At 47.6% G+C, this 256,007-nt stretch overlaps 88 protein-coding genes across 88 annotated transcripts; 48 read left to right on the forward strand and 40 right to left on the reverse strand.

Annotated features, from left to right (window-relative positions):
* Positions 1–506: 506 nt before the first annotated feature.
* Positions 507–2,750, reverse strand: V8C40DRAFT_164245 (uncharacterized protein). The gene is made up of 5 exons (XM_083211514.1): positions 2,124–2,750; positions 1,965–2,060; positions 1,226–1,873; positions 1,033–1,153; positions 507–970 (listed from the first exon to the last, which is right to left on the reverse strand). Exons 1-5 carry the CDS (start codon positions 2,460–2,462, stop codon positions 774–776), a joined length of 1,401 nt encoding a protein of 466 aa, XP_083076504.1. The 5' UTR covers positions 2,463–2,750; the 3' UTR covers positions 507–773.
* A 1,864-nt stretch (positions 2,751–4,614) lies between these two features.
* V8C40DRAFT_237978 (uncharacterized protein) lies at positions 4,615–6,668 on the forward strand. The gene is made up of 3 exons (XM_083214350.1): positions 4,615–5,115; positions 5,188–5,331; positions 5,468–6,668. The coding sequence occupies exons 1-3, from the start codon at positions 5,044–5,046 to the stop codon at positions 6,317–6,319; spliced, it is 1,068 nt and encodes a 355-aa protein (XP_083076505.1). The 5' UTR covers positions 4,615–5,043; the 3' UTR covers positions 6,320–6,668.
* Positions 6,669–6,671: 3 nt separating this feature from the next.
* On the reverse strand, positions 6,672–8,739 carry V8C40DRAFT_164278 (PH domain-containing protein). The gene is made up of 2 exons (XM_083211515.1): positions 8,328–8,739; positions 6,672–8,256 (listed from the first exon to the last, which is right to left on the reverse strand). The coding sequence occupies exons 1-2, from the start codon at positions 8,538–8,540 to the stop codon at positions 7,234–7,236; spliced, it is 1,236 nt and encodes a 411-aa protein (XP_083076506.1). The 5' UTR covers positions 8,541–8,739; the 3' UTR covers positions 6,672–7,233.
* A 1,462-nt stretch (positions 8,740–10,201) lies between these two features.
* On the forward strand, positions 10,202–11,830 carry V8C40DRAFT_237984 (uncharacterized protein). The gene is made up of 2 exons (XM_083214351.1): positions 10,202–10,526; positions 10,576–11,830. The coding sequence occupies exons 1-2, from the start codon at positions 10,438–10,440 to the stop codon at positions 11,663–11,665; spliced, it is 1,179 nt and encodes a 392-aa protein (XP_083076507.1). The 5' UTR covers positions 10,202–10,437; the 3' UTR covers positions 11,666–11,830.
* V8C40DRAFT_237986 (mitochondrial carrier domain-containing protein) lies at positions 11,774–13,914 on the reverse strand. The gene is made up of 3 exons (XM_083214352.1): positions 13,268–13,914; positions 12,496–13,172; positions 11,774–12,413 (listed from the first exon to the last, which is right to left on the reverse strand). The coding sequence occupies exons 1-3, from the start codon at positions 13,282–13,284 to the stop codon at positions 12,166–12,168; spliced, it is 942 nt and encodes a 313-aa protein (XP_083076508.1). The 5' UTR covers positions 13,285–13,914; the 3' UTR covers positions 11,774–12,165.
* A 772-nt stretch (positions 13,915–14,686) lies between these two features.
* V8C40DRAFT_164297 (Alpha/Beta hydrolase protein) lies at positions 14,687–17,048 on the reverse strand. Its single transcript, XM_083211516.1, has 5 exons — positions 16,797–17,048; positions 16,479–16,723; positions 16,092–16,414; positions 15,711–16,028; positions 14,687–15,649 (listed from the first exon to the last, which is right to left on the reverse strand). The coding sequence occupies exons 1-5, from the start codon at positions 16,946–16,948 to the stop codon at positions 14,876–14,878; spliced, it is 1,812 nt and encodes a 603-aa protein (XP_083076509.1). The 5' UTR covers positions 16,949–17,048; the 3' UTR covers positions 14,687–14,875.
* A 2,597-nt stretch (positions 17,049–19,645) lies between these two features.
* Positions 19,646–23,218, forward strand: V8C40DRAFT_273522 (WD-repeat containing protein SWD2; the record flags this gene model as incomplete). The annotated part of the gene is made up of 6 exons (XM_083220491.1): positions 19,646–19,831; positions 20,130–20,565; positions 20,654–21,036; positions 21,816–22,070; positions 22,132–22,366; positions 22,422–23,218. The coding sequence occupies 6 exons, from the start codon at positions 19,646–19,648 to the stop codon at positions 23,216–23,218; spliced, it is 2,292 nt and encodes a 763-aa protein (XP_083076510.1).
* Positions 23,219–23,527: 309 nt separating this feature from the next.
* V8C40DRAFT_273523 (Carboxylesterase) lies at positions 23,528–25,400 on the reverse strand (the record flags this gene model as incomplete). The annotated part of the gene is made up of 4 exons (XM_083220492.1): positions 23,528–24,192; positions 24,264–24,422; positions 24,540–25,024; positions 25,084–25,400. The coding sequence occupies 4 exons, from the start codon at positions 25,398–25,400 to the stop codon at positions 23,528–23,530; spliced, it is 1,626 nt and encodes a 541-aa protein (XP_083076511.1).
* A 1,106-nt stretch (positions 25,401–26,506) lies between these two features.
* V8C40DRAFT_273524 (heterokaryon incompatibility domain-containing protein) lies at positions 26,507–28,447 on the reverse strand (the record flags this gene model as incomplete). Its single annotated transcript, XM_083220493.1, has 3 exons — positions 26,507–26,883; positions 27,316–27,838; positions 27,872–28,447. 3 exons carry the CDS (start codon positions 28,445–28,447, stop codon positions 26,507–26,509), a joined length of 1,476 nt encoding a protein of 491 aa, XP_083076512.1.
* Positions 28,448–28,918: 471 nt separating this feature from the next.
* Positions 28,919–29,983, forward strand: V8C40DRAFT_263420 (5'-methylthioadenosine/S-adenosylhomocysteine nucleosidase family protein; the record flags this gene model as incomplete). The annotated part of the gene is made up of 2 exons (XM_083219463.1): positions 28,919–29,852; positions 29,925–29,983. The coding sequence occupies 2 exons, from the start codon at positions 28,919–28,921 to the stop codon at positions 29,981–29,983; spliced, it is 993 nt and encodes a 330-aa protein (XP_083076513.1).
* A 214-nt stretch (positions 29,984–30,197) lies between these two features.
* Positions 30,198–31,340, reverse strand: V8C40DRAFT_263421 (Alpha/Beta hydrolase protein; the record flags this gene model as incomplete). Its single annotated transcript, XM_083219464.1, has 2 exons — positions 30,198–30,361; positions 30,449–31,340. 2 exons carry the CDS (start codon positions 31,338–31,340, stop codon positions 30,198–30,200), a joined length of 1,056 nt encoding a protein of 351 aa, XP_083076514.1.
* Positions 31,341–31,835: 495 nt separating this feature from the next.
* V8C40DRAFT_285576 (uncharacterized protein) lies at positions 31,836–33,389 on the forward strand (the record flags this gene model as incomplete). The annotated part of the gene is made up of 3 exons (XM_083222394.1): positions 31,836–31,863; positions 31,972–32,441; positions 32,504–33,389. The coding sequence occupies 3 exons, from the start codon at positions 31,836–31,838 to the stop codon at positions 33,386–33,388; spliced, it is 1,383 nt and encodes a 460-aa protein (XP_083076515.1).
* Positions 33,390–34,102: 713 nt separating this feature from the next.
* Positions 34,103–37,390, forward strand: V8C40DRAFT_164367 (uncharacterized protein). Its single transcript, XM_083211517.1, has 2 exons — positions 34,103–37,178; positions 37,245–37,390. The coding sequence occupies exons 1-2, from the start codon at positions 34,337–34,339 to the stop codon at positions 37,289–37,291; spliced, it is 2,889 nt and encodes a 962-aa protein (XP_083076516.1). The 5' UTR covers positions 34,103–34,336; the 3' UTR covers positions 37,292–37,390.
* A 1,045-nt stretch (positions 37,391–38,435) lies between these two features.
* On the forward strand, positions 38,436–40,106 carry V8C40DRAFT_285578 (uncharacterized protein; the record flags this gene model as incomplete). Its single annotated transcript, XM_083222395.1, has 1 exon — positions 38,436–40,106. The coding sequence occupies one exon, from the start codon at positions 38,436–38,438 to the stop codon at positions 40,104–40,106; it is 1,671 nt and encodes a 556-aa protein (XP_083076517.1).
* An 804-nt stretch (positions 40,107–40,910) lies between these two features.
* Positions 40,911–41,776, forward strand: V8C40DRAFT_285579 (uncharacterized protein; the record flags this gene model as incomplete). Its single annotated transcript, XM_083222396.1, has 1 exon — positions 40,911–41,776. Exon 1 carries the CDS (start codon positions 40,991–40,993, stop codon positions 41,774–41,776), a length of 786 nt encoding a protein of 261 aa, XP_083076518.1. The 5' UTR covers positions 40,911–40,990.
* Positions 41,777–42,654: 878 nt separating this feature from the next.
* V8C40DRAFT_263426 (S8 family peptidase) lies at positions 42,655–46,483 on the reverse strand (the record flags this gene model as incomplete). Its single annotated transcript, XM_083219465.1, has 5 exons — positions 42,655–43,637; positions 43,725–44,004; positions 44,086–44,269; positions 44,345–44,768; positions 44,920–46,483. The coding sequence occupies 5 exons, from the start codon at positions 46,481–46,483 to the stop codon at positions 42,655–42,657; spliced, it is 3,435 nt and encodes a 1,144-aa protein (XP_083076519.1).
* Positions 46,484–46,718: 235 nt separating this feature from the next.
* On the reverse strand, positions 46,719–48,670 carry V8C40DRAFT_238009 (uncharacterized protein). The gene is made up of 2 exons (XM_083214353.1): positions 47,968–48,670; positions 46,719–47,908 (listed from the first exon to the last, which is right to left on the reverse strand). Exons 1-2 carry the CDS (start codon positions 48,086–48,088, stop codon positions 47,067–47,069), a joined length of 963 nt encoding a protein of 320 aa, XP_083076520.1. The 5' UTR covers positions 48,089–48,670; the 3' UTR covers positions 46,719–47,066.
* V8C40DRAFT_164501 (uncharacterized protein) lies at positions 48,634–49,733 on the forward strand. The gene is made up of 5 exons (XM_083211519.1): positions 48,634–48,658; positions 48,729–48,959; positions 49,037–49,247; positions 49,318–49,503; positions 49,649–49,733. The coding sequence occupies exons 2-4, from the start codon at positions 48,826–48,828 to the stop codon at positions 49,399–49,401; spliced, it is 429 nt and encodes a 142-aa protein (XP_083076521.1). The 5' UTR covers positions 48,634–48,658; positions 48,729–48,825; the 3' UTR covers positions 49,402–49,503; positions 49,649–49,733.
* On the forward strand, positions 49,027–54,967 carry V8C40DRAFT_238014 (ankyrin repeat-containing domain protein). The gene is made up of 6 exons (XM_083214354.1): positions 49,027–49,377; positions 49,438–49,503; positions 49,649–49,891; positions 49,947–50,067; positions 50,114–54,372; positions 54,431–54,967. Exons 3-6 carry the CDS (start codon positions 49,718–49,720, stop codon positions 54,785–54,787), a joined length of 4,911 nt encoding a protein of 1,636 aa, XP_083076522.1. The 5' UTR covers positions 49,027–49,377; positions 49,438–49,503; positions 49,649–49,717; the 3' UTR covers positions 54,788–54,967.
* A 134-nt stretch (positions 54,968–55,101) lies between these two features.
* On the forward strand, positions 55,102–56,109 carry V8C40DRAFT_238015 (signal recognition particle 9 kDa protein-domain-containing protein). The gene is made up of 2 exons (XM_083214355.1): positions 55,102–55,310; positions 55,424–56,109. Exons 1-2 carry the CDS (start codon positions 55,239–55,241, stop codon positions 55,802–55,804), a joined length of 453 nt encoding a protein of 150 aa, XP_083076523.1. The 5' UTR covers positions 55,102–55,238; the 3' UTR covers positions 55,805–56,109.
* V8C40DRAFT_238017 (ribonucleotide-diphosphate reductase subunit RNR2) lies at positions 55,972–58,041 on the reverse strand. Its single transcript, XM_083214356.1, has 3 exons — positions 57,899–58,041; positions 57,538–57,807; positions 55,972–57,423 (listed from the first exon to the last, which is right to left on the reverse strand). The coding sequence occupies exons 1-3, from the start codon at positions 57,926–57,928 to the stop codon at positions 56,476–56,478; spliced, it is 1,248 nt and encodes a 415-aa protein (XP_083076524.1). The 5' UTR covers positions 57,929–58,041; the 3' UTR covers positions 55,972–56,475.
* A 1,265-nt stretch (positions 58,042–59,306) lies between these two features.
* Positions 59,307–61,274, reverse strand: V8C40DRAFT_238020 (DUF4112 domain-containing protein). Its single transcript, XM_083214357.1, has 3 exons — positions 60,757–61,274; positions 60,452–60,666; positions 59,307–60,375 (listed from the first exon to the last, which is right to left on the reverse strand). The coding sequence occupies exons 1-3, from the start codon at positions 60,829–60,831 to the stop codon at positions 59,841–59,843; spliced, it is 825 nt and encodes a 274-aa protein (XP_083076525.1). The 5' UTR covers positions 60,832–61,274; the 3' UTR covers positions 59,307–59,840.
* Positions 61,275–61,692: 418 nt separating this feature from the next.
* Positions 61,693–64,552, forward strand: V8C40DRAFT_238021 (decapping enzyme complex catalytic subunit). Its single transcript, XM_083214358.1, has 2 exons — positions 61,693–62,132; positions 62,206–64,552. The coding sequence occupies exons 1-2, from the start codon at positions 62,102–62,104 to the stop codon at positions 64,146–64,148; spliced, it is 1,974 nt and encodes a 657-aa protein (XP_083076526.1). The 5' UTR covers positions 61,693–62,101; the 3' UTR covers positions 64,149–64,552.
* A 163-nt stretch (positions 64,553–64,715) lies between these two features.
* On the reverse strand, positions 64,716–66,367 carry V8C40DRAFT_263432 (RNA-binding protein; the record flags this gene model as incomplete). Its single annotated transcript, XM_083219466.1, has 7 exons — positions 64,716–64,878; positions 64,950–65,203; positions 65,280–65,840; positions 65,895–65,950; positions 66,017–66,104; positions 66,163–66,181; positions 66,354–66,367. 7 exons carry the CDS (start codon positions 66,365–66,367, stop codon positions 64,716–64,718), a joined length of 1,155 nt encoding a protein of 384 aa, XP_083076527.1.
* A 970-nt stretch (positions 66,368–67,337) lies between these two features.
* V8C40DRAFT_238024 (Zn(II)2Cys6 transcription factor domain-containing protein) lies at positions 67,338–69,003 on the forward strand. Its single transcript, XM_083214359.1, has 3 exons — positions 67,338–67,571; positions 67,652–67,675; positions 67,750–69,003. The coding sequence occupies exons 1-3, from the start codon at positions 67,503–67,505 to the stop codon at positions 68,905–68,907; spliced, it is 1,251 nt and encodes a 416-aa protein (XP_083076528.1). The 5' UTR covers positions 67,338–67,502; the 3' UTR covers positions 68,908–69,003.
* An 846-nt stretch (positions 69,004–69,849) lies between these two features.
* Positions 69,850–70,745, forward strand: V8C40DRAFT_263434 (uncharacterized protein; the record flags this gene model as incomplete). The annotated part of the gene is made up of 3 exons (XM_083219467.1): positions 69,850–70,088; positions 70,142–70,427; positions 70,485–70,745. 3 exons carry the CDS (start codon positions 69,850–69,852, stop codon positions 70,743–70,745), a joined length of 786 nt encoding a protein of 261 aa, XP_083076529.1.
* An 855-nt stretch (positions 70,746–71,600) lies between these two features.
* V8C40DRAFT_238027 (class I adenylate-forming enzyme family protein) lies at positions 71,601–73,857 on the forward strand. The gene is made up of 5 exons (XM_083214360.1): positions 71,601–72,061; positions 72,116–72,858; positions 72,914–73,008; positions 73,071–73,192; positions 73,257–73,857. The coding sequence occupies exons 1-5, from the start codon at positions 71,644–71,646 to the stop codon at positions 73,691–73,693; spliced, it is 1,815 nt and encodes a 604-aa protein (XP_083076530.1). The 5' UTR covers positions 71,601–71,643; the 3' UTR covers positions 73,694–73,857.
* Positions 73,858–73,916: 59 nt separating this feature from the next.
* Positions 73,917–77,213, reverse strand: V8C40DRAFT_238029 (S8/S53 family peptidase). The gene is made up of 6 exons (XM_083214361.1): positions 76,823–77,213; positions 76,242–76,729; positions 75,148–76,176; positions 75,046–75,099; positions 74,664–74,988; positions 73,917–74,612 (listed from the first exon to the last, which is right to left on the reverse strand). The coding sequence occupies exons 1-6, from the start codon at positions 77,057–77,059 to the stop codon at positions 73,977–73,979; spliced, it is 2,769 nt and encodes a 922-aa protein (XP_083076531.1). The 5' UTR covers positions 77,060–77,213; the 3' UTR covers positions 73,917–73,976.
* A 58-nt stretch (positions 77,214–77,271) lies between these two features.
* V8C40DRAFT_238033 (uncharacterized protein) lies at positions 77,272–80,368 on the forward strand. Its single transcript, XM_083214362.1, has 4 exons — positions 77,272–77,794; positions 77,846–78,689; positions 78,747–79,775; positions 79,826–80,368. The coding sequence occupies exons 1-3, from the start codon at positions 77,536–77,538 to the stop codon at positions 79,690–79,692; spliced, it is 2,049 nt and encodes a 682-aa protein (XP_083076532.1). The 5' UTR covers positions 77,272–77,535; the 3' UTR covers positions 79,693–79,775; positions 79,826–80,368.
* V8C40DRAFT_238034 (uncharacterized protein) lies at positions 80,353–81,407 on the forward strand. The gene is made up of 2 exons (XM_083214363.1): positions 80,353–80,873; positions 80,922–81,407. Exons 1-2 carry the CDS (start codon positions 80,450–80,452, stop codon positions 81,218–81,220), a joined length of 723 nt encoding a protein of 240 aa, XP_083076533.1. The 5' UTR covers positions 80,353–80,449; the 3' UTR covers positions 81,221–81,407.
* A 189-nt stretch (positions 81,408–81,596) lies between these two features.
* Positions 81,597–82,965, reverse strand: V8C40DRAFT_238036 (uncharacterized protein). Its single transcript, XM_083214364.1, has 2 exons — positions 82,270–82,965; positions 81,597–82,163 (listed from the first exon to the last, which is right to left on the reverse strand). The coding sequence occupies exons 1-2, from the start codon at positions 82,824–82,826 to the stop codon at positions 81,845–81,847; spliced, it is 876 nt and encodes a 291-aa protein (XP_083076534.1). The 5' UTR covers positions 82,827–82,965; the 3' UTR covers positions 81,597–81,844.
* A 1,200-nt stretch (positions 82,966–84,165) lies between these two features.
* V8C40DRAFT_263439 (uncharacterized protein) lies at positions 84,166–85,281 on the forward strand (the record flags this gene model as incomplete). Its single annotated transcript, XM_083219468.1, has 2 exons — positions 84,166–84,528; positions 84,583–85,281. The coding sequence occupies 2 exons, from the start codon at positions 84,166–84,168 to the stop codon at positions 85,279–85,281; spliced, it is 1,062 nt and encodes a 353-aa protein (XP_083076535.1).
* Positions 85,282–85,305: 24 nt separating this feature from the next.
* Positions 85,306–86,199, reverse strand: V8C40DRAFT_238039 (uncharacterized protein). Its single transcript, XM_083214365.1, has 2 exons — positions 85,938–86,199; positions 85,306–85,854 (listed from the first exon to the last, which is right to left on the reverse strand). Exons 1-2 carry the CDS (start codon positions 86,097–86,099, stop codon positions 85,531–85,533), a joined length of 486 nt encoding a protein of 161 aa, XP_083076536.1. The 5' UTR covers positions 86,100–86,199; the 3' UTR covers positions 85,306–85,530.
* A 489-nt stretch (positions 86,200–86,688) lies between these two features.
* On the forward strand, positions 86,689–90,448 carry V8C40DRAFT_164810 (uncharacterized protein). Its single transcript, XM_083211520.1, has 3 exons — positions 86,689–86,752; positions 86,907–87,103; positions 87,162–90,448. Exons 2-3 carry the CDS (start codon positions 87,007–87,009, stop codon positions 90,365–90,367), a joined length of 3,303 nt encoding a protein of 1,100 aa, XP_083076537.1. The 5' UTR covers positions 86,689–86,752; positions 86,907–87,006; the 3' UTR covers positions 90,368–90,448.
* Positions 90,449–90,611: 163 nt separating this feature from the next.
* V8C40DRAFT_238046 (pyridoxine/pyridoxamine 5'-phosphate oxidase) lies at positions 90,612–91,594 on the forward strand. Its single transcript, XM_083214366.1, has one exon. It carries the CDS (start codon positions 90,651–90,653, stop codon positions 91,323–91,325), a length of 675 nt encoding a protein of 224 aa, XP_083076538.1. The 5' UTR covers positions 90,612–90,650; the 3' UTR covers positions 91,326–91,594.
* A 192-nt stretch (positions 91,595–91,786) lies between these two features.
* V8C40DRAFT_273539 (HET domain-containing protein) lies at positions 91,787–94,038 on the reverse strand (the record flags this gene model as incomplete). Its single annotated transcript, XM_083220494.1, has 3 exons — positions 91,787–91,958; positions 92,058–93,387; positions 93,447–94,038. 3 exons carry the CDS (start codon positions 94,036–94,038, stop codon positions 91,787–91,789), a joined length of 2,094 nt encoding a protein of 697 aa, XP_083076539.1.
* Positions 94,039–95,353: 1,315 nt separating this feature from the next.
* Positions 95,354–96,902, forward strand: V8C40DRAFT_273540 (uncharacterized protein; the record flags this gene model as incomplete). Its single annotated transcript, XM_083220495.1, has 4 exons — positions 95,354–95,654; positions 95,710–95,975; positions 96,026–96,141; positions 96,197–96,902. The coding sequence occupies 4 exons, from the start codon at positions 95,354–95,356 to the stop codon at positions 96,900–96,902; spliced, it is 1,389 nt and encodes a 462-aa protein (XP_083076540.1).
* A 120-nt stretch (positions 96,903–97,022) lies between these two features.
* V8C40DRAFT_285588 (ABC transporter substrate-binding protein) lies at positions 97,023–98,262 on the reverse strand (the record flags this gene model as incomplete). Its single annotated transcript, XM_083222397.1, has 3 exons — positions 98,058–98,262; positions 97,720–98,001; positions 97,023–97,663 (listed from the first exon to the last, which is right to left on the reverse strand). The coding sequence occupies exons 1-3, from the start codon at positions 98,212–98,214 to the stop codon at positions 97,023–97,025; spliced, it is 1,080 nt and encodes a 359-aa protein (XP_083076541.1). The 5' UTR covers positions 98,215–98,262.
* Positions 98,263–100,688: 2,426 nt separating this feature from the next.
* V8C40DRAFT_238053 (HET domain-containing protein) lies at positions 100,689–103,057 on the forward strand. The gene is made up of 2 exons (XM_083214367.1): positions 100,689–101,227; positions 101,280–103,057. The coding sequence occupies exons 1-2, from the start codon at positions 100,777–100,779 to the stop codon at positions 102,986–102,988; spliced, it is 2,160 nt and encodes a 719-aa protein (XP_083076542.1). The 5' UTR covers positions 100,689–100,776; the 3' UTR covers positions 102,989–103,057.
* On the reverse strand, positions 103,016–107,010 carry V8C40DRAFT_285592 (Pfs, NACHT and WD domain protein). Its single transcript, XM_083222398.1, has 2 exons — positions 105,335–107,010; positions 103,016–105,270 (listed from the first exon to the last, which is right to left on the reverse strand). Exons 1-2 carry the CDS (start codon positions 106,952–106,954, stop codon positions 103,042–103,044), a joined length of 3,849 nt encoding a protein of 1,282 aa, XP_083076543.1. The 5' UTR covers positions 106,955–107,010; the 3' UTR covers positions 103,016–103,041.
* A 416-nt stretch (positions 107,011–107,426) lies between these two features.
* V8C40DRAFT_238057 (Zn(II)2Cys6 transcription factor) lies at positions 107,427–109,622 on the reverse strand. Its single transcript, XM_083214368.1, has 4 exons — positions 109,085–109,622; positions 108,892–108,981; positions 108,345–108,825; positions 107,427–108,284 (listed from the first exon to the last, which is right to left on the reverse strand). The coding sequence occupies exons 1-4, from the start codon at positions 109,374–109,376 to the stop codon at positions 107,579–107,581; spliced, it is 1,569 nt and encodes a 522-aa protein (XP_083076544.1). The 5' UTR covers positions 109,377–109,622; the 3' UTR covers positions 107,427–107,578.
* A 318-nt stretch (positions 109,623–109,940) lies between these two features.
* Positions 109,941–111,137, forward strand: V8C40DRAFT_238059 (GPR1/FUN34/yaaH family domain-containing protein). Its single transcript, XM_083214369.1, has 6 exons — positions 109,941–109,984; positions 110,057–110,173; positions 110,249–110,444; positions 110,505–110,615; positions 110,673–110,718; positions 110,770–111,137. Exons 2-6 carry the CDS (start codon positions 110,099–110,101, stop codon positions 111,032–111,034), a joined length of 693 nt encoding a protein of 230 aa, XP_083076545.1. The 5' UTR covers positions 109,941–109,984; positions 110,057–110,098; the 3' UTR covers positions 111,035–111,137.
* Positions 111,138–111,660: 523 nt separating this feature from the next.
* On the forward strand, positions 111,661–112,730 carry V8C40DRAFT_238063 (cyanamide hydratase). Its single transcript, XM_083214370.1, has 2 exons — positions 111,661–111,946; positions 112,014–112,730. The coding sequence occupies exons 1-2, from the start codon at positions 111,727–111,729 to the stop codon at positions 112,529–112,531; spliced, it is 738 nt and encodes a 245-aa protein (XP_083076546.1). The 5' UTR covers positions 111,661–111,726; the 3' UTR covers positions 112,532–112,730.
* V8C40DRAFT_238065 (uncharacterized protein) lies at positions 112,558–113,731 on the reverse strand. Its single transcript, XM_083214371.1, has 2 exons — positions 113,460–113,731; positions 112,558–113,408 (listed from the first exon to the last, which is right to left on the reverse strand). Exon 2 carries the CDS (start codon positions 113,398–113,400, stop codon positions 112,708–112,710), a length of 693 nt encoding a protein of 230 aa, XP_083076547.1. The 5' UTR covers positions 113,401–113,408; positions 113,460–113,731; the 3' UTR covers positions 112,558–112,707.
* Positions 113,732–117,107: 3,376 nt separating this feature from the next.
* V8C40DRAFT_285597 (A4/G1 family peptidase) lies at positions 117,108–118,168 on the forward strand. The gene has a single exon (XM_083222399.1). The coding sequence runs from the start codon at positions 117,224–117,226 to the stop codon at positions 118,016–118,018; it is 795 nt and encodes a 264-aa protein (XP_083076548.1). The 5' UTR covers positions 117,108–117,223; the 3' UTR covers positions 118,019–118,168.
* A 35-nt stretch (positions 118,169–118,203) lies between these two features.
* On the reverse strand, positions 118,204–119,874 carry V8C40DRAFT_238069 (F-box protein). Its single transcript, XM_083214372.1, has one exon. It carries the CDS (start codon positions 119,846–119,848, stop codon positions 118,550–118,552), a length of 1,299 nt encoding a protein of 432 aa, XP_083076549.1. The 5' UTR covers positions 119,849–119,874; the 3' UTR covers positions 118,204–118,549.
* A 612-nt stretch (positions 119,875–120,486) lies between these two features.
* V8C40DRAFT_263451 (FAD-binding oxidoreductase) lies at positions 120,487–122,018 on the reverse strand (the record flags this gene model as incomplete). The annotated part of the gene is made up of 3 exons (XM_083219469.1): positions 120,487–120,608; positions 120,675–121,821; positions 121,881–122,018. The coding sequence occupies 3 exons, from the start codon at positions 122,016–122,018 to the stop codon at positions 120,487–120,489; spliced, it is 1,407 nt and encodes a 468-aa protein (XP_083076550.1).
* A 609-nt stretch (positions 122,019–122,627) lies between these two features.
* Positions 122,628–123,757, forward strand: V8C40DRAFT_273552 (alpha/beta hydrolase; the record flags this gene model as incomplete). Its single annotated transcript, XM_083220496.1, has 3 exons — positions 122,628–122,745; positions 122,800–123,086; positions 123,206–123,757. 3 exons carry the CDS (start codon positions 122,628–122,630, stop codon positions 123,755–123,757), a joined length of 957 nt encoding a protein of 318 aa, XP_083076551.1.
* Positions 123,758–124,132: 375 nt separating this feature from the next.
* On the forward strand, positions 124,133–127,114 carry V8C40DRAFT_164903 (transcription factor domain-containing protein). Its single transcript, XM_083211521.1, has 6 exons — positions 124,133–124,376; positions 124,448–124,525; positions 124,579–125,377; positions 125,455–125,616; positions 125,679–125,945; positions 126,014–127,114. The coding sequence occupies exons 1-6, from the start codon at positions 124,336–124,338 to the stop codon at positions 127,064–127,066; spliced, it is 2,400 nt and encodes a 799-aa protein (XP_083076552.1). The 5' UTR covers positions 124,133–124,335; the 3' UTR covers positions 127,067–127,114.
* A 708-nt stretch (positions 127,115–127,822) lies between these two features.
* V8C40DRAFT_263453 (chaperonin 10-like protein) lies at positions 127,823–128,482 on the reverse strand (the record flags this gene model as incomplete). The annotated part of the gene is made up of 2 exons (XM_083219470.1): positions 127,823–128,118; positions 128,218–128,482. 2 exons carry the CDS (start codon positions 128,480–128,482, stop codon positions 127,823–127,825), a joined length of 561 nt encoding a protein of 186 aa, XP_083076553.1.
* Positions 128,483–129,009: 527 nt separating this feature from the next.
* On the forward strand, positions 129,010–131,545 carry V8C40DRAFT_285605 (flavin-containing monooxygenase; the record flags this gene model as incomplete). The annotated part of the gene is made up of 10 exons (XM_083222400.1): positions 129,010–129,715; positions 129,788–129,808; positions 129,862–129,965; positions 130,033–130,203; positions 130,291–130,387; positions 130,437–130,505; positions 130,557–130,595; positions 130,659–130,909; positions 130,999–131,227; positions 131,297–131,545. The coding sequence occupies 10 exons, from the start codon at positions 129,010–129,012 to the stop codon at positions 131,413–131,415; spliced, it is 1,806 nt and encodes a 601-aa protein (XP_083076554.1). The 3' UTR covers positions 131,416–131,545.
* A 168-nt stretch (positions 131,546–131,713) lies between these two features.
* V8C40DRAFT_285607 (uncharacterized protein) lies at positions 131,714–133,207 on the forward strand (the record flags this gene model as incomplete). Its single annotated transcript, XM_083222401.1, has 4 exons — positions 131,714–132,576; positions 132,648–132,828; positions 132,888–133,004; positions 133,065–133,207. Exons 1-4 carry the CDS (start codon positions 132,034–132,036, stop codon positions 133,205–133,207), a joined length of 984 nt encoding a protein of 327 aa, XP_083076555.1. The 5' UTR covers positions 131,714–132,033.
* Positions 133,208–133,311: 104 nt separating this feature from the next.
* Positions 133,312–136,040, reverse strand: V8C40DRAFT_238075 (HET domain-containing protein). Its single transcript, XM_083214373.1, has one exon. It carries the CDS (start codon positions 135,999–136,001, stop codon positions 133,389–133,391), a length of 2,613 nt encoding a protein of 870 aa, XP_083076556.1. The 5' UTR covers positions 136,002–136,040; the 3' UTR covers positions 133,312–133,388.
* Positions 136,041–137,592: 1,552 nt separating this feature from the next.
* Positions 137,593–139,923, forward strand: V8C40DRAFT_238077 (DUF3176 domain-containing protein). The gene is made up of 2 exons (XM_083214374.1): positions 137,593–138,220; positions 138,292–139,923. The coding sequence occupies exons 1-2, from the start codon at positions 137,697–137,699 to the stop codon at positions 139,673–139,675; spliced, it is 1,908 nt and encodes a 635-aa protein (XP_083076557.1). The 5' UTR covers positions 137,593–137,696; the 3' UTR covers positions 139,676–139,923.
* An 849-nt stretch (positions 139,924–140,772) lies between these two features.
* V8C40DRAFT_285609 (dipeptidyl peptidase 3) lies at positions 140,773–143,213 on the forward strand (the record flags this gene model as incomplete). Its single annotated transcript, XM_083222402.1, has 6 exons — positions 140,773–141,096; positions 141,181–141,967; positions 142,063–142,112; positions 142,167–142,605; positions 142,673–142,770; positions 142,827–143,213. The coding sequence occupies 6 exons, from the start codon at positions 140,773–140,775 to the stop codon at positions 143,211–143,213; spliced, it is 2,085 nt and encodes a 694-aa protein (XP_083076558.1).
* Positions 143,214–143,306: 93 nt separating this feature from the next.
* V8C40DRAFT_285611 (tetratricopeptide repeat protein) lies at positions 143,307–145,899 on the reverse strand (the record flags this gene model as incomplete). Its single annotated transcript, XM_083222403.1, has 7 exons — positions 143,307–143,568; positions 143,713–143,898; positions 143,950–144,447; positions 144,499–144,843; positions 144,893–145,436; positions 145,492–145,589; positions 145,625–145,899. 7 exons carry the CDS (start codon positions 145,897–145,899, stop codon positions 143,307–143,309), a joined length of 2,208 nt encoding a protein of 735 aa, XP_083076559.1.
* Positions 145,900–147,162: 1,263 nt separating this feature from the next.
* V8C40DRAFT_285613 (tetratricopeptide repeat protein) lies at positions 147,163–153,700 on the reverse strand (the record flags this gene model as incomplete). The annotated part of the gene is made up of 1 exon (XM_083222404.1): positions 147,163–153,700. Exon 1 carries the CDS (start codon positions 153,679–153,681, stop codon positions 147,163–147,165), a length of 6,519 nt encoding a protein of 2,172 aa, XP_083076560.1. The 5' UTR covers positions 153,682–153,700.
* Positions 153,701–154,434: 734 nt separating this feature from the next.
* On the forward strand, positions 154,435–158,223 carry V8C40DRAFT_285616 (ankyrin repeat domain-containing protein; the record flags this gene model as incomplete). Its single annotated transcript, XM_083222405.1, has 2 exons — positions 154,435–154,570; positions 154,692–158,223. The coding sequence occupies 2 exons, from the start codon at positions 154,435–154,437 to the stop codon at positions 157,976–157,978; spliced, it is 3,423 nt and encodes a 1,140-aa protein (XP_083076561.1). The 3' UTR covers positions 157,979–158,223.
* A 375-nt stretch (positions 158,224–158,598) lies between these two features.
* V8C40DRAFT_285621 (5'-methylthioadenosine/S-adenosylhomocysteine nucleosidase family protein) lies at positions 158,599–159,910 on the reverse strand (the record flags this gene model as incomplete). The annotated part of the gene is made up of 2 exons (XM_083222406.1): positions 158,955–159,910; positions 158,599–158,897 (listed from the first exon to the last, which is right to left on the reverse strand). Exons 1-2 carry the CDS (start codon positions 159,775–159,777, stop codon positions 158,599–158,601), a joined length of 1,122 nt encoding a protein of 373 aa, XP_083076562.1. The 5' UTR covers positions 159,778–159,910.
* A 134-nt stretch (positions 159,911–160,044) lies between these two features.
* Positions 160,045–164,529, reverse strand: V8C40DRAFT_285623 (uncharacterized protein; the record flags this gene model as incomplete). Its single annotated transcript, XM_083222407.1, has 6 exons — positions 160,045–160,163; positions 160,215–161,393; positions 162,125–162,517; positions 162,623–164,215; positions 164,269–164,380; positions 164,428–164,529. The coding sequence occupies 6 exons, from the start codon at positions 164,527–164,529 to the stop codon at positions 160,045–160,047; spliced, it is 3,498 nt and encodes a 1,165-aa protein (XP_083076563.1).
* A 1,413-nt stretch (positions 164,530–165,942) lies between these two features.
* On the forward strand, positions 165,943–167,960 carry V8C40DRAFT_285627 (uncharacterized protein). The gene is made up of 4 exons (XM_083222408.1): positions 165,943–166,071; positions 166,556–166,675; positions 166,728–166,802; positions 166,861–167,960. Exons 1-4 carry the CDS (start codon positions 165,993–165,995, stop codon positions 167,826–167,828), a joined length of 1,242 nt encoding a protein of 413 aa, XP_083076564.1. The 5' UTR covers positions 165,943–165,992; the 3' UTR covers positions 167,829–167,960.
* Positions 167,961–171,684: 3,724 nt separating this feature from the next.
* Positions 171,685–173,754, reverse strand: V8C40DRAFT_164988 (serine hydrolase domain-containing protein). Its single transcript, XM_083211522.1, has 2 exons — positions 173,510–173,754; positions 171,685–173,438 (listed from the first exon to the last, which is right to left on the reverse strand). Coding segments are annotated over exons 1-2 (1,653 nt in total). The 5' UTR covers positions 173,512–173,754; the 3' UTR covers positions 171,685–171,787.
* A 932-nt stretch (positions 173,755–174,686) lies between these two features.
* V8C40DRAFT_273564 (tetratricopeptide repeat protein) lies at positions 174,687–178,104 on the forward strand (the record flags this gene model as incomplete). The annotated part of the gene is made up of 5 exons (XM_083220497.1): positions 174,687–174,977; positions 175,585–175,855; positions 175,918–176,488; positions 176,556–177,599; positions 177,657–178,104. 5 exons carry the CDS (start codon positions 174,687–174,689, stop codon positions 178,102–178,104), a joined length of 2,625 nt encoding a protein of 874 aa, XP_083076566.1.
* A 27-nt stretch (positions 178,105–178,131) lies between these two features.
* V8C40DRAFT_238091 (uncharacterized protein) lies at positions 178,132–179,208 on the reverse strand. The gene is made up of 2 exons (XM_083214375.1): positions 178,696–179,208; positions 178,132–178,635 (listed from the first exon to the last, which is right to left on the reverse strand). Exon 2 carries the CDS (start codon positions 178,595–178,597, stop codon positions 178,307–178,309), a length of 291 nt encoding a protein of 96 aa, XP_083076567.1. The 5' UTR covers positions 178,598–178,635; positions 178,696–179,208; the 3' UTR covers positions 178,132–178,306.
* V8C40DRAFT_238094 (uncharacterized protein) lies at positions 178,762–180,847 on the forward strand. Its single transcript, XM_083214376.1, has 5 exons — positions 178,762–179,711; positions 179,766–179,853; positions 179,915–180,011; positions 180,070–180,320; positions 180,406–180,847. The coding sequence occupies exons 1-5, from the start codon at positions 179,373–179,375 to the stop codon at positions 180,507–180,509; spliced, it is 879 nt and encodes a 292-aa protein (XP_083076568.1). The 5' UTR covers positions 178,762–179,372; the 3' UTR covers positions 180,510–180,847.
* A 66-nt stretch (positions 180,848–180,913) lies between these two features.
* V8C40DRAFT_165008 (S-adenosyl-L-methionine-dependent methyltransferase) lies at positions 180,914–183,024 on the forward strand. Its single transcript, XM_083211523.1, has 4 exons — positions 180,914–181,223; positions 181,331–181,969; positions 182,104–182,492; positions 182,550–183,024. Exons 1-4 carry the CDS (start codon positions 180,969–180,971, stop codon positions 182,830–182,832), a joined length of 1,566 nt encoding a protein of 521 aa, XP_083076569.1. The 5' UTR covers positions 180,914–180,968; the 3' UTR covers positions 182,833–183,024.
* Positions 183,025–183,484: 460 nt separating this feature from the next.
* Positions 183,485–185,158, reverse strand: V8C40DRAFT_273566 (alpha/beta-hydrolase; the record flags this gene model as incomplete). The annotated part of the gene is made up of 3 exons (XM_083220498.1): positions 183,485–184,626; positions 184,690–184,717; positions 184,757–185,158. 3 exons carry the CDS (start codon positions 185,156–185,158, stop codon positions 183,485–183,487), a joined length of 1,572 nt encoding a protein of 523 aa, XP_083076570.1.
* Positions 185,159–187,243: 2,085 nt separating this feature from the next.
* V8C40DRAFT_238097 (NAD(P)-dependent alcohol dehydrogenase) lies at positions 187,244–188,892 on the reverse strand. The gene is made up of 3 exons (XM_083214377.1): positions 188,220–188,892; positions 187,706–188,141; positions 187,244–187,640 (listed from the first exon to the last, which is right to left on the reverse strand). The coding sequence occupies exons 1-3, from the start codon at positions 188,518–188,520 to the stop codon at positions 187,361–187,363; spliced, it is 1,017 nt and encodes a 338-aa protein (XP_083076571.1). The 5' UTR covers positions 188,521–188,892; the 3' UTR covers positions 187,244–187,360.
* Positions 188,893–190,811: 1,919 nt separating this feature from the next.
* V8C40DRAFT_285630 (ankyrin repeat-containing domain protein) lies at positions 190,812–194,400 on the forward strand (the record flags this gene model as incomplete). Its single annotated transcript, XM_083222409.1, has 7 exons — positions 190,812–191,030; positions 191,086–191,154; positions 191,216–191,443; positions 191,503–191,656; positions 191,753–192,262; positions 192,482–193,894; positions 193,994–194,400. The coding sequence occupies 7 exons, from the start codon at positions 190,812–190,814 to the stop codon at positions 194,398–194,400; spliced, it is 3,000 nt and encodes a 999-aa protein (XP_083076572.1).
* A 969-nt stretch (positions 194,401–195,369) lies between these two features.
* Positions 195,370–198,428, forward strand: V8C40DRAFT_285635 (WD40-repeat-containing domain protein; the record flags this gene model as incomplete). Its single annotated transcript, XM_083222410.1, has 6 exons — positions 195,370–195,457; positions 195,519–195,553; positions 195,584–195,605; positions 195,642–195,835; positions 195,866–198,232; positions 198,282–198,428. 6 exons carry the CDS (start codon positions 195,370–195,372, stop codon positions 198,426–198,428), a joined length of 2,853 nt encoding a protein of 950 aa, XP_083076573.1.
* Positions 198,429–201,237: 2,809 nt separating this feature from the next.
* On the reverse strand, positions 201,238–201,632 carry V8C40DRAFT_263474 (DUF3237 domain-containing protein; the record flags this gene model as incomplete). The annotated part of the gene is made up of 2 exons (XM_083219471.1): positions 201,238–201,515; positions 201,584–201,632. The coding sequence occupies 2 exons, from the start codon at positions 201,630–201,632 to the stop codon at positions 201,238–201,240; spliced, it is 327 nt and encodes a 108-aa protein (XP_083076574.1).
* Positions 201,633–203,133: 1,501 nt separating this feature from the next.
* Positions 203,134–205,781, forward strand: V8C40DRAFT_263475 (major facilitator superfamily domain-containing protein; the record flags this gene model as incomplete). The annotated part of the gene is made up of 8 exons (XM_083219472.1): positions 203,134–203,542; positions 203,642–203,981; positions 204,098–204,110; positions 204,181–204,216; positions 204,283–204,679; positions 204,802–204,909; positions 204,983–205,644; positions 205,707–205,781. 8 exons carry the CDS (start codon positions 203,134–203,136, stop codon positions 205,779–205,781), a joined length of 2,040 nt encoding a protein of 679 aa, XP_083076575.1.
* Positions 205,782–207,196: 1,415 nt separating this feature from the next.
* On the forward strand, positions 207,197–209,114 carry V8C40DRAFT_238102 (fatty acid desaturase-domain-containing protein). Its single transcript, XM_083214378.1, has 4 exons — positions 207,197–207,394; positions 207,468–208,246; positions 208,308–208,476; positions 208,540–209,114. Exons 1-4 carry the CDS (start codon positions 207,345–207,347, stop codon positions 208,712–208,714), a joined length of 1,173 nt encoding a protein of 390 aa, XP_083076576.1. The 5' UTR covers positions 207,197–207,344; the 3' UTR covers positions 208,715–209,114.
* A 1,927-nt stretch (positions 209,115–211,041) lies between these two features.
* On the forward strand, positions 211,042–212,562 carry V8C40DRAFT_273572 (uncharacterized protein; the record flags this gene model as incomplete). The annotated part of the gene is made up of 2 exons (XM_083220499.1): positions 211,042–212,071; positions 212,102–212,562. 2 exons carry the CDS (start codon positions 211,042–211,044, stop codon positions 212,560–212,562), a joined length of 1,491 nt encoding a protein of 496 aa, XP_083076577.1.
* A 659-nt stretch (positions 212,563–213,221) lies between these two features.
* On the reverse strand, positions 213,222–214,878 carry V8C40DRAFT_273574 (major facilitator superfamily domain-containing protein; the record flags this gene model as incomplete). The annotated part of the gene is made up of 5 exons (XM_083220500.1): positions 213,222–213,818; positions 213,875–214,267; positions 214,330–214,513; positions 214,572–214,655; positions 214,712–214,878. 5 exons carry the CDS (start codon positions 214,876–214,878, stop codon positions 213,222–213,224), a joined length of 1,425 nt encoding a protein of 474 aa, XP_083076578.1.
* A 744-nt stretch (positions 214,879–215,622) lies between these two features.
* Positions 215,623–216,558, forward strand: V8C40DRAFT_273575 (Pyruvate/Phosphoenolpyruvate kinase-like domain-containing protein; the record flags this gene model as incomplete). The annotated part of the gene is made up of 2 exons (XM_083220501.1): positions 215,623–215,721; positions 215,794–216,558. 2 exons carry the CDS (start codon positions 215,623–215,625, stop codon positions 216,556–216,558), a joined length of 864 nt encoding a protein of 287 aa, XP_083076579.1.
* Positions 216,559–216,812: 254 nt separating this feature from the next.
* V8C40DRAFT_273576 (uncharacterized protein) lies at positions 216,813–219,053 on the reverse strand (the record flags this gene model as incomplete). Its single annotated transcript, XM_083220502.1, has 7 exons — positions 216,813–217,390; positions 217,442–217,710; positions 217,769–218,206; positions 218,262–218,478; positions 218,572–218,681; positions 218,760–218,872; positions 218,946–219,053. The coding sequence occupies 7 exons, from the start codon at positions 219,051–219,053 to the stop codon at positions 216,813–216,815; spliced, it is 1,833 nt and encodes a 610-aa protein (XP_083076580.1).
* A 332-nt stretch (positions 219,054–219,385) lies between these two features.
* V8C40DRAFT_165098 (maleylacetate reductase) lies at positions 219,386–220,942 on the forward strand. The gene is made up of 3 exons (XM_083211524.1): positions 219,386–219,486; positions 219,544–220,278; positions 220,335–220,942. The coding sequence occupies exons 2-3, from the start codon at positions 219,753–219,755 to the stop codon at positions 220,880–220,882; spliced, it is 1,074 nt and encodes a 357-aa protein (XP_083076581.1). The 5' UTR covers positions 219,386–219,486; positions 219,544–219,752; the 3' UTR covers positions 220,883–220,942.
* A 155-nt stretch (positions 220,943–221,097) lies between these two features.
* V8C40DRAFT_238109 (cyanamide hydratase) lies at positions 221,098–222,407 on the reverse strand (the record flags this gene model as incomplete). The annotated part of the gene is made up of 3 exons (XM_083214379.1): positions 222,261–222,407; positions 221,903–222,195; positions 221,098–221,844 (listed from the first exon to the last, which is right to left on the reverse strand). Coding segments are annotated over exons 2-3 (731 nt in total), but the record flags the coding sequence as incomplete, so codon positions are not given.
* A 1,338-nt stretch (positions 222,408–223,745) lies between these two features.
* Positions 223,746–227,244, forward strand: V8C40DRAFT_273579 (uncharacterized protein; the record flags this gene model as incomplete). Its single annotated transcript, XM_083220503.1, has 7 exons — positions 223,746–223,801; positions 223,900–224,224; positions 224,317–225,625; positions 226,099–226,227; positions 226,290–226,555; positions 226,616–226,894; positions 227,008–227,244. 7 exons carry the CDS (start codon positions 223,746–223,748, stop codon positions 227,242–227,244), a joined length of 2,601 nt encoding a protein of 866 aa, XP_083076583.1.
* A 603-nt stretch (positions 227,245–227,847) lies between these two features.
* On the forward strand, positions 227,848–230,424 carry V8C40DRAFT_238114 (general substrate transporter). The gene is made up of 9 exons (XM_083214380.1): positions 227,848–228,395; positions 228,456–228,613; positions 228,677–228,781; positions 228,852–229,211; positions 229,268–229,456; positions 229,513–229,822; positions 229,885–229,986; positions 230,042–230,206; positions 230,267–230,424. Exons 1-9 carry the CDS (start codon positions 228,295–228,297, stop codon positions 230,355–230,357), a joined length of 1,581 nt encoding a protein of 526 aa, XP_083076584.1. The 5' UTR covers positions 227,848–228,294; the 3' UTR covers positions 230,358–230,424.
* A 3,203-nt stretch (positions 230,425–233,627) lies between these two features.
* On the reverse strand, positions 233,628–234,461 carry V8C40DRAFT_238117 (uncharacterized protein). The gene is made up of 2 exons (XM_083214381.1): positions 234,000–234,461; positions 233,628–233,937 (listed from the first exon to the last, which is right to left on the reverse strand). The coding sequence occupies exons 1-2, from the start codon at positions 234,390–234,392 to the stop codon at positions 233,719–233,721; spliced, it is 612 nt and encodes a 203-aa protein (XP_083076585.1). The 5' UTR covers positions 234,393–234,461; the 3' UTR covers positions 233,628–233,718.
* Positions 234,462–237,758: 3,297 nt separating this feature from the next.
* V8C40DRAFT_273581 (glycoside hydrolase) lies at positions 237,759–239,142 on the reverse strand (the record flags this gene model as incomplete). Its single annotated transcript, XM_083220504.1, has 5 exons — positions 237,759–238,008; positions 238,064–238,148; positions 238,202–238,331; positions 238,392–238,814; positions 238,888–239,142. The coding sequence occupies 5 exons, from the start codon at positions 239,140–239,142 to the stop codon at positions 237,759–237,761; spliced, it is 1,143 nt and encodes a 380-aa protein (XP_083076586.1).
* Positions 239,143–244,461: 5,319 nt separating this feature from the next.
* Positions 244,462–245,221, forward strand: V8C40DRAFT_273582 (glycoside hydrolase family 11 protein; the record flags this gene model as incomplete). Its single annotated transcript, XM_083220505.1, has 2 exons — positions 244,462–244,754; positions 244,822–245,221. The coding sequence occupies 2 exons, from the start codon at positions 244,462–244,464 to the stop codon at positions 245,219–245,221; spliced, it is 693 nt and encodes a 230-aa protein (XP_083076587.1).
* A 375-nt stretch (positions 245,222–245,596) lies between these two features.
* On the reverse strand, positions 245,597–247,086 carry V8C40DRAFT_263488 (uncharacterized protein; the record flags this gene model as incomplete). The annotated part of the gene is made up of 2 exons (XM_083219473.1): positions 245,597–246,811; positions 246,874–247,086. 2 exons carry the CDS (start codon positions 247,084–247,086, stop codon positions 245,597–245,599), a joined length of 1,428 nt encoding a protein of 475 aa, XP_083076588.1.
* Positions 247,087–249,037: 1,951 nt separating this feature from the next.
* On the forward strand, positions 249,038–250,348 carry V8C40DRAFT_285648 (GPCR, PTH11-type; the record flags this gene model as incomplete). Its single annotated transcript, XM_083222411.1, has 3 exons — positions 249,038–249,283; positions 249,385–249,937; positions 249,993–250,348. The coding sequence occupies 3 exons, from the start codon at positions 249,038–249,040 to the stop codon at positions 250,346–250,348; spliced, it is 1,155 nt and encodes a 384-aa protein (XP_083076589.1).
* A 1,747-nt stretch (positions 250,349–252,095) lies between these two features.
* On the forward strand, positions 252,096–253,479 carry V8C40DRAFT_285649 (alpha/beta hydrolase; the record flags this gene model as incomplete). The annotated part of the gene is made up of 4 exons (XM_083222412.1): positions 252,096–252,283; positions 252,351–252,506; positions 252,572–253,202; positions 253,273–253,479. The coding sequence occupies 4 exons, from the start codon at positions 252,096–252,098 to the stop codon at positions 253,477–253,479; spliced, it is 1,182 nt and encodes a 393-aa protein (XP_083076590.1).
* A 566-nt stretch (positions 253,480–254,045) lies between these two features.
* On the reverse strand, positions 254,046–255,646 carry V8C40DRAFT_285650 (glycoside hydrolase family 39 protein; the record flags this gene model as incomplete). Its single annotated transcript, XM_083222413.1, has 4 exons — positions 255,300–255,646; positions 254,945–255,252; positions 254,633–254,885; positions 254,046–254,579 (listed from the first exon to the last, which is right to left on the reverse strand). Exons 1-4 carry the CDS (start codon positions 255,567–255,569, stop codon positions 254,046–254,048), a joined length of 1,365 nt encoding a protein of 454 aa, XP_083076591.1. The 5' UTR covers positions 255,570–255,646.
* Positions 255,647–256,007: the final 361 nt, after the last annotated feature.

Consider the following 256,007-nt stretch of genomic DNA (forward strand, 5'->3'; position numbering starts at 1 on the left):
TTGTGCTTGTTATTTTTCTTACACGCAATAAAAATCCACATCATCTTTTCTGACGTCGTACCGCGAAAGCCTCAGTCTCCTGTAGGAGGAAAAAAGAAAAATCTCAAAGGGGGGAAACAAAACCCCCTTAGCTGCAAATGCTCTTCTCAGGTTATCCAACCCTTCTTTGACACAATATGGTGATGCCACGCTCATTTCTTCAGATCGCGCAAGACAATAGAAATTCGTAATCATCATCATATGGGAACAGACAAAAACAAGTATGAAAGGGTGAGAGACAGAGAGAGAAAGAGACAGAAAGAGAGAAATTACCTGCTCCAAATGCTCCCATGTGGTATCCCAGCAGGCGGCGCTCGTTTTAAAAAGAAAGAAGAAGAAAGAGGAATAACAAGTAAAAAGTAAAATAAAAGCATTCCAAACTTTTCGTTTCTCTCGTGCATAAATGAAAAATTACACGGGCAAAGGAGCAATGAGAGGAAACCCCTGGAAGAAACAACCTTTGGAAAATCACACTGGGAAAGAAAAAACGATGGCTGGTACAAAATGAGAAGAGCCCATATGCTGAGAATGGCAGTAGATAAAAGGGAGTGAGGTGAGAGGAAGATGGCAACAAAGTTGGGCAAATCAACAAGAAATGGGGGAGACAAGGAAAGGAGTATGATACGTCAAATGGTAAAAGAAAATGAGTCCCCCCTCAACCGTGAAATTTTCTTCTTTCTCAGCTCCTCCACTCTTACAGCTTGCGATCCCATTCGCACTTCATTCCCCGATGACTACGATTGATAGCCGCCGAAACCGTTGTTGAAGTTTTGTCCCTGGTTTTGGTTCCATTGAGCGTTGGGACCCTGGTGGCCTCGGCCATATCCTCCGGCGCTCTGAGGGCCACCATATCCCATGGGGGAGCCGCTGTATCCCGCGGGAGATCCAGCTTGCGGGCCGCCAAAGTTGCCCTGTTGACCGTTGTATTGCGCTGCACATTGATTAGTGTCCAATGTTTGTATCCAACAGCCAAAATCAATTTTATCAACTTACCTCCATACTGAGGGTAGTACGTGGGAGTACCAGGGAAACCCGGAGCCTGGGAAGTCTGAGGGCTGTATGGCTGTTGCTGAGGGTCAAACGATCCGGAGTTGGGAGTCTTGTCCTTGCCCCACTGTTCACGATGTCAGTGATATGTCCCGCCGCCATTCATCACTCAATATGTTTGAAAGAGAGGTCTACTTACGCTGCACTTCAGTGGCCGGCCGTTGACATTGTATCCGTTCATCTGGCAAATGGCCATTGCCGCATTCTCGTGAGTGTCCATCTTGATAAAGGCAAAGCCGCGGTCCGCCTGGAATCGGGACTCGACGACAAAGCCAAAGTTTTGAAATAGGGGGACGACGTCGTTTGGAGTCGTGTAGGGGGTGAGGTTGCCCACGTAGCACGTAGTCTGCCAGTTGGGCGTCTGCGCAAGGATCATCTCGTAACTAGCGATTCCGTGGGCAGGGAACTGGTGGTGGCCAAAGGGAGTGGTGGGAGTCATGCCCATGGCCTGCATTGCCTGCTGCTGAGCCATTGAGGGCTGACCCTTCTGGTTGGCCCAGTTGCAGCGGATGGCGCGCGATCCGAGCCACTCTCCATCCATGGAGCTCAGCGCCTTTTCGGCATCGGGCCGATCGCGAAAGGCCACAAAGCCATAGCCTCGAGATCTACCCGTCTTCATGTCCCACATGACGCGAGCTTCCGAGACGGAGCCAAAAGCAGAAAAGGCCTGGAGGAGGATATCATCGTTGACTTCGTTTGAGAGATCGCCCACGAAGATGTGGAAGTGGTTTGACGTATCCTCTTTGCTGGTAGTGTTGGACTGGTAGGCCCAGTTGACCCGGATCTCCTATATTTTCACAAGAGCTGTGTCAGTGGAAGCTGGGAGGAAGATATCCCATTGGAGATAAGAGAAGAAGTAGCATATATGAAAGACATACGGATTGGTGGACTCGTCGACCATTCAGGGTCTGCATGGCCCTCTCTGCCGCACCAGGATCATCGTACTCGACAAAGCCATAGTTGTAGCCCTTGGCCTAAATCCCACGGTTAGCTAAATGTATAATCCAACACAACACCACAGAAATACATGTCCATACATTCTTGTCTGGGATAATCTTGACGTTCTGGACATGGCCCGTGGTCTCAAAGATCTGACGCAGCACGTCCTCGGTGACCCGCTGATCCAACCCGCCAACGTAGAGGGCCCGCTTGTTGGGCTCAGGCGCAGCTCGTCGGAAGCCGGTGGTTGGGGAGAGAATTCCACTGCCGTCGACGCCAGATCGGGGAGAGGTGATGGCCGTCGGGATTGGGTTCGTGTTCTGCGGAATATGGAGGGGAGGCGGGGGGAGGTGAGTTGGGTTGCCTTGGCCGTTTTGGGCGGCAGAGGCGCCCACGCCAGGCTGCGCAGAGGTCGGAACGGCGCCAGCGTCAGCCATTGTCGCGACTATGAGGATTCTTTGGAGAGGATCGTATCGGGCACGCGAAAGGGGTTGAGGAAGCGGAGGCGCGCAGGCGGTTGCGTGGGTGGCGATGGAGAGTAGTGAGGAGAAGTCGGTAGAGAGGAGGGGTGCTTTTTAGGGGGGAAGAATGCAACGAATAGACTCGGACGACGAGCTCGCTAAGTATCGATGACGAGGGAACAAAACAGACGGAAAACGCTGCCGGCGAGAAGGTTCGGAAAGATGCTTGGAGGAAATCGAGGCGAAACCGAGGAGATGCGTTGAAGGAGAACTGAGAACTGCCCGGCCGAGCTTGTGGGAAGCTTGCAGCGCTGGTGAGGCGGGACAAGATAGGAACAAGACAGGGGACAGAAAACTGAACAAGAGCTGCAAGGATGCCGATGCCGAGAGGGACTAGGAAAATAATCTTTGAAAAGAAATAAAAGAAGAAAACGCAGAAGAAAACGATAAAGGAAACGAGTCCCGCAAATCGCAACCAACCGCTCCGCTACTTTCGTGCTCACACAGCGAACTTTGTCTGAGGAAAAAAAGAGACAAAAAAACCCGGCATGTACTAAGTTGGACGGGATGTCAAGGTGAAGGTTTGTGCTGGGCAAGAGTGGAGAGCCGTCTTTGATGGATTTGCAACTAGAGCGGCTACCCTACAACGGGCAAGGTGCAGATTGGGATTTTTTTGTGCGTGTGTGCTTTCGAGTCTCTTCTGCCGAGAGAGCACGGGAGAGAACAAGGAGGGGTGGGCGCGGCTGAACCGTGGGCTTTTTAATTGTTCGATTCTGGGCGAAGCGATAAGGAGAATGAGGAGAATGATATGCATCTATGGATGTTTGTTGTGCGGTCTATTGTTGATAGTTGATGCTACTTCTACTATGCCTACTAAGGTGCTCTTTAGTAAGGTAGCAGGTCTGTGACATGGCCTCGCAGGGGGTTGAAGCTCTATCCGTCACATAATTTGGCTCTTAGACACCTATAGACTGGAGCGATGGAGTCGCCTGTGCCCGACACCTCGTATTGCTGTCAAGGCTGGGCGTTTTGGCCGTTATATACAGCTAGTAGAAGGAATAACACAGTTTAGTTCGGGTATCTTGGTATATCCAACATCTTCAACCAGCGGAATAGATCATGGAAACTATTCATTTGATTTGTTTTCGTCTTGTTGAAATTGAAACTCAAGGCACATTTGTTCTCCATCAGTGCATCACTGCGCCGACTCCTGCGCCTCGGAATGCGAAAGAAATGCTTGATACCCTGACCGGTGATAGTACGGAATACAGGTAGGTAGATCACGAGGCTGCCCTCTTGCTCAGCGCCACGCCAGTTTCGGCGGCCAACCTCTGCGCTGCTCTGCGGGAGTCCTAGCATTCATAGCATATCGATTGCTCACTTTGTAGACTTTAATGACATGGGTTGGTTGGTTTTGCAACCTGGAGTTGTGAGACATGCGGCCACATGGCTGATTCAGCTGTCGATGGAGCACGAGAGCTCTCTGATGGACTGATCTGATCCTGGCAACTTACAGTACCTTTGTACCTCATCTTGCACAGCAAGCAAAGCCCCGACCTCGCCTCAAAAGGTACGAAGCCGAGTTTCAATATACATTGAAAGTATATAGCGCCGTCGAATTTCACTATGGAGCTCCACAGGTCTCTTATACTTTTAACCCCTATCCATGGAAGGTTTTTCCCCTTCTTACAAGCTGTTTGGCTGTACATGTTTAGCCGTTCTTCAGGACGTGGCGGCATCTGCGGGGAATTTCCGAGCCCAGCGCAACCATCTGAGCCACAGTTTGCGGCGCTGGATCGCGGAATGCGGGATCGGCAACAAAGATACAAGTACATTCTACTTCTGCGATCGGGTTCTGGCGGCGCCGAGATCTAGAAATTTAGGTACTCTCCCCGTGAGATAGCGGCATGATTGCTAGAGCGGTTACGGAGTAATACCTCAGTAACGGGAGATGGCTTGTAATCTGTACTTGTTAAGCTCCATGGATAAAAAGTATCGAGTACCTCACTCAGCCACAGCCTCTCTCCCACCAGTGCAAGCCTGCAAGCCACAGCCACAGCAGAAAGTGCCCCTAGCACTAGCACTTCTCCGAATGCCAGCCCTTCCAAATGTTCCCAAGGGAACGAACGTCCAGTCTCACTCTTTGAGCTTTCACTTGCGCCACTACAAACCCTTCAACTGCTTTGTATCTTTTTGCGTCTCCTCTGCTGCTATTCTCTTCTCTTCTCCCTCTTCTCTACTCCTCCCGCTGTTCTCCTCTACTCTTGATCAACCATTAGAACTGCGCCAAAGTCCCAAGTGCAAACCCCATTGGGAGCTGCTCATCGATCCCAATCGAATCGAATCGCCACTTCGTCCTGCGCCTTCGCTTTTGGGTCCGCGCACCAAAACAGTCTCACTTGCGCTGCGAATGCGCCAACTGAGCGCCAACTGCTGATTCCCAATTCCGACTATCTTCATCTTCAATATTTGCGGGTTGGCTCTCTAAACCGGGCGCTCCAGCTCTCTCACTCACGCCCACGCTCACACTCACACACATTCTCGTATCGCCAGCGCAATGGCAACCTCAACCTCAACTTCGCCCAAAATGGAGCCGTTAGATGCCCTCCAATCGCTCATCAATGATGTGGTGAGTATTTGCCAATTACCTGCCCCCCTAATTTTTTACTCTATCGCCGACTAATTTCTTCTCCTTATTAAGCTCGTACAAACCGGCAAAGCTCTGCGGGCCTCTCGCAGAGACGCTCAGGGGAATCTGACGCATGCTTATGGGCCTACACAGTCAAAGCTGCCAGACACCATCGATCACTTTCACAATGCGCTCAACGAGCTGGAAAGTGAAATTGTAAGTGGCGGCTCAATCTCTGTTTCTCTCTCTTCATCGTCCCCCAAGCTCCTTTTTTAGGTTTTTTTTTTCTCAATTGATTCCTTGTTGCCCTCAATTTACTCACCACTGACTCTTTCTTTCCCCCATTGGCTAGATTATGGCCAAGTCAGTCTTGCTCAGAGATTACAATGAACTGCAAGAAAAGAAGAAGAAACTTTTGGCTCAGCCTACGCCTAAGCCCGTCGAGGCACAAGCAAAGCGACCTCCGAACATGGATCTGCCCTCACCGCCAGAGCCCATTTTCAAGGACGAACCCATGACAGAGGACACAGACGTGAAGCCTATGGCGCCATTCCCCAACATGAGCATCGATCTTGCGGAAGCCGAACCCATTGACATGTCCATCAAAGAGCCCAATGGCCAGCAGTCGCAGCAGCAGCCGCCTCCTCCAGGCGGCATGAACGGATTGAACGGAATAACTAGTCCAGGAGATAAAAAGCCAATTGCAGATATGCTGCCTGAACCTTCTGGATCAAACCAACCACCAGTATTACCGGAGGCTTCCGGGATGAATTTTACCGACATGGAGTTTACTCTTGCGCCGCCGTCGGGCAACGAGGTTTCAGGGCAACCCAGCGCCTCCAAGGAGCCATCCTTTGATCTGGCTACCTTTGCACCAGCCGATGGCGGCGACGACCTTTTGAATCTCAACCACCTTTTACCCACCGACCCCAGCGGTTCGGCCGCACAGGCCAACCCAGGCCAGGTAAAGATGGAGGATGTGAAGGTTGAAGTACCCGACGCAACGATGAACACCGACTTCTTTGGCCCGGAATCTGGGGCTGCCGACGGGATGGACTTTGACTTCAGCCTTGGCGGCTCGGGAGACGATACTTTTGACGACCTTATGAACAACCGCGACAGCAATTTTGAGCTGATGGATGCTGGTGGTGACTTTGACACGGCGTTTTTCGGCCTCGATAAGCCGGATGAGAATCTTGCGTGAGAGAAGGAGTGATTAAAATCTTTTTCTTTCTCTTTTCTCTAATTTCAAGGTTGGAAGCTATTGGTGTCGGATGTGGTGGTATAATTCCTTTTTCGACGGCCTAGGATGGCTCAACCCATTTTCTAACGTGTTTTTTTTTAAACATCTCTTCTCTCTTTTTCTTATTTTGCTTTTATTAATTTGAACATGACTGGTAACGTCACGGTGTCTTGGGAATGGGAATGGGGATCAAAAGAATATACCCACGCTTAATCTTCAATAGGGTCTCGTTATATTAGTTAGATGCGCTTACGCCTCAATATTACTATTATATGTTAAAAAAGCCTTTCTAAGCACAGGGAAATAAGATAGATGAGCAATAAGCTTCTCAGATTAATGAGCATACAGGTTATTAACACCCATTTATGCCTTTTAACTAACTACCTAAGCTAATAAGAGGATAGAACAAGCAAAGTGTTTGATATAAAATGTAACCAACACAAATGTCTTGAACGAAGAAATTAACTAATCAAAACGTCATCAACCATCCCAGCTATCAAAGCTTTCCGAGGAGTGCTGGAAACCATAAGAAGAAGAATTAAAGAAGTTCCACCAATTCGCCGTTATTATTTCACAAAACTTTCAAAGTTGTGATGTGATGCGCCACCGGGGAGAGGATTAAAGTAAGGTAATCGTGTAATTGTAATTGTTGACTGGAGTTGGTATATGAGAGAACCAGTCGGGGGTCATAAATTCGTAAACCAAGATTAGGTACGAAACAAAAGAAGGGGGTATTTATCATACGACAAAGGAAAATGTAAAAAACAGAGGACGTTCATCTAAGTGCTTGAGCAAGGAAAGGAGAAAAGGGAAATTTCGAGAGAGGGTATCCGGGTTCTGAATCAACAATTCTTGGATGAGACGTTGATCAAGCATTATGCGGGAGGAGGGTTGACAACGACTACTGCAGCTGCGGCGGCGGCTGCGCGAGCTTCCAGTCCTCGCCTCTTGGCCAGCAGGCTTTTAAAGGCACCGAGAAACTGCACCAGCGACTCCTCGTCGGGCGTGCAGAAACGATATGATTTCTCTGCCGTGATAATCTGGAGGCAGTGCGTCTTACTCCTGCTGACGGGGTCGGTCTCGACGACATTGACAACGTCGGACACCTCGAAGATGACTTCTGCAGCGTATTCCGATTCGTCCTTGTACAGAACCAACTGGCGGGCTCGCAACACTCCCCACATGTGCTTCCACTGGCGCACGCCGCGCTTGGTTCGCTGCATCCACAGGGAGCCCTGCCAGACGACGCGTTCAGACTCCTGCTCGGCGGTCACGGCGCTGACTTGGCTCGCTGAGCGGCCGCCTGTTTCGGGTCGCTGGCCTGGCATGACGGGTTGTCGAGGCTGCGTGGTAGGCGGTGGTTGGACGGCCAGGTTCTCAAAGGAGGCGCCCTGTGCCCGTGGGATTTCGGTGTCGGAGAAGTCAGAGTAAGAGAGCATTTCGTTGCCAGACAGGCCAGAGGATTCCAACGTGTAGGACAAGCGACGATTTGACCCCATGAACTTGGGCGCCGACGGATCGAGAATGCCAATGTTTTCGGGGGAGCTTGAAAATGCGTTGTAGATGTGGTGTCCCCAACCGTCAGGCGCCCCGGGGGACAAGATATGCGCGCCAGGACTGCCCATGTACATTTCCTCCTCCTCTTCGTCGAGCCTGGCGACTTTGCGAATCAAGTCGACCCATTCCTGCGCGTCCTGCGGCGTGGGGGCGGCGAAGTGAAAGTTTCTTGACGGAGAAAAGAGGCCAAACAGGTTCTTGCGCTTGTGTTTGGGGTCCTTGAGGATGGTCACCGCGGAGAGATCTGACAGGTATAGGTGGTGACGGAGCTTGGCCTCCTTGTCGTCCTTGTAGAGGGAGATGCCATTCGGTCGCAAGACAAGATACACCGTCTTCCAGTTCTATCGCGGCGCAAAAAGAAACGCGTTAGCACGAATGCTTTTGGGTCAAGAATCACGCGGCGCGAACGTACCTTTGTCTTTTGGGTGCGCTTCTGGACACATCCGCTCTTGATGACACGGTCAACTTCAAAGCAGCCGTTCTGGTGCACGGGAGCGACCGTCGTATCCAGGGGTAAGCGACTGCGTCGGTTAAGGGCATTGTTTTCGCTGGAGCCGCGGGCAGCAAAGGCCGCCTCTTGGGGCCTTGTTTCTCCCTGTCGAGGGGCAGTCATAGCCATAGCCATGCTTGGCAAGGATGTTTTGTTTTTTTTTCCTCCTCTGGCAGCAGATCAAAGTCAAAGCTTACAGTCGAGGTGGAAGTATGAAAGATGCGTCTTCGATGGGAGTCGGTGTGTGGAGCCGAGGGGCAGTGGGAATGTCGATCGGATTTGGTCGTTAGTCGTCGTAGGGGTAAACAAGCTTGACAAGCTGTTGCTGTGTATATATAAAAGACAAGCTGGGTCTAAGACAGACAGAGAAAGAGGGAGGCGAAGCACCAAAATAGAAAAAAGGTGGCCGCGGCCAGATGGAACCGCAAGGACAGGACAGGTGTTGTAGGGTCGGGTGATTCGAGCACCTGGAGATGCCGTATTCGTACTTGGTTGTAAGCCTTGCGATCAAATGGTGGGCAAAAAGAGGAAGCCTAGAAGTGAGGCTGACAGCGACGGTTACAGGAAATAACTAAGAGGTACGAGCACTGAGAGCGAAAGCGACGTCTTTCCCCGGGACCTAAGCGCGTGGGAGATGGAAATAGAAGCATTGATGCTTTAGGAACGCAATGCAGGCGTCTAGTGCTCAATGCAATGCTGAAGGAGGTTCGTTGCGGTTTCAGCTTCTGAGGCGCCATGTCGAGTCGAAGCGATGAATGACTCTCGCCTTGCCGCAAACGCACAGGGATCAGGGGGCCAGTGATTGGCTAATGCGGACGGGCGACGAGATCAGCGATTGAGGTAAAAGGGGATGGACGGATGAAACAAGAAACAGGGCCTGTGGCCTGGTTGGTGGGCGCCTTTTTTGTTTTAGTATGCAGACACTCGATGCGTTGGCGGTTGTTGTTTGGGAATTGATGTTGGTCCATTGGATTTCACTGTGATTCAATACTGTACGGGATTATGTGATATTGTAAGTTGGATTTATGATCAACAGCGCCACACGGTGGCCAAGGATAACGCGGCCTGTTTGACGTCACAGGGCTTCCAACAAGCGCTGTCTGCAACCACGGCGGCAGTTTTAGGCTCGAGAGCGCTGGAACGAGGCTCCCAACGGCTGCGCCTCTGGAAAGACACGCAACGCCGAAACTCTGTCCTCGATTGTGGCTGGATCGGATCGGAGCAAAAGGCAGACTGAAATGTTTCCGCTCCGATTCGAGTCTTGACTTATCTACAGTACAGTTATTAGAGTTGCTAGCCGCGATATGCAACATGCAACATGCAACATGGACATGGAACTTGAAATGTTGCGCCGGGTCAATGCATTGAATTGCAAAGCCCACAGAAACAAGGCATGGGGGCATCCAAGCGAGCGCTAGAATCAATGCGCTATGGGTGCATGATTCGTCTCGGTACATGGTTGGACAGGCAATTACCGACAGGGGGACTGAAATGAAGCGTGTAGCTGCTACCCGGCAACGCCATGCTGAGTTGGGAGTTTTCACAAGAGGTGAAACAAGAAGACGAATAAAGGGAGAAATGATTCAGGAAAAAGGGAAGGAAATGGTGAGATTTGAAAGAATAAATAGAATTGAATCGGTGATGGGGGATTGGGAGTTGAGAGTGCAGAAAGGAAAAAGAGCACTCATTAATTACCTATACAAGTATCAATCAATTCTGCTTACCTCAGTCGCTCTCAGGTTTAGTTAGTGACCCTCGCCTTGGCAGCGTTGGCTGCAAAAAAATTCTCGCCACATGTTACACTGTCTGCATGCAAAATTGGATATACTTGCAGTTCAACCCATTTTCTCTATACTAGAACCGCACACTATCCTTGTAGCTGCAACAACTTGGCCAGTCAACAACGAACCATCATTATTTTTCAGCAACGCTCTTCTCTTGTAACACTCTCTTGAACGACGAGCTTGCAACCCCCCACACAAACCCTCCGTACTGCCAGTCCTCATATATTTCACAACCCCCCAAACCCATAATGGCGGGATCACAAACCCCCAGCCGGCCATGCATGCGCTGCAAGAAGCCAGATGCCGCATTCGAACTGCGCAATGTTGCAACCTGCCAGTATGCATGACTCACCCCTCTCATGACAAAGTACTTACACGCAATGCAGGGATTGCTTCATCGACTATGTCGATTCCAAGGCCGTCAAGAGATTCACCGTTCTCCAGCGAGAAACCAGAACTTCTACAAAGCCCGAGCCTCGGAGATATGTCGCCGGCCTTTCCTTTGGACCCTCATCAACCGTTCTCACTCAGATCCTTGACAAGACCGCCCAGTATCATGCGTCAAGAAAGGGATCATCGCCCTTTGAGCCTCTCATTGTCCACATCGACACAGATCTCTCCGCCCGCACTGACTCCCAAGATACCCCTGCACAGAGACTCCTCGCCAAGTACCGCGAGAGATTCCCCAACGTCTCATTTGAGTGCGTGCATCTGAGCAAGGTTCTTAGTGTCAAGACGATTGACTGGACCACGATACCGGTTCCTGAGGGTGGAAACGACGCAGAGCGACTACAGCTCTTCTTTTCCTCGTTGCCGTCGGTGACTTCACGCGCTGACAGTCTGAGGCTGTTTATTCGCCATCTTCTCCTGGATGTTGCTATACAGAGGTCTTATTCTGCGTTGCTGTTTGGCCACAGTACCACGGCGCTGGCCGCTCTGACCTTGTCCGAGGTCGCAAACGGCAGAGGCTTCGCCGTACCCTGGCAGATCAACGACGGACTGTTCACCGTCTGCACCTACCGGCCGAGTGCAGATCCGGCTAGTAGTACCGGGGAAGCAAGCCAAGAAGATGCCAAGATCCAGTTCCCCATCTACTATCCCCTGCGAGAGATTCTCAAAGCCGAAGTCAGGACATATCTTGGCACGACGCCCGCTGTTCAAGAACTAGTTCCCTCTGCTGATGGAGCATCGTCCAGCGTCGTCTCTCACAAGGACCAGAGTATCGAGGAGGTCATGGCTCGGTATTTCGACGGCGTGGAGGGGCCCTACTCGGGCATTGTGACCAATGTCGTCCGCACGGCGGGTAAGCTGGACCGGCTTGTTAGTTCGCATTATTGTCGCTTATGCGGCATAACCCTGGACCAGGAGGGCGATTCGACGTGGGCTGGCGAGCTGGGGGATGACTTGACACAAGACGCCGTGAACCCTGATACGGGGAAGCTGTGCTACGGATGTAAGCGCTCCATGGGTGGATAGTAGGGGATTGACTTCGAAACAAAGGGGGTTAAAAAGAAGGAAAAGAATTGAATTCGAAGCAACGACAAATGAAACAAAACAAGACGAAGGAATCAAGTATAGACGAGGTTTAGAATAAAAAAAGAATATAAATTCCAGCAGCGTCGGTGCGCTCAGATCTATTCATGAAGACTACCAACTCCAGTGCAAAAATCATGCCGCCTTGAGCTTTTCCATTATTCCGCCCAATGCCTTATTGCCCCCCCTTCTCTTTCCAAGTTGTAGGAGACACCCTGAAAAATACTCCTTGTGATCTATAAACCAGAGCAGTCGCTCCTGAAAGATGTACAGCATACAAGTTATACTAGTAGTAAACAGTATAGTACATACTAGTGACTGTATGGTATGCGTGATGAAATAACAAGCCTGTTGTTAAAAAAATAAATAACAGGATCGGCAACAGTGGGGGAAACAAAAAGCAAACCCCCGGACTTTTTTGTGACGCCAGGGCCTCTCCGAATTTAGATGCGCTCTTCCTCGTCGTAGCCTAGCATAGGCAGGATGCGGTTCTCAACCTTTCGCACCAGCTTGGCGGTTTGCTCGGCCAGGGAGAGGGTCAGGATGGTGTGTGGCAGGATGCGGGCCAGATGGGGGATGAAGCCCTTGTAGATGGCGAAGATGCCCTCCGTTCGGATCGTCTTTCCGAGACAGTCGAAGATGCCGCTGTAGAGGTTGCCGTGCTGGTTGTACAGACGGGACATGATTGTGTCTGCATCGGGTAATGTTAGCTGCAAAAGACTTTGACAGACAAAGAGAAAGAGAGGAATGAGTAGGAATAAGGAAATGCTCACCAGGGGGGTGCATGACGCAGCAGACGACGAAGCCGCTGACGGAAGAGCTGGCCAGATGCAGCGCCGGGCCCTCCTCCATGCCGGCGTGCTTGACCAGCTGTCTCTTGGCCAAAAAGTACGTGGGCAGCTGGACGGAGCTGCCGAAACCAGTCCGCACCATGGCGGCGGTGATGCCCCGGTACAGGCCGAAGAAGCCCTCGCCTTTGTAGATCTGCCTCAGCCCATCCCAGGCATTGCGGTAGTTGTGCTGGGTGCCCACGGGCCGGACGGGAGAATAACTCTGCAGGCGGGTCTTTACGAGGAAGAAGGGGCTCCCCGCAGCGGCGCCGATGATGCCGGACGAGGCGCCGCAGAGGACGTTGATGGCAAGGTTCTGGGCGTTTTCGTCGCGGAGGAAGAGGCGCGACATGCCCTTGCGCATGGGCTCGTAGAAGCCGAGGCGGCAGCCGTTGAGCAGGACTTGGTAGATGTAGGCGGCGCCGAGACCGCGGTAGATGCCGCGGATGCCTTCGTTCTTGACGATGACGCTGATGCCGTGGATCGGGCCGCGGTAGTACTGGGGCTGGGCGCCCTTTGTCTGCAGCTCGCCTTGGAGTTGTTGGCGGATCTTGAGGACTTCGGCCGGGTGGGTGACGGTGACGGCGCCGCACGCCGCCAGAGCGCCTGCGGCGAAACCGCTGTGACAAAGAGAGAGTGTTAGTTGTGTGAGTTGAGGTGAGTCGCGTGGACGAGTTGTGTAAGTAAGAGTCAAGTCGCAAAAGATGTAACGTACCCGATTGTGGTGGACATTGGCGCTATCGCCTTTCGCACAGCTGCGAGGCCTCTGTTTCTTTCCTTCTTTTACCGCCTGTGCTACAGTATTACAAAAGAATAAAGGAACAGGAATAGTAATAGGTAGAAAGGAAAAAGATGTAGAGCCTAAACGATGCGGGTTAAAAGAAAAAAGAAGGGTGTTGGGGAGCTGCAGGAACGGATTTCGATTTTTGGTGCGAACGAGACCCGATGACGGCGGCCCGGCTAGCAATGGCAACAGCTTTGGCAACGCAACCCGACCGGGATCCCGCAGGTGGAGTAAAAACGAATAGTATCTCGCTGTACTTAAGTAAATGCTTAGTTTTTAACGAGGGGGCCGCAATTGAAGCCGTAAGCCTAATTGCGTCGTGGGAAGAGGAGGGTGTTAAGAAAAAAAAAAACAGGGTCCTGAGAGCCACAGTGGCCGAAGAACGGAGATTCGGAAGACCTGGGGAAAGTTGAGTTTGGCGCCGGTTGGGGAATCTAGGCGGTTCAGGGACCAATTGAGGAAAATGAAGAGGATGGAAGGATATCAAGTAAGCTGACGCCGAATAAGAAGCCGAGCGAAATATTACTGTACTGTTGCGACTGTTTTATTTTGACGATAGGAGGAGGATGAGATGAGACTGAGACTGAAATGCGGATGGCGGAGGACGGACTCCGAACTCTTCTTATTCATCATCTATCTTTTTTCTTTTTTATCTTTATCTTCAATTCCATCTCGTCGCCATTTTCCTATACGAGATAAAGGGCTTAAAAAGGCGCCACCGGTCTGACCGATGCCGTAACGCGGCCGAGTGCAAACACGCCCAAGATTGGCTTTTTTTGACAGGCTGGGATGCAGAGCGTTTTCCGCATGGGGGGCGAAGAAAGGCTTGAACAGTACGAGAATAGAGTAGAATAGTATCTTAGATTGGATCCTTGCGGCCCTCCACTCCCCGCAATCTCCCGCGATTATTCAGCGTCGCTTTGATTCGATGATAAGTTTCGTGGGGTTTTAAGGTGAATTATGTGTGCTAAGACATTGTTTCTTCCTGGTAGCGGACTTGACTTACGGTTGCGCCGATGAAAGCCGCTGGGCTGGATGGGGTAGCGGTTTATCGGTAAAGTTGCGTTTAGAGTATGCAAAATAAAGGGGAATATGCCGTCAGTCAGAGTACATATGTAGTTTTCATAGTATTGCTGCAGTGACAAAAAGCCGAACAACTGGACGTTGAAGCTGAGCGGATCTCGGTGGCCGATGGCTGTGTGTATTTACTGAGGGCATTCCCGAGTGCCGTGGGTAAACGAGAGACAACGTTAGGAGATCTAACGGCAGCTTATCTATAAGCTTGTCTTTTTTCATGAATTGTATTTTATGGAGAGCAAGGGTAAATAGTACCGAGTAATACGGTGTTACGAAGTCATCATCTTGCTATTACTCATCCCACCATGACGCCTCGTTGCTATGTAAGTACATGCAGCTTCGATGATATATACGGGCAAAATGATGCCGGCCAGATCCCGCAATTTAAGCTTATTGAAATCCCAACTCATGTTTTCAAGAGGAGGAGAAGAATGATACGGAAAAGAAATTCTAGTCGTCACTTTAGTTGGGCACTCTCGGCGCAACAGCCCGCCAGAATGCACATCTCTCACCCCGGCCTCCCTCCCAAGTTTTCGCATTAGCCAGGCGAAACGTATTGACAATGCCATCTCCATGGCGAATATTGTAGCTCAGCTCATCCGTCACATTCAGCAGCGTTACCTCTCCGCCCGTCGTATTGAGATTCATAAACGTCGGGTTCTGCTCGCTATACTGCGGCCACGAGATCATCCCCGGGTGCTTAGTGTCAACAGGCACCGTGGCATTCTCAGCTCCCGCAGTCGCGTCGTCTACAGAAATGACAGGACTGCCGCTGACAATGAAATTACCCCATATTCTCTGGAAGCTGTGCCGGAAGCTGGGATTGGGAAAGCCGCTGCTGGCAAAGTAAGCGCCGAGATCCGCGCCGTGGTACGCCGGGTCGAGCGAGTACTGATACTTATACGCGCGGCGGCCTGATGAGGTCGGCGAGCTGAAGGCCTCGGCGACCCACTGGGACGGGCACTGGAAGATGGATTCGGCGGCGACGTTGAAGGCCGTCTGCTGGATGCCCGTGGCCATGCCCGAGACGGTGTTTGCCGTAGGGCCGGCGTCGCCGCTTGTGTCGAAACGGGTTCCGTTGTCGCCTGGCTGGGCGGTGGCCGTGTTGTAGATGTGATTGAGGGATAGGACGTCGGAGGTGGTTAGGTGAGGGAGGGTGGAGGAGATGAAGGCGTCGAATTGCTGCTTGGTTGTGATGTTGGGATTCGTCAGGGGAACGCCTTCATCTGCATTGGTCTGTCGAACATTAGCATGGAAACGCGGCACCCAAGTATCATAGAAAAGGGTCTCATCGTACTCCGATCAAAGCACGCTTGCCGCTGACTTTGCCGCACTGAAGCTGTTCCGAGGGTCGTTGCCGGATCATGTCGCCGTCAATGACCGGGAGCCAGGCGAAGCTCCCAAAGTAGCCCTTGGAAGTCGATGCGAGGCCGCTGGCATTTTGCAGGGTATCTGTATCTGCGGCAACAAGACAGTGGAATATGCTTGAATGTATTTTCACAGCAGCCGAATCCTTTCCACAGCCAGCGGCTTCGGCAAAGTCGTTGTAGTGACTTGTGGAAATATCACTGTCGAAGGGGTAAATGGGAGGGACATAGTTGCTCGCCACGATGAGCTGGAACTCATCAGTCATGTGCTACCGTCATAAGTGAGAGTTGGGGGTTTTAGAAAAACGTACGTTGTTGAAGAGTCCAGATTCTTTACCTCCATACGCCAACGACTGATACATGACAGATCCCGCACCAGATGATTCGCCACCCAGCGTCACGCGTGTTGGATCGCCGCCAAACCTGGAGATGTGTTTTTGAACCCATTCGAGGGCGAAGCGCTGATCCAAGAGTCCGGCATTGAGCTTGCCGTGCTGGCGAACTTCATTTGAAGCCAGCTGGCCGAATGCGCCGAGGCGATACTGGATCTCGACGACGATGAAGCTGTTGTTGTTGGTGTTTAGCATGGAGCTGGGGTCGTAGGTGGCAGCGAAGACGGAGTAACCACCGCCATCTTTGTGGATTGTTCAGAGTCAGCTTCGCTCAATGTGTGCCTCTTGTGATGCTTTCGTGCTTACGGATCCAAACGAGGACGGGCAACTTCTCAGCTCGCGGCGGAGCGTAGACGTTGAGGTATAGACAATCTTCGTTGCCGGGGTTTGAGTTGAAGCCGTATACCAAAGGCACGCCAAAGGCCCCTGATTGAGGGCACCAGGGAGGCTGATCTATAGCTTGAACGACACGATTTGGGGTCGTTGCCTTTGGAGGCTCTTGGGGAGCTTGCCATCGCAGTTTGCCTACTGGCGGAGTAGCATACCGAATGCTGTGGAGTGGTGAGTCTCTTCGTCCCTGGTCTTCTCATGTGTAGAGAGAGAGAGAGAGAGAATGATCCGTACCTTTTCCAAATGTTTAAGTCGGTGGTGGCGTTGTAGAGACCCTCGTAGACGGCATATCCGAGATCAACTCGAGGGCGAGGCGCAGGTTTCGGCACTGCTTGGTCTGAGGTTGTGACCAAGGCGAGTAAGATGAAGCTGCTGATGGGCCTCATCGTGGTGATTTTTTTCTCGATAAATGGCTATTTACTCAAGAAATCAAGAATGAAGGGGAAGAAGAGATTTTCAAAAACATGCGGAATGAAAATTAAGAGAGATGAGGAGAAGCAATGTCAAGACTCAAACGGTTTTCATTGAGTGGTTCGCCAGCTGGCAGATGTGCTCAAACACATGTACTGAGTGAGCATTGAGTTTTGTTAAATTTGTATTATCTAACGGCACGGCACGTTGTAAACTCTAAACGATGCGCCCATAAATGCTGATACACTCACTACATGCACTGTAGCACCAAGTATCGCAGTATCAAGCTGTTTAACAATATGAAAACGAGTTGCGCGAAAGCAGCCGAAGATTAAATTGGACGCATAGAATAGGGGATGCCTGAGGCTTGCTGTTGGATGTTGTGTTGAATGTTGGACGCATCCATGTGTTTTATGCATGTGTTTCATTTCGGCACGGCATAGGTCGAGAAGGAAGCTGAAAATGCGGATGCTTGCGGCTACATGTGATGTGCTAGTTTTCGTGTTGTTACCGTGGGATTGGAAATGTCGATGCTAATCCCTGTGTCTCTGTTCCGATGGTGGAGTGGACAAGATTCTGGATCTCTAATCTCTGGACTCTGCAGGGGGCCGAGGCCTTAACACATTTAAATGGATGGCGGACACAAGACAGGGATTCAAGTTGGTGATTTTACCTGCTAGATTTAAGAGTGCAGATGATTGGGTCTCTTGCTAAGAGAAGCATGACTGATTCAAGGCGATGGAGAGAATCCAGTCAGCTGGTGAGCGCTTGAAAGGGCGACTGAGACACTCAGAAAATGGATGGCTGAGACTTGTTCATTTCCCCTCGGTCACAAATCGGATTCACGGGATATCGTCTCAGAAGACCAATAGCGGGATCTATTTGTACATGTAGGCATTCCGCAGCTGAACAACCTACCATGGACGCATGCACACAAACGTGCAAATAGCGTGGCGATTTATATGGGATCCTACATGTGCTTTGTGCGAGGCGAGGCGGAATCCGACCTTGTAAGGGCTTGTACTGGTACTCGCCCTACTCGATAACACTTTAATGAACTTGACGTCGTATTGTCGACTCTACTCTGTACATGTAGCTAGCCTAGCTTGGGAGTCGTCTTACATGCATGGACGCCCAGGATCTCTGCTTTGTCCCACACCTTTGGGGCATTCTGTAGTAATAGATGATACACATGCTTCTTACTGTACAAAGAGAGTGGCTTTCTGTCTTCTTATCGATCTGCTAGGTAGGATACGCGCTTGTCTGGTTATAGTTGGCTGCATATTTGTGGTGATTGCAGCTGGTTGTTGGGTTCACGAGATTGCCGACTGCGTGCTGAAGGAAATGTTATGGCGTGGCGAAAGACGATAATGCATCACGCCAGTATATGTATGCATGAATGAGTGGGTGTGTAGGACTGAGGAAGAGACATGCTTGATTCTTCTCTGTATCTTCTCTTTTGCTTCTTTTTTCGAGGTATACTCTGATACCAGCCAATTAGAAGAAGACCTAGACAAGGAGATGATGGAACAAATACGGAGAAGGGCCCAAGATATCGAGACTTGCTCTGCAATGCTCCATGCCGCATAATCGCCTGCATCCTTGTATCCTCACATCCATTTACGTAGCACGAACCTCCCGAGTCCAGTTATAACTCTGAACATTACTGTTTGCTTTAGCATATGTGGCTTAAATTCCAATCCATTATCGCCGTGGTCTCTGCAATTAAAATGAGGCGCATTGACGTTACAGATTGAGTAGGGAATCATATTGTGAGGAGCGGATCTTGTGACTATAGGCACACTTACTGTATGCAACTTGAGTGACGCTTAGTGGTGTTGGATCAATTACATGTATCCCCCACCTATCATACGGGTTTAGCAGCAAATCGCTGATTTGACGCGCCTCTTCTTTTGTCACTTCTCGAATTCTTCCATCGTCTTGCTCTGGCTTATGCTGCAGCAGAGCTTTGCCAAACTGGTAGTCGTTGGGCATCCTCCATTCCTGTCTGGCGGCATCTAAGTGGCCGGATCGGTCTATGAGGAGCAAAGAGGGTCCCCTTGGGTTGGTGGTACCGTTGAGTGGCGACGAGCATCATGTATGTATCTGTACGGGTTTATACAGAGCAGAGAGTGGTGGATTTCGATCTGGGAGGGTGATATCGCATGTGTGCTGCATATCAAGTCAGCCATACAATGATGCTCAACTACATGCCCGTTGATGTAAAGAGTGGCCTACTGCAGCCTTGCGCATCACCTTTGTTTTCTTTTCTTTTTCTTCCTTTCCATCCACATCTTTTCTGTCTCTTTTCGCTGGCGCATCTCTCGCTCCTTTTCACAGAGCTTTTCCATCAATATTATCATGTGCGCTTGAGTCTTTGTGAGCATGACATTGTGTCAGTGACGCAGCCAGCCGGCTGGTTGTTGCTGCTACTGTTACGAGCTGTCGACCAACCGATTAGATATCCCCCACGCAACCCGTATGGCGAGGATTTCCTTCAGATAGCAAGGCCTTTGAAGAATGCTGCTCTGAACATTTATATATATAACAGTATATATGTCACTGCGTGGGGCAGTGGCTGCTTATGCTCCCGAGCTGTCAACTCTTGAACGACGACACAGCGTCGAACAACGCAGGAACAAGAGAGAAGAAGAGAAAAATAAACGCTCAAGATGGCGACGAATTCGACGCTGAGTCCAGAATACTTGGCCGAGTCCAAGACGGGCTTGGTCACGACCATGTATGCGATTCCCATTGCGCTCGAGGCACTCAGCACTGGGTGGCGGCTATGGGCGTCAGCATCTGCACAGTCGGGATTTTGGTTTTCATTTGATGACTACCTCATGCTTTTTGCGACGGTATGACTTCAAGATGTTGTTTGAAGTGTGGAAAGAACTAACAAAGGCTTTGAAGCTGGTGGCGATGACTGTGTGCGTGCTTGGGATTGTATATGGTATGTTGAAAGTGATGCTATTGCCTGTTAGAGCAAGATGAGGACTGACTTTGCTATGTAGGACCGCCGAATGGACTTGGACGGCATATAGAGGCTCTATCAAAGCATCAAGTACAACAGTTTCTCAAGGTAAGACGTTTTGGCTATTTTGTGCTGATATAAAAAGAAAATTGCTACTGACAATCATCCCTCCCATCTAACAGGGAGACTACATCTTTAGCCACTTTTATGACATCGCCATCGCCTTCACAAAGCTCTCTATCTTGGCGTTATATTACCGTATCTTCGTCACACGCAAATTCAGACACATCGTCCTCGGCACTGCCTGCTTCGTGATCGTCTGGGTCATCGTCATGGAGGTGACGCTGGGCTTTGGATGCCGGCCCATCAAGGCATGGTGGGGTGAGGCAAAGGGGAAATGCATCAACAAGGAGGCCTTTACGTATTTCACCAATGTGACAAACATGATAATCGACCTGTGGGTGTTCTTGATGCCTATCCCGGTGATACTGGGGCTTCAGGCGGCCAAGGAAAAGAGGATCATTCTGTGCCTCATGTTTGGAGTTGGACTGGCAGTATGTGCGATTAGCGCGGCGAGGCTATCGTTTGTATTTGGGGTTGCATCTGCTGATTTTACATGTAAGTCTTGACCCCCATCCCTATTCATTGCCAACCAGCTGTGTAAGTGAAAAATGATGGCAAAGTCTAATCAACGATGTTACAATAGGGAACGAGGCGTCTCTGGGAATCCTATCGGCCTGGGAGCCCTGCTGTGCCATTCTATGCGCAAACTTCCCCCCAATATACCGGCATCTCGTCATCATCAGCGAATTTCTCCGAGCCGGTGTCCGGAACGTGACGCAGTGGACAGTGACGCAGTCCCGGAGCGCCGCAACGGGCGTCAGCTCCGATCGGCACGGGGGTTCTGGTTCCAAGGGCAAGGGCGAGGTGCAGCATCACGACTGGGCCAAGCTGAATCACAGCGATGCCTTTACGGGCGAGACGAACCGCACCGTTACGGAAGTTTCTGCGCAAGGGCCGCCGAGCGATGCGGTTGAGATGGATGGAGTGAAGGTGGGAGGGATCATGGTGGAGAGGGCGTTTACGCAGGTGAGCGCGCAGGATGTGGAGGCGGCATCTTCGTCGAGGGATATAGAAGAGGGCAAAGAATGAGGTTTTGAGTTTTTAAAAGGTTCACTTTGTTTTTTATTAGAATAGATATATGTATATATAGGTAGCGGCTACCACCAGTGCAGCGACTACGGTGGCGCTGTAGTAGATATAGCGGAAACAATTTCATCTACAGGTTCATACGTTTTACGTCTTTGTTACTATGACTATCTTTATCTGTAGACTGATGTTACTAAGAAAATATTCATGCTGAGTAATTTGTGCAGTTTTTCTTCTGAAAAGGCCATCGTATCTGTGTGAGTGTGAAGGACTTATACGGGGATGCTCCTCATTGGTGTTGAAGCATGATGCAGCCATGTACATGTATTTACTGTGCCAATGACCAACTAAACTATGATAAACACATTCATTCATATCAGTTATGTAATAATTACTTTAAAATAATGTTTAATGATAAGTAAAACTTACATGAACTCAACTGTCAGCATTCTGTATCTGTACTCGTATGTGCTTCTCCCTCACTGTTGAGCGGCACGTGCTTTGGCGTCGAAATCGGCCACGCGAAAAAAAAAATACCCCAGAAGCGTGACGTCGTTGCTCTAACAAAGGAAAAGCACCACCGCAATTTCGCACCTTCAACCTAAGCTCACCATCAACAGCTGCATCCAATCTTCTCCTCCACCCGCCACTCAATTCGTCACGGCCAAACCCCGAAATCGCACTTCATCACCGCAATTCTTCGTTCCGACCGCTAAAAGAGCACCTGCGACGCTACAGCGGCCTCTGTGGCCTCGGTCGGAAGACGCACCGCATCATCGCAGCGTGGCTTCAGCTTCAAAGCTCTGCTGATTCGGCGACACAACAAAAATGGCTTCCACGCCCATGGACCTCGACCTGCCCGCCAGCTCAAATGGCTCTCCAGCGCTCAGCATCTCGAGGAATCTGGCCGCCAGCGCGCCCGTGTCAAATCTCAGCGACGTCGTGTCCAGCTTTCGCCCGACAAAGGTCCGTTTGTTTTGCTGCCGCTGTATCGCCATACAGTCAGTGCTGACGCGAATTGGCTTCTCTTTTTAGCTTCTACGTCGTGATGATATCAAAGATGGAAGGCCTCAGCCTCGGGTACTCTCAATTGACTACGATGACGACGGCGAGCTGCTCATGACCTCTGCCAGCGACGAGACAATCCAGATCTACAACGTCCGAGAGGGACGGCATGATAAGAGCCTGCTCAGTAAGAAATATGGTGTCAAGCTGGCAAAATTTACACATACGAGGTCCAGCATAATATACGCCAGTACCAAACAGAACCGTAATAGCAATCCCTACCATCATCCTGGCGCTGTTCGCATCTAATCACTCTCTAGACGCCATCCGATACCTCGCTACTCACGACAACTCCTTCATTCGATACTTTGAAGGCCACGATGCCGCAGTCACAGCGCTTGCTGTACATCCCGGTAGCGACAATTTCATATCCTGTTCACAAGACAACACTGTCCGCCTTTGGGACACACAGACGAAACATTGGCAGGGTCAGCTCTTCCTCCGATCTCCGTACCTTGCAGCCTATGATCCTTCCGGGACAGTCTTTGCTGTTGCATGTCCCAGCAGCGGCTCTGTCCTATTGTATGACGTTAGAAACTACGACAAGGCGCCGTTTACCACCATTGATATCGTAGAGCAGTGCCGCGGAGTCGATTCTCAGTGTCTTGTCAAGGGGTGGACCAAGCTCGAATTTTCCAACGATGGCAAAACTATCCTTGTGGGAACAAAGGGCCGAGGACACTTCCTTCTCGATGCTTTCCAGGGGAATCTGAAAGCCTATCTTCGACGGCCTGCGGGTGGGACGCGTCGGCTTGCTCCGGGCGAGAACCTTGCCGCAAACGGCGCCGCCCCGGCTCCGACCGATCCTGGAGCATTCGAAAGCAGCGGCGAATGCTGTTTCGCACCGGATGGACGATATGTGCTCAGTGGTGGAGCTAAGCAGGACGTGCTGGTTTGGGATACACTGAAGCAGCCGGCAGAGAACAAGGTGCTGGATCCAACATGGACGCTGCCTGATAAGAGAGAGGCGGCGGTGCTCGCTTTCAACCCGCGGTTCAACTTTTTCGCGACTGCGGACCAAGATTTGGTTCTTTGGCTACCAGACCCTCACGCATAGAATGCGAGTGTTGCTGCTTTAAAGAAACGTGTGTAGAATCGGCGGCCTTTTTGTTTCGATTCTTGGATCGAAGTTCGATATAAGAGGAGAGAATATGAAAGGGACCATGTAGATACCCGACGTCATGTAGAGCGTCTCATTCGACAGGATCAGCTGCTTTACGACTGTCTTTTTAACATGTACATATATATATAGATGCGCTTCAATCACCAAGGACTGAGTAGGTTTTAAATACTTGCTCTATAATTATTAAGATTATCTGTCAAACTATTCATTTACTCTTGCATCTTGTAATCACCTTCTAAGAAATCATGCTACCGGGCCAAAGTTGACACCACCCATCGCCGCCCAAATTTGATCCCAAAACTCACACTCTGTAAAATCCAACTCGGCTGGCGCAATGCTGTCTTGAATGTACACTCCTCGGTTTGTGTGAGCATCAAAGCGAGGCCATTTCACACTCTTCGTCTCAGGATTCCCTCGTTCGGCCAAAGCCGTCCACGCCGCAATCATCGAAGCACTTATACTACGATCCTGCTTCGATGCGCTGCACATACCATTGCCAAAAGGCTGGTTATCCATGTTTCCAAAGACAAAGGGTAATTCAGCCGTATGCGTGCTTCCAAAGAAAGGTGCGAGATCTGCCGAGGGAAAAGGCTCGCCGTCTTCGTCGAGCCAGGGGCAAGAGAGGGTGCGGTTGAAGCGGTAGGCGTAGGCTGGTGCTTTGGCGGCGCGGAGGGCTTTGTAGCCCGGACAGATGAAGCTGGAGACGGTGGTGATGTGAGTGATTGCGGCGACGACGGCGAAGGAGGTTGAGCCTGTGGTGTTGAAGAGGGATAGGGGGTATGTTTTGGAGATGGAGGAGGAGGAGGGGCCCCATTGGGAGAGGAAGGCTGTGTAGTTTGATGAGGTGAGGACGTTGGATGAGGAGGAGAAGTAGACGGGGAGGGTGAGGAGGCTGCTGTCTAGTTCGTCTGTTTGGTGATGTTAGTCTTTTTGTGTTTTATGTGTTTTGTCTTGTTTAAGGGGTTGTCTGTTGACTTACTTTGGCCGATGATGATGGGTACTTGGGAGCCGACTGATAGAGGCTGATGTTTGATGATTTCGCCGTCGAGGACGGAGGAGTCGAGAGATGTGATGTTGGGAAGGTCGATGCCTAAGACGGTGGCGAGGAGGCCGCCGTTGGTGTTTGGATCGAGGAGGGCTGGCGTTTGAGAGTGAGCCTTGATAAGCTCTTTGACAGACTTGGATTGTAAACAGCACAGCTAAACGGGTGGCATTGTCAGTTTGAAGAGCTTCACATCGAGAGGAGGGTGTGAACTTACATCATCTGAACGGCAGTTGAGCGTCTTTGCGAAACTTTGGCCCGTATACGTGGCTGTCTTGTAAGGAGCTACATCTTGGCCTCCTCCAGATTCCATCACCGCAGCAGAGATTAGATGCTTTGCCTCGGGCAGTGTTGAGACTACAAAGGTATCATCTGCGCCAGCACTCTGACCGAAGAGCATCACTTTAGATGAGTCACCTCCGAAGGCTTTGATGTTGTGTTTCACCCAGGTGAGAGCAGCAAGATAGTCTTGGATGGCCATGTTGCCTCTGATGCCGGCATCTGGCAGTGCTAGGAAGCCGAGAGGGCCTAGTCGGTAGTTGAATTTGACTACGATGGCGTCTGTGGCTAGGTTGCAGGAGTCGTAGAGGGGGTATGTGATGGCTCCTCCGTCGTTGCCGCCGCCATAGGCGAAGACTTTGACGGGGAGAGATGATTTGGATGTTGCGTGCTGGGGGACGTAGACATCTAGATATAGACTAGAGGTATGAGATTAGTATTTACGTGGTATGTTCTATCAGGATTTATGATAGCTTACCAGTCTTCGGATAAGGGAGTGTCTGTCACGTCGAATGCGGATCCCCATTGGATACATGCGGGTGGTGGTTTTGTCGCGTCTAGGTGTCCGTTTGGGTATCGGCCGTTGAACAGCTCTGGGGGCATAAACCTTCGATGGCCGACGGGTGGATGAGCGTATGGAATGCCTTGAAATTGCTTGACTGGAGTGCGTTTGCATATGTTTCCTTGGATTGTGCCTGAGGAGAGATGAACGGTGGGGGGTTCTTGGGGGTGAGAAGCTGCAGAAATGAGATCTGCGAGTAGCAGTAGGCTTGCCAACGAGGTCGAATGAAGCATTTTGATGGTTTATGACCTGACACGGTCGTCTGAATGAATTAGAATGATGGGACAAGCAGCTCTCTTGTTCATCTATTGTTGAGATGTTGCGCGCTCTATATAGGAGTTGAGTAATTGCTCCTTGACCCCTGAATTACACCAGCCCATCTTCGGGCTGCCACGCAACCTCATTAGTTTGCATGAAAACTCCTTCTTTCAACCATGTTTACAACAACCAGACTACGTAACTAACCCTCAAAACCTCAGTGAAACGTAATTGAAGGGTGCATGATCAGCATCAGCCACTGAAGCTGACATTGACCGATCTGGAAACATTTCACGATGTGAGGTCCTAGCGTTTCCTAAAAGGGCTACCTATTGCGATATAGGGCTGTGTTTTGAAGGGGCAAAGGCGAGATGGAGACGCTAAGCTCTTTGACGACCAAATCAGTTGCTTGTTTGAGTAACTGGGGGTGGCTCGAGCTTAGACGAACTAGAGGATGATGGAGTTTGCAAATAGAGTCATGCATCACGATTAATTTCCAAGGCGTTGTCGAATCGAAAGGCTGTACGGGGATTAGGTCTGCTGGTTGTCTCTCAATGCGCTCATTTTGACATGTCATTTGATCAGTGGACAACGGCAATTACAGCAGCTGGTACGGTATTTGCTTTAGGAAATGCCATTCGAAGATTCCCGTTCCTATTTTCTTGCGGTTCTTGTTTAACAGGGGTCATACTGCAGGGGTTGTAGCGCTGATCTAGTTCATCTGGGAGCTGGCTAGTTGTGCATGCGTCTTATAATTCAAGGCAGGGTGATTTAACTGAGTTCGTGTGCCGAAACTTGTCGATAGTCGCCCAAAATGTCTGTAATTAGCTATCAGTTGAACTTTGGCTTCCAATAGCCCGGTTCTACAGTAAGATCACATCGAACCACTTCTTTTGCCGATTATCAATGTTCAAGTGGTTGTGACATATGTCATCTACCCACTAATATAATTGATATCGGTTCAAGGCTCAGTCAATGCTAAATTACTGTTGGATTTCCATACCCAACTGGTCGGTAAATGGGAACTTGTTTTCGATCTGCACCCGAAGTTTTAAAAAAAGACACAAAAGAAAAGTATCTTCTAGCCTAAAGTAACCCTTATGTTTTCCGGATTACTTTTCTCCCAAGCTTCCGCCAACACACGTCCGCAGCCAGCCCTATATGCCACATCATTATCCCCGCGTTGAACCCAGAGAACATTGTAGAACTGATACTCCTGATCATCTTCATAGTCCGGTAGCTCTAGGTTCTCCTCATACTGTCCTGTAGCAATAACTTGATAATGATAGCCAGTGCCCAGCATCTTATGACCAACCCATCGTCCAGCGCGATCATAGACAGCGTGAAACGGCCTTGGATCTGCGTATCTGCTCCTTCGTAGGACCTTCTCCTCGTAACAGTTCCGTAAACATTTGCCCTTTGCACTTCCCTGCGAGATGGCAATGAGCTCAATGGGCTCTGCTGGCCCACACGTCGCGTCTCCCGTAATACGAATCACGCCTCCAAATCTTCCCTCTGTATCTCGAAGAGCAACCACCTTGGACAAATTGGTTAGGGGGCTTTGAACTAGGACCGGGTTCGCGAACGCCAAGTAGAATGCTGCTTCTTTTATGGGAAGTGGCGAGTGTTGAATCTCCAAGGTCGCTGCAGGAAGAAAAGACGCACGAGTCACCGAAGCTGAGATGTGATTCGATATGGACAAAGATTCTTTTGGTGAGTCCACATGTTCCCAGGTGACGGTGTTTCGCAGTTTCCAGGAGTTCGTAATGCCTAGCTTCTTGTGGCCATGTTGGTCGACATTCAGAACTGATTGAAAGCTCTCAGGGTCAATATAACATTGCCATCCACACCAGGCCCAGGAAGGCAGCGTGGGCCGTCGGGTTGAGGGACCGTTTTCCCGGTCGGCCTTGTTTTCTCGGTCCCATGTATGCAGATAGGTGCCTTTCAATGGCTGCCAGAGTAGTGCATGGTCTAGATAGAGTCTGGGTAACCCGAATAAAAAGCCTTTTGGAAATGCAGGAGCCAGATAGTTCAAGACTCCTAGAAACGCAGAGAGACCGTCTTCTTTATAAGTCAACTGCCGTCCGTTATAGGGGCAAACCAGGTCAGCATAAATACTGAAGTCAGGCCATGTCGGTATTGAGAGCTGCCTCATGGGCGCTACTTCTGATAGAATCCCTGGTGAAGGTTTGTCATTTTGTTGCGGTCGGAGTTGACTTGAATCCCACACTGCGCACTCGCATTGCCAGAATATTTGAGTACCCAGAAAGAAGACTACCCGTTTGCTGAGAACGTATTCTTGGTACGTCCAAGCTCTTTCTGCCCACTCAGACGCACATACTGTCTCGTAGTAAGATCTAATACGATGTGCTCTGGCGACCTCGGCCGCCTTAGTGGGATTTTTCGAGTCCGACTCTGAGCACATAATATTCGATACATGCCTTACTTCTGGACTGTGAATAGTCGCCTCGGGAGTATGAAACATCCCATACTCGGCTGCGGCAATGATAGTCATGCAGGCGGCAGAATAGACATGATCCATTGATGAAAACTCGGATGCTTTCCCTGGATCATCTTGAACGATGCAGAGTCTATCCACCCATAGATACCTTTTCCCAATTGCGCTAGTTAACTCCATAGCATTGATTATAACTTTGGGTAGATTCGATTTATACTGTTCCAGTGCATTGACTTTCGTCAATAACTCGATGTTATTGCTGAGCAGCTGTAACTCAGCATCCTTGTTGGTCTGACTTGTCTTGTTCTGCCAAGTATAGCTGAGCGCCAAATATTCGTTCGAAGCAGCCCCTCGTACTATACAGCGATCCCTGACATCAATGAGCCAAGAAATTTTCTGCTGTATGCTAGATGACGAAGATGATATGATACAGGTACCACTATGGCGACTGTCGCAGTTTGATATCCAATATTTAATTGATTGGATGACAGGTGGGTTAAACTGTTCACTTTTGTCTAAACCACGCCCTCCCCGACGTTGTTTTCGTCTTCGAATTGGTTTCATGGCATAGAAACATCAGATTAGCCAAGTTGTGGAATGAATATGACGAGGAAAGAAAAATGGTGAAAAATGGTTTGGAGGGGAAGGCGTATATGCAAAGGAAAAGACAGACGCGTCTTGGTTGGGTATTAAAGTCCATCTTCGCCTTGTTTTCCCCCCATAGCCATGCACAGATTTGACTTTCATTGGAGGAACGGTGGATGAAGGATTGCATGTAATTAGGCAACAGAAATGTTGGCGGCGATGGACAGTTTGAGCCTAATTCATACCCATCCAATATGAGATCAGTTGGACCCCGCATGTCATTGATTTCCAAAGAATCAGGCTGGAGTTCTGCACGATAATGGATGTTACCTCATGAATTAGTCTGGTCCTGAACACCCCTCGAAAACTTCTTGATCACAGGACGCTCTATCATTCTCAATGGCATCATAGTAGCTAGACACGAATATGGCACAAGAAACGAGAGACAAAATGTCTTACGACAGCTACACTATTGCGGTGATATGCGCCATGAGCTTCGAAATGAGCGCCTTTCGTTACATGCTGGACCGGGAACACCCTCGCTTACAGAGAAAAGAAGGAGACTCGAACACCTACGTTTTGGGCGAATTATACGGAAACAACATTGTGCTTGCATGTCTCCCTGGGAATCAAGGGAAAGGATCTGCGGCAACTGTTGCAACCAATTTGGCGCGAACATTTCCTGCTATAAAGTTAAGATTTCTCGTGGGAATAGGCGGAGGAGTCCCGAGTAAGGAGCATGACATTCGTCTAGGCGATGTGGTTGTGAGCATGCCCAGTGGAGAGTATGGTGGCGTGGTGCAGTATGATCTGGGAAAGAAGACAGATTATGGCTTCATTCTCAAGGGGTTCCTGCAGCCCCCTCCACCATTGTTACGGAGTGCAGTAGAGACAATGCGCTCTGACCATCTTGTAAGCGACAACAAAATCGAAGAATACATCTCTCAGATGCTGCAGAAAGGGCCCCGTCTTTCCGCCTATCAACAACCATCCACTAAGACCGACCTCTTGTTCATAAAAGGATATTCTCATGAGTTTAACCAACCCAATTGTGACCGATGCGATCGTGAGAGAGTTGTTGGCAGAAATGTTCGCCAGTTTCCTGGACCTGAGATACACTACGGACTGATTGCCTCTGGAGACACGGTCATGCGGAGTAGCAGTACCAATGCTGCAAGCTATTTGGAGGATGTGCTCTGCTTCGAGATGGAGGCAGCAGGACTGATGACGGAGTATTCCTGTCTTGTCATCCGTGGCATCTCAGATTATGCGGATTCCCACAAGAATGATAAGTGGCAAAAGTACGCGGCTGCGACGGCGGCTGCTTGCACAAAGGAGCTGCTTTCATATCTCCAGCCCAATGAGAATGTGTCAGCGACGACAGGTTCGTCTTTTCCACTTTTGACAAGAGAAAATGAACCGGTACTAAATAAAACTTCTCATTTTTCTGGAACAGGTATTCAGCACACGGGAGCGGGAACTTTCTCAGTTGGAGGCAACGTGAATATTGGCTGAGCAGATGTATGTAGCCATTATATGACTATCTCGTCTCTATAATCGATTAAACTCTCTTGATGAAACAACTTCCATTACCACGTTTTGCATGGGCATGTTGCAATCAACAGACACTAATATTAGGTATAAGCAATATTTTGATGTGCTCAGGAGGTATCTAGATACATATATTACAGAATCTATCCCTTAATTTCCTCTCCTTGGAAACAAGAAATCACTCTTGAGAGCCAAGTGCAAGATTATGATAAGTTCCAAAATATCCTACCGAGAGCGTCACCTTATTTTCGAACCATGACAAGTCCGTGGCAGGCAACGGGCTAGAGCCTTCTGAGAAATACTTGTTGATTCTTGTCGCTAGCCATTTGGGATTCTCGTCGGCTAAATAACGATTAGTTTCACGAATACAAACAGGAGCCCGGGGGAGTCTAGGGGGAAAAGGGGGTTTAAGGTCCATGCAATACGCACCAATCCAGTGTCCTGCCTTGGGTACAACATCAACCTCCAGATTGTCAGATGCTGGGCTAAAGATCTGCTGAAGAACCGAGGGAATTCCAAAAGAAGCTTCCCCTCCCAAGGCTAGCAGAGGCATGCTGAGCTTCTTCTTCCCAAAGGAACTTTTGAAGAAGGCATTGTCCGCAGCCACTGTCTGGGAAGTGAAGGGTCCCAGCATAGCGCGCAAGAAACCAGGTTTGGCTATTGACGACGTGTATTGGTTCACAATATCCTCAGGAATGGACGACGCGCCAGAATAGCTCCCGTGGTAAAAGTACCACTCCAGAAACAGCTTTTCTTTGCCCGATATCAGAAACTCAGCAAGGTCCGGAACCTGGAAAAATGCCAGCTGAGAGTTTCCGTACAAGTCCCAGTAGGGCGCGGGATTGGCCGCGGTCTCGTATCCGTAGCCTGGATATGCATACTCGCTGACGCCGAGACGCTTCACGAGCGATGGATACTTGATGGCCAGGGCGGTGGCCGCGCCGACGCCCTTGTCGTGGGAGAAGACGTAGGCGGAGGTGATGTTGAGAGAATCCAGCACGCCCTTGAGGTCGTCTGCTGATACCGAAGAGCTGTAGTTGCCATCCGGGGGGATCGAAGAGTCTCCGGCGCCGCGATTATCAGGGGCAATGACGGTGAAGTTCTCAGCGAGCAACGGCCCAACCTCGCGCCAGGTGAGGCTGAACTGAGGATTTCCGTGGACCAGCAGTAATGGGGGACCTGATCCAGCATAGCGGAAATGGATGCTCACGTCCTGGAGGGCCACACGGCCGTGACTCCAGTCGTCCCAGCTCGTAAGAGCTGCTGCAACTGTGGCAAAGGCTAGGGAGACGAATGGTCTGCGAAACATTCTGGATCTCATGGTGTGGCGGTGGTGGGAGTTGGATTAAAACACTCTCTGGTTTTATCTGAGCTAATGAGTAAAGTAAATACCTTGAGAGTTGGCATTGATAGCACCAGACAGTCGGGAACTTTGATATATATATTCTCTTATATATATGCACGTAAAGTATACATGGATGACCTAGTCAGGATAGTCATCCCGTTTAGGAAAGTTTCGTCAAGGTGCAGGAGAACTAAAGTAGCGCTCTTCTTACTGATTGGTAATGCCTCAGCTAATAAGCCCCCTTACAGTTAGTTGCTCTGAGCTTAAATAACATTGAAGATGATGGATCGGAATTACAACTACATATTTGTACCGACATCCATATCAAGGTGCTTACCTAGTAAGGAGTAGATTAAAAGCCTCCAGCCGCCTCTCCACACGTCAGTTGTTCTTATTATTAATATACAGACCATCGTTTGGGAAAGTTCCCTCGAGTTGCATTGCTCTCATTTAGTTTCACCTCGGAGTATCATGGGAGCTCCACCGACCAGTGGCTACTGTCTGACATGTCGGAAGAGACGGGTCAAGTGTGGCAAGTCCCTCAACATCTTACGAAATAGTCTTCGTTGACCGGACACTTATTGACTCGAGATTTCGTTTACTATAGACAAAGGGACTCCGGCGTGCCAGAGATGCATCAAGGCCGGGTACAGATGCAAGGGTTACGACCTCCCCCTGCGGATGCAGAATATGAGCATCGTGGTGGAGGGGCCGGGAAGACATCGACTGGCCAGAATCTCGCACTCTACCCCGAATCCGTCAACCCAGCTGAGCCTTGTGGCCTTCAAGGACCACATATGTTTCACCTATCTCTTTGAGAACTGCAGCTGGGCTCATTGCTGGAGGCCGATGATCTCATTGACCAAACAAGATGCGCTAGGGCCGCTGGACTACACCTGCAGCTTGGCGCTTGCTTACGCGTATTTTGGTGTGAAGAAGCAGGAGAAGAAGTTGGAGACGGACGGGAGAATACTGTACGGGAAGAGCCTTCACGCAGTGAAGACGATCCTTGAGAGTGACGACAAACAAGAGATAGGAAGGACGACGAGCGCCGTCCTCATATTGGGCCTGATCGCGGTAAATAGGCAGAATCGCTACCTCTTTCAATATGGACTACATTGCTGACCCGCCTTCGCCAGACTGCACTCGATGATAACCCTTATATGAAGCATCACGATGGTGTCATACAGATTTTGAAGCGCTGTGGTCCAAAGCACTTTCAGCAGGAGCCGCTGCTGACCGCTTTTCGACGAAGCCGAGGGATTCTAGTCTGCAAGTCCTTTGCATTGCGGAGACGATGTTTTCTCGAAGAGCTTGAATGGAAGACGATACCATTTGAAATCTCTGGGAAAGACTCATCGGATGAGCTCTTGGATATCCTGTGCGATATACCAGGCCAAGCAGAAGATTGCTTCTCCTCTCCGCCAAACATAGTGTCCGACTCTCAACCTTCACCAATGTGCCAAATCGCCCGACTTTCCAATCAATTGCGCATCTGGCGCCGCAAGTGGGATAAAGCGAATCCTCATCTAGCTACCGGGAGTTCAGTCAACACGACGGGCTTGAAGAATGGCGTTGTAGAAACGCTGGCTTTCTACAACCTCAAGCAAGCAACCGAGATCTTCACATACAACGCCGCGCTTCTCTATCTGTCGCAACTTCGCGACGCGATACAAGACGGCAGACGCTGGACAGGGCCTCTTTCAATCGTCGAAATGGACTACATCATGAACATGACTAGAGCGAATCCCCAATCCCCCCTCCTCCAGCCTGATCCGGTTGTGTTCACGCTGCAGCCCGCGCTGGAAGCTGCCAATATCTTCCCTTATCTTTACCACTGCATGAGGACTGAAAAGCTCAGCGATGTTTTGGTTATTTTGGCGCCTTTGGGTATCGTGTATTGTGCGCTGCAGAGCCGTCCAAACCTGCTTAGTAAAGTTGCCGAGCAGTTCGAGATGCCGTTTATCAATGAGGTTGGATCAATGCTGCAAAGATACTCTTTCCCAAGTGCCCAAGCGGACTAGAAAGACTCTGGAGCATTTGGGATGCTAAAAAAGAACGGGAGAGAGTCTGCAGCTCTTCTAAACGCTCTACCATGAAGGAATGAGCGTGACCAAATTATACAACATTGAATGCGAAGGCCTATGATCTCCCTATTTTCGAGTTTCAAGTGTCGGAAAGTATTTCTCAGCATGTCACGGCGACGAGGCCGGGATGTATTGCGATAGTGGCGACGTTGGGAGTGACGAGGAGATACTGGGCCGGTATTAAATAATATTTCTCGTTTTTATGGAATAGGTATTCAGCATTCAGGATCGGGAAAATAGTCGGCTGGGGGCGATGTGAATATTGGCCGACGAGATGTATATCAGTGCGTAAATATATAGCTTTACATCAAGAAGTGGGCTATAGCAGTAATTACGGTATTCACCAGCAACTATATTCTACTAGATCTAGCAATTATATTATGAATAGCATTATAAACACACGTGGTGGCGATAGTAAGTACTATCAATGCAAACAAGGATCACGACGGTTATTTCAGGACAGCCAATGGCGCGAATGCCAAGCAGATGAACGGTGATACTTATGAACGGTGATACTACACACATACCATATATGTGTGTATGCGCATGTAGTAGGTAACTTTACCTACATTCCTCGCCAGAAACTGAGAATGATAATTAATGCTTAGTCGCCATTCAGCATTCTGTCCAGTCTTTTTTTTTTGGGGGGCACATGTACATAGACATCATATCATGTAGGCACCCATCTTTGTGCCAATCAAGACCCAGCATATACATAGCCTCATCAGAGACGGATTGGTGCCTGATAATCCAGTTGGGCACGCGCAAACAGGGCGCATAAAGTTAGCTACCCGACCTGGCTGTTTTCCCTGGCCAAAGATTCAAGGCATATTAGGATTTTTTGTAACGATATAATTCTGTGCATCTATATGCCGACTTAATTCAATGGATTCGGCAGACAGCGGGTCACAACTGGGCAGGGAACCTGTTCTGGAAAACAGGGAAAATGCCAACCTGCGACCATATACAGCCTTATCAGATACAATGGCTGCGGGTTATACCGCCACGGCGCTTGATTCTAACCAAGCTGTATTTCAGGGTTCGGGCATTCAGCACACTGGTAAAGGGCACTTCAACGTCCACGGAAATGTTAATATTGCGCCGAATCCGCCGCCTGATTCTAGAGAAGACGAAGAGTGCATGAAGGCACTCTTTGTGACTGATCCGTCGGAAGACAGAGCCATGTTGAAACGCAAAAAAGGAAACCGTGCAAGTGGAACTTGCGAATGGATTGCCCAGACAGAAAAGCTGAATACTTGGCTTCATTTTGAGGAGACAGGGCAGAAGTCTCAATCAAATAATATCCTGTGGCTACATGGAAATCCTGGAACGGGGAAATCTACCATGGCCATCTTTCTCACCGAAGAACTCTCAACTTCTTTTCATGGAAAAGAAAATATGACACTGGCCTACTTTTTCTGTGACGCCAGTTTCGAGAAACAAAAGACCGCCACGTCCATTGTTAGAGGTCTTCTCTATCTTCTTGTTCAGAAACATAAAAATCTCCTCTCGAGGTACATTTTGCCTAAATTTAAAGAGAGGGGAGACCAATTATTCACATCATTTGATGCTCTATGGAGGGTGTTTCTTGCTGCAGCTGCAGATCAGGATACTGGCCGAAAATATTGCATTATTGATGCACTAGACGAATGTGACAATGGCTCCAAAGAAATTCTGCTATGTCAACTCCATGAGACTTTTCACTGTCAAGAGAAGCCCCCGCCGAATCTCTCTATCTTAATCACAAGCCGACCATACCCTGAAATTCGTGAATACTTGCAAGATTTCACAAACGCGGACTTGGCTTCCTTTGACCAAACCAGACAAGATATCGACAGATGCATCAGGGAAAGAGTCGACGGCCTTGCCAAGAAAAAAAACTATACCGATAAAGTTAAAAGAGAAATTATCGATTTGCTGATGGATAAAGCTGAAGGGACCTTTTTGTGGGTTGGATTGGCATGTGAAGAATTAAGAGGAAAACTTTCTAAAGACGCTATTCAATTCCTACGAGATATGCCAAAAGGACTTATCTCGTTATATAAAAGTCTCCTCAAGACGGCTACCGAGGGCGAAACCAGCGAGTGCGTGGCGATTCGGCGCATTCTAAGCTTTGTTGCTATATCGTTTGAAGCGCTCAGCGTGAGAGCGCTCTCCGAAGCCTGTCAATTGCACCAAGGTGAACCAGATCTGGATACTCGTCTGCAGTACACTCGCGATCAGATTGCGTCCTGCCGTCTCTTGGTGGTGTTTTATGACCAGAAGGTGCAATTGCTTCACAAGTCCGTAAGGGATTTTCTAACCGGCTCCGGCTCCGATTTCTTCGTTGAGAGACTTGAAGCACACGCTAGCGCTGCCTCGTGCTGTATTGATAACTTGATTAAAAGGCTTCATGACGAAAATCCACCAGAAGGCCCTTTACTCGATTATGCGATAGATTACTGGACATACCATGTACGTGAGGCAAGGGAGAGGTTCAGAATCTGCGAGCCACAAATTCCGTTCTTTGAGGCAAATTCGACTTCTATGCGGGAATGGATGCAAACAATCTGCAGGTATCCATCCAAATTCACCTTTTTGCACGTTGCCCTGGACTTAGGACTGCCAATACTGGTTGAATATGCTTTAGGTACGCGCGAAGTGCATCCAATCATGGGGGGGCTGGCTTTCAATATCAAGAGAGACGTGAATCCTCTTTACGAGAGTGACGAATCACCCCTCAATACGGTTCTTTCGTCAGGAAAAATTGACCAGAAGACTGGAGCTAAAATGGTGAATATGCTGCTAAAGGCTGGTGCAATTGTAGCCATAGAGGATATAAAGCTCGCAGTTGACGGAAGTTGGGCCGACCAAGAGGTGGTGCTATCACTTCTTGACCACATGCATCCAGAGACACGAATACAATATATACAACAGCTTCTAAGAGGAAGTCGAGGGCGAGAAAATAAATTCACACTATCAATTCTAGCCAATTATGGAGATCAAATCAAAGTAGAAGAAGGATTTGTCTGGAGTGTAGTATCAAGTTTAACTGCAATGGGTATGAGATCAATACTGGAAAACCAGAGAAGAGGTCGAATAATCATCACAGAAGCTATCATGGAAAGAGCGGCGGCAAACGAAGAGCAAGGCAGCGAACTCGTCGAATTCCTTCTGAGATTTCAAGGAGAGCAAATTTTGATCACAGAGAAGCTAATGCTTTCTGCGATACATAACGCTCCACAAGGCAAAAGAATCATTAAGCTATTATGCCAACATCAAAGTGGCAAGGTCATAATCACAACAAAAATTTTGGAAGCTGCAGTAATCCGGGAGCAAGGCAGAGAATGCCTTGAACTTTTACTGCAGCACCGAGGATACCAACCCACGGTCACCATCAAAAATTACGCGTTATTATACGGCGGAGTAATAAATTTTGGTCAAATTAGAGAAAATATTTCCTTTGTTTTCCAAAAGCTAGGAAATTCGTTGAATTTTTTGGACCTGATGACAACTGCGATGAAATACTTCTACCATCACGAGGAGTTCATTGAATTCCTTGTTCAGGAGGGAGGAGCTCACATTGTAATCACAGATGAGATAATGGAGGCAGTGTCAGATGCCAATAGTCCTGGATACAAGCATCAGACTGCGTGCATGGAGCTCTTCTTCAAACGCCGACGGCAGCTCAGATTCACCGACAAAGCATTCGCTATCATTCGTGAGTTTGTTCAAAACCAACTTAGCGGTGAGTGGTGTATGTCTGATACCCAGTATTTTTGAGAGACAACTGATGAGAGCAACGAGTGCAAAGAAAGCGAATTATCCGAGGATGAGGAGGAACACAACCGGCGAACTTGAAGAGCTATTACTTGAGGAGTGATAGACTAAGTTCTCTACCTATTCTAGTATCTTATACATAATCACGGCTACAACACAGAATAGGATCAGTAAAGTAAGAATGAATTTTGTTCTTACAGAGGCAAGGGCGCAATTTGAGTTGTATATTATGCTGTGTATAAAAATGGGGAAGATGAATAACAAACCTCTCTTGTAGCCGCCTGGTCAGGAAAATAATATCGAGAGAGGACAATAGTCCACGAGTGTACAAACATGTTGGCCGTGACTCTACTATGACCGTTTGTGGCCAAACCCGTTCATGCTCCTGCCTGGTTCTTTGTATCAAACGTGGAATGCCCCAGCCTTGTCCATCCTTCTTTTTCTAACTAAAACTATGTCACTAGCATTCATTAAAAGTGAGGGCATCGTCACCTCGCTTAGGCGATACGAACACTTTGCCATTAAGGATCCTCCAGAAACTTATTTCTCAGATGTTATAAGAAGGGCTGTACCTACCCATCTACTGGAAACTTTTATTAAGACCGGTGCCTTATTTAAAGGAAGCTGCCGTTATGCATATAATCGGCCCGCATGTGATTAATGCACCCTCCACAGAGTTCCTTAAAGACGCGACCGAGAGTTTGTGAGCCTGAGATTTACTCTAAATTGATGACTTCCAGAGATATCCAACAATTGTGTAAATCGATCACGTTTTTGTAATTAAGTACTTCATCATTTTCGGTAACTTTCATATTTATTAACTGTATATCACCGGCATGTGTATTGTTTAATAGTTGAATAACATTCTCGTTGTATTTCCACATTTCCTATGATTTCATCAAATGATACCTTCTATTTTTATGCCTCTTGTGTAACCACCTGATGCCCAACGGGCCTTTTGGGACCAAATGTGGTCGAGTGTTACAAGCACTGACCAAGGGTAGCCACGCCATTTAAGAGGCTCACAATTCACAACAAGAGCTCTACCCAACATTTATTCCATTCCACTAATTTACTTTTGTAAAAAAACTGATCTTTACAAAACAAAAATTTCTTCAATACCCAAAGGGACTGTACGGCTATTCTACTTCTTCTGAGCGCCATCAGAGCTAATCAACTCTTACAGTTCCGTGCTATTACGAACCGTTGACCTCTCCCTCTCAATATGTCGACCGAATCTGAGGCTGTCTTTGAATCCCTTCGGGGCCAGTTCAAAGACAATGTTTTCCGCAACGTGGATGGATTCTTGGTCAAATATTTCAAGAACCAGGCTTGGCCCCCCGCGGTTCAAGATGCCATCCGCGACGCCAAATCGGCCAACATCATAAACGAGCTGTCCGCAAACCTCTTCAATGTTGCCGACTTGAACGCTCTGACGGACTGGCTCGCTGATTTCCAGTCGGTCTCCTTCACCGCTAAGCTCAACATCCGCCTCAGAAGCGAGTCCATTAGCACTCCGGAGTCGCGCTTCAGTGCCAGCATCTATCTCGAAACGGAAGATATCTCGACCGCCTCAGGTAGTACCCGCGTGTATGGTGAATACCATCACGGCGATGCTCCCGTGACGAGTGATGACGACGACTATCTACCCTTTGCTGCGCGTGCTGTGCAAGTGTTCAAGGCTCAACCAACTCGACACTTCTTACATGCCTTCATCCTTCATGGGACCACTCTGGAGCTTTGGGTGTTTGACCGCGCGGGTGCCTACAGCAGCAACTTGGTCGACCTGGCTCAGAACCCTCAAGACATGTTGCGTATTCTGGCGGGCTACGGTATGATGAATGACGAAGAATCCGGTATCAATACGTTTGTGAAGCGTCTCCGACCCGGGCCGGACAGTTATGTTTCATTTGATGAAGGGAGCAAGATGTATCTCCGGCCAGAGATGATTGCAGCGCCAGGCCACTTGGTCGGGCTCGGAACCACATGCTTCGCCGCCTCGGAATCTACTATCGCAAAGCCAAACTCTGTGGTCAAGTTTTCTTGGCGAGTCGATACTACAACTGCCGAGCTTCAGTTGCTTCAGCTGGCACACGAGCGCAAAGTCTGGGGTATCATCCAGCTCCTCGGCCACCAAAACCTGGTCAGCATTGCCGATCTTCGCCAGCCACTGCAGTTCCCTGAATCATTTGTCAATCGAACCTTGTCATGCGTCGCTACTAGTCCTCTTGGTCGTCCGATCAGGAAGTTTACATCTATCCGTGAACTTCTTGAGGTCTTGGGCGACCTCGTCAAGGCCCTCCGTTCTCTTTATCTGGATGGAAGAATGCTACACCGAGACATTGCCATCAAGAACTTGGTCATCAACCCGCAGCCCAGTGGTGACAGCTCCAAAGGTATCTTGATTGACTTTGACATGGCGCTGGATCTCGACAAGGGTCCCCCTCCTAGGCAGATTGTTGGGTCGGATGGATTCATGGCCATCGGCGTCCTCTTTGGACACGTACACTCGTATCGCCACGACCTAGAGTCTTTGTTCTATGTGTTTTTGTGGCTGGCCATCGCGAACGATAGCGAGCATGACCATGCTTGTGAGATTTTGGAGAGATTGCCAGAGAAATCTCGGCTCCAGAAATGGTACTCACCGGTCCTGAACTTCCCTGCTGTTGGTCAGGCAGTGATCAACGACATGAAGCCTGAGGCCATCGAGGGGATTCTGGGTGAATTCTCCGATGACTTTATTCCACTCAAAGGCTTAGCCAAGGAGCTACATGGACTGATTTTTCCAGTGCGTGACGGGGCGATTTTCATAGGGACTGACAAAGGACAGGAAGCTGCCAAACGGCTTTATACTGAGATGGAAGATGCCTTCAAACGAAGCGCCGTCTTATTCTAGGAATAGGAAACGTAGGTCACTACCATTTATAGTTGAGATTTACAGCCTGGTCTTGAGATTGCGTCCAAAAATATGATACCTACTAGACGGTTATACAAATGAATAGTGATCTCTATATTGTCCCATTTGACAGCCACGATACTCTACTTCCCAAAACCTTGGGCTATAAGACTACCCAACCTATATCATATAATATTTCAAGAGGAGTTTGATTCAGGTTACCATTGTACATTGCATTCATAACTGATTCAAGGCAGGGGAGCGGACTAGACGGCTGAGTGCAGTCCTAGACAAGTCTCAGTGATTCAAGTAGAACCAGGCGACTGCTACACAGCAAATGTCCCGTCGCGCATCTCTCTTTGTGGACACTATCTTACCCAATTTGAAAAAAATTTGGACGCCTGCCGGCCCACAAACCAAAGAACAGAGGAAATCAAGGAGGGCTCTCGGAGGTGATTTCGGGACACAAATGGTGTGTGCATTGGTGTGCCTCGGTTACCGACGATAGTGATGCCACAATACGGCAGAAGGTTGCACAAAGCATCACTCACGCAAGCTGTCTTGGCAATAATTTCGGGGATCTATCTACCGTACCTACCTTAGTAGTATCTACCTGTATATTTCCGTGATCGAGGAGGTAGTCCGTTCGTATTAGGGGTTCCATGCTTGTATTCATTTGTTCCCCGTGGTCAAATAGACATCCGACAGCTACTTAAGAAGACAGGAATGGTCCCTTCTCTCTTCTCAAGTTCACACGCAGATACAAGTCATTACTTTTCTTAGTATTCACAGACATTTGAACTATCTACTTCTACCAGCCCTCAGATAAGACTCTGTGCTCTTTCAACCTAGCCGAGTACCTAAGACAGCATCGCTCTGACATCATGGCTCTGATTAACGCTTACCCATCCACGTCTCTGTACAACGGAATCCCCTTCATCCATGACATGGGTGATGCCGCCCAGATCTATGCCGATGATCTCAATTACCTCAAGGGACTCTTGGACAAGCATGATATGCCGCCAAGCGTTTGTATCAAACTGATTCACATCCACTTCCATCTGAACGAAGGCGAGATTCTGGCTATTTCCGAAATCAGTGCCCCCCCTTACGGCCAAATCCCATTTCTTGCCCCCATGACGCCCGATGCGGAGACTAAGGTCTACGGTTGTCACTACATTGTCGATGATGCTGGCAACCTCCAGCCGTTCGAGTTCACAACTAACCAACGAGGCGTGGATCTGGCGGCGTACCCAGCCTTCGTTTCCGAGTTCTGTGCCGCCGTTGCCCAGCGCGGCCTGAAGCACAAATTTGGGCTATCCATAAAATCAGGGGCGGCCGAACACGGCTCTTGGATTGAACTCGACTACCCCGAAAAGCGTGCGACTTTTCTGATTCCAAGCCATGTGTCTCTGCCTCAGAGCGAGCACGTAGAGCAAAGAACCACCAAGACGCTATTCTCCAGCTCCAAAGGCGAGATTGAGAACCCCTCCAACCCCACCGGAACGCACATCCATACCGAACATTACCACGCTGGTCAGTTAATGGATGACGATAAGCCCATTGTAGAAGGTGTAACGACAGATGGCGGGCTGTTCCTGACGGGTATTCCGTTAGATCCTGCGTCCGCATTTTACACCGTGGTATCGGCCATCTCGGCAGCTGCTTGAAAGACTAGCAGCAAGAGAAGCCTGTCCAAGTACAGCACCACAGGCTCTATCGGATAATTCAGCAATATTTCCCGAGTAGTATATGACAAGATGTTGGATCTTAAGCAAATTGATGGGATCACCATTCAGCCCGCCAATGCCTCTGGATCCGGCTTGACTGATGGAGGGATTCAGGAGCTAGGACTTACTAACTCAAACGTACCTGGGTTTGCCAATATTTAGGACTGAATAAACCACCTTAAACCTAGGCTTTGGATTGATGAATTTAAGAACTAGTGTTTGCGAGAATCGCTGTTTTACTTGTGCTGATAATTTTGGCAGCCGCATTGATGTATGGTGATGATGGGCTTCCAGGGCGCAATCTGTTAGCTAACTACCACATAAACGCTACCTATGCTTATGCTGCTAGTGGTTAAAGATTTTACCTGTAGTTTAGTGTAGGTGCTACACGACAGGAGCATATCAAGGGGTAAGCCGCAGGTGAATCTTGGTGGAGGTGCTCCCCACCGCACAGGTATGTTTCTAATAGATTAAGCTATAAGGTTGCTTCCCATTGTCCGGAAGAATTTACCTATGTTGCCAATTTGACCATAGGTCAATTAGACAGTAAGAGAAATAACAAATAACAAATAACAATGCATCTGACCTTGGAGAGTGGAGTTGTGACTTCATCACAACAGCAGAAACTGTGAGGTTCATAAATATGTCGATAGAGTCACAGAGCCAGCACTCCAAGAGCGAGGAGGCGAAATTATCTTCAAAGAGGCTAGTTACTTTAGATATTCTACGAGAAACAATTATGCTTCAATATTCCAGGCTACATGTATACTCACTTGTTACATTATACGAGTGTGTTGTTGTAATCTTGCTCCCTTGCTTTACTCTGCTTCAAGTTTATGACAAAGAATTCTCACCAGATTCTCCAACTCCACAATCTTCTTCTTCTCCCCTTGAGCATTATTGATACGCTCTGTAGCATCTCCAAACGTCTTCCAAACAGGAAGAAATTTCTTGTCGTCATAATCCGGAGAATTTATGTTATCGAATGCGGTCCGCATGTTCTTGTGGTTCCGCAGTTTCAACGCCCAGTCAGTAAAGGGCCGCGAATCGTCGTAGTAGGTTTTTACGACATTCGTGCAGTAAATTATTAGTGATGCAAGTCCTGCGGCTAATGCAGTGGAAACGGAAGATCCGTCATGGTACTCGACGGGTTTTGATGACCGAGGGTTCCTTGCGTCTGCGACCTGGTTTCCGGGAAAGAAGTAGCTTATTGTGTTAAAATCTTCGGAAGTTGGATCTCTTTGGCCCTTGGGCAGCGCGGCACCAATGCGAAGAATACAGTCCGATGCTGCGCTGAAAGGAAGAGATTCCCTGCCGAGGAGTTGGATATCGTCGGCGGCGGAGCAGAACATGAGGATGTTGCGAGACTTGGCCTTTTCGATTGCCTTTTGAAGCGCATCCATGGCCACCTCCTCGGGGGATCTCTTGTGCTCTTCATCGGTCCCGACATCCAAGGCGTTCGGTACACTGCCTATCTTCTTTGCCAATTTCCGAATAGTCCACGACATTGATATGATGTCGGCCTTGCGGATGATAGCGCCTTCAATGGCTCTCGCAGCGCTCTCTGCGTATATGGTTCGGGTTTTACTTCCAGGACTGTGGCTAGTGCTTTCATGAATCTTCATGACGTCGAGTGACACCCAAGGATTGATGCGCACAATCATGTTGGCCATGACTGTGCCGTGGCCATTGGTGGACTGATGCCACGGCCGTTCTGTTTTCCCATCCGGAGGGCAATAGCTCAGACCAGTAGCCTGAACAATGTTATACGTATCCAAGTTTAGTAGGTCGACGCCATCGTCTATTAATGCAACCTATAGATAAATGTAAGCATTCATCTTCTATAGCACGTGATGGGAGTAGAAAGCTCAATATGACAGCTTTATACATGCCTTGACGGGTGGTATTTTAATCTTGCCGCCCAGAAGCCGGTGAACAGAGATCAAAGAGCTTCTGAAATCCTCCATTCTCTCAACCCAGACCTGCTGCGGAGGGCCGTCTGATGTTCCAATCTCTGACGGGTCTAGATCATCGTCCGACTTGATACTGGATGTAACCGTGCCAGAGTGTATCCTCTTCTCGATCTTGACCCTTCCTTTCGTGCGGTCATTGATCTCAGTTTCGAAGGTTTCTATCATTTTCATCATTCTATCGCGACTTTCGAAACCCTAAACTCATTGTTAGCTTATGTTCTGAGATTCGAAATCTGTCTCTGATAACATGGAGTAGATTTTGAACGTGGGGCATACCGGAAAGGCATGGAGCGTCACCCTCCTTAATTTGCCATTAGATGTTGCATCTCTTGCAATACCCTCTGGGTAGCCCCAACCCTTGAGAATCGTCTGGTTTCCACTCCAGTAGAGGTTGATGTGAGTAGCATCTGGTGCTGCGAATGAAATGACGTCCATGCTTAGGTCTGGCTTTCTCCAATCCCTGTTCCAACAGTCAGAATCACGTTTGTAACTAGAATGGGAGATAGATCGGAACCGCAAGGCAATGTTAGCATACCAGGATTCTATCTTAATTTCCTCTTTTCGGGTATTGCCAAGACCAAATGAATCCTGGCCTCGTATAGCTCGCTCGATTGCGGCATCAGTGTGAGGTAGACCTTCTCTGTCGTCTACCTGCAGCCGGAGTATGTGACGGATGTTGACTGACACCAGTTTGTCAAATACACTTATTAGAGCGCTGCGCCCTAATTTGGGATTTTCTTGGTGAGCGCCTCCGCGTTGTCTTTTCTCGTTCGAACTGTACCCTCTGTTGTCTGACTTGGATGCGCTTGACTTTTCGTGGATTGTCGTTAATATCGGCAAATTGACGTAGGATAGAGTATCTTCAAACCCGCCCGCTTTCGAAAGCTTTTCGATCAAGTCCACGACTTGATCTACAGTTTTTCCCGCGAGGTGAGATGCGTCGAAATAAAGGTTTTTGTCTAGTGTAGTAAGGACGTCAGCCATAGATCCAAAATCTCGTGGCCGCAATGTGTACAAGTCTCAGAAGCAACAGGACATCGCATTTTAAGATGGCCGAGTAAAATACGTATATGAGGATTCCCTTGGGAGGTCGAATTGTTGCAGACCTACCTGAAGCTACTTTACCATAAAGTAATTCCTTTGCTTCCATGTCTGTTCTGGTGCGTATGTAATGAACTTTGACAAACTCCCCGATTTTGCTTGCTGCTGTATCCGAGTCTAGAGAGGCTTTGCTTGGGTTGGATTTATCTTCCTCCAACTTGACGTTGGCTGGAGCTTTTGTCTGTCCGGAATCGCTAACCTGGTCGTAATTCTGTGTTCGAGTGCGCGTAAGGGACTTGGGAAGGGGGTTATCCAGGGACGTAGGAGTGGTCGGGGTTGCATGAACGGGTTGGTTCTCTGAAATATGCACAGAAGGACGACGAGACTGCTTTGGGTCATAATCTGAAGCCTCTGTTCCATCTTTAGCTTCCTGGGCTGTGGTATACAATGTCCGACCTTTGTCAAGCGGAGGTGGAGGCCCCATTTTCGTTCTTGATGGTTCAGTCGTTCCTGGTTTTGGCGGGAGCATTTTTTTCTGATACTCTCCTGTCGAATAATCATCTTTTGTCTCCTTTCTGGACTCATACAAGGCGCCTGTCCTAATAGGCGGTTTTTCTCTGCCGGTACGGTTGCCACCTCTTTCTGAAGAGGTAGTCGCTGGTCCTGTTGCGGCGGCTGCTCTCCTGTTTTGCTTTAACCATCTTTCTCGCGTCCTTAGATAATACAGATATGGAGACTCGTTGTTCAAGTTGAACTGCTGATCCGGGTTCCTCTTAAGTATCTTATCGCCTGTTAGAACCAGGTATTGAAGTATGTTGTTGTATTGCTTTACTTGGAGTCGACAGTTATTGTAATCCATGGCATAGTGTATGGGAGTGTTGCCGTAATTGTCTCTCGCGGCTATCGTCTCAGGTTTTGCCTCTTTGACAAAGCCATGGATTGTCTTGATCGTTACACGTAAATTCGGTCGTTCTGGTGCAACGGCCGAACTCTGTTTAATCCCTTGGTGAGTTCCTAGAGCCTTTGGTAGCTGTTCCTTGAAAGCGTAGTGAAGGCAATTCATCCCATCGTGATCCGTCGCATTAAGTAGTTCATCTAATTTTCCCGGAATCTCACTGGAACATTCGGTGACGGATTCGATGAATTTGGTGTTATTGAACTCCATCGCTACCCGCAGAATCGGGTCATCCTTTGGTTTGCTGAGACCGCTCTCTACCAAAGCACTGTCTTGAAACTCAAGAAGATACTTGATGATCTTTGACAGTGTATCGCCCGGCAGGTTTCCAAAGTCATCAGTATCTCGCCTCTTTGCCAAGATGTGAAGAAATGTGGGCGTTGTCCGCTCACGAGCGTCTCGGCTTGTCAGTGCCTTCTTCTTATATTCTTCAAGCAAGCGACCTTGTCCTGGCTCGGATGTATCCCACCGTGCCTCGCCAGACACAAGAGATCTGACAACTTCTTTCCACTGTTGTTCCCATGTTTGCTCTCTGAACTGGGCCTCTTCGCTCTTTTCCTCAAAGGGATGCCTGTCGATGTCCTCGGGGTCAAGGTCAAGTATCTCATCGTATTGTAAGTTGTCTAGGCTGGGAACAGAGCCCGCCTCCGAAATGTCATCATCATCATAGTTTGCCATGATGTGTAACAGGAAACTCGCGGCCCTGGTGCCACAGCTTGGCGCACGTTGGAAGCAGGAAACGCAGAGAAAAAGAGACAAAACTCCCCCCAATTGAAAGGTACCCTAAAAGACGACGGACTAGACTAAAATAGACCCCAAGAGATTAAAAGATTAGACGTATTATGCTCAAGAGGAATATTCGACATTGAGAAAACTATTGGGGGACACAAGAGACGGCAGCTGCCTAGTATTCTATCCTGAGTTGAGCTTGGTGTCTTTCCAGCCGGTGCTTGTGATTTATTTAGGTGCTTGAAAGCGGGGATTAATAAACTTGAGGCTGATAGATTGGCTGACAGGAGAGGGCTGCGTGATATAACAGGGATTAATTACATGTTATTAACACCCTGCTGCAGTGATCCCGGCAGAACTGCTGGGGGCTGAATACATCCCACCATAATACAGTGTCAAGAACATTTACTCACTCTTGGTGGTATGAGTAACTATGACAAGTTGAACAACATCAAGGAATCTTAAAGCTGGCAATAATAGAGACAGCGCTAGTCATCATTGTCCTTGTTATTCGATTGCTTTCTCCACTGTCCTATTCTTGAGTACGCTCAGCATTCTCCGGCCCAGATCGCTTGATAGATTGCCCGTACTCAGTGTATGTAGTGCAGTCCCACAACTGGTCCAAGTCAGTTGCTCCCAGGTTATCGACATCAATATCAACTCCTGTATCTAATTCATTGAGAGGAGGCTCGGCGACGCTAAATATGATTGGGTCGTCGGGCTCTCTGGAAGAGAACAAAGAGGTCACCATAGTCGTAAAGTTCGGTGTTACTTTCAGGTAGGGAACACACGTGAAGTCTTCGTCATCGTCTCGCTCCAGCAGAATGCAAGCACGAAGCTTGGAAGGGATGCCGCTGGCTTGTGACTTGTTCTCAGACAGAAAAAAGCGCGCCTGGAAGTAATTCCCCCAATCGTCTGACTGGGGGTTATCGCCACTCACCACGGTATGATGCTTTGTAACTTTCTCCACGCCCGCTTCGCCATAGAGTGTCAAACCTGAATCGATCGCCGGAATGTTTGGACCGACTGTGAGTTCTACTCCATGTTTTGAAGATTCAGATTGGCTTGTTTCTTCCATCTTATGGAGCCCATAAGGAGCAACTCGGTGAACCGATGGTCCGCCGGCCTTACCTTTCATGGCGTTGAACTCGAATAAGACGTCCGCTTCTTTGATGCGAGACCCTTTATATGAATTGAACTTGAACTCGTAAACAAGAAGAGTAGCATGTTTATCCGAAGAGGGTCCCATTTCGCCGTGGATGATGGCTTTCGCATTGCAACTGACGGTGAAAGCAGGTCTTCTCTTTGAGCCGCCACGAAACGCTGAAACTGCTTTCCTCTGCTTTTGTCCTGGGCGATTGCGGACATGGAAGCCTGTTAACGTACAAGCAGTTATTATCGATTTTCGTCAAGACTGAAGTAAATAATCTTACCTCCCTCCTGGCCTTGGTATGTAAGCCCGAGACTGAAAAATGTCGGATCCGAGGTTTCTTCATCGTCTTCGTCAAAGTCTCCCCCGTCTCCGTCACTCAACCAAATCTCACTTTCGTTCATGTTGCACAGGAATTTTGTGGTGTATTAATTAACGTGTGAGTTTCGATGGGAATAAAGTACACCTTTTGAAGGAGTGACTTATTTAGCTTAGATGAGGATATTGGTCGAATGAGTCAATGATCAAGAGCTTGACATCTGGCTGCTCAAGTGACAGCACAGTATGAGGATACGACGCACATCGGCAGCCAAACATGCACTACCGGTTGCCAATATTGGTGCTAAACCCAAGCTCGCAGGTTCGTCCGAAGGATTTTGTGACTTGTCGGAAGCGGGTTGAAGCGCCGCTTATTCTGCAGCTTGGATTCGCACAGATCCCTGTCGCTGTATTCTGGGCTGCATAGTGAGGCGAAGCTGTGTAATGGTGTCACCCCATAGTGAAAAAACAGAGGCCAAGGCACCAAAGGAGCTGAATGTCGCACCATAGAGAGACTGAGCCGGCACGAGTATATACCGGGGAGGCAACGAGGGGAATATATTGCCGCGATGAGTGGACGAAACCCCGCAGCTTGTTGAAGAAGCACGCTACATACACAGATGGTAGAGAACAGTTAGAGCAGTTGTGAAGCTCCAGTGAGTAAATCCTGGACCGTGCTGATCCTTCACCGGGCGACACTTCTCAAGATATATGTACTTTTAATAGACCTGCCTCTTACGACTCCATATGATCGATATCAATCATCGCGGCGGTTGACCTGGTCTGCACACAATCACGCCGACCGCATCACTTGTCCGCCATCATGGAGACCAGTGAAGATGATCAGCCATCTCCCATCGAGTTTTGGGAAGGCTACCATCTAGATGGCCTCACCTTAATGACTATTAAGGATTCTACACAACAGGAGTCTGACACAGACAAGTCTCCAGATATCGAGTAAGCCTTAGCATGGATGCTACAATTCTCTCGGTGCTATTATTCGATTAGGATTGACTGAAACTAGATGTTCGCAGCGTTGTCCATGTCATGCCGGTTGGTCAAGCGGATGAACGGATGAAGCTCGATACTCTTCTTCTAGAGTCAGTGGCTTCCAGACGAAGAGAATTTGTTTTCATGTACCATATAGAGAGTTTACTAGCTGGCGAATTCACGGGCCAGTCTATTGATGGCCTTGCGCGAAAATTGCTGCAAAGTCTCATATTTTTCCAGCAGAGAGATGAACAGGTCTGGTTACATGCCTCTGCCTTGGGATGATCGGATCTCATTTGCACAACAGAGCTAATACAGAGAGCAGACATCAAGAAGAGCGTTGGTGTTTGTTTCCTACGATTTGGGAGATTTAATTGTCAAAAAGGTATGGATGCGTATGGTATCCTGAGCTGATCATCTGTTAGAAGCGCTGATTGTGATATAGGCTATTTCTATTGCTGGCGCAAATGAGCAAGAATTCCCAGGAATTTTTAAGAGCGCTGCTCAGTTTGTACGTGTCGATTTTCTCTTTCGCAGTCTACGGTCTTTTTTTTTTTTTTTTCTTTTTTTAAACAAACCTTTCTGTCACCTTTTCCCTATCAATTACCCCCTTAATTAATACAATGCTACAAATGCTGACAAGCGAATGCGAGTAGATATTTGCAGGCAGCTTCCAAAGAGCAAATGACTCCCAATTGCTCTATTCCAAAGTATTCGACTTCCTCATGTCTCGAAAGAACACTTCATGGGAACGAGCTTTGGCACCTGAATCAATCAATAGTCTTACAAAGTGCACAGTGGAAATTACTGAAGCTTTCATCGCTTCCAAAATCACGCTTCGAAGCCAGGTTATCAGTCTTTATGCAAATGTGGAAGGGCAAGAGGACAAGATATCATATGTAAAGTATACATCTGGCGTTATGACGGAAAAGCTTTTACTCATATTTTGTGCAGATATTTGATCACGGCACCGCGACAATGGGGGTGCCAAACGAGATAGTAATTCGAGAACAAAAGCAGAAAGACAAAGAGCCGTTTCCGGATTTGCGCGACATAGTTTGTTCTAACATCAAATGTGAGCAAAATTCTCATATTCGTGGCCGTTTGACTGACATACCAAGCCTGGCTCCCTCACGAGTCTTGGATACCCTTTCAGCAATCCCTTTTGGCGGTAACTTCGGCACATCGTCCCTTGTCGTCAACATTTCTTGATGAATCACACCCGGTGTTTAAGAGCGCCGAACACGAAACATGGATGGCATCTGCCGGTGCGCGTATACTATATGTCTCTGGCGACGACCATAACGCGGTAACGGAAGCTGCTGAGCAGGTATTCCTCGACTGGAGGCGCAAACAGAGAAAGAGTCGGAAGGAAGGGGTAGTATTTTTACCCATCTCATTTGTTTTCTCTGGCCGTGACCCAACGCGCTGTTCAATGAAGGACATGATCAGCTTGCTCTTGGTTTCATATCTTTCTGGTATTGCAATTGCGAAAGGCGACCCATTGCCTGGAGCCATAAAAGATCAGTTGGTGCTTCAACACGCATGGACGGAGACGGATCTCTTCAAGCTTTTCGCAATATTTTCTCGGGAGTTTATGGGCTTCCATTTGGTTCTTCTACTCCAGAATATCGATGAATGTGACAAACATAGTCGAGATGCATTCTGGGCTGCGTTGAGCGCCTTTGCGACCAAGAGCGAAACGCGATTCAAGGTAGTGGTTACATGCGGGAAATCCCTCGATCTTCATGATGAACTACGCCATTGGGCAGATATCCCAATCGATACATGGATCCTCCCGGATAATAAGGATGCTGAGGATGATTACCCGGATGACCTGGTCTCTACCTTGTGTCCCGGTGGGCATGGCGAGACTGAAATTAGGCCGAAGCTTGAAGAGCTGAAGCCTATGAAGAAAGAAAAACGAGACATGATTCTAAAACTGATAGGGGAAATTACGAACTGGCCCCAAGAGCTCTCGACAAAGGCATTGCACGAGTTCTCTTCTCACCTCCGCGCCGTTACCTTAGCTTCTACACCGGCTGATGTTTTAAGAAAAGCCCTACGGAACGTTGCTGATCAGGAGGGCCTAAGCTGGATTTTGAAATGGCTCTTCCAGGGGCAGCGACTCCTAAGCTACCATGAACTGGCGATGATGCTGTACCACTACAAACGTGGAGAAGCTCAGAGTTTCCAAGCACCTTCTTCTATGGAGCTAGAAGACTTTCTATCACAAATTCGACTATGGCTTCGCGGCATCACAGAGTCTATCAGCGGGCAGGTCGGTATCAAGGAAGAATTACGGGATTACCTACAGAATGAGTTGAGCAGCATTTGGACAGAATCAACATCACCTGACACCATCACGACATTTTTACTCAATTACTTGAAAGCACCCGATATTCAGCAACGGCTAGAATCCATTAACAAAGAGTATCAGTCTCGAGTTGAGTCTTCTGGTGAAGCCCCTACGCCGCCGCTTACCTCGGATGGACAAGACATTATATTCTACGCTATTCAGGCTCTCCCTTACCATCTATCCGAGAATCCTGTCGTCTTAAAGAGTGTCAAAGATGAATTGATGGCTAGCGACGGCAAATTAGCGACATGGTCGAAAGCATACTGGGCTATGAGCAATCCATTCTCCCGTCCTGAATCTGGAGCGTTAAGTTCGCCATGTGAAACCCTTCTTGCACTGGGAGATCTGAAACCGGAAGCCGTTACCATTCTCAAAGAGATGCTTTCATCTACAACTGGTAGCCGCGAGAAGAATATCTCACCGAAATCACCAGATTTAGACTCTCTATCTAAGGCGATTAGAGAGGCAAATGAGGATGTCGCGGTGTCTATTGCAGAGGAGCTGATTTCCGCATCCAAAAAACAAGATCAAGACTACGAGCATATTGCCGCTTCAAAGCATAGCTCAAAAATCCCCTGGCCGTCGTGGTTCCTTTGGAGAGCAGTATATCTTAACATGGTCCGATTAGTTACGTTGCTCGTGAACGATGGCATGGACCTAGACCCAACAGATGGAGGTCCCGAGTTCTTTCCATCTCCGCTCTACATGGCCTCCCGTCTATGCCACGATCAAATAATAGACGTACTGATAGAGCATGGGGCTAATCTCCATGTAAAGAGACTGAACAAATACAAGCCGATACAGACTGCTACTTCCAATGGTAGTATGCATGGCGTCAAGCTTATGATAGCCAGAGATGCCTCGCTTTTGGAGAGTCAGGAACCGGAAACACCACTCTATTTCGCGGCCCTCGAGGGTGGCTGGGCCATGACAAAGATGCTATTAGATCTTGGAGCCGATCCAAACTCAGGATTAGGGGAGAGACCGAACTATAGATGGGCTCCTCTTGTCGTTGCAGTAGAGGGGAACCATCTTAAGACAGTGGAGATTCTACTCGAAAACAAAGCAGATCCCAACATTTGCGGACCAAACAATCTGGACACTCCACTCTGGTTTGCAGCTATCAAGGCAGCGAGTGCGGACATGGTTCGCCTCCTCCTCGATCACGGCGCAGATCCCAATCACGAACTGCTAAATCCGCCATTGCCTATAGAATTGGTAAGATCATCGGTATCAGTCAAGGATAAGCTTGCTATCTTCGAAGTTCTCGTCAAAAACTCACCCCCCGTTCGGATCAATGCAACCGATGGGGAGATGATGACGCCGCTCCTCTACGCCGCAGAGGCGGGAGAATTGTCTCTGGTGACATGGCTTCTAGAGCATGAGGCAGATGTCAATGCCACAGACAATCTTGGCCGCAGCGCCCTCTGGTATGCCATTAAAAATCTGCGTGTAGAGGTAGTCCGCGAGCTGCTGAACTGGAAGCCGCAGCTGAACAACTTGACCACAAGCGGACAGCCGCTTGTCGAAATTGCAATAGAGGACGTCGAAATCATGCGAATGCTTCTAGACGCCGGTATTGACATGGAGCAGCCAAATTACAACAATCACACTGTCCTCAATATCGCGGTTGACTGGAAGAAGACGGACGTTGTGAGGCTCTTGGTTGAGAGAAAGGCGAACATGTACCACCGCGGCAACGGCGGCTGGAATGCAATTATGATTTCAACCTGGAGTACAGCAGACCCCCAGATTCTGCGGATCTTGGCAGATGGTGGTGCAAATCTTGGTGACGTTCATCCGGATACTGGAAGCACTCCCCTGCACTTTGCCATGGCCTGGGACGAAGAGCTCGCCAAAATAATCCTGGAGTATCGCAAGAGCATTGATCTGGAGAAGCGCAACAATTACGGCAGAACGCCTCTTTTGTACGCTTGTGGAGAGGATAACGAAGACTGCATTGAGCTACTCGTCAAAGCTGGAGCCGATGTCAATGCGGAAGATCAATGGGGCTGGACAGTCCTATCACTTGTTGCGAGACGCGGGCTCAAGGCCCATGTCACTGACCTGCTCCTTGCCCAGCCAGATCTTGTAATAGACGCTACAGGAAAAACCAAAGGGACCGCGCTGATGGTGTCATGTCGCTCGCTGAACCGTGAAATGGTAACCAAACTCCTTGCCCACGGGGCTGATGCGAACATATCGGTCAAGGAGCTATCCTACAACAGCACGGCGATCAAATCTGCCTGCATACCCTGGAAGGAACTCTACGATACTAAAAAGGACGAGATGGATGGAATTATTACCGAGTTGATCGCCAATGGAGCTGATGTCAACGCCGTGGGAGGATGCAACATCTACAATGCCATTTGTGCAGCCTCTTTTGCAGGCTTCGCCAGTACCATCAACCTTCTTCTCGATAAAGGGGCTTCTGCGCAAGATCCTGATCCTCTGGGTCGTCTCCCGATCCACTATGCTGCTGCGAACGGTGTCAAGAATTTCGAGGCAATAGCCCTTGTCCACAAGGGAGACATTTTGGTATGCGACCGCGCCGGCAAGAATGCTCTACACTGGGCTGCCCAGTTCGGTAATGTGAAGACGATTGAAGCAATCTTGGAGCTTCTGGGTTCCTCACCAGAAAAGAGAAGGGAGTACATCAATCAAGCTGATATTGATGGCTGGACGCCGCTTTGCTGGGCCGTACGCCCTGTTACCGTACGCCTCGGCCCTGACTCGGAGTCTGAGCCCCGTGATTATATCAAAACTGTGAAGTATCTCATTGATCAAGGAGCCGATTGTTCAGTCAAATTTACCATGGGAACGGGCAAAAATGTCGAGACGTTTACTCCAGTGCAGATGGCCAGGCTCTGTGGCGCTGCCGTTGCCAGCGAGGTCATCGACATGTTGGATACCAGCCTGGATGACAGCTTGACGAACGATACAGAGAGGAAAAGCAGCGACGCCAATAAGCCGAGTAAAAGATATAAGTCAAAAACAGCGTATTGCGACATATGTCTAAATGTGAGTACACTCAAAGCAACCCAATTTGACACATCAATGCTGACAGGAACCTCGATAGACAATTTTTGGTCATTCATACCAGTGCCAGACATGTCCCGACTTTGATACCTGCAAGAAATGCTACGGAAGAATAGACTTTTATCACAATGATATTAGTTTTGATGACGACAAACAACATTCTTTTGCGTTTCGGAAAGATTACGAACAAGAATTTGAAGACCTTCCAGCTGAAGAGACACCTGACCCTGAAAATGGGAATCAAGAGGACTCGAGAGGAAAAGATGCGGAACGATCTGATGATGGGGAGTTGCAGAAGAATGAAGACGATGAGACGGATGACTTGGGTCTTGGGAGTTTGGATGACTTGGATGAGTTGGAGGTGGCGGAGGATGATGTACTTACTCCTCCTCCATGAAGTTATTCTATAGGGCATTTCAGCTATATCCAATGCAGGTACTCTTTTGTTGAGGCTCTACTACAATTCTGTACCAATGATTCTCAACTTTTACCTTCTTTGTAGGGTATTTCGTACATGTAGGTATATAGATTCACTTACACGCCGTATTCGTCTCACTGGCCGGAAGAGGCAATCGAGCGGCATGCCACTTTTGTCTTGTACCTTTGTACCTTCAGCCCCGCTACCCCACCAAAAATTCCCAACGCCACAGTACCAGCCACTACCTAATAACACCAAATCCATCAATCCAATATCATATGGCCATTCTTTATCACAAACCACAGCCTCGCCTCCAAACTCCCCCATCAAATCGCATCACAACCACAGCCTCACTCCCCTCTCTCTCCCTCTCGAAACATACACGATACAAGCGCACACATACATGGAGTCAAGCCAATCATAACGCCCAATGCCATACTTTAAAACGAGCCAAGAATGGCTCGACCTCTCCGTCGCTCTCCTTGAGGCTCGGCCCTCCCAGGCAAGTTTCCCTCTCTTCCTCTTCCTCTGCCTCCAATCTTCCCTCACCCCCAGCTACACCCTCAATGCACACTCCACAAAGCCTCAGCTAACAATATCTCCCCTGGAAAACAGACCCGCGTCACCGCAAAATACTCCATCAAGCCCGTCAAACCCCGCAAAGCAGCAGACCCCAGCTCTACCTCCGCCGACGAATCCTCCTCCCCCTCGGACCCGAAACCCCCCCGCGGCAGCCTCGTCCTCAAGACCTACGACCCCGTCAGCGGCGTCGCCCTAAAGTACCGCACCACAAAGGCCGCAGAGGTCACGCGCCTCATGTACGCCGCCATGGGACGTCTAGGCAGGGCGCAGGCCGGCGTGCAGGACGTTCCTGAGGAGACTATGCAGGATGCTGATGCGGTCGAGACACCCCAGGGAGAGCAGACGCCGACGCAGCAGCAGCCTGCGGCTGGAGGTGGTGGGGGTGGGAAGAAGAAGAAGAAGGGCAAGAAATGAATATCAAGCGGGATTGAATAGACAATGGATAGCTTTTGGTTTGATATGGTGGGCATGAATGCGGACACAGATTATACCTACTCTGCAATTTGCGTGTGGAATACACAAGCTGTGGATATCAAAGGCGCAAAAGCAAGAATCTAGAAATGGAAAATGTATATGCACCTCTCAAGACATGAGCAGGCTCCAAGTCTTCATTCACCCAGCCTTCTATGCCAGACTACATACCCATCTATATGCCAGAACTACGGAATATTACAAACTCCATACAATGTGCACATCACAAGCAGTGGGCAAACTCTGAGTAATCGTTCATCCAGATCTATTTGCTGGACTATTTATTCCATAACTACGTACCCCATGCAGTGTATCATGATCCAACGCATTCCGCAATTATCATCCCCTGTGGGAAGAACACATCGCATTCATAAGACAAAACCCAAGTGCATAACCTAAACTCCCGCAGTGTTTGTGTGAACCTCTGAACCAATATAGCGGGAGACCCTAGAATAGGCCCCCAGTTTCAACGCCATCTTCGCCGATCCAACCCGCGGATGGCTCTTTTTGCAAATATACAAGCTTCCAATTGTGAAGCAAGAAAAGTGAAGAGATGAGAGAGAAAATGCGAGAGAATAAAAAAGAGGGGGGAATTGAGACATGACGACCATGATTTAAAAGTCATCGTCAAAGGAGAAGTCACCGCCGTTGGCGTCTTTGGACTCAGCGCCGGCCTCCTCGACAACCTTCTTGGTGCTGTTCATGACACCAGCCTTCTGGTAGTCGGCGACGCGCTTCTCGAAGAAGTTGGTCTTGCCACCGAGAGAAATGTTCTCCATGAAGTCAAAGGGGTTGGCAGACTTGTAGATCTTCTCGTTGCCAAGAGCAACAAGCAGACGGTCGGCGACAAACTCGATGTACTGCTTCATCAGGTTGGAGTTCATGCCAAGCAGGGCGCAGGGGAGAGCCTCGGTCAAGAACTCCTGCTCAATTCGGACAGCATCAGTGATGATGTCACGGATCACCTCCTTGCTGGCACGGTTCTTGAGGTGAGAGTGCAGTAGGCAGGCAAAGTCGGTGTGCAGACCCTCGTCACGAGAGATGAGCTCGTTGGAAAAGGTCAGACCAGGCATGAGACCTCGCTTCTTGAGCCAGAAGATGGAGGCAAAGGCACCGCTGAAGAAGATACCCTCGACGGCGGCAAAGGCAACCAGGCGCTGGGCAAAGGAAGAGTTCTTGTCCTGGATCCACTTGATGGCCCAGTCGGCCTTCTTGCGAATGCAAGGAATGGTCTCAATGGCGTTGAAGAGGTAGCTGCGCTGGCTGTTCTCCTTGATATAGGTGTCGATGAGGAGGGAGTAGGTCTCGGAGTGGATGTTCTCCATCATGATCTGGAAGCCGTAGAAGCATCGAGCCTCGGGGATCTGGACCTCGCCACTGAAGCGCTCGACCAGGTTCTCGTTGACAATGCCATCAGAGGCGGCAAAGAAGGCCAGGATGTGAGAGATGAAGTACTTCTCGTCATCGTTCAGGCGGTTGTTCCAGTCGTGCAGATCCTTGGACAGATCAATCTCTTCGGCGGTCCAGAAGGAGGCCTCGGCCTTCTTGTACATTTGCCAGATCTGATTGACAAATTGTTAGCCAATTGGTGATTCCATTTTCGCTTCCCTGTGGTATAGTGGGGGTGCCACTTTACGCGTCGGCGCGAGACAGGGGAGGGGTGATTGCCCACATACCTCATGGTACTTGATGGGGAACAAGACGAAGCGCTGAGGGTTCTCTTGCAGGATGGGCTCGTCAATCTCCTCAGGCTTAATTGTAGGAGCCACGGTGGGCTTGGCCTCCTCCTTCTTGAGGGCCTCGGTGGGCTTGTGGTTGTCGTCCATCTGCTGGGCAAGGGTCTCGAGAGCGGACTCGTCGAGAGGCTGGTTCTCCTTGTTGGCAGCGTCGAAGTTGATCTTCTTGACGGGGGACTCAATCTTGAACGAGTCAATGGCAGAGGCAGCCTATTGAGAAAGCTGTTAGCATGTGTTTTAGATCTTGTAGATGCCGTGCTCTATCTAGATCACGGCGCCGGGTGAAACTGGATGTACTCACCTGCTTGGAGGGGGTGAGTTCGGTGGCCATTGGTTATGGTGGTGGACGAAGCGAGGCAAGACAAGACAGCAGGGCAGAGCGCGTAAAGTGAAATGAAGAAATCAAAAGCGAAATTAATTGCTCTGGGATGCTGTGCAGACGCGGTGGTTTGACAGAGAAGACAATTCCAGCATCGCGGGTGGCGCCAGAGGTTTTTGTAACGAGCAGAGCAGCGCTGTCACGTGCGGCGCGACGCGTTCAAGACGTGTTTCCAGCGGGTCGCTACAGCGGGTCTGGGCGGCCTGAATCGGGCAAGGCCTGCAGGGATGGCAGCTGGTCAACAGGTACCGAGCAGGTACTCGCCAGGGCTGCTCATCGCCATGGTGGGGTGCACAGCTGTGGTGCACCAGCCACTGCGCAGAGTGCGGCGGCGCTGGCAGACGCGTGAAGCAGCTTGGTCGCGTCAAGGTATTGCGCTACCTTGATGACTCCATGATCCTGGCTGGCTTTCAATGGCCTGGATGGCTTGAGCAAATGACGATGCGAGAGACCCTCTCTGCTCCCTGTTTATCAATCTTGAATCAGCAAAAACAAACACCTTTGGATCTCGTGTCAGTGGGGCGACGGATAGGCTGTGATTTTTTGTTTTCGCCGGAGCTCTCTCGTACAATGCAGCAGCGTATAACATGCATACAAGATGCTGGTATTTTCTACCACTAGACAGTCGTATGATAGAACACATAGCTTCACAGAGAATCACAAACGGGGCACAAGTGCAAGCAAGCATGGATGAGTCGTTTGGACGAGACCCAACTGTGTCTCTGTTCCAGCAACTCCGAGCGAGAAGCTCCAGAGCGTGGGGCCGCAGGTCTGAGCTCTGGAACGCGAGAAATCTCCATACGGGCGTCATGACTTTTGAGTTTCACGCTCAGGCTTGCTTACTTGGTACTAGCAACCACTCTAGACACAGTCTTATGAACTTGTGACTGAGAATTACAAAACCAATTGCAAAATAGCGAGCCTCGCTCGGCGGAGATACGAGTAATCCAGGCATTGCATTATTTTCGAGTACATACGAGTACCGACAAGCCGACTCTGCAGGGTGCCCTGTCTCTCGCTACAGTATTAGTGCGTAGGTACAATATGCAGCTAGGGCTTCTGCAAGGCGATTTGCATGCATCTCAAGCCACAGAAGAACCCCTGCCCCAGTCTTCATGTTGTCTTACTCAACGTGGCAGCACGTCGTTAATCAGCGTGACATGAAGCCATAAGATGTCCATGTCCATGTACGAGTACAAGTCATGCAGGTACATACAAAGGAGAGGAACGCTGTCTCCGTCTTCACCGCAACAACTCGTGCTGCTCTTAGTCAAGCATGACTACCTTAGTAGGTATGCAGTCCCTGTTGTCTCTTGTCTGAAACAGTCGGGTCCTTTACCAATCTGATGCACTTGAGCTGCATTATGCTGCATATACTATACTATATATATTTGTTTCCATCTACCTAGACTTGATATCTAACTAATGCTTTGCAATGCGAACAAGGCGAGTCTTAGTCTAGTAAAGCAGATTGATAGGTAAAGCACACTATGGTATCAAGCAATTGTATTCCCAATCCATTCATTCCAGCCCTTTTAAAATCCTCAAAGCGACGCGTTGCAAAAGTCTTCGCGCAATTACCATTATTAATGAATGCCCCTCCTCAACCCGTTTTTGGTCTTTTCCCATCAATGGGGCTATCGAAATGCATGAGATCCACTCCCAGAGCTTCACAGCTTCATAATTGTACAAAGAAACACGTCCCAGACATGCGGAAAACTCCCATTGCTAGACAAAGGAGATGCAACCAACAAAAAGAAACAAACAAAGAAAACTCGTAGCGGACGTTCTGACAACCGATCCAGCGATATACGCGCTCCCCGCTTAAACTAACAAACAACCGTACAAAGGTCTAAAGAGAGCCTCAGTGTCGCCGGCCTGAGTGCTTTCCAGTCCGTCGTGATTCGTTATACTGCGTCTCTGAGTAAATCTGGCCCATTTCAACGTCGCGCGGGCGATTCTGGCTGCGGCCAAAGAATCCGCGACTGTCGTGAACCCGATCTGGCACTCGTGGGGCAACCGGCTCCTGGGCTTCAGGCCGGGCCGGAGAGGGTCGGCGAGACGGAGGATCCGACTGATACTCCGGGGGGTCTTCCCGCTGAATCCTGTCGTACTCTTCGGCACTGCTAGGGTCAACGGGCGGGATGGGCTGTCCGCTTTTCCGTAGTTCCTTTTTGCCCTTTTGACGCAGATGCTCCTCTAACAATGCTGCGTTGCGAGTGTTGGCGCGGAAGACGGCATCAGCCAAATCTCCAATGAACGGGACCAGTCCGACAGCAAAATCGAGAATAATGTTGAACAGCATCTGGAGTCGGACTGAGGATGGAAGGCCGCCCTCTACTTGGCAACACGTTCTGTACACCATAAAGGCCATAAAGGCATCGAGTGCATCGCCAGCGCTGTAATGATGATGTTAGCCACAAAATCCAATTGATCTGCACAAGTCTAGGGTGAGTGGTGGGGTGCATCACTTACGCAGGGATCAAACCGATGACGCTGCTCCAGCCAAATCGAATTCCGAGAAAGTTGAACAGGCTCATGTCCAGACGATAGGCTCGCCTCTTGACCTTTGTCAGGACCTGGCCATCGTGTTCTGAGATGCCGGGCGGCAGAGCCTTCTTGCGCTTCTTGACCTTGCCCGTAGGCCTCCCGTCGAGTCTGGTAGCGGGGACTTGCTCAAAGTAGGGATCCTAGAGAAAAACTGGTCAGTATTTCGTGATCAAGTCGTAAAAATAAAAATGAAAAATCAGCACGCATAATCAGGTGATGTTGCATCTTACCTCTTTGCCAAACTTGTTTTTGACCGACTCTCCCAGAATTCTCTTGCTGATCTGCTTTGCCAATATGCTCGTCATGGCGGCGGTGTTGTTTTATGAGAGGGTGTGAATAAAGAAGAGATGAAGGTTGTTAGGCTCTAGGAAAAAGCTGAGGGATTGGATATTTATGCTTCTTTTCAAAGCAAACAAAGCCTTGTCGAAAGTCGAAAGCTGGCGACCAGGTCGATTGGAGAGGCGCTTGCTGTCGTTTGTTTCAGAAACCGCCGTTGGGCGGCAAGTTGTTTTTAGAGCTCGGGCGCTGATAGCCAACCAAACAAAGGCCGACAATGTGAGACAAGGCAATCAAAGGACAGGCGGCTGCACTTTGCAAGGGACAAGAGTAAAAAAAGAAAAAAGGGAAAAAACAAAAGGCCAGTGTTGGTTTTATATCCCGTGCTTAAAAGCGAGGGCCAGATGAGCAGTGAATGGAATGGCGTCGCTCACATGGCCCGACCCTGATAACCTGTTTTGGCTGGTTGCTCAACAAAACTCATGATGTAATTCAGCCGTTGTGCTTGACGTGGATCACTGGAGCCGGCTTTGAGGCCGCTGGAACGGTGCTGAATCGGCGCTGTATCAGCCAATGAGACGTCGCCGGAGGTGCTCCAGCGCCCGCCAAACGTGGTCTGGTTACAGGGGAATCTCTAGCGGCCGATAGTAGCTGGCTGCCTCTGACGTTTTGCCACGGCAGATCTGGCGCCAAAGATCCAGAATGTGCGGTTGAGCGCTGCACCGCCACGCCGATGAAAACCATGCAAGCCACGCTGTGGCGATGCCGTTGGGCTGCCGTGGCTGAAGCTATCAGTCTGCATACTCGGTATCTACACTGTGTGGCTAGTGTGGCGCCCTGATAAACTCTACCAGATTCCCACAGCGGAGACAGTGCGAACCTTGCTGAGCCCTCCCGCCAACACTGACCTGATTTGTACGGCTGCAACGGCCAAGCGGGCAACAACCTTCACCTATCTCGTAGCATCTGATAGCTTCACCATCTCTCGGGTCGGCAAACTCCATCTCGGCATATCCTTCGAATCGCTGCCAGCACAGCACAGCCATTGTACCGGCAAATCTCCGCTCTCCAACTCGACGATAGGCCGGACTTCGCTCTCATCGCTGGTGGCTGAAGCGCGCGTCGCGATCCAATCCTCAGCTGCTCAACCTCGGAACGATTGACCATGCCCATTATCCTGTCACATGTTCGAAGCGTCCTGAGTCTGGCAAAGTCGTGAAGACCGTATGAACAAGCGTTATATTATTAATCAGGGCATGGGGCTGAGCTGAAAACACTCAACAATAACGAGAGACAAACATGGCTCAGAAACAGATGCAGCTGGAAGACTGTATGCTGCAAGCCCCCTTCACCCCCGCTTGCCATCCCAGTCTGAACAAGGCACTGACCTATTATTCTGCTAGGGCTGGACGACTTATGCGTCCGGTTCATCATCAATCTTCCGCAGGAGGACCTGTCTTCGGTTGCCCGACTGTGCTTCCAAGTTGAAGAGGCACAATGGTTCTACGAAGACTTCATCCGACCCCTCGATCCGACCCTCCCGTCCATGACATTGCGCACCTTTTGCCTGCGAATCTTCCAACACTGCCCTCTGCTGGCCTCCTTTTCGGTTGAGAACCATATCAAGGCATTTGAAGAGTTCTTGCAATATAAGACTCGTGTGCCGGTTCGTGGCGCTATTATGCTCAATCATGAGCTGGATTCAGTCGTCCTCGTCAAAGGCTGGAAGAAGGGTGCTAGCTGGAGTTTTCCACGTGGCAAAATCAACAAGGACGAAGACGATTTGGACTGTGCGGTCAGAGAAGTCTACGAAGAGACCGGCCTGGATCTCCGAGAAGCAGGCCTGGTGCCAACCGAGGCGAAACCGAAGTACATTGAAATCCCTATGAGAGAACAGCATCTCCGACTCTACGTCTTCCGAGATGTCCCCATGGATACGGTTTTCGCGCCTCGAACGAGAAAAGAAATCAGCAAGATTGAGTGGTATAAGCTGTCCGACCTACCCACTCTGAGAAAGAAGGGCCCCCAAAACAACAACCATCAATACGATTCTAGTCCCGGGACCAATGCCAACAAGTTCTACATGGTCGCGCCCTTTTTGGTTCCTCTTAAGAAATGGATCATTTCCCAGAAAAAGATTGATGAGAAGAGGTCCTTCAGTGGAAGCATCCCGGTCAACCCTGCCTATCACCACCACAATCCTATTGAAGAAGATCCCACCGAGGATGAGGCGTGGGTTCCCAATGTGCCAGCTCCCATGCCAGCCATTGAATCACTTGATGGGGCCACCAGGGAGTTACAGCGTCTGTTGAATTTACAGCCATCGGCTCAACCGCCGGTTCCAGTAGCTGAGGCAGCCCGGCCGGCATTCCAATCTACGCAGCCCCCTCTCGCTCCAAAGGATAAAGGCAGTGCTCTGCTTTCTCTTCTCCAGTCCTCGAGTTCCGCCCCTCAGCACGTGCCACAGCCACCTCCTCAACATGTACCTCAGGGAGCCTCCCAGCTACCAGATTTGCTGGCAACGCTGATGCCGGCAGCAAGACAGCCTCAGAACCAACAACAAAATGTCCACGCTATGCCTCAACCCATACCTCAAGCCGTACCTCAAGCTGCGCCTCAAGCCATGCCTCAAGCCATGCCTCAGGGTCTGCCCACCTTTCACCAGCAGCTTCCAAACTTTGTCGCACCGCCAAACCCGAATTCTGTCGCATTGAGTATTTTGCAAAACAGGAACGATGGCCATATTAGCGGTACACCGCCAAACCACCCTGCTTATCCAGGATATTCCATTACGACACAGCAGCAGACTTATACTACTAGCTCCACTGTCAAGGCCAACAACCCTATGCAGCCGCTTCAAATCCTTCAAAGAGGACAGACCATCCAACAGACTCAACAAATTAGTCCCCCAGAGCCTCCCAAAGCCAATCTCGCTCCATACGCCGGGTCCTACGGCCAACCAGGGCAGCTCCGTCCCGGACAAGTCGTCCAGCCATCACCTTCTACTCTGCCGATCCCCTTGAGCTCTTCGTCTGCAGCAAACAACTACAACCACAGACCTGAAGTGTCACAGGAGCAAAAGAAGCAACTACTCTCTCTCTTTGGAACCCCGAATAAAGCTGCGACAAATGCCCCGCCTGAGCTTGTCGGCCAGACTGGACCTGCGGGTGGAATGTCTATGCCTCGTACGGGATCCATGTCCCTGGCATCGGGGGCTGCTCAAGGGCCAGCGGGACATCGTAATGCACCGCCGTCTCGCAATAGCAATATGACGCCTATATCTCAGGCCGACCAGAGCTTTTTGCTTGGCTACTTGCAATCTATTACAAAGGATACTACACGTTAGAACCGATGAGGTGATGCAAAAGATGGAGCAGACTCTGTTTGCAAGGGACATGGGGAATCTAGGAACCTGTTGGTGGGTACATTCTTTGATTGGGGGTCACGGTAATGACAGCGAAGCAAGGCGAATTGGCTTTATACTCTTTTTTGGTACTCTGCTTGTTGGAATCTTGTGAGAGTTTTGGCCACTTAGGGACGGCTCATGTCTGTGTAGTCTTGGAGCTCAGCGCAGCGAGGATATCAATATTCGCAGCGAGGATATCAATATTGAAGCCCTAAGCTTCTCGAGTTTACTCTTGAGATTGCTTGTGTACAGAAATAGCGTCTTCACCCTTTGCATAGAAATGCAAACAACTTATTGGTGGAAAGCGTCACTGAATTATTAATCTATCTTGACGCTTCTTTACAGTCAGTAAAACAGAGCAGTGATATAAATGAACCTTGAATGTCTAGGCTAGACCTCCCTATTGGCAGCAGCCGCTGCCAAATAATAAACCCACTGCTTTCAAAATTCTCCAGTAGCGTAATGTTACACGAGGATCGATAAGAAACCGTAGGAGCGTAGCTTGCCTCATTCTTCAGCAGCGAGGATCTGGAAGCGATTGCCCGAGGAGACGGATCGACGCACTGGGGCGGCGAGAGACGGCGTCTTTAGACGAGGCATGACGGGCACTTGGCGCAACGGCTGGGCACATTCATCAGCATCCCACTCGAGGCGGGAACTCTTGTACTTGCTGCAAGTAAGAATGAGAAAGTTAGTTGGAATGATGAGTATTCTAAGGCAAGGGGGGAGGAGATTGCTTACAGCCGACTCATCATGCAGGTTCGCGCGTACATGGCGCTGGGAACGGAATTGGTGCTGATGCGGCACGTGCCGCCGTAGAAGGTGATGGAAACGATTTCGAGGCCGTGAATGTGGTCGAGATCGTGGCGGATGGAGGATTCTGAGTGGGTGGTGTTGCAGTTGCGCAGGACGAGGTTGCGGGTTGCGCCGTTTGCGATGCGCTTGGCGAAGTGGTCGTGGAGAACCTGGAAGCGATCTGACCAGCGGATATCGATCTGATGATTCAGGTTAATTAGAGTTACATCATGGATGGAAGCTTATGTGCGTCTGGGTTTGAGGAGAGTTACTCACTTTTCTGTTTTTAATGTACAGGTAGTTGTTGCGTACATGGGTGTAGTAGGCCTCGGCATCCCTGGTCTCTGCAAACGTGACGACTGCAGACGAAGAACGACGCATGAGCGAGATTTCGAACAGAATGCCGCCTCGAACTACGGCGGCGATGTCGGCGAGGGTTGTATCCTCGGGGATGTTGAGCAGCTGAACGGAACGGAATGATGGCTCTTGAGGGAGGTTGAAGCTGGTGGGTGTGTGGTCAAGCACATCACTGGCTGCTTCATCGTCGTCATAGTTCTCGTCCAATCCCACACTGGAAGTCTCGAAAGAGTCGTATGTCATGCTGCTCCCAATGTCGCTTCTGCATTGGCTGCGTATGACAGATTGGGGTGCAGGAAACGGGTAGATGCCATGTTGGGCAGCCTGGGCGACCAAGGAGCTCGTCGATGTCGTGATGGAACTCGTATCGAAGTCGTGGGAGGCGGGCTCGAAGCTCAAAGCATTTGCGTTGTACACGTGCTTCTTTGGGACGGTGTTTTGCAATTGGGTTGACTGCGAGCTTACGCATGCGTTGAGAGCCTGGACATAGAGTTAGACCAGTGAATAGATAGAGATTATGGTGGGATTACTGACCTGGACAACTCCAGCATCTTCAATCTCGGCATTGAGAAGGCAGCGGCAGAGTTCGGCTACCGAAGTAGATTGGGATAATTAGCAGATGCCATTATAGACCGTAGAAGACCGAGGATACATACCATGATTCTGAGCGGTCCTGACGAGGCTTTCGTAATCAGCTCGGAGGATAGTGATTGTATCCCCAGACTGGGAACTGGATCCGGGGAACTGGAGCGGCAAAGGGTCAGTGGATTGACTGCATGACGGCTGGGGATCGAGAACGCACGAAAGCGTCACTAGGATACCTAGGTAGAATCGAGTTAGTAAACGGTGTCTCTATAGGACGTGCCATTTGCACGATCTCGGGGAGGCACACGAATGATGGGAAATAAGAGTAGAAGAAGCTGAGCAAATGTATCTAGGGGGAATTGACGCAATGGTTTCACTGGGGGCACACTATCGATCGAGATGACTCACCGGAAATTCTGCATTTTGGGGGCATTTGGAGGATGATGAAGTTGAGAAGAAGAAATTGCAAGTGGCAGTGGCAGTAGAAGGAAGAAACTACCCGAGCTTGAAGGCAGGTCCCTTTTGCACGGCGGCTGGATTAACCTGTGCGGCCGTTTGCCGGCTGGCGTGATTGCATGGCACTGAGACTACAAACGCATTTTATGTTGAATGGAACAAGTGTGTAAATGAGTGAAATTTGAAGACAATGTGAGCATGGCTATTCATTATAAAGCAGGCAATAGACTTGTAGAAGATGCGTGAATGCAGTGTAGAGATGGGGGATGATGCTCCATGCATCTCTCCTTTGGGCAGCCTAGGTGAGAACGGCCTCTTGTCCTGTAGCATCCATGCTCTCAATTATCACCGTGGCAAGTTCTGCTTACAACCATTAGCAGCTTCGGGAATACCAGACGTATCTGGAAAATCTGCGTACAAGGACCGACTTTGTGTATGACTCTGATAGGGTCTACCTGGAAGATGTATGCACCTATAGTACCTACGTACGTATCAATAAATCCGACCCTACCATAAAACTACTAAAACCGCATTGTTGTATGGTGTAGACTCCAGGATCGTTTTACTATGGCTAAAAATCGATGCCTGTGAAAGGCTGCATATAGGATGCTATGGCATTCAACTGCTTTTTGTGCAACTCAATGTTCCATATAGAAGGCGAGGTGTGGTTGACTATAGTAGAACAGCGGGAACTTTGGCCCTCCATTTCGAAGGGCCCTACAAGGCATAGAACATGAAAAATAGACACAAAGAGTTGGTCATCACCTATCAAGACATTTTATGTGCCTTAATGGTTGGTTTATTACCAATTGATGCCGGAATATGGTCCGTAATGTCCAAAGCATCCTTCTCCGGGCGGCCTCTCATAGCCCCACGTGATTTAAGACGCCGTTGCTGTGAATTTATGGAGATGCCTTCGCTACTAACCTGCAACCACAACAACACTCTTCAACTTTGTAATATCCCAAGTCAGCACTTGGGCTCGATCATTGTTCTTTTTTGCTTAAAAGAAGAGCACAGAGCACAGATATTACGAGAATTATAAAGATCATTTAGATTGTGAGGAGTTGATGGAAGTCCCACGGGATACGCATCATCGCTATGCCTCCTCGGCTTTATCACACCAAATCCAAAACTGGCTGTGTTCGCTGTAGAGCTCGTCGCGTCAAGGTAACGTAACTTCATACTTCTTTAGTTTATTTTTGACTTTAATATAAAAATAGCTGACCCATATTCTTGCATAAATACAGTGCGATGAGGCCAAACCAAAGTGTGTTCGTACATACCCCAATTCAGTTTTATACGCGTACATTCTACATGTGTTATAGGCTCTAACAATGAAGCCCAGGGTTGCTGTGTTCGCCATGAAGTAGAGTGTTTTTACGACAGAACAGACCGCTGCAAGTCTTTGAGGCCAGATGTCACCCATGTGCTCGATTCAGTATTACACCAAGCAGGGACGGCAGCGGGCCAAGCCGCTGCCCACGACGGCGTACACACTGAGGAGTTGATGCCTCTCATATCGACAGAAAGCCGCGATCGCCGCTATCTCGAACTTCGACTGCTTCACTTGTGGACCACCGAGGTCTGTCAAACGCTCCCAGGGTGCTACGATCCTCAAAATCTCAAAATTTGGTCTCGTGATGTCCCTAAGATTGCCCTTGACTATGAGCCGTTGCTCACTGGCATCTTTTCCATCTCTCTCTTGTACATGGTCTTTAGCAACTCTCAGGTCGGCATTCCAGAGGCCGAGCTTTTTGCATACAGAGCAAGATATTTTGAGGCGACCGTGCGGCACCATCGCAAGGCGCTTGGCTCAATGGATCACCGAACTGCTAATGCGGCCGGCTTTACATCCATTATTCTCATTTTTGATGCTTTCGCTAGCCTCAGAGAACGCTGGATGCAGCCGATTCATTCCAACATGCCGTATAAGCCACCAACGGCATGGCTGCAGATGTGTAGAGGAGTCAGAAATGTTGTTGCGCTCGGGCTAGACATGATCGGCGAAGACTCTGATTCATCTCTTAGTATCATAGCCAGGGGGGCTTCTCTCTTCGTTGATCTGGATAGCATCGATTCGGACGCGAATCGTGCGAAATTTGCTTACCTACTGCCTGCAAATGCCGATGCGTCTCTAGATGGCGCTGACTATGAGGCATACACAACCGCGGTTGCGTACATAGGGTCCGTCGCGGCAGCAAAGGAAGCTGGAGAAGAGCATCCGAAGATATCTCGAAGACTTGCGATTTTCCCCACCATTTTGCACGACCGTTTCCTCACTCTGCTCGATGTGCCGAGCCCACGTGCCATGGTTATCCTCGCGCACTATTTTGCTTTGCTATATACTCTCGACGGGCTGTGGTGGGTGGGTAACTGTCCAGAAAAGGAGATTGAGGCCATCAAGGCCAATCTTGGTAGCGAATGGCTTGGTTTGATGGAGTGGCCGCTGCAAATACTCCGCGATCGTGGGCAAACATCAGCTGGAGGGGACGATGAGAAGTGATGTCTTTCCTGGACAAAACATTTTGCAGCATTTAATCTGGTTTGGAATATAAGAGAAGAAGGGAATCAATGTTTAGTGTATATAATATGAATCAACAAGAAAGAATTATTATTGTTGCCTTGTCCTTTAGATGGCTTCAGATCGGGCTGGTCAACATCTACACTTAGGTGCTCAGAGCTGGATAATCGAGCACGGGCTGCGTTACATATATGCATATGATGGATCAACAAGAGAACTAAGGCCATCTCTTCTGTACTATTCAACTTCTCTATAAAACCCTTCAATTCAACTTATTCACTTCTTCTCGCACCGCCACTCCTCCTGACCCTAGGTAGTTGCAGTTGACGGTTAGCTCGTTCTTCGGTCTCGTTCCTCGGTATCGTTTAGGGTCCACTTTTCAGATGACTGCTGCAGATTGGTTGCGTTGCAGGACGCGCCATTCTTCTTGTAAAGGAGCTTTTGAAGAGACCCTGATTCTTACCTGCATTATAAAATTTATAAACGATGGAAATAGCGTCAGTTGAGCGACTGGAGGCCTCGAGAGACGAGGGGACATATAAGGGCTTGAACGCTGGATGGTTGATGTTGCCGCCTTGCTCTTACATCTCACTGTCTCTTACAGCCGTAAACAAATTACTGCTTGCGCAAAATATCGCTAGACTTACACAACGTGAGTTTCCATTTACTTTTCCCCATATCATTTCAGTGAATCCCTACCGATTTCTAACCACTAGTTTATTAGTTTTTGTGCCCATTTTTAATCGCATTAATTACGATTGTCTCTCTGGAAGAAACGAGCTGTCTAATCCTTTAGCGACGAGGGACGGTAGAAGCCAACATACAGTATTCGAATCATAGTCCAATTTCGACCGAAATCGACATCACTATATCCTTGTCAAGTACTCGAAGACGATCAGACGGAAAGAGCCCAAGTCACGCACAATGACTGCGACATCAACTGCCGAGCTGGCCATCTATGCTGCTCTTAGCATTCCGAACATATATATCCTGTTCAAACATGGCCGCACTGGATTGCTTGGATGGGCTTACCTTCTCATATTCTGTACGCTCCGAATCGTAGGAGGTGCTCTGGATCTGTCTGGCAGTACCACGGCAGGCATTATATCAAGCATTGGCCTGTCTCCTCTTCTTCTTGCTGCATCCGGCATTCTCAAAGAAGCGTAATGTGCCATTTCCACGACAATCATGCGTGTATACTAATGGATATGAATAGGAGGACTTATTACTGCGACCTTTTGGACAAGAAGGTGGAATGGACTGTTGTGCTGTTGTTTCACGGCATTACGACTACTGGTGTTGCTATTCTAGCTATTGGCGTGTCGAATCTGGATTCTAGCAACGTCAAACCCTCAGATTTTTCCACGGACGATTCTTTGGTAAAAGCTGGTATAGCTCTTTTGACTCTCTCCTGGGCGATTGTTGCCATTGTATCAGTATGGACACTCGCTTGTCCAGCAAAATCTCAAAAGCCAAAGTCTTCTATTGTTGCAGGAACCAGGGTAAGTGTCCCTCATGAGTGTATATGCAAATATCCTAGTTGACTAAATCAGCGATAGCTTCTCTGGTCTGTTCTCATATCGGATGTTTTCAGTGGCATTCGGGTCATTTACACCCTCGTTGCGCTGGTCACACAAGACGAGACTCTGAACCCTGTTACAGGCTCTCTCACAATCCGGGTCCTCTTATCGTTGATACCGGAATTAGTTTGCGTACTGGCTTTCCTAACAGCTGGACTTGCCACACGAAATGCCGCTCGAGATTCCTCAAAGGCAAACAAGGCCGCAGGTAGGAGGGATCGTACCAGCGTAGAGATGTAAAGAGACTGACTTCAGCGTCATCTTAGCCTATATTGAATTATTGAATACTCGATAAATTATTATTTTTTTAAACCGTTGAATCGCAATGAGTTACAATGATCCAATTCATTGATGATATGTGCAAATTAGGCATCACGGTACAAATTTGCATCATTTGACATGGCGATGCCTATATCTCTTGATCATGTTGCACATCTGTCTTACCTGTATTTAACATACTATACATGATTGGATGCATTATATTGTGCCAGTTGCCTGTTGGCGTTTCCTTGCTAGGCATTCAGAAGACCAGGGTACGGTAGTAAATTCTTAGCAAATCACAGAAACTAATATGAACCAATATGAACGACACATCACAAACTGCTCATCGTCTAGGCAGGCTATTGTGAAACATTGATATCACTGTCACCCAATTGTGCCAGTGTACGACGTTGCTCGCAGGGATCCTTCAGCCGCAGTCTTAGACAGGTTTCACCCCAGGCAGCCACCGGTCACAAACTGAAGGCAGCTCCAGGATTTGGGGACTGGAGCCTTCTGAGACATGCATGGCGCCAAAAGATTCAATCTCGGTATAAGGTGATAGATGAAGCTAAAACCATGTCATCGGCTCTCCCTTCACGTAGCACTAAGTCGCTTGCTAACACGACTCCGTAATGGATAATCCTAATTCTTGTTAAGGGAATTCTTGAGCGGCCGATATCATGTTTGCCGTCTTTTCAAGGGTCGCATGCCGCTTTTAGTGATCCTTACCGCTGTCACTCGTTTGTTGGGTCTAGTTTCTGCTATTGCCACCAGCCTTTGTGGTATTTAAGGTGCATAGTATTCCAGGTTGGTGTTTACTCGACCAAGCTTGCTCGGGTAGCTTCTCAATCGCCTTTGGCCGTTATTAAACGACACAATGTTTTCTCTTGCCTATTCACTGGGCGGAATTGGGTCCATAGCTCTATCCGGACTCTACGCAATTTTCAGGCGTCGGCCATCCAAGGAACCGGTACTTCAGAACGACGACGTCGCCGCGGTTATCGAGAGATTCCCGAACGATGCCATATTCACCAGACTCCTCCGAATGTCCATTGAGAGGCCGGATTTGCAATTTCATGATGACTACGGTGTGGATGCTAATTATGATGATTTAATTCGTGACATCATACACGTTCGTCGGATACTCCAAAAGCAGCTTCCGGCGTCTTCATTCGACGAGAATGGCCTTCTTCGCAAAGATGCTTCATCTATAGCTTTTCTCGCCTTTAGCGGATACAACTTTATAATCAGCTTTTTGGCTATTATTGCTCTGGGAGGCGTGTGCATACCTCTATGTAAGTCAACGAGACATGGAAAAGTTGTTAGTGGTTACTAAACGGATGGACTAGCCACCGGATGCAGTGCCGAAGAAGCAAGTTTCTTCTTGAAGAAGACCAAGGCAACATGCATTCTCGCAGAGTCAAACACTCTTGACATGGCCGTCAATTTTAGAGACCATGCACAAAGTCAGAATGGCCAAACGTTGAACTTGATACAATTATCAAGAGCACGGCCTGAGTCGAATACGAAGCCAATTGCCTGGGAAATTGACAAAGAGTTGACATTTTCACCAACCAGTGGCTGTCTTGTTCTCTTCACTTCTGGTACAACTGGATTGCCAAAAGGCGTTTTTCTCCCGCGTCAAATGTTCCACTTCACAGAAGCTCCTCCACCTCAGGAAGTTGTCTATCTCGCGTCTTGTCCTGTCCACTGGGTAGGAGGCACGGGGCTCATAGACAGCGTGCTCAATGGCGAAAACCTGCATATGATGAAAGCCGAATCTGAGCCAGCAGACTTTTGGGAAATCCTACGAGGAGGTAAAATTACGGACATGAGCGTGTCGCCGACGCTGCTGAGAAGACTGGTCGAGTATTACCACGATAGCATCCAGCATCTTCCTTCCGAGGATCGCGAGGCGTATGTCAATGGATGTCGAAGCCTAAAGTCTGTGTTCACAAGCGGTTCTATGCTTAATCCTTCTACTGCACAACTCTTTACAGATTTGGCTGGTGCAGTGCTCAGGAATGGATACGGGATAACGGAGATGGGTGGAGGTGTTATGGCGACTCCAGAGGGCTCAGCTATTTCCGAGGTGTGTATTTTGGCTTGGATATCCTTGCCATGTGTCTGTTTTAACCGTTATGCAGGGTTACGTTGGAGGACCTTTTCAGGGCGTCACGGTGAAACTTTCTGAAGGAGACCATGGAGAGATTCTGGTTAAGAGTCCTACCATGTTCATTGGGTGAGTACATTTTAGCATGCTCCGAATATTTTTGAGGAGCAGTTTCTTACTCTTATTTGCAGATATTTCGACGATGAAAAGGCAACCAGTGCTTGTTTCGGAGACGACGGTTTCTACAAAACGGGAGATCGTGCTCACCGCATTGGCGAGGATTACTATTTTGACGGCAGGATGTCATGCGACTGTTTGTTCTCCACCTCATTTCAAGGAGCTTACTAGAGCCTACTTAACTAACAATGAACTTTTAGGGCTGCGTTTTCACGAGTACACAATATCTGTCCTGGAGCTTGAGCAGCGTCTGGTAGACCTTCCATATATATGTGAAGCTCACGTTCTTCCAGTGCGAGATCACCATGCTGGTGGATTAGCCGCTGCGCTTGTTCGACTTTGCAAGAAGGATGCCGGCGACAAAGCACAAAACGTCACCCTTCGGACTATTCGGGAAGATCTCGCTAGCGTTGGAGTTGTTTCCTACAAACTACCAACGTTGCTTCGGATCATCCCAGATGGAGAGCAGGTCCCACATACAGCCTCTGGAAAGGCGCAGAAAAAGGAAGCCCTGCGAAAATACTTTGACATAGTTAGCCATATGCCGGATGGGTATGAACGCGAAGGCGTGGAATTTTGGGGAAATAAGCTGGATTTGGCTACTTCAGCGCGATTATTTGACTGGGGGGGCTTGTAGATATTTTACAAAGGGAAAAGAGGTTTTTTTTTTTTTTACACAGATGGGATGTATCCTAGTGTTAGATCTTGGGATGCTAAAGGTCAGAGATGTATGGATTCTTTTACATGACTGTGGTTGAGTGCACTCATACAAAAACTGGTTACACCCAAGCAATGACTACATCCAGTATTCACTAAGGAGTATGAAGCCGATCTTGAAGTAAGACGTGGCAAAAGACGTGGTGAAAAAGCATTATTAGTATACCACCCTTATCTAATGTCAATAATTCATATGCCAGGCGTTAGCTGGGACCTGAATACATATTCTCCAGGGCTCTTGATATAGTTTCACTGACGTATTTTCGCTCATCTGACCTCTTCATCTCCTCATCTCCATCCGAGGTCTTAAATGGTAAAATCTTCCATGGAGCTATACAATGATAACCATTGTCGACCGCACTCCTCGCCATCTTCGCAAAAACAGCAGACATCCCCTCGACTGTGTTCAAATACGCGACTTCGCGGATCACCACATCGCTATGTCTTGAAAAATCCAAAATCCTCCCGGCAATAGCTGCCCCAATCATAGTTGCATATGACGTCCCCGATAGTGGTTTATCTACCCGTGGGATGACTACATTCTCTCCGAAGACTGCAAAGCTATATCGCGCAGCTGGAGAAGCCGACGGGTTGAATAGTGGGGAGCCGCGAGCATTGGCGTCAGTCGAGAACATGCAAAGCAGTTTATGATGTACATAAAGCTTGCCTGGAAAAGCTATCTCCTCCAGATTACCGTAGTTCGACGCCGCAGCAAAAATAAGCACAGATTCTTTGCTCGCCTCATCGATCGCGCGTGTCATGTCAGCGTTTGGTAGGCTAAATCCGGACGCTATGACGATTATATCGACCTTCCAGACATCCTTTGCGTGGTAAATTGCCTGTCGGGTCAACGTCATCGTACTTGATGAAAGAATAGGGAGGGCTCATACCTCTGTCATTAGTTTGGGTGTATTTGGACGTGCCTGGGAATCTTTGAAGACCCTGCCTATATAGACCTCTGCTTTGTTATAAACATTCTGTATCAACTTCACTGCGTTGGTTCCATGACCTGTCAAGTCCCGGCAGTTATCGTCCTCCTGGTCAACAAAGTCTTTATAACCTTTGATCAATTCAGCATGATCTTCGTTCACACCAGTGTCGAGTACAGCAATCTTCGTCGGTCTGTAAGTGGCACCCTGTACCTGAGGCTTGCCACGAAGAGCAAATGTGAATGCATCAAGGCGCTTGAACCAGCCCTCAGATGAGGCGTTCGAACTACTTTGGATCTCCCGTCAGGCTGTCTTCCGAAACCGTTAGCTGGGTTGAACTCACCTGCCCGACATTACGCTGCCGACCAATGGCGATGGGGATGGGGTTCGTTGATATCTGCAGCTGTCAACAATTGGTAGCCCGATGAAGATCAAGAATACGTACGGCGCTTCATGGCAAAATGACTGAGCATGGCTCCGGGAGGCTAGGCTCGGCATCGTCGAGAAATCTGACGTTCTAATGTCTCTAAGCATAGGTGCTAGGACGGGCTGTTCCGATAACAGGCGCATCCGTTTACTTTCGGTGTTCTCATGGTCTATGCTATGCTTTTGAGGAAGAACCAAAGGGGGTAGACTTGGCATACCGCCCGAGATATTAATCTCAATTGCGCGAATGACGGATTCATCCGGGTCCTCCCAAGCTCTTTGATAGAGCTCTTGGATTGGGTGGACAATGCGTTTTTCGAGTACATCACGGATTCCGTTTGTGTTATCTTGATACGGGGTAAAGTCGTCTGGAGTCAGGCAAGCCCCTATTACATCCTTGAATGCGCCGAAAGTCTCCATCTGGTCCCACAGTTCGGTTTTGTTGAACGCTTCCAAAGCTGCGACATGGTCTGCGTTTACGGTGGGCTGTCCATCCGGCTGTAGACACTCTGGCAACCAGTAGTCTTCGATACTGATTCCAAGCTCGATCTCAATGAGCATGATGCCGAGAGCGAGAATCTTGGGAAACGGATGCGACCTATAGAAGTCATCGTCGTCATCCTTCGTGGGCTCAAATTCATCAAAACGGGTGGAGAGAAATGGCTTGTTGATTGATATGACCTTGGGCATAGTTGGTTGTCTTTCGACCATGAAATGAACAACGTCTTTAGTCCACTTTCGACGCATCCAGTCGGAGTCGTAGAACTGCCAAACTGCCCTCGCCAGAAAGTATGACAACAGGAGTTTCATTTTCCTGGAAATTTTGGCGATTTTCAACAACGTAGCGAGAGAGACGCTGGATACCTGGAGGAGAAAGTCCCTGGGGAAGATGCCATTTCCCTTCAACACTAATCCCTCCTCTGATACATCCAACTTCATTTGCGTCAATTTCCGTGTGGAGATTAACTTGCAGAATGTACCCATTGAGATCAATTTGCCAAAGGAGGTACCGCACGAGCCAAGTTGGTCTGTCTCGAACCTGACTTCTCTAGGGCGACAGTATGAGCATCAACCCAGCATTCTCGCTACGGAAAGATTGACGATGAACCTTACCTCTTCCGAAATACGCAAACCTGGGCATCCTGCCACTGACATGAACCGTCATTGCCATGCTGGTGTGGATGATCTAGGAAAAATAATCTGAAACTCGCACTGTCGTGTCTCCTCTCCGATGCACCACGACAGTTCAAGAGAAGGTTCGTCGTGATGTCTGCTCTACTCGCTTGACCGGGGCACCGACAATGAGAAGCAAGTGCAGAGTATAGCGCTTGTATATATGCCCGATCATCTCCCTCGTCTGAGATTTTATGTGGACCCTGTAGTTCGGACAGTTCCGGGCCCGGAGCAGTCTTCTTGACTTCACCAAACTCTTTCAAGATCGTTATCAGTTCGACGCGGGTCTTCGCCTGAGAATCGGCAGTCAAGCTCCTGATAAAATTCTCTGCGAATTTATTATCCGCCAAGATCTCAGCAAGGTTGGGATATTGTCTTGAATTCGAAAGCTCGACGCGACCGCTTGGAGGACCTGTTGAGGCTGTGATCTACAGATGCTTGAGGTCAGCAGAGCACTCTGCCAACCACATGATGGAGTGCAGAATAACGACAACATGCTGGAACCAAAAGGTAGTCCTCACCTGGCAAAGCCTGTCCATGCGTCCAAGGAGCTCCAGCAATCGGTGCTCTCCAACAGGACTACAGAGCGTATCTCCGGGGTCTTCAAAGCAATTCTGTATGTGGACGAGCTCGGCAGTGAGCATGCTATAAAATGCCTTTCTGCATGACTCTTTGGAGATTATTCGTGTAGTCTCCTGTAATCGCTGGGCCACATCAAATGCGAAGGATGCCCAGGATCCCACCTCTAGGGTCGACATTGCGGTCGCAACTTCATTGCAAGCCTAGGAGCAGTATGTTGAACCAATCCGCCAGCTTTGGCTGGACTGCAATTGAGATTTGAGGGATGTAGAGTGAGGATGGCTGTAAAGTTGTCGGATCACCATATTTCAGTGGAGAGTTGTTAGGGATGAGAGAGCTGGTCTTGTTCCCCGCTCAGCCTTCTGCGTGTGACCCTTTGGTTATCCGCCCTGGCATAGGCCCAATCCTTACGACTATACAACTACCTCACCATTGGTCCGCTAAACGCCGGGCTGAAATACCTATGCGCATTTCCCCTCGCGTTGGGACACTCCTGCAAGCATCTACAGTACTGGCTATTCCTGTTCGCAAGATATTGGCCTGAAGTGCGAGTCAAGTTGGGAGGGCCGAGTCAGTCCTTCTGATACCTGGCGTAGATGTCCAACAACTCGCTATCTCAGTGTCATCGTGAATCTACAGTGTCCGCAGAACGAAGATGGCATCAAGCATCAGCACCCGGACTGTAGCTTGCCAAAGGCTGTTTGCCCGGTGCCTATCTATTCACGTCTTCAATGAGCTCGACTGGTTTGAAAATCGTCAAGGAGAGTTTGGCCTCTGGGAATCTGGTCTGAGGGCTGCAGATGTTGGGAGAGCATCCCTGGATCATCGTGTGCGAGATCGACCGGACGTTCGCGAATTGATTTGTGACCTCTTAGACGGCTTATCCGAAGCACTTGAAGATTGTTTACGCACTTGTATGCTTGCACATCAGAGCCTCGATATGAATGGTGTCTCACTAGTTATAGCCGAGTCGAAGCCGTTACGTTCTCCGACGGCCGCCACAGCGGCCTATTCGAAGACGCCTAGCAAAACCGACGGTTCTGACGTCTCTGCCCAAGCGAATAAGTCAGATTTAATACCTGGCGTTGAACAGACCAATGATGGCTTTTCAGAGCAAGCATTCAACATCAAAACCATTCTTGGTCAACTCACGAGAATATCCACAGCGATCCGACGGTCAGGAGCTAAGTTTCGGCATGAAAAAGCAGATATGGCATTGCAAGAGCAAAACTTTGAAGAATTCAAGGCGCATCTGACATTTATCATTCTGATGCCTGCCATTGAAAATTATTCTCATGGGTCCAGTGATGGCGATGCCATTCGACTTCGTATTTCCGATCAGGGGCGGCTGACTACTGTCCAGAAAAGATTAATACAGGCAAATATCATTAGAAGAAACAGAATCATCTTCGCTACCCGATCAATGAAGCAAATCAAGAATCAGGACCCACAGCAAAACAAGCTGCCAGAGATAGCCGAGCTACCATTTCTCAATCCTGAATCCACTGAATACTTTAAAATAATGCAAAGACAACTAATAGCCGACGGGCTACATCCGCTGCCCGCATTGCCATCGAGCATTATAACTTCTTCTATAGCCCAAAGCAGCACAGAAATTGGCTCTGAATTCGGTTTGCAAGCTGTGCCACACAAGAAGAACACGCCTTCCACTATGACCAGAATTACACAGACTGGTGACCATCAAGACTATCCGACTTGTCCTGTCCCTGTCTCTGATGAAGTCTTACAATGTCCGTATTGTGCCGACCTGCTGCCCGTAGAATATGCAAAAAATAAATCCAGATGGAAGTAAGGCATAGCTTCGAAACATGAGATGCAAACAGAAAAGCTGACAGATACCTCTAGGGGACACGTCGCTCAAGACATACTTCCATACATGTGTATTTTTGAGGACTGCGAGACCCCCAAAAACATGTACCTGACATCCGACGAGCTCGTAAAGCATATGCGCAGCCATCACAGCGTTCCTCGGTGGATATGCAGTTACTGCTCTTCAAAATCAGAGGGCCATCAGCAATTTGTCTTCGAGAGCCCAGCGGAATGGGAGTCTCATATGCAACAGGCTCATATCGCTGCTTTTACCCCAGCTCAACTTCCTGCTCTTAGTAGAGTAAGTCGGAGGAATATGCTTGATACTCTTTCCTGTCCTCTCTGTGCCTATACCGCAGGCATCTCCCGGCCTACTCTTGACGACCACATCGTTCAGCATCTGCATGAGTTCGCCCTGAGGTGTCTGCCTTGGGTCACCAATGGCAGCGATGGAGAGTCTATTAATGCGAGTTCGTCACATGGCAGTCGCTTGAGTGCCTTTGTCGGGCAAGATTTCGATGATGGGAAACTTGAGTTTTATAACTTATCAGGAGTGGAATGTCTCACAGATTTACTTAATAACGTGATGGAAATCATAAGGCACCTCAAAGCCTCAAATTCGCCGGCTTCTGTCCGAATTTCTGGCCTTTTTGCACAAGCTGGATTATGGGACCGAACTGAATCTGCCATCCAGAATTCCCAAAAGGACTCCAGTCAGGTCGAACTCTCTCGCGATCTAACAGAAGATTTCTGGGGAAACTATATCTTGAGAATAGGACAAATACTTCGTCAGCTTTCTTCGATTGATAATACCATGTTGGACGACATGGAGGTGGCGCAAGAGGCGAAGGAGACCTTGGAGTGGGAGCTTGACGACCTTGATGCTATGTTACTTCGGGGGCAGCAAGGCAAGCATAACTTGATTATTATCTCATGTGTAGCTACCATATCGCGGAAGCGCTTACAATTATGTCATGTGTAGCTACCATATTGCGGAAGCGCTTACAGACTGCAGAATCAACAACCCCTAGTTATCATAAGAAAGATATCGTTTGCTTTGGCATGGTTAGTAATCGCACTGCTGAATTATTACGCAGAAAAGCTAAGGTTTGCAGGTCACCGGAATCACTGGCAAATGTTCGACAGCCTCATTTGCTTCTAAGTTTCCTGTCCGACTCGAATCTGCTATATCCTTTGTAGGAATAGAGGACTCAGGATGTAGAGGGATTGTGTCCAATGAATTCACAATAGTCACAGGTGCTCTCTTAGATGATTCTTCTCTAGAACTTCAAGTCAACTGTACCGTTGAGGCGCAAATCGAAGAGTATGAAAACAGCAGTAACTCTGCCGGAGTCAGGGACTTACCCTCGCCTTGCGTCTTGGAGATCATTATCTATGGGCCATTCGACGCCTTTGAGGAAGTTGGCAGCTACTTTAAGATACAGGATCTTTGTTTACAGGATCCAGCCGATAACGTTCGAATTCTGGGATATTGCAACCCACATAAAGTTTCTTCAATGGATTCGAATATCAAACGACTCACATCTGAATTCAGAAAGTCAACGCCTAATGCAAATCAGACTCAACCTCCAGATATATCAGAACCGCAGCAGACTCTCTCGGATGTGTCTAATGTGATAGCAGGGCTACCGAGTCAGCCGCGAGGACGTCTGTGGTCACATGTGACAACACCTCTTTTCAGGCAGACGTTAACGACCTCGCTCGAGGGGCTTCATCAAATGATTCCTCTCCATGATTCGCGCGATTTCAATTCCACTACTCTCCGAGATGTACATAACATAGCAATAGAGATTGAGCGTCACCTTTCTACGAGAGGGTTGCTTCGAAATATGCGTCGACTTCTACCCCTTTTTGAGGGGCTAGAGCACTTGTCTAAGATACTAGACCGTCCTTGCAATGGCACCCCCTTCTTGCCGTGGCTATGGGCACCTATTGGTCTTATCTTACGGATCACATCAAAGTACATAGAAGCTTTCGAAAAAGTCCTCGAGGCATACAGCAAAATGGCTTCGCGGCTCCAACCGCTTGCGGTTATAAGTAACGCCTTAAAAGTTGACTTAGATTGCCAAGAGTTTATATCGATTGTGTATGCCGATATCCTTGAAATTCACGAAGAAATGTACAAGATGTTTAGAGGAATAGGTAAGTATTCCGCAGCTTTTATAACGAATATCGCCTTACACCTTTTAGCTTGGAAAGAGCGATTTTTCATATCTTGGCACAGCTTTCAGAAACGCTTTGACACCATCACCGGAGATATAACAAATCAAATTGACTTACTTAACAAGCGAATGGTAGTTGAAACCAAAGAAGTGCGACAGGATCTTGATGAAGCAAAATTTGCGACTGTGAGCGGCTCTGACGAGCAACAGAGCGCCGAGTTGCACCAAAGTATTATGTCTTGGCTGGCGATGATTGGACTACCAAAAATGAGAATTATTGGCTCGATATCCGCAGAAGGAGAAAAGTATTCCGGAACATCCAGTTGAGTGCTTAAGAACGCTAAAATGATGGCCGGACTCTAGCCAAAGCCAGATGCTTCGCTTCTCTAGTTACAGGGTGTGCCACGAACTGGTAGGAGCGTTATTAGCAAATCTTGTAAGTTTGTAAAACGCATCATATATCATTTTCTGCGACGTCTCATTCACTAAACCAGAAATTTTTGAAGGATGTGGCCCGTACAGACAGAATATGGAGGAAATGTCGTAATGGATACAATGAACAACCTATATGCTTAGAAATAAACTGTTGGTGATGAGAGAACCGGGAAGAACGATAGGTACAAACTCGTATGAGTGACTGGAGTGTGTGGAAATTATGTGATTGACAATTTATAAGTAATAACTTTGTTCACGCATGAAGTAATTTGTCATGTAAGGAGTAGAGATCAATTCCTATAACTTACATGTCATGTATCAACAGGTAGTTTTCTAAGACATTCTCATTCCCAGCAACACACTAACAAGCCTACAAGTATTCTTCCCACTCAGTCTCTTTAGTCACAATCGACAGCTAGTCAAGAATAACTCCTGAAAGAAATCATACTAGATCCTAATTGTTCTATTCTCTTAGCTTGCCGCCCTATTAGTCGGTGGTATTCTCTTGCGGGTGCTTCATAGCGTTTCTCCGCTGTCTGCTCCAACCACGAAGACATCATCGGCCATCTCAAAGTTGGCTTCTGTGGCGCTTTCTAGACCTTCGTCTTGAAGAGCATCAATGATATCCTGAGCGCTCTCTTCACCTCCGTCCAGACCGAATGTCGCGCCCTTACTCAATGTCTCGTGTGACCAACGCCGGTCGATGAGCCCCTTTGTAATCTTAGCTAGGCGAACTGCCCATACGAAGTCGGTGGTTTTTTGCCCAGTGGATGAGATCTCCGTCTCACTGGAGCCGCTTAATTTGAACCCCACCTTGGCAATGGTCGGGATCTCACTAGATGAGGCTGATATTAGGGAAAAGCATGTCCGGGTTCTGGGAGGTGGATAGAGAGAGAGAGTGTGTGTGCGTGAGTGACTGACAGAACAGAAGAGTCACCTACGTGCTTGGAATACCATAAGCATCTCGTGTTCGAGAGGCAAAAGATGTTTTCTTTGCGCCTCGGGCCACAATGATGCCAGTAATCATGAACAAAGTTGAGCTGGAGAAGGAGGGGCGCCTTTCGCGGTATGAGACAACTTCATCGACTTCGACACTATCTTCGATGTATTCGCTCGTTGGCTGGAAAATAAATGTGTCCAGCGAATCAAACTCCCAATAGTTCTTGGTTGTCTGTTTGAAAGCAGTGCCTGCGTCCAGGCCAATGGTGATGCCGGCTGCGGCAGCGATGGGCATCCCTACGATGCTAGAGACGCCTGCGCCGCCGCTCTCTTTCACTTCCCAGGTGAGGCCCCATGCTTTTGTAGGGTATATCGGCATGTCGGGAGGGATATCGAGAGGACCCTGGCGATTGATGACATTGTCTAGATGCCTGAGATCGGGAATCAAGTGTCCGAGGCATATCGGCCCGCCCCCACTCACTTTGCCAATCCCCGTCCGGGGAAGGACTGGCGGTGGATAATGAGTCTGCTCGAGAATGAACCAGCACTTTGACGCCATTCTTGTGTATCTCGATGGTGCATTGACCTTGGGCTCTCATGAGGCACTCCAAGTATATTTATGCAGTAATCACTGCTCTCAGCCAATAAGAGCCACCACCACCTTCTCTTTGTCCCTCCCTGACAGCCGCATTTTCAACCTATGCAACCCGCCTAACTTTGCGCAGCGAATTAAAGTTGTTTTGTCCAAAGTGGTCCTGGGGTCCCGTACGCATTGTCACACATGCTGTCACACCCAGTCATTCTAGATTAGACTACCTAGATAACTAAATATAAAAGTACAACTAACACATAATAATATCTAATTAATAAATCTACATAAGTACAGCAGGTTTGTAATAGGTCTTTTTGGCAAGATTAGCCTTCTCTTGTAGAGGATAATTTTAAAGCTCTATGTTGGGATCGACAGGGACATGTTTTAGCGCCAGATACATGTACTTACCACATTCCAAATCACCACCTAGGCTGTTTGAAGACTCCAACTGAGTATAGGTGAGTGCCTTCGTAAATTAAACGAAGTGGCAATGACTCTAGAAAGTTAGAATTAAAAAAAAAAAAAAAACACTGTCCAAATCAACATTTGTTGCTCGCGTCTTCAATCATGCGCATCGTGTCGCTCATTCCCGATGCAGCCGTCGACGTCTGTTATAGCCCTCATTGCTCTGTTATTCAACCACATACGACCATAGGCAGTGGAAAATTTGGGGTCCCGTCAAGCAATTTTCTCAAGTGTGATGGCTTGCATTCTTACATCTCAAGACTCCAAATCTGAAGTTGTAGAATTCCGTTTTTGGTGGTTAATGGGTTAACATGTAATTAGTGGCCTGGCGTAGCCTCTGGAGTAGGCGCTGTAAGCCATTAGATCAAGTAATCCATGTCTCCCTCGTAAATAGATTATCCTTAAAGAGATACCATATACAGCAAAATGAACCTGTAACGAACCAGTGACTATAGGTTAGTATAGACTGCAATTCCCAAAGCGTAGACCTGGCTCTTGTCAACGACGGGCGTTATTGGGGTTAGCCGGGTTACCACATGTGCCTTTACACTAAGAACAGATCTGGGGCAGATCGTCTGTACTCTTAGGAGAATATGTCGAGCGGGGTCAATAGCTCAATCACAATCGGGCTGGTTCTCGCCGATGAATATTAGCCTATAATAGAGCAGCGCAGTGGTATGAACGGAACCAAGATGCCGAGGTATATAAGCAGGGACCAATTCAGGCGCCCGCTGAAATTCTATTCTGGTGGATGCAACTTTCAGCTTCTTATATCGCACAATACACTGATCTTCGTCAACAAAGAGCACCGTTTACAGCAACCATCGAAAACGACATCACAATGGCCCCAGCTACATCGCATCATCTGTACCCGCCCTTCCCTGATGGCGTGGTAACTGCCCCCCTGGTCTCCATCTCACTTGTCGAGTTGGAAGCAGATAATGTTGCCGCCTCAGAAGCTCTTTTCAAAGCGTCAAAAGAGTTGGGTTTCTTCTACTTAAAAATGGATGGTTCTTCTCTTGGCGAAAAGATGGTTCTGCTAGCAGAGGAGCTCCATGCTCTCCAAAAGAAGTTTGATGATTTGCCATTCGCAGAAAAGGATCAATTTGCCCGTGAAAAGCTGCATCCTTTCTTCGGCTATCGTCACAGCGAGATAGGTCCCATAAGAGAAGACGGTACGCGTGATCGGAACGAGCTATATAATGTAAGATGCTCAAGTCTATTAGCGTCCTAGAAAATGGCACTGACCGCAATTCAGATGCGCAAAGATGACATTATTGGGAATTGTGAGCCGCTGCCGTGTCCCGATCTGATAAAGCAACACTGGGAGTTGCTTCGCGAGTATGTCTATAGTTGCCGAGCAGTTATCGACCTCTTAATTGTACATCTCGAGAGGCATCTCCAAGTACCTTCTGGCACGATTGCCAGACTCCATCGCATAACTGAGCGGTCTGGTGATCACATTCGATTCAACAAAAGCGGAATCCAGCCATACTCGGAAGAAGCTGCACGTCGGAGTGAGCATACAGACTTTGGATCGCTCACTATCTTGTTCAATTGGTTAGCTGGGCTGCAGATCCGCCTGCTGGACACAGAAGACTGGGTTTACGTTCGGCCCATACCCGGCTCAGCTGTGGTGAATCTCGGCGATGCGCTCGTCAAGTTTACGGCTGGCCTGCTGCGATCAAACATACATCGCGTTGTTCCTCCGTTGCCACCCCAAGATGGCCTAAGCAGACACAGCCTTGTGTACTTTTCACGGCCAGAGGATAGTGTTGTCCTCAGAAGGCTGAAAGGTGGTCTAATCGACAGGCAGCCTGTCAGTGAGACGAATGATCCGGAGATTTCAGCCGAGGAATGGATTGTTCGGCGCTCCGTCGGAGACTTGCAAGGCGTTTATACCCACAAAGGAGGTCTTGAGCCCCGTTCCTTGGTAGTCGTTGAGGGCTCTATTTAGAGATACAGGCGTCAAGGTAGACCCTGAATGGCAGTTGTTATGAGATGCTGGGTGCTTCAGCCCAACTTACATGTACCTAGGTATCGTACATATGTATGCAACAGACCCCAGGTCCGGGTAATTGTGACCCCAACTCGGAATTGTAACTATTGGGTCTAACTATCTGAGCTGGGAAAATGTGTTTCAAATGGGAAGCCCATGCCTATCACAATTACATGCATTTGAATGGGCTTGAATTACTGATTCTCTCTACTCTTTCCCAAGCCGTTTCCTATCTTCCTCTGTTGGAGGTCGAGCAGTGTCAGTTAGGCCGCAAATCTTCCACTCCACTTTCTGCGGCAAGCTTTCATCCCAGACCGCCTTAATAAGAGTAAAGCAATTAGTCCCCAGGTGGGTGAGAGCACCCTTGCGCGTGAACCAGTAGGGTGTCCAAACCATAGCAAGGTCGCGGTCAATCAGCACTGTAGGCTCGCCATCAAGCCCTTCTTCAAGCTCGCCATCCTCGATCGAGTCCCAGGGCATGCGGTTTGCAAAACCGTGCGGAAATTGCTCATGTTCAAAGCCCTTGTTTACCTGTTGCATTTACAGTTGTGAGTATATTATAGTTTCGGGGAGGTGGTCTCGCAATGCCATTACGAAGCGAATCAAGTCCCTACCATAGCTCGAGCGTGGCACGCAGTTCCATATGGGGCAAGAGTAGCCAGAAATTGCTCTCGTCCTGCTGCACCACCCAGCTTTAAGGTCTCGAGAATTCGACCGCATAGGTTGACAACTTCTTGCTTATCGGCATCCGTAGCAGTTGGTGACGAAGATTCCATACCTGAATCTTTAAAATAAAACTATAAAATCTTGGAGAAATATGGCTTGATAAAAACGGTCAGAGCTCAGAAAGGCGCGTGAACAAGTGGTTGTTTCTCACCACTAATAGCGACTGAGAGCAATACGAGTACATGGCTGTTATATATATGCAGAGTTTCCGGCTGGTAAGCACTAATATCCAGTGGAAACAAGGCGGGTTTATCAGTGGAGGATCCTAGTTGGCCATATCATCAGCTACTAACCCCGTGCCCATAAACAACCCAGCAAATTAGTAGCTGGCTGGGTGCTTTTTGGTCTTGCAGCTTCAACACCAAGCTCCTTATCAGTTGACCCATCACTATATCGAGCACATACGACCATAGGTAGTGGAAAATTCGGGGTCTCGTCAAGTTCTTTATCAAGATTTAGAGTCTACCATTATTAGAGCCTTGGATTCTATTTCTAGAACCACACGGTTCCGTTTTCACAAGCAATTCAACCGGCAGGTCAGGCATAAACCTGTTGTCGACTGTTGCATCGTTGCCTACAACAATTGAAGATTGCGCCATACCCCGCTCCCTTTTGTTGGTGATCCAACCAGCCAAATGGATGCACTTGATGCTGCCTCAAGCGTTGGCCCGCTCTGCTTATTTCACCCGCATTAGGTATGGCGGTGAGTCAGTGAAGCCCAAATGATTTGTTTTGTTTCCTTTTTGTTTTCAATTATCGACTAGCCAACATCCAAACCTCCTGCTTGTCGAAGATGTTAGGCCTTTGATCTCCTTTTAGCATATTGAGGCCATCGCCGATTGACCCATGCGACGCAGGAGGGGTTGAGAACTCAACTTTATCGTCTACCAGTATACAAAGTTCCTGAATAATAGAAGGGATGAATGCTGTCAGCAACCTATAACCGATCAAGAAACCATGGCACGCCCAGAGAAGAGGAGGAAGGTGTATAGTGATGATGCTCCTCTAAACCAGGTAGAGATCGATGCGAGGACAACAGAACTCCATTTTAATGGTTAGTCAACATCGAGCGTCTGTCAACTGCGGAGCGAGCTTCTCATAATTGAATGTAGCTCTTGGACTAAACGCTGCCGCTCTGCACAGAGTGGCAGATGCAAGCTTAACGCAACCTAGAGGGGAGAGCCAGTTGCTTAGTAAAGAGCAAAGATACGAACTATTAAACTCATTGCGATTCGATCAAATGGATTCTCGCGGTATGACCATCAAGAGAGCTCACGCCAACACGTGTGAATGGTTGCTCAATAACCCCGAATATCTTGATTGGCTTGATCCTAGCAAGCTTGACAAGCATCATGGTCTTTTGTGGATTAAGGGGAAGCCTGGCGCCGGAAAGTCCACCTTGATGAATTTCGCTTTAAATAATGCTCACAAAACGATGGGGAAAACTTTCATCATCTGCTTCTTCTTTAATGCACGAGGGGATTACCTAGAGAAGTCTGCAGTTGGCATGTACCGATCGATGCTGCTTCAACTTCTGGAACAAGCTCCAGCACTCCAAAACGTCTTCGACTCTTTACAGTGCAACCCCTACCAATGGACCGTTGAGTCGCTAAGATTCCTACTTGGACAAGCTATTCTAAGCCTTGGGAAATCCTCCCTGGCATGCTTTGTAGATGCCTTGGATGAATGTGACGAAGGTCAGATTCGAGATATGCTATCATTTTTTGAACAAATGGGTAGACAGACTACATCAGCCGGTATCAGGTTCCGAATGTGCTTTTCAAGTAGGAATTACCCCTATATCACCCTTACAAACGGACTCACCTTTGTTCTTGAAGAACAAGAAGGACATAACTTGGATATAAACCACTACCTAAACGACAAGTTGAAGGTTCCACAAAATCAGGTTGCCGAAGAGATTTACATTGATCTCCAAAAAAGGGCATCCGGAGTCTTCTTATGGGTTATTCTTGTGGTGGAGATGTTGAATATGGAGCATGATGGTGATCACATCTATAATCTTCGAGAAAAGCTCCGAGACATCCCGGAAGAAGTGCACAAGTTATTCCATGGCATTCTTACGCGCGCTCGCGCTAATAAAGAGCAAGTCCTTTTATGTATCCAGTGGGTACTCTTCTCAAGACAGCCGTTAAAGCCGGAGCAGCTGTACTTTGCCATCCTCTCAGGCGTCGAACCCGAGGCTTTACACGATTGGAGTCCGGATAACATGACGGAATCTACTCTACGGAAGTTCATTATCAACTGCTCTGAAGGGTTAGTCGAAGTCACCAGGTCTAATAAGCCAACAGTCCAGTTTATCCATGAATCAGTAAAAGATTTCCTTCTTAAAGAAAATGGGTTAAAAGAAGTCTGGTCGGATTTCGGAAACAATTTCCAAGCAGAAAGTCACGACAGGCTTAAGCATTGCTGTCTCAAATACATAAGCATGGATGTCTATACTAAGTTGGAGGTTCACAATTCGCTCCCAAAAGCATCGTCCAAGGAAGCTACAGAACTCCGCCAACAAGCAGAAAAAGCATTTCCGTTTCTAAGCTATGCCATAAAGAACATTTTCTACCATGCCAATGCTGCACAAGGCGGCGGAGTCAGCCAGATGAGTTTTTTGACAACCTTCCAGCTCGCCAACTGGATAAAATTAGCCAATCTTCTGGAAAAGCACCAAGTTCGCCGACATACTGAAAATGCCAGTATCTTATATATATTGGCAGAAAATAACATGGGCAATCTCATTCAAAGCCACCCATCTAGGCTATCCTGCTTTGAAGTGGAAAATGAGCGTTATGGGCCACCGTTTTTTGCAGCGCTATTTACCAACAGTGATGAAGCAATGCGGACGTTTTTAAAAATCCAGGCGGAACGCACATCCCTGACGTCTCCAATTCACAACCTTTATGAGCGGTATTGCCAGAGTAGAAACAAACGGCCCAACTTTGGGCCCAGCTTCACCTTCTCAAGACAAAGAGGTGTTCTCTCACATCTCGCAGAGCTTGGCGACCAGACCATGGTCGAGTTTTCCCTTGTCTCTTCGGACAAGGCCAATATAGAATCGGAAGACAAAAACGGCTGGACGCCGCTGTGGTGGGCCGTCAAAAATGGGCACGAAGATGTCATCAAGCTACTGCTCGCAGCTGGAGCCAATATCAACATAAAGGATAAGCATGGTCAAACGCTGCTAGGGTGGGCCACCAGGGATGAGAACAAGGCTATTGCCAAGGTGCTGCTCCAGATGGATAAAACCAATGTCGAGTCGAGAGATTATATTAGCCGGGCACTGATTTTTCATGTCGTCAATAAAGAGCACGAAGCTGTTATCAAACTGCTGCTCACAGCTGGCGCTGATACCAACGCAAAGGACGAGGATGGTCTAACGGCGTTATCATGGGCCGCTCAGATTGGTTACGAGGCCGCCATCCAGTTGCTGCTCGCGGCTGGCGCTGATGTTCATGTCAAAGACAAGAATGGCTGGACACCGTTATGGTGGGCCGCCATGAAAGGTTGCGAGGCTATCATCATCAGAACGCTGCTCACGGCTGGCGCTGATGTCGACGCAAGAGACAAGGACAACCGAACGCCGCTATTATGGGCTGCTAGGATTGGTTACGAGGCCGCCGCCCATCTGTTACTCGCGGCTGGCGCCGATATTAATGCAAAAGACAAGCATGGCTGGACACCGTTATGGTGGGCCACCAGAAAGGACCACCAGGCTATTGTCCAACTACTGCTCCAGACAGATAAAGTTGATCTTGGGTTGAAAGATAAAAATAGCCGAACATTACTTTCATGGGCCGCTGGGGACGGAAACGGGACCATCGTTGGGCTGCTCCTCGAAACGGGTAAAATTGATGCCGACTCAAGGGACGACAGTGGTCGGACGCCGCTATTTTATGCAGTATCCATCGAGGGACACTACATTCTTGAAGACGATCCTCTTGTTGAAGACTTTATCATGCAGCTCGTGATGCTCGAAGAGCTGGGCAGGAAGAGAATGCGAACGGCTAGACAAGAGCAAGGCTACGTGGCCAGACAAGAAGACGACTCTTGTCAAGATACACAGACAACGGAGCAGTTGATCGAGAAGGCCACAGCCAATGCCAATACTTGGCTGCGACGTATTGTCGAGATGCGCACTGTCAAACGTGATTGCGAGACTGTCATTAGATTGCTGCTCATATCTGGCGTTGACGTTGACGCAGCAGATAAAGACCGTCAGACGCCACTATTATTAGCCGCCAGGAATGGGAACGAGGCTATCATTAAGCTGCTTCGAGAAAAGTCACGACATTTTCGAGACGATTAATTTTCCCACTTTTGGAAAATATGCTCCTTCATAGTGTCATAAGAAGTTCAATTTACAATGCCCTCATTCTCGTCAATTATTTGAGTTGATCCCCTCAGGGTAATCCTAGATTCTCCGCCCACGTACATGTAGTCTTGGTGCGATTGCCGCTAGCTACTATTAAAGTTGCAATATGAGTCACTCGGCGAAATAGCAGAGGTCTATACATAGGTAATTATAAGTATCTCACCAGCAAACTGTGACTCGTACCATCAAATCTGCCTTGAAGACAAAACAAAACAAAATGACCGAATCTCACAACTCCGTGAGAAAACAACTTCGAGCGCTTAACGTGCTCAAGGGCAGCCCTACGGATCCCCCAGGGTTCGAATCTTTTCCGGCAACTCCCCACGAGGCATTTGAGCAATGGCTATCGGATGCCATCACCTACGGCGTCGTTGAACCACACGCCATGGTCCTGTCGACTGTCAGCAAGGATAATGCGCCAGACGCCCGGGTGCTGATCCTGAAAGACGTCGACTCTCGCGGATGGCATTTCGCAATCAAGGCCGCGAGCCCCAAGGGCGAACAGATTGCAAACAATTCCCAAGTCGCATTGACATTCTATTGGAAGGAGCAAGCTCGACAGATCCGGCTCCGAGGCAGAGCACAACAGCTTCCAGAAGACGAGTGTGCCAAGGATTTTGCCGACCGGCCACGCGACTCCAAGGTGAGTGCCGTTGCATCCAAGCAGAGCGCCATGCTCGCAGGCAGAGATGAGCTCTTGGAGGCGGTGAAAGAAAAGAAGCGTACGTTTTCTGAAGAGGCCGAAGGGGTAGCAGCATCAGGATGGAAAGTCTACGCCGTGGCGCCCCAAGTGATGGAGTTTTGGCAAGGTTCTCCGGATCGCTTACACCATCGGCTCCGTTATGCACTTGGAGAGGGGGGTCGATGGGAGAAGCAGTTACTATGGCCTTGAAAGCCTGGAGTCCTGGTTATATAGACAACACAAAGTGGGCGGAAAGGAAAAGCCATAACTCGGCCATGGCTTTCAAAATCATAGCAGATGCTGTGAATATAAGTCGCTTCACCATAACTACTGATACATACGACCATAACTAGCGCCCAAATTGCAGCACCAATAGCCCCATGATCTATCACTATAATAATTCAAGAATGACTTAAGGTTATTACATCCGGAGTAACTATCGTAGCTTAACAAGCATTTAAAATCTTAGCCATGTTTTGTGGCATATTTTACTAAATCGCAGGTACCAGCAGCTTTGTACACGTTATAGCACTCTACATGCCATGTTATAGTATGGACTTTAAATATTATATGGCAAATTCTTGTAAACAATGTCATTGTAGGGGCATTTACTACCTCCATCCTCGCCGTCTACTAAAGGATCCAGATGTGTTATGAATTGAGCTAAATGCCTACATTAGACAAACTGCCCTCCAAGGCAACTCGCCCTCTTCAAAAAATTGCGGATAATTTTGATCCATATAATAATGTTGGTCCACTACCAGCGCACCTATTCGGGTTCCTATGTCCCCACTCTGCCATTCAACCACCAAGAGGAATCTCCGGTGAGAAAGTGACGTGCCTCTATAATCTCCAAGAAGTAAACAGCTCCAAGAACGATCATCTAAATGGCCGAGCAGCGTTCTTGGTGTCCACAGTGGTACAGCCATCCTCTTTAGACACAATCTGTGCACCCCAACAGTCCAGTAAGCCCAGTCGTCAGGGTCAGGAATATTTTCCTCTTCTTCCATGACTTCGTCACCAGATTCTTCTATGACTTCATCATCGGAATCTAATCCCAAATATTTCTTTCTTATATTAAACTTAAACATTGATGAGGGGACCTCCCGAGCTTCAAACCGAAAGGCCACCACTTCATCCAGTTGGTAGTCCGCAGCGTCTAATCCGCCATACAGCAAGTGCTGAGCCATCGAAGAGACCTGGCCGTTGTGAAATTCCAATTTGAGATCTCGTAATAGCGGTGACGCCCCCTTGTATGCAAAAAACGGAAATGCTAACCACCTTGCGCTGCCTGCCCAGCCAGCCCACGTCCAAGATGGAAAACACAGTCGACGCCGTGTCGTGGATCTGCCCGAATGATACCAGCACAAAGAAGCAAACAGATACATATCGAAAAGAGGAGCGCCCTCGTCCTCAGGGGAGATCACGATAGGCAAACCGCTAATGTGGAATACCGGGGGCGAGGCTCTCTGCATGAGACGTGCTATGCCGGTAAAGGCGTCGAGAGAATCTGTGTCGAAACTAAGATTCCTGTTAGTGTACAGCATGACGGCAGTAAACCAGTCCGTGTACCGATGTTGGAGACGTAGTTCTGCATTCATAGACATCCTCCTGTTCGGAGGACCAGGAAGAAGATATCTGAAAAGTGAAGGACTTGCTCTGCACTTAGACCAGTCAATTTCTCTCGGCATTGACACGTGCTCGATGCCCCCGGATGCTTCCATCCAGCTGGTGGTATTGCATTCAAAGAACATCTGGTACTCAGTAAAAATTAACCGTCGGCGAGACAAGAGACCCTCCTGAAAAGTCCAGCCCCGTGTCCACCACCGGGACTTTTTCCGTACGTAGCTGACCGGCTCTGGACTGGTAGTCAAGATTGTACAGTTGTCAAGCCGAAGAATGTCTTGCTTAGTACGCGCCCTGTCGCTGACCCCGGGAAGCCCATAGTTTTCATCGTCACCAGCGGCAGCAATGATGGCGACTTGTGCGGCGCGATAGATTTGATCCATAAACTTTATCTGGAGCGCCTTGTCGACAGAATCTTGCTGATTGATGCAATAGCGATCGATCCACAAATAACGGAATCCAAGCTGAGTTGTGACCAGGATGGCATCCTTCACAGTGTTCGAAATGGATGAAGGGAGTCGGCGATTAAGAGATGGCGAGTTGTAGACTACGCCGGCAGAGATATACGTATCGTTCATCCGGCTCTGTGAGCCCCAGACGTAGCTCAAAGTCACCCACTGCATAGTGGAATCCGCCATAACAATTTCTGAATTATGACAGTCAATGAGCCTCATGTTTGGTATTATTGGATGGGCGGAGTTGCACTGTGTGAGTGATTTTCTCGACAGTCATTGATCCATGAGCGAGCCTTGAGGTAGTCGAACCTGCTGGGTATGGGCTGCGGCCGGAACATTCCCTGCTCGACAGACCCAGGCGGAAAACAAACGACATAGCCTACTTCACCGTCTGAATTGCCTCCACGACTGTGATCGCCGTTGCTAGTCCACATGTTTTGCGGTATTGAGAGGAGCAGATGACTATCGCGCGACTCTGGGATCTCTACGCCCAATCCACGGGGAGCCCAGTTGCTGTTCCTGAGATAAGAGAAGGCGTAGAGAGAAAATTTTGTTGACATCCCAGCCTGAGTTGCCGGGTCGGACCAATAATCGTGATACCAGCAGATTGTCGACGAAAGGATCCTACAGAGCGGACATTCCGTATGTAGAGGAGGCACGAAGCGCGAGGCATCTTCATCAAGCAGAACGCCGTCCGTCGCATGATCGTGAAGCGCTTCGGGTGGCACCGCAAGTGCTTTACCAAAGTCGATGCGTTGGCAGGATTCGCATATGAGGGGTATTGGAGCTAGAATAGAATCTTCTGGTGAGGTTGAGGCGAGTACATGTAGTTGGCTCGCCATTGTGTGGCGTAGCTGAAGTTGAAATGCTTTAAAGTCAAATAAATGCTCATATTAATTGAGGCATATAGGTGTATGCATAGAAGTCAATTATAACCAGGCTATCATTTCTGAGAGATCTACTGGACAGAGAAAGGGTGGATTTGGTGCGGATAAGTGCAGTTCGAATATGCAGCCATTCACCAATCATTGCTGAAGCATCCTAAATTTCATCAATTACAAGAAATCTTTATAATCTATTTACTCAGACTCGTGAATGAGTCTCTCTAAAGTATTCTGCCTTGGCTTTCTGCCTTGCCAAATCTTACCTGGATGGTAAGCCACATCTATGATAGACGTGCATTGATGCCTGGTCTTTTGGGCGGCTGTATACATGTACCTACATGTACATGTAACACCACTACGCGAAGGCCTTTTGCTGCCTGTAAGATGATATACATGCCTGAATCGGTTCGGTCGGTGAATAATGAGAATAATGAAACAAGCAGTCTACACGTAGTTACTCAACTCTCTTCCACGTGTACTTCTGAACGCAGCCCAACACGCCAGGACGCGACTCGATGAGCTGCAGCACCGACTCTCCCGTTTTGTTGACAATACCTACCATGGAAATCACAAAGGACTCGCCCGGCTTGAACACGGCATAGCTATATGTGGTGGCAAGTTACGGCTTCGATAGCTTGAGCGACTCTTGGCCACCTAAATCCGATAAGTGGTAACGATATATGTAATGCATATAATCCCTCTTCGAAGGTATTCTTCATCAATTGAGATCACACCAGATATTAAGCAAATAGTGCTTACATCCGTTAATATCGCTGGGGTCAGATTCCTGCAGATCGGGAACCAAGATTGCAATCTAAAGTCCGAATGATGTAGAGCTGCATAACCGACTTGACATTCGCCGGGAACAAGAAGGAATAAATAATACTGCTTCTTTTAGTCATTGAATAAAACAAGGTTAAAGTTGAATCGGCAGTGGCTTATTCGCAAGGATTACACAGTGGCGGCTTCGTATTACTTTCATGGTTACTGTTCTTTGATGACAAATAACGCGCTACGCCTAGCCTATGAGCTCACCCATGGCAGCATTCCCGGGATTGGTGAAACTGCCCATACTCAACGGGCTATGCAAATTGTCATTACTGGACTCTATGTAAGAGAGCATACATTATAAAGAAAGAAAGAGTTCTCACTGTGGGGCCAGTTGCGGCAACGCTGGCCTCTTATCATTAACACCAGGCATCTGCAACACGCAATGGCGTCCGAAGGTGAAAGTGGCAGCTTACGCGACGAGGCTGGCAAGGTCTCTGAATCCATGTCCGGGCGAAATACAACCAGGGGATCACGACGTGGAAATGCTGCCGGGACCTCAAGGTCCCGAGAAATCCATTTTGTGAACATATCACACCCTAGTGATGTTGGCTCCCAGATGACGGACATCCGTCGCTTTGTCATGCGGGGTGGTAACCAACAACGGCGGGCGAGAGAATCAAGACGAGAGAATCCTCCGAGTGTACGCCCCGGATCCGATAACAGCTTTCCCGGCCGGTCATTGCCGCCACTCGGAAGCTTCCCCGTGGCAGGCGACACGCGTATGCTGGAGCTGGTCCGCTTTGGTAAGGTGTATATCTTGCGTCTTCCAAACGTAGCTGCTAACCCCCCCTGTCTTAGCTAACGAAGTAACGGATGTTTATATCCCTTTTCGCGCTACGTGGTTTGAGGTGTCATTAATGGACCCCGGAGCTTTTGAAGTCATCCTCGGCAACAACGCCAATCTATGGGAGAGGCTAAGAACAAATAATATTGTAGCCAAAACTCCAGAAGCCATGAGGCACTATTCACAGTCCATAGTGCAGCTGCGGCAGCGTCTCGATGACGAAACAGCGGTAAAAGGCCAGGGAATAATAGCGAATGTTTTAGGTCATGTTTGTCTCAACGTATGCTTCTCTCCTACTCCGATCAAGAATCTTTAGCTGACGATAGCTAGATGAGACACTGCGACTGGGCAAGTTGGAAAGTTCACATGGATGGATTATGCCTCATCTTAAATACTCGCGGAGGACTCTGTGACTTATCTTACCAAATACTTTTACTGATACTACTGTGAGTACCGGTCGCTCCTAAGGATAGAGTTGCCTTTCTAACTGCAGTGCTACAGCTACGACTTGGTCGGGGGGCTAGTCTTCGACACCAGACCGCGATTGCCTCTATACGCAAGTTTAGGAATCCCAAGCCCAAATGGAGATATCCTATCGACACCTCCGAGGCTAAGAGCCTTGCTCTTGCGATTGGTGCAGAAATCTGACCTAGTCGAGGCAGGAGAAGCCATGATGAAGATGTCACACATGTCCGGAATCATAAAAGAGAAAAGTAGATCCAGCACCTTCTGGAAGAAGGACATTGATGGGCTTCTCATGATTAGCCCGGCTCTACACTTTCTACTATCAATGCCAAGATTACCAGACGATTATATGACCCACACTAACCGTAGCGACCTCGTTGCTAGAGAGTTGGTGCGACTTACATGTCTGACTATCATGTCTGTCTTGAAAGAAAGATTGAGCTTCTTCACTGTTGAGAGAGCTGGATTGCAAGCTCGGCTTGTGCAATTTGTTGCTGCCAACATACGCTACGTGGAACCCGACTTCTTCGACCTCAAAGTCTGGGTATTAATTACCGGTGCGTTGATGGAAGAACGTAGCTTGAGAGACTTGTATATCAAGGAGATAAAGCACACCATGATGATAACAAATACCTCGGTGGGAAATTTAGTTCATATTACTCAGGAGATGGTCTGGATTGATGCTCTAATGTCGTCTTCTGCCAATGAGTTGATACAGGATATCGCTCAAGGAAATTCTTGATAGCATTTATAGCAGATTATAAAAATATATTTAAACACTCAGCGACTCGAATATTAAGAATTAAAAAACCACATGTCTTCTTAAGATCTTCAACAGTTATATAATCTCTGCATACGAGCTTCAAGGTCCAACCAAGACCGGATCGACACCCTGGGGAAGACCAATGGACGACTCATATTGGAAGCGCCACCACTCCACAACCTCACGATTGACAATCCATTTGGAGAACTGCGTAGGTGGCACTGTAGCATCCCGGAAGATATTGCCTTTGGTGTCGTTAATGTCCATCCGAGTGGTGTAAAGCACCGAGCTGTTCGCTAGAGATTGTTGGAACTCAGTGTCCATGATCCACGACATGAAAAGTTTCGAACTTTCCGGCCTAGGCGTCGTCTTGAAAATGGCAGCCGCCTGGGGCCAAGCAAGGCGAGTATCAGTAGGCGCTTTGGCCGCCAGGTTGGTCTGATCTATAATGTTGGTGGTGAAGCTGAGCACTGCGCTGGTATTTCCCGTGGTGAGATATTCCAGTACAGAGCCAGTGCCACGCCTCCACTGTACGCCTTGGTCGGCGACGAGCTTCTCAAACCATTGCCAGCCGTATTTGTTGATGGCCAAGGTGAAGAGATAGTTGATCGCATCGTCATCATTAGGGTAAGCCAGAATTAGCTTATTCTTCCAGCGCGGTTGGAGCAACTCTTCAAAGGTAGAGGGCACATCATTAGCGTGAAGTCTGTCCTTGTTGTATACGAACTGGCCAAATTGATCTATGATCTGTTAGCAGCTAATCACGGATCAGGCCTCCTATGTTTCAAGAACATACAGAATAGGATGGACAGGAATCCACCATTAGGATCCTTAACATCGGGGTAGATGTTATTCCACGAGGCAGGCTTGTAGGGTAAAAGTCTGCCGTCGCGATTCCAGCGGTCAAAGTCATTCAGCTGCTGAAGTATGGCAATGTCGGCTCCATCATGTTGATTTTTTTGATACTGCCGGTCGATGCGGCTATCAATGTACTTGGACAATTCAACCTGCAAATTCAGTTTGATCTTTGGGAATCGGGCGTTGAATGCTTGGATAGTGCCTGCGGCCTGGTCGAGAGCTGTAATGGCGTTAGTTACCAAACTTGGATATAAGATGCAGAATCACAGTACATACAGTCTCCACCCCAGAACACAAGCAATTCGCCAGTCTCTTTCTGAGCAGCTCGATAGATTTCGTCCAGAGAACGAGTGTCGATGGGAGGATTAGCACCGGGATAGGAGTTAAGTGCAGCCCCCAAGGCGATACCGGGAAAGAGCATTGAAATCTTCATGATTGTGGTTGGTGAGTTTAAACGGATATTCAAATGGGTATTCAAATGTATGCTGAAGGTCAGATATAGCAAAAGCGAACAGAATGGAGGAGTCGTCTGCTTTTATAATTCTACATTTGCCAGCAACATGGATCGACAGCCAGACACTAGCTAGTTGGATTCTTCAGCTTACTATGGACTGCTACAGCCAAATCACTGTTTGAGCCTTCCTTCAGCGTATGCTTCAAGATGACAATTTCCGTTGCTGATTGATCTACATCCTCCTGACTTCCCCCTTATCTCCGTATAGCAACGGTAAGTCCATACTTTCAGAGGTAAATCCGACTTTACAGAAGGTCATGTTGAGTATGCTTGATCAGCCTTGTGTTTATCAGATGGAACTAAGAAGCCCAGTAAGCAGGCTAATGCTGTAGCCAAATAAGTCTCGGCTTCGGGGTGGGCGTACTTTTGGCTCAGGCACAGAAGCCGCGCGCGATGACAATTCAACCTTAATCCACAATCAAGGATCTCTTACATATACCAGCAATTTGGTTTAACGTAATAGAGGCTGAAGTGCTAACCCAAATTTGGCACGCACCTACCATGGCATTATGCAGCCTCGATGCTTTCTACCTAAAGACCAGGGTATGTAATCTTGGACGTTCATATTCCACCTCCGTAACACCCTATTCGTGGAAGCTGCTCTTACACAATAGACCCTTCCATTCTGCTTTTATGCTTGGACCATTCGGCGAGATCATATTCCTTTTCGGGTTGCATGAGTGGAGGCCCAGAGGTCTGACGGAGACTAACTGGATCTGCGCTGGTGTTTATGCGATCATCTTAACCAGAAGTTACCGGTAAGCAGCGGAGAGCAAGGAACAACCCAAGAGAAGTTATCGAAGGAGAATACGGGCTGCCAATGACATCGTCACCGCCAAACTAAAGGGGCGCCCTGCCTGCTCAAAACGGGTAACAATCTCATAGCTGCGAGGCGTTAAGCCGGCAAGGTCTTTCTGTTATGTAATAGCATTTCTGACATGAGCTGGACCTGCGTGAAGTATCTCATTCTACCCTATATGTTGGTAATGCTCAGGTGCGTAGTTGCTGCCCTGGCTTATAATAGCTTCTTTGACAATATGAAGCTAAAAATGAAGAAGAACCGGTATATTTGGAAGATAAAATGAGAAGGCCGCAACATCCGTGGCGTGCAACTCTGTATTCTCATCATTCATTAATAAAAAAGACCATACAAATCTGGAATCGTCGTGGTCACAGTGCAGAACATAAAAATACTCCAGACTTGGCCAATCAAGTAAACCCTCAAACTTAACCAATTGCTACTATGTCTAATACCAGTCTGTTTCCAGCAAGTCTCTCCAGAGAACCCAGAGAACGCTCGCCATTGCGACTGTTACTGGCAAACCCAATGGCGTGGAGTTTGTCACTGTCTCTACCATTAGATTTCTAGCGGCTAATGGGTTGGACATGCGGATTAGATCCTTTCGTAGAGCAGTGGTTCAATACACTCACACAACAGCTAGCTATTATAACAGGGGAAAAAAATACACATGTATATACTTATTTATCTATTATACTAAACATTTGGATCATGTAACATTCTATGTTAACCTGGCCGCTGATTTTTTTTTTTATCATCGGCGATTAAGGCTTTTAATAAGCAATCCTGCATGTTGGATTAAAGCTATGCCATTGGCCCAACACTCAGCCGGTGGTGGCATTTACCCATGATCCTTCCCCGGAAATGTACCACACCACAACTCGACGAATTCTAGCAACACAACTGTCTCATAGAAAGCACAAAAAAAAAGAGCAAAAAAACAAAAAGAAAAAACATACAACAGCCGGTGTTCGCTGATGGTCACCCACTCAACTACTAATCTGCCGGTTAGAGGCTTATCTATGGGGGAGCAGACGGGACCCCGAGTTCTCCTCTACCTATGGTCGTATGTGCTTGATTACTTCTTCTACCAACCTATAACCATACAACCTGAATGGGTAGTAACTGGGAGCTTTCTGTAAGCTGCGCGGTGTCGCGTCACATACCAAGGAAGACTTTCAGCATGCCAGACCTTGCATAAAATTCTTACTCCCACATGATGAGAATGGAAGGTAATCCAATATGGGCGATAGCCGTGGCGATGAAACAAAACAATGCCAGCTAGCACCCAGGGCAAAGCAATGCTTGCAGCAAAGCCAAAAGTAGGTTATTTCAGAGAGTGTATGCCTGCATCATTTTTTCAAGGGTGTGTACCATTATATCTACCGGCGGCATCGGTATTGCCGTACATACAAACTGGTGCAATAATAGTACCTAGGTAAATTTGTATGGGATGGAGGAATACGATTATCGCCCATCTTAGGGGGGGTTCGCTAGAACCAAGGCTTACACCAAGGTTAACTGTACATAAACGGTGAGACAGGGCATTTAGGCAGCAATTGTTCGACACAGCCTCAAAATATTGTGCACCTCAATACAATTGTAACGTATAGCTTGACCTGCACAAGTGTCTACTTCCTTCCCCCTGACGAAAGCATTCTCTAATACCTCGTTTCTTTGATATGTCTTCTACTCTTAAAAGGAAGGAAAATGATAATAAAGATGCGACTAAGCTGTCTGACGTTTCCCTCGGACGATGTACTAAATGTCAGAACCTTTGTCTGGGCGATATTACCGCCGAAGGCTACATGCTCTATTCAGACATTGCGAGTCTTTTAGGTAATATGAACGTCAATGGCGCTACTTTGTGCGACTTATGTTCTATTATACTGTCGTCACTAAGACCAGATATGCATAAGCTTCAGTCTATGAGTTCCTGCAGTGTCACCTTGTACAGATATCCACCATATCATCAATTATTGGAAAAGATATACGTGGTTGTGACAGAAGAAAAAAAGCGCTCCGATTTCATGTGGTGTCCTGAGGGAGATGGACGTTGGTATCTTGGCCCACCGGACGAGAAGCCTTGGCTGGTCCGTGGCTATATGACCGTGTATGCTGATCTTGATCCTGGTATGTAGTATGACCATCTTTGGTAAATATGTGTTGAGTTTAACGTGTGCAGATTTATTCTCGAGCTCTGATTGCATCATCAAGTGGAGGAGAGCAGAGCCACATTCCGGATCGAATCGCTGCTTTGATCTGGTCTCCAATTGGCTGTCAGACTGCCTAACGAATCATCATGGGAGGTGTCCCGTTAACGAAAACTCTCCTTTACCTAGGAGAGTAGTGGATGTTGGGCCACCGGATGGTTCTAAGCAGCCTGTATTGGTCACAACAACCGAGGGTCAGACCGGAAAGTATATCGCTCTCAGTTACTGCTGGGGTAAAAGACCATTCTTTACATTAAGAAGTTCGAATATGGAACAGTTGAAACAAAGCATTCCGCTAATAAATCTGCCGCAAACCGTCTATGACGCCATCACATTAGCAAGACGATTAGATGTTCGTTATATATGGGTAGACTCTCTCTGCATCATACAGGGTCGAGATTACAAGGCAATTAAAGATTGGGAACGAGAAGGGAAGAGTATGGACAAAATCTTCCAAGGGGCTTTTTTCACGGTCAAGGCCGCGGGGGCATCTGATGCATACCAAGGACTTTTTCATCATCGAACCCCCCCAGTAGGTCCTTGTTGCACAATTCCCATCCACCGAGATCAATCTAGGCTGGTATATCTTGGCCAAAATGCCACTATCACGTTGCCGATAAATGAGCCGTTAGACCAGCGTGGGTGGGCTTTTCAAGAAGCGCTACTTTCCCTACGATGCGTCTCATTTGGAAGCGAAGAGCTCTCTTGGAGGTGTCAAAGTTGCAGCAGAAGAGAATGTGCCTCGGACAGTATAGCAGTCCGAGAATCATCAATTAAAAGGGAAGAGCCAGGTCAACTGCGTTATAACTGGAATGATACTGTCGAAGAGTATAGCTTAAAGAGCTTTACCTATGTCTCTGATAAACTGCCTGCAATAGCAGGACTTGCGCGGCTTGGTAGTACTCCTCGAGATGAGTACTATTTTGGTGCATTTAAAAACAGCATAATACCGTCGCTCCTATGGCGTCATCTTGGCCGGATTGAAAATGGGAAATATGAGTACGTGAAACAGGATAACACGCGACGACGAGCGCCTTCGTGGTCTTGGGCTTCTGTGGATGGAAAGGTTAAGTTTCTAGCCGGCTATATGGACGATTCTATCGACATCAAGGAATTCCGAATGGACGGTTCTATTTATCTTGAAGGGACCATTAAAAAAGTTGATACGATGCGCTTGCAAATTTCTGCAAATTATTACGGCGGATACGACAACTATTTACCCTGGGCAAAGATTCCTCTTGGTGCAAAAACATACCTAGATAGCCTTGCCGCTGTCCCACCTTCTCATCAGAAAATCACCCCAAGAATCACACCAGAATTATTGGACGTGAGGTTTCTATATCTTGGGACTCACTGCGGTCTCATTTTGATAAAAGAAACAAATAATTCGCCAGTCAGAATGAGACATGACACAAAAACCTTGTGGACTAGAAAGGGGAAAACTTTGGCATTAGCATCAACGGCGACGGCACGCAGATTAGGAGAGCGACTCCACCAAATTTGCGATACCTATGGCACTGACAAGGATAACATAGACGAAGGAAGCGAAAAAGAGAACGAGGAAAAGGAAGGGGGCCAGTTGGGGTTTCATCGTCATCGACACTCCTTTTTGCGTATAGGGGCATTTGAAGGAGTTGCACAGGGGAGGGACTGTAGCCATGCAAAATTGTTGCTCAGGTAGCTTACATGTACTAACGATTGTGAAAGAGTAGAGCTACCCCCTTCATGATAATTCTATTCATTCATGAAACTCATCAGAAATAGACGATTCGACTCGCGTGTAACCACACCAATAGCTATCTGCGACCCCCGTACTGCCGTTGCTTTGTTTCGGTAGTCTGGAGGCAACAAAAGCAGCCTCTCCTTGCCATTTACAATCCACATACCATCAAGGCTTATACCATAGCCATGGTGGACAAGTCCTCGCAATGATATATTGCTATCCGTTTCAGAGCTACCAAAGCTCAAATCCATAACTCCAATATTAGTGTGGATGCGGGAACTGCTCAATGGATCGAAGGAAAGGCTGTTAATTGGCGGACCAACATCCAGTGTTACCAAGCAGGCACCTGAGGCGGCGTCCCAGATTTTGATCATGCTCAAAGTCTTCTTGGATCTCGTGGTGCTGTCCAGTATGCCCCTCGAGTATGACACCAATAGCTGGTTATTTGGTGAGAAGGCGCATATCTTCATGTTCCCCTCTAGTTCCTGGAATGTCTGTAGGCATATGCCCTCAGACACATCCCAACTCTTCACTTGCTGCATCATGCCAGGGTGTCTGTAACTCTTCGTTACTGTACCGAGAAGCTTTCCATCTGGAGAGAAGAATATTAGGCTGCAATTGGGCGTGTTCAAAGTTTGAAGGCGCTTCTTCGTTGTTAGGTCCCATATCTTCACTAGTTGAGAGCTATGCGTCGAGGGCATTGTAGCGACCCCAATTGCTATCCTCTGACTATCTGGCGAGCATGCCATAAGTACCACAGGCCAAGTATCGTGAATGGTCTGGACACAATCTCCTGTCGTTGGCTCCCAGATCTTGACCATTTCATCTCCCATGGTAACAAAATAGTGACCATCTGAAGTGAAACCAATGTCCCTTAGCTGTTCGACATATCCTTTTGGTATCTCAATGTACCGTGTCAGATCTGCATTCGTAATATAGATTGTGTAATCCTCTCCGACGAAAGCGAGCCGTTGTCCATCTTCCGAGAACATCGTTCCTTCAGTGGGGAGGGTTTGGGAACAAGTGCCATCTAATGTGTTCCAAATATTAACCTCACCATACGATATTGATTCGATCAAGCTGTTATCTTTAGAGAAGATAACCTGGTCGATTCCGCGATTTGGGATATCGGGTATCAGAGAGATATGGCCTGTATCTAAATTCCAGATTCTGGCTACCCCCTCGCTCGAAGCTGATGCCAGTTCCCGCCCATTTGTAGAGAATGCCACCGACAAAAGCGTGTGATTCAGACCGTGTATTGTCTGTAGACAATTCCCGGTGATTGTGTCCCAAATCTTGATAGTTTTATCACCCAAGGCAGACGCAATTCGTAGGCCGTCTGGCGAGAAGACTACCGCCATCGCAGCTCCACTCCTTGGCAATATTTTGATGCATTCTCCCGTCTCAATACTCCATATTTTAATTTCTTTTTCGTAGACGTATGAAGCAAATTGTTGGCCGTTTGGTGAGAAAGCAGCCGTATTGTCTGCAACAATAAAGCGACCTTGAAGAGTCCTAAAACAAGTATTTGTCGCTATATCCCATATATGAACCTCATCTGAGTAAACGAGGGCAAATTGCCGACTGTCTGCTGAAAATACAGCAGCAATCAATAGGCCATGAATAGGTACATCGAGAAGATGCGAGGAAGCACCTGCTAAGTTCCAGATAATGAGATCGTCTGTCTCCGAGATTGTAGCAGCTAGCTTGCCATCTTGTGACAGCGTAGCCCAAGACCATTTGTAGCTCTGGCATCTGAGTGTCTGGAGACGGTTGCCAGCCCTCGAATCCCATATCTTGACTGTGCCGTCACTTGAAGACGAGACGACCTTTTGGCAGTCTGCCGAAAAGGCAACCGACCCAACCGTTTTGTGGTGGCCTTTTAGAGTCAAAAGACACCCCCCGGTATGGTAATCCCAGATTTTAACCGTTCTATCCCGCGAAGCTGTGGCAAGTCTCTGGCCATCCGCTGAGCAGACAACGCTTATTATCGTATCCTCATGACCCTCTAGTGTTTGGATGCAAGGGCCCCATTTTGCATCCATTATTGGTTTCGATGCAAGCCAAGTTGGCTCTTCCTCACTGAATAGCCGTCTTATTAGGCTTTCGGTAGGACTAAATAGGAGTGCGGATGCGTAAAGCTGTAACGGTGCAATCTCAATCATTTTCCTATACGTAAGGATGAATCGACGAGCGTCTCCTATCATCTCTGATGATTGCATATGACGCTTCTTTTCCATCTTTTGCCGACCAATTGTAAGTCTCCAGCACACAAGTGTTAGATGTGACAGTGTGTGCACTTACCAGTAGTGTTTCGAGCCTATTGAGTGCTACTACGCTGTAAGATATACTGCGCTGCAAGCTCAGAGCCTCTAGCCAATACAGATAATGTTTGTCCAAGAATTGATGTATGATTCCATCGTCTTCAAGGTCATTGGTTTGAGCCCAATTTTCGGAAATGCCATCACATAAGTGGTCGGCCCAGTAGACACAAGAGTAACGTGTCGTGGCTAAAGGGTCGAGCTCTGGAGCCACGATTTCATCAATGAGAACTCCAGGGGCCTTCAAATCCCATACGTCGCGCCTTAGGATCTGGGACATGCCCTGGAGGGACCTGGAAAAGAGAAAATGATGAATCGTCTCTACTCCATTGGGGAAAATAGTCTGCAAAGCTTCAGTAGACAGATAGTCCTTGGCAGATTGGTGAACCAGATAAACATTCTCGTCTCGTATTGTAAGAAATGAGCCGCACATGGTTACAACTCTCCGGACGGCCCCTGGCTTCTCAGATATCCCACGCGGTAAGCCCGAGAGAAACCCTACCTCTGACAGGCTGAGTGGGCGATATGTTGTGCACGCAGTTGAAAGCAATTGTATGCAGTGCTTGTGGTTTCCTCTCTTTAACTGCAGGATTTGCTCCAACATGCGAGCGTAAACTTCTTTCAAGTCAGACGGGATTTCATCGATAACCTGCAGAGCGTCCCAGCTTTCCACTTGTTCAAGTTCTTTCATAACAAGCGAGACCCATAAAAATGTCCCATTAACTTTTTGTTGCATTGCCTTCTCAAGGTCGTCTTGGAGCGCTTTGTCATCCTGCACCACTCCCAGCCGTGAGACGCTATACTTGATGTAAGTATTAACGGCATCAGATATGCTGGCCTCACTGTCCTTCAACTCTAGGCTAAGTAACGCCCGTGAGTTATAAGTGCTTAATTTCTGCTCAATAAGAGGTCCATTACGACTGGTAATGATCCATTTGACTTGGGATAGTGATGAGTGCTGCAGAATAAAATCCAGGAGCTTTGCTTGATCTGCCTCGCATTCGTCTAACGCATCGATAACTAATATGGTGCTATCTATGCTTGCATCGTGTAAAACATTTATGAGTATCTGTGATAATGCTGTCCAAGCGTTCACGTCCTCAAAGAGGCTCTTGCCTGCAATATCGTATTTGGTCCTAATATGTAAGATGAGTGACGGCCTCTGTTGAATAATAAGGTATAGAAGGCCGCGCAGCACGGCTACAGCAGAGTTAATGCGCGAGTCGGTGCCCTGGCAGAAGAAGTAGGATAGCATCGTCTTTGACTCTGGATTTTTAATTCTCGTTTGATCTGCCAACTCGTCGATGATACCGCATGCTAGCATAGTCTTTCCCTTCCCTGGATCACCGGTGATCCACAGTAGCTGGCCTTGTGTATCGTCATCGTCATACCACAGCTTGAACTTGTCATTTTCGAAGATCCAGTTATATAGCTCTCTCAAAAGGCCACCCTTTGTTTGCTCAATCCGGACCTTGTCGTCGCGGGGGTCTGTTGATCGCAAATCTGCCAAGCAGCGGTCGCTTGCGCCTTCGGAAGAGTAGTGATACACATTCCCTTGGTGGATGGTGGCGTTGTCGCCAAAGCTGTTTCCCTCGATGTTCATTTCAAATAAACATCTATGAAGAGGTTGCGGTCCTCTTTAATGAATTATGTTCTGACAACATGCATTGGGTGGAAGTGAGAGATGAGATGCACTTCCGTCGAGTGATAATATCAGGCATCCAATTGGTTTGCGGGATGCCGCTGAGAGTGCGGAGTATGCCATTCCAACCAATCAACGAGCATCTTGGCCAATAAAATTACTTTGTATATATGTCTATCATTTGCTTGAAGCGCAACAGAACAGAGGCAAGCGGAGGTCAGAAAAGCGAGACGGCAATATGAATAGGTAAAGCAATATGAGCACCTAATCAAATCGAGTGGTGCTTTTGTAGGGGAACACCTATTCTGCAAGCACCTGGATTTTACGATATAGCTATAGTAATAGTTACTAGATGAATATAGATCTAGTAGCAGTTAGTAGGCAAATGTAGAAATAGTAGTTACTCCTTTTGTAGGCGTATGATCCAACTCGTGGGTGTTCGAAATTTTCTCGGTCGCGACTTTTCTGTCCTCCGTTTGAGAAGTTATCCTAAATTTGATGACAAAGGCTTAAACCTTTTTAGTAGTAAGCAACATATTGAAACTGCCCCATGGATCGAATTAATTTTAAAGAGTATTTGACTCTTTATACAAGAAGCCAATCGCCCCCTAATTGACCAATCCTGAATATCCAATGTTTCGGGGTCGAGCCCTCCCGTTCTTCCCAATGCCACAACTTACGTAGTATAGTGCCGGTATTCACCACATTCAAGCATCGTGTCTCAAGCCAAAATTTCTCCAAGCAACCTGATATAAACTCCCTGTGCACCTGTTCGCGGGACTCCAATCCTGCAATGACCATTGGCCAGAGTATGCATTTGAACAAGTTGGCGTCACTCTCTAACTCATGAATGACGCTAATAAGTCGACGCACGAGATGGTCCTGAGAGGTCTCCTCCCCAGTGAGAGCGTCAAGAATGCGTCTGCCATATATCTGAGCTCCAAGTTTATAAGACTCTGCCAACTTGGATAGCTCTTGAATCTGCACTGAAGTTGAAGGCAGGCGTGGTAGTGTTGCCGCCCAAGAATCACAGTCAAAGCTCTCCATAGATCTAAGCACGTCATCTACTCTATGAATACGTATTTCAAGGTCAGCCTCGCTTCTTGACTGTGAGGACAAGAGAAAATCTCGACAGGAAGAAAATGCCCCGAGAGCGTCTAGGATATACTCGGGACATCCCAAGTACGAATGTTCTAACTTTTGCTGTAGCGGCTGTTTTGCTTCTTGTGAAGGGATAGTTGTATTTGACAATATTTCGGGATTCGCGTATGTTGGTCCGAGGTTCTCAATCCTGATGGGAGGCGGTTAGCAGTAATAAGGTGGCAACAGTGCCTATACTGAGCTAACGTACACGTAAATCTGTCGAGAGACGAACTCCCGTATACTTATAAGATATGTACCAAAATCTTCTTGTACAGTTCCTTTTGGCCTGGTGTGGGTGTCAATCTGGGTGATTAATTTCTTTACACCTTCCAGATGTATATTCCAGGTGCCACTCCCCGATTCTAGGAGATCAAGAAATAGCAACAGAAAGGCGCTCGTAATCGTCGCGTCCAGTGTTCGTAGCTGAGGATCATTTACAGCATCCGAAAGCCCTCGCAACGTCTTGTGTTTGAAGCGGAGAGCGGTGTGATCGGTGTCTGTTAGAATTGTGGACGACGTCACCAACCTACCCTGGGAATATGAGAGCTTTGAGTTTGCCCTGTGACGTGATGAGAGTGCAATAATAGAAGATAGTAACAGTGGATTGTCGAAAGCAGCTCCTATTACGTTTCTTAACGGGTTCACGGTGCTGTCATACATAATGAACAGCTTGCAAACGCATCTGCTATCTGAAGCATGGATTAAACTCTGCCCAAGTTGAACCAACGTGCAGTTCTGAGAACCTCTATACGTACAATAGTCTAAGTAATACCGAGTAGTCTCGTCAAGGTTCGATAAAAGAGGGTCATCTAACTGTGTGATGGGAGTTGACCGAAAGTAGTAGTCTATTATGTGCGCATAACGTCTGTCAGTAATAAGGATAATGTAGTGAGAGAGACTCATTACTCATAGAAAAGGGACGTCTAATTGTAGCTTGGGATATCTCACCTCTGTCTCCGCCATTGGTAACAAGTACAGACCCGGGATGTGTGGCGGTTTGCACGTGTGATACATCTCTTGCAGCCAACCTCGGTCCGAAGAGAGTTGTTTTCTTGGATATAACGGGTTTATTTGCGGCCGTCGTTTCTGTCTTCTTGGTCCGATATGTAGCACCTTTCGCCCATCGTAAGGGTCTGGTCTGGGTACATTCTAGTCCAGCTTGGGTGCATTTCCTGCACGGCGGCTGATCCATGCGGCATTCTATGCGGCGACGGCGGCATGTGTAGCACGAAGTGTCCATGGCCCGTACGTAATTGTATTTTATGGAACACCCCTGACGAACGGAATGATGGGGATGAGGGAAAACACGGAGGATCCGGTGTGGCCGAAGTCGGGGGCATGAGAAATGTTGCTCTTAGAACCACGCAAGGTGGAATGGTGATGCGAAAAGTGTTACCAACTTGGTTTCTGCGATCTAGAGTGAACTGAACCCTGAAGAATAGAGGAGAACCTTTTGCTTTCTCTAGCACAACCACCAGGCTCGACTTGTGAAGGGCAACCCAGAACTCGGATAGATCACATTAAGTCCCGCCAACATTCCGGGTAAGCTATGCCCTACAAAGGAAAAGTTGGGGAATGGAGGCGGGCTTAGCCGTCCATGTTAAGTTAGTCTCAGCGAGCCCAGCTTACCATGGATCTGTGGTACGGATGGCTCTGTATCCGATTCTGTGACAATTGATCAGACCACAAGGGCGGGCGGCGCTTCTATTCCATTGCTCGGTTTGATGCCCTGACAGCGGGGCTGGTGTGTATGTAACTGCATGTAGGCCATAACTCGGCATCTTCTTTTATAATAAGCAATACCCTTTGAATGACCTTCCGCCGCTCCAATTGGCGTTACCGCGTAACGTAATAGATTCACTTCTGACTTGTATTAAATCATTAGTATGTCCAAAACTACGAGAACTTACAGTGAAACAGTTTGAAACACATTTCTGGGCAACAGCTTTTGTAAACTTTGTAATGAATTCGATTCAGGAGAGCGACATCAAGCCGACCAGGTTGCCTGTCGTTAGACAGAGGGGCCTTGCCAATCCAGTATGAACCACCGACTCTCAAATTATAACATTCTTTCAACACAAGGTTATGATAGACTGCTAATGTATACTACAGGGCGCATTGGGTTTTGGCAGTTTTGCAGCCACATTGATGGCGTTGTCACTGTCTGCCATGGACTTCCGCGGAGTGTCAAACCAATCCGTCTTTGTCGCAAATCTCTGTTTTCTCGCTGGACTTGGGCTCTTGATCTCGGCGCAGTGGGAAATGGTCAGGGGCAACACGTTTGAATACACAGTTTTGGCAGCTTTTGGTAAACACATCCCCTCGGAGTTTTCGTGGCCTAGGACTAACGTCTGATATCTTCGGCTAGGGCTATACTACGGCGGTTACGGAGTGTTAATATTACCTTCGACGGGCATTCTCGAGTCATATCAAGGCGATACAGCCGAGTATTACAATGCGTTTGGGATTTATCAGCTTGGTAAGTCATATTTCTATCTGAAGGAGCGCACTGACTGAGAACCTGATGTCTACAAAGTTTGGTGTGTACTAAATCTCTTCTTTTTCATTGCATCTTTGCCAACGTAAGAGCCTGTCCAACAAACACCTCTGGAACACTGCTAAATTTGATACAGCGGTGGCCCTAATATTATTATATACGGTGGATTGGAGCTTTCATATATTTTCAATTGCATAGCGCACTTTGTTAGGGCAGATGGTAATGTTGCGACCAGTACCAGCCTCACGAAAGCAGGGGGTGCATTCGGATTTATTGCATCTCTGGCTGGCTTTTATATGTTGGGCCATGAGCTTTGTCAAGATGTTTTACCCTTTCGCGTTCCGGTGTACAACACGAGTCGCCTTGCTGGGAGAAGGAAACCGAGCGACCAAAGTAATTGAAGGATTCGATAAGCGCATTGTGTTTAGAAATACACGGTCATAGAGTAATAATGGTAATAATAACAGAAAAGCCAGATCTTACCGAACAGGAATGAACAATGGCAACCTCGGTTTCATTTAGCTGCATTTGTCTGTTTCGCTCAGAGAGTTACACATGCCTGTAGCGGCAGGACCTCAAATGTAATAGTGGCGCTATTCTTGGCTAAATAGTATTGGTGCACTACGCTTTATATTGGAGTATATTTGGTAATACAACAAAACATCGGAGACTGCCAGCAGAAGATGTAAGAACGGCTTGGCTTTATCGAGCGAGTCAGCTTCAGTCGGTCCCATGACGTATTATCTTCCGCCACTCAGGTCGCATCTGACTTGCCCCACGTAAAATAACTACCGGAATAGGAAGTGGAGCGATAGTGGTCATACATGAAGTTCTCCAGAGCGAACTGCATTCTCCTTACACCCGCACGGCATGAGTCTTTTCACGAAGAGATTATGAGCAAATTATAAACTGTCCGATAAGGAGTTGTAAATCGGGTCCTGATATATCCAGGAATGGTGTAGGGATGATAAAGAGAAACTATAAAGTAGCAAACTGCTCGCCTCTGCCGTTCTAGACATTCCCTCCTCTTTATCATAGTTGAACAATTTCTTGTCTCTTTTCAGTCGTGCACAACTCATACTAGGTCTTAAACATGTGTCAAGACGAGGTTGCCTCCAATGGCTGGACTAGCGTTCCCAGGCATGCTGGGACTCTTTTTGGTGATAAGCTGTCCACCATTGAACCATTACCCCTTTCCATTAGTGAGCTTGGGTTTCCATCCAGCGACCCTGTAGTGGCAAAGACGCTTGATTACGCCAAGGCAACTCTCCACCCTCAGACTCTTAATCATTCTATGAGAGTATATTACTTTGGTATATAATTCATGCCAATGGAGCATCTGTTCAGGCATATTGGTTGGGTGCTAATACGCCTTTGAAGGAATGGCCATTACCAAGCAATATTTTCCAAAGCAAGCTGCTGGATTTAATCCTGTGACCTGGGCTCTTACTTGTCTGCTCCACGATATTGGGACTGCAGAGGAATTCTTGACTGCCACCCGAATGTCTTTTGACATCTATGGCGGCATCAAGGCTCTGCAGGTTCTCAAGGATTTTGGAGCCGCCAAGGACCAGGCAGAGGCTGTTTCGGAAGCCATCATTCGGCATGAGGATATGGGCATTCATGGAGAGATTGCGTTTCTCGGCCAGCTGATTCAGCTTGCCACAACGTACGATAACACAAGTGTCCACCCCTATGTCAAGAACTTTGGAAAGTTGTTGCATCATACGACAGTCGCCGAGATCAACGAAGCGCATCCCCGATTGAAGTGGTCTTCGTTTTTCTCTGGAACTATTCGCAAGGAGATGACCATTAAACCGTGGTGTCATTCAGGAAACCTCCCCAACTTTGACAATGAAATTGAAGCCAATCCACTCATGAAGGAATGGGACTATTGAAAGATTACGCGATAAGTTCAGTAAATATCACATTCATATGTAAATAGACCTTGACTGTTCTCTCACTGAAATTCTCTACTGAATAGAGAATAAACAGCTTTACCTAAGAGTTCTTATACCTTTCGCTCTGTTCTTTCACTGCTTCTGCCAGGCGATATTGTGAATAGCAACCTCTACTACGCGTAACCAAATAAGTCATTGAACCATTGATATATCTCCACGAAGACTCCCTTCATCGTGTTCCACGCCTCTTTGACCTTTTCCCAGACATCTTCAGGCCACTGTGAAATAGCGTTATGCATGTCCAAGAAAAGATTGAATATTTTATCAGTGAATTTTAGAAACTGGTCGTAGATGAGTACCCATGCATCAGCTACCGTCTCTTGTTGATCCTCTGGTTGATGGTCAGTAATTTCAACAGCGTTATCATATGACCTATCGATACTATAGATAGACTGCTTCTTTGCTCGCTGGCGAGCTTCTCTCATCTTCTCCATGGCCGTTTGCTTGTCCACTTTGTCGTCCTGAAGCTTATCCGTGACGGCCTTCACATCGCCACTTAGATTTCGATGATCATCAATGAGGGCCCTGGTGATGGGTTCAAATTTGTCATCAGAGGTTGGGTTTGCACGGAGCAATGTCAAATGTTCCTTTAGCTTCTCCGCATGCTGTTTCAGTTTCTCAACACCATCTTCAGCACTGTGAAGACTCTGATGGTCAATGCCAAAGGACTCAGGGTTGGCCAAGTATGCCGTAATGTTAATGCTGCCTTGAGATTCTTGAATTCTAGCCTTAGCCTGAGCCTGAGCACCTCGAAGTCGTAGCTTCCAGGCTGAGGTCTCGTTGGCGGTAGAAGCGACGGTAGTCATTGTGTCTACTACATCAAATTAGTACAACGAACACATGTGAATGGCGAAGGAGGACTAACATCGGCCAAAAGAGGCTGCAGTTTAGTAGTTGGTTTTTAAATTGGTTAGTAGCGGTTTGAAAGCGAAAACCACCCGTCGTTATGAAACCTGTATACAGGTATATATGCTCAAATTAATACTTCTTCTGTGGCGCCAGCTTGTGTCTGCCAAGTGTGTGATCAACAGCCCGTTGTCGCACTATTGACTGGATTAAAATTTACCAACCTTGAGTTGACCAAACGTAACGAACTGTGAATTGGAGGGATTTGATGTTTGGTTGAAACTAGGCAGCTGAAATGTGTTGACAGCTGAACTAATAGCCGCATGCATTGAAGGTGCAGTTCAGCTTATGGAAAATGACCCGCGTTGCCTAACTAGGTACAGAGTCCTGAATATGCATGCACTCAAGGACAATGGACCATTGCCGATGCAAATCTATACAATGCCAAGAATCCTATCCCGTGTGATTTCCTGTTTTCAGCGCTTCGTTCAGAGAATTTCGTAAGAACACTCCTTTGTCTTTTTCGTGAAATATGTAGCTACCTTGTACTTAAACTTGCACAGGCCTAGCCTAGAGATCCTGCGAAATACAATACTGCCTGTTTATCTACGGGCAAATCATCTGCCAGGGTGGCATTCCTTGCTAGTGCATCCAGCAGGCTATCTAGGCAAGCCAGGCAGAAAGCTGGCCGCTCACTTGACCAGGCCATGCTTCATGCCAATAAACAAGAGCAGCAATTGAGATCTTAATACGTTTGATGGTTGCGAGCCCTCGCCAGCCTGTTTCTTACTTTAATAAACAACTCATTCTCCCTCCTATTCACTATCATAAACCCACTTAAGAAATAGCGCATACTCAAGAGAAAGATCTGATGCGAGCGAAAGTGACTGATCCAGTTTCTAAAGTGCGGACGCACCACCTTTCACTGCAGCCAACACGGCTAACGGGATCTGCGATCTTCCCCTCAGCCAAGCCAATCTTAAGACATCGAAGATTTCCCAGACGATCGAGGTGTGAACACCAATAACCATGCCATGATATGAGAAACAACCATCAGCATCCTAAAAATAATGTGTAAAAGTCTCGATGCAGCGGGCTTGGCCATGGGCATCACCTACGGTAAGTGCGACTGACACATAGACTTCGTCATGTCTCAGAAGAAAGCCATTTCAACGGTAAACATGTCTTTGACAAATACTCTCTCTCTCTCTTTTTGTGAAGGTCACATTGACAAGGAAGTTCATATGTGCAAGGTTGAACAATCTTAATGCCATTGACTGGCACATGATCCATGTAGCGAACTGAAGAAAGCGGCACTCATACAACTACACCATCAAAAAACGATCGATTCATGCAGATGAAATGCTATCATTCGAAGGTGGATAATCCTGCCTATTGGCTGGTCGAGTTACCGCTCGAATCTGCTCTATGTATTTGAGAAATTCCGCACCAGTAGCACACCTTACCTCCAAGGTAGCATTCCAAACACAAGCGAGGAGCCCCAGAGCTTTACCCATATCTAAAAAGCCACTGGTTAAAGCAGGCTGTGGCGCCCACAGAGAGTGCCACCTTGACCGACGAATTCAAAAAAGGCTTTACAATAAAGACTCATATCCAAGCTTCCAGTACAGTTGATGGTTTACTATGAATCATGTTAGGAATCTAAATGGCAGCATGAGGCGCTTCGTCTTCAGGTTTCCTCAAAGAAAAAGAAGGCCATTGGTGCGCCTCTCAAAGCTCGCCTGAAGCGAATATTTGCTCATTTGCTTCGCTTAGATAGCTTCATCGCGGGGAACAGGACCCCGGGTCCCGATTCATGTTGCTCTCGAAGAATGCCGACTGATCCGTTGGAGATGTCCATTACGGACTAACATGCCGACCCACGGTCGCCCGATGCAGACAAGATCTCCAACTTGCCGCAGTCCACTTCAAGGGTGGATGATCTAGACAAGGGAGGAGACCAGGGTTCTCAGATAGCCCTGAAGTACAATCTGCAACACAATGGGAACAAGGTTTCACTCTCAGCCGAGAGAAGGAGAAGACGTTAGAAGACAAAGGTGGCTAGGATAGACTTATTTTTATAGATGAAAATCTGACTTGTTCAGGGAAGGGAAATATGATCAACAGCAGATGCAACAATGCAGAAAAGTGGCGACATGGAGTCTAATATTAGTTAAAAGATGCAACTATTATATCGACTATTCGTTTTCATCAAAACTCAGTATATAAGCTATACATGCACATCAAAGTCTCGTCTAGCGTCGGCATGAAGCATTCGAACAACGGGAATCGGAGATAGGAGACTTAACCCTTCTTCGACCCATCCTACTGTCCTAGTTATTTCTCCGTTCCTCAAGCCCCCATGCAAGCATCCATATGCAGATGGATCGGCTTGGGAGTATAACAGGAAGGAGCCTGCTGCTAGCTATGGGAGATGGTAATTACGATTGGTATCACATGCATGATGAAAGAGATGTGCGTACCGGGTTGAAGTTGATTATGGGGTAGCATTGCACCATGTTATTTCCGAGCCGTTGTTACTACATAACATCATCCACGCTTCTCATAGCTATTTACCCCACCTTGTAATGGCGTTACTCAGCTTTATAGTGGCGTTAGCTTGTTAAAGTGACATGCAAAGATGAGTTGTTCTCAGCCTTTACCAAAGAAGACATAAAATATCAGTATATAGAGCGGTTGCAGGGGTAATCAATGCTGCTACGCGAGAGACCAACTGCAGTAACTACCCCTCAAGAGAATTTGGAATTAGCGTTGATATTTTTCTTATCAAAGAAGCAAAATAGGAAGCTGCACTTTAGTTCACCCGCCGTTACGCGGCTTTACTTGATGAAGAGTTGAGATAGAACTAGTTGACTCCTGAGGGATCCTAATGGTGGTTGAAGCTACTACCGATTGCGTTAAAATGACAAAAGAGCACGTCTTGATCCAGTTGCTCATTAGATGAACAAATGATATATATGGGCGCTTTATGTAGCATAGATGAGCCTGCAGTCGGTAATATACATACCAGACACTAACCTGTACTAAGACCATATAAAGCAAATAAAGGAATTGTTTACAGAATTGCATGCCAGTTATGAAACCCCATGATCATGTTTCTAGATATCATGATCAAGGACTAATTTCTCCACCAAGTTCGGGACCAAGTTAAGTACCAAAACGTATATTCCTGTAACCCTCGCCGGCAAGCCTAGCCGAACCTCAATCTTGGCGTCTCTATTTCTTCATGATGCTTCTACTATTGACCACACCATTCAATGCACTCTCATCGGTGGTGTTCTCTGTAATAGGCAGGTTGTAGAACGGCGCACTCGTGAGTCTCATGATAATGATAGTTTCTTCTTTTCTTTTCTTTTTTTTTTTTTTTTTTAAAAAAAGGAGCAGTCTACTCCTGATTCGGACCAGCAGCTAATGACATGTAGCTGTGAGAATGATATCTTGAAGTTTAGATAAATGGCCTCCCGCTTGAAGGCAAATCATACATTCCTATTTTGACAATCCCCCACGATTGCGTCTTCGAGTCATTATTCGCAAAAATGAGGGTTATCTATGGATGAGTCGGTGCAATGTATACCGAAGACCTAGAGATTGCAAGTATATAAAGTCCCTGGTGAAACCTGTTTAATTCAGATCCAAGCACTGATAGAAACAGTTTAGACAACAGTCTATCTTCTACAGACGCCTCGACTCATAATCTTCTCTATATACCTTGCACAACCTTTCTTGGTCTGAGTTTATCAACCTCATTCACAGCCATTCAAGATGAAGTCCGTCACTTTAGTCGCAAACGTCCTTTTGGTGGCCACAGCCGCCTTGGCCTCTCCTCTTGCCGCTCGCAAGCAAGCGGCTATGGATTCTATCCGCGCTAGGGCCGCTGCTCGTCGTTCTAATAGATTCCAAGCCGGCTCCAACATTGGCAATGGAACTGCCGACGTCGAGTCTACCAACTGGGCAGGCGCCGCCATTACAACTTCAGGCATTACCGAGGTCACCGGCACCTTCACTATTCCCCAGCCCAGCGTCCCAGCTGGCGGCAGCTCTCGCACTGAATACTGTGGTGCTGCATGGGTAGGAATTGATGGCTACTCTGATGCCGATCTCATCCAGACTGGCGTCCTCTGGTGCATCGAGGGTGGTGAATACTTGTACGAAGCCTGGTATGAGTATCTCCCCGCTTCATTGGTCGAATACTCGGGGATTTCTGTCAGTGCTGGAGATACTGTTACTGTTACTGCCACCAAGACTGGCACTAACAGCGGAGTCACGACGTTGTCGAGCGGCGGAAAGACTGTATCCCATACCTTTTCCAGGGAAAGCTCGCCTTTGCCCGGAACAAGCGCTGAATGGATTGTCGAGGACTTCACCTCCGGCAGCTCATTGGTTCCATTTGCTGACTTTGGATCTGTTACCTTCACCGGAGCAAGCGCCCTCATCAACGGAGCAACTGTTTCACCAGGCAGCGGGTCTGCGGTTATTATTGACCTTGAGGATTCGAGAGGAAACATCATAACTGGAACAAGTGTCTCTGGCAGCTCGGTGACTGTCAACTACGAATAAATTTTGGAGCCGTTTGACTCTATCACACCTTGGCAGAGAAATATCACACGCTGAGCAAGAGGTGGATTTTGAAGAGCATTGGTTCTATATGCCTATTCAGAAGCAAACTCGTGTTGGAGACTAGGTGAAGAAATGCAAGGATGAGTCACTATAGGAAGAGTAAAAATAAAGTCTTATTTGACCCTGATTAATATTATCTGTGATAATCGGTGACTTGACTCTGTTATTACATTGTAAATCATGTGACACTCTATATGGTGGTCTAGGCGCTGGCTTAATGTCTTCAGTAACCGACTATGTTGAGTCTGAAAAGCAAACCGAAAAATACCCAAAATGGAAATTAATGCCTCTTCATCGTTGAGTTGAACTTGGTGGGACCAATAACTGATGCCTCGCCCGATCCCCTCATAAACTTTGCAGCTGATGCTTCTTACTCTATTCCGAAGTTTTATATGACTCGTTATCCAAATCGCCACTCAGTATGTAAACGAGGGTATTTTTGACATCAAGGAAATGACTCGTAAACCAAGATTATTGCTTTGCCTTTGCAGCGTTCTCGTTTACAAGACCCATAAGTCGATCAAATGCTCTCTGGTCGTCGCCATTTTTGAACTCCTGCTCATTCGTGTGCTCACTTAGAAAGAACATGCCATACTTGTCGTCCACCGACCCATATCCAAACAACCGCAGCCTTGGGTCGGCCTTAAGCTTTCGGCGAATATCCTGGATATCTTCAGATTCGTCCTCAAAGTGATAATCGGGGCTATATTTCTCGTCTCTCGTGAGTGGTACATTATCGCCATCGCCAGCAATTAACTCGGTAAGCGCGGGCTTTGCCTCGTATACCGCATCAAAAAAACTGGCCCAAAAGTAGTCTTCTTCCATGTAGGGATGCTCACCCCCAGCAACACATTCCTTGACATCGAGAGACTTGAGAACATTTAGATGACCGCCTATAAACGAGACCAGCTCCGGGCCAACGAAGCACCTCGCCAGCTTCAACGATTCCAATAGTGGAAGATCGTCGGGCATAAGCGAAAGCTGGATGGTGCGAACAGGTTGATGGCCGAGGGGATCTGCCGCATGGATGGCAAGGTGTTTGAGTCCCGTCATGTGGTGAAAAAAGGTAGTATCCATTTTCTCAAGGAAGTCAATATAACCCCACACTGTATTGGTCTTCCACCCTCCGCCGTTATCCGTGCCGAATATCTTAAAGGATGCAGTCTCTAAACGAGAGAGAAATTGACGAAACACTTCTGTTAGGAAAGTCGATGTTCTCTTGGGAATTAACTCATCTACGATAAGCTCCCTCACGTGGATATTAGCTGCCAGAGCCCGCCAGGTCTCGTTCATGAGGGCCCGCCACTGCCATGTCTCTTCTCTCTCTCGGATGTGTTCTTCGGTTTCCACGCCTTCGAATATATATATTGACATTCCCATCACGGCGTCTGGATGCTCCGAATCCCAGTCTTCGCCGTCGTCAAAGTCAAAGTCAGACTTGAGACTGAAGGTGCGTAGATTGGGAGTGAGATGACCTTGGATGACCTTGGCTGCGGCTGGCGTGAGAGCAGGTGTCGTTAACTCGTCATTGGGACCGCAGTGAGCTGTAAACTCAATACGAGTTGTGTACTCGCCATAAGCCTCGATGGCGCCCAGTACGGACTGTGCAATCCTCTCATTGTTGGTGAGGCGAATTGTTTTAAAGATCTCTGGCGCCAATTGAGCTCGGTATTGTCTACAAGTTGCACTGAGACGAACTTTGTCACCGAGTTCGAGGAGTCGGAATATCTGAAGGGTTAATTCCTGTGGAAGAGCTGAAAGGCGCGACATCTTGAATCAACATGGACCTCAACTCACAAACGCGAAGCTGAACTAACATCTTGTTCATGGAACTAAATAGCCCAGCGCGTAGTCATGTGATTATGATGATTTGGTGCTATTCTCGTGCTAATAACCCGTTGCTGCCTGGTGTGCCTGTTTGTACTTCGGAATAGGCCTAAAGGGTTAGTGTTTTAAGACAAAGAATTCACGGCAACGGATGCAAAAAGTTCCCCCCAGTGGTGCAAATTGGGAGGGGAAAATGAGCGCCAGCAGTGCTGCCTGTATAAGAGGGTCACACAGGCGTTGTTACCCCTGCGTTAACTCCATTTCAAGAGCCAAGCATGCCAAAGCTGAAAGACGCTGAACCTTGAGTAGCCTCTTGGCAGGAATTCAGCCCACAGTAGCGGTGTTTCAAAGACTGTATTTAAACAATTCCCTCCAATTCTGTCCTTTCTCAGAAGTAATTGTACTGCTTTTCCCTTGAAAGCTACGAACAGATGTTTGCGTTTTTATTGTCATTCCAATTTTTTACCATGTTCATAGTAGAGAGGTGTTGTTCCCAATAAATATACAAATGGTCGTTTGCGATGGCTCAAATGCTAAATGCAACACGAACGCGGCACGTCTCCATTCATGAAAGCGCTATTTCAAAAGCTAAATTTACCTGCCCCCTTGGCAAAAATGTTTTTGGGATCGTACATCTTCTTTAACTCCAAAACTCTTTCGTAATTGACGCCAAAGAGATCTTGAGCCGATGAAGAAGAAACACCTATCCGACGGAAATTTGAGTCAGTCATACAAAACAATATCTCAAGAAGCGTGCTCGTTCACCTACCGTCATAATTCCCGTATTCTCCAACGCCTTCATTTGTTTTAGTCTTGATAAGCTCATTAGTGACTTTACGGCCCATATTGCGAGTCCATTCTCGACAAATCGCGTCATTTTGTGCTCCTGTCCATCGTGTGCTAAAGAGAATGTTATAATGGGACCCACGATTGGCAAAGGACATGGCTGTCTGAGCCACCTTGTTTACCATTCTTTGGCTAAAATACTCCATCAATATGATGGTCTTTTTAGCATCTGGCACTTCGTTGATAAATTTGGCATAGTCTTGGACCAGAGTTTGTGCCAGAGCGGTAGGCAGCGGAACAGTAAATGCAGAGCCCTTTTGCGTCTTACGGTCGCCATGTGTCGATACCCCATTAAGCATGCTGTTGACTTGCTTATATGTCATTTCCGACGTCCTGTCTACAACAGGGCCGAGCTTGAATAAAGCATCATAGTATGCTCTTGCTTCCTCTTCATTGCCGTCGTAGAAGAGGATTGTTAGGATACGAACTTCGTGAGTCGGAGCAGGCGCACCAATTCCCACCACCATCGCACTCTGGCCTTCTGTCGTTTCAACGAGCTTGTTGGCGAAATCAATCACTTTATCCAAAGCAGAGGTGTCGAAGGCTAACAGGCCTCCCCATACTGGATTCTTTTGCTCGTAGCCACGGAAAGTGAAGCTAGTTGCAACACCAAAACTTTGGCCAGCTCCACGAATGGCCCAAAAGAGATCGGGGTTTTCCTTTTCAGACGTTGTCATGATCCGACCATCGGCGAGAACAATTTCTGCTTCAGCCAGGTTATCAATTGTTAGGCCGTATTTGCCGCTCAGCCAGCCATAGCCTCCGCCTAATGTGAGACCGCCGACTCCAGTGTGATTGACGGTTCCACCAACTGTCGCAAGGCCATACTGGGCCGCAGCTAAATCGACGTCCTCCCATATGGTTCCTCCTTGAGCTTTGATCGTCTTTGCAGAGGGATTGACCGTTACTTGGCGCATTTTACTGAGGTCAATAAGAAGACCACCCTCAGTCGAAGACGATCCGGAGGTTGAATGTCCTCCACCAAGAACTGCAACCTCTAGGCCATGTTCCTGTGCGAATAGTAACGCTGTAGATACATCTTCAGCAGATCTTGCTTGCACTACAACTGCCTTAGCCAAAGATTCAATGTTAGCGTTATGTTTGCTATACAGATCAATTGATGACTTACCGCTCTCTTTTCAGCAGCTTCAGACCATCTGTGTAAGCTTGCTTCGTAGCCTTCTGAGTCAGGCGTCAGAGCGAATGAACCTTTGAGAGCAGCTCTGAGCTTAGTAATTGGCAGAATCCGAGTACTGCTTGGATCCATGATGAGCTCTTGTTCTAAAATTGTTGTAATACTGATATCACGGTGAAGAATTTTGAGACTAGGATTCGAGTAACTCTACTATTTCACAATATATATGTGCCTGGTCGATTTGACTTAGAGATCTCTTACGTAGAGACGGTTATCAAGTCGGCAGATAATCATGAATTGACGTCGTCTCCGTGGCCTGAGACTTGCGCGCATCTGCCGGATCTCGTCTCGGAGTTGCTGTGGTAGCAATTGCGAGGACCCGCCACACGATCTCCGACGCACCACACTTGATGTTACGTCTGATCATTGAGGTTATTATACTTCCTTCTTCCATCATCTTCTTTATTACTACATAGCCGATATTTGCTTGTCATCCGGAATCGAGGTGGCTGTGCCATCGCGCGAATTGTAGAATTCTCGGCATTTGCAAAAGAGAGATTGCACGCATGTTTATGCCAAATTCTCACAGATTCTGAAATACATTTTTTATTCATTTTAGAAATAAGCACTCTAGGTCATTCGATGCTGACAGCTTTCTCATCCTGTGATTCCATCAATGATCTAGATTGAAAGCAGCCTGGTTTTACCTTTGTTAGAGTCTATTTTCTTAGAGTATTCCACATGGCCATGGAATCGAAAGAATACACGTATCGAAGCCTCGAAGGAGGGTCTCATCTGACGGCAGATGTTTACTATGCATCTTCTGCGACAGTACCGGTCGGTGGCGCGCAGCCTATCGGTATGCCTGTCATCTTTATCAATGAAGAAGTTCTGAACACTAAATTCGATGCAGCAATAATGTTCTATGGCGGTGGCTTCGTTGTTGGATCAAAAGAACTCGTGTCCAAAAATGAGATCGAGACTCTTGTGTTAGAGTTTGGCTTTATTGTGGTGGTGCCCAACTACCGTCACTGTCCATCCGTATCTCTATATGAAGGTCCAATCAGTGATGCACACAGCTGTTATGAATGGGTGCAAAATGAACTTCCCAGGCTGCTATCTAACGTCAGTATTATTGCCGATGGTGGCAGAGTTGCTGTTATAGGATTGTCTGCGGGAGGAACTATGGCATTGCATCTGGTGAGTGTTTGTAAAAATTTCAAGATTAACTCTCTTTCTGTGTTTGCTTCGAAAAGATTTTGCTTTCGCACTCAATGAATGGTACCTAAAGAAAAATGCTAATAATATTCTGGGTCTAGGGTGCGGCGAAGAATCCCCCCAAAGCAGTATTGGCATTCTACTCAGGAATCTATTTTGAGGACGCTCTCTGGAAGTTACCCATGCCTGCATTTTCCAAACTTCCTAACTTTCCACAGGAATTTCTAGACAAGATTTATGAAGAAGGGACTGTCGTATCAGCACCTTCGCTGTTCAGGAAGGCTCAAGGTGATTCGCCTCCAGAGCCAGACTTTTCCAAGCCAAGAAACGCATGGCTTCTCTCTCATTTTAAAGACGGTACATGGCTTTCGTCTATTGTGCAAGACGGCGACTATGCACGTGTTGATTCTGCAAAGTTATTCTCAAGTGCTTTCCCACCAACATGCTTGGTGCACGGATCAGAAGACAAGATGTGTGATGCCAAATTTTCTACAATGGCTCACAAGGAATTGCTAGCCAAAAATGTAAAGTCAAAGCTCGTGATTGCAGAGGGCCAGGGCCATAACTTCGACACAAAGCTGGCAAAGGACGATCCGTTATTTGAGCTTGTACGTGATGCGTTCCGATTTATTGCGACGGAAGTGTCTTTGTAAATAACAGGGAAGCGTCTGCTTAACTCTCGACTAAATAAGATGCAAGCATGCGTAACTTTACAGACTTCTTCCATTGGGTTTAACCAAGATTGGTAGCTAGACGAATTTAGCGACTCTTGCGAATTGATCTCTTACACTGAGCAAAGAGAGGGGCTATCGTAGTATGCCTATCCCAAAGCGGTCCGTAGATTCTCTCTGCCGTTCTTGTGGACTGGGGGAGACAGCAAATAGCAAATAGCGGCGGCGTGAATCGAGTTGCTCCGACTTGCTTATAGATTGCGGGGGTTCGGCTTGGATCTGGACCTCGCTCCGAGCAAGATCCGGCGTGAAAACAAGTTCGGAATTAGGAAGAAATACTGCATCAATCGTGCTTAGCTCCGCCATTCCCGCCTACCGTGTTTTGAATCTGACAAGCCTCTATCATAATTGCATACTCACCCATTGGGATGACAGTTGCTCTTCTTACTCAGTATCAGTGAAGAGCCAAACCCTTACTGAAATAGATATCACACTTTATCCTGCAAGTTTATTAGCGCCACTAGCCAATCTCCCTTGCTGTATTCCTAGTACGAAACACTATGAATGTGTGTCAAATCTGTGGCAGAGAATTCCGGCGCAGGTATGCATGGTTTCTTATCTGCGCTTGAGGACATAAAAAGATAACAACGCTGATACATAAATCTACAATAGAGATAGCCTAAGCCGACACATGAGGATGCACGAGAGAGGGCCCAAGGCACGAAGAAAGTCATGCGATCGCTGTCAAAGGTAAAGTTAGTGAAGAAATATTTGAAGAAAAGAAGTTAAACATACACTTTTAGGTCAAAAATTAGATGCTCTGGTCATCGTCCACAGTGTCTCGCATGCGCCGAACGAGAAGTCTCCTGCGTGTATACTGCCGGTGCTGAGAAGTGTCGGAGTGGTGATTCTCAGTCTATTCACAAGTCGACTCCACATTCCGGAACATCACTTATGATTGACTATGGAAAGAAACAACCAATCGATGGAGGATCAACTGAAGATACTGACCAGGAACCACAATCTGGTTCCATTGAATCAGACACCCAAGATCTGACGCCTCTCACATCTTTTCCTACGGAGAATCTTGGGTCGTATCCCACTGGAGGGACTCATAATGTTCTTCTGGCGGATAGTTTCATTCCCAATTACGAAGATACACATTTTGATTGGATTCTTCGAGATGCTGGGGACAGGATGGACTTCAACGCTCTTAATTTCTCTCCTGACCGCATGCTACTTGACCACGCAACTTCGCCACTGTTTTGGTCAACGTACCAGAGTTATCAAAATACCGCCCAAGAACCTGCCTCTAAGTACAAGGAACCTAATGCCCAGCAGGAAGCCTGGCTCCTCGACACACATGAGCCTTTCGAGAGATCTCTGGATATTCCAAGCCTTGGTGGCCAACGTACTGATCTGTCCAAAACGGGATCGTACTCTCAAATTCGGCATCTTGCCGAGGAAGATCGAGATCGTATCCGACGATCAGCCAAGGCTTGCCTTGAAGAGCCACTCTGGGCTGCTGTTTCTTTTTCTGATTTCCCAAGTAGAGAAAAATTAGACCACTGCATTGATCTCTTCTTTGCCAATTTCCGGCCGGTAAGTAAGAACGGCTGCCTCCTGCTGCAGTCCTCTTTCTCAAAATCTGATAAAAGTGATATTAATGAACTCTGGAGGTTCTGAACTTCATTCATAAGCCCACTTTTGACCCAACAACTGCACCAGATACGCTTATTCTTGCAATCGCCAGTATAGGCGCACGATTCACCAATCTTACCGGGGCAGCATCCTTTGCTAATGGTATTGCCAAATTGAATCGCCGCCTCTTACTTTCGACGGTTTGTCACCATAATAAAGGTTGTTTGATGTAAGATAGCCCTTCCGCTAATAAATCTTTCAGGGCGAACGCGAACCACGAGTCGCACGCTCGGAGCCTTTCATGGCGGCACAGCTACTCCAGGGCATCTACGGATATTGCAGTGGCGATAAAGTCCTATTCAATTATAGCGAGAGCTTGAGATGGTCGTTAGTTCAAACAGCGAAACAGATTGGCTTATTTCATGACGCACCACGGCAGACCTCCTTGACTCATAACGAAGATACAGAGGCTCGGTGGATGTCCTGGATTGCTACTGAGCGACGTAAGAGACTGGGATGGGCCATCTACGTATGCTTAATTTCCCAAGCCTCAAGCATTTAATTAGCCTCGGAATCTTTTCTAACATCTTTCCACAGGAATTTGATGCCCTGGTCAGCGTTCTCCACAATCAACGTCCGGCTTTCAGCACGGGTGACCTGACGCTCTCGCTTCCTGAAGACGCAGACTACTGGGAAGCTCCATCAGCCTACTCCTGGATAGCCCTACGTCCGTGGAGGACAGATCCAGAATCGATTGGCTTTCGGCTTGCAGCTCGTAGCTGTTTCGACCCAAGTCTGATGGACAGTGTTCGATTGACCGATACACAGCATATCCACGTCATTGTGGTGATGCTAGCTCGCTTTGTTTGGTCACTTAAAGAGTTACAAGTGTCCCCCCTCATGGAAGTGGTGCCTGATTATTTGCCCATTGCCCAGCATAAAATGACACTTACGGACAAGATGGGGGATTTTCTAGTTTCACCCCATGCAGTAAAATACTCAACATCAGCAGGAGATCGCGGCTTTGTTCATGTTGTTCAAAGAGCCCTCATTATCCACACATCGTATTTATATGCCGCGAGCGACTTGATGGACTGGCTACCAGCTCTACTTCGCAGTGCGGGCCTTAACAAGCCGGCTCGTGAACGCATGGCCAAATGGGGAGAAGAAGATCCAGCACGAGTGCGCAAGGTTATATACCATAGCTCGCAAATCATAGCGATTTGTCGGGACTTTCCGTTTAACACTCCTTACGAGTCTTTTTATGTTTTTTACGCTGGCTCTGTATTGTGGTGTTCCGCTACGCTGTTGTCTTCTCCGGGCATCCGTGGAGATGGCATCCGTGGAGGTAGTAGTGAGAATATTGGTTCTGAAACGGAAACGGACCATACCATTCTCCTGCTGGACAAACCATCGCCTGATAATGTGACAACTTGGATCTCAGAAATCCTTCAGTGGGTTCAAGAGGGTGGCGGGAGCATCCAACTTGGAATGTATGGCGTGCCAAATCTGAGCGCGGCAGAGAGTCGAGTGCAGGTGCTTCAAGAAACTGTCCGGATATTGCAAAATATGCGCTTTTGGGATATCTCACGGGCGTTTGCTTCCACTCTTAGACGTCTTATACGAGCTGTAGAGGTCACTAACGTATAGAAGCTAGTATGACAGCTTTTGAGCATTTATTAACTACTTTGTCCAGACGTATTTTATTCAATGCGGTAGACTATCCTTTTCCTGTGTACAATACCTGATTTCAAGTCGTCTAGTCCAGAGCATATTCCATTCAAGCCTCCAGGGCGTATTTCTACAGCCCACGTGAAATTGCGCCAGTTGCTATGAGGTGCTCTGCAAGCGGAGAAAAATTAACTGCGAAGTTTACATCATCGTGGTTAATATCTGCTCGAATTCCTTTTGATTCGAAAAGGAATTCTCTATTCATCATTGTGAAGCCGAAAATCCTGACAACCGTAATACGTGGATTGTTGATCCAGTTCTTCGCAGTAAAGCTTATGTACTTGCCTCCAGAAATTTCCATGTTGGTGGCGCAAATGGCAGCAGAGAACTCTGTCGCGATACAATCGACTGACGCTTCTATTTTGCCTTGCGTTGTGCTACGCAAAAGCGGCAAGGTAGTCGGATCGTCCTGTATGTTTGCACATTTAGTTGTAGTTTCCAGTGACTAAGAAAGTACTGGATAATAATAGACCAGAGTTACAGGTATGCATAGGAGTTGGTATAAGAACTCACATGATAGAAAACACAATCAGCACCACATCTTTTCACCAACTCGAAGCTCTCTTGAGAACAGACGGTGTATACAGTTAGCCCCGACCTTGTTTTTATTTGCGTGTCAGAAATCCATTAGTGCGTTAAGTAAATCTCAACCAAGATCGTTAATTTAGTCGGTACTTACAGCTTGGCCAATTGAATTTGCATTGACCCGGTAGCTGTGCCGCCCCCATAGATTAACACCTCCTTGAGTTTCCTCTCATCGGGTGCTAGGGGCTCTTTGATGGCTTTATCACCGAGAAATGGTGGATATGGTATTGAAAGGCATTTATATAGAGAAAGTCCACCAACAAATAGAGGAGATGGTAGTGATGCGCCGTCTTCGAAGGACATATTATCGGGTAGGCGAAGAATCATATGGGCTGGAGCAGCAACATACTGGGCAAATGCACCGTCTGTTGGCCTCAGAGGATTGCCTTTTCGACAACCCAATCGGTTAGCAGAAGCTTCCGAAGATTTAGCCCCAATTCAGTTATATACTGAGCTTGAGACTTGGAACGATAGTTTGACCTAACCTCCTGCTACAAAGCCGATGACACGTTCGCCGATCTCGATCTTTGTCACCGCATCGCCAACACAAGTTACGGTGCCAGCAAAGTCACAGCCAAGGATGGTTGACACTGAAGGCTTTGATCCATGAAGTATCTTCCAATCAATTGGACTCAAGGCTACGGCGGCAACTTTGACGAGAACCTCGCCGCTGGTAGGCGCCGGTATTTCGCACTCCCTGACCTCAGCTGCTCCACACTCGTGGTGATAAAGAGCGAGCTGGGAACTCATATGGATTGCTTAGACTGGAAAGAATATTTGGTATATTGTTCAGGATTTGGAGGATTAAAATTCTTCAGAATTGCCAAGGAAAATAAATTCTGTCTTGTGGAACTTCTAAGGTTCTCCGGAGAGCAAGGTCGGCGCTCAGATGACGAACACCGACAATCGCTGCAGTAACGGGCCACTCTTCAGCCAAAAAAAACTGGCAATGTTTTCTGGTACTGTTTCTTTGAAGAATGGAGAGAGTCTACGGATGGAACATTTGGTGCAGCTCGCCCGGAGCGTATTTATCGACCGGGCCGCTCTGTTTACCACTTACACACCATCTCCGACACATCATCTCCGAGTCAACGATCGCCGAACAGCGATAGATGTATCTCGAGGATTTGCATCATATTATCCTTCTCTAACTGAGCGTGGTGTCTTTCTATATAAACCATGCAGTAAATGTACATAGAGATGCATTAGATTTCTGGACTATTTTGTAGCCGTGCTGTTTTCCATAGTAACATTGAAGTTTTGATCGCAAATAAAAAATGGCGATTTCATCTAATGACCAACCATCTTCGACAATCCTCTTGGAACGTCTTCCAGGGAAACTACCTCAGACCCGGATTCCAGATGACGTCGATCTCCAAGCAGGGCCAAATGCCATCGCTGATAAGTTCTCTCGACTAAGCGCAGATGACTTCACGGACGATGCGTTATGGCGTGATACTTACGGCCTTACTGGCACGATGCGCACATTCTATTCTGGAGACACAATTGCTACTATTTGGAGCATTTTAAGTAAAAGTCGCGGCATTGTGTCCCACGCCAAAGTCGTTCCGAGCTCTGCCAAAGTCCTTAGGTTGGATGAAGAGACCTCTTGGATAGAGTGTCGGCTTTTCTTCCAGACCAAATATCCTGCGACAGACTGCTCAGCGATCATACACTTGGTCCCAAGCGCCAGTGGAGAATGGAAAATCTGGGTATTACGCACAATCCTTGAGCAGATCTCTGGCCATGGAAACGTCGATTCTCTCGCGCCTTGTATGCCGTTGGCTAACGGCCACATACAAGTTGAACACAAAATTACATCATCAATGAAGGATCCTCATTTTCATGCTGTAGTTGTTGGTGGCGGCCAAAGTGGGCTCAGTACCGGCGGCCGGCTCCAAGCACTGGGTGTGTCCTACGTTATATTAGAGAAGAATGAAGAGGTCGGCGCAGCTTGGGGTTTAAGATACAACTCTGCCAAACGTACGACTCACATCCAAAACAAACCTCATTTACTCCTATGACTGGTGGCATCATAGCTAACCTCAAATTTAGTTCACACAGTTCGAGAATATTGTAAATAGTAGACACTCAAGCATTATAGACCCAACGGACTAACAGTGGAACAGCACACCTCCCATTTGACCGTACGTTTGGTTCTGAGCTGGGCGAATATCTCAGTAAAGATCAGTTGGCCGCTGGTCATAAAAAATGGGCTGAGAAATATGGAATCGTAAGTTTACCAAATTTCACTTCGCTTAGTTGCAATTTTTACGCTCCTAACTGAGCACCACAATCAGAATATCTGGCTTTCGACAACATTGGTATCAGGAAGCTGGGATAAAGATCAGCGTCTTTATACTCTAACTATTAAAAAGAATGGAATTATCTCAAAAATAACTGCGAAACATGTTGTGTTTGCTACAGGAGCCGGATCGCAAGTTCCTTTGATACCGGCGTGGCCAGACAAGGTAAGCGGGCAAACTTTGTTTGAAGAAGATACTAGGATGCGATGTGAGACGTAAACAGCGTTTTAATATATTGACAACACAACCCAGGATAAATTTAACGGCATCATAGTGCACTCTCAAAACTACAAATCAGCAGAAGGGTGGAGAGGCAAGCGAGGAATAGTTGTCGGCACAGCAAATACAGGTAACTAAACCTCTCACAAAATACCACTATACTCGCACTAACATTGCAGCTCATGATGTTGCTGATGATATGCTTGAAGAGGGAATGAAGGCAACGATGATTCAGCGTAGCCGTACATGTGAGACTTCCTATGCATTCAAAGCGACATCCTCAGCTGACATAACACTAGTTGTGCTTCCGGTAGAGTACATCGCGAGCCGATATCATGGTAAGCAAAACATGGAGATATGCTGCAAATAATGAACTAATAGTATTTTCTGCTTTCCGCCAGTGCTGTATAATGAAAGCATACCAACTGAAATGAGTGATCGAATGATGTTTAGCAATCCCGTTTCAATCAGTCGACTGCTCTCGGCCAAATCATTCCATGCTATGGCGAGAGCAGAGCCAGAAAGATGGGAAGCCCTTGAAAATGCTGGCTTCAAGGTGGATCCTTACGGGGATATTCAAGAAGCTATCAACATTAAATTAGGAGGTCATTACATCGACGTCGGCACGTCAGCCAAGATCAGCAAAGGCTATGTAAGAATCTCCACCCTTTCCAGTTCTCAAAATTATTCATCTTCCGCTCATAAATCACACGCCTAATACTGATGTCACAACCGACTCAGATTAAAGTCAAGTCAGATTCATTGGTGGAAAGGTATACTTCGTCTGGCCTACTTTTCACGGACGGCACGAAGATTGATGCAGATGTTATTGTGCTTGCCACAGGCTTTAATGGGAATTTGCGAAATGATGTTGAGCGCATTTTCGGCAAGGCCGTGGCAGATTGTGCCGGTGACTGTTTTGGCATTAACGAAGAAGGCGAAGTGCTTGGGGCTTTTCGAGTACTACAGCGTGAGTCCTAACCTAGAATTATCTCTCCAACTAGCTATGATGCTATTTCTAGACTAACGATGATTCTAGAGCCTGGTATGTGGTATCTTGGTGGAGCGCTGGGTCATGCAAGATATTATTCTCGGTTCATTGCACTTTCAATCAAGGCAGACGAGCTGGGTATGCCATTTCCCGTATATGTAGACTAGAGCCTTAAGCAGAAGTATAGCCATAAATAAACCAGAATACATGAAAGTAATTACAAATACACTGAACATGGGGATTGAGGTGATTATCCCATACTCATGATTAATAAGAGACATACGGAATATATCGCTGAGGCCCATCATCTTGATGGAGATAGGCGGAGATACTAATAAATGGATAGAATTGGAGGATTACATAGGGAGTCGCAAAAGCCCCACGTGCGCTTAGGGCTTTGGATGCGCCTGAGGCATGAATAAAAGTGCAGTGATTTATGATCATGACGGAGCAATTCAAGGCCGAGTATTATAAATCGCACTGCTTTTCAATTCATCGATCTAGATGGAAGAACTGACTGCATATCCGTAGTTAAGGTATTCTCCGAGAAACAGGCATCTTGGTGGGGACTAACACAACAGCTCCGCGGCAATGAAGTGGTGGCGTGTTAGAGGGCCCCATTTAGGTATACCGTACGATGAAGAGCTGGATTTGTATCGTGAGTGAGGTTTTGTGAAATGAAGAGTCATAATAGACTTAAATAACATGAATTTGCTGGAGTATTTTCACTGTCTATCTTCAGTTACTCATTCGACATAATCTCATCTAGAATTAAACATTCAATCATGGCTCCTCCTGCAAATGGCGATTCCGTCTCCGGACACCAACTGGCTGCTACGTACGCAGACAAAATCAAGGACAAGATCATTCTTGTTACTGGAACATCTCAAGGGAGTCTTGGAGAGGAGTATTGCTTGGCTATTGCCAAGTTTCAGCCCAAGATTTTGATTCTTGCAGGTCGCAGTGCCGACAAAGTCAAATACATGTCCGATGCTATCGCGAAGATCGACTCCAAAATAGCCACCAAGTTTCTTGAACTAAGCCTTGAATCTCTCTCTGCAGTCAAGAAGGCAGCTGAAACCGTTAACTCTTGGGATGATGTGCCATATATCGACGTCTTCTGCCACAATGCTGCCATCATGGGTACGACCCATGGCGTGACAACAGACGGCTTTGAGAGGCAGTTGGGCATTAATTATCTGGCTACTTGGGTCTTTACAAACACCATTTTACCAAAGATTCTCAAGTCGCAGGACCCAAGGGTTGTGCTTCTTGGTAGCGATGGTCATCGCTGGGGCCCGATTCGCTGGAATGATCACAACTTCAAGGTAAGCGATTTGGTCTTCATTACCCTACAGGGAAACTATGGACTGATGAATTCTATTATGATACCGCGCAGGGTGGCGAAACTTACAACAGATGGCGTGCATACGGTCAATCAAAAACAGCAGTTCACCTGTATGCTCTCTATCTTGGTAAATTACTAGGAAAGAGAGCACAAGTATTCGGCCTCGACCCTGGTGTAATAATGACACCATTAGGAGGACACGTTGACTGGGCAGGCGAATTTGGAGACATCAGTGAGTTTCCAATGTACTATTATTCATAAGTAATCCCTGCTTACTGACCCATTCCTTAGACAAAATTGACTTTGAACTGGGTAATGAAGAAGCCGCGAATGGATGGCCAAAGTACCGAAGTAAAGAAGCAGGTATCGCAACGAGTGTCTATGCTTCATTTGATCCAGACCTTTCGGGTAAGCATGTCTACTACTTAATCCCATAGTGTTGCGCATAAGCTAATCCTTACGTGAAAGAATATACTGGAGCGTACCTCGCAGATTGTCAGGTCGCAGACCCGTATGTTCATAGTGTCAGACCTTGGGCATCCAGCGAAGTCGAGGCCAATAAGCTATGGAAGTGGACTGAAGAGCTTCTCAACATGAAGTTTTCATTCTAAATTGTGTCGAGATGGTTGAGCAACTGGACCTGGGAACTTGATGAACGAGCCATGTGTCAGTTCTAGTAAGAGAATAAGCATTGTATCATTTTATAGACTAGTCGCGCGAAGTCTTTCGTAGTGATATATGGATAGTATATAACCAAACATCAAGAACCATATTCTGCAATTAGTGTATGCATCATAACAAAAGAAGCATCTGTGCCTCAGCCGAGCCAAGATTCCACTTCTGAATAACCTCACCCTGCATTATATCGTGCACATAACACTCACCCACAATCTTCCAAGCCCGCTTTCCCGTAGCGGATACACACTTCCGAAGCACAAAGGGTACACCGGAGCCAAAGAGCACAGCTACCCTATCTCCAGGCTCTGATTTCTGGGGACCCAAGCCAAAGTAACCCTTCTTAGTGATGAAGAATTTTCGTCCCAGAGCATACTTTTCGATACCTGCAGGCAGAGTATTCTGTGGCACAAGACTTACTTCCTGCTTCAGGGTTTCATCCACCTCATCGTACGCCCGACGCAAGAAGTCTTGATCAGAAGGATCTTCGATAGCCTCAGGATACGATTTGATTCCTCTTGACCGCCTGTTTTTTGCTTGGTGCTTGGCGAGTTCGTCCCTGTGGCGTCTGGATTCCCAGTATGGATCAGGAATTACGTTTAGCAAATCAAATGGTCGATGGTATAAGTCGTATGGTTGTTGGTGCCATGCTGAAGCAAGTTGACCAAAGAGCGCAACGTATTCGTCATTGTGAGGTGGAAATACCTGCTCCCTTAGCTGAGGAGCAAGTCGGTGCTCAAATCTAGAGCCACCATCTCTTTCTTTTTCTTTGTTGAAAATAGAAGTCGGACGCTCGATAACTTCATTCATCTCTGCAAGGCTAATCAATCCTGTGGTTCTAGCTGTTATAGGAGGCTGGCCTGGTACCCATGACTTTGGGATTTCTGGGAGCCAGTCTTCATAGCGTGGATGATCCTTGGTTTCATCGTCTTCATCTGGGATTGCTTGTCCCACAAACAATGTAGACCAAAACGCTTCCAACAACTCGGCTGCAGTAGGATACCTGTTTGCTGCGCTTTTGTTAGACACGGCGAGATGTTTGCAGCAACCGACTGCAACTATGAAGTGGGTCGCATCAGCCAGATTTTGGTCGATATCTTCAACAAAGCTATCATGACACACTTCAACTTCATCCCACAAAACTCCCCTGATTTGCAAAGACTTTTCGTGCCTGTTGATCTTGAAGCTGGCATTGACCGACGTGGCGGTTGCATACAATGGCTTTGCAGTAGAGTGTCGGAGCTCTTGTAGAAGCCATTTCTTCATCTGGCGCTCAGTGATAAGCTCACCTTGCTGTATTGCGTCGGGATTTTCCGGCATATTGGGGTTTTCATCTCCAATCGCAAGGATGAAGTCATTGCGAGACAGCATTGCTTCAATCTGTTCTTTGACATGATCCGGGCACTGTTTATGGAATGTAAAATGGTCCGGTATGTCTTTCAGGCTTTTGACGACTGCAGAACCGTTGGCAGCTATTTCTAATCGTTTTATCCGACGTTCCCTCAATACTTCTTCCTCGGCACTGCTAACCAGAGGATTCACGTGGAATCCGGCTGGTGTCTCTCTGGCTTCATCATCGCCGAAACGAGCCCTAGGCTTTTTAAAAATGGGCTCTGCCCACCACGGAACGTCGAAATACCGTTGAATATTTCTGAAAGGCAGTGATAGCGCACCAGGTGGAGCAGACCAGTCTGGAGCCCAAGATGGTATGTCTACACTACCATTCACACAGTGGCGGAGGACTTCCAAACCTGTCTCACCGGATAGCAGTTCTGCAGCGAAGTCGACGTATACGTCCTCCACGGATTGATCATATCTTGTCGGTAGTCGTTTTGAAGGTACTCTTGAAAACATGTTCCAGATTGCATAAATCTTGTCTCGCCTGTTTGTAGCCAGGAAGTGCCTATAACGGCAAATCAAGTCAAACAGAGACTTGGACGTTGGCTCTTTCGTAAAATAGTATCCAGCGCTGTCTCGCAAGCTATCGAGCTCTAAAATCTCTGTGATGGTTGGGAAGGCTTGCCTTCTATCGTCTTGGTAAGCTTTCATACGAGCAGCCGCAATTACTACGGACATCCACGAAACGCGGATATGGCCGCAGATAATCGAGGCCTTGTCCAACTTTAGTCCCATTGCACCCGCAGTCAGCTCTTGTACTATCCAGATGCGCTTCCACCAAGGGCGTTCAAACAGGCTCTGCATAGCTTGCCAGGCATGGTTGGGAATGTTGGGCATCTTGTCATATGGAGAAGCATGGCCAAGATGGTTGATCCAATCCATTGCCCGGTCGCTGTCGGATGAAGATTCCCCAAGCCAGATAATCAGCGCCCTGGCTGCTGCGTAGATCAGGTTCATCATTGGAATCTGGTGGTTTTTCTCCAATAAGTCGCTCTGATTGACACATATTGCATCTATCCATAGGTCAACGCCCTGACCTGCTTCCTGGTAGTTCTCTAAGAATGCGTATAGGTTTGCGGTAACTGGAAACGCGATTCCATTGATAAAGATATCCTTGGTGACTGTAGGCGGGCCCCAGGTATATGATAAAGCCTCAAAAAAGGGACCTCCTCTTTTAATGTCCAGTAAGTTGCGTTTGATAAGCGAAGCTTGAATCTGTGTTGACCCTGCCTTCGGCTCTAGTCTTAAGAGGCGTATTTGAAGCTCATCTAATGGCAATTGCTGGTAAAGCAGTTCTGAGTTCCCGATACTGTTCGGATGTTGCGCAGACATTGTGAAGAGTGACCAAGTTTGCTTGGCAGCTTTTCTAGGATATTGAAATGGAAGAGAATGTGTTTCCTATGGTTAACAAGTCGCATTAAATAAGATATACTACTCTGACATTATCTCCTAGGCAGACGTGATAGACACAGCCCCAGAAGGTTGTTCCCAACTTTGCCATTACAATGTGATAAAATGTTGAAGGGGGTGCCGCTAACCTACTTGATTGGCTGGAGTCTGCTTGAAGATCATGTCACCAATAATGCCTTGTCGGATGCCTCTGCAACATCAGATAGGCGCTGTCAGCCCAACTGACAAAGTGAGTGTACGCGCCCTCCCAGTCAGCATCAATTCAAGCTCGCAAGGAACCCCGTTTAGCAACTTCTGAGATGGCTTCAACCAAAACTACCATTCGCTGTGTGTAAAATCTAATAATTTCATTTTTTTCATTCCGTCATCCATATCCCAATTTCAAATGCTTAAGTTTCAGACCACATCCTGACGAGATCTTGCGAGTACCTTGTCATGTCTACCTATTCAGAGCTTCGGGCGCAAACACCTTAGGGAAGGCGCTTTTTGAATCCGCATCAAGCCGAGTTCAACAATAAATCTCTGTTGCCACTAAATTTCAGCCTCTAGCAAATAGCTACAATTACTTAACCTTCTATAGCTTGATGCTTGACAACTCTTTTGTTTATGTTTCTGTACCACAGAGAGAGACTCGCGAATAGAGCAGGTTTACCCCACCGATGACCAAAAGATGGCCAAACCCAAGCGCTAGTTATGGAGTAGCCAAGCATGCACCATGGCGTATCTTTAATCTTTCAGCAACTTACAACAACGGACCGATCGTGACACCCCGAATCGTGAGCACGTAATCCAATAGAATTGAAGAGAATAAGAAAATATAGCCACCAGTGCTCCTTCTTGGACGGGACGTATAATGTGTTACCGTTGGCGACTTGATCTGTCCGGGTTTATCTTCCGATGTGAGAGCTGAGCTTGGTAAAGCGGGGGGAATTTCGTGCCGAGCCGCGAGCCGCGAGCCGCGACGGAAATAATGGAGTAACAATTCTAGCGAGCCTGAGCTGTTGCTCCAAATCCACCGTTGAGACAGACAGGCGTTGGGCGGGCGCTTCTGTTTCGTGTAACTCCCAGCTCGCGAATCTTTCCGTATGAAATGGAGAACAGACGCCTCGGAGCTCTTTATTATCCCCGGGACTTTAAGGCCAGGCTATGAAAGGATTAGTAGCATTGAGAAGCGTGAATCTCGCACCAATCATCGACTCCTGCGCAATTAGTAGAGAGAGCGCGGTTGCTCGGATCCTCTGAAGACTAATACTACATGTGGCAAGACAGTAGAACAGGGTTACGCTGCATGTAAAGAGAAACGCGCTAAGTCGCGAGTTAAGCGCAGGCAATTTATTCTCGTCCAGAAGTACCTCTCAAATACCTGTTTTCTACTCACCTTAGCCTGTGTTGAAGTTAGTTCCAATCCTTCGTGCTATGGAGTACGCATGATCCGAGGGTGATCAACGGCTGAGTTATCAGATGTAAGAGTACCTCAGCTCAGCTCGGTATTAATAAATGAAGCGCCAAGACCCGTAGAAACGCTAATCTCTGTTCCATTCGCATTCGTCTTCTTGTTGTATCACGTTCATTACTCCGTTAGGTTGGTGGGTGCAGCAAGAACTGCATAACATTCACATGCAGAACATGGCCGAGAACCATGAACTACGAGATTTAGAAGGTCAATCTGCCGAGCATGACCGTGAACATCTTCTTAGAGACGACCATGAGGAATCTCCTCCTAACGGCGACCAGCGCCCTGCCTCCCCAATACCACCGCCAGACAAAGCTCCAACACCACGGGTGCAGCCGCCAGGTCGGCGTCAGCATCTACGCTCGAGATGGCATTCAATAGCCTGGAAGGTAGAAGTCTCAAGTTGGATCGCCAGTGCCAGCTGCTTCATTGCCCTTGTCATAGCCTTGAGGGTCTTTGATGGTCATCCCCTGCCGCAGCTGAAATTCGGTATCACTCCTAATGCTATTGTTCAAATCTTGTCGACACTCTGCGAGTTTTTCTTGGAGATATCTTATGGCTCTGGTGTTGGGCAGCTAAAGTGGTTAAATGCGCTGCAAAAGACACCGTTGGCTGATTTTCACACCATTGATGAAGCAAGCAGAGGCGCTTGGGGGAGCGTAGTGCTCATTGCTAGTCGCAGAGGGGGGTGAGTGTGATATCCGTATACATATGGGTTCACTTGACCACGACTGCAGTTTCTTACCTTTTCTCTCGCAGTCTAGTTGCTGCCCTGGGAGCCTTCATCACCATAGTCGCCCTAGGTATCGGCACCTTCGCTCAACAGGCTTTGAACTACGATACGATCTACACAGCCTCTGGTGGGAATGCACTGATGCCTATTGCGCAGTTTATGAACGGTGTGGGTTCTGCGCCCATTGATCACGGAGGAGAAATACAAGGAGTCGACTCGGTGCTCACTTCGGCCCCCTACCTAGCCTTCTTCAACCCCCCTGGTACGAACTTTACCGCGACGGCACCTTGCAGCACTGGTAATTGCACATGGAGCTCTTACCAGACGTTGGGGTTCTGCAATACTTGCAAAAACCTAACACGGCAACTAAAAAGAGGCAAAATACGCATCGTTCCTCATAAACTCACTGACGAAGCTTATGAGACAAATGTATATACTTTGCCGAACGGCTTTGGGTTAACAGGCATTCAACCAGGAATAATGAACAACCAAGTCGATTTCGCCATCACAAACGGAGTTGTCAATGTGACCACGACGATTGCTGCGAGTGGTGGGACAGAGGGATGGGACTCAGTTGCATTTCCACATAATGGGTCAGTGCTATTGAGCGCTTTCGCTGTCGCCGCTGCTCCTGGCACAATTCCCGAGCAACCGGATCAGACAAAATTCGATCCTGATGAGATGGTAGGAGACATGTATGCAGCACCGGTAGCCTTTGAGTGCATGTTGCAGTTTTGTGTTCGAAACATGAGCGCCGTCTTTGTGAACGGCACATTACGCGAGACGGTCACTTCAACATGGACAAACGAAACACAGGGGACACTTCCTCAGTCTGAACATTACACATTTCGCCCACCTCACTCGAACGAGTTCCGTGTTTTGAGTACTGCAAAGGATGCGACAGCCGACTGGCTCAACTCTCTACTTGAAGGAAACGCATATTCTCCCGATGTCGACTCATTCTTGTTTGCCACTTCTTCGGATCTCATGCGGATAGTACGATTAGCCATGAACAGCTCGGAGACAGGGTTTCCTGACTTGATGGACAATTTGGCCAACAGTCTATCTCTCAGCCTTAGAAGTGCGTCGTACCAGCCATCACCTACACATGGTAAAGCATTTTCCCCAATCAGCCATGCTGTTGTGACTTGGGAATGGCTGATTCTACCTGCATTCGAGCTGGTGGCTTCTTTGGTGTTTTTGGTGATAGTTATGATGAGAACAAGAAAGGCTGGCCTAGTCCCGTGGACGAACAATATCCTGGCGGTCTTCTTTCACGGGTTTGATCAACGACCTATTATCGATGGCGCTGATGAGAGCGAGACGGCTATGGAAAAGGAATCCGACGGATTGCTTGTACAATTCCAAGCAAGGGAAGAAGGTGGGAGGATAATCACCGTGAACAGGTAACGGTCGCATGTATGGAGCAAATACTCCGTATAAACAGAATAGGTTAGATCTCATTTACCACAATTAATGCTTGCTGGAGGGGCTGTGTGACAGACCGCGCATGCGCGCCCCGAAGCGCTTAGGACAGAGTCGAAGGATTCAATTGCTCCCGCTGGTCTATCGTATAACGGTGGCGAATTAGTCACGATGTGCCCCCAAAAGGATCGCCATTGCTGCCTCAGAGAGCAGTGATCTAGACTATATCAAGCCATTGTAGGATCAAAAATTGCCGCACTACTTAGTGATGCGTCTACGTATCGTGTTGAGTGAACCTTGGAATTGTCGTACTAGTGAAAACAGGTGCCGCTTTGCTGTAAACGTGTAATAAGCGCAAACAAAGCTAGGACAGCGATCGCCGTATAGTGGTGTTTGTGCCATGAATTTACAACATACCCAATCACGACGAACGTCAACTTCCACCCCAAAAATCTATCTTCTGCCCTTCCATTCCGAACAAAGTTACTTTATTGCATTTTTATATTTATTCTTATAGCTATTGTGTTTGCAGTCGGTTCCTTATCACCTGGAGCCATCGTGGCTGTTTTGCGACTTTACTCGGCCGTTGATTCGTCTTTTGCTCTGGACGTTCTTTGGTTTTATGCTGCGTTGTTCGTTGAGTGGTCTTTCGATCTTGAAAAAAAGCGCAATTCGTTTTCGAGAATTTTTGCTACCTTTTATAACCTGCTAGAACGATCCTGTCTGGGCATTTTGGTTAAGTTATTGAGCTATAGGTTCATAGTCAGGATCTCTTATACCAACACCATCTAGAAACTGGACTTCCCTCGTACATGTACCTACCTATAGATGAGAAATAAAGTATGAAAGACACAGGTTGAGCCAGACCAATCTCAGGTCATGCTCGCACCAACCTCTACAGAGGCCATGGGTGAATTGGATTGGAAAGCCTAGACCATGCCGGATCACGATTATTCCTAGACCGGTATGCACGTCCCTACCTAATAGTAAGCATCACAGTTCTCCTCATTCCGAAGCTCTGAAGCCATCCTACTTAGCTTCACCACTCTTGTTCCCACGTCTCTTCTTCGTCAAACATCTCCATGTCTTCAGCCGAGAGCTCCCATACTCCGCCTCTCGGCGCTACAATCCATCAGCTTAAGATCAAGACCATATTCGATGCCCTCGACGAGCGAGACAAGTTGTATGCCCACCACCTTGCACGAGCAGCATGGCATGGAAGCAGGATCATCATGCGGCAAGTGTCACCAGAAAGCACTGACATATTCGACTTCATCATGGATCTCTACGAGGCCTGTCGTGGGAAATGGGACACCTTGGTAGCGGAGTGCAACATCGCTCCTGAAGAGCTGACTTCATTTCTCGAGTATGCTGCCATGTTCCTTTGCAACTTGGGCAATTTTTATGTAAGTCAAGAGTTCAATACGCCGTTTTCTGCGTCTTTATAATCTTTCTGGGTTTGGGGGTGCTGACGATGAACGATTAATTAGGGAGAAGGTGACCAGAAGTTCGTCCCTGACCTGTCAGCAGAAGCTCTAGGGAAGCTTGCTAGGATTTCCCTAAAGACGAAGGCTGGGCTGGACAAGATCATCGACCCTTTGTTGGCAGTTCCGCCATTCAGCCTCGGATACCCTAGCAAGAATGCGCAGTCGGGCTACTACCCTACCGAGGAGCCCATTACCAGGGATGACATCGCGAAGGTCAAGGACATCATGAACAAAAGGTCGATCGGCCCAGAGAATACTCGCGTTCGAAAAGTGCTCAAGGATGGCAAGCCTGTATTGGAGGTGTTGCAAGCTTCTGTAGAAACTCACCTACCTCAAAATGGAGACAACGAACTGGCAGACGGTATCTTCCTTGTCCGAGGAGATCACTCAGAGGAACTAGCCAAGATCTGCTCTGACTTGGAAATGGCAAAGAAGTATGCAGGGAATGATAAACAGACCGAGTTCTTGACACACTACATCGAATGCTTTCGCACTGGCAGCTTAGAAGCCTTCCAAGAATCGCAAAAGGCTTGGGTGGCGGATGTATCAGCCAGAGTCGAGAACATACTTGGCTTCATCGAGCCTTACCGCGACCCGGCTAGGATCCGTTCTGAGTGGGGGGGTATGATAGGCATTGCCGATGCCGATGAAATCAAGACATTGAAAACCTTTGTCAATAGGTCAGCTACATTCATTCGACAGCTGCCATGGGCGGTCGAGGGCGTTAATGATGGCAAAGGACCATTTGAGAAGAGTCTATTTGAGGCTCCAGACTTTACTAGTGCCCATGGTTAGTTATCCAGTGATATAGCTTCTTCTGTTCTACCCACCTGCTATACCTCCGCCCTCCTCTATGAATGGGAAAGGAGGCACTAACTTTCCTAGCGCTGGCTGTGTGTGGCAGCATCGTCTTCGAAGCCTCCAATCTTCCGAATGTAAGTTTTTGTTTTTTTGCTTCTTGTCAGCCGGTAATAAGCTAATCTTGACAGTACAATTACATCCGAGAGACCCATGGCTTTAAGAATATTGTCCTCGCGAATCGCCTCAGCGTCAACAACAACCCTGACCTTCCCTGTTACTGGGTTGACTCATCCGAGCTCAAGTTTTTCAGGGAAACGACACACATTGTGAGATTCCTTGCCACTGCTATTCACGAATTGATCGGCCATGGCACAGGCAAGCTCCTCAGCGAGACTTCGCCAGGAACCTACAACTTTGACAAGCAGAATCCTCCAATTAGCCCTCTCACCGGAGAAGCCGTAACTTCGTACTATCTACCCGGTCAGACGTGGGGAAGTGTGTTTGGGGAGCTGGCAGAAACAGTTGAAGAATGTCGTGCAATCTTGATGTCGTTTTATTTCATGGACAATAAGCATCTATTGAGCATTTTTGGCTACTCTGACAGTAGTAGCATCACAGCTGAAGACCGTACGTTGCAACAATTCAAACTGCCTAATGTATATGCATAAGATGACACTAAGCCCATCAAACACAGTTCTCTACGCCACATATCTCAACATTGGCGTCAGTGGTCTGCAAGCGCTCGAGCATTACAACGTCCAAAACCAAGCTTGGGGCCAAGTCCACAACCAGGTATGCATAAAATAATCTCCCTCTCAGACACCTCTATCCAACTAATCCTGACCTAGGCCTACTTCTCCATTCTTAAACACCTCCTACAAGACGGGGACAGAGTCATCTCCATCGTGCATAACCCCACGCAGCAATCTCTCACGGTAAATGTTGACCGGTCCAAATTCCTTTCCCGCGGTAAACAGTCTCTGGGCTCGTATGTCTGCAAGCTACACATCTGGCGCTGCACCGCCGATATATCCGCATGCAGCAAATTCTACGAGCCCTTGTGCGCAGTTGAGGGCGTGTATGAAGAATGGCGCAAAATTGTTGTGTCGAAACCGAAGATGAAGTGGAAGTTTGTGCAGCCAAATACCTTTCTCACGGGTGAAAGTGTCCAAGTCAAGGTATATGAGGAGACTAACGAGGGTATTATCCAGTCGTGGGCTGAGAGGGGCATCTGAAAGTTGGAGAATCGCTAGACATAGTGTACCAAAGAGGCATATTCGTATTTCTATCTCCCCTTGCTTTTTTATGTAGGCTTCCTCTCAAACTGCTTACCGCCAGAAAATCGGCACCCATCTATCATAGGCATCTTCGTTCCCAAATTGCGTCGCACTTTTATCCCGCCTGAGCAAATATTTTTCCGCCTCATCTCTCAAATATTTTGCTTCCTTCTCGCTGCCATCGTCCTCACCCTCATTTGTAGACGAGTTCTGTACTAAAGCCTCGGAGAGTTTGAACAGGCCACGCGCGTGCTCAACAGGCATAGCGTCGCTGTGGAATTTTGTGATCTCGAGGGCATCGCGGAGATGTTTACTGGACAGCACATGTTGGTAAATTGACGAACTCAAAGAAATATAGAGTCTACGGTTGAAATATAGGAGGTGGATGGATGGACGGATTGGACAATTGAAGGGAGAGGGATAGGGAAGAGAGAGATGGGAGAGGGGTGAAACGTACATAGCAGCCTCCACCTTGCCCTGATCTAGGCAAACCACGCCCGTCTTATAAATGCATCCGGCATTGAATGGGTGAAAGCGCGTCTGATCACCTTTGAACCACATATTCTGCGCTTCCATGAAATTGGCCTCGGCAGCTTCTGGTCTGTTTCTGCGTCGGTCAAGGATACCTTGGACAAAGTATGCGCTACGAGAGATATTAATCGTGTTGCGTGCAAGAACGAGAGACTGTACTTACAAAGCCAGCATAGCCCAGTTGAGAGGTTTCTCCTGCTTGAACTCTCTGATTGAAATGTCGAGTAATGACTGTGCCTCCTCGTACCTACCCAGATACACGAGACACCTCGCGGTATTCTTCTTTGTGACCGTGGGCCAGTCTGCTTCCCTACCTTCCTTTTCATTCCACTCGGCCCAGGTAATGTATGACCTTTCAAACCACATGAGCGCTTTTTCATGCTGGTTGGCAGTATTGTAGTTGTATCCGAGGTTTTGCTCGAAGCCACCGAGGAGGCCACCCTTGCGAGGTTCTTCTTCTAAGCGCATGTTGTAGCCCTTAGTGTTTAGTTCGATGGCCTCTTCGACCCTACCGATGCTTTCATACATGTTAGCTTGGTGGGACAGTGTCGAAGCCTTGATATCGATGGCCTGTTCCTGATCATTAAGTGTCTCCACGGCTAAGAGATTTAATTCGCAGACGTCCTCAAGCTCTTTAAATGCATTGATCTCGTAGAGATACCTGATGTTGAGTTAGTACATTGTCACAAAATTGTAGCAGGCGATATCTCACCTTTGGCAATCCACTAAAAGCTCGCAGAACAACGACGACGCCTTGAATTCCTCCAAGTGTCTACGCTCCTCCTTAAAATTGTCCTTCAAACAAAGAACTTGCTGTAAGCAATGATTGCACCGAGTCCACTGATGGTACAATTGATTCTTGTTTGTCGAGTCTGACTGTTTGGGAAAGGCATTGTATACTAGCACCACTGCATTGTCGAATGCTTGTTGTCGCTCCTCTAGAGATAGGAAAGATCGGAATTGCATCTGCACCATGCGATGGCACCAGAAGATACGAGCGTCTTTGTCCCATTTTATCAAGGCAAGGGCCAAGAGAGGTTCCATCGCTCTAGAGAATCTGTAGTAGAGGTTAGACAAACTTCTTTCAAGGGAGAGATCAGACATACTTTGAATCATCAAGAAAAAACTCAAGATCATCTGGGAGATCGTGGCCTTGCCTGTTCTCAAATAGATCCTGCGCCGTGTTGTCTGGGACCAAGAATGATGCAACTCCCAGGAAAGCTTGGCTATTTCTTTCCAAAGTACCAAATAATTCATCCCACACCGCCTGTAACTCGGATTTATGAAGCCTCTTTGGATCTTCCAAATAGATGCGCATGAATTCGGCAATGGTGCAAGACCTACGTTGAATTAGACCAGCCATGTGAGAGATACCCAACGCATGACCACCGAGCTTTTCGGCAAGTTCAACTGCCGAGAGTCTCTCTGATTGTATATCGCGGTCTATGTTGTCCTTCAACAAGAACAAGAGAAACTCAGAACCGGTCTTTGCATCCCATGAAGTTATTTCCAAGCCAGAGGTGGCAAATTTGTGCATCAAGTTATGATTGCGAGTGGTAATGATAGCTGTCCCATGACGACTTTCCGGCCAGTATGGCTCTAAGAGGTTGTCATCCTCGACATTGTCGTAAACCATTAACCATTTGCAGTCTGGCATATAGAAAATTAGCCAAGATAAAAAATATAACAAGGGCTAATGACGTACCAGTCGTTTGAAACCACTTTTGAACTAGTTGCAAGTTCTCATTGTGTAGATTAGGCTGTGCTCCAGGCAACTTGAGCCGCAATGCTACGTCTGTGAAGCTCTGTCGCAACGATGCCGCCGTCTCACCATAGACCCAAATACGGCGTCAAACTTGTTCTCTTCCATCTTTTTCTCAATATATCGTGCCGCAATGGAGCTCTTGCCGATACCGCCAAGACCAAACAGCGTTATAGATTGGAAAGCTGTTGCTGATCCATCCCGGCCGAGGACTTCGTCGATACCCTCAAATGTGCTCTCTCTGCCGAAGAAGTTTGTGTACATCTTAATTGGCAGTTGCATCAACGACATTTGCTGTGTGATTGCGGCAATGTCTACAGAGCTGCTTTGGCCCAGCGGAGGTGAATTCATGTCGACTCGATGTGAGGATAGGGAACTCCTTGAAATGCCTCAAGATCGTTGGAGATGGTGGAATGGACACCTTCATGGGCGAGTGTTGGGTACAGCAACGTCAACATAGCTCGGTGTCACTTCGGAAGATGTAGATACTGGTGAGAATCTTTTCATGGTGTAACCGTGCGCGAGAGGGGAAGTGGGTGAGAGAGGAGCAGGTTGGGTTGGGCGAATGGAATAGGAACCAACGAGGGGAGAAAACTCCGACAACAAACTTCACTCGGCGCGCTTTGGCTAGGGCTGGCTGGCGTGGTGACTCTTTTCGTAGCTCACGGCTAGCTAGAGTCATATCTTATCACTTTAGGGTTGCAGAGTAGCTGATTCAAAGTGCTAGCCTTGATGGCGCTGCTGCGATGGAGAGGGATGAGACGACAGCGTTCTTAGCTAACATGGTCAGTCGCTAAATCTGAGAGTGTCGGGAGAAGTTCTCTAGGTGACCCGCCTACCATACAGTGCTTTCCAGACAACCAGACGTTATATAACCCAAGATAAGCCATTTTCAAGACCATTAAGGCAGAAGTCTTTTAACATAATACTTTTGTAGATCAAATAGATTTAGTACATGGATGTTCACCTCTATGCCTCTGTTGAGTTAATGCATAAATCGAAATAGGGGGGCACAGTCTAAAGATTTACATATAGGGCCGTGTGCCCGCATTATCTGAATTTCCCTAGTTCCTTATCCCCTTTATTATACTCTTTGATCTTTTCTGACTATTCCTCTTCTTCCAATTTGTAGTCTGCTGATACATACTTTCTCCCGTTAACGAGCTCGTTGTGTGCATTGTTGCGGGAGTACGCCTATCTGCGCACATTGCAACAGTATAATAAAACACAGTTTACTAGAAAATTGGCTCAATGGTAATAGACCTTTTATAACCTGCCTCCTATGTCCTAATATTAGTTTTTCTTCTTCTGCCTTAATAAAGGCAACCAGATATTAGTAGGCCATACATTGCACAGCTAGCTTTTGCCTTTCTTCTTATTTAGTTCTGCAGCTCCAATCTTTCCTTAGTTACATCTTGAAAATAGGTTTATTTCTTTGCGAGTGAAAGAGGATAAAGTTAATGCCCCCAGCTATTTTACAGATATATAATTATATATTGAGTTCAGTATCAAATAGAACAATAATAAGAATAATAACCTAATAAGATTTAATGATATATATTACTACATAATTGAACTCCGCTAATGTTAGTTGTCTTTGTACTCTTCGCTCTCCTATGCTTTATCTTCCTTATCTTCCTCATCCTCTTCACCCTCCTCACCCTCCTCACCCTCCTCATCATCTTCATCTTCTTCTTCATCTTCATCTTCATCTTCTTTATCTATTTCATCCCATTCATCGTCTTCATCGTCTTCATCGTCTTCATCGTCTTCATCGTCTTCATCGTCTTCATCGTCTTCATCATCTTCATCGTCTTCATCATCTTCATCTTCTTCATTTTCTTTATCTTCTTCATCTTCTTCATCTTCTTCATCTTCTTCATCTTCTTCATCTTCTTCATCTTCTTCATCTTCTTCATCTTCTTCATCCCCTTCATCATCTTCATCTTCTTCATCTTCTTCATCACCTTCATCTTCTTTATCTTTCTTATCCTCCTTATTTTCTTTTTTATTTTCCTCATCGTCTTCATCATCTTCGTCTTCTTCTTCTTCATCCTCCTCATCCTCCTCATCCTCTTCATCCTCTTCTTCCTTTTCATTATCTTCCTCCTTTTCACTATCTTCCTCCTTTTCACTGTCTTCTTCCTTTTCACTTTCTTCTTCCTCTTCACTTTCTTCTTCCTTTTCACTTTCTTCTTCCTCTTCACTTTCTTCTTCCTCTTCACCGTCTTCCTCTTCACCGTCTTCCTCCTTTTTATCCTTTTCATTCTCTTTACTTACAGCCTTTTCATTTTCAACGTCCTTTTTATTATCTTCATTCACTTGACCCACAGTACTTTCATGCTCTTCACCCGCTTTCTCATCCTTATATTCTCCCTTTATATCCTTCGATTCAGTTCCTCCATCCTCTTCACTCTCTTCATCCATTTCTGCTGCCCTATTTTCTTCATCTCGATTTTCATCTGGCTTAGTAACGTGCCTCTTTTTAGGCTTCTCCTCTTCCTCCCTCGACTTAACCACACCATCTGCGTTCTGCTCTTTATCGTGGTCCTGTTTCTTCTCCTCCCCTTCCTCCCAGTCATTGTCCGAGTCCCACGAGACCGAGCCGTGGTGATCCCAGGCGTCGTAGTAACCATGTTGCCTTTCGTCATCGCCGTCATCGGGGTCGTCGTTCTCCTCGACGCTGCCGCCGTCGTCCCGATCATGGTTCATATGCTTCCAGTCGGTGACGTCCATGATGATGGCGGCCTGATCCATGCCGTAGGCGTCCTTGAGCTCCTTCCACTTCCTCTCCTCCATCTTCCCCACTTCCGTCATGTCACTGACATGGTGATAATGGCTGATGAGGGAGTCCATGATGCGTATCTTTTTCGGATGGCCGACTGGCAGCTTCGTATCGGTGTCGTAGCAGCGGAGGACCTCTCGGAGTAGAACGTCGCCTCTCTCTGGCTCTTCTCCCTCTCCCTCCCCTTCTCCTCTCCCTCCCCCCCCTTCCCCTCCTCCTTCCTCTCCCTCCATCAAGTAGAGGTTACCGAGATAGGTCGACGCTTCCAGCGTGAGCATGTGGGTGCTCCCAAGTATGTCCCTGAGGCCATCTCGGGCCTCTCTGATCAGCTCCCTGGCGCTCTCACTTTCGTCCTGCCCCTCCTGCGCCTCGTGCTGCTGGTGGGACGCATCTAGCTTTAGCTGTCCGAGGCGGAGCCTAGCCTCGAACCACTTTGTCCTGGCGGCCACGGCCGCCATCTTCTCGACTTCTGTCGCCGGCCTACCGAGGTTTGGTTCACTCAGGCTCAGGAAGCCGGCGAGGGCTTCCCGGATCTGCTCGTACGCCTCATTGAACTTCCTGGTCTCCCGGTAGACGCAGCCCAGATTGAGCTTAGCCTCGAGTAGGTGCAGGTGGGCGTCGCCCTTGTGGTTCGTATCTCCGCTGTCGAGAGAGGCGAAACCTTCCACTGCGAGTTTGTACTTGCTCAGGGCGGTGGCCTTGGACCGCTTGCCCGGGACCATGGCGCAGACCTTTGCGTAGTCCATGAGAGCCAGCAGCGTGGTCTTGTCCGTTAGCTTGCTCTCTAGCCCCCCCTCCGCTTGCGCCTTGGCATTGGATTTCGCGGCCATGCTCTTGAATCCAGTGTAGGCCTTCTTGTACATCTCCTGCGCCTCCTCCAGCTTGTTCATTTCGAGGTGGATTGTGCCCAGCGTCTGAGCCGTGCTCGCAGTCTGCTTGTGGCTGCCCCCCAACGCCTTTTCGGATCCCTGGTACGCCCACTCGACCTTCTCCTTGGCCTCCTCGAGTTTTCTCTGGGCCAGGTATACCTTCCCGAGCAGCCAGCTCGCCCGCAGCGTCTGGGGGTGGTAGGCGCCAACACTACCCCTCAACTTGTCTGCGGCCATGTGGAGGAGGGCCTCAGCCTTGTCCTTCTCATCAAGCCTCTCGTATATCTCTCCCAGCTTGCTCGCCGCCTCCAGGTAGGTCAGACTCTCCTCCCCTTCTAGGTTTTTAAGGCCATTAAGCGCCTGGTCAACCCGTTTCGCGGCGTCAGGCAGCTTCCTCTTGTCTTCGTATACCCTGCCCAAGAAGAGCGTGACCTGGCATCCGTTGAGGTCGTTTCCCGGCTCCGTCTTAATTTTATCTAGCTGCTGAATGATGGCCCTCAGGAGTTTCACTGCGCTCTCCATGCCATTCTTGCCGGTAGAATAGACGCTTCTAGCACGGCCCAGCTTGGCCTGGATGTTCAGGCGGATCATGTCCTCCTGCTCTGCGGAGCGCTGCGACTGGGACTCGACCTGTGAGAAGTACCCCTCGGCCATGTCTAGCTTCGGTGGCCGGCTGGACAGGCTGTTCTGGCCCAGCGCGTTGAGGATGGACAGCCGCAGCACATCGGTGCCGGCATTGTTCGCCCTGTTGATGACGGCTAGCGCGTGCTTGAACTGCCTCTCGGCGTCGTCAAACTTTTGCTGCTTGGTGAACAGCAGGCCGAGGTGGTACCTGGCCAGCACCAGGATGATATGCTCGCGCTCGTCCTCCATATGATACTCCAGAGCCGTCTCGCCGTCCCGCAGGGGACGACCGAATCGCTCGAAGAAGTCGGTTAGTGCGCTCATCAGGTAGATCTGGGCGTCGGCGTACTTGGACCTGAGCATGCAGTTGACGCCGTAGTGGAGGGCGGTGATGGGGATTAGCAAATGGTTCTGGCGGAACATGATATCGAATCGCTTGAGCGCGCGCTGGTAGACGCCGGCAGCTCGCTCGTCCCGCCTGCTCTTCTCCTTGAACACCTGCGACATGCGGCCGACCCAGAGGCCTTCGAAGGCTTCAATCTCCTTTGGTGCGTTTCCGAACCCCCTGAGCGCTCGCCGGAACGTCTTCGCGGCGCCGCTGAAGTCAACCTCTCCGACCTTGAGCAGCGTCAACTCCGTGATGGAGTCTAGCTCCAGCCGGTACCACCCCTGGTTGGTCTTGGCCTCGTTAGTGAGCTTTACTGGGCTTCCCGGCGCGGCTGATGGGGCGTCCTGCCCCTGAGTAGCCTCCTTTTTTGCGGTGCCTGCCCTGAACCGCATCGTCTTCTTGGTGCTCTCCCTCTCCATCTTCTTCTTTCTCTCGTCGCACCCGGTCAGCACGGCTTCGAATAGCTCCCTGGCCTCTGCGACCTCCTCCCTCCTGAAGTAGACACATCCCAGGGCGTGCTTGGTTTGATAGAGCCGGAAGAGCTGCTGGCTACCCTTGTCCCCGATGGCATCGTATGTCTCTATAACATAACGATAGATGTAGCTAGCCTCTCGGGGGTTGTCATTCTCCGCGTAGATGTCCCCTAGCATCTTCATGCCGGATGTGGTCACTGTCGGGTGATCCTTGCAGAGGGTACGAATGGCCTCCACATTATCGAGCTGGAGGGCGACTTTTTTCTTGACGAGATACCGGGCCGCATTTTCGTTCTTCTTGGTCATGGCGAGGATGAGGCCCTTCTCATTGTGTTCTTCGCTAGCCTTTTGCTTCTTTTCCCGCCCGGGCCATATGATAGCGGTGGGCCATTCCGGAGGGCTCTCAGGCAGCCCTTCCTGGGGTAGGGGCGTCTGAGCCGAGGCGGGATCATCGCCCTGCTCTTCGTCGTTATCGTCGTTGTCGTTGTCCTCGCCGTCCTCCTCCTCCTCATCTCCCCTTACAGACTTGCCGTCATGCTCTTCGCCTACGACATCGCAGAACTCGTCATACATGTCCAGCGCCTTGTTGGCTAACATGCCCCTGCGGTGGTTGTCGCTGCCACCAAGCCGAATGTTCAGTTTGAACCAGTCATCCGCGTCAGTGGCTTCGACGTCGAGCGTCTCCGTCACAGTGCCAATGTAGCGGCACTTCAGGACGGGACCGTCCTTGATGATGCTGATCGGCACGACTAGGAGGGCGAGAGGCTCCTTGGCGCTCGGATCCTGTCGCAACAGCAGACAACGCTCGTGATGCCGGAGGGCAATGTTGACCTTGACCACCACTGCGAGGTCGTTCCCGAAGGGCTTGATGTTGACGTCGATTTCTTCCGGCTCGAGGCACCGGGCATGGAAAGCCCCCTCGATAGCTCCGTTCTCATCAAGGTCTAGCAGGTCTCGCGACCTCGAGACAGCGCCGCCCACGTCGGACGACGTCCCCAGTGGCATATCATCGAGTGTGGCCGCGCACCAGGAGAACTCGCCGCGGTCACGCATGGTCGGCTTCCCGTGTAGGAGGCAATTGTAGGGGATCTTGCCCAGATACACGAGGATCTTGGACGTGATGATGCTCTCGCCGACGGTATAATCGCAGTCTGGGACGCCCGTCAGCAGAGCGGCGATGATACTGCGGTCCCGGGCCCATGATGTGCTGCGCGGGGACAGGATAGCAAGCAGGTCGCCGACATCGTCGATGGAGGCGCGGAGCCGGCGGATCAGTGTCGTCGCCAGCCAGTGCGCACGCGACGCCACGGCGGGCGAGGCGGCGAGCACGTCCTCGTCGAGATCCTTAATCACCAGGTCCTTCTTGCTCGGGTCTGGGTTTCCGAAGAGGACCTTGACTCTCTTGGACATGGCCAGCTCGAGCGCTGTCCAGCCTCGGGTGAACCAGGTGGAGAGCACGATGGCGAGGCACGGGCTGCCGTCATCGCTCCATGGGAAGTTAATTAGGTAGCTGTCGTGGACAACGGTAAATCGGGCGTTGGCGTAGTTGGCGTGCATTTGATTCAGGGCCTTACTACGCGCCCGCGGCTCGTATGGGATCGAGAGGGCATCCCACCACAGCCCATTACAACCAAGCTCCTTAGCAATACCGGAGAAGAAGTCGAACAAGCACGAATTAACCGTCCCGACCTCCTGGACACCAACACCCGTGCCGTCGGACCACACATGGGAGATGGCAATATAGGCATCCCTGGGCCCGCTCAGCTGAAGCCCGCTGCAGAGCCAGGCGGTGCTGTTTCCCAGCTCCACAGCCGTCTCGAGCAGTTCGACGGAAAACGACCGCTGGGGGCACCCCTTTGCCGTAGCTTTCCGGCCCCCGGACTTCCCGGACGTCTCCCGGGCCGGCTTCTCCACAACTCCGCACTTGTGGAGCTGCCGCACCGATGAGCTGTTCATGTGTGCCAACTGACACTTGCTCGGCGTGCAGAAGTCATGACTGTCATGGCGCAGACTGTCCTTGTGCGGTCGGAGGGCCTTTATGATGTCCGGCAGGTCGCTCTGCCGTCGGTCGCTGATGCCGACCAGGTTCCAGAGCCGCTGCTTGCAGAGCCCCATGGCCTCGACGTCTCGTGCCGCCCGCTCGATGGATGGCAGCGACACTGTCGACGGCAGCAGCCGGTCGTCCCAGGCCCCGAAGCGTCGCGGCCCGATGCCGATCTGCGACTGGATCTTAGCCATCCAGTAGATAACGTTAGCTACCTCAGCGAGGTCTACCCGGTGCTCCTCAACGCCCGCACCGTCGAGAAAGGGCCGAAACCGCTCTCGGCTGTGGTCGAGATAGGCTTTGAGCGTCATACAGCAGCCCGAGATGGCCCTAGCGATGTGCGTGTGCGCCTGTGAGAGCTCGTTCTTCACCCGCATGCTGGCTTGGCACGACATGGAGACAAGCGCCCACTCCCGGAAGGCCCCCCACCGACAGTTCGGAGCAACCTTGTTCATCCTGGTCTTCTCCTCGAGACATGAGCTCCTCAGACATTTCTGGAGTCGCGCCTCGACGCAGAGGTGGGCGAGATGCGACAAGAAGCCCACCTCGGGCTCCGTGAACCGGAACGAGGGGTTCGCCGCCCACATATGATCGTGAGGCGTTCCATTGCCGCAGGCTGAATCGTCATCGATGGGCTCGGGAGCGGCGAGGAGGGCATCATGGGGGCCCACCTTGATCAGCCCCGTCGCCAGTACCGAGTCTTCGCCTCGTTCATCTCTTCTCTCCCGATTGTGCTCAGCGTCATCGTCGGAATCAGAATCGTCCTGGTCGCTGTCAATGGGCCCGGTCAGGATCTTGTGGTAGGCGAACGCCTCGGCGACCGTGATGGGCACGGGCGGCGGAGCAGACTCGGACTTGTCCTGCTCGTGCAGGTCCAAGAGAGTGTCATAATCGGCCTTCAGGTCAATCTCATCCGATGGCTCAGCTAATAAGGCGTCGACTAAGGACATGGTTTGTGGTAGTGATGGTCAGATTATGGACAATAAAAAATGTCACATAATATCAAAATGACAGAAGTACGAAGATGTATGATGAGTGTGATAATCTCTGTCTTCCGCTCCTTCCACTGATTTTTTTCTGAGTGATGTCTTTTTATCCTTCTTATATACTTTGTAATTCTTCTCTAAATTCTTTTTATCCAGTATGCAAACCCATCATTCAATAATTGGACATCTGTGTCATGTATCCACATATCGTAAATGCCCAAAGTTTTCCAACCCGACCCAGACGGGTACTCTGATGGTCCCCAACTTCCATGAACAATCTAACAGTAATAGTCTATCGCGGATTATTGGCCGAAGTAGAGAGGATGGATGCTGATGCACTGCAAGTTATTATCATTGATGCCCGACGAGAGACAACCGAGCATCTCTCGTGTCCACACCAATTAATCCACGATGGGGAATGGGGTAATCAAAGAGGCCAATCGCACGCTATATGACTAGTTGAGATGGCTGCTACTACACCTGCAAAGACAAGGACCAGGTTACATAACTTCACATTATTAATTGCCTTGCATACAAAAGCCTAGCCCACATACATACTTAGGTAGTAATGATAGGCGAGCGACCTCGTTGTGGGACAGGAATATATCTCCTTTCCTATTTGCTTAGGCTGCTATTAGAACGCTACATTTTACTCTGACGTACTTAAGGTCGAATTTGTCGTAAACTCCAGCTCTATTCCGTCCCGCGCCACCGAGAATGGACATCGCAGCTCTCGCCGCCAATGTCTGGGTCTCAGCCCAGAGCAACCATGGACTATTGCTTGGAGCGAACCACGGAAAATTGCATGTGCACCTTAACAAACCGAGCACGCCTGGCCCATCCAGTGATGAAGGTAAGCAGCCTTAGAGATGTTGTGCGACGGGCAAGTCAACCGATCTTTCAGGCTGAGCTCTCGGCATCTTTTGACAAAAGATGCTACCAGAAAGGTATATGAGCTAAGTGACTTATTCTAGAGGCGGATCACTATAAGGTATGCCGTGACAGCCTCCGCGACCCCGACATAGATCGTCGGAGGCTGATACGCATTAACGGCAGGAGGGTGCCCAGGACTTGCGAATGGATCCGGGACAACGTGCTCTATCGCTCGTGGTTGACCTGCTCCCAGCAAAGCTCGGACACGCCCTTGCTCTGGATAACCGGGGGTCCTGGGAAGGGCAAGACGATGCTCTCCCTTTTTCTGATCGAAGAACTCGAAGCACCAGCAAGGCAGGAGCCCTCGGTGACGCTGCTGTTCTACCTCTGCTCAAGCAACGACACAGACCACAACACGGCAGTCGCCATCCTCAGTGGGCTGTTGTATCAGCTCATTGGGCAGAACCCAGACCTAGCCAAGCACGCCTTCTACTACCTGAAGCCTAATCGCGTGGTGAGCTCGCTAGCCTCGTTCGACACGCTCTGGCACATTTTCGAGAGCATCCTCGGCGACCTAGCGCTCCAGACGGTCCAGTGCGTCCTAGACGGACTTGACGAGTGCGAGAGGGAGTCGGCGGGCTGGCTGCTGACGGCGTTCGTAGGCCAGGCACGGTTGAGCGCGGGGAAGTTCCGGCTGCTGGTGCTGAGCCGGGAGATGGCTGGTCTAGAGGACTTTGCCAGGCTGCGGCTCGACCCTGATAACGATGAGCCGCTGGCCAGCGATATCGAGCGGTGCATCACCGACGGCGTTAGGAGGCTTTTCCATCTAGACGAGTTTGCGTTGGAGTTGTGTAACATGCTCCGAGCCAAGTCGGACGGCACGTTTCTCTGGGTGGGCTTAATTTTGAAGGAGCTAGCCAAGAAGAAGACAAGCCTGGAGGTATTGGAGGCGATGCACAGTCTACCCGAGGGCCTAGACAGGATTTATTCTCGCATCCTAGACCAGATCCAGCCCCGGCGGCAGAACGAGAGCGCGCAGCTCCTACGCTGGGTCGCCACGATGATCCGCCCGCTGCGGCTTGAGGAGCTGCAAGAGCTGCGAAGGCTGGCGGGATGTGGTGACGGGCCGCCCGGTTACCGCACTAGCAGCCTCCAGGCGTGCCGCGAGCAAGTAGTTCACTGCGGGGAGTTCCTGAGGATTCACGACGGCGCCGTCCATCTCGTCCACCAGTCGGCTAGGGATTATCTGCTAGGCGCCGCACAGCCATTTGGCATCCAGCCTGAGGAGGCGCACCTCGAGCTCGCTAGGCACTGCCTGAGCTGCCTGGAGCAGAGTGAGGAGCAAAGCCCATCACCGCTCTTGGGCTACGCCATCTTATACTGGCCAGAGCACGCTCGGCAGTCGAAGCAGCACGCCAACCAGATCCTGGAGCGTTCGCGGCCCTTCTTCCGCAACGGTTCTCCCCTGGGACTGCACTGGTGGCAGACGTATCGCAGGACTAAGGAACCGGGAGCGGACGATCCGCCGGGGTCTGGGGGAAAGATATCCTGGCTGCACGTGGCTGCTTATTTCGGGATTGAGTCGTGGGTGAACAAAACGCTTACTGACGCCGCTTGGAAGATTTGGAGCCGCAAGCTCACCGAACGCGACGACCTCGGCCGCACGCCCCTCCACTGTGCCGCGAGCGGAGGGCACCAGGCCATGGTAGAGCTGCTCCTCCGCCACCGCGCAGACGCTAATGCAAAAGACAGCCGGGGCAGGACCACGCTTATGTGGGCGGCAGCGCAGGGCCATCAGGGAGTCACGGACCTGCTCATCAAGCACAGAGTGAACGTCAACGCGAAAGATGAGAGGAAGCAGACGGCGCTGGGCGAGGCGGCGAGGCAGGGACACAAGGAGATCGTGCAACGCCTACTCGATCTCGGCGCCGACGTGGAGGCGGAGGATGTCCGGAAGCGGAGGCCGCTGTGGCTTGCGGCGGAGCGGGGCCATGAAGCCGTAGTGGGGGCGCTTCTGAAGCAGAGGCCGGAGGTCGACCGGCAGGACGTGTGGGGCCAGACGGCGCTGATGAGGGCGGCACAGCGGGGCCACACCACGACAGTCCAGACGCTGCTCGACTACGGCGTTGACGTCCACAAGCGGGAGAGACTCGGTGAGCGGACGGCGTTGATGATGGCTGCCGAGGGCGGGTACAGTGCCATCGTCGCACAGATCCTCTTCCACGGTGCCGATGTCAATGGCCAAGAGAGGAACGGCGGACGTACAGCGCTGATGATGGCCGCCGAGGCAGGGCACCTGACGGTGGTCGAGGAGCTCCTCATTCACGGCGCCGATGTCGACCGCCAGGAGAGGGCCGGTGGTCGGACTGCGCTTATGTGGGCGACGGAGCGCGATGAGGAGCAGGACGCCGTAGTTCGCGTCTTGCTAGAGCACGGGGCTAGCCCCGATAAGCGGGACTGCATGGACGGACGCACGGCCCTGATGAGAGCCATCCTGCAGAATCACACGACGGTAACGGAGCTGCTGCTCGGCAGTGGTGCTGACACGAACGTGAAAGACGAGGCTGGCGTGACACCGCTGATGCTGGCGGTCGAAGGAGGCCACGTGAGAGCGGCGAGTCGGTTGATTGCCCTCGGCGCCAACGTCAATGCGCAAGATCGCTCGCAGAAATGGACGGCCTTGACTCGCGCGGTGGAGCGGAACCACGAGGACCTCATCTGCCTTCTCCTCGACAACGGCACCGAGATCGACGCCCGGTGCACTACGCAACAAGACACAGCGCTGATAAAAGCCTCGGAGGAGGGGCGTCAGTCCATTGTGCAGCTGCTGCTCGACCGCGGTGCCGACATCGATGCTCGGGACTGGGGTGATAGGACGGCACTGATGAGGGCCGTCGACAGGGACCAGGAGGTGGTGGTGCGACTTCTGTTGGAGCGCGGCGCCGATACCAACGTCAACAGCTGGGAGGAGGGCACGGCGCTGATGAGAGCCGCGCGGCGGGGGAATGTGGCTGTGGTCGGGCAGTTACTGGCGTTCGGCGCCGACGTCAATATAAAGGATCAGTTCAAGGGGCAGGACGCGCTAATGGCGGCCGCCAAGGCCGACCACTCGCCCGTCGTCCGATTGCTGCTCGACCATGATGCCGATGCCAACGCGTGTAGCCTTCGGGGAGAGACGGCCCTGATGGCCGCAGCCGAGCGGGGAAATGACCTCACCACGTTGCTGCTACTCTCCCACGGGGCTACCGCCGGCGCGGCCGACTCGGATGGCCATACTGCCCTGACTAGAGCGTCGCAGCGAGGCCACAGAACTGTTATTACCTTGCTGAACTCGGCCCAATCGACCCAATTGTCAGAGTGGCTTAATGAGAAGAGCAAAACGGGCTGATTTTAAGAGGCTAAATGACGAGAGCAACAGCGAATGGAGACAGACTGGCGTAATCCCCAGCATTATACATTTGTATCAGATAGTTTCAGATAACAGCAACACCACAGATACCAAATACGCGCCTATAGCAGTTATCCACTGTCATATAGTCGTTGTGAGGCAAAGGGGGCCTCAGAATCACGCCGGTTGGGATCAAGGTTTCGACGAGGATCACAGCGTTAGGGCTATAATATTGCATAACATGCACATAGAACGCGAGATCCTACGCACCACAACAAATACACATAGAGCTGTAACCTTCGATAACATCCCCGTGATATCTACCGTGTTACCAAGTAACCGGCCCAGTTTCTACCAGTAGTAACCAAATAGGGTATTGGCGGAAGATGGCGTTTTTAAAACAACGTCATCATAAGTTATTGCGAAATACACGACTCAGTAAGAGACTTCTTAATAAGACTGTATAATTATAGGGCTATCTAGAGAGGCTAAGAAAGGGTGATGAGAGAGGCACGAGTCCTTGGGAATATATATTATAATCCAGACTGGAAATAACATACTATTACAGCTACTTTTCCAAAGATGCTTACGCCATGATAAATCGACAGGTATGAAAAAAATTAGAGAAATCGACCCAACGAGTTGCTTCCACTAATACTCCCATAGTTTGCTCCCATGATGAACCCCGAATTGTTGTCCGCGGAAACACGCACGTTGGTTATGGGTTCAGTATAACGCCGCTTCTCACTACTTATTGTCGGTCCTATGTCTGGCTCATGACCCTGAGCGAGCGACCCGCCACGGTCTTGGACTGTGCCGGGGATGGTGAGGAGGAGCTCCTTGGCGTAGGCAGCTGCTGTTGCCGCTGCGTATGGCTGCCACGTCTTGTTCTTGTGAGAGTCTGCATAATCGCAAATGCCTAACCCGCCATCCATTAACAACCATGATATGCGCCTATGTGGACAGGTCCGCCTACCTCGAATCACCAGGCATGGGAAGCCATTCATAAGCCCGGCAGCTTCCATCTCGAAGCAGAGCACGCCTCCGAGCTCGGAGCTCAGATGGTCTCGTGCCTGACCGGACCTCATCACCATGTTCCCGGAGGCGATCATACCATAATGAGCCTTGACCTGATTCTCTCCTCTCCCCGGTGTCCGTCTGACCAGTTGCTTCTGGTCGCAACCATCACAGGTAGGCCCACCCACGTGATCATACTTGGAATCAAACAGCATGTCGGGCCCCGCGTGCTCACGCTTGAACTCGGAGATCCCGTCGAACTGTGACAAGTGAGACGTAAAGACGCTTCTCCCTCGGAGGCTCTGCGCCTGCATCTTGGAGAGAGCGCTCAGGAGGATCTTCGGCGGAGGACTAAGGAAGCCCGTTCTCGCAAACCCGTCCGGCGTGCTCTTCCCAAAGTCGTACTGTATCACGCCTCCGCTCCTCGCTGACGGCTGACTCACGACTACGTCGCCGAGGCGAATATCCGCTATGACCCCCGGGACGCCTCCTCCAATGCCGACTAAGAGGCCGAAGCGAACTGAGGGAAACTGCGCCTTCATCTGGGTGGCGACGGCGGCGGCAGAATTAGTGCCCATGGAGCCAGCCGGTAGGCAGGCAATTACGACATTGTGCTTACCGATGCTGCCCAACGTGTAGAGAGTATCGTCGTCTTGATCCAGAGGATGGTCGCTGTGCTCTTCGTCTAGCAGCTGCACCGCAGCAGCGAACTCGACAGGGAGGGCGGAGATCCATCCCACAGTGTAGGCATCGTGGCTAAGGGTGCGTTGGGCCATGGTCATGGACCGGGAACAACCCAGGATGTAGTGAGAAGAAAACACAACTGCTTCTGCTGATAATCATCGTTGAGGTGTCTCTGCTATTACATATATACAACAAGAACTTTGGATGATAGGCTCATCTGCCAGCGTTGGGCAGCACGGCATGGAGAATGCGGGGCTCGCCGTTGGCCAGACGCTTGATTTTTGCCCTCTTCTTTATTTTTCCTTAATTTACAGCGTCTTTTTGAGCACGAAAAAGGGCTTTCAGGATTCATGTTCGACCGGTTCCTAAACGCTTAATGCCATGATGCGTTTGATCCTGTCCTTCATCTTGTCCCCGACAGTATGGCCCTCTTGGATAAATTTCCACCAATACTTATCCACTATAGCATCATCTGGAGTCCTCTCTGCGGAAGCTTTGTCAGCATGGTTCAAGTAGCAGGTCCGGCTTCTCTCACTTGTGAGTATATAATTCAGGAGCTCTGTCTCCCACAGCTCTCGGTCTTCGGATGGGCGAAGAATTGGATCGATCCACTTAGTGCGTTTCTCCTTGGTGTCGGGGCTAAGGCAGACGAGTGCAGAGAGCATGGACCTACGCGTCGTGAACTCGACGTCGATGCACTCGGCGCTGAGGTTGCAGCTCTGTCGCAGCCAGTCCTGGACACACACCTGCAGAGGATACGCAAACGCGCTGTAGAGGGTGCAGAACATGAGCCACGTGAAGATGAAGATGGCGTTCCAGTCCCGCAGGGCGCATGATCCCACGCTCAGCACCCATTGGCCCGCGATGAGGAGCCGTAGCAGTAACCCGAGGGGGAAGCGCCCCGACGGCCTGGCGTTCACACGGCAGAGGGGCCTGTTTAGCAGAGTGTTGAGCAGCTTGCTCTCGCCGTAAAAGGCGTACCAGTCATTCCCATTCAGACTGTGGGTCGCAATGACCATGCGCTCGTAGTCGAGAGTGGTATCCAGTAGCTGGCGGGGAGCATTCCCATGCGTGAGGCCGATAGTGGCACCCGTCAGCGGGATGAGGGCCAGGTACGCGGCAGCTATATACAACCGGGCGTAGAGGGAGGTAATGCTAGCGCCAGCCCAACAGAGCCATCCGAGGATAGACATCCAAAGGTGGGCACTGGAGGAGATGGAAAGGCGTGGCTGGGGCTGGTCAAGGTTCTTCATCAGAACAATGACCTTGAGTTTCTGTTTGCGTCCGCGAATCGTCTCCTTCTCGAGCCACGAATTGGGGATGATCGTGGCCGGCCTCCTCGTCTGTCCACACATGAGTGATGTGGTGGGTGTGCTGGAGGGGTATAGGTCACCAAAACGACCGTCAATGCAGTGCAAGGTCTGGGATTGTCTCACAGAGTCTAGATAGCACGCGTCGACGTTGTCGTTGGAAAATAGGGACCGGGCCATGGCCGGCGTAATGGGCCAGTTCCACAGAGGCACCGCGGCAGCGAGCTCGAGTGAATGCAGCTTTTCGGAAGCGTCAATCAACTCGAATAGGCCTGTGAGCGGTAGAATGCCCGCTAGCTGTGCGGCCCATGCTGGCAGCTCCGGGAGAGAGAGAGGGATGGACATCACAGGGCCGGAAAATGAATTGGTAGAAAGTGTAGGTGGAGGGAGCGAAATGCAAGGTTCTCAGAGTCTGCCAAAGTGCAAAGGGTCAAAATAGGATAGGTTGCCGTACTTAATGGGGAGTCGCAACCGGAACCAAGGCGAGACATTAAGTCCAATAAGAAGTTGACACGCAAACTAGCGAAGACGTGTTGCTTGCCAGATGCATGTTGTCCACTATTTATTGTCATTCTCAAGCAGTCATGCCTAACGGTGGCCATAGGCAAACGGCAAGGCTCTTTATAGCCTATGCTGCGGAAACGATAATAATTCACACCGAAGAAATCTCTCTGAGTCATGCCTTACAGAAGGCCCAAGGCTACCTCTTACTCGTACCTCCTCCGCCTTGGGAGCTGGAGGGCAGACTCCGCAAACCCCAGCAAGAAGAGCCGCACGCTAGCCTGAACCGTACGCTAAGCTGAAGCCTGCATGAGTAGTTGCGATTTCACAGCACAGGTTCCACTTGAAGTGTCTCTGGCATCAATGTAAGGAAGCGCTCCATGAGAGCGGGGTGTCTTCCGTCCTCACTTACTTGTACAGGGCCTAGTTCGCCCTCATAGACAGACGGCTCCGTGTTGTTAACGGGCTATCGCAACTACGAGCGTGAAAAGAGAAAGTTTCTATTGGGGGAAAGGATTGACATTACTACGAGATCACATATAATTCTCCAACAATCTAACGACATCCTCACTGCCACGCTCCTTTGCCACGTCAAGCGCCGTCTGCCCACTGCGATTCATGGCATGAATATTACCCATGAACCCCATGATAATCATGGCTGCATTGGGATGGTTATAGTACGCTGCTTCGTGCAACGCGCCCTGGCCGCCATGTTGTTCCGCAATGTTGGGGTCAACGCCCATATGGAGTATCACCCTCAGCTTCCATAGGTTACCGCTTTTCACAGCCGCCGAGAGATCTGCGGCTGCGTCGAACTGGAGAGCAGGAACTAGTGTCCAGCACCTTCCCCTACATCCACAGAGTCTCGATCGTGCTTCGGCTCTCGTATGGCTTGCTTTCCTTGAAGCTTCCGAGACTCTCGAAATGGTAGCCTGTCGTTTGATGTTGGACTCTGTTTTTGCTTCGCACCATGCGGGTTTGGGTTCCTGTTTGGGTTCCGGTCTACTAACGAGAGCTTCTCCCTTGGCTGGAGAATCCATCACATCAGCGGCCTCGCCGGCACCTCCGGTCCTTGCATTCGCAACATCACTCACACCACTCAGCTTCTTCGAGGTCACAGTTCCTCTTATACCTCTAGATTTCTTTGCCGTGATGTCTTCGCTTGTCTCTCCTAGCCTCCTAGTCGTCACGGCTTGCATTGTCCTTGTCGTTTTCTTTGTCGTCAAGGCTCCCATCAGATCTTTTGGTGCCACGTCTTTTATCGCTTCTTCAGTCTTGCCAATCGCCATGGCTTCCATGGCTTCTCCAGCCTTCTCAACTGTCATGGCCTCTATTGTTTCTTCAATCTTCCCAATAGCCATGGCTTCTATCGCTTCTCCACCTGTCGTCACAGCACTGCTTGAATCGGCAGCCTTCTTTGTAGTCCCAACTTTTGTCAGAGTGCCATCTTCTCTTGTGACCTTGGAGGCTCCTTTTAATTTGGATCCTGCCTTTTTCTTGGCTCCGGATTCTTTCGGTGGTGCCTTGGGAGCCAAAGACTCCGTCGTAGATCCTGTCTCTTGTCCAGCTTCCTGTACTTGTACAGATCCAGATTTCTTCCCAGTTCCAAGCTTTTTGGATTTAGCTTTCTTCAAGGGCCCAGATCCAACTTGGGGTCCAGCCCCGTCAGCCGCCTCAGACCTCAGTTCTGCCTGAAATTCCCCCCCAAGTCCAGCATCTCCTGGGATTTCAGACTTGTTCGCCTTTTTCTCTTTCGTTGTTCCAGTTTTACCTGGCATTTTGGACCCCTTCCGCGCTTTTGATCCTTTGGCAGCTCTTGGTTCCTCCACAGCTTCCGATTTCTCTAGGGCCCCAGAACCTTCTTCAGAACTCCCATCTTGTCCAGGGCTGGATCCTGCAGTAGCTCTGATGCCTTCGTCTGTCGTGTTAGATTCATCGCTGGCTTTCCCTTCTTCTTCAGACCCAGATTCTCCGCTCATTCTTGATATTCCAGACACAGAATCCCTTTCTATCCCAGTTTCCCTCTCGGTTTCAGAGCCCCTGTTAGATTCAGATGCTTCTTCCATACCCAATTCCTTTGCCACTTGAGATTCCTCCACAGAAGATCCCACTGCCTGCGGCGTAGCCCCATCCTCCTGCGACGGAAGCACCATCAAGAGATCTTTAGCATACGCGGCCGCCGTGAGAGAGGCAAAGGACCGCCATTTTTTATCCTTATGACTGTCCGAATAGTCACAGATGCCCCTGATTAGAACAAACGGATAGTCATTCGTGAGACCGGCTGCCTCCATCTCGAAACAGATAACCCCCCACTCTTTTCTAAGAGAATCTCGCTTCTTAGAAGTCTTCATCACTTTGTGGCTAGAGGCAATCTGACCGTAATGAACCATGACGTGCGATGGTTCCCTTGGTGTTCGCTCAATGATTTGTCGAACATCACATGCCGCACAGACGTCTGCACCCTTTTGCTCTCCACCCTTATGGATGTAGCCTGATCGAAACAGTCGATCCCTCTCGAGTCCCGGATACTTGATGTTTTCCATGCCGAGGGAATCTGACTGGAGAGCTTGATCAATGTATTGCTGCATGTTGCCAGTTTCAGCCGCATGGGCCAATTGCAGCGCTTTGATTGCCTCGATGAATACTGGAGGAGGCCCATGAAGACGGCATTTCGCCACAAAACTGCCCTCTTCCCCCGTGCTCTTCTCCCACTGCACCACACAATCTATCTCACCATTAGTATGCATCTATTTTGGGGATGGAAACGATCAAACTTACTATTTTCCTCATTGGGAAAGCCAACAACGACATCGCCAAGTCGAATGTCCTCTTTCGGATTGGGGTGTATTGGCTGCGGAGCACCACCGCCTACTCCCACAATCAATCTCAGCTGAATTTTGGGAAAGGAGTAGGTCAAATTGGACAAAATTTCGGCACCGAGGGCTGTCTTGGACTCTGTCTTGGACTCTCCAGGATGTGCCAAAACAACATTATGGCTCCCCATCCGGCCAAGAACATAGCTGTTGTTGTCAGGGTCATTTTGTGGCAGCGACGCGTGTTCTTCGTCCAACAACGCCCGAAATGCCGCCACCCCAGAAGGTGTAGTGACTACCCATCCTATAGTGTAGTCATCATGCATTTTTCTTGGTTGTGCATAGTTAGCAATTGCTTGGCTACTGTCGCGCAGCAAATAAAGGAAACATCATACTCTACAGTTGCCATCTTCAGATTAATAGTGACCCTTGAATGGGATTGTCCAGCGTGACAGAGTTGGCTTTAGTGAATGGAAAGGTGTTTTCCCGACCGACCGCCTAATCAACACAACCCAACTATTTATACCTATACCTTGGCGCCTTGTGGGCTGTGGATTTGATAGCGATGTTAATGATTGAATTGGTTCACAAACACTCTCTGCTTTTGATTGCTGTTAACCAATAAATAACCTGGAGCACAGGTGCTTTATAAGCAGCTAGTCCTGCAGCTATAATTTCCACAAATGCGATCAAATTAAGCCCAATCTCCTTCCTATGTAACAATGTAGCGGTCCATACTTGAGCACACATAAAAGGCTCTGATACTAGGGGCCTTAAGGGCTAGTATTTAGTATTAGAGGCTATATACTGGCAGCGACTCTGCCTACACTGCCAAAGCCTACACTGCCAAAGCCTACCAGGCATTCAATGAGATCTTGACCTTGATGCTTGTACTGCTGCTATCTTCGCTTTCTATTAGCTTTACAGCCTTCCAATAACTAGCTCCCAGAGGCAGCCGCGCCTCTCAGTCCCACTGCATATTCAACCCGACTTATATTGCATTTATGCCAACGCTAAACGATGTATCCATTGTCGCCTGAACGATGCATCAATTGTCGCCTAAACGATACATCCACTGTCGCCTGACCGGTGTATCCATTATCGCCTAACGTCTGTCCCATAACGTGGAAATCCATGGTTGGTTCTATCATCACCCAAACTGAGATTGCTACCGAACGCGTATTTTGATTGCCCAAGCTATTTAAATAAATCACTCATGTGACCTTTATTACTGGGCTAAGCTAAGGCTTCGGGTAAGCATGCAATGTTTGTGATTGAGCCTCACAGTCGTTGAGATTACGGGGATATGTTTACAGCCTGGTTTGTTAAGCCATAGTAGTAGTATCCATATGTTAAATGGGATGTTTGGCTAAAAAAGCCTAGGGGTGTGGTTAAAATCGGCTATACTCATGCAGACGGAAGCATACCTAAACGAAGTGTGGCTCAAGCTAGGCATTAAGACGTAGCCTTGAGTTATTCTCAAATCAAAAGCACTAACAAGAGATTACGAAACACTATAGCTACAATTTCAAGGTGATGATAGAAACTCCGGTATGTTTTCGTTAAATATCCTCTCTGCGCCCTACCTTTTCATTTCAACTTTATATCTCACACATAGCCTAAGTTTCACTCTGGGCCTGCGCACCATAGGCATAACCTTCAGCTGGCCAGCGCTATTGCTCAGCAACCATGGCAAAAGAACCTTGCTCCGATCCTGCTTGTCCAATCTGCACTTCAAGCCATACAGCCACTCTACCAAATAACCTCTGTAAGTTACCTCTATATATCAGGCTTTGAATAGCAGAGAATTGACTGGTCTCTCTCTTAAGCCCTTGGTGCTGTTTTATTAGGTCTAACCTTCTTTCCCTCGCTTGATTCAACTTATTCTTTTCCTGCTATTTTTATAGCGGCTGTATTATTTGTGCTGAAAGACTACTCTATCTTCCGACAAGAGCTATTATGCGAAGGCAAACATTATTGTAGGTTACCGCGCGCAACACCTCTTAATACTTTATATTGACACGGCATAGGGAGCGTTATTATCGCCGCTGTCCCACTTCTCCTTGAACCTACCCTCTCGGCAAATCTTATACCAACCAAGCTCATAAATGGGGAGCAGAATTGGATACTCATTGCCTTTTTACTTTTGCTATTCTTTCAATCGAAAGGGAAACATAGCGGAGTTTCAGCCGCTTATAATAATAGTAGGTTGAGTGCAGAAACGTCTTAAGTCAGTTCTAACCATTGCATAGGCTCGGGATTTGTGTTTGTTTTACTTGCCTTTTTCTTGCTACGAGGCCATCCCATCTTGCAGCTTGAGAAAGGTCAATCCATCTTGCCTTTTGACATAAACAACCCAGCCCATTTCCAATGTAAGTAGCGCCCATCATGTGTAAAGTAAAGAAGCTGATGGCTGCTGGCTAGCTCTACTTTTGGCGCTAGGAACATATTATGGCTCTCCGACACTTAGTTCAAGTTATAGGCCAGGCATTGTAGAATGTATGTTTTTTACCCTGTAATATATCATCCACCACGATAGTCACTGACTTGATCCTAGGTATGGTCATTCCGGCGGCCTGGCTTGTTGCGTCCTCTTTTAGGATTACTGAGGCTTTCTCCAACCCATATTTGCAATGGGTATTCCTTGGCATCCTTGCTCTTGTAGGGATTATCTGCGCTACGATCAATATAGCTGGCCCTTTGCGATATGGATATCGCAATCACATAATCCTCTACGTGAACCTTCGTCAAAGGATTCCCTCATGGTCTCATTTCCCCCTCTTGTGGCTCGCTTTTCACCCGTGGACCGGGTGGTGGCTTCTTGGGGGCTCTCTCTGCGTAACGTGGCAGTATATACGGGAGCATCACCGAGAGGCCGCGGCTGAGATCACCGACAACGCTGAGAAGGCCAAGATACGTGCTTCCTCGCTTTTGACTTGGGCCAAGGATGAAGCCGCAGCGGCAGAGAGATGCGAGCTTCAGGTTCACCACTTGGCAACAGGAGTAACGCGCGATGCCCGGTCTGCCTACCATGTCGGACTTGCAGGCTACTATCACGAAGCAGCAGCGCAGCACTCACACTCACCTGAAGGGAAGATAGCCTATGCTACCGCGGCTGAGAATACGTCAAACATCGCAATAAGAGTCACGCGGGATGCACAGAAAGCTACGGAGGCAGCTAGGGCTGTAAGGGACTCGGCCGATTCCGTTAGTAAACTCACAATCGACGCTAAATCGCTAGCGGCGATTGGGGATATTACAGCGGCTAAAGCGGTTGTGAGCGAGCTTCAAGTGGCCCTGGAAAACTGCGAGAAGAGCCATGGTGATGCCGTTCTTGCCAGAGAGAGCGTCCAGCTGATGATGGCTAGGTTTCACTACAAGGTAATCAATGAAGGTCAAGAAGAAGAGTCTGATGAAGTCATCCATGAGTCCGATGAAGTCATCCATGAGTCCGATGAAGTCATCCATGAGTCTGTTGAAGTTACCTTTGAGTCTGTTGAAGTTATCCATGAGACTGTAGACTAAAAACAGAAGCGGAAGACTACATGAGAGAGAAATACCAATACTAGAAGAAATACAGTACTTATGTATGTAAAACAGTTGGCCTGATATATGGTACCTCTTATACATGCATTAGCCCATCGAGAATCTTTGAAGGAAGACCCTTCAAGTCACACAGAATCATAGAGTACAGACATGGCCGCCGCTGTAGGGCCATACTTGGGTACCTTATATATCACCAGATCAAGGCACATGACAACTAAACCATATACATATGCCACTACATCTCAAAATACTAAGAAAAAAAAAGAAAAAAACATACAACAGCCGGTGTTCGCTGATGGTCACCCACTCAACTACTAATCTGCCGGTTAGAGGCTTGTCTATGGGGGAGCAGACGGGACCCCGAATTTTCCTCTACCTATGGTCGTATGTGATATACAGGAGGTATATTTAGGCATATAGGTCTAGTCTCTTACCATCGTAACCCTTCCCAACCTTTCAACTTCACAGCTAATTATGGTAAATCGCGCGAGAAAATGCAGAGTATATAACACAGGCTATATATAGCATATCTATCACTGATGACAAAAATATTATTACTAAATAAAATTGTATTCTTTTAGCCTCGTCTTATTACGACCTGACTCAATGTAGTAGGTGAATACGCGGAGAAAATATGGATAAGACAGCCGATGAGAATCAGGAGCTCCGAGTCTTACACCGATACGTACTCTAAGAACCGTGAAAATCCCCGTGGCTTCATCTTTACAAGCACCAGTAAACAAGAGCGGACAATAACCCAGGAACAATGGGATATATAAGTTCGATTTAGAACGCTCTTTAAGATTGTGCAAACAGCTAGTCATCAAAACAGCAAGACTAAATACAAGTCATACCTTCTATTCTACTCTTACGTACTTGTAATTACAGTCGCTCAAATTATTTTCCGTGTTCTGTAATATCATTACCTTATTAATCTAAGCATTTTGGCTTATTACCTCGGGAACTTACCTAAACGTACCTGCATTCAGCATCAGGACGCCACGCTTCGACTGAATGCGTCTTGAAATCAAAGTGTCCCACTTACCCTTAGCAGCTATCTAGCCCGTTACAGTAAATTGTGCGATTGATACTTAAGCCTGTAAGCCAGACTACATACGGCATGAGGTTTGTGATAGCGTAGGCTATAAGGAGTAAGCAGCCGCTAAATCAGGAGATCTGCAACCAAACTTTTAACTCAACGCCGGTACTTACAATCAGGGACTTGTGTATGGCCATCGTAAATTCCCGAACTCTAGACTTAGGTAAAATTTCGGTTTACCGTCAGCTTCCTTTTTCTTTCTTATTCTCTTTCGTTTCCCATATGCAGCTGTAGATGTATGGCATACGTGGGGATTGGGACGGTGTCATATTTCATTTACATACAGCTGATGGATCTCGCAATCAATTTCTCTGCTTTCTTGGTGTACTTCAACGTGTGGAGATGAAAATTTTGAATAACAACAAGAACCATGACTGCTATTCTCTATACCGCAGGTGCATGTCGATAAGCTTACCGAGTGTCTCATCATGTATGTACGGTCTTCACCGTAGAGCTCCTCGTATAGCCATGCTAGCGCCGGAGAAGTTCATCTATACACGAAAGTCATGTTATACTATAGGTGTAGGGCAATAGGACAATTAACGAAGCTTCAAGAAAGAATGTATACATTTCTCTCGTCAGTTGATGCAGTAAGCGCAGGGGTATTATAATTAATGAGCTGCTAGATATGGAAGGATGTAGAGATTCAGTCTTTTCATCCAGGTATAAATTAGCGATGGACCGCGAGCTCTGCCTCTCTTTATTCAAACGGCACATCACTTCAACAAATCGATTATCCATCACCTATCAGTCAATCAGTGACCATGCATTTCTCTACCACCTCACTTCTCGCGGTTCTTACCACCTCTTTTGCTTCTGCGACCCAAATGCAGATCAATTATTATAAAGATGCGTGCCAGAACTACGCCGGTCAAGTCAATGTGAACTGGGCAACCAAACTACATGGAGGCCCCGATAACTGTTACAACTATCATTTCGCCCAATGGGCAAACGTTGCCAATTGCTTCGAAAACAGTTGCACATGCATCTTTTACAGCCAAAGCAACTGCCAGGGAGGAGCATTGACACAATCCAGTAATGGAGGCCAAAACTGTGTTTCGGTGCAAAATGCCCAGTCTTTTGCATGCTATTATACCTAATCATGAAGAAAGGGGTCACTATATGGAACAGATTGGATTAGGATGAGATTCAACGTCGAGGTCGTAATGCAAAATGCCGGACTTTGCATTAAGTGACGGATGGGCCACACAATGATTAAAAGGTCGATCGTGGACAGACGATTTCAGTTGACCAGAACATATACACTTTCAACATATAACCTTCGCTTCTCGACACTCTTTAGAATAGTTACGGAGACAGTTTGATAATACAGAAATCAGATTGAATCTACTTGAGGGCCTCTAATTGTTGCGTGACAAAAAAACGTAGCCCGATTATCTAGCCTGACCTACCCAAACAGCCTCCCGAGCCTCACAGGTTGTCCCTTGGGAATACGAACTTTACCAACCATTAGTTGCACGATTCGCCACAGCGTAATCTAATTTTGGATGACGAGTGCACTTCTTATATAATTAAAGATCATTAAGCCGCAGTAGCGTTATGCGAGATTCAGGTGTCGGATCATCAGCGTTCGCAAACAAGGGTGGCAGCCGCCGAAAATGGTGGCGCTGACAGCTATTTCTGGAGGCGATTAAACTTCAGACAACATCTCTGATGGAACCGCGAATGATCCACTGCCTATAGTCGTATATGGTGATGGTATTACCAATGCGGCGAATTGATACAAGTAGGCGATACTATCGTAAAGCAGATTAATGGTATAAGTGATATAAAATAGACAGGTGCTTCTGTGCTTTGTGAGTATTATCTTCTTTTTTTGTGTCTTTCTTCTCTCGACAGTGCGATAGAAGCTTGTTGCTTGGGAAGCTGTATGACATTGGCTTCTCTCTCAAGGTCTCGGGTAATTCTTTTTTGCCTCAAGACTTGGTACAAATTGCAGAAATTGCACAAACAGCCAGTGATAGATAAAATAAGCAGGACTATCATTTGCCGAGACAAAAGGCAATACTCTGAACTGGCACAGACTAAGTAGTACACGAAGAAAGAATTAAAGTAATGGTGAATTTGTGTTATATAGGCTATTATGTACGCATGTACGTTTGGATACGTTCATGCTTGCCGATACTATCAACTATTATAGCCAGTCAGTTTCTAATTTCCGCACATCTTTTTCACTCTCACTAATTTTATCAACCACTTTGCCTTTAGGGTAATCTCAGCGAATTTGATGGTGGGGCTGTGATAGAGCCTGATGGGTTCCATGTCAACAAGAGTATTGGGTACCTATCTATTCTAAAATGCTGGATCATGTCAGAAAATGTGTGAGAAGCATAGTTTCGGAAGAATTAAAGTAACACATATTGTGTAATTAACAACATACTTCATACATGCAGGTTATGCTGATGCGATGTACAGAAGTGACTATACAGGTTATTGGAAATATCATGGCGAGTAGGATACATGTGGTCGCTACTATGGCTATCTAACTAAATGTTTAGAATTATTAAACAATCAAGATTGGCCCCTCTTGAGTGCCGATGACCTTGCTTCATGCATGTAGTTGGGCATCAATACGTTGCGACTATTGAATGCACTGGAGAAGGGATTGAAGAAAACAGGAATAGTGACGGGGAGTGGGGGAGATGGGGGGATACGAGGTAGAATGGGGAAATATACTTGGTACTGGCGAAAGCTTTTACCTCGAAGGTGATTATTGCAATATTTCGCCCCATGGTTACAGTAACTAACAATTAGGCAGCTTGACAAAGACGAGAGCTATTTATAATAAATACATGGCAGTTAATCATTATAATCTTCGTTATTTCAGCTCCATCGACGTTTTCAAGACACGCTGCATATCGCTGGGCACTTTGCTTCCCTTCCTTTGGAAGACCTCTCCGTCCCCAGAAAGTTGGAATTCATGTTTCCAGGTCAGACAGCCCATCCTAACATTGGCGCCGAAACTCCACCTCGTAGGCTTAGATGGGCAGCCAAAGCTCAAGATGAAGTATTCCTTGGGAAATCCTGATAGCCTGGCCCGCTTCACAGTCTCATCGTAGTCAATCCACCAGAAAAAACTGTCAGCCTGATAAGGCTCCAAGTCAAATGTATCACGATCTGATCCCATGTATGCAACTTGAAGCTTGCCGTCTACCTCATTGATATCGATAAAAAAGTTCTCAATGGCATTGTAGTATCGGCCTGTATATGCTGAAGTGCTTCGTTTGGGTGGATCACGCATCTTTCCATCAAGTAGATCTTGGTGCACATAATTGGGCAACATGACATTGTCTTCGGAAGCCGTTTTGGCCGCTTCAATGTATGTCGGTGCATCGACCTCATTGCCTAGCACAGTTTCTACAATGATCTGGCCCAGCAGCTTCATCGCGTCAGTAAGCCCGGCGGAATTGCCCAGCAAAACAACAGCGGTTGTAGTTTCGGGGAATAGCGCCACAAAGCCGGCATTGCCGGGGATGTAGCCCTGATGATAAATCATAAGGCGCGATTCTGAGCCGTTATTCAGAACGGGAGGCTCATAGTCTGCAAATAAATCGAGAATTGCCGGGAGCTCTGCTCGAATCCATCCTGACGCATAGCTGTATTCCCGCAAAGATTGGTTAGGGACGCCAATTTTACCCTGTAAAAGCATCGGCATTTGTTTGAAAGGATTCTCAGAACCTGGCGCTGATGTCTGAGTCACTTGTGAGTTGGCTGCCTCAATCAAAGCCTTGTATAGCACCAAGAGATCGCTAACGGAACTGCGAATTGCGCCAGCCGCACCAATAAGCAAGTCCTTGCCATGGCCCCAAGGCGGAATGCCAAAAAATGAGCCATCCCCTAGAGCTGCGTAGGATTTGGCTGTGTTATTATCGAATGGCTCTTGGGCGAAAAAAGTTCTATTCAAGTGCAGCGGTTCAATGATGCGCTCGTGAAGTAGCTCCAGGTAGGATAAACCGGTCAGCTTCTCGAGGACTTGGCCAAGAACCTCGTAGCCGATATTGTCGTATACAAACCGTGTGCGCAGTGGACTTGCAGATGGGACATAGCTCAAAGTTGGGATGGCATCGGAACGATTCAAAAAGATCCTATTGTCTGAGCCAAGCCAAAGGCTATCATAAGGCGCAAGCCCCGTCCTATGACTGAGAAGATCTTCGATGGTGATGTTGGCCTGGGCGTCATCCCGGTGGTACTCCGGGAAGATTTGTCTCAGCTGAGTTGTAAAATTCAGCTTGCCCTCGTCAACCATCATGCCGATCATGGAAGCCGTAATGGCTTTTGTGATGGAGCACAGGAGGAAACTTGTGTCAGCATTGGGCGCAACGCGGTTCTCAACATCTTGAAGTCCGTAACTGGCCGTATGGAGGATTTCGCCATGGTGTAGAACGCCGAGTGAGATTCCGGGGGTGCCAGTGATGTTAGAAATTTGCGTCAGGAGCGGGCCTAACGCCTCGAGGGCAGATTTGAGGAGCCTATTCATGGTAAGAACGAAGACATCTCAGAAATTGAGCAATTTCTCAATGGAGGGAGCTCTGAGACGTACATTGTGGCGCGACTTGCCAGCTTCAAGCTGTTTTCACTTCAATTGCTGCGCATACTTGTTTGGTCCAAAGTTCGAGTGAGGGGGCGATGGAGGGGATAGACATTGACCGCATCAAGTAAAGGTGGCTGGGCGGATGATAAACCCAGTAGTATCAGCAGCAAGGGAGGATAATTTCTTCCAGGTTGTGTACCAGTAATAGGGATAAGTAACCCAGGATATGCGTCTGTAACAAGGATGCGCGATGGCCTGTTCGCAAGAATTCTCACAAGATATGGCATCCGATCAATTCGCGTTGAGTTTAAGGTGATTATTGCAACCCGGCCATGATGTAATCAGCAAAGCCATCACAAGGTGAGAAAAGATGATGTATCAGAGTAGAATTCAAGTGTTTTGAGTGTAGGATTTGTCTCAGGTTGTATAAGTGATGTTGATGTACGGAGTATGTAGCACAACACCTTTTTACATGCTTGGAGCACTAATAAACCCCCACACTAAGCTACCTAGGTATAGATTAGCGCAATTGATCACTTGATTTTGTCGGGTCTCATTCCGTCGCCGCTGGAATCGAGGTCTCTTGTCCACCAACAGAAGTTGTATAACAACCATTAGAGCAAAGATCGACTATTACGGGATGCATGCTGGGCCGTCTAATGATTACTCGTTTTATCTCCAATTGACATTGAATATATCCTGAAAGGATTTAAGGTTAGGCTGTTGTTTACCTGATAACTGTCAGCCATGCTAGCGCAGCACCAATATCGTTGTGCTACCCACTTGGGCAAATGTAGATCAGAAAGTTCAAATGCTCCCAAAGACTAGGCCAATGCGGGACAGCGGAAGTCATTCGACAACGTCCTATTGTAGAGCTGTATGGTATATTCATGCTGTGCTTGTGCTCCGTCATATGCGCTCCTCATCTCTTCGGCCTGTCCAGCTCGAATCCAGAAGACGTGCTTCGTGGCTGCTTCAACACCAATCAATCATTCAAGGCTCCACGTCGCGATGCAGCCCGTCCTTGGCCTTCGCGCAACCTGATTAATGTAGGAGGCAATATAAACGCAGCAGACGCGGTGTCCGTCCACCCAACACACGATATGATTGAACATGTTTCAGTTTCACTCAGCTGTCTCCCTTCAGTGGCACCACACTCGGCTTCCATCGCCAGTCTTCAGCAGCAATGAGCACCGCACTTGAGCAGCATTGGGAAACTGAACTGCAGTCCCAGAGGAGGCGGCTTTTGGGGCGCAGGTATCAGCTCGCCGTTGAAGAATTGGGCTACTCGTCGTTTCAGGACTGGCTCAAGTCGGAGAATGGACGATACAGGGACCAGGCGCTGACTCGATATCTCACAAAACTCGGGCCAATACTTGAAGAGTTTGAGGTTTTCGTCCGGTCGATAACGACAATGGTGCAAGGAGGCGGACAAATCGCAGGGCTTGTTTGGGGATCCATTCAGGCTGTCCTCGATGTCAGTGCCAATACGACGTGCCGCTGGTGCCACACACACTCCCTCGTGATTCGACCTGACTAATGCGGATAAGCAGGCGGCGAGCAAGTATGCAAAGCTGCTGGAGAGTGTGACGAATATGATTGAGGAAATCTCGCTGTTGATGCCTCAGCTTGCCACTTACAGCACCCTATTCCCAGGAAAGAAGGCGCTCGATAATTGCCTCCGGATTCTGATATCGGATTTTGTCGGCTTCTGCATAGAGGCTGTCATTTTCTTCAAGAGATGGCCTATATGTAAGCTCCCGAAGGCCTTGTCACGCATTTCAATTGTTTTATATGACTAACTGGATGGGCAAGATTCTTTGCTCAGAATATTCTGGTTCTCACTTGAACGTAACTTCCAGGCCTATAAGTCGAACATACTTCGGCACCAGGGTCAATTTGATAGGGAAAGGCAAGTCCTTGTTGACACTGAGCTGATATATGGAGGTAGAATTCGGACCGTGGAAGCAATGATCCCAATTACGAGTAGCGCTGCCAGGGAGCCCGAGAGGTTGTACATTGTGCCATTTCAACGAAATCCGCGCTTTCAAGCCCGGGGAAACACATTATCGTTACTTCATCAGTACCTCTGCGAAGTGACAGATGATGAGACTATTAGTCAAAAGTCGTGTGTCGTCCATGGTGGTGGTGGCATGGGGAAAACTCAGCTTGCCATCGAATACACCCACCGGTACCGAAGGCACTTTGACTACATAGTATGGATATGTGCCGAATCCAAGACTGAGCTCACCAACGGAATGGCCGAACTTGCGAAGCGCCTGAAAATATCTGATGCCCAGGGTGCGACGAGCCGAGCGTCAATCGAGGCTGCGAGGACCTGGCTGGAGACTACAGGTTAGAACAGGGAAAAGAAATATGGCCATTTAATCGTTCGCGTATGCCAACAGTTTTCACAGATAAGCGATGGCTTCTTGTCTTCGATAACGCCAATCGATGGGAGGATTTGCAAGGTTATTGGCCCTTTTGTGCCAGTGGCTCGGTATTGGTAACCTCTCAGCTCGCCAGGTTACGCACCATGGTCAGCTCAGAAATCCGTCTATCTACTTTGGAGCCTTCCGAAGGCGCCAGGTTCCTTCTCGACGAGATTGCGGGCGATGATGAATCTCAAACGGACATGGACAATGCGCGCCTAATCTCAGAAGCTCTTGGTGGCCATCCGCTGTCGATTGTGCATGTGGCCGGGTACATTGCACAGTCGCATATCAGTCTCGAGGCCTTTTTGCACCTCTTTGAGAATCGACAAAGAATTGCACGCATCTTGAATCAGGAGATCACTCCCCTCCAATATGAAAGAAATATGGAAGTCGTTCACGATATCGCTCTACAAGAGCTTGATGCTCCTTCTCTGATGCTGGCTCAAATACTGTCTATGCTAAGTTCTGAGGGTGTCCCCAGAGAAATGCTGCTGGTAGATGCAGATCACGGTGATCGTTTATTAGGGTTCCTGGAGTTTGATGACGAGGCGAGGTAAGATTGGATCATATCCGCCCTCCATTTTACCAATGTGCGGAATAAATCGCTGAGACTTTTGCAGCTTTCATGAAATGATACGACAATTAAGGGCCAGACATTTGATTGACTGTCAAGGTCTCGACAGAGATCAGCTGTATCTCATGCATAGATCACTGCAGCTGAGCCTGCTACGAAAAATGGATGAAGAAGAGGGGAAGATTGCATCAATATTCAATATGGCCGTGAGCCTTACGCGCCGAATGTTTCCTCGTCAGTCTCCTGTTCAGTTTCCCCAAAATGACATTTGGGAAATGTGCGAAAAATACTCTCCGCATGTCATGAGCATTATGAGTGCGCATGCAGCCTCACCAGCGCCGCCAGAATGCTCAATCGATTACGCCTTGCTTTTATCGGATGTCTCCAACTACTTCTATGAGCGCAATATCTTTGGTGATGCACTAGACACTTCTAATGCGAGTGTCAAAGTCTGTGAACGCTTCGTTGGCCGTCACGAAGCTGTGAGAGCTGATATACATACAATCGCCGCGGCCGTAAGAGATACCTGCGGAATCTCTGAGCGACTCAGAACTCTACACCATTACGTTATGACTGTTGCTTTACGTCAAGATCACCTGAATAAATCCAACCCTGTCGATATAAGTTCAAACGACCTCTGGAACTACGCCAATGCCTGGGGCAATATGACGCCCATACTACTCGATTATGAGTGCTACGAAGACGTCATCATATATTCCGACCTTGCCATTACCATCAAGAAAAAATTGCTCGGATCAGGTCCAGATTCTGCGATTGCATGCTACGAACCGTATCGCAATAAACATATTGCCCTTGCGGCTCTAGGGCGTCTTGACGAAGCTCAAAGATGGGAGCCGGATCCTGACAATTTCATGGCGGATCCCCATTATAAGGTCATTATGATTAGATATTATTTTTTCCATGCAAATATCGCAATACTTTGCGGGAATCTTGATTCAGCCTATACCACCTTGCAAATGGTGCTCAGCATGCGAACCGACACTTTTGGTCCTACGGGACGGAGCACCCTCGATACCTATTACTTGCTGGCTATGCTTGAGTCGAAGAGGCACAACAATGAGGCTGCTGAGTATGATACTTCCTACGCACAAATGAGGAGAAATAGAACGACCGCTAATTGATGCAGAGCGTACCTGAGAAAAGCCTTGGAGAGACCCGATCAGTGGACGGACGAGGCTTGCGCGAGAGCCAAATATCAGCTTGCCAGACTACTACTGCGAAAAAAGAAGGACGACACGAAAGATGAAGAAGCTCGAAATCTTCTGAAAGAGGCTACCCAAGTACGGGTTGCACGCTGGGAGAAGTATGCAGGATACTGGCCGCTTGACGTCCCCTTGCCAGATGAGGACGCGATATACGATCATATTGTTCCCGCCGAAGCCGGCCGTCTTGTCATGACGAAGTCGCTGCCAGCAAACACGCTGACCAGGCAGCTCAATGACGTGTGTCGCCATCTTCAGTCTCGTCTTGGGTCCAATGACGATATTTTGCCTCCGAAAGATCTAGCTGAGCTTTTGAAGATTCCCGGTTCATTGTCCCACCTTGTCCCTGACATCCAAGCTTACGCTGTATGAAGACCTACGCATTGCAATCATCATGCTCTTGTTCCGTTCACTTCAGTTTATTTAAGTTTTTGGCTGGGCCGCAAACGATTGATTCGTGCGCTTATACTGAATAGAACATTTAATATTAGATACCCTGTGCAGTATTCCAGAATGATAGCCTTCATGCTGCCTCATGTGCTCTGTTATACGCCAAATTATACAGACAATCTAACTAAGTAGTCGGTATCGGTGGGTTTGGTCGACGAGGAGTGGAAGGTTCAGAAGCACGAGATTGAACAGCGGCAATTTCAACAGCGGTAGATCCGGACTGGGAGGCCACAATCACTTCATCCACTGTGAGGTATCTTCTGGGACGGGTGTCATGTTCCATATCCTCCTTCCACGGCTGCTCTCTTTTATCCGACTGACGTGACTCTTCGACAGCTCCGACCCAAGAACTCCTATCATCTGACTTCTTATCATCTGACTTCTTATCATCTGACTTCTCTGTGTTGCTGTCCATTGTTGCTACTTGTTTTTGGCGCTTCGTACTAAGCGCTCCTGTTTATATGTTAGTTACGTCTGAAAGCGGTAATAATCTAGAATACTTTACAAACGTACTGTAATCTTTTGATGGATTTTCCTAACAGCAGGGGAGGAGGGAGAAAGGAGAATAGGAAAGATGATGATAATACATTATTTTGCCAACGATGCTTGGAATCACCCCACGTAACTCAGGCGTGGGAAGCAGAGCGGGAATAACCCCTCAGTTGTGATTTCTCAGCTCTGCAGGCTGCGGTTCCCATGATCTCTCCCACCTCTCGAATTTTGGGCATTCAGGCATCAATGGTGCATTTTATGACGGCCAATTGGTTCAATCGATATCCATTGTTGCCCAATATCATAGGGCTTGCATGGCTCGGTTAATGGTCAAGGCCAAAACAGCAGCCTCAAGGTGCGCAAAGGAGCTCTTATCATGTCGCCTAATGCACGTTGACTAGCCGTCGACACGGCTTTCGGTGATGCCTGAATCAAGCGGCGGGGTAAAGTCCATTTTATTTGACGTGATTCTTCGTTGTACGTTCGTTTCGACTGAGGACAGTTAATTTGTGCATACCCTTTCAGATGTTGAACCCGGTGTGGAGGGCTAGCCTTGCCAAGAACCTTTCTGTGACTTGGTCGGGCCGGATAGGCTGCAATAAATCCATTTACAAAAGACACCTGATGGTTAAGGGTGCATATTTAGATTCCATCAAACTCAATTCAGCAAATTCACAACAAAAATCGCTTCGTCAGCAATGGATCAACTGGTGAAACTAAACTATTTCCATGATTCTCAGTGGACCAAGACGCAGAGGCCTTACATCACTCTCCCGGGACTTCTAAAGACGATCCATTATGCAAACTTTGACTATGTTACGGGACCTGAGCAGCTGATCAAAGACGTGCGTGGATGTACAGAGACATTCATGCTACATGAGCAAGGCTTCACGTTCTTGCCTTGGTCTCCCTCCGACATCGATTGGACTGATGAGGCGGATATTGAGAGTCGCTATCTTCCTCAAGTAAAGGACCTGCTCCAGAAGGAGCTTGATATCGGCGAATCTCTCAAGAGATGTGAGGTGTTTGATTGGAGGGTAGGTTGGAAACATCAAGAACAAGTACTTTTCAGTGTTTGATGAATGTAATAGCTTCGAAAGGCAGACTCTCAAGAGGTGATGCGCCAGGTATCTGACGGTAGAATGATCAAAATAAAGCCAGCCGACATCGTGCATATAGGTACCTTTTTGAGCCTCATCTTCTGCAGCGGAAAAGTCCTGTTAAGCTGATTCGCAATAAGATCAAAGCCCCGCTGGTGCCCTGGACCGACTGCGTCTGCATCTGCCCCAGCAAGAAGTGGACGAGCTCCTAAAAAAATACAGAATCCGGATCTTCAAGTACGAGCGGTTTATATGGCAATGGATATAAGCTGCCATGCTAACAAATTGGCTGTAGTGTCTGGAGGCCTATAAGCGACGTAGTTGAAGACTGGCCGCTTGCAATATGCGACGCCCGCACCGTAACTACAGGCGATCTCGTGGAGCTCGAGTTTGTCACCGATGAGCTTGTCAAGCTAAGTTACTTGGCGCGATGGAATGAAAAGTACCGCTTCTACTATCTCAGTGAGATGACAAATCGAGATGCTTGCATCTTCAAGATATTTGACTCTGCCTCGTTTGAGAATCGAAAAGATGCAAGCGCAACGCGTACGTGCTTTCTCTTTGGCCCATTAGAAACGCCTTCAGAAGTAAAGGGAAATAAACCTAGAAAAAAAGCTGACGTTGCAGGCAGTGGGCTGCCCGCATACGGCATTCCGGCTTCCAGCTACTTCCGAGACAGGCAAACGACCTCGGGAGAGTGTCGAAGTGAGGCTCTTTGTATTTTCCACGGATTAGACGGCGCATACGCAAAACAGTGGGTCACTGAAGAGCTAGGCATGAGAAACAACAGACAAAATGGGACTAACACACACACTGTTAGGTGTGGTACACATCTTAAGTGTCTCATGTCTTTGCTCTGTTACATCAGTATCAATACCTCTCAGATATATGCACATATACCTGGCTATGAATCAACAAGGTATTCCGTCATTTTCCCCACCATCTAGTAGTTTGTAGTAGAAGTAAAGAAGTTAGTATCAGGTCCCATTGTGAGGCAAGGCTTAGGTGGTTTGGGCTAAAGGTGTGCAACAGCACCAGACGCATTAATGCCTTGGGCACGAGTGACTTCAGAACATATTTCACCTTATTAGTGGTCCGCTGCCGGCTACAGGGCATCTGAAGGGAATGCTTTCATTCTTCTTTTTCAATATATTATCTTTCTATTTTTGTTCTATTGCCATTCTCTCAGCGAAAATGTCCTGGAGCACTTTTGAGGAGTTAGGCAACGAGATACTCGCCCAATGTAAAATTCTTGATGCAATCGCCAAGAAGCAGAACTTTCAACCATCGTTTTCAAACTATAATACGTGGCAAGCTTTCATAGATTGTCTAAATGTAACTGGAACAGAAGTTGAGAAAAATGCCCGCACAGATCTGCTTAACAAAACCGCAGACCTCCGCGACCTTGTTCTGGGACCGGCGGGTACGGTAGTCTGGCCAGCTCTCACAGTCAGTCTACAGCTTTATTTTCCCTCTGACTGAAATGGGAGAGACAATGAGAGAAAGAATAGAAATGGATGAAGAAGAAACTCGAATAGCGCTAACCAATGGCTTAGTATCCCTACCAACTTTCAACGCTGAAAATACTTAATGACTTCTCAATACCACAAATCATCCCTCGGGACGAAACCAGGACGGTCTCCGAGATCACTAGAGCACTCTCTGAGCAAATCAGTAAAGACCTCGGTAGAAAATTCACCATGTCTGAAGATTTTGTCACAAGGGTAATCCGACATGCGTCTACGTTTCACATACTCGCTATCGATGAAGGCACAAAAAACGTTTCACATACTGCACCTTCAAAAGCTTTTCTCGACAATCCAGTTCCGCCATTTTGGCCAACAACGAATTCTTCATCTTCATATAGTGTGCGAAGTACTCTAACGATTTGTTTGGATCTGAGATTCCTCAACACAGCCTTCCGAATCGGCGACGCATTGCTTCAATATGGAGATATTGTTGAGCCTAACCGGACAGCCTTCAACCTTGCTTTTGGCACAACGGATGACTACCTTAAATACATGGTAGACATTGACAATGTGAAACTTTGCGAGACTATGCTAGACCACCTGACGTTTGTTATGTCGAGTCGCAATATGGCTACAAGAGATCACGACCAAGATACACTAGCCAAGAATATAATCAGCAAAATAACCAGCCAGGGTGCTGAGCCGCAAAACTTCAAAATTGTTGATGTAAGTTGAATCCATACTCAATTCATGCTACTTGCCCCATGCAGATACCACGGGGGGTCGAAACTGGTCCTTTACCCTCTTCGTGTTTCCTACGAAATACCTGCTAACAGCATTGTGTTTCTTTCATAATTTAGATGGGAGGTGGCTGGGGCCATGTATGCGTCAACATTGCCAAGACCATCCCACACGCAGACAAAAAAGACCTTCCGACATTCGTGGTGAAAGACCTTCAAAAAATGATCGATAATGGACTGGACCAGCTTTCAGAAACAGCGGAACACGACAAAGCCATAATTGACTCCATCAGCTTTGAAAAGTACAATTTTATTGAAGACATAAATCAGTCAGACAGCGCTGACATATACATGTTCCGCTTTGTTATGCATGACTGGTCTGACAGCCGCGTGATCACAATTCTAAAAAACATTGTGTTGAACATGGGGAAAGATGCGCACATTTTCATTATGGACTACATCATTCCCACACAAAATGTGTTCCCACTAGTCGTTGAGAGACTAAAAAGGTTCGTCAATGCTCACATTTTAGCAACGATGATTGTTACGTTAACATTTGCCACCAGGACAATGGATATCGCTGCTATGTCTATCTTGGCAGGCAAAGAGAGAACGGAGGATGACTGGGGTCAGCTAATTACAAAATTTAATAAGGAGAACCCCGATACGAGTCTGGGCTTTAGGCTTTGTCCCCACAATGAGTTTCGTACAGACAATAAGCCTTATACAGACAGCGAGGCTTGTACAGACCTTAAGCCTTGTACAAACAATGAGCTTTGTAACAGAAAGCGTGCCTTCGGGGTTGTCGAGTTGAAGCTTGCGTCTTCGTCTTCGTCAGATGCTTGCTAGCTTTAGATTCTATGTTGGGAATTTACCAGCCAAGATTGTATGTGAATAGCCTCCGTGGGATGGGATGTTAGGGAATATTTGAATACGGGAAGTTGAACTGGAGGTGGCATGACCTAAAAAGAATTAGTAGACAAACATATGTGATATTTATGTTTGTATTACTTGAGATCTATGTTAGACATCCAAATGAAGCATTCCGACTTGGATACAGACCAAGATATTGCAGAAAAGAGCCAAAATAGGCGGTAGCAAGGGTATTTCCGACCTACTGCACTCATCAACATCCTAGTTCGGTACAAGGCATTAAAACTTTATAAAGAACTAGGTGGAAACTCGAATTCTATGGTCGTATTTGCTGGATCGGGGAGATGAAACATTTTGAAGAAGATTCTCGTAAAGTAACCAACCTGACGACGAGGGTCCTTGCACAAGTATCTGGAGCTCCAGTTCAGAGTTAAATGCCGGTAGGTAAACGCTAGTATTGTACCTTACTTTGCATTATCTAAGTTCTCTATTACATTATGAGCCAGAGCTGTTACTACAGCTACTAAACTGAGTGCAGATTCAATCACAAAGCATTCCGTAGAAAAAGGGCCCTATTCGATGGAAACAACCAGGGGGTATGTCATTCAAGATGTCTCCAAATAAACGATTAAGGGGAAGGCGTTGGTGTAGACGTTCCGAAAAGACCAAAGGTAACAGTGGAACACGGGGAGTTCCATTCCGAGGGGGCTAGGAACTCGGCTGAAGGAATATTGTCTTTGCCAAGCAAGATGTAGGAATTTTTATTCTGATCAAACTGTGGCCACCCCAGTTCGGCAAGGCCGTCGACAGGATCGTTAGCGAAGGAGGCCCAGGCGTTTTGCATAATCTTTGTCAAGTTTCTTTGGTCCGCTGTCGTTAGAAGTCCGGTAACATCCTCCGAAGCCCCAAAAATCATGTGTAAATCGACCATGTGGTAAGCACCACTCGTGCTGTCGTTCGTGCTGTATAGACGAGTGTTATCCCAATCGGCCATATATCGAAATGTCCATGCTGGAACCCCATGGCTGCGACGAGCGGCAGCTTGAAAGGTTACTGGGCACGTGAAAGATTCGAGAAGAAACTGGGTAACATCTTGAGAGGTCGGTAGAAGACCTGTTTGGGCAAATGGAACGAGACGATAGAAACTGTCTTCGTTGTTCGTATTTCCAAGCATGATAGGAACCTTGGCGAAGTGACCGGCAGTGGTTCGTTTGATGTAGTCAGAGAAGACAACCTCATCATCGGGGGAGGGAGCAAAGTGGGAGATGGATCTCAAGAAGTTGTCGCTTGGAAGAGGTCTGATTGTTTCCGAAATCGCCAAGATGTTTTGCCAATCGACTTGTCGGACGCAAGCCAGTTGATCTTCTTCACTCGTACAGTTCACTCCTGCGACAATGGTATTCCAATTATTCTCAACGGTAGCGGCAGTGTTAAAAGGGAAACTGAAAGCGTTGCCAGAGTGGGCGATGATGCCGCTGACAATGGGATCTTTCTCATAAGCGTAGGCCCAAAAGTCAACTGCCTCACCCCCAACGGACTGTCCAAAGATGGTGATCTTCTCAGGATTACCACCAAACGCGGCAATATTATCGCGAACCCATTCAACACCAACGCGCTGATCGCGAAGGCCAAGGTTAGCAGGCTGGCCTGGGGCTCCAGGGAAGCCGAAGACGTCAATCCGGTAGTTAACCGTAACAATAATTACATCCTGCGCGCCCGCAAAGTATTTGCCGTTGTAGAACGCAGTGTCAGTTCCTCCAAAGTTGAATCCTACCTTCAGTTAGCACTGGATTTCATACACCCCTTATGGATCGTCAACGAATAGATACTGACCTCCTCCAAAGAAGAAGACGAGGACGGGCTTGGAAGCATCTGCGACATTAGTTGCTTTGGTCCAAACGTTTAAATACAGGCAATCCTCGCTCTGAGGAGTGGCACCATCAACCAAGAAATCGGCCACACACTTTGGGCCCTGTGGAGTGAAACCAGGGTAGCCGGAAAGGTTTGTGTTTCTTGGATGAGGACAGTCTGCTGCATACGTTGAAGCTATGAAAGGCTTTGAACTGGCGTTGAGCTTGACGGGAGCTTCGAATCGTAACTGACCGACTGGTGGTTGTGCATAGGGGATGCCCAAGAATTCGACAACACAATCTGAGTTCGATGGAACATGTCCGGTAATAAGGCCACTAGTTGTAGGCACGTTGAGATATTGGCTGATGCTGCACCCAACGTTTGGCGCCACGGGGATGGATACGACAACCGTCCCCAAGACAAGAGCTATAATCTGAGGCTGAAAACGCATGATGGAGGCACTTGTGGTGAGTTTCTTCGATGTAATTATTCATACTGGTTCAGTATTCAAAGCTAAAACTCGGAGAAACCTGTATATATATATACTTAGAATCTCAATGTCCATCTTGAGGACATCGACCGCTATGCAGGCCTACGGTTGTAGCATATGATGCCTACAAGCAGGGGCTTTGGTAGTAACGACATTGTTCCGTAATCGATATTTCCTATTTGTTGCATGTCTATTCACTGGACATTACGTTGATGACTGGATACCTGCTAGGCAATAGAGATTCTTGGTATCAGCTCCTGAAGCGGATATTACGCATCATCTCAACCTGGTAAGGGTTGCTAACTAATTAATCACGAGCTTACCTGCAGCTGATCGCTCTATGTCTGTAATCTTCTAGCCTTGTAGTTTCAAGGTATCATCTTGATACCATCTCTGCCTCTGTGTGCCAATGAATACTAAGAGAATGAAAACTACCTATGCTGAAACAATCCACAGCATATGTATTCAAATACATTCATTGCTCGAAATATATACTGCCAGTGTCTTCGGGTCTTGATACAATAGACAGCACGGAATTACTTCGAACGCTGAAAAAAGCCAAACCTATAGCTTGTTGACGTGAGATGAAGAATACCTGTTTTATCTTGGGTTCCCTTTGGGGAATGCGGTACCCTAGTCATTTACACAGGGCAGTCATCAACCCAGTGCTTTCGATAATAATATTGGAAATCGGATGATTAACAATGCAACTGCAATTACTACTACTAATCATTCTGAGAACCTCAATCAATAAGTGGTTGCAACAGTCTTGAAGACAGGGCTGAAAGGATGGAGGCGGCCGCGAATGCAAGGATGAAAAGGTTGGTCTGACGATCCACGCGTCCGGATGCCTAAACTTGATCACATTGCCAAGTTATGCTGCATGAAATAAAAATTTGCATAGATTAGTGTCACTAACCTTAGTAACTTCAATATCATTACGGCATGTAGCAGGAGTAGTTGTAGTAATTGTTGTGGTATTGGTGCCAACTCCAATACCATGGAAGAGCTGGTGACACGTCTTAATTGATGATAACACCGCTGTCGTAGTTGCCATAGATATGACTACCTATATCACCTTTGAATCAATTATGGTGGTCTATTCGTGACCGTTTCCATTAGCGATGCTATCTTGAGTATTCGGGTGAACAAGATAATACATTTGTTGGAGAAAGAGATATACAGTGGAGTTGGAATTATTGTATAACCTGGACTCTCTCTTTTTTTTAGCATTCATTTCTTTCGCTAGAAGACTATCGTGTCATCCCCAAGCGGAAATTCGGCGCAACTGAAACAGTGTTGTATCTACTTGAACGGATATCCGGCGTAATTATAATTTTGCAGGCTTGCTTTGTTGGGGGGAGCATGGGGGCAAGCATGGGGGCGCACGGGAGAGAGCATGGGGGAGGATTGTGGGAATCTACGCTACAGAGGATTTGCGTGTCAGACTAGGTCATAACACCAGGTTATAGCGCCGGGTCATTGAGCTGAGGGATTGACAAATGCAGAACTGGATGACAAACGAGACCTTGATAGCACAGACACCTTGGATGGTTTTTAAAATTAGGACTGCCTAGATAGGGATATGCTTATTACACTAGGTGCCTGAATAGGGATGTGCTCTTTGCGCTGGCCTTACAGTCTTTGCTTATATCACCTGCACCTTTTGCGTAGCCTTCTTCATTCCTCTACAACAGAGCCGTCTAGCTCCAACGGGCCCCGAGCTCTCAGCTACGTATGGTCGTATATGTCTAAGCCGTGGAAGAAAATCACTCTATGACGGGATGTCAAAACACAGCTACGAGAAAGAAAAGCGAGTCCCCCACACCCTTGGCGACGATAGTCAAGATCAATTCGAGCTGCAACCTCTACCCTGTAGATCTAGGTCGCCTACGGTTTCTCGAAAAGTCCGAATTATATATTTATGTAAATTTGACAAATACCCTTTTGCCAGTTTTATTACAGGTCGTTCAATTATCCTGAGGACGCCAATTATAATTACAAATTCGTACCTTCACCTATACCGTAACATATAGAGCAAACAGTGGACGAAGCGTTTGCAATGAGCAGGTCGCCGCTTGGCCACGCAGCCGATCAGCTCGATATACATTGTCTATTATTTCTTCTAGTATGCTTCAAGTATAATTCGACTAGTCATCTAATCTATCGGACTAGCACTCCTCGGTATCTCATCTTCCCATTTTTTAACGTGTCAATGGCCTCTTTGACTCCATCTTCCGTCATCGGGAAAGTCATAACTGTTGGCTTGATTCCATGTCGAGAAGCAAATCGAAGCAATTCACAAATAGTGCGGCGCGAAGCTGTCAGTGATCCTTTGATAGAAGCTCCTAGACCCGTCAACTCTCCCAGATCAATGGGGGTATTCTCGGCAGAAACAGTCAATGGATAAATTGTGCCATGAACAGCCAACAGTTCAATCAGACTGTCACAGTTACGTTAGTAAATGAGTTGGTTTGCGACGCGATGGTGTGAAATGGGATAACATACTTGTTAAAGTTTTTGCTTCCAGTATTTCCGCATAGCAATAAATGGTTCAAGGGTCTAAAGCCAGGTGGAGCGGGCTTTTCTGAATCGTAGACGTAAAATTCTGTCGCTCCATAGTCAAGTGCTTCCTGTCGTTTTGATTCAGAGGTTGACAGAACCACAACCTCGTGGCCCATAGCTGCAGCCAGTTTGATGGCTAAGTGGCCCAGGCCACCGATACCCATGATACCAATGCGATCCGTCGATTTGACATCAGGGCCGGTCAAGACAGTGAAGACTGTAGAGCCTGCGCAGAGAAGTGGCGCTGCATCAGCGGAGTCGTATCCGTCTGGGATCGGAAAGACCATGTTGGCTGACCAGATCACACCCGAAGAAATAGTACCCATCTTGTCAGCGTTTCTGTTAAAGTCAACGCGTGAAGTACAGTACTGATCCCTCCCTTTTCCACCCAAACCGTTAGCATTTATCCACTAACCGAGAAGATATCTATGGATATGTTTTGAAGACTACAACTCACCGCTCAGGCAGCATTCACAGGTGCCGCAGACCTTGTGTGTATAGCCGAATCCGACGCGGTCTCCAACTTTAATGTCTGTTGACACACCCGGGCCGAGCTGTCTTACAACTCCCACACCTTCATGGCCGATAATGCGCCCGCGCCTCAGGTAGTGAAGATCGGTGCCGCACAGTCCTGAGTGGGTTGTTTCGATGTATACTTCTCCATAGCCAAGAACGCGAGTCGTTGTTTCAACAGCTAACTCTCCTTCAGGTGTACCTCTGAAGATGTCGAGTGTGATGGCTGACCTGTTGTCGGCCATGTTGCTATACGAGTATGTTTCTTCTTGGAAAGTATCGGATAAGTGTGGTTGAAGTAAAGAGCAGAGGAAGCCTTTTATGAGGCCTACGAATTTGCTTCTTAAAAGAAAATGAAATGCGTCCTATTTACTTGTAGGCAGTTAGCTAACACACACATACAGAGATCTATATATACTATAAAAAATGACGATGGCGTCAATTACACCAAGCGTTTCCCGAAACAAGGTGGCAAAAGGTGGTCCTCGTAAACTAACACGGTGGGGTTCATCTGTTGAGTCTCCAGCTTGTTTACGACTCTGAACATGAAATTGTATTGCACCGACGCTGGCCGCATTAGTAATTCAATTTTGAAGTAACTGTCTGGCCAATCATCGCACAACTGACTAATGCTCATTCAAGGATTTGTTCTAGACCTGCTGTTTTTGCTACTCTTCAACAACAAAACCCGCAAAAGTCCCGTTTTACTTGTACAGCTAAAATTCTTTGTCGATCCACTTAACTCTGTTCGGAATGCCAGTCTTTCTTCAAAAGGAGAAACTCCTTATTAGACATATCCATCTTTCTTCTAGCCAGAGGCTGACGACATCGTCACGCGTTCTCTTCGGCTTTCGTACGTATGTCCTTGGTATTACTCCGTGGTAACTAGTAACTTGATGGCATTGTTAAATCTGGAACGATCAAAGGGTAGCTAGAAACACGAACATGCTGTACTATGGTCACCAATACAATAGCTAATCTGTAACGTGGGAGTTGGAAATCTCAAACGGAAGCCGCATCTTGTCAATCTCACTACAACCGCGTTTTTCGTCCCACTTGGCGCTGTTATATCGAATGGTGTCGAGCCTACCTCTCCGGACCTAGCTCAACTCAAAAGCTCTTGTAGATCCCGAGCCTACCTTGTCCATTGACATTGCAGTGAACGCAGAAGGGAAGTGGATTTTAACGCACCGTTCGGATCCCTACGAATTGACAGCTCAGATTTTCTGCGCAATCAATCTGAAGCAAAACTTCGGGTTACAAGATTTTTTTTTTCTCCACCGTATTAGATCCCCTACGCCATAACAAAGGTGGCAAGGCGCTCACCACTCCCACCGAAAGTGCCTTGCTTTCCACCTTCAGATTAAAAAAAACAAATCGCTGGATTTTAATTCGTAATATTTTTTTCCCCATCGATTATATGCCTTTTTTGCAGCGCCGACGTCAAGATCAAGAACAACTACTGTACTATGATGGCAAACGGCCTCGTAGCCATCCGCGTAACCAGACACTACCTAGACACCCAAGTTTAAAGCTTGGGTTATGCATCAACTTGGGGAGATGGTTACTTCCTTTGTGAAGGTTTTAGAACGCCTTATCTGCTCGGAAGATGTATGGGGCGATAATCGAAACGTCAGCCGCTGGGGTGGCACGAATTCTGCGGCGTTCGTTACCCGCGGATTTCCTTTGTTCGCCAGATCAACCTTTGTCTCCAAATGGTCTTCTTGGCCCCCCTGACATCTTTGCCAAGCATATCGCCTAAGCTAATACGTAAAATCTTTAATTACTGGCCGGAATGGGCTTCGTGATCTTGGCCTTGACAGTCATGTCGGGAAGTGCTGCGAACCTATTGGCCTAATGGAGATGTCTCTTTGAGGGCCGCATTGAACCCACTACATCGGAACAAAGAACAGATGAACAGCCTGACTTTAACCATGACAAGGAAACATGAAATTGAGCTTTATCGAACAAAAAAGAGAAACAGACAAAACATCTTTGTTTGGTAGGTTTTCTAATGTATATATAGTGTTGGAAATTCCACTCAGACCTGTGTCGACAATAACCTTCATAATCTCTTCATAGGTTTTTTTCCGTGCAGTTGCAGATATTTCATTCTTTTTAAAAAGAAAATCACATTGATTATTTTTATCGCTCAATTTCTAGAAGAAAACAATGACGATCAAGACACAGCGTAGCGGAGCAGGCGAAGAGGGATGGAAATATACGTATGATGCTTCTCACTATTTACTCAGGCTTATGTATGGTAGAACTGGTAGCTGACAACTTTCTCTTGCTTTTCTAAAGCATAATCCGAGTGGGATTCCCAGGTGTTATTGAACAACTTCTAGACACCGAAAATACAATCGCACGGGTCGCTGAAATGATGCATCATTTCGTTCCAGAAGCTCAAGTCTTACCATTCACTATTTTTGGCGATAAGATGGCGAGTTATCCGAAACAAAAAGGAATGAGTGAAGCGCAAGGCCCAATACTAGGGAAATGGACTGATGTAGCTATGGATTCGAGTCGTTCACCAATGCCCGAGGGAGCGCGCAGTGATGCTCCGGTGACTCCAAAGTTGAATGAGGGCGATATAGAAGACACAACGTCTGCTATCAATGTCGCTCCTGATTCATTTTGGCTGGCTTCGATTGAGGAAGACGCATCAGCTCTTCTCGATTTGATCCGCGAAAATGTAGATCGAGGCAGGATCCTTTTGGTCGGATATGGATTCGGCGGCATCGTTATCAAGAAGGTGAGTACACGCACGTCGCATCCAGAAAAATCTATTCCTTTCTAACGCATCCTAGGCAATTTTTCTTGCAAAAACAAAAACAAACAGCGAGTACAATGATATCGCGTTTCAAGTCGACAGACTAGTAAGCCCCCTCACGCTACGGCTTCTCGAGCCTCTGAGACGCATTTGTAACAAGTTTTCAGGTGTTCTTTTCAACCCCCCACCGCGATGGCGAGAAGAAAGAATGGGAAAGAGTCATCAAAAATAGAATGCAAGCAACGGACGCAAAACCGGCCAGCAGACTCCCAGAAATCCTCTTTTGGCTCTTTCGCTCGTCATCTCAGATTTCTCAGGATTTCCGCAAGTTAGCAGCCAAATATTATCCCATCACCAACTTCATTGAGAAATCCGATGAGTCCGCTGCCAAACCCGTGAGAAATCAACACTACCAAAAGTATGATTCAGATCGATGCTAATCACAAAACGTTAGAAAACGGCTAAGGGAGAACTCGCCAATGGTATGGATGATGTAGAATCGGGTCCAGAAAAGGAGCTCCATAACTTCACCCTCCACGAAATCGCCACACTTGACCATCTGGAAACACTTAGAACTCTCTTTGGTCTCAAGCAAACGTATATCAATGGTCTGTCTTCCCATCCGGTTCAATTTGATGAAAATGCGATATGTTCGCGTCTTTGGCGATTTATAAACTAGATTGTGTTAACGCATCTGGATGCAGGCCTGACCAGTAGCCAACAAGACTATGGAGGAATATACGACTACAAGTATCTTCTTCATCGCGCGGCTGTAGACAATAATTTGGAGGCCTTTGAGGTGTTATTACGCTTGTCAGAAGATGATTCAGAGGCCGACAACGAAAAAATGACACCTCTTCATATGGCTGCGGCCAGTGGGAGCACGAACATCATTTCCCATTTATTGGGTAAATACACAATTGAACACGAGCCTACAAACATAGAGACTTTCAATTCACTCGACAAAAAAGACAAAACGCAGCGAACTCCTTTAATTGTGGCTGCTAGTAGGGGCCACGAACAAGCTACTAAGCTCTTACTCCAATCTGGGGCAAACATCTCTATACAAGATGATACTGGAAAGACCGCCTTACACTATGGAGCTCTCAAGTCTCTCGTCGCGGTCGAGACTTATATATCCTCGGATTTGGCTAGTCTTGGCGACAAAGATGAATGCACGGCGTTGCACATAGCTGCGAGTTCTGGAAACTCTAGTATGACATCAAAAATAGTAGATGTTCTGAAAAAGGAGTCTCGATTCGAAAAGGCAATAAATCGCAGAGACAGAACCGAGAAGACTCCCCTGCAATATGCTGCCAAACAGGGGCATACAGTCATTGTCGAAGAATTCCTCAGCCGTCAAGACTGTGTAGAGACGGAAAATTACAATTTGGCAGCAGAGCTTGCCGCAGCTGGCGGACATTTGTCAATAGTCTGCTTGTTAATGTCTAGATCGGAAGAGACTACTGGCATCCGGATGCTCTTAGCAGCGTCAGAAGCAGGAAATGTGAACATTGTTCGATATCTATTGATGGAGAAGCATGTTCCTCCTTCCAGTGAATGGAACGGCCGTCTACCCATATGCCAAGCCGCCATTGGAGGACACCTAGAAGTCGTGTGCGCCATCCTCCTGAGACACAAGGAATTAGTCAAGCAAACAGATGAAGAGAAGAAAACGGCCTTACATCACGCATGCGATTGTGGGATGCGTGAAGCGGCTAAGTTACTTCTTCTCAATCACGCCAATGTCGAAGCCCAGGATTGGGATGGTGCAACTCCGCTACATACCGCAGCGAGGAAGGGTAGGGTCAACATGATCAACCTCTTACTAGAATTCAAGGCAGATATTCATTCGCGCTCAAGGAAGGAAGAAACGCCACTCCATATGGCTGTTGCACACCCCGATGCCGTCGAAGCCCTTCTCAAAGCCGGTGCGGATCCCAACTCTGTCGCCTGGGACAGGGAAACTCCACTGCATCGTGCTGTTCGACAGGAATGCTGGCAATCGGCTGTATGTCTACATAACCATGCGGCAGACCCTCATAAATTAGACAGCAAGAAGCAATCACCGCTTTATTACGCTATAGCCAAAGATCATCTTGCAACTGTTGAGAAATTCATTAAAGATCACGATGCCTCGGTCAATTTATCAGCGATAATGTCTTGGGCTATAAAGTATGCTGCATGTACTGTCTTTAATTATTTTATGAGCCTGATTCATACAACGGTGAACAATTTCCACGAGTTCAAGGCTGATTTGCTCCATGATGCCGTGATGGGGAAGTCGATAGAGATTCTCGATTCATTCCTCCGCCGGTCGGGAGTAGATGCAAATCTCCTGCGAAACGGGTCCACTGCCCTGCATTTGGTAGCCCAAAATGGATATGTATACCATGTTCAGAAGCTGATTGAGTTCAAGGCCAACGTGGATGCTCGTGATGGCGAAAACAGAACTCCTCTTCACCTCGCAGCACAGAAAAATGAATATGAGACGGTCAAGGTGCTTCTCGACGCGGGCTCTGACATTAACGCCCAGGACAATGATTTGGTGACCCCGATTCATCTTGCCACTAAGTTCAGAGCCTATCGGGCGCTTCAAGAGCTCATCAAGTACAAAGCCGACATGAACATCGCTACACTCAGCCAAGGGTGGACACCACTACACGCATCCAGCAGTTGGGCTGTTGTGTGGGCAACAGAGGTGCTCCTTGATGCCGGTGCAGATCCAAATCTGTCTACACACGACGGCTGGACACCCTTGCACATTGCGGCATGTATGGAAAATCCGTCAATGGTGGAATTACTTCTTCAACACGGAGGTGACCCGGCTATGACCACAAAGAAGGGTGATACGGTTCTCCACCTAGCAGTCCGTCGATTCAGCGAAATGACCGTTAGGTCCCTACTGAAACACGGCGCAGAGAAATGTATCAACGATCGGGGAGAAACAAACGATACTGTGCTCCACCTGGCCCTGAAGTGCTCAGATTGTAATGTTCAAATGCTGCAGCTGCTCATTGAGCACGGAGCTGACATAGACTTGCGATCGAGCGAGAAATTGTCCACCTTAATGCTGGCTGTCAATACACTCGACGTTGGAAAACTCAATTTACTTCTAAGAACCGAAATTGAATCTCGAGCAGATCCGAAGTGGCAGCTCGATGACGTGATTCCAGCATATAGAAGAGCAATAGCCTTGTACAAGGAGGATTCAAAGTGCCTCGATATCGTTAAAGCCTTATTAGAGAAAGAACCCAAATTGCAAGGCACGGAATCAGCCACGGAATTAGATATAAGGATCCTCAATGACCTGCGTATGCAGCCCTTCAAAGGTGGAGGCGAACAGAATTAGGAGTCTTTCGAATTCGTTTCGTTAATGAAGTCGGTCCAGATGGTCTATGGCACCAGATACCAGACCCAACACCGTTCATCAAGCATCGAATTTTTAGAGCTTAGAATAGCAGATATAGTAATATGGAACCCACATCGCCGAATGGGAACATTCGAAGTTGTCAAATGCCCTTAAGTTGGCCCAGCACGGGAGCTCATGATTGGCTTATTCTATTCTACCTGGCAAACCACAATATTCTGCTGTTCGTCGACGATGCCTTGATAAGTATGAAACTGATGTAGAATAAAGTTCTTTCTATATGAGTCTTAATAAAGAGATATTAATTTTGACATTGTTGTACTGGAAAATAGTTTCTTATTATGAGATTTGCCCGACCGGCTCTTGAGGGCAAGTAGGCTCAAGCATAGATTGGTCATCAGCTGGATAATGCTACTTTAATGCCAATGCCCGATCAAATGAAAGCTATTATGTAGTTCGCAATGGCATACTAAAGCCCCTAAGAAGGCCAAAATCTTAATTTAGTAGAGGCATTGGCAAAAAGCCGAAATCTACACTCCAACTGTATGCGACTTTCATTTTCTCATGACTTATCAAATTTGCGCAGTCCATGATTCCATTTATTCCAATGCGTCATAGCTGTTATAAAGTCTCTTTCAAAATTTTAGTGCCCTATTTTCACTCATGCAATTAGTTTGGTCATCCAGCTAAGATACTAAGAGGTAAAGAGGCTTCAATTGCGTTGTCAGGTGCTGTACTTCGTAAGAGGTGATTGGTTACTCCATGGACCTGGACATGTATGCAGATAAGTGGCATGTATTTAACGTGCCTGTAATGCTGAGTACAAGCACCTGTAAGTACTGCCATACGCATCGCGTGTCAGGCTGAGTGCGTTAGGCTACAACTCTACACCTACATCTTCATGCCTGACGGTACCGAATCTCGGCCCATCACCATATTTACAAGTACAACATGGATAACTCTCGTAACATCTCTGGAAATACTCTCGGAGACAATGCGATGCTTAATCAAGGCAATTTTAACATCACCGTCAATGCTGGTAAGAGCTTCATTGCGCTATTAGGCACATCAGTATCTACTGTAGCTCACCCCTTGCCTAGCCTCCTCAGACGATAAAAGAAAATTCCTTCGGAACGTTAGCAAGACCGATCCTACTTATGACAAGAAACGAATCCAAACATTGAAGGGTCCATTTTTGGATGACTTGTTCCGCTGGGTTTTAGATCACAAAAACTTCGACCGATGGCGCAGAGGAAGCAGCGGAATATTTTGGATTAAAGGCGACCCTGGTAAAGGGAAGACGATGCTATTGTGCGGCATTATCGACGAATTCGAAAAAGATCCTACATTGAGCCCCAGTCTAAGTTACTTCTTCTGCCAGGCCACAGACTCTCGAATTAATACCCCTACTGCCGTTGTGGGAGGCCTGATATTTGCCATGTTGAAGCGAAACGAGGCCATCTTATCTCAAATCCTAGCCACTTACGAAGATCAACTTGAAGGACCAAATGCCTGGTTTGTCCTGTGTGAAATCTTTGAGGCTATCATTCAGAATCCTCCCTTTGAAGAATCTATCTTTGTGGTGGATGGATTGGACGAGTGTATGAAGGATAACAGCTCTCTCTTACGTTTCATTGTTCGAACAAGTGGCCGTGTTAGGTGGCTGATTTCCAGCCGAAACGAGAAGGATATTGAACGGGAGCTTCGATCAATTCAACCACCCCAAATACTGAGTCTGGATCATGCCGAATTCATCTCAAGCTCTATCGAGATATATATCAACAGCCGCATAGCTGAGATTGAGGCTTTAAAAGACGACGAAGAGCTTCGAATTAAAACTCAGAAGATTCTCAAGGATAAGGCAGCAGACACTTTCTTATGGGTAGCCCTTGTTATAGAACAGCTACGCAACGCCGCCCATTGGCAAGTGGAAGACGTACTCCAAGAGGTTCCAGAAGGCTTGGAAAGTCTCTATGCTTTGATCTTAGACAAAGCCAGTTTAAACCAATCCAGCTCCCGTTGGAGAAAGAAAGGCCAAGATGCCTGTCAACTACTTGTATCGATCGTTACTACAGCAGAGAGACCACTTCACCTTGAGGAGCTTTACACATTCATGAGCTATCAGTGGGAACACTTCAAATCCACAGTCAACTTACACGACCTGGAATCCATTACAAAAGACTGCGGCTCTATCTTCTCCATTCGAAATGATGCAGTCTACTTCATACATCAATCAGCTAAAGATTACATACTTAAAGAGAAATTCCCATTAGGCCTACGTTCTCAACATCTCAGGATGTTTCAAACATCAACCGAGGCAATGTCCAAATTTCTCAAATACGATATATACGACCTTAAAACACCCGGAATACACATTAACGAGATACAACCCCAAATTCCCGATCCCATGGCTCCTATAAAGTACTGCTGTGTTTTCTGGGCTCATCATCTTTTTTCTTGTTACCCCCTAGCAGCAGAAAGCGAACAAAATGCGGACATTATTACAATACTGATTAAATTTTTGAAGAAAACATTTCTTTGTTGGGTGGAATCGTTGGCCCTCATGCGCCGCCTACCACATGCGTTGGATATTTTCCAAAAGCTGAACGACCTGAGTGAGTGCACAGTAGGGAAATGTGGACATGAACATCATATTTCCCAGCAAGAACTGCACCTTTTCATTCAAGATGGTTATCAATTTCTTATACGTTCCAGGGAAACTGTGGAGAATTGGCCTTTACAGCTTTACTTCTCAGCCACTGCCTTTGAGCGAGCGAATAGCGCTATTCGGGACGCGTTTGAGGAGACTGTGCATAAGCATTGGGGACCATCACCTATTGTTCTAAACGTGTCGCAGGATCAGTCCTCTGTACTGTTACGAACGTTTACCAATAAATTCACACAGGAGGAGGATGTAGAATTGAGGGCGCTGCTATTCTCTCCAGACTCATCATTATTATATTCGCTGCACTCCAAGTATCTAGCTGCCACTAGAGTCGACACAGGGGTTCTCCACTCTGAAATTGAGGTTGGCGAAGGCGCTCAACTCGCTATTGCACCTAACTCAAATAGCATCATTCTCGTTCGTCAGAGTGGTAAAGTGGAAGTGTGGAACATGGAGGACCAGCGCTGCGTTCAAGAGTACGCTCTCAATTTGAAAGAGGATAAACCGATAAATGATGTTATTGCAATATCATCAAATGGCGACCTCATAGCATCTTTCCATGCAGAGTCAAATGTACAAAATGCAACTGGTCAGGTTAAGATCTGGCAAACGAGGATGGTCGTCTGCGATTGTTTATGGGATCAGCCAGGGAGGCCCGAGGCGGCCTTTTCGCCGAATTCCGAACTACTAGCCTTAGCAGATCAAGCCGGCATTAGGATACACTGCACACATACAGGCAGCCTCATCAAATATCTCAAAGCGCACTGGTGGGATGATGAGACGTGGGTGAATTGGCGGTTGAAGCGTTGTTCAATCTTTTCACCAGATTCTCGATATTTCATCGCAGTCGGAGATGCGCGTTATCCATGGCTTTGGAGCACCAAAACATGGAAATGTAAGCCCTTACATCGAATAGAGGAGCCAGTGATACGGAATATTTCCATCTCACCCGACTCATCTTTCCTGGGAATATGCAGTCACGATACACTTAGACTCTGGATGATTGAAACGGGAGAATGCATTTCTAAAGTCGCAGGACCTTCATCTTTTATGGCATTTTCCCCCAATTGGACCAAGTCAATGCTGGTAGCATCACAGCTTGACAACGGAGCTGTTCAGATTCGGCGCGTCGATGTCAGTCATGACCAAGTAGATGCGAGAGACAACTACGACTTTGGAATCGTAGTTATATCGCCAGATGAAAGATTTGTTGCGGCAATGCATACCAAGAATTCTGATATCAGTCTCTGGAGTGGAACCACCGGCAATTGACTGCGTGTGCTTAGGAACCCTCACGGAGGTTCTTGTTGTCGTCCAGCTTTTTCGCCTGACTCTAAGCTTCTAGCTTATGGAAACTTAAACATGAATTCTATCATCATCTGGAATGTTACCACAGGCGAAATTGTTTGCGAACTCCAACACTTTGGCGAAAAAAAAGCATGGCTCACAGGAGTCAAAGTAACTTTCTCCAGTGATTCAACTTACTTGGCTACGGGCGATCATACTATATATATCTGGCATATTGATACACGCCAGTGTGTGTATAAACACCAATTTTTCGAGAACCCTTACGGAGATTATTCTAGAGGATTACAAACGGTTATGTCGATTGCAATATCTCCAGATTTAGCATATGTGGCTTTTTCTTATGGGCGTCTGAACGACGAGTTTTGGCAGCTGGAAATTATACATAGGCACACAGGCCATAACATCTCTAGAGATACCGAGGGCCGTGAGGTGAAGCTTGCCTTTTCGTCTGATTCAGCAACATTGATCTTTATTTCAACGTATCGTGTTGAGATCTTGGAGATTACAACTGGAAATTGCTTGCAACAATTTGACCTGCAGAGCATTGAATATTTCGCAATGTTTGACCAGCGCAACGACATAATCCACACCAGTAATTCTACGATTCGCAAAACGACACAGAATATATGGGAAGAAATCCCGTCTATGGGGTACTCTTTCATCTATAAATGGCCTGATATATCTAATAATACTGAAGAAGCCTGGATTATTAAAGCTGGCGAAAAAGTAATGTATTTATCGCCAGATTTTAGACCCTTCGATGAGCGCAATCGTGGGTTAAGATTTGCTATATCAGATTCTGTGGTGGCATTTACAAATATGTCTGACGGTATAGTTATTATAAAATTTCCTACTCAGAACTCATAGCGAGAGTAGGAAGCTGGATCCGTACACCGACAGGCACAGATAGGATATTCCTCTGTTTATGCGAGTAGCTCGGACTTGAATGTCAACAATTGGCGATGGTTCGAAAGGTTGGACGGTTTACATTAAAAATACAGGCCGCTATATTATCAAACAAACTCTCCTATTATTATGAGATTGGCTACGACACCCTGTGAGATCTCAAACAAGCAGCTGGTAACGTCAGTTCTAACGAAACGCGCATGAACGAGGGCATGTCTAACCTCCCATCTGCCAAAAAAAAAAAAAAAAAAAAAAAAAAAAAAAAAAAAAATGGCGCCTGCAAAACAATGCTGATGCTACAAAGCTCACATACACAACATGTATACCTAGTAGCTATTTGGCATCGAGCGGTGATGATGTTAATATCCTAATCCGAAACTCTCAAGTGGGTAGGAGAGGCTAGAGGGAGCTGTAGACTGTCATCCTCAACAATATGAAAGGCCTTATTGCCGCGAAAAAAGAAGCAAAAATTGTATGCTGAGAGTTTTGAATAGATGTAACACAGGTAAACTTTTAAGGGGAAGGAGTATTTATTGATAATTTGTCGTTTCAATAACTCGTGGCAGCAGCGCCAAGAAACCATTGAGAGCAATTAGATATTATTGCACGCCTCTAGGTCATTCTGCTCGTGCCATTGGATGCCATTGGGTTTCGGCGGTTCATTTAACACACACCTCAATAAATACTAGCAGCTGTAAAAGTACATACCCGCTGAAACGGAGGACAACAGTTGATGAGGCATGGGAGGAAACCCAACAGACGAGCTTCTATCCAAGTGCGGTATGACCGAATTTGCCAGGATGCTGGCAATTTCACATGTCAATTGGATCTGCACAGATAAAGCACTGATAACCTTGTTTTCTGATGGGTATTGCCGCACGAGCCCCCATCACATGTAAATGGCCGGGATAATGGCCGGGATATGCACTTCGTATTCCAGCAGAAAAAGAAGAGGCCGGTAAAAAAAGAAGCAAAAAAGGAGACATACAACAGCCGGTGTTCGCTGATGGTCACCCACTCAACTACTAATCTGCCTCTCATTGGCTTGACTCTGGGGGAGCAGACGGGACCCCGTATTTTCCAATGGATATGGTCGTATGTGCTTGAAGCTTTACACAAACCGCCTTATATAGAGTGATACGTGGGGGCCAGCGGAGAGAAAACCCTAACCACGGCGAAGACAGAAACCAAAATGCCAATAAAAGAAGAAAAGGTTGTGAAAAGCCGAAATGCATTGGAGGCCATCTAAAAATCTTTCGGCTTATACAAGTAGTTCAAGATTCGCCATAGTGGAGTGGGACCCCAAATTTTCCACTACTTGTGGTCGTATGTGAAGGGATGGGCAGCGAATTCACACGATGCCGATTTAGTTAACACCGCTCCGCAAGGACTGGGCAGTCTGTGTGAAAATTGTTACATCTAATCTCATTACAGGATCTACTGGCACTTACATCTCCAATAGCAATACCAATAAAGCGCCCGCCGCCGACTTGGTGGACCAGCAGAGTCTACAAAACATCACAAACTGTGAATGTCAAGAAGTCCCGGCTTCACCACTTTCTCGGTGTACAGCCCCTCATTCGCCTAGCCCTCGTGGATGAATTCATCGAAGCCCAATTTCGCTGCTCATGCTGCGGACATAATCATCTTTCATTTCATTCGCGCTATAACCCATATAAATAAATAAGTCAATCAGAATAAACACAGCTACTTCATATGTACTACAGTTGTTCTTAGGGTAGGTGAATATATGTAAAGGTAGGTATATAGAAGAAAAGTACAAGATGCAACATTCCAACAAACACAAACTCAAAAGATACTACATACTGATAGATTAACAGGAAAAGAGAAATACAAAAATATATAGGCTACATTAATAGAGATTGCTCAACGTGCCGCAGCCTAGTCCACGCTTCTATCCCCCAGTCTGAAGTATTCCCCTAATGTTCATTGACCATCTCCCAGACATCAACTGCGACTGTAGTCTGCCCCAAGGTTGATATGCCGACAGCAACAATGTTGTTTAGCCAGAAGTACTTGTCGCTGCCGGTCTCAAAAGTGATGTGGTTCAAGACCTGTCCGTTTGGCTGTGTTGGGCCGGTAACATGTATAAAGATGTATGCGCTATCATTGGTACGCAACTGATAGCGAGCATCGGCCCTGAAGGTACCGTTCGCGTCAATAGTCCCCCAATCTGCGCCGACGTTCATAACCTCGCCTGTTGATAATGTGTATAGTCAGTATGTTGAATGACCAAGGCACGGATGTCGACGTCGCAAAACGTACCGCAGATGTTAGGGCCCTCAACAGTCCCGCCTAGAATAGGGATAGACATCTTGGTACCGCTTGGGCCGGGACCGAAAGATACCGGTTCTCCAAGGGTGCTATTGAGATGATATAGAAACCTCAACGCTGGAGCGGGTGGGTGATGGAGAGCTGGCTGGCTGGCAGCGGCACTTGTCAGCACCAGCAGCTGTAAAGCGAGGCCAAGTTTTGCAAGATACATTCTGAGATTTAGTCAGATTGATCTTTGCGTTGTTTCTCTGAGACGGCGCGATAGAATAGTCTAACGTATATACTGATCAAGCGCTGCTAATATGGACGGGCTGCTAGAGAAGATTTATATCTCCTCTGGAATTGTCGAGAAACCAAGTAGGCACCTATAAGGCTGGCTGACCCATATCTCGAAAGCCCCCTAGATGACACAAGGCCAATGTATTCTAGCAAGCGGGTTTAGTCCCAAACTCACTTAACTCGCGGGAATGTATTGTTCAAGATGCCCAAACGCTCATCGTTGGACCCTGTGGAACCGCAATCCTTCGCAATCAGGACAAGCGTTCCCGCCCATTATCCTTGTAGTCAGGAACAGCTAGATGAGTTCATCTGGCATTCGAGCCGAGTTCCCGTAGAACAAAGATTTGGAAGCTTTAGGGCTTACTCCGTGCTGCACACATGTACACGCAACTCGATCCTTACTCGTATTCTCTGTAGATCTACCAGACCTAAAACGGAAGCATTCTGAGAGCTAGGCTGATGTCAATTAAAGCGGTTGTACAAACCGTGCCTATTTCCTCTATCACAAATAGCCGGCAGCTAGCTCACTGTAAGAGCGGCAGTTTCGCGATGACCGGCATCAAACTATTATTAAGCGTTCATGGTGCTTGTGGGCTATGAAGTGGGATTAAAACTATCGCGATCTTGGTGCCGCCGACAAGGCATTGATGATACCTATGCGTAAGGGACAGACGACGCTGCTCCTAAAACGGAAGCATTGTGAGAGCTGGTCTGTGCGTCTTAATTGGAAAGATCGCAAGGCCATGCAAGACGATGGTTTGGCGATGTTTCTGGACTATCCGGGGATTTAATCTTACGAGAGAACCTTAATATTGTTACACGTATACCTTTTTACGTAGACTGCGCCTTGAGGATGTATGCGCGACAGTGCTTGCGTTGATTAAACTATGTGGATAGAAGATCTTCACTACTGGTCCCATCGTATTTCTGTTTTGAGCAAGTGATTCGAGCTAGTGATTCGAGCAGACGAGTTGAGCAAGCGATTCGATTCGAGCAAAGTTCTGCCAGAGGTATCTATCAAATTATATCGTATTCATTCGTATATGTATATCCAGTTGAAATGACAGGCTATGCATCACGAAAAATATCGTCGACTTGTCTATATAAATGTATACAAGTGTTGCTCTATATCGCACTCGCGCATTACATTACACTGCATCCAAACGATGTTCTTTAAGACTTGATGCCTCATCTGTGACGTTTTACAAGCTACCATATTGCATCTTTTTACATCTCAAAGAGCAGTCAATCTTCGCTCGACCATGATTACCATGGAAGAAATGCCACCAGCGCATCAATACGACTACCACCGCGAGCAGGCTCACAGCCGCGAAGACCACCATACCTATGATCAAATATCGCACCAGGAAACAACGGATCAACCTTCTCAGTCTCTAATAGAAAACGACCCCAAACGGTGTCCCCAACATGATGTCTCCAGGAGAGACGTCGACGACTCGACCGGCGCATTCATGATGGAGCCCCTGGATGCGGAGAGCCGATACACCTCTGGTCGACCAAACCAGGCCTGCACTTGCACGAAGAAGCTCAGGAGCAATAAAAGAAAGTATCGTATCAAGCTGATTGCAGGCTTGGTGCTGCCATATTTTTTAGCATCATTGGACTTGACCGTTGTCGCGACAGCATTGCCCTTTATCGCGTCCCATTTCGGTGAGTAAAGTGCCCAACCTGCATCGCCAGAATCATGTCACAACCTTCCCTATTGTTGCTGTTATCGTCGCCGCATTCTAATCCAATTGCTCTTTGCAGACAAGTTCGACCAGCTCAATTGGATAGTCACTGCCTACACCCTCACTTCGACGGCGTTTATTCCCTTCTATGGCCAATTTGCGGATGTCTTTGGTCGGCACATTTCGTTACAGGTGGCCATATTCTTTACAGTAATTGGCAGTGTTCTCTGCGCCGCTGCTCAGTCCTGGGGCATGCTCTTGCTTGGCCGCGCGCTGCAGGGACTGTCCTCAGCTGGCTTGAACAGCATCATTCTTGTCATCTTGGCTGATAAGGTCACGCTGGAAGAGAACGCAAAGAACAACACTCTCTTCACCATTGTGTCCGGTAGCACGTATGCTATAGGTCCGCTGATTGGTGGGTAAGTGACTGACCTGCTTCCTCGATCCCTGCGGCCTGGCAAGCCATCATCACTCGTCGTCGTGATGCTAGTATATAAATCTCCAGTTCAAAAGCTGACGTGTTCTTGTTTCGCAGATATTTGACAGACGTATGTGATATACGTGCCTTCAAATGTAACCTAAGCTTGGGAACATTGTTAACACATAGTAACTTCTTAGGCAAACTGGAGATATGTCTTTGTAATTGCCATCCCAGTAAGTAGTAAAGTTTACTTATGGATACTTTCTCCCTCTTCTCAGATCACGGCTGACGTTGTGCAGATTGCTGTAGCGTCCCATGTCCTTCTCTTCTTCATTCTGCGGAATGAGCTGCTAGAAGGCACCCACTTCCACAAGGGCTCTAAGTGGTCTGCCATCTTCCCGGCATTGGCAACTCTTGATATAGGTGGTGTTATTCTATTCATCTTCGCTGTTGGCCTCATTATTCTTGGGACTTCGTGGGGAGGGAGTACTTTCCCATGGGACTCGGTACAGGTCCTGGCGCCCATTATCGTCGGAGGCGCTCTGCTGCCCGTCTTCGTTCTATACGAATTCCTTTTGGGGGATGGTAGGATACTAGCACGGCTGTTTCCACACCAGTCACCTATGCTGCCTTTGGATCTCTTCTCTCGAAAAGACACATTAGTCATAGCCGTCATTCAGTTCTCTGCTGGAGCTGGTGAGTTCATCAACCCCCTTCTCCTATTGTTTTGCCAAGTACTCCTTCAGTCTCTATGTATTATTTTCTTTTCCCTCTTCTCTTCATATTTTTCCGACGAGGACTAATTCTGACCCTTCTAGCCATGTATGCTGTGTTTTATTTCGTGGGAATCTATTTCACACTGGTCGAGGGCAAACCCGCCTCCAGCGCAGGTATTCAGTTACTATACTACATTCCAGGAATCGCAGGTCAGTTTCCCCACGATTCGCCTCCAAGACCAGATCATGTTTCTCAACTAACACAATGCTTCACTATACGCAGCTGGAGTTTATTCAGCAATGTACTTGTGTAACCGATGGCCGGGCCAAACGTTTTGGCCGCTGCTCCTGGGCTCCGTCGAAGAAGCTGCCGGACTCGGTGCCTTGACCTGGGCCGTTTCGGCGAGCCGACCCAATATTGTGTCTGGTATGATGGTCTTAACCGGTGCCGGTACGGGCTCGCGCTTTATGCCTGCTTCTCTGCATGTTGCTGGAGTGTGGCCTGAGCGATTGGCACCAGCCATGTCACTGATGCGCTTTGCAATGCCCTTTGGAGGTACTCTAGGGTTGACAATCATGAACGCCGTGTTCAACTCCAAGTTCGCTTCAGCCACTTCCTCTCTTTCTTTACCCTCTGGTAGCGGAAATATCGGGAACATCATTGCTCAGGACAGCCAGTCGCTGGACGCGATTACAAAACTATCCAGCGCCTTGCAGACCGCTGTGAGGGAAGCAGGCCGCAGCGGAGTTAAATGGGCCTTCATTTCCATTTTGCCACTACTCGGTCTCAGTGTTCTTGCTTGCTTCGTTCTTGGTAATGTTTGGATCAAGCACAAGGTCAAGAAGGATGAGGTTGCTAGCTCTACATCTTCTGGGCAAGGCGAAAAGCAAGATACTAGAGCTAGCGCGGTGGTCTATGTCCCGTATCTCTATGCTTTGTTAAAGGTAACTATGTCCGACAGAGCTCCGATGTACCATGTCAGTCAACTAATGTTACTCTTGCGTAGGGAGTTGATCGATACAAGCACGAGTCAACAAGCCTACCAGCGACGGAAGCACATACTAGCGCCGGCGGCGTGTAAATGGAAGTGCCATTCGGAAGGATGGGTGCATAACTTTTATAGACCTCAGCATGATAGGAGTTTGAGTTTATGCGATAGTATCAGGTGGTCCATGTAGTAAATAATGAGGCGAGCTGGAGGAGGATGCATAGAAGTTCAACTAACATCACGTGGCTCAATTACAGGTGTTAGTAACCATAGAAATGTTGTAATTCGTCTTTATATAGAATTGTCGCTGTGATCTGCTTGGACGAAAGAAGATGTTAATTGAAGATAGAGAACAAGAATATACAACAGCTGGTGTTGCCAATTGACTCAAGCTGAGAACTAAAGGCTGGGTACTAGTCTTTAATTGAAGCAGTTGTTACAGCTTCATAGGCCATCTCGTCATGATGCCAAATATAACATCTACGTGCTACTTCTAAAATAATAAATTTAATTACTTCATCTCCTTCTATTTTTCTTTACCTATCTGACTTGAGACCGAGGCTTAGCAGGAACCCAAGTTTTCCACCACCCACAATCGCATGTGCCTGGTCCCCCACACAAAGCGCCCCACGCTAATGGTGACGGGTGGGGGTCTGCGCAGAGTAAAAAATTCGACAAAAGACAAACAAAATACCAAAACAAAACATCCAAAAAATGCAAAAAAAACATACAACAGCCGGTGTTCGCTGATGGTCACCCACTCAACTACTAATCTGCCGGTTAGAGGCTTATCTATGGGGGAGCAGACGGGACCCCGAGTTCTCCTCTACCTATGGTCGTATGTGCTAGTGAAAGGTGAAAATTCACATGATAGCAATTCTCGCTGTGAGCCCTGACCATGGATGACAATGTGGCTGGTCCCAGTGGCTGCCCCCAGTCCCTGATTCCAATTGAGCCCTAAAAGGGTCCAGGCCGAAAGCGGACTAAACCCAGGGGTCCTTGAATAAACCCCCACAACGCCGTTTGGAACTCAACAATACGTGTACTAATGCGTAGTGGCGCCCCTTGAATCCATGAATCCATGAATCCCCTTTGATCCCCAAGACAATAGTCCCCTAAATCGCCCCCGAAAGCTCTTAGGCCATTGGCACGTGCAGCGTTAGTGGGCTCAGAATTGTTGATCTCGTAGTTGAGGCTCCCCGCTGGCCAACCACACACCCTTGCTCTCTGGCGGTAAAGGACAGCAGGGCTCGCTTCGTCAGAGATCTCATTTCAGATTATAATTAGCTCACTTTGGCAACAGTTGCAAGCGGTCTGGGCGTCAGAAACGGGTGGGCTCTGGGCAAACCTGTCTGCGGCCGTTAGCACAAGGTACTTGGCCGCCAGCGATGCCGCCGCTAGAGGCGCGAGTCACGCCTGTTACCGCCACCAACAGAGATAGAGCCAGATAAGGGACACCACAGAAAATATGGATCGAGAGCTAAGGGGAGTGGAAAATTTAATGCCGTGCCTGACTATGGATCACCCTTTTCCCTTCTTCCTGCCTTAAGCTGGGTTCTGGGTGGGTTTAAAAAGAAACTTGACAGCTCTCTGGATCAAGCATCAGCAATCCCAATTCTCTCCCATTGAGTTGTTGGCTTACCTTGTTCCTTCAAGATGGCTACCACCACGACAGTGACCAAGCGCGGAGGCGCCGTGGCCTCAATGTCAGTTGGCCTCAATCCATCAAGTCTTTCCAGGCTGGAAAATTTCTCGTCGTGTGCTGACCCCCAGTTGTAGCAAGCTGCCCGAGGGTGAGAGTCGGTTTCCCGATATCAACACCATCCGGGCTGCCATTCCCAAGCACTGCTTTGAGCCATCCGTGGCCATCTCCATGGGCTATCTGGTGCGCGATGTTGTCATGATTGGAGCTCTTGGCTGGGCTGCCATCACGTACATTCCCACCATACCTGATTCCACTCTCCGAGCCATTGCCTGGATTGTCTATGGCTTCGTTCAGGGCCTGGTCTGCACTGGTCTTTGGATCCTGGGACACGAGGCCGGACACGGCGCCTTTTCCAAGCACGGCTGGCTCAACCACGTTGTCGGCTTCTTCTCCCACTCTGCTCTGCTGGTGCCGTACTACTCCTGGAAATTTTCTCACCACCGCCACCACATGTTCACCGGCCACATGGAGAAGGACATGGCCTTTGTTCCGAGGACCAAGTCGGACTATCTCAAGCGCGCAATGGCTTCCCTTGAGATGCTCGAGGATACGCCCGCCTACCAGTTCGTCACGCTGATGTTTCATCAACTCTTTGCCTGGCAGGTTTACCTCACGTTCAACATCTCAGCCGGCAGAGGTAGTCTTCAGAAGAACGCAAACACCATGTTCGGCAAGAGCCACTTCTCGCCAAACAGCGCCGTATTCCGCCGTAGCGAGGCTCCCTGGATTGCGCTGTCCGATGTCGGCCTCGGCTTGACCTTTTTCGCCCTGTACAAGCTCGCTGGCGTCGTGGGAACGAGCACCGTGCTGCTGGCTTATGCCCAGCCTTACTTCTGGGTTCACCACTGGCTGAGTATGTCTTTGAAATCGCCACTCCATGCCAAACGGAATTGCTAACGAAGTGAATGATTTAGTCGCCATCACTTATCTCCACCACACTCACATGGAGGTGCCTCACTATGCGGCCGAGAACTGGACCTTTGTCAAGGGTGCCCTGGCCACTGTCGACAGAGAGTTTGGCTTTGTTGGCCGCCACCTGTTCCACTGCATCATTGAGCACCACGTTGTTCACCACCTTTTCCCGTACGTTAGCAATCGAACGCTCTTTCAGGTTGGAGCTGCAAGCAACTAACATTTTCTCCTTAGCCGCATTCCCTTTTACTATGCTGGAGAGGCCACCGAGGCTATCAAGCCTGTGCTCGGCGATCTGTACTACCGCGACGAGCGGTCCTTCATTGGACAGCTCTGGACCAACTTCACCAAGTGCAAGTACGTGGTTGCCGATGAGTCGGCGCCTGGAGCTCTCAAGTGGGCGCAATGATTGAATGAATGATGCTGTTGGAAATTTATCGGCTCGGCAGGTTGGGTATTTCAGAGAAAATGGCGGTAAAACTCGGATAGAGGATCGGGTCGGCTTTGCACGGTCATTGGAGTTATTCTCATGAGATGGACCGGGTTTGCCTTTGTGCACAACGATAGACTATGAGGACACGGAAAATAGAGAGGCGGAGGCATCGCAACGTTAATAGATTTGATTTAACGGATTATAAAGACGCGCTTTTGCAATGAGACGATGATGAGAAGAGGTTGTTGGATGAAACTAAAAAATCAAGGTAGAAGAGGGGAGAGGACAGAAGATGGATTGTGATTTGACGAGCCGCGTCAGGTGACTGCATGTAGGCGACGCGACGGTACATGTACATGGATACATTCAATGTCTCAGGTCAGCTTAGAGAATATTGAAGAAACTGATGATGGTGATGATGATGTAAAATCGTCGCCGCAGTATTCATCTGTGCTCTCTCTCACGCGTCGCTGAACTACATCCGAGTTTCCGCGCACTCGTATTTGGGAATACAATGCGTCACCGATTGATCTTGATACCGAGCAGAGAGCCCAGCTTCAACTGCCAAGATATACAAGCCAGCAAATTATTTACCATGAACGTCTTCAAATGGCACATTTTGCATTGACAAATAAAGGTACCCAACACTCCGGTTAGATCCGTTATCCCAGGCCCAGCGCCCACGGTCCATCCAAGAAGTATTACATCGATCACGAACAAAAAACCACGCCAGATGATCACATCCTTATAGTTCATGCCATTACAGTAATCGCCAAACCGAATTACTGTAGATGCTTTATTGCGGACTTTGAATATGGGATGCAATGATAACAGCGATATGGCGTTACGCAAGTTGCCAAGCGCCCAAGGCTATCCCGCCTGTGATAAGGCCCATTTCTTTTTCCCGAAAGGAAGATGGCTTACAAAGATGGTAGGAATAATACGAAACGATGGACGTAGAAATGTTGTTTTACAACATAGAATGACGCAATGAATAAAATATATCACCTTAGTAGTACAGAACAACTGGTAGTGTTTTAAAAGAAGTACCTCAGAGTACATTTACATATACCTGTAGATAGTAGCCTCCAGTTGCATAGTATCAGCTAATAGCCTCTAGTTGATCTAGTATGAGCTGGCAGCTTCTAGTTGGTCTAGTATCAGAGATCAGCCTCCAGTTGGTCTAGTATCAGATAGTAGCCTCCAATAGTTATAGTATCAGGCAATAGCCCAATATTTCTCTTCCATGTCTTACAATATGTTGACTTCCAGTCGAGGGACGGTGGCCTATTTTTCGGGAAGATTGGTGCAGGAGGGGTTGAGGATTTTTTATGACTACGGGAACCCCTGCGGGGGAGAGAAGATTTTGATTCGTTTGTTTTCACAGATCCAGTTGAGGCCAGATTGGGTGAGCAATAATGGTCCAACGTCAGAGATCTTAAGACGCTGGGACAGCGTCTGAGTGGAAGGGGGCGTGATGGAAGGAAGGTAGACCCATTTCTCGTGCAGGAGAGAGAGAACTTAGAACATACACACTCACTTTAAAGTCCGACTCCGATTCCTATTCTGTGAGGCCCATGCTTTTCTTACAATATGTTGACTTCCATATATCCTACTCTCCCGATCTTCCCACTTCTCCTTCACAAAGACTTGATCTTTATTGAGTGAATGATTCACAAGCCGAGCTATCAAGTTGAAGATAGACAAATAACCAATAGTTATGTACAAAGAGAGACATAGAGGAGGATTCCTAAGAATTTCAACAGAAGAGAGGTAATCCATCACAATAGTCCTATCCCCATGGTGATTCCAAAGTATAGGATGTACAGCCTATACTAGAAGCTCTCTCTGTGAAACTTAAACTTACCTAGTACCTAGAAGTATAACAGACCTAGTTTCCTTCTATATCTGGCAAAAATGACTCATGCTAATCCTATACAATACCAAACTTAGTTCAGACTTACAATGATAGGATCAACCGCCATCGTAAATGAGCTCTCTTATCTCTTGCGTACGTGGAAACGCAAACAAATTTTCAGTCCCACCAAATAAACTTATAAGTACCCAGTAGTCGTGGAAGTAATCTTTTACTTTTGTCGGAAACCGAAACTTTCTTGTGCTGAACTTTAAGAGGAAGGTCCTATATAATGGGCTGTCCTTCCCATTCTAGTCTTCCGTAATCTCCTCTTTCTACACTACTCATACAAAAGCCTTGTTTTTCAGCGTCGACGACCTGCCTTCTGGAACACAAACCAAGTAAACTAAAGACCAGCTACTCATCAACCTCCCCATATTCATCTACCATGGAGCCATGCCATAATATTCAGCAACTCCCCCTGGAGCTGAGGTGGAAGATATGGTCTAAAGTTGGCGAAACAGACAGCTATACTCAATTGCTTCGCACAACCCGACTCATTCGATCCGACATTCTATCCCTTATCCCTGGCATAGGTCTTTGTTGCCAATGTTCGCCGTATAAGCCCTGTTCATGTGACAAATATATTGCCATCAAGAGACTCACTATCATTGTGGAACCCGACTGCTCTCCCCAATCCTGGCTCAAGTTCTCGGTCTCAGTGCTTCATGGTCAAGGAACATCTTGGAAGGTTGGAAGTCTGGATGACATGCTTGCACAACCTCTCCGTTACCTACGCCCAAAAGAAATATTCGTCGACTTCCAAGCTCCAAAGAAGGGTTACTACCAAACAAATTTCCTGATATTGCGCGCTAAGCTGTTTGACGTTTGCGCGGCTCTGGACCTTGTTCAAGCCCAAAATTCACGGTCGCTGCATCTGCATTTCAGCGATCCTTGGGCAAATTCTGGCAGTGGCCCAAATAAGCCGTTCTGGGAAAATCGACCCCGGATCTATGGGATGACACAAAAAGACATGATTCGCCTGGTACGTGGTGGGGATCTCAGACCGCTCATATATAATTTTGATCAACTTGGGAGGCGGGATGCCTTCCTATATTTTTACGAGATGATTTTGGCCCCGTTTTGTATGCATTGGGCTTGGAGGAACGCAAAGGTTACATTCGACAGGGAGCCTAAATTGAAGAGTACCTCATTCATCACATCGACGTTTGCAGCCGGCCGACGACATATCGTATATCATGGTGTCAATGCCTTACTCCTTACAGCGTGGGCCTATACCGAACAGCTCATGCGAGAGGGAAAGATGAAAGAATCTGAAGAAGAGTTTGTGCCTCAAATCGAAAATCATAAAGACATACGTGTGAAATGGGCCTCTCAGGAGTTTCATCATAGCTCTTGGCAAAAAGCATTTGAGTGTTATCTCAACTTTACCATCGCCACCTCCGAAAGCTTTCAGCGTATTATGGATGTCGGAATGTCGTAGACAGCAAATTTGCCTGAAACCATTTGGTGGCATTTGGACAACTCTCCAAAAGACGCATTCTCAGAGAAACACCCTGGATCTGCTGAAGGGGCAGGGAATATGGGCTTTGAGATTGGCACCTGGACATGGAACCATGATATCATACGACGAAGATATCACGAATGGGTTCAACTCTGGGACGATTCGCTATATCATCTCTTCGATCCCAATTTGTTCGAGTCATTTTATTCGCTCCTGGATTTGCATCATAGACCAACCCTGGAGTTTTACATAGAGGGAGTTTCAGAGTTTGAATCCATGTCGGATGAAGAGAACGAGATTGTACCCTACGAGGAGTTTGAAGCACATCAGCTGAGATACATTTGGCCACTCAGCTGGAAATGGCAGCGTAGCTCGGGTTGGAAACGTCGGCGATGCTTGGAATCTGTAATTAGTTTCTACATGAGCTTACACCGCCTAGCTTAGCCGTATGTAAACCGTTGAGTTGTCACATGGATCTATCTGACCCGTCTTTAGTCAAGCCTACATCTCTGTTTGCTCTTGTTTGCTCTTGTTTGTAGCCAGCTTTTCCCACTTTCATAGCATCAGACAGGGTTCACCTTCTCAAATTCGTCAGCTGTCATAAAGTTAGGCCCGAAAAATAGACCAAGTCTTTTGCGCAATATGGCAACGGTGCAATCTTTTATGGCACAAGGCAAGATAGCTGTGGTAATGGTTCCGGCGAAGGCTGACCCGTGCCGCCCCCAGCGTTGCTAACTAGTATGTAGAATTTTATATATAAGTGTACTCTGAGCTACCTCTTTAACACCCAGATACTACCAGCTACTACCAGCTACTACCAGCTACTGCGATACTTTATGGGCAACTGAGGAGATCAAACGCCTTGTGAAATGCTTTAAACAAAGACAAGAGAAAAGTGGAGGAGTGTTAAGCTTGGAATTTAGAAGATGGCGCATGTTTGAAGAATCAGATACGTTGGAAGCAGTCGCTGGGGGGTTAGCTACATACGGTCGCCCTTTTCGAAGGTTTCTTGTATACTAGGATAGACATCAACAACTTGGGGCTAGAGTAAAAAGAATGCATAATATATCATAAACCCTATGAATCATATCTCCAAGGTGAAATTACAAGGTATACAGTGTGACCCTCTGTCCAGAGATATCTGCCTCCCTTTGTAGCTTAACATTCTCCCTCCGGAGCAAGATCTTCAGCAATGAAGAGCACCCAATACTAATAAAAGAAAACACCATCATCAGTATCATGGCGAGCGCATACCGAGGTTCATCTTGTGGTCGGAAAAAGTATGGACTCCAAATATTACCCAGCTGAGCAAGCAAGTTAATAATAGCCGTCGCAGCAGCTCGCTTTTCAGGCGTCTGATTAAGCGTACTCGCAGCCCACGAGTATACCATGGCATTGGCCGCAAAGGCGCCGGAGCAATAGAGGAAAGACGCAAAGTAGCGAGCTCCAATGTTTAGCGTTGCTGTGGAGATGATGAAACCTACAGCTGCAACGGCCATCGGTATCGAGATGTGATAGCTTCGTTCGTTGTGACGGTCACTTGAGTAGGCGACTGCAAAGGAGACCGCAGCGCCAAAGAGGTATGGGGGTGCCGTGAGGACAAGTGTGATGGTCTGTGAGCCGATGTGGAAGCCGCTTACGATGGTAGGGAAGAAGTAGTTGAATCCGTAGGCAGTATGGTTGGAGCAAAGGAGGAGTGTCTGGAAGCACAAGATGTGAGCCACGGACAATAAATGTGCGGTATGGAGCAACTTACAAATATCCAAGTTCGGTAATCCCTAAGTGCTAGACGCACGCCGTACCAAACAGATCGGTCTGCTTCGGGGAGCGACACACGATCAAGAGCCATTCTCTTCGCGGCTAGCTCTCGTTCCTCCTCTGTAAAGAGCCACCTGCCACTACCAGTCTTGGATTCGATGTAATCTGGAAGAAGAAAGAAGGCGACCAAGGCCGCAAAGAAGCTGCCTGAGCCGTCAATGATGAAGAGCCACTGCCAGCCTGCGATGTTTCTGGCTCCATCAAGGCCGGAGAATACACCGGCTGCAATCAAGCCTGAGAACGCGGTTGCGAGAACAAGGCCAGAATACAAGACGGCAGTGCGTAGGGCTAGCTCTTTTCTTGTGTACCAGCAGGACAAGAGATAGAAGGCCTTTTATAAAGCAGACGTCAGCATCTTCATTGTTTTTTTAAACAGAGTCAGTTGGAACTCACGCCTGGGAAGAAGGGAGCTTCCACAATTCCTAGAAAGAAGCGAACCGCAACAAGGCCTCCATAGCTTGTTGCGGCTGCTGTGGCGGCTGACACGCATGACCAAATTGCGACACAGGCAGGCAAGTAAATGCTGGGCCTGATGCGAGTGATGAGCATGTTGGATGGCAGCTGGGCAAGCATATATCTATCTTTTCGTTAGACACTGGTGGCCAAAGAGGCAAATGCTCAGAGTATAGACTGACCCAACATTCAAGATGGATACAGCTGTATTGAAATCGTCGCCGGTTAATCCGAGGTCCCTCTCAAAGGTGTTCAATCTAGCTTGACTAAGGTTCTAAGTCAGCATGTAATTCCACAAGTTCAATCTCCAAAGGTGTCATACGAGATGTTGTTTCGATCCAAGTAGTTAAACAAGTATAAGATCCATACTACCGGCAGCAGGGTCATATCAAGTTTACGGACCAATCTTTTTTCGCGAGCCCGCCATTCCGGTGTCTCAAGTAATTCCTCTTGGGCAAGCCCGCCCTTCTCAGTGCTGATATCAGGCATTGTTTCCAGGTGCTCGTGACCGGATGCGTTCTCCTTCACCGGAGTAGCAGCCACATCACTCTTGGAGACTGTGTCTGAGCTCATGGTGAAGTCTCTGGAACGACCGTTGAGTGAAGTATGTTCAAAGTATTTGCATTGACAGCATGAATGGTGCCTGTAAGAGAGAGGCCAGAACCAAGAGAACACATCAGGATTGAAAGAAAAGCAGTCGATGCATCGTGGAAATATATACTTTCAGGCTTACACGCACAAGATGAAGAGCAACAGTGCAGAGTGTAACCCGGACCGGCAGACCAACGGACGCGGGGACCCCAGATATTACCCCAGTGATTAAACTTTGTCGGACCTAAAATCAAGGAAAACCTGGGGTAGAGTGCTGGTGAGGAAATAGGGGGCGAGCTATTGTCTGGCGCTCAGCAACAGAGTCGCCGATCGGCATCGCAAGCTGGCCGATCGGAGAGGAAACGCCGGTCGGCCCTCCGTCCGGCGAGCGATCGTCTCCTCAATGATGAACTGTAAATCTGATGATCACTCAGACTCTGGAGATATATAAAACTGGATAAAAACTTTCAGATTTGGATCAAAAAGTTCTCACAGTAATTCTCATAAACAGCTTTTTCTTCTCTTTCCATTCAATAGCTCGCTTTCGCCAACTTCGCCAAAATGACTTACACAAACGGAAATGCAAACGGGCACAATGGACATGCCGCCACCCCCACTCCCGCAGCAACTCGGCTCCGAAAGATGCTCACAGAAAGCGATGAGTTAATCGTCATGCCAGGTGTCTATGATGGTTTCAGTGCCAGAATTGCTCTGGAAGTTGGATTTGATGGTCTCTACATGGTAAGCATCCCCCCAGCTGCTCTCCACTATCGACATGATTTGAGCCTCCCATGATGCTAATATTGCACCTAGACGGGCGCCGGAACATGTGCTTCAAAGCTTGGACAGCCAGACTTGGGCTTTGCCTCACTCAATGACATGAGAGAGCATGCTGAGATGATTGCGAATCTCAACCCCCGCATCCCTCTGATTGCTGACGCTGACACGGGTTATGGCGGACCCAACATGGTTGCTCGCACGGTGGCGCAATACCACCGCAGCGGTGTCGCGGGTCTGCACATTGAGGATCAGATTCAGACCAAGCGCTGTGGACACCTTGGGGGCAAAGAAGTCGTTAGCGTTGACGTCTTTCAGCAGCGCATCAGTGCTGCCGCTGCCGCCCGGGACAAGTTGGCGTCTGACATTGTCATCATTGCCCGAACAGATGCTCTTCAGACACATGGCTTCGAAGAGGCGATCCGTAGGCTGAAGGCTGCAGCCGCTGCTGGTGCTGATGTTGCATTCCTTGAGGGCGTGACCACCAAGGAAGAAGCGCGAGAGGTGTGCCGTTCGCTTGCACCAACCCCAGTTCTCTTGAACATGGTTGAGAACGGAGCTACACCATCCTGGACAGTGGCCGAAGCAAGGGAGCTCGGCTTCAGAATCATCATCTATCCCTTTGCGGCCCTTGCCCCAGCGTATGAAGCCATACGCAGCACATACTTGCGAATCAAGGAGACTGGCGTCACTGACATTGATCCGACTTTTACCCCCAAGAAGCTGTTCACAGTTGTAGGCTTGAAGGAGGCGACTGCGGTAGATGTTGCAGCTGGAGGGCAGCTGTACGAAAAGGTGTAATTCTAGTTGATATTTGAGAAATTTTTGTGTCCATAGATAATGCGGAAAATAGAAGCGGGTATGAGCATCATGACGATTACCACGTTTTTACTACGGCACACGCTCGACCTCATCGGTGAATTTTGTATCTGCGATGCATTAGAAGTATCATCCCTGCCATCCCAAGTTAAATCCATCTGCAAGACTACTCAAATGATCGAACATCATGGCGTCTTGCATGTCTTCAGAGCTGAATAGCGGCTGTGCATTCAATGTTAGCGAGGACGGGCGTAATCCGGAATCATCAACTTATCTTGTGTTTCTTCAGAGTTTTCATTATCGCCACCGTCAGATTGGAAATGTTTTCGCCATTCCCAAAGCGAGTCGTAAACGATGCTCATGCTAAGGCGAATTCGAACACGCAGGCGCAAAGCGTCAACGGAGTCACCGCTAATGACTCGAGGATCCGGCAGAGTACAAAAGAAACCAATGACGTCGCTGAGACGGCCCGGGAGATCGTTATTCGCAACCGACATCTTTCGCAGTGACGATATGGCGGCATCAAGCAGTCTTTTTCCAGCTTCAATATCCAGTAGCTTTTCGAAATACCCATTCATCATCACCTTGAGAATGATAAAGGCCGCAGAGACAAACACCTGGTAACAGAAGAATGGGCAGTAATGGAAGAATCCACTTTCCTGGTTGTCCATCTCGAGGCACTGCTCTATCAGTGAATAGGCAGTTTGGTATAATACAACGATGCGATCGGAGTATCCATCGACACTAGGTTCGTCAAAGAGGTAGAATGAGTGGAGATGAAGGCGGGCGGCGGCGAGATAGTAACGAGTTATGGCTGCGCAGTCATTAGCATAATTGGCGGGCTTGAGAGGGGCAAATCCATTACGCGTCATATTTATTGCCTCGCGCTCCAGGTCCACGAGGGACGCGTTGAGAAGTCGGTATAGTGATAGCCGCTCACGAGCTGACATGAATCCGGCAGGGTCGAGAGCATTGGATGTCAGTGCTTGAGACACTCTATATCGAAACTGCTCGATGCGAAGATGCCATCTCAGAGCAATATCGTGAGGTAATGACATTGTTGACTCGGGTGCAACCGTGAGGGACCAATCGTGCATTTGTATCGTAGCTGGCAGGCCGCATCCGACACTTACGCTATGAGAGCATTAGATATGTAGTGACAAAAATGAAGTTTGGAGAAATGTGATTTCACCTTTGTGCGACAATATTGCAAGCTTCCCATGTCTTGACCCATTCGGAGTACTCATACACGCTGAGATGCAGAGGAACCTTGACAAAGTCCTCTGCGTTGAGGGCGCGATGTAATCCCATTTGCGTTCCAATCTGCACCATCATGCCCGCCAGCATATACGTTGGATCTGCAGTGCTGCTGCTTGTCGGAAAAGGCCATGTACAAAGAATCACCAGGCTTTGCACTGCTCGGAGTGAATATGGAATAGAACGAAGGGTTTTCCACAGATAGTCGGTAACGCTTCTCGCGAGCTTAGGCAGTAGTGTGGGATGGCTTTGTAGTCTTCGGGCGGCGACAGAAATGACGGACCAAAAAAGCAGCTCAGATGACTCGTAGTATTCATGAAGCGAGGTGCTTGGGTCCAAAAACGGTAGATATGGGTGGTAGTGAAGTATATAACTGCACATAATGTCAGTTTGTTCTTAGCCAAAAGCCGCCAGCCTTTCTTCCTCACATGAGATACAGCTCGTCAATCTCTCCGACAGACAGTTCAACATTGCCCAGTCTCCTGGCCCTTGGAATGGTAATGATCGATCTCCGCGGTGCCTGGGGTTGGTCGATAACAGGTTGTGTAGTCAGTCCCGGGACACGAGAGCTCTCTTTTGGATCTGGTGATACGCCAGACGCCCCGGATACCGATGATACAGCTGCCTCACTAATGCGCGCCTCGGCTAAGACGCATCAACCAGGATATGATGTTAGTCTCTCATGGCTGACCAGCAATAAACAGTGATGTATCCGTGAAAAGAGCTGGATATACTAACAAGGGGCTGCTGGAGTTAGGATTGGCCATTCAAGTGCAGCATTGGTAGTTTCGTGAGTGGCTAATTGACGTCTAAGTTCTCTGACTTCATTCTCCAGCTCAAAGGATTTCCTAGATATGAATGAGATATATGTTAGACGACTCTCTTTTCCTCAGAAAACTAGACATTTCTCATTTTGAAATACTTGCCTTCTCTTCCGTGTCCTTCGGAAATCGGTGTCTACTTTGCATGCAAGACTCAGTCTCTGGCACCGAGAACACGTACTTGGGGCGCTGTCGCCGGCCACCAAATCACATCGAAGCTGCAAAGGCTGTAAGTTCGCTGTTGATATATGGAATAATCAAGAAGATAAGAATCGTCAACAAATCTCGTACTTTTTGCTGCTTGCACTCATTGCAGGCCCTTCGCCTTGGCTGTTTGGTTGGTTCGCCTTGTGGCTCAGCTCGGGCCGTGGGAACGGTGGGAGTGACTTGTGAAGACATTTGCAGGCATTGGGCAACTCGACCTGGCACACGCCCCGTTGCCTGGAGAGCCGTCTTTTGAAGTCTTTAGAATCACGACAATATCCCTCGATTTTGGTGAATTATTGAGAGCCATAAGAACATGAAGTAATGCTGAGTTCGGGCAGGCGGACAGATGGCTCACGGCCAATGTCCGGCACGTGACCACATTTTGCTCTGGAAATGGAACGCATTTGATCCTATTCGCTACCCTGTAGCTGGCCATTTCATTTCGGGGGATTTTATTTGTTTTAAGATCACAATAACATGCAAACTAGATACTTGGTGTACAATTTTCCTCGGCCTCAATGAATGTTGCAGCGATAGGAGGCTATTTAATCACGCTGTGAATGAAACGCTGAGTTTTCTTTCTTATAATGAATGAGCTCGGTGGACCGGAATCAAACCTTACTAAGTGCTGATTCATGACAACGAAATGCTTGAATGCATCAACGTTTAACCTGTGTCATAGCTTGGTCACCCGCAAAAGAGACATGCGCTAAAGCATTGAGCCCCAAAGATTTACGTTTTGGCTTTAAGCTGACATATCGCCATCTGGGCACATACACATATATATGCAGATGCCTTTCCCTGCCGTCGACAATTAGCTGTCGTCAAGACTAAGTGCACTTATTATTCATACTGACCGTTATATTAAGCACTTCCTAAGCCACCCCAAAAATGGTTTCTTACGAGTACAATGAAAGTAACCAAAGAGTCCTCTTTGGAGAAGACAGCCTTTCCAAACTCCCCTCCGAACTCTCCAAACTTGGCTGTACCAAACCACTCATCCTCACAACGCCCAGCAAGGCATTCTATGTTGACGATGTCGCCAAACTTTTGAGCGGCCAGATTGCTGGCTCATTCACCCGAGTCACTATGCACACGCCCAAAGAGGTCACTGAAGAGGCTTTGGAGTACTCCACGCATGTGGATGCCGACTGTTTTGTGTCAATTGGCGGTGGCAGTGCTGTCGGCCTTGGTAAAGCATTGTTTGTTCGGACGGGGTTGCCTCATATCTGCATTCCGACGACATACGCAGGCAGTGAAATGACGCCGATTGTGGGCCAGACGGAGAATAGGGTAAAAGTTACTCACGTTGATCGCAAAGCGATACCCGCAGTAGTCATCTATGATGTGAAGTTGACATTGACACTACCAACAAACATAAGTGCAACGAGTGGCCTCAATGCTATGGCCCACGCTGGTATGTGGACATCAACAAGCTACACCTGCAATCTCTAACACAAGTACAACATATAGTGGAGGCCTTATATGCTCTAGACGCCAACCCGATTACTAGCACGTTCGCCATCAAAGGCATACAGACCTTGTCTACATCGCTGCCCCAAATAATGCAAAATCCCAATGATATGGCCGCTCGTTCAGATGCTCTGCTTGGTGCTTGGCTTTGCGGCAAATGTCTTGCCGGGGCCAGTGTATCATTGCATCACAAGCTCTGTCATGTCCTTGGAGGCACCTTTAATCTGCCTCACGCTGAAACGCACGCCATTATTTTGCCTCGTGCGCTCGCATATCTAGCCCCAAGTATCCCCGGAGTTATGAAGGAGTTGGCAGAAATTATCCCGGATAGTGATGGGAATGCTGTCAATGGTCTGAACAAACTGTTATCTAAACTGGGGATTACTTATAGCCTCAAGGATCTTGGAATGAAAGAAGAAGGTATTGATTTGGCAGTCGAAACACTGCTACAGAAGCCATTTTGGAGTCCTAGAACGATTGAGAAGGACGCAGTAAGAGAGCTGTTGAAGCGAGCATGGGATGGAAAACCGGCGCAAATTGCAGAATGAGAGGTTATTACCTAGAAAAATTTCCGGCTGTATATAATTATTCACGAACTTATAAAGCTCATTCAGATTCAATCTCCACCTTCTCAATCTTGTCGCTATAGCCTGCCATTATTGACTGTTGTTATTCACTAATATTAGCGTGGATGAAGCAAAACAGCTTTGACTAACTACAAAACCTAATAGCACATGTCAATTGGCAAAAGAAATAGTTCAAGTAGCCGCGGCATCAAGCTGCATGATGTGCTCTTTGTATTCTTAGTATCTATGACTGAGTGAGTGAAAGAGGGCGTTTACCCCAAACAGGTTAAGAATTTCTCATGTAAATTTTATATCACAAGGAGTGTGTAGAATTGAAACATCTCACACTTAGGTCCTCCGTCTCTTGAATTCCAATGACACATGGCTTGTGTAGGACTATATCGCCGTAAAAGAAAAGACATCTGGCTCTTACTCATATTGTTGCATAAAGGTGTTGTTGAGAATTACCTTGGAGAAGTCAGGAATATGAGTGCTATGGCACCACGGCTTGAGCTCCTCCTCTCGATCAATTGTTTTCGCAAAGCATCCAAGCCACCCCGTGCGATGGTAGGCCTTGATGACATCCTTGAGAGTGTCGCTGTGGATGATTTGCGTAATGTTCTTGACATATGGGTGGTTGCTAGCGTTGTCGTAAATAGTGGCTAGCTGGATAACTTGGCCCAGGAACGTGATGTTGCCAACTGTGCCAAGATCCTGGTGACGGATAATAGTCTCAGCAATAGCCTCGGCTTGGTCTTTGGAGGCTCCAAGCTCTAAAAGGAGGTTGAGGGCCTTGAATCCTCCATAAAACTCAAATGACATGTTGGTGGCAGCCAGGTTTTCCTCAGCAGTACCAATGTCATGTAAGAGGGAGACTAGAGCAAGAGTCGAAGGAGAGAATGTGTCGGCATGCTCGGGGAATTGTTGTTTAACAATGGCGCTGGCTATGTAAAGGTATGTTAGTTATGCAGACATACTTATTGGATATTCGAGCTTTCATACCGAAATAGAATACTCTCATGCTGTGATTGAAAGTCTCGATAGGTAGCTTTTCTTTGGCATAGCTTTGGGCTTTAGCGACGATAGGATCATCACTGGGGAATTTGATGTCGGCGACAAGAAGCGGTCCTGGGACATTCTTGAATGGCTCGCCGTTGAAGAGCTTGCTTGGGTCCAATGGCATGGAGGTCCAGCCGTTCTGTTGAATTTGAGTTGCCGACATTGTGATGAAGGTATGTAATAACAGATAAAATGTTATTTAAGATAAAGTGTTACAGTATATAAGATATATATGTCTGGGGTGTTGGTGGTTGACCATGTTAGAGATGGGTTCGGAGCGATGACGTAAGCGGACACTCACAGCAAATACGGCAGCGATGCCTTGAAATCGAGAATTCAGGCAGCGACAAGGTAAAAAGGTAGTGTAGAAGAAGTGAATTGACCTTTTTTTAATGCGGGATCTTCAATTCAATTGTAAAAATGGATAGTTGTTGATGATTGTTAGAAATGCTGATGAATCTGAGAGAGAAATCTTTTTCTCGGAAAGCCAGAATTGTCGCGACTTAAATACAACTTTGCTCTTGGATTGAATGCCTGAAACGACGGCCTTACAGCATCACAGGTTTCCTAATCGGGTAATCAGGTGGCGGGGCAAGAATGAGTTGACCAAACCGCCAATTATTAATGCCGCGGCGGTTCCGGAGAATGATGAATAAGAGCCGAGACTAGCGATTGAGTCGAGACATGCAACGATTCGAATTGCACGACGGATTATTTGAATTTCCCAACGAGAGATTAATGGAAAGCAAAAACAAATATAGTTGCATACCATGTAGACTGATGCACAGTGTTTTCACAAGACGCAGCGGGGTTCAATTATGATTAGAATTATTATAGCTATTATCAGATCATAACTTTAAAGATCCATTTAAGCTTCGATTGTTAGATATGGTGAAATATTGTCGAAGCTTGAATTGAACGAGATGCCATCGCAGCTCAGAAGCACATTTGTTAGATTACATGAATAAGTGCTTACAGCTAGCCAGATCTTTGCCTCAAAACACAGTGTCCATTCGTGGATAATAATGAGCAGCCCATCAGGAAGAATAGCCTGTTTAAATGGGTAGAACAATTGGCAGAGTTGTACAGTAATTCTGTCTTGTACGTACTGTCTTTGCAGCTTCCCGGAGATACAGTCTCTTCTTTTAGCGTATCCGGCTTGTATCCGGGCGTTTAGTCCCTCGTGTATCCGGTCCAAGTAGCGTCTGGTACTGGCAATGCTTTTTCCCAGTAATGCAAGACAGTCATACTAGGCCACTGCAGTTGCAGCCGGAGTAATGCTGTGTACACCAAAAAGGCAATGCTTAAGGATACTTACAGCCACGTGCCTGAATGCAGAGACTCTGTGAATCTGATGGCTACAGGTGGCCACAGGTAGTCAAATAGTTGACCAATATTTACGCATTTCGCCTCTATACACTTACGCAAACACTTTGTGAAACTTCTTATTATTCGATTCCAGAATTAACGATCCAAATATGTACAGGCCACGGAGCATCTGTTATTCGCGTCACATGACGGAGTCTCAATAGCATCAAAGACCCTTAGTTCGCCGGCTTGACACGCTAACCTCATTTGCCCAAGAACTCACTCTGGGGTGCATGATTTCTCCAACTCTTCCTTCAGCTACCACATTAGGCTGTATCGCCTCATCAAGGGCACGCTTCCTTCCTATGACTTGAAAGGACAAATTATTTAAACGTCTTTTGTATGCGTAACTGTGGATACACATACTTAGTCGGATCATCCCGATAGAACGCTGCGGCTTCCTACATATGATGGCATCATGAACGCGATCTCTCCACAACGCGCTGGGCCAGCGAGGCGCTATAACAGGTCACGGTGCGGGTGTTTGACTTGCAAGTGAGGCTTCCTTCCACTCATATTACAACTATACAGAGTACTTCAGGGCAATTTACTGACAAGTAATGAATACACAGGCGTCGCAAAGTAAAGTGCGATGAGCAACGGCCAAGATGCTCTCATTGCGAGCGACTGAACTTGGAGTGCAAATGGCGACCACATCACGCCCCTGCGTTGTCAAAGCAACGACAAGATGCAAATGGCGAAAGCGGTACATCCAGTAACCAACTGACTCTATCTCCGTCTACTGATAGATCACCAACTACGTCTGGTTTAAGAACGCTGCAGGCTATGGATGAAGTGTTTGACTATGCTAGCTTTATGTGGGATCCCGGCAGCAGTCTTTGGCAACAGGAAAGCCCAGATATGGCAACCGCAATTGCGATTAGCACGAATGCCATAGTAAGTACCGTTCATCCAATTTGCTAATACTCATGCATCTATTCTTTCTACATATAATTGACGGCGACTTCTGATACTCACGCTTTCAATAGGAGCCTACTGCATATATAGGCAGGCATATGGATCCTCTGATCATGAATTCATATTCTGATATTGCGACCATTCAAGAAAATGGAGACCAGAATTTGGATCAGAGTGCATCTGCTACAAGCGAGAGGCTAATGGAGTTCTTCGCCAAGTCCGCCACCCCGCCTATCCTTGCCGGAGTTGAATCTCAGAGGAAGTGGTTCTCAATCCGTCAAGGCCTTGTCACAATGTCGAAAAGCTCTCGCGTCCTACGTTGTGCCATCTTGGCATTCTCAAATACCCTTCTCTGTCGCAGCAATATGTCCTGGGCCTTTGCCGACCAAAACCACTACGAAGAAGCTACCATGGAAGTCGAAGCCCAAGATCCAGATTCATTCAATGAGCATAGCCTCGCACGTGAATGCCTCCTTGCCGCTTTATTCTTTTTGAGCTACGTTGGGATTATAGAAAGCAAACTCGACACGGCGCATCGTTATCTCAAACAGGCATACACAATATTCCAGAAGGGGAATAAAGCCTCATTCTCCCATGTTGAAAAGCAAGTCCTTCTTTGGATCCGGTTGTTGGATGCCAGAGCAGTGTCAGCCGGTGGCGAGGGACTATTTCTGTCACGAGATGACGAAATTGAACTCGTAGATGCCTCTCCTGCGAGCTTCGATGCTGAGACAGATGAAATTGCGAGAAGCCAAGATGCTTCCAGTGATGACATCGAGGACGTCTTGTTCCAAGTCCTCTACCAGCCCGGCATCGTCTTTTTCCAAAAGGTACAAAGCTTCATGGGGCGCATCTCAAAGATTGATCCCTGGCATCGATCAAGAGGAACTGTCGAAGACGAGATCGAAGTCATGAACATTGGCGCTTCCATTGCGGCCGACCTCCGCTCATTGTACGATCAGCGCCCACCACTCATGGACTATGCCGTCGCGGGAAAGCTGTCGGAGCCTCATATCTCGGCGCACCTGGCTTTTACCATCACCAGAGCTTTTCGCACGTACTTGTCCAACTACTACGCCAGCAAAGTCCATCTTCATCGCGTCGCTTACAAACACCTGCCGTTGACCAAGGAAGCAGCTGATGCCCTTGGTCAAATTCGCAAGCTGGCGCACCAAATCTCGTCTGATCTCGCTCCTGACGACTCGCTCCCGGTAAATATGCTCTGGCCTCTCTTAATGCTGGGCGTAGAAGAGCAGGATCAAGATGAAAAAGCGTGGATTCGAGCTCAGATTGTGAGCATGGAGGGCGTCGCGGGGAATGCAAGAATCACGGCGCAAGTCCTCGAAGAAGTTCAAGCTCGCCAAGAAGCGTCAAAGTCCCGTGCGGATATCCGATCCGTGATGCATGCAGTTTTTAATTCCTGTTTTGCAATCTTGTGATCAACCAAGCATAGAGTGGCAGAGGCGATGGTGGTGTCCGCTCGGGTCGGCAATGTCGGGAATAATGAGTCGTCGGCAACACAACCCCACGCCCATCGCCTCGATTGAAGCACAAGTAAGGTGATATAATCAGTCATCTAGACGCGGGGAGACTTTCTCGCGTCTAGCTACCCCATCCGGGGTCTAATGCAATTTCTAGGAAGTCCGATACAGGCTTCACCAGGTTTCTCAGTCTTATCATTATCTATTCCACGGAGTGATATATAAGACTCTGAACGGTATCCTGAGCATTAACAACCTTCTCCGAGAAATCTTGCCGCCTCACATTCTTTGAGACAACACACCATTGAAAGACAGCACCAGAAGCTTTCGATCTCTTCCTTCTATCAGCAGCAATGGGCTCTTTGCAAGCAGTCAGGTCGTTTCCGCCCGGTATTCATGTGCCTAGTTTAACCTGGTTCGGCAGCGACGACTCTCAAGAAATAGACTGGGATTTACAAGAAAGACACTTGAACTTTGTCATCACTTCTGGTCTTCATGGCGGTTAGCACTTTTGCATTTTTCCTGGTAACACAGCAACAGTAGCTAACGAGAATTTAATCTAGTCGTCATTGCTGGAACTAATGGTGAAGCTGTGACATTGACTCAGGATGAAAAGATCAAACTTATCACAATGACGCGTCGCATTGCGACTCAGGCTGGAAGACCAGACATCACGATTACTGTAGGATGTTCCGGACAGTGCACACGAGATGTCATTGCAGAAACGAAGGCGGCAAAAGAAGCTGGTGCCGATTTTGTCTTGGTACTTGTACCCAGCTATTTCCATTTTGCGATGAATAAAGACAGCATTGTTGCATTCTTTGAAGAGGTATGACAACCGTTCACTTTATTCCGAGTTGCGAAGCCAATACTGACTCACAATGTGTAGGCAGCTGATTCGAGTCCGCTTCCCATCGTGATATACAACTTTCCCAATGTTGTCGCCGGACTCGATGTCGACTCCGAGATGCTGGATCGACTAGCCAAGCATAGTAATATCGTTGGTGTAAAGCTGACATGCGGTGGAATCGCCAAAGTGTCTCGCATTGCTGCTACATACAGCCCCGACCAATTCAGTGCTCTTGCTGGTCAAAGTGATTGGCTCGTTCCAGCACTATCTGTCGGCAGTACAGGCGCCATCACTGGAATAGCAAATCTATATCCCAAGGTGAGTTTGATGCAACGATGTTTTGCCATCAAGCAGTGAGCATTGCTGACACAACGATTTCTCAAACTTCAAAGACATGTATACGAATCTACGATCTGTTTGTGGCAGGCAAGGTGAAAGAGGCTACGGCACTGCAGTTGGAGCTCGCAAAGATGGAATGGGGCTTTGCCAAGGGTGGTATCAACGGCACAAAATGGGTAGTAGCAAGGCTGCGTGGTTATCCCGAAGAAAGCTGCCATTGTCGGCGACCATACCCAAAGTATGACAATAAAACGCAGCAAGAATGGATTGTTGGCGTGGTTAGCGCCCTAGAAGCGACTGAGAGAAGCATTGCCAAGGGTTCTACATAGAGGCGGTAGCATCATGAGCGTTGATCATCCACGTTGGGCTTGACAGTATGATACATAAGAAGAGTCTCTTGATAGCAATATGAAAAGCCATATTATATCGGAGACAACAATAATATGCCTATGAGTACCTAACATGACTCAATGATATGCATGTACTTTTTATCTTTACTTTCCATTGGCATATGAAACTAGTAACACTGCGGTATACAAAGTGATGAAACATGTTTCTACGTCATGCGGTCATATAACTTGGCATCGTATAAGCCTCTACAATCTCCAGTGTGTCTAGACCGAGCTGACGACATACCATATGATATATCGGATTACATCTGACGCCAATAGTTACAATCACGGCGTCTATTTGCGACCGCAAGCCCTCTGTTTCTTCAAGCCAAGACTCAAGCTCATTGTCGCGTCGACTTCAAAGGGACAGCCGATCGGCTCGGATATCGGATACGTCGCTTACTGTCCAACCCACCAAACAGCCCGTCGTCTCATTGGCCTCACATTTGCCACATCCCTCGCCATAGCGCAGCGCCACCAACAATAAACCGTCGGCGAACCACGTTTATTCCCGTTCTAAGACAAACAAGGCTTGAAATGGTTCAATTTTTGCCGACAAACCTGGCAGTCATTTGTGACCCGAGCTGGATATTCTCCCCTGTATTCTCGTTCCTTCGAAGAAGAATCTGAATCTGAATTGTCGCCTCCGCATATTTCCCCGCACGGCGCTACTCAGTGAAAAGCTGGGGTATCGTGTAAATGGTTCGACAGCAGTAACCCGGATTCTTTGCTAATTGGCGAAGACCCCACCATCTTCTCGCCAGATCCGATGGCAGCCAGACGAAGGCGATGAGCGACAGACCGTAAGACTCTCATTCATATATCTTACGAAGTTGTCCGTTTGTCTTTCGAGTTCGTTGGTTGCTAAATGGCCTCGGATTCCATTCCCCCCGCGAACCAACTTTATAATACCTGATACAGGCGTACACTCTGTCCCGCGTTGCGAGGTCCTTAAAATAGTGACGAGGTGATAAGGCCTTCAACATCATGGGTGGATTCCGTGCCGTTGAAGATCGGCCAACGCCGAAAGAGGTGTACAATTGGCGACTGTATACCGAAGCCGCAATCATAGCGACAGGTTCTCTTCTGTAAGTGTCTTCTGCCTTACGAAAAGCGCATGCGACCAGTTCTAATGAGATGGTAAACAGCTTTGGCTATGACGGTGCATTCGTTGGGACGACAATCGCTCGCGCCAGTTTCAAGAAAGACTTTAATGTTCAGCCGGCCGATGCCAACAGCATCTCCAGTAATATCACGTCTGCGTTCCAGGCGGGAGCCTTTTTCGGTGCCATTTTTTGCTTCTTTAGTAGGCTCAGGAATACTCAAAGTAAAACATGTCGCCCTTCGAGTGCTGATTATTGGTGAATAGTTACGGAAAAGGTAGGCCGAAAGTGGGCATTGTTCATCTCCAACGTCGTATTCCTCATTGGCGCGGTCATCATGACTGCAGCCACGCATTCACTGGGCAATATTTGTACGTCCATGGCATCTTACTCAGATTCGATGGTGTTATAAACCTTTTATGGCTAACTATAGTTGTGAAGATGCTGGTCGAGTTCTTACGGGCCTTGCCTGTGGCGGAATCACCGCGACTGTTCCAAGTTATATCGCCGAGCTTTCGGTTCCATCCATCCGTGGTATACTCACCGGCCTCTTCGAAATCGCATACCAAATCGGATCGGTAATTGGCTTTTGGATCAACTACGGAATCAATCAGAACATGGATGTAAACTCAACAGCCTCCTGGCGTATTCCTATGGCCATTCAAATCGTTCCATGCGGTATGCTGCTGATTGGAGGCGTATTTCTTCATGAGAGTCCCCTTTGGCTCTTTCGAAAGGACAGAGCAGAAGATGGAACAAAGGCACTGGAAGGAATTCGCCATCTTCCTCGAGATCATGAATGTGAGATAAACCTGAGCCCACTTTGAAGGAAACTAGCTAACCAAGATATGCTACAGACTTAAAAGAAGATGTACAAATGATTCGAGGCCGTCTGATGGAAGAAAACAATATTGCAAGCCGATATGGGGCTGGATCATGGGCACTCTTCCGTGGAGCGCTCTACGAATTATCACGGAAAGGAATGCGAAACCGCATCATTCTGGTCTTCTGCTCTTTTGCGCTACAAAATATGTCTGGAGCCGCAGGTAAGTCAATTCAAATTGATAGAGATGTCGTCAACTTACAAAGTGTTGCATAACAGCCATCAACTATTATTCACCAACTCTTTTCGCTTCGCTTGGGATCCAAGATGTCTCTCTATACACTGGCATCTACGGTCTTGTCAAGGCAATCGCTTCAATTCTATTCTACGTCTTTTTGATCGATATATGGGGTCGCCGACACCCGACCATCCTCTCCTCTATTGCTTGCTCAATCTGCCTTTGGATCATTGGAGCATACGTCAAAATCGGACACCCAGCCGACATCATCAAAGCCGGACATGAGCTTTCACCATCCACAGCGGCTGGTGGCAAAGCTGCAACTGGCATGATCATGATATACTCAGTTTTGTATGGCAACATGAGCACCCACCCACCTTTAAAGTATCCGACTGCTAACTCACTTTTGATAGCTGGTCTTTTGGTCTGAACGGTATACCTTGGATTGTTGCCGCCGAAATCTTCCCAGGCGCCCTGCGTAACTTTTCCGGAACATGGGCAGCACTCTGCCAATGGTGAGAACTGGTTCGACCATTGCAAAACTTGATCAAGACTAATATCTGTATACAGGCTCACCCAATTCGTTATTACCAAGGCGCTACCCTACATTTTCACCTCGCTGGGCTATGGTACCTGGTTCTTCTTCGCGTCCTGGATGTTACTCGCAACCATTTGGGCCTTTTTCTTTCTGCCAGAAACAAAGGGCAAGACTTTGGATGAGATCGACATTATCTTGTAAGTACAGCCAACGACAACGTGTTTTATCTTCATAATGTGCTAACCATTGTGTCTTAGCGGGTATACGGAAGATAGAAGGGAGTTCTTCCCAGGCCAATCAAATGGTGATGTCATCAAGGAAGATGCAGAGGTATTCACAAAGGATTAGCCCATCCATAATTGATGGGCTCTTTCATTACTCTTAGTCTATTGCATTAATATTTAATGACCAAGAATGTCATGTCTTGTCGTATCTAAAAAATGCATATAAACATTATACGCATGGTTCGGCAGTACCGTCTCACCTGCCCGCCAATGTAGAAGATACTCCCATGCATACCCATACGACCAGAGTATCCTCACTGCTCGTAATATTATGCGAAATGTTAGTCCACTATAAGCCGCAATGACCAAAATAGCCAACGCTGGTGGCCTTGAACTCGACCAGTTTGATCCTTGCGAAGCCAGTGGACTCAATCCACATTTGAACGCGTCTTTCAATTACTGATTACTGGATACCCAGCATGGAAAATCGGTGTCGGCTATTTCGGATTACAAAGTTGTCTCCGCTTACGACTTTCAGGGCAACATTATGCGAATGTTTACAGACATGAACCATGGTTGTAATTGTTCATGCATACTTCTGCCGAGGGGTGCAAAAGGAGCGAAGGGTGCTACGGGTGTGCAAGGTGTACTTCGTATAGTAATCTTGCGACAAAAGAAAAAGAAGCTTGTTTTACGAATTACCATTAATCAATGTCTTTCAGGGGAAAGTAATGCTTGCTAGCTCCCATAGGGTGGCCTTCTCGGTGGAATTGTGATGGAATACTCAACTCTCGTACTCGTACTATCAGGCTACTGAAAGGGCGTAAAAGATACTGAAAGCGGCCACTATATATCCTGCTGCCTTGGACTGTGGCTACCCTAGCACATAAGCTAGCGGAATAAATGGAAGAATTGCTCTAGTTCTTTCCATTGACCGTCGAATTGCACAGGGTTCTTTTGTCCACTTATACGCTCGGTGAAAAGCTTCTTCTTTCGTATTTGATCTCGATCTCGAGGCGGCCAATTTGGCAGTTCGGAAAAAACTACTGAGAAAAGTAATGTATGGTCATCTATTCATAAGCGCAGCATTTCTTTGGATTGACATTATGTAATGTCGCATGATTGTACATGAGAGGTTTGGGGGACGATCATCAACAAATGAAGAAGGTCTTCTTCGAAGTGGGCATAAGCAAGCGCTTAGCCGGAGACATGAAACCCAGGTTACATGGGATGGATAGCGGCGTCTTTTCTCTCAGCTTTCCTGTAGTAGTCTAAATTTCTTGTCTTTATTGAGTCTGATGGCTAATTGCCATTTTAACTCCTGTTCGTATTTCGTAAAGTGGTAGTTATAGGTATCCAGTGATGTTGAGACTACTCGCATGCTATATGGTAATGTTGTTACCCATGAAGCACAACCGCTGAATGATGGCGCTTTTCAGAGATAAATGTCCTGTACCTCGAACAGAGACGATGGTGGTGTATACCGAGCAAAAACGCAGCGATCAACTGTCAGCCGATCGAGGTGACAGACTCGCATGACAATATCTCAGCCGGTACGGTCCGCGTTTAGCGGAGTGAGACAACTGAGCCGGATCGACACAGATCAATGTTACAATACTAATGCACCAAATCGTGTTTGTCTGAAACAACTGGACGTTAGTGATGATCTGACCGCTGATCATGCACTGAAATCGTGTCTAACATGTCGATCAATGGCAGCGCGACACAGCGTTGGTGAGATGTTTATTCTGTTAGTCTGTTAAGGGTTTCACGCACCCTTGCGCAGAAATAAAATGTTTATATGGTGTATGATATGGTAGTATTCTTAACGCTGCGCGACTTCTAAAGCAACTGTAAGTGCAAAAGATGGTGACAGCACTCACAATGATGCACGATTATTGACTATGACGCTTCCCCCCCCTGCAGCACATTTACCTCTTCAATTGACAAAACTTGATTGGGTGTGATACAGCCTTCTGTTTTAAGCTTACTTGACAATGGAGTTTCACGTAGTTGTGTACTGTTGGAGAATGGCTGTAAACAGACAAAGTCTCTGAAGATCCTACAATGCAACGAAGGATGATCAGTGGAGCAGGGCATAGGGCGAATAGCCGCTATAATGAAAATCCGGGTCATCGTCCCGACGACCTTCAAAGGATCAAAAAACTTTGGGTAGACTATTATGGCATTGAAGCTTCATTTACAATAATTCCATATTGAATCAGGATCAGGCACTTCGTAAATATTCCTTAGAAACCAACAATTCTCACTTTAGGTTAATAAACCACTCACAACATTGAGTTGCTTCATCCGGACAACTGGGACCTCCGGCTTGCGGGGTGAACAAACTTGAACCTCAAATCGGGGTTGGTTCAGTCTTGGCTGCGCCCGAGGCAAAACAAATGGCCCAAGATTGATTGTAAACTCCATCGGAGACTCCCCGTTTAGAATCATACAAGGGAACGCATGAACGCCTGCAGCTCAGTTGAGGTTCTCGTCGGTGCCAAAAGAAAAGATCCCTGATGCCGCTCGGCCCTTTTCAGAGGTACGTTTCTCGACACTAACGACTCCACCGTCAGCTTACCTATCATCGAATAGGAAGCTCCAAATGATGGGAATTCTTTGTTGCTTCTAAAGATATGTGCTGCTGTCTGCTGAGATGATTGGCCAAGATGTGCAATGTGACTGACTGCGTCAGTTAGCCGCGGTTCCAACTAATCGAACACGTCCGCGCTACAATTTCGCTCAAACCTACTAAACAAATTTTGATAGGAAGAAAAAGGAAAACCCCTGATTTTAACGTGGATTTTACCTTTTTAGCGCCACACGACTCAAGTAAACTTGCAATTTTGATTTGATCACCAGAATAGGCAGCTGCTTATAGGCAAAACCCGAGAACGGCCTCCAAAGTTCATCATGATTCCGGCATCATTTGTATTCACCGGGACTTCGCAGTTTAAGAAAACTGCTCCGGAAGAGGAAGAGATACGCGAGGTATTCTTGGCAGTAAGAAAATATTTCCGTACGGAGGATATTGCCGTCCGAATTGATCCCCATGGTGCATGCCAAGGATAGATGAACCGGCATGATAGCCTGTTGGTCTAGTCCGTTGAATCTCTTTTCTTAGATCAGGCAGGGGGCGTCCATCGTTGGCGTACACTTCATGTTTAATCGTATACCTCACCATCCCCGGTCGGATCGCCGAACATCTTTCCGCTAGTACTTCACAGCAGGAAGATGATGGATGTGCACATGCGAAAGAAACATCACGAACAACGACTGGACAAGATAAGTTGGCTGAAAGATAATATATATACGTTGATCCTAGATATAGACATGGCCTCTAGGAAAAGGCCTTAAACAGTGCCACAAGGGGCAATTATAGACATGTGAACCCAAGAGTAGAAGCAAGCGACGCCACGGAGATTTCCATCATTCCAGGCCATCGCGCTTCATATTCCATTCCTCCTTTCCTTTTTGTTGACTTAGAAGACATCACCGAGCATACGGCCGGCGACGTCGGCGACGTAGCAAGGAACGCCAAAGCCGCCAGCAGCAGTGCTGAGATCGTTGGGGTTGACGCTGCCGGAGTTGTACTCACGGAGGGCAGGGTAGATGGAAGACTCAGCCCACTGATTGCCCCAGTTCTCCAAGTTGCCCTTGAAATGCTGGGTACCGCCGTTGATCATGGCAGAGGTATCAGACTATAAACAGTGTTAGAGGCAAAATGGCAAATTAGAACTGAGAGTATATAGTGTCTACATACCTGGGGAAGACCGTTTCGGCCCTGGAATGAGGGGCAGCCCTCGCACTGCATAAGACCGCAGTCGTTGTTACCAGTGCACTGGACACCGACGTAACCGTGGGACTCCTGGAGGATGATGGCGAGGATGACACGTTCGTCAACACCGATGGTGGCGGCGGCGTTGCTGATGGCGACGTTGATACGGCCAACATCGTCCCAGGTGGAACCGGCGTTGACCATGTCCTGCTGGTAGCGGCCGAAGACGGTAGTCCAGGGCAGCCAGTTGTTCATGGAAGGGAAGTTCTGCCAGCCACCGTTGTATTTGCAGCCAGCACGAGACTCGAGCTCGATGGGGGAAGCGAAGACGGCAGGCAGAGCAGCCAGGGCGGCGACCATCATAGTCTTGAAAGCCATTGTAGCGGTTGAGATGGTTAGAGGATGAAAGACTGTTGTTTTGTCCTTGTTGAGCTGAGTTGTCTGGGTTGACTGGTGAAGAGGATATTGTCGATCACGAAGGGAACTGGTCCCTTTATAGCTTTTCCCTCTCGTGAAGTTTGCAGCGTGTGCTCAAAAAGGAAGCTCAAAGAGTCAAACTATGAAGACTGTTTAGGCGCAACACACCCACAAAGCTCATGTAAGGCGCGTGTTCCTCCTAGCGGTTCCATGCTCGAGTACATGATGAGAAAAGAGTTATGACGTGAGTCGGCAAACCGGCATCATCATAAGCTTGGACAAATTCCAAGGCTGATTGCCGGGTGTGTCGATAGGAGCATTGCTCATGCTACTATGCGAATAACATGTCCTTACGGAGGAGCCGCGGGGACAAAGGCGGTCCTCAGCCGCGCGTCTGGGATTCCTCATTGGAGAGTTTATGGCATAGTAAGACAAGCATGCCCAGATGGTTATCGTACCCTTGAAACAAATTGGGCTATGGTGGGCAGAACATGCCCGCAACATCATGAGACTCCATTGTCCTGCAGGACCAATAGCTGAATCCGCTTCACGAGCTTGTGCCTGTAGTTTCCGTATTAAGAAACGGTCTAGGTCCCTGGTGGAGATGGAAAACGTGCCCAACTAACCACTTATAGGCATATTTAATATCCCTGTTTCATATTGAGGCTTAGAGGCGCTTAAAGTTCTAAGCCAGAGGTAAGCTTCGTGGATAAACTACTCTGAGTGCTATTTTGAAGTACTGTCATCCAGCGACTCGGGCGATACTATTCCTAGCCTATGCTCCGAACACATTTGGACGAATTATTTTGCGTTTTGAGAAAGGATTACTACGTGTCAGTTTTAGGTTACCGACGTCCATTTATATAAGCACCTTTAAAGAACTTACACATGAAATGCATTCTAACGAATGGCGGCGGAGTAGATACGGCAAGGAATATGTATTCGGGGAGGGGGTTACATTCCGGCTGCCATTTTCTACAGGGGAATGACAGTCTTGGCTGTTGAGGATACCTTTCGGTAAGGGCAATATTCCGCGATGACCAAACCCGGTCGCCTGTGAATAGACCCAGCAATGTCCAGGAGAGGTAGGAGGAAACGAATGAATCATCAATAGTAATTACTCGGTGGTTTTTGGTCTACCATGGCGTTCTATCGTCCGACGAGCCGTGCAGCCGCGGAAAATCGCTAGAACCTTTAGCTTAAGACAAATATACTCTTACTAGCATGACACTAACAACTTTGGCAGAAGACAGTCACAATGTGACTCGCTGGGAGATGCATCACGCGTGGGCGAGAGACGCCCGTACTATCATGCAGAGTTATGATGACGACACCCTCATTCTATCGGACTCATTCGGAAATATTTACATCTCAGCCTCGTCTCCTAGGGTCAAGTCCTGTCGAGGGGTGCTCGAGGGGTGCTCGATATTCTTAGAGCTTACATGCATTATATTGCCCTTGATCCACCTTCCGGGTTTGGTAGCGCCAATATCATGACCACAGCCGGGCTAACTGCATGCAGTTGACTTGCCAATCTTGGTCATCTACAAAAGTCAAAGAAAGAAGATGAAGGGAAAATGGCACGTAAATCCATGCCAAAATCCCGATTATACAATGCTAGTAACTTCCGTATTCTCTTTCAACTATTGGAAATGGAAATAGCGGATACTCTTTAGCCAGAAAATCCCTCGCTGGGGTCATTATATGCATGTTGCCTGATGGAATCATGATATGAGGGTTCCCCGATGACACTTGCAGCTGGAGTTCCTGGATATGCTGCAGAGTGGAATATATGCGAACAAATGATGGGTAGCAGTTTCTGGAACTAATGAAATATTATTGCGCTTTTATCAGATTATCACCAGTTGCAACTCACCATAGTAGGGTGACGAATGGTCCTTTTCCTCTGCGTATCATGATATAAGCACGTTGAAGTTGTTGCTGGTAAGTACTGCGGCCCATATTTTAATGTTCTTGGTTTCTCTTCCACATGGATTCCATTTTAGGAAACTGTTTCCCGGGTATCTTAACTCAGTTGCAACACTGCATAAACTCTATAGCCTTTTATCAGTCCACAACTAAGAGCATTAATATGTAGTTCCCCCTCCTCTTAAAAGCTCTAAAATCTTACTCGACCCATCCACCTTGATGGCAGAAAACTATCTGAAGGTTGCAGACTCATCATTCTCATATTACATACTGCCGGTAACTCATATAAAGGTGATTGCGCGCGTCGCTGCTGTATGACAAACTCATCACATATCTCCGCTCAAATACCAATTGGTGAGATTGTTACACGCCTGAATTGGTAATTAATGTAACAAAACCGATCCGTTTTCAGTTCCTTATCATGCTGTGTCAGCATGTCCAAAGGACTACAGATATTATCACCGAACTTTTGTCTTAACTCTCATCTTCTGGCAAACATTATGAGTTTTGAAGTTGTCACACAATCTTGCCCAGGATGAATTCCTCACTTCATTTATGCCAGAAGCTTCAAAAACCGTATCATTATTGTCATAAACAGAAACAAATAAAATTGTCTAATTACTTCTCATCCTCTAACTATTGACGTGTGAGGTGTGAGGCATCTTCAGTCATGTGCTCTAAAGGCCCGCGGTTTAAGTATACCTATAGCAAGACTACATTCCCAGATTATCTGAAAACGTTTACGATCTTTTAGGAACCTTAATCAGCATTTCTACCATCACAGGCATTAAGGTCTATTCAAATAAGTAATGGGAATAATATTCGGATTAACTGAGCAATAGTTAAACCTCACTCAATTGATGTCAGCAACTGGCGCCAACCGTCTTCTCAAACATTGAGGAGTAAGCCACAATCAGATTTCACTTAATCACTTAATCTAGACGTAATATGTTGAGTAATAAAATGATTAACCCTTGTACGGTGAATTGCCTCCCAATTCTCACGGGTCAATACATTCAGTACAGATACAATATGATAAACCAAAATAAATACAGTTTATTCAGGACATCTTATGAGTCAATGGCACATTGCTGATATACGCTTCGGACTTATGATAACAGTGACACATTCCATAAGTATGTGGTGTGGCAATACCGAATGTATTTAATGGTTCGGTTAGAACTATATTGGCTTTTGCCCTCTTCACAAATACAGTACATTGGAGGCTGCAGAGGTAAGTAAGTCGCCAGACAAATACATAGACATCGCAAAAGAATGGTTAAAAGGCAATATCAAAGAATATATAATAATCATATTCACTACATCATCAAAGGATAGATGTTGATATCAACCATATAGCTGTGGATGATTCTGGTAAAGCTCTGTGACAAGCCACACTTAACAGGTAGCAACACTTGGTACGTTCTGGCAGCTGCCATACTTCTTTCCTCCAGTGACGACGACGTTGCTCCAGGTCCAGCTAGAACAAGCTCCACTTCCACAAACGATGGCGATGTTGTTAGCACTTGATAAGACGCCACCACTTCCAGAGATGTTCTGAAGCACGAGGTTGGTGATGGGGATACCGCTCGTGGGGCTTCCGTGCAGGTCACCGCCATCGTAGTTTTGCTCAATCAGAATACCGTATCTGTGAGTCACAGTTAGTAATGAGCTGGACTTATTCATTTTGGACTGCGACATACCCCGTGATGGACGACAGAGTAATACCTGTGTAGGTCACTCCCTTGATTGTCCCGGTATCACCAGCCGATGCCTTGATACGAATGCCTGTAAAGTGCTTAGTCAATTATCTAAAAACTAGATTTCTCTAAGCGACTTACCATTGGCTGACTTGGTAACCTGGGAGTTGCTAAAGGTAACTGTTTGAACGGTGTTGTCATCTCGGCCGCCGACGCTACCGATTGACAATCCATGACCGCCAGAGCAAAGACCTCCAGTGAATGTGATGTTCTATGCAATTTAGCCAGAAGTTCCCTTGCGTTTCCTAATCTTCTAGAGAAAGTGGCTTACCGTGCCAGAGTTGACGGCAACGCAGTCATCTTGGTTATAAACTTTGGCTCCACTAATGACAACATTCGAGCTGGAGCCAATGTCAAATCCATCGGTATTGTGTCCGCCACCACTGTCACCAGCACTGTTGTCAATTGTCATTCCAGTGATGGTAAGTCCATTGACACCATTCACGCTGACAGCTTGGACAGGTGTGTTCCTGATGTTCAGGTTGGTGATGGATGAAGAGGTTAGATCATGAGCAGCAAAGAACTTTGGCTTCGTCTTGCCACCGTTGCTGCCTTCACCATCCCACCAACGGGAGCCCTGGGGGTCCAAAACTGAACCACTGGCGCCCTGGATGGTGATATCATTGCCCTCGATTTGGAGCAGAGGGCCAGACCACTCCTTGTAACCCCAAGTAGTGGTTCCCTGAAAAATGACCTATAGTTTTAAAAGTCGTCTAATTAGTATCATTGTGTTACGCGTCTGATTTTGTCATTTTAGTATTACTCACAGTAGTGCCATCATTCAAGTCACTAAGATCGAGAGTCACACCCGAAGGGACAGCAACATTTGACAGCACGATGGTAGCGCACGACTTCTGCGACTTGCTTGCTGAAGATGCTCCATTGGCCCCAGAGAAGGTGCAAGTAGTAGCTCGATCTTCAAGCTTGGGTGCCTGTGTAACAGTAGGAGGAGGTGGAAGAGCATGGGATTGAACACAGACCGATGCTGCGAACGCTCCGAGGAGAAGGGATAGTTTGGTCATGTTGTATACACTTTTTGATGTAAGCTTTTTAAATCTTGATGAGTCGATGACTTCTCAGTTTCTTGGTACTTGACAATGGGGATCAGGCAGAGTTATATAGACGTCAACCCCTGTACTATAGACTACATGTTATGATCTCAGGCTGTTGGAGACAACAGGCTGTAGTCTCTAGTTCAGGATCGAGACTTCATATTTGCCGCCGTTTTGAAGTTGAGTTTCATGAGCGCAACCCAACTTTATGAAGACTATGCAATATTGGGGCCTCTGCAGGATAGAATACGACATTATAGAGGCATTGTCAAGCAATAATAGGGGGGAAAAAGAGGCTTGCAAGTGTTTTGTCGTTCAAAAACCCTTTTGATCGCCACTATACCCCACATCTTTCCACCAACCAGTTTGGTGCCCGTTGCATCCAATCGAGTTTATAGTAGGTAAACCCCGGATTCTTTATATAAGATCTTCTTTGAAGTTACAGCCGTAAATTAAAGCCCAAAAGCGCACCAATCCGATGCCTGGGTATTTTCCCGGGCCGTTAAACTAGGTCGGCGCTTCGGTATTTTAATACGCCGTCGTCTCGGTTTACTTATCCGACTTGCATGAATTGAGCCGTACGTGCCAATCATATACCCTGATTCGGTTATACAATTTCTTTGGGAGTAGCTCAATTACAAAAGAGTGTTACATATTCTCCACGTATATTCGTGAAACTTGTCGTGAGAATTGCGGTTTACATTCATTGTCTTTATGACGATCCAACCTAGGCTCTGCTATATGCGTCAATTAAGAGGCAAAGGAGAAAAAATATGAAGGTACGAAAGAAACAGCTTTTGCCTCTCAGCTTTCTCTACTCACTATTGGAAATAGAATCGGCGTATGCATATTCTACAAGCGAATGCCGCATGCACAGTGGTCGAGGTATGCCCCGCGTTCGCCTCACTTGTCGGTTGCTTTCGGTGTTCTTATGCCTTGCATGTAACCTCAACCCATGTAAACAAACTACGTATCGGGCCGGCAGTGATATATAGATTATATAACACATCATTTAAACAAGCAGAGCTGGGAAAAACCTGACCGACTTGCAGCTTCTTGTTTGTCAAAGCGGCTGATTCAAGCGTCTATTGGACGTAGAGCAGTGGATAAATTCGAAAATCCTTGACAAAGAACTCTATAGCGAATTTTACTCCGTACTTAACACGATATACCTTTACGTATGCCTTTATGCTGGCGGGTGAGTTACACATCGGTGAACCGAACAAGCTAAATGAGCATGTATAGCTGATACTTGCAACATTTCCATCAAAACAAATAAGTAAAATACCCTCAATGATTGACGATGATTCAGCAAACCACCATCGCGTCTCTAAATATGTCGTGTCAGAACGATCACAGTATCAGTTTGGGATCTTTTAATCTAATTGTCAAGATGGGCTGGGCGAATAGCCAGTAGGCTAACAGCCTACTTGACTGTGTTACCTATTTGAACGAGCTTTAATGACTGATGCGTAATGTCCTGATCTTGAGTCTCCAATAGTTCGCAAGTTCAATTCACTGCACGTTATCTTGGATCAAGATGCTGCTGATATTGGTCGCATCCGTGCAGTTTTTACTCACCTCGAGTGGCTATATCTTCTGAATCTCAATGGTGATGATATAACCGGCGGCTCCTCACCATAAATTCTTCTTCACATTTGAACTCCAAGTCAGAAATGTTCGAGGAACGTAGATGCCTCCATTGGCCATTGCAATGAGTGGCTCGAGTTGGATCATATTAGCCACGGCGTTGCTGTATCGTAACCTGCCTGTTCGTGGTCATGGTTATAGTTACTGAACATTCTCGATCCAAGTCATGTGAATACCGCTGCAGAGAGACCACCCCGGTAGCCACACGGATTGCAACAGCCTATTGCCCTTGCCTCCGCAGGTAGCGGAGACCGCAGCCCGTTTAAACGGACATAAGGAGTTTCCATCCACATCTTAGAATGTAGAGACGATATTGAGAATGTCTAAGACTTAAGAGAATGTTGAATCAATCTTTGATACCTCGAAGATGAAGTCTGGATAGGGCACCATAGGCTTTGAGTTCACTAAATGTGTCATACTTTTCTAGGGGCCAAGATTTTCCACTACATTCATTTAGTGGACGTTGGAAAGACAGCTTGCATTTGGATCTGGTTCATTTAAACTGCCACTTACTTGATACATGATCAATAAGTCAATGCAGCTTACCTATTGCTTTTCATGGAGTGTTCCGTTTGGAATACAACAGGAGATCTCCGGGAAGAATTTTCCTCGTAAAGCGATCACACATCCCACGGCCGCCAAGGTTAAAAATAAGGTTATTATCAGTGGCGGAGCTTACTTCGGCTAATAGAATGGGCGCAATGAAATGTGTACCTTCTATCCCTAGCGGTGTAATGAAGAGGAGCCTCATTGGATACGCCAGCGAACAGCCAGGCAATCTCCACAGCCTTTCCCTTTGTTCGTAAGTTTGGGAAGAATCGGCACTAAAGCACCGTAGACGATCATCATGCGTATCAATTTCCTGGCGTATTAGTTGAGATGACTACACACTCTATAAGCTACACAATCATTTAGGGGAGTTACCCATGTAGGCAACCATCTCTTAAAACTCAACCTCATATTACAAAACTGATCTGACGGTCGCAGATGAAACCTCATATATAGGATTAAACCGAAGAAAAGACCGAAAGTCTCTTGTAGTTGACTGCAATAAAGAGTGGACTGTCTCATCACTAGTAAGTTGGTGTTAAGATGGACACTTCACAGGCACTGACCTAGCGTCTTCAAGGCTACCTTTAAACATATAGATAGCCAAAGTTGTGCAACATAAAAAGCATACACGTTCTATGGTTATATCACTTGCTAATGATTTTATTGAAGTACCAAAGAGAGAAGAGTCATGCAAAATAGCTCTCCATATATATCATACTGTCTAACAGCTACTGATCGCTTGGCACCAAACTCCTTCTCCGACTCTCTCTCAAACTTTTAGAGACATGGATCATACATATACTCTTACCTTTCTTTCTCCTACCATGATATTCCTTTCTAAAACTCTCTCTGCTGCTAGCGTGCTTGGTGTTCATAAGCCTTATATCAGGACATATGCTTAAACTCAATCTGAAGTTCATGTCGAGCCAGCGATAACCACAAGAAGTATACCATTTGAGTATAAAAGATGGGTATAAATCGCTACTCACGTCCTCGGCACACTATCTCAAGCAGATATTGTCTTGCAATGTTCCCAAGAGAGATTTTCTCCACTGAACAACAACTCTGTGCGAGCTTTATTGTATGTATCTAACGATCCGTAGCTCGCCGGTTCAAGAGAATTAATCCAAAGCTGACTGACACTCTAGATCGCGTGAGGAATATCTTGGCACATGGAAAGGGGAGTGGGAGCTGGAAGGAGACCAGAGAAATGTCATGACTATCTGAAGCATAACGCCATGTCATAGAGTGATGGTATCCGTGTATCAGCACTGAAAACTGCCAAGTGGTAACGACTCAAATGTCAATATGTTTGATGCTAAAGGGGGGGAAAACCTGATAATCTATGCATGAATCGATACTAATATGTATAAAGGAAGATAAAGTAGAAGTTTCATGAGATATTCCTCTCCTTTTAGATGAAATACTCCTCGGCATGTGGATATACCATTCCAGAGTTTGTCATACATTCTTGGTTGGCGAACTCAGCCCCTCGAATGACTTAGTAGACGGCTTCAGTATTTAGGCTGAATCGGGGGGTTTTTTTGGTCAAAATAACGCGTATTTGAAAGCTTCGCTTCAGTAGTCTCTTGTTCTGGCAGATTACGACTTGAGGGGGCGGCAGATCCATGCCGTTTTGCGCACTTGCCAGGCCAGGCTTCACGGAACGGCCCATCTGCCGCTACCCAACGATATCCACACTTTTATGAAAGGCTAAGACACATAATTACAGTAATTGAATGCCTATATCATGAGACCTTTAGTTTTTAGATATTTTTTTCCGGCTCTAAATGGAGCTGACGCCATCTCTCCCTCTTATCCAGCAAGTGTGTAGCCGATCTTTTCCTGTTCCTCTATCAGCCAGCTACATTTGCATACGCTGGCCTTTAAGCCCTCGGATTAGCGGATTCGTTACTTCGCATATGAAATGTTAATAATAAATCGACTTATTACGCGTTATAGTGATATCAGCCGGATAATGAGCAGATGGAGTAAGTGAGGTTGATGGAGGAAAGGTATGAGGTGGAGTAAAACAAGTGCACATGAACACTTTTATCACGCCATCAACAGCTCTTACTACACATTATGAGTCGCATATATCCTATGACGAATATTGCGGAGCCATATCACATTATGAGAGAGCTACTCTGAGGTGTGGCAGTTTCCTTTGCTATTATGAGGCAAACGGCGCCAAGGCTTTTATACCTGATATTGTTCTCACATTATTACAATACAAATTGCCTAGTGGCATGACTTATCAGCCGTATGTACCGTACTAAAAGACTCAGAAATACTGAGTTGCGGCCTAATGGCATCAAGTCTCATTGAATCTATCGGTAGTTATGTACTTAGTTAACCAGCCGTAAGTGCTGAAGCCCTTACGTAGACCTAGGACGTTTGGTCCGTATGAGGAAGCTCAAAACAATAAATATCAGCTACTAATAATTTGGGGTCAACGTAGCTTCTAACAGATATGGAAGGCACCGGCTCTTTTCATGCAACCACGTCATTGTTTGCCAATGATGTTTGACTATTGATGTGTATTTGCTTCTGAAACGCAGCCCCTCAATGTCAAATCCCAGTAGAGCTGCCGTGCGATCCACCGGAATACCACATCCTCCACAACCTCCCAAAAAAGCATTTCGATATGATTGGCAGGCTAAATGCGACAACTTTAACCGGACGTACCCCAGATCTGGGGAAGAAGCCGCGTGAGGCCCGAAGAGCCCGATTTGGAACCCAATTGAGATTCGAAGCTGAAAAACTGACGATTGATTGGGGTACGTCCTCTCAGCCGTCCTGCTTTACGGCACTTTGATGCCGTTTGACCCGGTACCTGAAGGGTATGTTTTAGGCAAAATGCCAAGCTCCGAGGATACGACCATGCGATGTGTGTTTTCAACCTCACTTGGTGATGTTTACCTTCTGTCAAAGTGATCGTGACTTGAGTCTTGAATGTTATGAAAAAGTGATTTCAGCTAAGAGAAATTGCATATAAAGTCGTGGATGGAAGCCTGCCGTTGAAAGTATGAGCTCACCACTAGCACAACATCTTCTCCAAGCACGAACACTTCCACAAAGATCAACATGATTGGATCCAGCAGTCTCTTAATTGCCCTCACCAGCATTGCTGGTTCCTTGGCCATACCTACTGGTCTCGGTCCCTCTGAAAGCAGTGTAGACATTACTGAGCGCGGTGCCCATGATTTTGTTCTTGGATCACACAATGACGTTCGCCGTCGTGCCAGCATCAACTACGATCAAAATTACCAGACCGGCGGAACAGTCAACTATTCTCCCTCTAGCAGTGGGTTCTCTGTCAACTGGAACACTCAAGATGACTTTGTTGTCGGAGTTGGCTGGAGTACTGGATCTTCTTCGTAAGAAATACAGCTCTTCAATTCCATCATTCTGAGCAATTTGTTCGCTAACAAAAGAGAAACGTAGGCCCATCAACTTCAGTGGCTCCTTCGGTGTCAACAGCGGAACTGGTCTGCTCTCCGTCTATGGCTGGAGCACCAACCCGCTGGTTGAGTATTATATTATGGAGGATAACCACGCCTATCCTGCTCAGGGTACCGTGAAGGGAACTGTGACTAGTGATGGAGCAACTTACACCATTTATGAGAATACTCGTGTTAACGAGCCTTCTATCCAAGGCACAGCAACCTTTAACCAGTACATCTCAGTGCGAAACTCCCCCAGAACCAGTGGTACTGTCACTGTTCAGAACCATTTCAACGCCTGGGCTTCGCATGGGATGAATCTCGGAGCTATGAACTACCAGGTCGTTGCCGTTGAAGGCTGGGGTGGCAGTGGCTCTGCTTCACTGAGCGTCAGCAACTAAATCTTGGCGATAGGGTGGTGATCTATCATCTTGGTAGCTAAACATGTACTCAATCGAGATATTAAGAGAAAATTAATCGCAATATCAGAAATACCTGTGTGATGAGCATTGCGAAGTCGAGCATTTTTGTTATGCAAATGTAGTCACAAGTCACAGGGTAGCGCCATTGGGATGCCGCATTCTTCATAACGAAATGCATACTAAGGTAGCAAATCACAAATTACATAACCACTATAGTTCCATGTGAGCTTGTATTTCATCAATGTTGAAAGCTCACGCTCGCTGTATGCATTTGTACACTATTACAAAGGTCTGTGACCTGATTAACTCCATTTACTTATAAGTCGCAAAGAGTCCACCAACTTGCTACACGCCCTAAGCTTTTGCAAGCTGCTCTTCTATCCGACCCCAGAGTCCCTTATTCATATACCCAGAAAGCCAGAAATTTCCATCATTATCTTTACCAATGATAGGGAAACCATTCGGCAGTACCAAGCCAAATTGGTTGTTCTGTATATATGTCGGTAGTCCAGACCTCCCACCTTCTTTACATGACTTTATAACCGCCGCAGAAAAATCAGTTTCAAAAAGCTTTGCTTTACTCCAGTTCGAGTATGTAATCATGTGCATACTGCCGTCGCCGAAGAAAGGCGGGATTTTGCCGCTGGATTCTCGCCATAGAGCAGAAAACGCCTCTACCTGAGAACGCGAGCCGAGCTCCTTAATCGCATTACGAGTAGCAGCTGCAATGTAGCTGAGTGGCTTCTCAAATATGTACTGCACCGGCAGTAACACATTAATGAAGCCAATTGCATTTGACACGTACGGAGCACCCTTAGGGAGCAAATCCGTTTCAAGAGATTTTCGCAAAGAGTACGCATTGTTCAGAACAACCGTCTTCTGGGTAGCATGGGGTAGATGGGAGACGGCGAGCCTTGTCCACCAAGCACAAAGAACATCACCTTCGCTAAGGAAAGGATCTTCCGTACCGTTGGCTGTAAGCTCACCAATCGCCTCATTGCGCAGGCCCTCGACGAAGGAGCCTGGAACACAAACCATTCGATGCTCTTGGGTACGGAATAGATCAAGAACATTATTCATTCCGTAATGCGCCAATCCGAACATTGACAATCGCTGATTTGCCAACTTGTGAGCCTCCGTCGGACTCTTACCCAAGTCTGCCAACGGATCGCCATCGCCGCCCTGTGGAGGGATAATTTTGTCATCTCGACCCTGAAGCATCAATATCCATGCGTTCATCAAAGCTTTCTTGCCCAGAGCATCCATTAGAGTATGTGGCCAATATATAACAACAAGAGTTTTATCCGTAAAGGAAACAATATGCAAGCCCAATTGAGGGATATCTCGGTTCAGGTAATCTTCGAGGCTAATTGGGCCGCCTTCTGGGCGGAACAAGTCGCGAAAGTCGTCAGGATCGCACACGACTGCGGGACTTGAGCTCGGATTCGGTATCTTCGACGCAATCGGATGATCTGAAGCGCTCATGTTGTGCGTGATATGAGAATATGTAAGAGGTCGGCGCTCTTCAGTAAATTCGGTTGGCACATGATACTCAAGATTGCCTTGGTTCTGCCTATAACATCAGCGTTTCCCTCCTATGCGATAATCCGAGCCTAGTTGCTCCAGCTTACATCTTTACGCAGGCGAGCCCCGAGTTTGTTCCAGCCATCATGCCTTGCTAGCTTCTCTAGACTGTCTCGAAGTTTTTCGGCATCTAGCACGTCGTCGAAAACAAACATGGAATACAATATGAAGGCCTTCCATAATGGCGTGTCATCAAAGAAACGAAAAGGAATAACGATATCCGTAGGAACTTTGCTTGGTGCAGGCGTTCTGCCGAACATTTTGACTGAGTTTACGCGGTTCAACTTTGAGGGCCGCTTCCGCGTGCAGCGAAAACTTCTGCGCGTCAAGTTATTAGATAATTTCTATAAAAAAGAGATAACTGAGAAATAGAGGTCATTTCCAATAATGTACTGCTTCGATAAGACCTCGTTGACACCACTTCAACGGGGGACGCGAACCAACACCCATACCGGACTTGGTTTCCCCTTTCAATATCATGCATGCATTGTCCCCGAATACGGGAAATACTTTTGCCATAAGTCTTCGTGTAGAGTAGCATTTACTAATTTCCTGTTGGGCATAGAACCAACAACGGGGAATACGGAACAACCATCTAAGTCGCATCAGACTGAGAAAGGTTTAGACACTTGGTGATAGATCAGCTACAGGGGTGCCATGGAAGTTCACGACGAAAGTACGGAGGAAGCAGGACTGCCGATTCATCAGACGATCTCGGCAGTAAACAGTTAGTTCCGGAATTGAGTTGAGCGTTCCGCTGCACTCATAAGAACCGCCAGGATATCTGTAACATATTAATGTCAAGACGTGCTCGCGTTACTCCGCATTTCGCCTAGGCTGGGGGTAAGCACAGCTTAAATAGGCCAGATTACTCATATAAAATCATCCTGCGGACGGAGTACCGAGAGCCAGGATAGCATACTCGTACTCCTGGCTTGCTGACAGAAAAATGGTTGAATGCAGTTAGGCAATGGTGTTCCTGGTAAAAAAGCCCCTGAGAGAGTCGGAGTTCCGCTGGCCAAGCTGCACGGATGTTTGAGTATGCTTACAGTTTCTGGCAACCCACTGTTGCTCTATAAGTGGAAGTGAGGCAACTGTAATAGTGAAAGTGAGAGAATTGTATTTGTTTTTTTTTTTTTTGAGAGAGAGAGAGAGAGAGTTTAAAGGTACTGTTTTACACAGCGAGGCAAACGAGTGAAGCAGAAAAAAAAAGTCGGTGTAAAGCCTGACATAGGGCTAGCCTGAGATAATTGAACTTGCTATACTCGTAATAACAAATGAGACGAGTAACATATGATAGACCAACAACTATTACGAATGCGGTATAACAACAGCTGAAAATTCTCTTCAGCAAAGATGTTTGGTGCTAGACTCAAATTTGATTCGGCTTATTAATCCTGATACGAATCCGACTTAATTTCACTGAATCTGTCAAAGTTCCAGTATAAATCGGAGTGTTCTCACGCGTTGTCTGTTTGCATTGTCGATACACACATTGCAATAGCAAGGTCAATCTGCCTCAGAAGCTAGGCCAGAGGTGTTACTGGTCGATAGGAGTCACGGAGAATGATTTGCGAAACAAGCCGTCCCCGGTGCATCCTAATTCCGCACTAGGATATAACCCATGCAAAAGCTGTAGCATGGGGAATCTTAGTGAGAATGCAGTCGTACTACTATGAAGTGTCTAGGGTTATGGTACGGAGCATATCGCCCGCGTGAACGTGAAGTTCTGCTCCTACCAACATGGTAGCCAAATAATTGTAAATCCGAATGGCTGCATTTTCCTTTCACCAGCTATTTAATGGTCGTAGGGGTAATCTACAGAGTTGTGTAAGACCTTCCTGATGGACCACACAATCCAGAGCCGGATTATCTGCGTAGGAATGAGATCAGTGGCCTGCACTTTTGTCATCGTAGCGAAGTTTCTGATTACGACGTACATGTAGAAGATCGCCCGCTCCAATCCTTCTGTAATACGACCTAACTGTATGAAGCAGTACCCTGCCAACATCTATTTTCAGGCAATTGTAACTGCCCCCAGGGGTAAGAAGATGTGCGGCCGCCACTGCATGTTGTTTAATTTAAGTATACACATGTCCTGGCATATCCATTCTCAGCTCTCTTTTGTCCTTCGGCTTGATGAATGGTAAATAGGAGCTGACAGCAGCAACAAGTTTGTTGCTGGTGTCTTTACTCAAGTTAACGGTCACTATGGCTCCTCAGGCAACACCTACGGCTTCTCTTACGCCTTTGCAGCAGGGACTGTTGCTTTCCCAGCAAGCATATGCGCAGCCTCCAATTGCACCGACGGGGTTAGCACTAACCCTAGTAATTATCATTCTGATATTTACAGTTTTGTCTACTATTGTCGTTGCTCTCAGGATATATGTTCGCGCATGGATGGGAAAATCTGCAGGAACTTGGGGTTGGGAAGATACGTTCATCGTTCTAGGATATGTAAGTATTTGGTTCGAGGCCCTTGATGTGATGCACCTAAATCTGCGTTCACTTCAATTCGATCAATCACTTACCCAGATCAATCTGTTGTGTACGAATAGGGATCTTTTCTGTCCAGTGCGATATTTGCCATCGAAGCGTGCTACTATGGACTGGGTTCTCATGACTCAAAACTAAATATGCTCCTCATGATACGATGTGCTGAATACGCCATGTACTCGAATGTGCTATACGGTTTCTCCATGCCTTTCATCAAGGCCTCGGTTGGGTTCACGTTAAACCGCATCACCACGAATAAATGGCATCGCTGGGGACTCTATGCAATGCTTTTTGTAGCAAGCATCATGTCCATTATCGGAATTCTCGCAACTCTTCTCTACTGTCATCCGGTCCCAGCGTATTGGAACCCCCTTTTGGGTACCTGTGGCGATTTCATGATCGTTGTTCGCATTGGCTACGCCTGGACAGCAGTGGGAATTGTGACAGATTGGACTTGTGCGATCTTGCCTTATTTCATCGTCCGCAATCTTCAGATGTCTTCTCGACAAAAGATGATTGTAATGCTTGTCCTTGGACTCGGTGCTCTCGCTAGCACAGCAACCATTGTCCGAGCACCGTATCTAAAGTACTACCTGGCCACAGAAGATCGTTTGTGTAAGTTGAATTGTTTTATTCCGACTGTATCCACTAGTCTAACGACATTTCATAGATTGGAGCGGTTATATTACTCTTTGGTGCCTCCTCGAAAGTGGTATTGCTCTTATCGCCGCTTGCCTTCCAGCGCTTCGCATTTTGGTGCGTAAGTATATTGACTCATCCAAAAACCGCTCCGGTAACAAAAGCAACGGGTACGCCGCCGAGTCTGGCACCGGTCGAAGTCACAACCGCACTCCTTCAACGCAGCTGGATAATCTGACTGCTAGTGGAAAAACCACAGTTGTTGGTGGGAAATGGAAAAGGTTGGAAGACGAAAACTCCAGCTCCAGAAATATTATCCAAGAGCACACAATATACATTGAGACTGAGAGTCTTAGTGATAACGACAAGCATTCTTTCACTCACTAGATGAAAGACGACATATGTTTTGTTTCAGAGAGAGAGAGAGAGAGAAGGAAGGTGATGAGATAGACAGGAACTACAGCGATGCCGTCGCATATGAGGCGGCTGGACTGCATATAGATTATGGTAATTCGATAGATACCAGTGGCCAACCATGTTTGGTTCACACAAATTAGAAAGCTTTAACTTCTTTTGTCATATATATTCCTTGCGCAAGGACTCCTCTTCAAATTAAGGCTCTGAACTGCCTTGACTGTAAGGATATTAATAATCACAACTTTTGTGCATCACGTTTGTAAAGGATTCCAGTCACCTGTGGCTTCGAACTACCTATGAATTATATCTAACGGAGAATTCCGCTATGTATGAAGTTATATACCTTTAAATTGTGCTACTAATCCCTTGGGGCCAGCGGAGAAGCGGTAAGCCTGCCGAGAATTCGAAGCTAGTCTGGGTCAACTACAACTCTTACCCCCACTGCCTATGCATCCTAGACAGAAGAGAAGAGAAACCCAAAAGACGTTCATGAGAGATTGTCATAAGGATGTCATGGACATATGAGGAGAAACTGACTGATTTTATTCCTCATCTAATCCATATACTTAAAACAATCCAAGCATTGGAGACTCCACCGACGTGCTCATGGCGATGCAGAAAGAAAAATTGATCCATAGGTATTAATAATCATGCCTATAGATTTAAAAGGTTTGGTTAGCATTATTTCATCCAATGGATGGACATTGGTTCATCTAGAATCGGAGCAGCATCTGATGTTTTATCACCATTGCACTAAACCCCTCAGATATCATTGCATCAACCACAATTTGCTTTGACCTTGTTGTATCTCATCTTTACCAGGAGCCATTTTTTGTGTAAAAGTCGATCTATCATACTTTACTACTTCTGTGATTGCTCATATCTTTATAGTTGGGTTCGATCGGGTGGAGCCGATCGGATCTAACCTACATGTAAGGTCCGATTCTAGTCGGTCATTTATCGATCGGATTGTGACAACCTTCCTCAACCCATTTTCTGTAGCATATTGAATTGCCGTATTTTAAAGACACAACTTCTGCATTATGGGCAATAGATGATCTCTGTGATACACATATGCATGACTTGCGATCCAAGTTTGGAAGAAGCCTGGTTTGTGAATATCCCGTCTTCTAATCCTTGGTAACTAAATCCGGTCAATTGTTGTCAATATTATTCCCAAACATCTTAATAAGTCAATATTTGCGCGATTTAAACATCAACGCCCGCTTCATATTATTAAAGTGGCGAAATCATTCTCGTAGCGATGGCGGGTGAGCCGGCTGCGAAGTCCGCGGTTTACTAGGGTGCAACACATCAGGCAGAATGCATAGCTTCAAGAAATGACATGACGGAAGCATTTCCGTATTAATAGATCCCTGCCAGCGATACGGGTTGATGTTGAAGCACCTTATAATCCTTGCAGTTACCGCATCTACCCTCAGCACGTAAGCACTTGTATACTCACCTGGTCGAAATGTGTACTGCAATAGGCAAAGCGAGATGTAAATGTGCTTACAATGTGGCTCAATATCACGATTTGAAAAGGAGGCATGATGTATTGGATTACAAAATATGCTGAGTTGATTATCACATGTGCCATTAACTGTTCGTCATAGGAGGTGTTAGAAAAGGTATAAAGACATCGCAGCTGTTCCCTTACTCAAGCCCATTCTACCTACCATTCTAAATCTAACCCTATCTGTAGGAACTATACGCAATGGTGCTCTCTGCTTCTAAGTCTCTTGGGTCTTTGGCTCTCATCGCCGCATATGGCTCGGCTTTGGCTTCCGCTTCTAACTGTGTTGAGCTCTTAATTCCTGTTACTGCGCATGCCAACAACACAAAGTTCAACACCGTGAAGGTTGATAGCAGTGTCGACGCAGTCGAATTTACTCTAAGTAGAGAGTATGAGATACCTTAGCTAACGGCTTTGCTGAACTAGGTTGGCTAACTTCTTTTGTGACATCTGCAGTCGGTGGGATGCTCTGACTATCGCCGAAATTTCCGGCGGCGATATCGCGGTTGGTGGAGACTTCGAAATAAGCGGTCACTTTTGCATTCCGTCAACTCCGCGGAATGGTGAGAATACTCTCCTGATTGCGTCTCATGGCGTTGGCTTCACAAAGGGGTAAGTCATGCTGCATAATGTTTTCATCTAGTGGGTGCATACCATGACTCACGGGCTGGATATAGTTTGTTCGATCCCACTTATAGACGGGATGACCTTTCGTTTGTGAAAGCTGCATTGGATCAAGGCTACGCTGTCTTGGCTTATGATCGCCTTGGTGCCGGTCTGTCATCTCTTCCAGATGCATATGATTATCTCCAAGTTCCTCTTCAAGGAGAGGTCCTTCGTGCTCTGACAGAGCGCGCTCTAAATGGCACAATCGTTACAGCCTCTGAGAAGACTGGAGGAAGCATTAGTATAACAGATTATACAGCCCAAAAGGTCGTGCACGTGGGTCATTCTTATGGGTCAATTGTCACCAACTGGTTCCTTGCACGATACGGCTCCCTTAGTTCTGGCGCCATTCTCACTGGCTTCTTGATCGACAATGAGTTTGCCGGCCTCAAGGTCGAAATCGCTGATCTGTCATATGCTCCTGAGCATAACCCTGCGCTATTCGAAAATCGTACGAGCGGTTATTTGGCGTTTGGTAGTATTACCGCTTTCCAAGCAGATAGTTTTAAGAAGGAAACTTTGGACCCTAAAGTATTAACCTTTTGGAACGAAGAAATCCAGTCAAGTCTAGGAGTTGGAGAAGTCTTGACACTGGGAACTGGGGTCGGAGATACTGTAGCCAATTTTACTGGACCTCTTCAGGTAAGCCTTACCCATGCATTATCTCAAACGTGCTCAAAGTGTTACCCTTCTGGCTAACCCATAAATACAGTTCTTTGTTGGTGAAAATGATTTCGCCTTTTGCGAAGGTCAATGCGCAGGCACTTTTGATCTGAATCTGCTTCACGGCTTGTACCCCAATGTCAAGGACCTTGACGTCTACCTCCAGCCTAATACCGGACACGTCGTTGAACTGTCTCTCAATGCGACAGCAGGTTACCAGGTGATATTTGGTTTCTTGTCTAAGAATGGGCTGTGAAGATAATTGGCGCTTGTAAGGGCGACGATCATGACCTTGAAGGCTACAAAACTTGTGTTTAGTGTAAACAAGATCAATAAGCCATATATGTCAACTGCCTCATCTGTTATTTTGCTTGGCACTTATTGGTCAACTTTATTGTTTGCGGACACACTTAGATTTAAGTTTTTGTTAGTCCATCAAGGCATAATGTGTCGCTCTTCGAGGTAAGCATGCGCTAAGGCATCACTGCATATGTCAGCGCGACACTGCATAGATGTTAATAAAGCAAATAACAAAGTTGTTTAAAGGCCATGATCTAATTGCACACCACATTAGCAAAGCATAGTGCCGTTATCGTGATATAAGACATTTGGTATTGCATTGCCGGAGGGATAACGTTGAGTCTCGCTAACTGGGTCTAACACTATTGCTTGTACTAACTCAATCCATTACCGTTGGTCTGCAGAAGAGATTCCTCATACTAGACACTGACATACATAATTATATATTGGCATAAAACTATGAAGGACTAGCTGCATTTCTATTGACCGAGAACGACTCGAATTCTTCATAGCAACTCTTCTTCAAATGCGGAAAACTTCCCAGGCGTAGGCGCTGGTATTTACTGCAATCGTAGCTGGTATGACTAATTGGTTGTTTTGAAATGATAGCTGGGTGACGCCATGATCAATTGGCCCATCCACCTCTCCGCGAAGACCGGCAAATGGAAATTCTCGCGTTTGGACGTTGACCGTGCCCTGGGTATTAAAGCCAAAATCGGCCATTCCATCGACATTGATAGTGTAAGATCCAGTTTCCGTATGGGCTGAGCCAAGGATTCTCACTCGGTCGCTCGCAGTCGCGTATACATCAAAGAAGCCGTCAGCAGATGGAGTCGTTTCTACCCGGTTGCCAGTCATATTTGTGCCGTAATATCTGTACACTTGCCATTCGCCCGCGGGAAAGTAAACACCATCACCTGTCCTACCCAGCAGATCGGTCATGAAGTCGTGCAAAGATGGACCACCCGTCCAAACAGATCTGAGGCCGTGGATATTGTTGCGCTCGAAACGGGCCATAAACCAAGCGGAGCTGGCTGGAACCTGCTCTTCGGGAGACTAAATTTTGTTTGTCAGCTAGTTCTCAATACCGATAGAATGAAAGATCGTACGCCGTATTCATCAATGTTGATTGGACGGTCTGGAAGACCGAATTGTTGCAGCAACTGCTCAAAGACGCCCCTTGAGAAAGTGATATCGTCGCCACCAGATCCTCCTGATTGACGAATTAAATGCCAACAATACGTATCGGGAATCACATTTTGTGACCCAATCATGCTGAGCCAATCGGTCCACCAGACGTTATTTGGGTCCGGTTGTCCTGTAAAGGTAGGTCCAAATATTTGCGCCTCGGGAAGAATACTCCTATTTTCCTGGTTACTCCAGAGAACTCATCATAGATTCTAAGCACCTTGTAAACTTACCGCAGCGTATTATGCGTCCTGGCGTACATGTCCATGAATTGACTTCTGTCTCGGAGCCAGAAGCCACCGCCATCCGCTTCATTCCAGATATCCACGTTGATGGCAGTCGTCATATTATTAGCTCGCATATCAGAGACAACCTGGTTGAGGAAGCTGTCCCATGTACTCCAATCTCCATTATCCCCTGGGAAGAGGTCGGACTGAGATTCTGACCCATCCGCTCCCCATAAATCATGAAGGAGGATAATAAACTCGGCACCAAATTGGCGGCAAGTATTATAATTGGATAACATTGAAGCGAAACGAGGCTACATATCGTTAACAATAGTCGGGCTTATAGGAGTGGTTGACAGACCTGATACTGCTCTACACCATCCATATAGCCCTTGGCCGGGAGCTGAGCGCCTCCAGCTCTTCCATAATTGAATGCGATTTCGCTGTAGAAATGTGCGGGAATCTGATTTGGGGTATCCGGGATGCCGTAGAGGAACCCAGATGCAAAGTGCTGGGGTGCTCCTTGCATTTGACTCAGATTGACCGTAGCAGTCTGAGATTGGCGTTTTACAACCCTTGAGGCTAGGCCAAAGCCTGCTGCGCAGGTAACAAGCAAAAGATGGCGTACCATGATGACACAAAAATTGTCAATGTTTTACTGCCTGTTTCACAACCTGTGTCTGGTATCACACCTCTTCTCGATACAGCTGACTCTTTTTACGGGAAAGCAGCTAGATTTATAACTAGAGAATAGTCGTAAGATAGTGGAGTAAGGAATATCCGATGCCTGTTCTATGTCCCGTAGGATAATCATAAGATCCGTCACATATACTCGTATGTCAAAGAAGAGCAGTGAGACGGATTACTTGGGGCTTTGCGCGGAGGGTGGAGCCTGCCGCTGCCCGGCATTAGCACTCAAATTTTCATGCATAACCAGCTTGTATTTAGGCTGTGCCCGGAAGGATGGGATTGATCCTATGATTTCACTCGTATTGAAGCCAGCTCTCCACACTATCAGGCCGATATAAGGCGGGGTTGTGAGATGAGAAGCATGAATAGCTTTGTATCA

The sequence above is a fragment of the Trichoderma camerunense genome (assembly GCF_050948025.1).
Source record: "Trichoderma camerunense strain CBS 138272 chromosome Unknown V8C40scaffold_4, whole genome shotgun sequence".
Taxonomy (NCBI): domain Eukaryota; kingdom Fungi; phylum Ascomycota; class Sordariomycetes; order Hypocreales; family Hypocreaceae; genus Trichoderma; species Trichoderma camerunense.

Bases quoted from the DNA above. Each gene is read 5' to 3' on its own strand.
- V8C40DRAFT_164245 (XM_083211514.1), bottom strand. From the start codon at position 2,462: ATGGCTGACGCTGGCGCCGTTCCGACCTCTGCGCAGCCTGGCGTGGGC. The intron at 1,874-1,964 runs GTATGTCTTTCA...GTGAAAATATAG, and splicing joins GTCGACGAGTCCACCAATCC to GAGATCCGGGTCAACTGGGC. The intron at 1,154-1,225 runs GTAAGTAGACCT...CATCGTGAACAG, and splicing joins GCCGGCCACTGAAGTGCAGC to TGGGGCAAGGACAAGACTCC.
- V8C40DRAFT_237978 (XM_083214350.1), top strand. From the start codon at position 5,044: ATGGCAACCTCAACCTCAACTTCGCCCAAAATGGAGCCGTTAGATGCC. The intron at 5,116-5,187 runs GTGAGTATTTGC...CTCCTTATTAAG, and splicing joins AATCGCTCATCAATGATGTG to CTCGTACAAACCGGCAAAGC. The intron at 5,332-5,467 runs GTAAGTGGCGGC...CCCATTGGCTAG, and splicing joins ACGAGCTGGAAAGTGAAATT to ATTATGGCCAAGTCAGTCTT.
- V8C40DRAFT_164278 (XM_083211515.1), bottom strand. From the start codon at position 8,540: ATGGCTATGGCTATGACTGCCCCTCGACAGGGAGAAACAAGGCCCCAA. The intron at 8,257-8,327 runs GTACGTTCGCGC...GCGCCGCGATAG, and splicing joins AGCGCACCCAAAAGACAAAG to AACTGGAAGACGGTGTATCT.
- V8C40DRAFT_237984 (XM_083214351.1), top strand. From the start codon at position 10,438: ATGGCGGGATCACAAACCCCCAGCCGGCCATGCATGCGCTGCAAGAAG. The intron at 10,527-10,575 runs GTATGCATGACT...CACGCAATGCAG, and splicing joins CGCAATGTTGCAACCTGCCA to GGATTGCTTCATCGACTATG.
- V8C40DRAFT_237986 (XM_083214352.1), bottom strand. The intron at 12,414-12,495 runs GTGAGCATTTCC...TACCCGATGCAG, and splicing joins CTGCGTCATGCACCCCCCTG to ACACAATCATGTCCCGTCTG.
- V8C40DRAFT_164297 (XM_083211516.1), bottom strand. From the start codon at position 16,948: ATGAGGCCCATCAGCAGCTTCATCTTACTCGCCTTGGTCACAACCTCA. The intron at 16,724-16,796 runs GTACGGATCATT...ACCACTCCACAG, and splicing joins GACTTAAACATTTGGAAAAG to CATTCGGTATGCTACTCCGC. The intron at 16,415-16,478 runs GTAAGCACGAAA...CAATCCACAAAG, and splicing joins GCCCGTCCTCGTTTGGATCC to ATGGCGGTGGTTACTCCGTC.
- V8C40DRAFT_164367 (XM_083211517.1), top strand. From the start codon at position 34,337: ATGGATTCGGCAGACAGCGGGTCACAACTGGGCAGGGAACCTGTTCTG. The intron at 37,179-37,244 runs GTGAGTGGTGTA...ACGAGTGCAAAG, and splicing joins TGTTCAAAACCAACTTAGCG to AAAGCGAATTATCCGAGGAT.
- V8C40DRAFT_238009 (XM_083214353.1), bottom strand. From the start codon at position 48,088: ATGAACGAAAGTGAGATTTGGTTGAGTGACGGAGACGGGGGAGACTTT. The intron at 47,909-47,967 runs GTAAGATTATTT...GTACGTTAACAG, and splicing joins ATACCAAGGCCAGGAGGGAG to GCTTCCATGTCCGCAATCGC.
- V8C40DRAFT_164501 (XM_083211519.1), top strand. From the start codon at position 48,826: ATGGAGACCAGTGAAGATGATCAGCCATCTCCCATCGAGTTTTGGGAA. The intron at 48,960-49,036 runs GTAAGCCTTAGC...AGATGTTCGCAG, and splicing joins GACAAGTCTCCAGATATCGA to CGTTGTCCATGTCATGCCGG. The intron at 49,248-49,317 runs GTCTGGTTACAT...TACAGAGAGCAG, and splicing joins TCCAGCAGAGAGATGAACAG to ACATCAAGAAGAGCGTTGGT.
- V8C40DRAFT_238014 (XM_083214354.1), top strand. From the start codon at position 49,718: ATGTCTCGAAAGAACACTTCATGGGAACGAGCTTTGGCACCTGAATCA. The intron at 50,068-50,113 runs GTGAGCAAAATT...TGACATACCAAG, and splicing joins AGTTTGTTCTAACATCAAAT to CCTGGCTCCCTCACGAGTCT. The intron at 54,373-54,430 runs GTGAGTACACTC...GAACCTCGATAG, and splicing joins ATTGCGACATATGTCTAAAT to ACAATTTTTGGTCATTCATA.
- V8C40DRAFT_238015 (XM_083214355.1), top strand. From the start codon at position 55,239: ATGCCATACTTTAAAACGAGCCAAGAATGGCTCGACCTCTCCGTCGCT. The intron at 55,311-55,423 runs GCAAGTTTCCCT...CCTGGAAAACAG, and splicing joins TTGAGGCTCGGCCCTCCCAG to ACCCGCGTCACCGCAAAATA.
- V8C40DRAFT_238017 (XM_083214356.1), bottom strand. From the start codon at position 57,928: ATGGCCACCGAACTCACCCCCTCCAAGCAG. The intron at 57,808-57,898 runs GTGAGTACATCC...CTTTCTCAATAG, and splicing joins AACTCACCCCCTCCAAGCAG to GCTGCCTCTGCCATTGACTC. The intron at 57,424-57,537 runs GTATGTGGGCAA...TTTGTCAATCAG, and splicing joins TCCCCATCAAGTACCATGAG to ATCTGGCAAATGTACAAGAA.
- V8C40DRAFT_238020 (XM_083214357.1), bottom strand. From the start codon at position 60,831: ATGACGAGCATATTGGCAAAGCAGATCAGCAAGAGAATTCTGGGAGAG. The intron at 60,667-60,756 runs GTAAGATGCAAC...GTTTTTCTCTAG, and splicing joins AAAACAAGTTTGGCAAAGAG to GATCCCTACTTTGAGCAAGT. The intron at 60,376-60,451 runs GTAAGTGATGCA...TCATCATTACAG, and splicing joins GTCATCGGTTTGATCCCTGC to CGCTGGCGATGCACTCGATG.
- V8C40DRAFT_238021 (XM_083214358.1), top strand. From the start codon at position 62,102: ATGGCTCAGAAACAGATGCAGCTGGAAGACT. The intron at 62,133-62,205 runs GTATGCTGCAAG...TTATTCTGCTAG, and splicing joins ACAGATGCAGCTGGAAGACT to GGCTGGACGACTTATGCGTC.
- V8C40DRAFT_238024 (XM_083214359.1), top strand. From the start codon at position 67,503: ATGCCTCCTCGGCTTTATCACACCAAATCCAAAACTGGCTGTGTTCGC. The intron at 67,572-67,651 runs GTAACGTAACTT...GCATAAATACAG, and splicing joins GTAGAGCTCGTCGCGTCAAG to TGCGATGAGGCCAAACCAAA. The intron at 67,676-67,749 runs GTTCGTACATAC...AATGAAGCCCAG, and splicing joins ATGAGGCCAAACCAAAGTGT to GGTTGCTGTGTTCGCCATGA.
- V8C40DRAFT_238027 (XM_083214360.1), top strand. From the start codon at position 71,644: ATGTTTTCTCTTGCCTATTCACTGGGCGGAATTGGGTCCATAGCTCTA. The intron at 72,859-72,913 runs GTGTGTATTTTG...ACCGTTATGCAG, and splicing joins AGGGCTCAGCTATTTCCGAG to GGTTACGTTGGAGGACCTTT. The intron at 73,009-73,070 runs GTGAGTACATTT...TCTTATTTGCAG, and splicing joins AGTCCTACCATGTTCATTGG to ATATTTCGACGATGAAAAGG.
- V8C40DRAFT_238029 (XM_083214361.1), bottom strand. From the start codon at position 77,059: ATGTCGACCCTAGAGGTGGGATCCTGGGCATCCTTCGCATTTGATGTG. The intron at 75,100-75,147 runs GTACGTATTCTT...TGACAGCTGCAG, and splicing joins TCATTTTGCCATGAAGCGCC to ATATCAACGAACCCCATCCC. The intron at 74,613-74,663 runs GTATGAGCCCTC...TTGACCCGACAG, and splicing joins CACCCAAACTAATGACAGAG to GCAATTTACCACGCAAAGGA.
- V8C40DRAFT_238033 (XM_083214362.1), top strand. From the start codon at position 77,536: ATGGCATCAAGCATCAGCACCCGGACTGTAGCTTGCCAAAGGCTGTTT. The intron at 77,795-77,845 runs GTATGCTTGCAC...CACTAGTTATAG, and splicing joins TGAAGATTGTTTACGCACTT to CCGAGTCGAAGCCGTTACGT. The intron at 78,690-78,746 runs GTAAGGCATAGC...AGATACCTCTAG, and splicing joins AAAAATAAATCCAGATGGAA to GGGACACGTCGCTCAAGACA.
- V8C40DRAFT_238034 (XM_083214363.1), top strand. From the start codon at position 80,450: ATGATTCCTCTCCATGATTCGCGCGATTTCAATTCCACTACTCTCCGA. The intron at 80,874-80,921 runs GTAAGTATTCCG...TACACCTTTTAG, and splicing joins CAAGATGTTTAGAGGAATAG to CTTGGAAAGAGCGATTTTTC.
- V8C40DRAFT_238036 (XM_083214364.1), bottom strand. From the start codon at position 82,826: ATGGCGTCAAAGTGCTGGTTCATTCTCGAGCAGACTCATTATCCACCG. The intron at 82,164-82,269 runs GTAGGTGACTCT...AGCCTCATCTAG, and splicing joins GCTTATGGTATTCCAAGCAC to TGAGATCCCGACCATTGCCA.
- V8C40DRAFT_238039 (XM_083214365.1), bottom strand. From the start codon at position 86,099: ATGGAATCTTCGTCACCAACTGCTACGGATGCCGATAAGCAAGAAGTT. The intron at 85,855-85,937 runs GTAGGGACTTGA...TAAATGCAACAG, and splicing joins CGTGCCACGCTCGAGCTATG to GTAAACAAGGGCTTTGAACA.
- V8C40DRAFT_164810 (XM_083211520.1), top strand. From the start codon at position 87,007: ATGGCACGCCCAGAGAAGAGGAGGAAGGTGTATAGTGATGATGCTCCT. The intron at 87,104-87,161 runs GTTAGTCAACAT...AATTGAATGTAG, and splicing joins AACAGAACTCCATTTTAATG to CTCTTGGACTAAACGCTGCC.
- V8C40DRAFT_238046 (XM_083214366.1), top strand. From the start codon at position 90,651: ATGACCGAATCTCACAACTCCGTGAGAAAACAACTTCGAGCGCTTAAC.
- V8C40DRAFT_238053 (XM_083214367.1), top strand. From the start codon at position 100,777: ATGTCTTCTACTCTTAAAAGGAAGGAAAATGATAATAAAGATGCGACT. The intron at 101,228-101,279 runs GTATGTAGTATG...TAACGTGTGCAG, and splicing joins GTATGCTGATCTTGATCCTG to ATTTATTCTCGAGCTCTGAT.
- V8C40DRAFT_285592 (XM_083222398.1), bottom strand. From the start codon at position 106,954: ATGAACATCGAGGGAAACAGCTTTGGCGACAACGCCACCATCCACCAA. The intron at 105,271-105,334 runs GTAAGTGCACAC...GGTCGGCAAAAG, and splicing joins ATAGGCTCGAAACACTACTG to ATGGAAAAGAAGCGTCATAT.
- V8C40DRAFT_238057 (XM_083214368.1), bottom strand. From the start codon at position 109,376: ATGGACACTTCGTGCTACACATGCCGCCGTCGCCGCATAGAATGCCGC. The intron at 108,982-109,084 runs GTGAGATATCCC...CGCACATAATAG, and splicing joins TACCAATGGCGGAGACAGAG to ACTACTACTTTCGGTCAACT. The intron at 108,285-108,344 runs GTACGTTAGCTC...GCCTCCCATCAG, and splicing joins GTCTCTCGACAGATTTACGT to GATTGAGAACCTCGGACCAA.
- V8C40DRAFT_238059 (XM_083214369.1), top strand. From the start codon at position 110,099: ATGAATTCGATTCAGGAGAGCGACATCAAGCCGACCAGGTTGCCTGTC. The intron at 110,616-110,672 runs GTAAGTCATATT...ATGTCTACAAAG, and splicing joins GTTTGGGATTTATCAGCTTG to TTTGGTGTGTACTAAATCTC. The intron at 110,719-110,769 runs GTAAGAGCCTGT...AATTTGATACAG, and splicing joins TTCATTGCATCTTTGCCAAC to CGGTGGCCCTAATATTATTA.
- V8C40DRAFT_238063 (XM_083214370.1), top strand. From the start codon at position 111,727: ATGTGTCAAGACGAGGTTGCCTCCAATGGCTGGACTAGCGTTCCCAGG. The intron at 111,947-112,013 runs GTATATAATTCA...ACGCCTTTGAAG, and splicing joins TATGAGAGTATATTACTTTG to GAATGGCCATTACCAAGCAA.
- V8C40DRAFT_238065 (XM_083214371.1), bottom strand. From the start codon at position 113,400: ATGACTACCGTCGCTTCTACCGCCAACGAGACCTCAGCCTGGAAGCTA.
- V8C40DRAFT_285597 (XM_083222399.1), top strand. From the start codon at position 117,224: ATGAAGTCCGTCACTTTAGTCGCAAACGTCCTTTTGGTGGCCACAGCC.
- V8C40DRAFT_238069 (XM_083214372.1), bottom strand. From the start codon at position 119,848: ATGTCGCGCCTTTCAGCTCTTCCACAGGAATTAACCCTTCAGATATTC.
- V8C40DRAFT_164903 (XM_083211521.1), top strand. From the start codon at position 124,336: ATGAATGTGTGTCAAATCTGTGGCAGAGAATTCCGGCGCAG. The intron at 124,377-124,447 runs GTATGCATGGTT...AATCTACAATAG, and splicing joins GGCAGAGAATTCCGGCGCAG to AGATAGCCTAAGCCGACACA. The intron at 124,526-124,578 runs GTAAAGTTAGTG...ATACACTTTTAG, and splicing joins TCATGCGATCGCTGTCAAAG to GTCAAAAATTAGATGCTCTG.
- V8C40DRAFT_238075 (XM_083214373.1), bottom strand. From the start codon at position 136,001: ATGTCTGCGCAACATCCGAACAGTATCGGGAACTCAGAACTGCTTTAC.
- V8C40DRAFT_238077 (XM_083214374.1), top strand. From the start codon at position 137,697: ATGCAGAACATGGCCGAGAACCATGAACTACGAGATTTAGAAGGTCAA. The intron at 138,221-138,291 runs GTGAGTGTGATA...TTTCTCTCGCAG, and splicing joins ATTGCTAGTCGCAGAGGGGG to TCTAGTTGCTGCCCTGGGAG.
- V8C40DRAFT_285627 (XM_083222408.1), top strand. From the start codon at position 165,993: ATGGCAAAAGAACCTTGCTCCGATCCTGCTTGTCCAATCTGCACTTCA. The intron at 166,072-166,555 runs GTAAGTTACCTC...ACCATTGCATAG, and splicing joins CACTCTACCAAATAACCTCT to GCTCGGGATTTGTGTTTGTT. The intron at 166,676-166,727 runs GTAAGTAGCGCC...GCTGCTGGCTAG, and splicing joins CAACCCAGCCCATTTCCAAT to CTCTACTTTTGGCGCTAGGA.
- V8C40DRAFT_238091 (XM_083214375.1), bottom strand. From the start codon at position 178,597: ATGGACAGCAACACAGAGAAGTCAGATGATAAGAAGTCAGATGATAAG.
- V8C40DRAFT_238094 (XM_083214376.1), top strand. From the start codon at position 179,373: ATGGATCAACTGGTGAAACTAAACTATTTCCATGATTCTCAGTGGACC. The intron at 179,712-179,765 runs GTAGGTTGGAAA...TGAATGTAATAG, and splicing joins GTGAGGTGTTTGATTGGAGG to CTTCGAAAGGCAGACTCTCA. The intron at 180,321-180,405 runs GTACGTGCTTTC...CGTTGCAGGCAG, and splicing joins AAAAGATGCAAGCGCAACGC to TGGGCTGCCCGCATACGGCA.
- V8C40DRAFT_165008 (XM_083211523.1), top strand. From the start codon at position 180,969: ATGTCCTGGAGCACTTTTGAGGAGTTAGGCAACGAGATACTCGCCCAA. The intron at 181,224-181,330 runs GTCAGTCTACAG...CCAATGGCTTAG, and splicing joins TAGTCTGGCCAGCTCTCACA to TATCCCTACCAACTTTCAAC. The intron at 181,970-182,103 runs GTAAGTTGAATC...TTCATAATTTAG, and splicing joins AAAACTTCAAAATTGTTGAT to ATGGGAGGTGGCTGGGGCCA.
- V8C40DRAFT_238097 (XM_083214377.1), bottom strand. From the start codon at position 188,520: ATGGCCGACAACAGGTCAGCCATCACACTCGACATCTTCAGAGGTACA. The intron at 188,142-188,219 runs GTGAGTTGTAGT...TGGGTGGAAAAG, and splicing joins CTGTGAATGCTGCCTGAGCG to GGAGGGATCAGTACTGTACT. The intron at 187,641-187,705 runs GTATGTTATCCC...TAACTGTGACAG, and splicing joins GGAAGCAAAAACTTTAACAA to TCTGATTGAACTGTTGGCTG.
- V8C40DRAFT_238102 (XM_083214378.1), top strand. From the start codon at position 207,345: ATGGCTACCACCACGACAGTGACCAAGCGCGGAGGCGCCGTGGCCTCA. The intron at 207,395-207,467 runs GTCAGTTGGCCT...CCCCAGTTGTAG, and splicing joins GGAGGCGCCGTGGCCTCAAT to CAAGCTGCCCGAGGGTGAGA. The intron at 208,477-208,539 runs GTACGTTAGCAA...TTTTCTCCTTAG, and splicing joins GTTGTTCACCACCTTTTCCC to CCGCATTCCCTTTTACTATG.
- V8C40DRAFT_165098 (XM_083211524.1), top strand. From the start codon at position 219,753: ATGGTTTCTTACGAGTACAATGAAAGTAACCAAAGAGTCCTCTTTGGA. The intron at 220,279-220,334 runs GTATGTGGACAT...TACAACATATAG, and splicing joins CAATGCTATGGCCCACGCTG to TGGAGGCCTTATATGCTCTA.
- V8C40DRAFT_238114 (XM_083214380.1), top strand. From the start codon at position 228,295: ATGGGTGGATTCCGTGCCGTTGAAGATCGGCCAACGCCGAAAGAGGTG. The intron at 228,614-228,676 runs GTAGGCTCAGGA...ATTGGTGAATAG, and splicing joins TGCCATTTTTTGCTTCTTTA to TTACGGAAAAGGTAGGCCGA. The intron at 229,457-229,512 runs GTAAGTCAATTC...GTTGCATAACAG, and splicing joins AAATATGTCTGGAGCCGCAG to CCATCAACTATTATTCACCA.
- V8C40DRAFT_238117 (XM_083214381.1), bottom strand. From the start codon at position 234,392: ATGGCTTTCAAGACTATGATGGTCGCCGCCCTGGCTGCTCTGCCTGCC. The intron at 233,938-233,999 runs GTATGTAGACAC...CACTGTTTATAG, and splicing joins GCCGAAACGGTCTTCCCCAG to TCTGATACCTCTGCCATGAT.